The sequence below is a fragment of the Bos grunniens genome, chromosome 10 (genome assembly GCF_055505025.1).
Source record: "Bos grunniens cultivar Pamir isolate PY7600 chromosome 10, Bosgru_T2T1.0, whole genome shotgun sequence".
In the NCBI taxonomy this organism is placed as follows: Eukaryota; Metazoa; Chordata; class Mammalia; order Artiodactyla; family Bovidae; genus Bos; species Bos grunniens.
In genome coordinates, this window is record NC_141174.1 from 90,217,495 (window position 1) to 90,505,852 (window position 288,358).

The 288,358-nt window shown below is 43.0% G+C and overlaps 8 protein-coding genes and 1 non-coding gene across 26 annotated transcripts in view; 6 read left to right on the plus strand and 3 right to left on the minus strand.

The window, feature by feature from the left end:
• The window catches only part of UBAP1L (ubiquitin associated protein 1 like), a 19,712-nt gene extending 18,952 nt beyond the window's left edge, over positions 1-760 (plus strand). Inside the window, exon 5 of the mRNA XM_086323026.1 lies at positions 1-760. This exon is cut by the window's left edge and continues 524 nt beyond it. The gene's annotated coding sequence lies outside the window, so the exon portion shown is untranslated.
• Positions 761-21,709: 20,949 nt separating this feature from the next.
• KBTBD13 (kelch repeat and BTB domain containing 13) lies at positions 21,710-25,378 on the minus strand. The gene has a single exon (XM_086323027.1). It carries the CDS (start codon positions 25,298-25,300, stop codon positions 23,924-23,926), a length of 1,377 nt encoding a protein of 458 aa, XP_086179153.1. The 5' UTR covers positions 25,301-25,378; the 3' UTR covers positions 21,710-23,923.
• Positions 25,379-32,563: 7,185 nt separating this feature from the next.
• On the plus strand, positions 32,564-65,560 carry RASL12 (RAS like family 12). Of its 6 annotated transcripts, XM_086323031.1 has the most exons (6): positions 32,564-32,810; positions 34,960-35,016; positions 41,309-41,382; positions 42,096-42,286; positions 64,255-64,387; positions 64,946-65,560. In XM_086323031.1, the coding sequence occupies exons 1-5, from the start codon at positions 32,708-32,710 to the stop codon at positions 64,370-64,372; spliced, it is 543 nt and encodes a 180-aa protein (XP_086179157.1). In that variant the 5' UTR covers positions 32,564-32,707; the 3' UTR covers positions 64,373-64,387; positions 64,946-65,560. The 6 variants fall into 6 exon arrangements, with proteins under 6 accessions (XP_086179157.1, XP_086179156.1, XP_086179159.1 ...); XM_086323030.1 differs by having other exon boundaries at positions 64,255-65,560; XM_086323033.1 differs by lacking the exons at positions 64,255-64,387; positions 64,946-65,560 and adding an exon at positions 53,486-53,624.
• Positions 49,487-60,283, minus strand: SLC51B (SLC51 subunit beta). 6 transcript variants are annotated; one of them, XM_086323034.1, is made up of 5 exons: positions 60,067-60,283; positions 54,550-54,662; positions 53,676-53,886; positions 52,519-52,609; positions 49,487-49,813 (listed from the first exon to the last, which is right to left on the minus strand). In XM_086323034.1, the coding sequence occupies exons 3-5, from the start codon at positions 53,770-53,772 to the stop codon at positions 49,609-49,611; spliced, it is 393 nt and encodes a 130-aa protein (XP_086179160.1). In that variant the 5' UTR covers positions 53,773-53,886; positions 54,550-54,662; positions 60,067-60,283; the 3' UTR covers positions 49,487-49,608. The 6 variants fall into 6 exon arrangements, with proteins under 6 accessions (XP_086179160.1, XP_086179161.1, XP_086179165.1 ...); XM_086323035.1 differs by having other exon boundaries at positions 54,536-54,662; positions 60,067-60,226; XM_086323039.1 differs by lacking the exon at positions 54,550-54,662 and having other exon boundaries at positions 60,067-60,190.
• A 16,354-nt stretch (positions 65,561-81,914) lies between the features above and the next one.
• Positions 81,915-106,995, plus strand: MTFMT (mitochondrial methionyl-tRNA formyltransferase). 3 transcript variants are annotated; one of them, XM_086323040.1, is made up of 9 exons: positions 81,915-82,288; positions 84,247-84,456; positions 88,487-88,609; positions 90,249-90,351; positions 91,434-91,509; positions 97,964-98,055; positions 105,005-105,083; positions 105,962-106,044; positions 106,577-106,995. In XM_086323040.1, the coding sequence occupies exons 1-9, from the start codon at positions 81,921-81,923 to the stop codon at positions 106,760-106,762; spliced, it is 1,320 nt and encodes a 439-aa protein (XP_086179166.1). In that variant the 5' UTR covers positions 81,915-81,920; the 3' UTR covers positions 106,763-106,995. The 3 variants fall into 3 exon arrangements, 2 of the variants coding, with proteins under 2 accessions (XP_086179166.1, XP_086179167.1); XR_015135459.1 differs by having other exon boundaries at positions 81,996-82,288; positions 105,005-105,055; XM_086323041.1 differs by lacking the exons at positions 105,005-105,083; positions 105,962-106,044; positions 106,577-106,995 and adding an exon at positions 104,655-104,801 and having other exon boundaries at positions 81,993-82,288.
• Positions 106,996-112,966: 5,971 nt separating this feature from the next.
• Positions 112,967-113,038, plus strand: TRNAS-GGA (transfer RNA serine (anticodon GGA)). Its single transcript has one exon. It is a non-coding gene; the product is annotated as a tRNA-Ser (tRNA).
• Positions 113,039-113,673: 635 nt separating this feature from the next.
• SPG21 (SPG21 abhydrolase domain containing, maspardin) lies at positions 113,674-137,427 on the plus strand. Of its 6 annotated transcripts, none has more exons than XM_086323044.1 (9): positions 117,239-117,486; positions 121,285-121,371; positions 123,976-124,137; positions 129,478-129,558; positions 130,439-130,584; positions 132,434-132,542; positions 133,226-133,333; positions 135,374-135,514; positions 136,744-137,427. In XM_086323044.1, exons 2-9 carry the CDS (start codon positions 121,309-121,311, stop codon positions 136,858-136,860), a joined length of 927 nt encoding a protein of 308 aa, XP_086179170.1. In that variant the 5' UTR covers positions 117,239-117,486; positions 121,285-121,308; the 3' UTR covers positions 136,861-137,427. The 6 variants fall into 6 exon arrangements, with proteins under 6 accessions (XP_086179168.1, XP_086179169.1, XP_086179170.1 ...); XM_086323046.1 differs by lacking the exon at positions 117,239-117,486 and adding an exon at positions 117,559-117,752; XM_086323047.1 differs by lacking the exon at positions 117,239-117,486 and adding an exon at positions 117,739-118,109.
• Positions 137,428-150,636: 13,209 nt separating this feature from the next.
• On the minus strand, positions 150,637-206,121 carry ANKDD1A (ankyrin repeat and death domain containing 1A). Its single transcript, XM_086319061.1, is given in 10 exon segments — positions 150,637-150,865; positions 150,868-150,921; positions 153,481-153,685; positions 155,985-156,329; positions 159,347-159,439; positions 161,860-161,950; positions 165,348-165,435; positions 165,943-166,033; positions 169,904-170,116; positions 205,663-206,121. Coding segments are annotated over 10 exon segments (1,851 nt in total). The 3' UTR covers positions 150,637-150,653.
• PTGER2 (prostaglandin E receptor 2) lies at positions 205,795-221,003 on the plus strand. Its single transcript, XM_086323048.1, has 2 exons — positions 205,795-206,944; positions 216,862-221,003. The coding sequence occupies exons 1-2, from the start codon at positions 206,120-206,122 to the stop codon at positions 217,093-217,095; spliced, it is 1,059 nt and encodes a 352-aa protein (XP_086179174.1). The 5' UTR covers positions 205,795-206,119; the 3' UTR covers positions 217,096-221,003.
• The last annotated feature ends 67,355 nt before the right edge of the window (positions 221,004-288,358 follow it).

The following is a 288,358-nucleotide window of genomic DNA, read 5'->3' on the forward strand; positions in this document are numbered from 1 at the left end:
GTCCATGGGGTTGCAAAGAGTTGGACATGATTAAGTGACTTTCACTTTATATAGCATTTTCAACAAATAATTTGTAGAGAATTGACAGGACAAAGGAAAACAGTTTCAGGCTTCCAAGGACTGCAAACTGTAGGGAGGTAAATATATGAAGGGAATGAATGGAGTAAGATTTCTTTGCAGGTTCCCTGGTGCACTGCTGGGCTGACAAGAATCTGCCTCCAGAAAAGAATGTATATCCTGCCTCAAGGCAGAAAAGCGGGGAAGGGAAGAGAGAACTTTTCTTGCATCTTCTGCTTAATTGCCTTCAGCTCAGTTATGTCAAGAGTTTCCCAGATGGCTCAGTGGTAAAGAATCCATCTGACAATGCAGGAGACGCAGGAGACACAGGTTCAACCCCTGGCTTGGGAAGACCCCCTGGAAAAGGAAATGGCAACCTGCTCCAGGATTCTTATCTGGAGAATTCCTGTGGACAGTGGAGACTGGTGGGCTACAGTCTGTGGGGCCACAAACAGTTGGATGCAACTGAGCAGAATTATGTCAAAGAGGCATATTTTGGGATGACATTCCAGTTTCCTTCAATATCAGAGGAAGCAGCTTGAAGAGGTGAAAGTGGTTCCTTGTGAGGACGGCCGGATGGGGTGCACAGGCAATGAACTGCGTGTTTTCATATAACCCTTGTAAAATGATCTACATTTGATTCTTTAAACTATGGGCATTAGTAACTTTAAGATAATTAAAACAAATAAATATTGTGTAGTTCTTTGGGTCCTGGTTTTTGGTCTTGGTGTGGAAAGGATATCTAACTGTGGGTGAGAGGACCTAATTCTGATTTTGGTTCTGCTGATGACTGGCTCAAGGCCTGTTTGGGCTTAAGTTTCCCCAGGGAAAGTGGAGTGACTGGACCTGACTGCTATCCATGAGAGTACCCTGGGAAATTTGTTAAAATGTCCAAAGCCCCACTCCTGGATAATCTGATTCAGAAAGTCCAGCTTGGCAGCCCGCAGAAATCTGTTTTGTTTTTCTAAGAAGCTCTCTGGAGATTCTTTCATTTTCCTTTCTATTTTTTAAATCGCTGTTTTGGTTATATTGTTGACCCTCTTCATTCATTTCCCCCTCTCCCATCCCCCACCTCTGGCAACCACTATCTGTTCCTTTTATCTGTGAGCTTGTTTTTGTTTAGTAGTCCACATATGAGAAAGATCATACAGTATTTGTCTTTCTGTGTCTGATTTATTCCACTTAGCATAATGCCCTCAAGGCCCATCCATGTTGTCACAAATGGCAAGATCTCACTCTTCCTTCGGAGAAGGCGATGGCACCCCACTCTAGTACTCTTGCCTGGAAAATCCCATGGACAGAGGAACCTGGTAGGCTGCAGTCCATGGGGTCGCTAAGAGTCGGACACGACTGAGCGACTTCACTTTCCCTTTTCACTTTCATGCATTGGAGAAGGAAATGGCAACCCACTCCAGTGTTCTTGCCTGGAGAATCCCAGGGACAGGGGAGCCTGGTGGGCTTCAGTCCATGGCGTCGCGAAGAGTCAGACACGACTGAAGTGACTTAGCAGCAGCAGCAGCATTCTTCCTTACGACTGAATAATATTCCATTGTATACACACCAGAGTCTCTTTATCCATGCACCCGTCAATAGGCACTTAGGCTGTTGCCATTGTCTTGGTGGTTTCTAATATGGCAGTGAAACTTTGGGGTGCAGATACCTTTTCAAGTCAGTGCTTTCGTTTTCCTCAGATAATATCCAGCAGTGGGATTGCTGACTCATATGGTAGCTCTATTTTTAATTTTTGGAGGAGCCTCCACACCGTCTTCCTGTTTTCCATCGTGACTGCACCAACTTCCATTCTCACAGTGTGCGTGAGGGCTCCCTTTTCTCCATATGCTCACAAACACCTGTGATTTCTTGTCATTTTGATACTAGTCATTCTGATAGGTATTTGATGGCATCTCATTGTGGTTTTGATTTACATTTCCCTAATAATTAATGATGTTTTCATGTGCATATTGGCCTTCTGTATGTCTTCTTTGGGAAAAACTCTATTTAGATCTTCCCATTTTAAAATCATATTGTGTGTGTATTTTTTTTTTTTGCCGCTGACTTGTATGAGTTCTTTTTCTAAAAATTATTTTTAATTTTTTCTTATTTTTTGGCCATACCATGGAGCATGTAAGATCTTAACTCCCCCATCGGGGATCCAACCGTACCCTCCGTGGTGGAAGCTCAGAATCTTAACCACTGGATCACGAGGGAAGTCCCTGAATGAGTTCTTTATCTATTTTGGATATTAGCTCCTTATCAGATATATGATTTGCAAATATTTTCTCTCATTATGTAGGTTGCCTTTTCACTCTGTTGATGGTTTCCTTTGCTGTACAGAGCTTTTTATAATAGTTTGATGTAGTCCCACTTGCTTATTTTTGCTTTTGTTGCATTTGCTTTGGGTGTTAGATTTAAAAAATCCTCACCCAGACCGACGTCAAGGAGCTTACTGCCTATGTTTTCTTCTGGGAGTTTCATGGTTTCGTATCTAACATTCAAGTCTTTAATTCCCTTGAGTTAATTTTTGTATGTGGTGTGAGGTAGTGGTGGGGTTTTATTCTTTTGCATACAGCTGCCCAGTTTTCACGGAGAAGGCGATGGCACCCCACTCCAGTACTCTTGCCTGGAAAATCCCATGGGCGGAGGAGCCTGGTGGGCTGCAGTCCATGGCGTCGAGAAGAGTCGGACATGACTGAGCGACTTCACTTTCACTTTTCACTTTCATGCATTGGAGAAGGAAATGGCAACCTACTCTAGTGTTCTTGCCTGGAGAATCCCAGGGATGGGGGAGCCTGGTGGGCTGCCGTCTATGGGGTCACACAGAGTCGGACACGACTGAAGCGACTTAGCAGCAACAGCAGCAGCCCAGTTTTCACAGCACCATTCATTGAAGAGCTGTTGTTGTTCAGTCGCTCAGTCATGTCTGACTTTTTGCGACCCTATGGACTGAAGCACACCAGGCTTCCCTGTCTATCACCAACTCCTGGAACTTGCTCAAACTCATGTCCATTGAGTAGGTGATACCATCCAGCCATCTTGTCCTCTGTTGTTCCCTTATCCTCCTGCCCTCAATCTTTCCCAGCATCAGGGTCTTTTCCAATGAATCAGTTCTTTGCATCAGGTGGCCAAAGTATTGGAGCTTCAGCTTCAGCATCAGTCCTTCCAATGAATATTCAGGACTGATTTCCTTTAGGATTGACTGGTTGGATCTCCTTGCAGTCCAAGGGACTTTCAAGAGTCTTCTCCAACACCACAGTTCAAAAGCATCAATTCTTCAGTGCTCAGCCTTCTTTATGGTCCAACTCTTACATCCTTACATGAGTACTGGAAAAACCATAGCTTTGACTAGACGGACCTTTGTTGGCAAAGAAATGTCTCTGCTTTTTAATATGCTGTTTAGGTTTGTTATAGCTTTTCTTGCAAGGAGCAAGCATCTTTTAATTTCATGGCTGCAGTCACCATCTGTAGTGATTTTGAAGCCCAAGAAAGTAAAGTTTGTCACTGTTTCCATTGTTTCCCCATCTGTTTGCCATGAAGGGAGGGGACCAGATGCCATGATCTTCATTTTTTGAATGTTCAATTTTAAGCCAGCTTTTCACTCTTCTCTTTCACCTACATCAACAGGCTCTTAGTTCCTTTTCGCTTTCTGCTATAAGAGTGGTATCATACGGGTGTCATTGAAGAAACTGACTGTCTTTTCCTCATTGTATATTCTTGGTTCCTTGATTGTAAATTAATTGACCACATATATGTGTGGGTTTATTTCCCAGCTCTCTAGTGTGTTCCACTGATCTGTGTGTCTGTTTTTATGCCAGTATCTTGGGGGATTTTTAGTCAATGTAATGGGCCCATGGCTAGTGTGTCTGGCTTCTGCTTTCACAGTCTGTGACCCTATGTCAGTTTTCCCTGACTTGGGGATTGGGACCAGAGTTGTCTTCAGTCATCCCAGGCCTAGCTTCTGGAGGTCCCCAGGAACTGAGGGGACAAATTGCTGGGGCTGCCCATGACAGGCAAGTAGAGGTCAGAGGACAGGACGCTGATGCCTCTGTCCTTCCCAGTTGCCCTGAGCACTGACCTGGAGCAATTAGTGCAGAACTCTCTCAGCCCCCTCCACCCAACAAACAGGGCTGGACCTGGGGCTGAGGCCTGTGAAAAGACAAATAAAATCTTGTTTGAACATGCAGTGAGGACCTTAGCAGGCCTACACAGGCCTAAATAGAACCCGGGTCTTCTGAGGTCCATCCAGTCCCTGAGTACTTTCCACTAAGCCTCAAGGACTGCCAACTTGAAATTACATTAAAAATATTCTTTGCCCTTAAAATTTTGCTTTAAATAACTTGCAGGCAATATAAAACTATTTGAGAAATCCGTGAGATGGCATAAAGTTAGTAAAAAAAATATATAACTGCACTTGGAAAAGGCAGGAAAATTAAAATTCAATTCTAAGATGCAATGTTACATCCAAAGTTATTTCTGTTTTGATTAAGGTAATCTGGCCTTAGTCTGTTGCTTTATTCAGTCCCCTTGATTAGAGGCGACCAGTTGGCCAGCCCCTCCCCACATTGCAGTGCCTTCCCCTGTGTTACTCCCCCATCCTTCTCCCATCTGCCCCAAACCTTCCCATCCCTAGAAACTATGGTTTGATTACAAATGAAACGTCAATGGGCACATTGTTAGTTTACATTATGTTTTAGGAGGTAGAATAGTGTCATAGTTAAAGGCATGGGCTCTGAAGTCAAATTTGGGCTGAAACTGCAGCCCTGTTACTAACTAGCTGTGTGACCTTTTGAAAGTCTTAACCTCTCTGTGCCTCAGTTCCTTACCCATAAAATATTGATACTAAAACTTGCCAATTAGAACCATTAAACAGGAGAATGCACAGGAAGCTTGTGACATGGTATCTAGTAGCTATTTACTTATTTATTCATATTTATGCCCTACTTTGTTCTATAATCACTACTACCTTTATTCTGTCATCCTTCCCATTATTGTTATGGTTAAAAAATCTCCAGCATTTATAATCAAACTCAGAAAACCTGGGAGAACTTCTCCCCCAGTGACTTAGCCTCTTGGTCAGCAGGATTTAAGAAGGTGGCCAGAGCAGAGGATTGTGGGAGAGAAACAATCTCTACAACTAATAGAAAGGGTCGTTGGTGGCCCCTTGAAACAAAAGCAGATGGCACATTCAGCCATCTTAAGCCAGAGTCTAGACAACATGACCCTTGGAGAGGAAGCTAGGCGATGGTGGAGTCCCCCGAGGGGACCATTCTGACCCAAAGATGCAGAATGAAGCTGTCCTTGTGGCTTTGCTTCTACTTCTGTCTCCACATACTCTGTCTCTTCTGTGTCCCCACCATGTTCCCTCAGAGACCCCGTGCCAGCAGTTTGAAGAACCTGACTGATGGGGAGGGTGTGGTGCAGGGTGGGGAGGCCCTCAGAAACTATTTCAGGCTGAAACCCCAAGTACTTTGTGTGTTCCTTTCCCAGGGAGACGTGTGCCCTCTAACTAGCTGACCCTTCCACCTCCTTCTCATAAGGACCTTTGTGATTATGTTGGGCCTACCTGGAAATCCAGGCTAATCTCCCACCTCAGGATCCGTAATCACATCTGCAAAGTCTCTTGCACCATGTAAGGTGGTTAACTCCAAGGATTAGAACATGGACACCTTTGGGGGACCATTATTCAGTCCCACACAGGGGGCAGTGATTAACCCCAAATAATAAGTGACTACTGGTAGAATTTCAGGCAGTCACATAAGGGGGTTTTGTTATGGTTTGCATTACACTTTACACAAAGAGCATTTCTATTTTGGAACAGAATGACAGTGAGGCAGGCCCTACCCAGGGGTCAGGGTCTCAGGTGAGGCCAGGCCCTCAGCAGGCTCAGGCCCACACAGCTGGCTCTGCTGCCCTCTCGCCTCTAACAGGAGCGTCTGGGGCTCTAGCTTCAACTTGAGTCCGCCTTCTACAGCTGACAATATTCTCCTGGTACCCGGAGCAGTGCCAGCTGAGAGGCTGCCAGAGGCTCCTCTTGGCCCTGACCCTTCCCCTCAGGGGCAGTGGAGGAGGACACGCCCTCTGGGCACAGGTGGCCTCTGGGGATCCCTGGAGGACTCAGGAGCGTCCTCTTCCCTGGGCCCTCCTCCCCTCTGGGCCCCTTCCTTCCCGCTTCCTCCCTGCCTCTGCCCCCATCTGACCCCTCACTGCCCTGTTCTCCTGTCTTATCTAGTGGTTAGACAGGTGATTGTCTGCCCCTGCAGAGAAATACTCTTTGCCTTTTATAAGAGGATTTAGAGCCAGAGCAATGCTTCCCTCGTGAATAGTGGCTCATAAATGATAAGCTTTAGGCCAAGTAAGAGCCGGCTGAGGGATGGGGTGGCTCTCCCAGTTTTCACCTTATTTGACCATCCATTCTGTCTAAGACTCACTTAGAGGAGGATTTGGGTCTTCTGAGGGTGCTGGAAAGAGTCTTTCCTAATGAGAACTGGGGGAGGCTTCCAGAGCCCCTTCCTCAGGACAGGGTCGCCTGGCACACACCTCCCCCACCTTCCCACACCAAGGGTGAGGGCTTTGTTCTCAGACATGTTGAGTTCAGACGAACACTTAGACAATCGGGAATCTCCTAGAAAGGCCTCCCTACCTCCCCCCACCCTCAACCCTCTCTCTTCCTCTCTACTTGTTTATTTTTAGTTGCACTGGGTCTTAGTTGTGGCATATGGAATCTAGTGCCCTAACGAGGGATCAAACCCAGGCCCTCTGCATTGAGAACACAGAGTCTTAACCACCAGGGAGTCTCTCTCTCTTATAGTTGCCCCACCTCACTGTCCTGGAGTTGGGGTGGGGGGTGGCGTTGGGAAATGAAGCCCCATCCTAGGCATTCTCTGGAACAGTTGTGGAGCACGCGTGCCTTCCTGCTTGGGACAAGGTAACCCTGAGTGAGGTAAGAACTGATGGCTCAGCTTGACTCAAAGGCAGGGGCCACCCAAGCACTGAGTTCTTTCGTAAGCACCCACTTAGCTGTGTGCTGGTCTTCCTAAGAGGGCCCTACCTGTATTCCAGGGGCTACAGCCTAGTTGATGAGCCCAAACTACCGTTAAACAACCATTCACTTAACAGTTCTACCCGACAAAGCTTTACTTCATGCCAGCTAGGAGCCAGGACCTGCTGGCTCACGAGTGTGGGGAGTTGGGAAGGAAAATGAGCCATGGCCCATCCTGGGGCGGGAGGGTTCTGGGTGCCAGGCTGGTGGTGTGGGTCAGTGTGGCAGCTGGCTGTGAGTGGTCAATGTCTGTGCTGCTGCTGGTGGCAGGGCAGGAGGAAGGACAGGCAGGCTTTGGCCCAAGCAGGGCCTCTGGAGATGGTACGTGTCCAGCTCTTCCTGCCCAGCTGGGTCCTCGCCAGCACCCCTGCTGGCCCCACGCCCGGCCCAGCGATGGGGCACCCACCCCCACCCCCACCTCCCTGCCTCCTGGCGGGTCGCTCTGCCTCCTGCCCATTCTCCTCCTGAACCTGCCCTTATAAGGCCACCCACTCAGGAGACGTGTGTTCTGTGTCCTCTGGGAAGTTGCCCACACAACGTCATCTGCTGTTTTATTGCTAGAGACTGTTAACCTATGATTTTATTTATTTATTTATTTTTTGTCTTTAAGAAAATGTTTCCAGGCTGAATGGAGACATTAACTGGGTGAGGGTGGAAGGAGGGAAGCCAGGAGACCCAGGACAGGCCAGCCCCAGGGCAAGGCTTAATCACAGACTCTGAGAGCCTCAGCAGCCAGGCAATTTCACGAATCTCAGCCGCCCTCTCAGCCGGTACAGGGAGGACATGGGGGTGGTGGGGAGGGCGTCAGAGGCTGCCGAGGCTGGTGCAGCGAGGGCAGCCTCCGGGCAGAGGTGAGCCCCACCTGCAGGAGCTCCCGCCAGGCTGAGGGAGGAGCCTCAGGCTGGCAAGAGGCATCTTCCAGGAGGGGGCACAACTGAACTGGGTCTTGCAGGGTAGGTAGGAGTTCTTCATGTGGGGAAGGAGAAGAAGGGTGTTCCAGGCTGCTCTCACCCAAGCAGGAGACAACCTGGGGTGGGAAGGGAGAGGCGAGGGCCCCAGTGTGCCTGGAAGGTCGTGGCTGGGCCCTGAGGGGTTCCCACTTAACGCTGCAGCTAGGGAGCTGTGGAGTCGACACAGTGGTGCCAGCGAGTGGGGATAGAAGGGAGACTGGAGTGATCACTGCTGCTTTCAGGCCACCCAGCTGGCAGCCCTTCCCCCTTCTCCTTCTTCTTTTTTAAATAACGTACCTTTAAAAAATATTTATCTATTTGGCTGCAGCAGGTCTTCGTTGTAGCACACAGGATCCTCGATCTTCATTGCAGCATTCAGGATCTTTAGTTGCAGCACGTGGGATCTAGTTCCCTGGCCAGGGATCGAACCTGGGCACCCCCACAATGGGAACGTAGAGTCTTAGCCACTGAAACAGCAGAGAGGTCCTCCCCTACCCAACCCCACTGCTGCTGCCGCCTTATTCTTAACTGACACCCAGTGGTCTTGGAGGAATTACCTCCCCCAGCTGTGGGTCATCTTGTTGTCAAAGTGCCCTGTCCTTCCCTGACCAGGCAGATGGGCACATGTCACCCGCACTGGGCCTGGCGGACTCTGGCTGTGTCACCTTGGAACCTTGGGCGCCCTCATTCTGTCCTTTCTCAGCCAGTGCTCTGACCTTCCCTGGGAGCCTGGAGCTACTCAATGTCCTTCCACTAGAAGCCTGCTGTCCTTAATTTAGCTAAAGGTGGGTTCTCTGTCAGAACCCAAGGCATCCTGCTGATGCAATGAGAGAACGTGAGTAAAGGCAGCCCCAAATGGGGCAGAGAAAGGCCTAGGAGTGTAAAGCAGGCTGAGGGAAACATGGGCCAAGGTGTGGGCTGTCTCCATCAGGCATGCCCTGCGGTCTTGTAACTGTGGACAGGTGCCCCCATCATGCCTTGTGAAGCCCTGGAGGGGGGCGGGCATGGACCGAACCTGCTTTGTCTCTCTGCCCCCATGCCTGACACAGCTTGTGATTAGAGGAGGTGCTCCAAGTATGTGCTGAATGAAGAAGGAGGAAGGAAGGGAAGGAGGGAAATGATGAAAATTAGCCCTCTAGGGAGGGTCTATGCAGCTGGCTTCAAGGAAGTGTCACCGATTTGCCAGATGAACACCTCACCAGAAGGTGTTAGGGAAGCTCTGGGTACTTGGGATGACACTCTTAGCACAGGGGTCTCGGGGGACAAAGGCAGCCAGCCCCCATTCCCTCGTGCCCAGCCCCTCAGAGCCTGGAGGGACCATGTGGCTGGCACCAGAGTGAGTAAGCCATCCCGGTGGCTGCTAGGAGGGTCCCATGGAAGGGACAGAGGCTCAAGCTGGCTCACGACCCCTGTGATGGGCTCCCAGGGGACTGCATGGCCCCTTTTGGATGGCAGCAGGGCTGGATAGAAACAAGAGAGGGTCAGTGTCCCTGAGCAGGCCAGAAGAAGTGACCACACTGTGGTGGATCACGCTGAGCTCTGAGGAGAGGGGTGGGCGCTGCTGGTCAAGGAGGTGACCAGCCCTGACTCTGTGATGAGGAGCTTTCTTCTGTCTACCCCAGTGCCAGGTGATGTGGGGGCAGGTGGCCAAGGAGATGGCTGAGCAATACTTGTCTCAGGGTTCAAGGTAGGTCACTGCTGCTGAAGCTAAATGTTTTGAGCTCCCCAGGGGAGCAGAGCTTTCAGTACAGGGGCTGAGGCCCTAGGATCATAGGGATGACACCACCTCAGCATCTGGTGAGAGAACTCATATGCCTGCCTTACCACCCCACCAGCTCTACGACCCTAAGATGCTGTAGGGTCCAGGGGTTACACTCTGGAGATAATGGCCAGCTGGGAGGACTGGTGGGAGAGGCTTTCAGGGTTCCCAGCCACACCATGTAGTCATTGCCTTCTCCATCAGAAGCCAGTCTGACTGCTACTGACCAGATAACCCCCTGCCCTCGCCTGAGGGTGGAAAGTTTTCTGGGGTTTACTGACACTTGCTGTGGGCCTGGTACTGACTTTGGCTCCTTCTGTGTACTATTTTGCTCACGTCCCAACAGTCTTTATTGACTCATACCACCTGAGGCTCAGAGAGGCTAAGAGCTGCCCAGGGTCCCCTGGTCAGAAAGTGTTAAAATTGAGTTAGAATTCAGAAAGTCTGAGTTAGAAGCTGGAGCACCAGGCTCCCCTCATCATGGGCCTGCACACTCCTCCCCTCACCTGACCATACAGCAAACATGTGCTCCAGACTGGGGCTATGTCTTCAGTGACGGATGCAAAGTGGGGCTCAGAGAGGTGGTCATTGGGCCCAAACGTCACACAGCACATGGGTGGCAGGGCCGGGCCTGGAATGAAGGTCTCCAGCGCTCCTCTGGACCCCTTGGTTAAACCTGGTAAAAGTCAGGTCTGACCAGGACAGTGGAGAGCTAGGCCCTACCTAGAGGCCAGGGTTGCAGACTTGCCTGGTCCCTCACTTGGGAAGGGGTGGCAAAAGCTGTGCTCCCTGGAGCTCATGCTCTTGGTTCTGTTTTCATTCCCAGCCACTCCACTGAGAGCTTCTAAAGGTCACTTTTTTCCCCTCAAATTCAAGTGGTTTGGGAAGCAAGTCCCTAGCTTCCGGTCACTGAGGCACCACCCATTCTGGTAAGATGTTTCTCTGGTTCCCATCACTGTGTAATCAGACCAAGATAGTGAGATGGGCACTTTCCAGTCCAGGCGTATGTTGGAGATAATGCAGGTTCTGTTCCAGGGCACTACAATAAAGCAAATATCACACTAAAGCGAGTCACATGAATTTTTTGGTTCCCAGTGTAAAAGTTATGTTTACGTTTATTCTATACTCTATAAAGGGCTTCCTGGGTGGCGCTAATGGTAAAAAATCCCCTGCAACACAGGAGCCACAGGTTCAATCCCTAGGTCGGGAAGATCCCCTGGAGGAAGGCATGGCAACCCACTCTAGCATTCTTTTTTTTTTTTTTAATTAGTTACTTTATTTTATTTATTTCTAAATTGAAGGATAATTGCTTTACAGAATTTTGTTTTCTGTCAAACCTCAACATGTATCAGCCATATGTTCCTTCTCTCTTGAACCTCCCTCCCATCTCCCTCCCCATCCCACCCCTCCAGGTTGATACAGAGCCCCTGTTTGAGTTCCTTGAGACACACAGCAAATTCCCATTGGCTATCTATTTTACATATGGTAGTGTAAGCTTCCATGTTACTCTCTCCACACATATCACCCTCCCTTCCCCTCTTCCTGTGTGCCTAAGTCCGTTCTCCATGTCTGTTTCTCCATTGCTGCCCTGCAAATAACTTCTTCAGTACCATATTTCTAGATTCCATATATATGCTTTAGTATATGATATTTATCGTTCTCTTTCTGACTTACTTCACTCTGTATAATAGGCTCTAGGTTCATCCACCTCATTAGAACTGACTCAAAGACATTCCATTTTATGGCTGAGTTAAATTCCATTGTGCACAGGTACCACAACTTCTCTATCCATTCATCTGTCAATGGACATCTAGGTTGCTTCCGTGTTCTAGCTATTGTAAATAGTGCTGCAATGAACATTGGGATACATGTGTCTTTTTCAATTTTGGTTTTCTCAGGGTATATGCCTAGGAGTGGGATTGCTGGGTCATATGGTGGTTTTATTCCTAGCTTTTTTTAAAGGAATCTCCATACCATCTTCCATAGTGGCTGTATCAATTTACATTCCCACCAACAGTGCAAGAGTGTTCCCTTTTCTCCACACCCTCTCTAGCATTTACTATTTGTAGATTCTTTGATGATGGTCATTCTGATGGTGTGAGGTGATATCTCATTGTAGTTTTGATTTGCATTTCTCTAACAATGAGCAATGTTGAGCATCTTTTCCTGTGTTTGTTAGCCATCTGTATGTCTTCTTTGGAGAAATGTCTGTTTAGATATTTTTCCCACTTTTTGATTGGGTGGTTTGTTTTTCTGGCATTGAGTTGTATGAGCTGCTTGTATGTTTTGGAAATTAATCCTTTGTCAGTTGTTTCATTTGCTATTATTTTCTCCCATTCTGAGGATTGTCTTTTCATCTTGTTTATGGTTTTCTTTCCTGTGCAAAAGCTTTTAAGTTTAATTAGGTCCCGCTTGTTTACTTTTGTTTTTATTTCCATTACTCTAGGAGGTGGGTCATAGAGGATCTTGTTTTGATTTATGTCATTGAGCATTCTATGTTCTCCTCTTAGAACTTTTATAGTTTCTGGACTTACATTTAGGTCTTTAATCCATTTTGAGTTTATCTTTGTGTATAGTGTTAGGAAGTGTTCTAATTTCATTCTTTTACATGTAGCTGTCCAGTTTTCCCAACACCACTTATTGAAGAAGCTGTCTTTTCCCCATTGTATATTCTTGCCTCCTTTGTCAAAAATAAGATATGAATAGGTGTGTGGGTTTATCTGTGGACATTCTATCTTGTTCCATTGGTCTATATTTCTGTTTTTGTGCAGTACCATACTGTCTTGATGACTGTAGCTTTGTAGTATAATCTGAAGTCAGGAAGGTTGATTCCTTCAGCTCCATTCTTCTTTCTCAAGACTCCTTTAGCTATTTAGGGTCTTTTGTTTTTCCATATGAATTGTGAAATTTTTTGTTCTAGTTCTATGAAAAATGCCATTGGTAATTTGATAGGGATCACATTGAATCTGTAGATTGCATTTGGAAGTATAGTCATTTTCACAATATTGATTCTTCCTACCCAGGAACATGTAATATCTCTCCATCTGTTTATGTCATCTTTGAGTTCTTTCATCAGTGTCTTATAATTTTCTGTATATTTCTTTTGTCTCCTTAGGTAGGCTTATTCCTATATATTTTATTCTTTTTTTTGCAGTGGTGAATGGGATTTATTCCTTAATTATCTTTCCTTATTTTTCATTGTTAGTATATAGGAATGCAAGTGATTTCTGTGTATTGATTTTGTATCATGTAATTTTGCTAAATTCACTGATTAGCTCTAGTAATTTTCTGATGGTATCTTTAGGGTTTTCTATACATATTATCCGGAGAAGGCAATGGCACCCCACTCCGGTACTCTTGCCTGGAAAATCCCATAGATGGAGGAGCCTGGTAGGCTGTAGTCCATGGGGTCGCTAAGAGTTGGACACGACTGAGCGACTTCCCTTTCACTTTTCACTTTCATGCATTGGAGAAGGAAATGGCACCCCACTCCAGTGTTCTTGCCTGGAAAATCCCAGGGACAGGGGAGCCTGGTGGGCTTCTGTCTATGGGGTCGCACAGAGTCGGACACGACTGAAGCAACTTAGCAGCAGTAGCAACAGCATACATATTATCATGTCATCTGCAAACAGTGAGAGCTTTTCTTCTTCTTTTCTGATCTGGATTCCTTTTATTTCTTTTTCTTCTCTGATTGCTGTAGCTAGGACTTCCAAAACTATGTTGAATAATAGTGATGAGCCCACTCCAGTATTCTTGTCTGGAAAATCCCATAGACAGAGGAGGCTGGTGGGCTACTATTGATAGGGTCACAGAGTTGGACATGATTGAGCGACTAAGCAAGCACACATACACTATAAAGTGTGCATTAGTGTAATATCTTAAAAACAGTATCAGTTCAGTTCAGTCTCTCAATCATGTCTGACCCTTTGCAACCCCATGGACTGTAGCACACCAGGCCTCCCTGTCCATCACCAACTCCCAGAGCTTACTCAAACTCATATCTGTTGAGTCAGTGATGCCATCCAACCATCTCATCCTCTGTCGTCCCCTTCTCCTCCCACCTTCAATCTTTCCCAATATCAGGGTCTTTTCTAGTGAGTCAGTTCTTTGCATCAGGTGGCCAAAGTATTGGAGTTTCAGCTTCAGCGTCAGTCCTTCCAATGAATATTCAGGACTGATCTCCTTTAGAATGGACTGGTTGGATCTCCTTGCAGTCCAAGGGACTCTCAAGAATCTTTTCCAACACCACAGTTCAAAAGCATCAGTTCTTCAGTGCTCAGCTTTCTTTATAGTCCAACTCTCACATTCATACATGACTATTGGAAGAACCATAGCTTTGACTAGATGGACCTTTGTTGGCAAAGTAATGTCTCTCCTTTTTAATATGCTGTCTAGGTGATCATAGCTTTCCTTCCAAGGAGCAAGTGTCTTTTAATTTCATGGCTACACTGACCATCTACAGTGATTTTGGAGCCCAGAAAAATAAAGTCTCTCACTATTTCCATTGTTTCTCATCTATTTGCCATGAAGTAATGGTAGACCAGATGCCATGATCTTCGTTTTTTGAATGTTGAGTTTTAAGACAGCTTTTTCACTCTTCTCTTTCACTTTCATCAAGAGGCTCTTTAGTTCTTCTTCACTTTCTGCCATAAGGGTTGTGTCATTTGCATATCTGAGGTTATTAATATTTCTCTCGGCAATCTTGATTCCAGCTGTGCTTTATCCAGCCCAGCATTTTGCATGATGTACTCTGCATATAAGTTAAATAAGCAGGGTGACAATATACAGCCTTGATGTACTTCTTTTCCTATTTGGAACCAGTCTGTCGTTCCCTGTCCAGTTCTAACTGTTGCTTCTTGACCTGCATATAGATTTCTCAGGAGGCAGGTCAGGTGGTCTGGTATTCCCATCTCTTGAAGAATTTTCCACAGTTTGTTGTGACCCATACAGTCAAAGGCTTTGGTATATTCAATAAAGCAGGAATTTTAAATAAATAAATAAAGCAGAATAAAAGTAAAGGCAAAGGAGAAAAGGAAAGATATACCCATTTGAATGCAGAGTTCCAAAGAATAGCAAGGAGAAATAAGAAAGCCTTCCTCAGTGATCAATGCAAAGAAATAGAAGAAAACAATAGAATAGGAAAGACTAGAGATCTCTTCAAGAAAATTAGAGATACCAAGGGAACATTTCAGGCAAAGATGGGCACAATAAATGACAGAAATGGTATGGACCTAACAGAAGCAGAAGATATTAAGAAGAGGTGGCAAGACTATGCAGAAGATCTATACAAAACAGATCTTCACGACCCAGATAATCATGATGGTGTGATCACTCACCTAGAGCCAGACATTCTGAAATGTGAAGTCAAGTGGGCCTTAGGAAGCATCACTATGAGCAAAGCTAGTGGAGGTGATGGAATTCCACTTGAGCTTTTTCAAATCCTAAAAGATGATGCTGTGAAAGTGCTGCGCTCAATATGCCAGCAAATTTGGGAAGCTCAGCAGTGGCCACAGGACTGGAAAAGGTCAGTTTTCATCCCAATTCCAAAGAAAGGTAATGCCAAAGAATGTTCAAACTACTGCACAATTGCACTCATCTGACACGCTAGTAAAGAGTGCTCAAAATTCTCCAAGGCAGGCTTCAACAGTACATGAGACATAAACTTCCAGATGTTCAAGCTGAATTTAGAAAAGGCAGAGGAACCAGAGACCAAATTGCCAACATCTGTTGGATCACTGAAAAAAAAAAAAAAAAGTATAGCGTCCTTAATTTTAAAAGATTTTGTTGCTGAAAAATGCTAACCATCTTCTAAGCCTTCGGCGAGTCATAATCTTTTTTTCTGGGGTGGTAGGGGCCTTGCCTCATGTTTATGGCTGCTGATTGATCAGGGCGGTGGTGGCTGAATGTTAGGGAGGCTGGGAAAATTTCTTAAAATAATGCAACAATGAAGTTTGCCACATTGGTTGACTTCCTTTTATGAATGATTTGCCTGCTGTATGCAGAGCTCTTTGACAGCATTTCACCCACAATAGAAGATCTTTCAAAACTGGAGTCAGTCTTCTCAAACCCTGCCATTGCTTTACCAACTAAGTTTATATAACAGTCTAAATATTTTCTTATCATTTCAACAATTTATTAAGTTCACCGTCTTTTATGGGTGCAGCTCAAGGAGCCCCCAAATAATTACAACAGTAACATCTGATCACCATAACAAATAAAGTAACAATGAAAATGTTTGAAATACTCCAAGATTACCAAACAGACAAAGTGAGCAAGTGCTTGTTGGAAAAATTGTGCCAGGGCTTCCCTGGTGGTCCAGTGGTTGAGAATCTGCCTTGCAGTGCAGGGGACACTGGCTCGATCCCTGGTCCAGGCCTGGTCCCACATGCCTCTAAGCCCACGTACCACAGCTCCTGAGCCATTGCTCTAGAGCCTACAAGCTGCAACTCCTGATTCTGAGTGCTGCGACTACTCACGCCTGTGCACCTAGAGCCTGTGCTCCGCAACAGAAGGAGCCACTGCAACTAGAAGCCGATGCACCGCAACTAGAGAGAGCCTGGGCGCAGCAACAAAGACCCATTGCAGCCAAAACAGAAGTCAATAAACTCAGTTAAAAAAAATAAAAATGGCAGCAACACTTGCTCAGTGCAGGGTTGCCACAGACCTTCAATTTGTAAAAAAAAAAAAAAAAAAAATGCAACATTGGCAAAGCACGATAAAGCAAAGCACAATAGCACGAGGTAAGCCTGTATCCTTTGCTGTTGCAAACCAAGGCGCTTGATGACCAACGCCCAGAGAGACGAGTGCCAGAGGGGACAGGGCATGTATCTTGGCAGGAAAGAGATGGCAAGTCAAATCAGGTCACTAGAGGAGACTTGAGTGAAGAGGCTGTTTACCAAGGACAGAGGTTACTGCTATGGGGCTGGTGCAGGGCTAGCGCCAGTGGGGCTCTCGCCATTCCCAGGCTTGCAGGGAGAGGGGAGAGGTGGCCACCACAGCCACGAGACTGACAGGGCTGCAAGGGACGGGCCAGCTGACAGGAGCTGTGACTCTGGTCAGTGGAGGAAAGAAGTAGGTGCAAGGCAGCTGGGCAGGGAGGGAGCCGGCAATGAAGTCCCCGGATTCCTGCTCCCCTCTGCCCCTCACCTTCTGCTGCTGTCCCCATTGGAGTCAGAGTCAAGGCAGCCAATAATACAACACAAAGGGCACCCTCCCAGGGCAAGAGACAGGAGAGGGGAGAGTGGCTCTGAAGGGCAGGTGGGGCAGCTGAGGGGCTTGCTCTTGGAATTGGAGAAGCATGGCATCCATTTTCCGTATTCATCACCCCAAACACCTGCTGTGGCTCCCTCTTCCTACAGAATGAGACCCACAATCTCAGCCTGGCGTTCAAGGCTCTTCGCACCCAGACTCCAACCTCCCTCCCTCCGGGGAGAGATACAGGTGCTTCACAGGATCTACTTGCGCAACAACTCTGGGTACAATGAGCCTCGTTATCCTCGACATTTTATGGACAGATGGAGTTTGCACCGATAACACAGCTGGCAGCAGCGGAGCTGGAATGTGAAGCCAGGTCCACTGGTGCTGCAGCCGACGCCTACCCACGCTTACCCACGCTTACCCACGCTGCCACGCAGCCTCCTCGCCGAGGGGCACATGCCTGGGCCACAGGACTGTGTTCATCCCACCCCGGCCTGCCTCACAGAAGGGGTCTCAGTGGAGAAGGGGAGGGAGGAGAAAGGAACACGGATGGTGAGCATAACCTGTGCTGGCTTCTAGGTCCTCATTCCACTCTCATAAGCACCCTTCAGGGAAGGAATTATCCTCCCTGTTTAGAGTTGAGACATCTTAATATCAGAAAGGTTAAGGAACTTTACCGTGGTCAGAAAGCGGAGCTGGGCCTTGACCTTGAAACCAGCTGCCTGCTCCAGGCAGAGCTGGCCCTCTGCAGAGCCTCAGCCTCTTGTCTCCACTCCAGGCCAATGCTCACTCCCTCTTTGAGCCCCTGAAGTTTCCTCTGCTAATCAGGACTATGGAGCTAGGACTACCCACAGAAGGCCCCAGTTAGAATGAAAATATGTTACTTGAGAGAAAAAGCATAGTGGGCCAGTGTCATAAGGCCACCCTTAGAGTTGTCAAAATCATGTGTGTGTGCGTATAATGTGAAGGGCCCAGGTGCTCAGATACCACCAGTACAGACCAAGCCCTTCGTCTCTATCTGCTATAGAGCTATCTGCTATAATAAAGCAGAGTGCTAAAATAATGTGACACAAGAGGGTTATATTTCCTGGAAAAGTGAGGATGGAGGTCTGGAATCAGGGAGGGCAGACCGGATGGGTCATTTTGGAGACCTCCCTCATGGGTGTCCTGGCAGGCAACGCAAGAGATGCAGCATGGTGTGACGGGAAGAAGATTCTAGAGATGTGGGTCAGAGTGGCCCACTGCATTGCTGTGTGTCTCCACACAAGCTATGTGCCCTGCCTTTGCCAACTTCCCTTTCATCTCTGTTCTAAGACCCTGCGACCTGACAGAAAGACCTCTTTACCTTTTGCTAATCGCTAAGATGCCAGAGAGAGAATCCCCATTCCAGCCGGGGCAGAATCTTGAAGTTTGCAGGGACATTGCTGGGAAGAGATCCAGGAGAACCCCTCCAAGGGGGTCCTGCATCCCACGCCCATAATGAGCCTGCTCAGACATAGCCTATCTGCCCGCAGCTGTGTCTCCCACCAGCACAGTTAACTTGCCACTGTTCCTGGGAAGTGACAGCAACTTGAAACAAAGCAATTAGGATGAAAAAGAGGTCCAGCTGCTTGGGGCCAAAGGAAAATAAACAGACCAGCCCTGTGTGTATTCCACCGCCAAGAGGAGCAATTTTTCACGGGATGATTAGCACTTTAATTCCCGTCACCTCCCCTCCACGAGCCTCTGGGCTGCTGCCGTTTTCAGATCCCACTCTTCCCACGGTGTACTGTGCACCCCACAGCACATCACCTCATCATGAAGGTCTCCCCTAGTCACCTGCCCACGCTACCCCCTGCCAGAAATGATACCCCTCTCCTCTGAAATCTGACAGCCTCTCTCTGTGGGGTTTCCTTTTGATTGATTGATCATGTGATGGATTCATTTATTCTTTTGATATCCATTGAGCACCATTCATTCATTCAATATCAATATTTATTAAGCCCTTACTGTGTTCTGTTCACTGTCCTGGTGATACAGCGGTGAACAAACAGACATGAATCTCTGTCCTCATGGAGCTCAGCTTCAGTAGATGAAGGATGAAATCGGGAGGAAATGGGACAGGGGATTAGGAACGGACTTGGCTTTCACTCAAGAGAGATGAGACACACCCAAGGGTCTAAGCAGAGAAGCAACAGTTTATGGCTGTTGCTCATCAGGACAGCATGCCTGGAGAATCCCAGGGACAGAGGAGCCTAGTGGGCTGCCATCTATGGGGTCGCACAGAGTCGGACACGACTGAAGCGACTTAGCAGCAGCAGCAGCAGCATCAGGACAGCTCTGCCCATGTGAGCACGCTGGAGTGGCCAGCAGGGAAGCAGGCCCTGGATGGAGTGTGGGAAGGGCTGGTGTTTCCTCCTGCCTCTGTCAGGCAGGCTATGTAAGCAAACCAGAAAAATTCCCAGGGAGAGGAACGCTTAGGGTGCAGGGCATCCACCGTCAGGGTCAAGGAGAAAGTTTACAAAAGACAGGAGAGAGCTCCAGGGAATGGGACTGCAGGACTCTCATGGAGGTTCAGGGAAATGTACCTTACTGCATTAAGCTCTGTGTGTGTGTGTGTGTGTGTGTGTGTGTGTGTGTGTGTATGTAGATCTCTCTTGAAGGACAAAACTTCTTAGAGTGTCCCTCTGGGCAGGCACAGAGAGATTTCAAACTCAGCCTTCTGGGCTCAGTAACTCCTAATATCTCTGTAACTTGCCTTCCTCCACCTGTCTGCTCCCCCAGGCACCTACATGCAGTTTGGATGCCAGGGCATGAGAGGTTGAGAATCCCAAATCCTGGTCACAGGTCCTTGCCCTTCCACTCTACTGACTTTGTGACTTTGTGTGAAAGCCAAAGTTCTTTCAGGATCCCCTACCCCATCTGCTCCCAGACTTCTGCTTTCTGCATACCACACGTGGTAACCATCTTTGCCAAGGGTGGCAGGCTGTAGGAAGAAATGATGGAGCCAGAAGAGGAGGTGGGCTGGATTATTAAAACCACCCCCACACTGCCGAAGTATCTGTCAATGTGTCGATGCCCGCCTCCGGGTCTTCATCAGTCATTAACATTCTTTCGTTAATTAATTAATTAACACCCTTTCGAAGGGGGCCATTCACCTCCCAGGTAGATCCTAAGGCAAGAGAACCCAGGACAGTTAATTTTCTTATCTCAGGAGTTAGAAAGGGCTGAGTCCAGGGGGGCAGATGAACCCCCAGAGAAGAGGTGCAGCAAGAAGGGTAACAGGGAGGGGAGTGTAATTGAGACTGGCAGAACCACTCTGTCCATCCCAGTATGTCCCCGGAACAGGGCTGGGGATGCAGCGACAGAAAACAGCACATGGCCCTGGGTTCAAAGCCAGGATCTGCTACTTCCTACTCAGGCCTCTTCTAGTCACTGTGACCTTTAGGTGTTTGGGTTTGTTTGGTTTGTTTTTTTCTAACTTTATCTTTAAGAAGGGAGTGCGGATGTTGCCCAGCTGCCTACCACTTAAAATTCTTGCAAAGCTTAAATAAGTCTACTGTGGGAAAACTCTCTGTGAATACTGTGTTATTATTACACACAAAAGGCATCTCAGTAAGGGCTGCTCTGGACCAACGGACAACTGAACCCTGGAGCCAGCAGGCCGGGCTGGTTCATGTGGTCAGCTGCAGAAGCTGATGAAGATCTGTGGGCTGAGAGAGCCGAGGAGCTGGTGGGCCTGGAGACCGGAAGTGTGTTCAGCATCCATCAGGAGGAGTGAGCAAGGAGGAGAGTGTTCTGCGCTTTAAGAAAAATTATCCATAACTTGGAAATAGGCAAAAGGAGGACTGTGTGTCCTTGCAGTGTCGTTCTGGGGCAGGGTTGAAGCACTCAGAGTTATTTCATTCTCCTTGGGTTGGGAAGATCCTCTGGAGGAGGGCATGGCAATCCACTCCAGTATTCTTGCCCAGAGCATCCCAAGGACAGAGGAGCCTGGTAGGCGACGTATGGTCCATAGGGTCGCAGAGAGTCGGACATGACTGAAGTGACTTGGCAAGGGACTGTACCTTTGTTCTACAATTTACTGTTTTTAAAAACTTATTTGGCTGCATCAGGTCTTAGTTGTGTCACACGGGATTTTTTGTTGCGGTGCAAGTTTAGTTGCTCTGCAGCATGTGGGACCCTAGTTCCCTGACCAGGGATCAAACCTGTGTCCCCAGCATTGCAAGGCAGATTCTTAACCACTGGGCCACTGGAAAAGTCCCAACAATTTACTATTGATTAGGGTCCTGACTTTGTAGAGTTATATGCTAACTTGTAGCTGCATATACAAGTATGTATGTGCATGTATGTGAATATGAAAAGGAATTTAGCCCAGTAGAGAACCACAAAATTTATGGTATTATTCCCTATAAGGTATTAACCAGCTTCACCTCTACCTTAGCAAACTTATTTCGGTGTATCTTTTCCAACAAAATATACAGAACTTTTGCCTCTCAAGTGGGCCACTGAACCAGCCTTACTATTTTTTGATTTCCTTATTAATGAGTTAGATACATCTTTGACATGTGAATACACTTTCATAGAACAAAAAAGTGAGGGGCTCTGTGGCATGGGCCAGCCACTTGGTCACTGAACCTCACATATCTCATCAGTGGGAGAAGGTATCCAACTCTCAGGCTGAGGCAGGGCTAGAATGGGAAGACAGATGAGAAAGTACTCTGCACATCATTCACAGGATATAAAAGTCAGGATTTATTATTGTGACTCATCAGATTAGATTAATGCAGGCCTGAAAGGTCCCACGCTTCTAGGTCCGCATTCTCCAGGGTTTGGAACATAGTTCAGGGGAAAGGCAGCAAGGGGCAACCCAGACACTAGGTTCCATGCCCAGGAGGTGTCCGGCTGATGCCATACTCGCCATTTGTGACAAGGCCAGGATTTCCCACAGGCCTTGCATCTTGGAGGATGGAGACCATTTAGGACCACTCAAAGAAGTCTGCCCAGAGGCATGGAGCAGCTGGATGAATGAGCTGGGCATCTGACCAGAGACTAGCGTAGGGGTATGCTAAAGGAGAGATAAGAGTCCTAACACCAGAGGTCAGCACCAGATCCCTAACTAGTGGTTGATATAGCCTGGGGTCTTTTAGGACCTCGTGTTTTTCTTTTTTAAAAAAATTTTTATTGAAATATTTACAATATGGTGTTAATTTCTGGTGTACAGCAAAATGACTCATATATATATGTCTATATATATATATATTTTCTTATTCTTTTCCATTATGGTTTATCACAGGATATTGGATATAATTCTCTGTGCTATACATAAGTATGACCTTGTTGCTTATCCATTTTGTATGTAACAGTTTGTATCTACTAAACCCAGACTTTCAATCCTTCCCTCCCAAACCCTCCTCCTCCTTGGCAACCCCAAGCCTGTTCTCTATGTCTGTGAGCCTGCTTCTGTTTCATAGATATGTTCATTTGTAGGACCTCATCATTTGATTCTGCAGGTAGGAAAGTGCCCCAGCTCAGCTGACAGCACCATAAGATCTCTGTTCTTGCTATCTGCATATGTGCACAGCTGCACGAATGTGCACATACACACACAGACAATGATGTCAGCCAGGGGTCCAATGAGCAATGCAGGCAGTCAAGGTTGGGAACAGCCAACCCTGCACAGAGGAGGTAGGTACAGAGGCAACAGAGAGACAGAAAGGCATTCCAGGTTCAGTGAATGGCAGCAATGGAGGCTGTTTGTTTATTTACTAAGTCCTATCTGACTCTTTTGCAACCCTATGGACTGTAGCTCACCAGGCTCCTCTGTCCATGGGATTTCCCAAGCAAGAATACTGAAGTGGGTTGCCATTTCCTTCTCCAGGGAATCTTCCTGACCCAGGGATTGAACCCATGTCTTCTGCTTTGGCAGGCGGATTCTTTACCAGCAGAGCCGCCATCAGACCTGCTCTAAATTGGGCTCATACTTTGAGTAACCTGAAGTCATGAAAATTAACAGTCCACTGCCCCTGGGGTGATGACAGAAAAGGCAGTGGGTAAGAGACCTCCGACTGGGTTCTCTCCTGTGGGCCCACATCCCATTAAACGGTGCGGGGAATCCCGTTCTCCCTCACAGGTCTCACGCCAGGTGCAGCTCAGTTTCTCTCTCCACAGGCCAGGCCAGCCTCGAAGCCTCCCCAGAGGCCTCCATCTACAGCTGCTCTGCCTCACAGGCAGGGCTCACAGACTCTTCCCATCTGCCCAGCTTTCCCTGTCTCTCCTCTTCTGAATCTCCCCCTTCAGCAGCTAATTATCCTGTCCGTCTTTATACAGTTTATTTACTACCCTCCTGCCTGGAATAACATACTTTCCCTCTCCCTATTTTCCCTTTGTCCTGATTGCTTCAGTACTTTGATTATATTGCAGGGTTTGTTTCTTGTTATTTGTTTTTCTAAGTTGCCTTCAGCCCTCTGTGGATCAAGACAAGTGCATGTAAACCCTTTGTTGTTCTGGGCTAGACTCTAAGCTTTTGAAACCCTGTCTGGTAACTACAATCACATTAGGCCCAGTGCCGCGCTGAGTACACAGTAGGTGCCTAATTCTTACTTGACTGGCAGTTTCATTAACATCACTTAACCCACTCCCAGCCAGTCCTCAATTACTGGCCCTTTCACACACAAGCCTGGATTATTGAAATCCTATCCCCCATCCCTTCCACTGACATTGTGACCCACCAGCTCTCAAGAGAGCCCAAGTAATTTGAGGGTTGAGATCCCGAGTCGATGCTTCCTGAGATTCTTGGATACCTTCACACAACCAGAAGTCATAAGACCCTGGACATCTCAACCAGGGCCTGAAGTTCCCGGCAGCTCCTAAGGTCACTCTCATAGACTCAGCCATAGCTCACAGAAGACTCTGGGCATCTAGTCCGGAAGTCCAGCCTAAGGATCACAGTTCTGGTGTTGTCGAGGCCACAGGCCCCTGGGCACCAGGAGGCAGCCTCAGGAGAAAGGTCTGCAAGGAACCGGGCCGTGGGAAGCCGGCCTTCTCCCTAAGCAGCCGCCAGGAGCCGCCCTCGATGGCATAGAGCAGGGTGAACACGCGGTTGACTGTATAGACGGTGTCGCCGCGCACCACGGCAGTGAAGAGTGCGCCTTTGCTGTTGACGAACTGGCCGGGCAGCGCTGTCCACTGGCCCGTGGCTAGGTTGAGGCAGTCGATGGCGCAGTGCAGGAAGTCATCCTTAGGTCCGTTACGCACCACGTAGAGGCTGTCGCGGTGGGCCACCATGCAGTGGCCATAGCTCTGCGGGCGCCGCAGCTCGGCCACGGGAAGCCACTCATCAGCCCGCAGAGCGTACTCCACTACGGCCGTCGTGTCTGCCGGCTGCCACAGACACACGAAGAGGCGGCCGCGGGCGTGTGCGCAGGGTACGCCGGCAGCTGGCTGCGGCAAGTCGGCCATGAAGCTCCAGCAGCCCGAGGCCGGGTCGTAGCGCTCCACTGAGCTCATAGCTGTCCTCTGGAACTCCCCCCCGATGGCGTAGAGGTGGCCCTCGAAGCCGGCCAGCGCCGTGTCGTAGCGCGGCTGGTGGGGGCTGGGGAACTCGCGCCACGTTCCGCTGTCGGGGTCGTAGCAGAAGCCCAGGTCCACCACCTCCTTGTTGGGGCCCCGCACACCGCCCACAATGTAGAGCTTGTTGCCCAGAGTGGCCACGCCGGCCAGGAGCGTGCTGGCCTCCAGGGGCAGCGCGGCCAGCGTGCGCCAGGTGTCCTCCTCCTCATCCAGGTAGCACATGGTGCGCGAAGGGTCCTCCAGGAAGCCGGGCGCCGGCGCATGTGTGCTCACGGCCACGTAGCTGCTGGGCCGCAGCTCCGCCACGTAGGTGCGGGCCTCGGGCAGCGCCAGCTCGGCCGCCAGCTCGCGGGCGCCGTCGCGGATGAAGAGCGCGGCGCTGTGGAAGACGTCGTGCAGGCCGAAGGCTGCGGCCGCGTCGCACAGCAGCGCGCAGTTCTCCGACGTGAGGCTGTGCTCTAGGAAGCGCGCCAGCGCCGGCGCCTGCAGGAAGGCGGCGCACTCCACGGCCTGCAGCAGCTCGTCGGCAGCCGCCAGCGCTGGACGCTCTCCGCGCAGCACCCGCAGCGTGGTGTGGAAGCCGTCCGGGCTCAGCGCGCCCAGGTGCACCTCTGCAGCGCGCGCCTCCCGCATGCCCGAGCGAAAGAGGCCGCGGAAGAAGCCGCAGTGCTCCACTAGCAGGGCCCGGTCTGCCTGGAAGAGTTGGCTGCCCACCCACACCTGCACCAGGGTCTCTGGGCCCTGCGGCATGGCGGGCTCGAGGGGCAGAGGCCACCTCCGGGGGCCTGGACGCAGCGGCCACCCACAGTGGGGCTCCCCCGCAGCGACAGAAACTTCCCCCGGGGGATATAAATATCTCCCTGGCTAAAGATAGTAGGGCTCATGTGATGTGGTGGCCAGCGGGCTGGATGGCCGAGGGCCCGGAGGGCATCTGGACACCTGCCGGGTCACTCACTTCCGTGTGATAAATAATAATAATAATAGTGACCATATAGTGTGCACCTACGGGCCTTAGGGCACCGTGAGGACAGTTTACAAAGATATCCCATTTAACCTGCACTAAATCAGCTGTAACCCCTAGTGCAGATACCCTAACTCTGACCCTCTGCTTCCTCAAAATGGGGCCAATAATTAACAACTATTGCATGGTATTTGGACAATATCTAAAGTGTTCAGAATGAAGGTCAGAGAATTTATATGGCTTTTCAAGGTCATTCAGCTGGGAAAGTGCCAGGACGAGGTTAATACCTGGCCCACGGCTTGGTTGGTGGGGCAGGGGTATTTGGGCACCAGACAGACAGACAGAGGTAGAGTCTGTCCAGGACCAGGCTGGGGTCCAGGGCAGATTCTCCTTTGCCTTGGGCCTCTGCCCCTGAATCCAGCTAGTCCAGTCTCTTTTTGAGCCTTGATTTCCTACTCTGTAAAATGGATGGGTAACGGGTGAACGTTCAGTAAGTCCCTTGAGTGTGGAAGTAGTCTCTGGGGATGGGAATGGGAAGCTGATGTCTATTCCCTACTGGGTACTCCCTACTCATCCATTGCTGTATAGCTCAGATCTTGGGGAAAAAAAAGTGGCACTGCTTAGGGGACTCTATGTCTGTGGATGGGAAGGGGACAGGCTTCTCCTGTTTAAGTGAAGCCTTAAACTGCACTGCAGGCCTTTTTGTGAGTACTTTAACTTCTATAATCCTTACAACAATCTGATGAGTAGATACTGTTATTTTCCCTCAGTTGATAGATGTTATCCATTTATTGCTTATAGCATGCATGAGTCAAATATTATTAAACTCATAGATGAGGAGATAGAGTCACCAAGAGGTTTGCTCACCTGGCCTAGGTGACGTGGCCAGAGAGCAGCACAGCTAGGACTGGAGTGCACCCAGTGTGACCCCAGAGCCTACACCCCTAACCGCTGTACTCTCTGTCCTCTCTGTGCTACAAATGCTGGGCAGTCACTTTGTGCCAGGAGGTCACAGTTGGAAGGAATTTCGGTCTCCTATGATTCAACCCCTTCATTTATAGTGTGAAAGTGAAAGTGTTAGTTGCTGAGTGGTGTCCGACCCTTTGCAACAACAGCCTGGACTATAGCCCATCAAACTCCTCTGTTCATGGAATTCTCCAGGCAAGAATACTGGAGTGGGTTGCCATTTCCTTCTGAAAGGGATCTTCCTGACCCAGGGATCCAACTCGGGTCTCCTGCATTGCAGGCAGATTCTTTACCACCTGAGCCACCAGGGAAACCTCAGAAAGGGAATTGCCCAGGGTTGCGTAGCTGGTAGCAGAGAGCCCCAGGCCTCCTGCTATCCATCTTACCTGGAACTTTCCTGGGTTACCAGCTAAGACTCTGGGTTCTAAAATGTCAGCCAAAGGGAGCTTAGTGGTTAACTTCTCTGCTACTTTGTGCTACAAGTGGGTTAACTGAGGCCCAGCCCTGTGTAGGATGTATCTTCCCCTGATACATCTGATGTATTTTCAGCTGCAGGTCTTCAGGAAGATGGAGTGGCTCAGTGGCTCATAGTGATAAAGCTGTAGTTGGGAGGGGAGCTGGGGAGCTTCCCTCCCCCCAAGACACACGCATGCATAGATCCTCACGTATCAATCTGTAGATCCAACACGAGTGTGCCTTTCTTGCCAGGGAACTCTTAGCCAGTTCATCCCATCAAAGTAGGGCTGGGGTGTGGGGACCACTTGTGTGAGCCTGGGAAGCCTGAAGCCTGGAGGCAGCAGCCAGAAATAGCCAAGACTCTCTGCCCCAGAGACCTGACAGGAAGAGGAGGAGGAGATAGAAGGGGTGGGCCAGAGTCCCCATGGATACCATACCAGGCCCTTTGTCAGCTTTTCTCCTTCCCTGGGGCTAGATGTTGGCTATAGGCATGACAGTCCCCCTCTTAAAGGAAAGTGGGCTCTGCAGTGCCCAGGCCTGACTCTGACGTTGCTGGTGGCCTCAAGGACAGGGAGAATGTCTCTGTTCCCATTTCATGGATGAGGAAAGGGAGGCCTAGAGATGGAATGGGACTTTCCTTGGTTATGATTGAAGATGTAGGATGGATTGAAGCCTGTCCACTTGACTCCAGGCCCCGGCCCAACTGCCCCTCCTCACCTGCAGTAGCCTTGTCTTTGGGAAGGGTAACTGCTGCCTCCTGCCAGGTTCAAACAAAGGATCACAGTTCCCTCCCCAAATGGCTGATTCCTGGCACCTAGTAACTGGCAGACAGGTGGAACCTCACTTGTACCTCTCCGGAGAGCACAAGCCCCTCCAGGCTGAAGTTTGCCCACAAGCCCAGTTTTCCACAAGTCCAGCCCCGGTCCAGTGAGTTGGCACTAGCACACACACCCAACCCCCACCCTTACAGCCAAGAAGGGAAGTGAGGAGGAGGTCACCCAAGGTGGGGGGTCTTGATTCTGAGACTAGATCCAGGATCTGCACTCTGGCTCTGTGCCCGAGGCCCCAGTGGGGTGTTTTCTGCAGCTGGTGGGAGTTTCCTCCACCCAGACAAATGTCCCTTTGGGACTTGGAGAGGACAAGGAACTGTCATGGCTGTGGACAGCCCACGGAATTCCCAGGCCCTGCATGACCCCACACCAACCTCCCTCTCTACTTTGTGAGGTTGGGGGTGGGAGCAAGGAATGGGGCTCCGTGTCAGACTCTGAGCTTTTCCAGAGCGCACCCTGCCTTGTTTATCTCTTTCTCTGCAGTGACTGGGCCCTAACTTGAGGAGGAGTCCCTAGTCTGGTGGAGGAGACACAACCCCTGACCCAGGAGATCCTGCAGGCTGGTGGAGGACTGGGCTCAGCTCCTGTGCTGGACAATTCCTTTTGATCCTCCACTATAAATGAAGGGGTTGAACCGTATGAGACTGAAGTCGTTTCCAGTTGTATCCTCATGGCCTTCCTGCCTGATGAGTGTCTCCTGGCCTTTCCCACCCATAGTGATGTTTCTGCACACAGGGTAGTGATGTGCTTGCCTGTACCTGAAGAAGAGCACTGTACTAGGAGTCAGGATTCCTACTGGGTTTTGCTGCTGGTATTATCTTTGACTTGCAAAAGCTACCCAAGTTGTCCAGGCCTCAGTTCTTTGTCTGTAAAGTGGAGCTTGTATCTGACTTCTAAGGTTTTGTTCAGTTTTCACATTTGACTTTATAATTGAAAAATCACAGAAGAGGTTATCATATTGTGCCTCCAGGGACTGCAGTGACATCTCAAAGGGAGCCAAAAATGTTAGCTTTATATATGGAATGGCTTCTGGGGCAGGGGGGCGGGGTGGTGAGTAGTAAGGGCAAGACTTAGTCCTACCTGTCCAGACCTGTCTAGATGGGACTCATGCACTCTGGAGACATCTACTGAGCATCTCTTGAGCCCATTGCTGGGCGAGGAGCCAAATCCTCTGCATTTTGAGTGCCCGAGGGCCCCTTATAAGAGCCTCAAAGGTGATAAGGAGGGGTTGGATACTGGTTCTAGTAGAATCACCTCTCTCTTGACCTAAAGTGCCCAAACTTCTGGTCATTATACAGTTTTGACTTCTTGGTAGTTGGGTAAGAAGTGTGAGCTATTTGTGTTCTGGGTGAGTTCAGGAAGCTATCATTTGCTGTTTGGGGCTATGGGCCAAGCTCTGGGTGGAACATTCTCATGTTATCTCATCTAATACTTAATATTATCCCTGTTTTAAAGATGAGGTGTTTCTGTAATTCTTCCACTATGAAATGGGTGTGATAACCATCTCTTAGGATGATAATAAGGAACAGATGGATAAAAACAGAAAGTGTATTGTGAATAATTATAGGAGATTATTAACATATTGGCTTAGTCTAATAGATATTTAATTATATTGCAGCTCTGGGAATTCTAAATGAGTTTTGGGGTCTTTGAAAAATAGACCAAGAAGGCCATCTGAAAATCAATGATAATTTCTCATTGATTTCCAAACACGTGTATTTCAAATCCTTTAACTCAAAGAGTCCTTTTAGTTCAACACTGTTCATAGATTTTTACAAAATCCCCAAGATAATTACTTAATTGGTTAATAATTTGGTGATGGTATTTGCATATACAAATAGTGAATATTCCTATTCAATAAATTCTACCCTCCAGGGAATGACATACGTGGAAAATGTTGAAATTTTTATATTTCAACCTGATAGGTTGGATCCAGTACTTCGTATTTCCTGTGTCAAATTTCCATAATTACTTGACGGTATTTTTGGTTGTTTTGTTTTGTTTGGTTGTTTTGTTTTGGCCACGAGATGTCACACTCTAGTTCCTCAATCAGGGATCGAACATGTGCCTCCGGGCAGTGGAAGTGCAGAGTCTTGGCCACTGGACCACCAGGGAAGTCCCTTGACTGTATTTTTGGATAGATTTTGGAACTGCTGGTAGTGTTTGAGAAAATACTGATGTGTGAGAAAAAACATGCAGAGAGTAATGTTCTTAAAAAAAAAAAAAAAAGATAATGAACTGAAGCCCAGCTTATTCCATGGTTTGACAGTAAATGATGATTCCAAGGGCCTTTCTGGTCCAAGTGGGCACTTCTGGGTGCTGGACAAGCAGCCCACAGACGAAGAGGCTGAGGATGGAGAATGGGAGTGGTTGCAGCTGTGAGGTGGGCAACTGTTTTCCTCCTACACCTCATAGGAGGGGCAGACTTAGCAGTCATAGCTGAGGGCCTGAGCAACCAGCTGGCAACCAGTTCAAATAATCTCTGAACTAGAAGGGGATTAAGGATCATCTCATCCCATCTTGCAAATCATTGTGGTATCTTGTTACAACAGCAGTCCCCAATATTTTTGGCATCAGGGACCAGTTTTGTGGAAGACAATTTTTTTCCACAGACCCGGGGGTGGGGATGGTTTTAGGATGATTCAAATGTACTACATTTATTGTGCAGTTTATTTCTATTATGATTACATCAGCTCCACGTCAGATCATCAGGCATTAGATCCCAGAGGTTGGGGACCCCTGCCTTATAACACCTTGAAATCTCACCCCCATTTGCCTTTAGTGTCAGGAGGTTCATTTCCTCCAAAGACAGTAGTCCCTTCTAACTATGGACAGCTCAGGTGGTTAGAGTTCACAAAATCACTGAGCTGGAACCTGCCACCTTGAAGCTCTCATCTACTAGTTGGTCTGAGTCTTAAAGATAAGGAAAGTAATTCCTCCAAAATCCCATACGTAGAGAAGTAGCAGAGCCAAAGTTTATTCCCTGTTGTGCTTCTGGGGGTCCACAGCTTGCCCTCTCTCCAGCAGTCCTCCCGTGAGACCGAGTCTCCCCATAGCCCCACTCAGAACAAGTCTGTCCTCCCTGGACTCGGGCCAGCCCAGGGATGTGGCCAGAACTTGCCTCCCACTTTTTCTCCTTCTACAACTCAAAGGCCACTAGCTGTGTGAGCGATTCTGGCCTGTGGGTGTAATCTAAACAAATTCCTCCCAACACCTTAGAGTCTTCATAACACAGCTGCTTTACCATGATCTCCCAGAAACAATTAGGCTGAGTTGTTTATGTCCTGTCCTGGAAAATAATTTTCTCTCTTGGTTGAGAAGTTATTACCATCAGGCTCTGACTCCAGTCCCTCCATCTGCTGACCTGGACTTTCCTGGTTTCTTTTGTGCGTAGGTGGGTAGATTAGCTGTGGGAGGATAGGGGGGTTAGGGTGGGGGTTGGAGGGGAACAGATTGCAGTGAGAAGTCTCTTGAGACGCCCACATCTTTCCCCACTCTGGTCTGGGGTGTATTTCAAAAGAGAGATCCCACAGGGTTCTAGAAAGTACTTAGACCTGGAACCCAGGGTGGATTTTTGTCACTCTCCATTGGGCTTGAACCACTCATGGAATTTGGGATTCATTTCCGCCCTCCTTTAGCATTATAGATGGGAATGTGTGTGTGTGTGTGTGTGTGTGTGTGTGTGTGAGTGTGAGTGTGAGTCACTTAGGTCGTGTCTGACTCTTTGCAACCCTATGGACTGTAGCCCACCAGGCTCCTCTGTCCTTGAGATTCTCCAGGCAAGACTACTGGAGTGGGTTGCCATGCACTCCTCCAGGGAATCTTCCCAACCCAGGGATCTAACTGCTGAGACTCCGGCATTGCAGGCGGATTTTTTACCACTAAGCTACCAGAGAAGCCCATAGATGGGGTCACCAAAGCCCAAAGAAGTGAGATGACTTGCCCAAGGTCACCCATTTAAGATCTAGCACTAGATCCTAAATGTCCAGATTCCTCATATTGGTCCTTTGCCCTTTCTCCAGCAGGTCCAGATTTTCCCCTGGGTTTCAAGGGCAATGACAGGTGATCCCTGCCAGGTTCATTCATCAGTCCCAGAATCATAGGCAAGAGGGAGTGCCAAGTTTTAGAACCAATAAATGCCCCTTTTGCATGCTAGGCCACTCATAAGCTCCCATCAGGAAGAAAACCGTAATCCCGGTTGGGTTAGGTCTCTTGAAGCTGGGCCCAGGTTGGCCATGAAATCTTAGTAAGGAGATCTTCCCTCGCCCCCTTCCCAGAAGCCAGGGTCCTTTATGGGTTCTGCAGGTCCCACATCGAAGGGGAGGGTAATGTGGTTGGGGAAGTTGAGCGCAAAGGCTGGGGGGGCTTGCGATCCAGAGAAAGCACATGGCTTGGAGTTGAACCCGGTAGGCTTCCTGGAGGAGGAGGCGGGGCCGATGGGTTAGACAAAGGGAGGGGTGGATCTTCTTGCTGATGGGAAAGGACTGACTGGAGATTCAGACCAGGCTGGAAACATCCTTCCCCCCAGTCCCTATACCCCGTTCTTCCCTCTCTCTGGTCCTTGCCCTTTCCCGTCGGGTCCTGGGGGGCGCTGCGGGCGGTGGCGGCTCCTAACCTTCGAGGCCCAGCGCAGCCGTGGGGCGCACGGCAGGCGGGGAGCTGGGTGAGCGCGCCCCGCAGGGGTCTCCTCGGCCCTTACAAGGAGTCGGCGGCGCTCGGGGCGGCCCCGCCCGCCGGCACCCCCCGCCCTGGCCCCTCCTCCCCGCCGGGTCTGGCGGGGCCGCGGGAACGCCGCCCGCTGGGCGCCGGGCCCGGGAAGCGGACGCCGACGCCGCCGGGCCCGCGAGTGCCAGGGGGCCCGCCACTCGCTCCCGAGGCCCCGACGGGCTGGCACGCTGCTCGGGGCCCTGAGGCGGGACCCGCGTCTCTCTCCGCAGCGTCGCCATGGCCTCGGTGTTCGGGAAGCCCCGCGCGGGCGGCGGGCCGCAGAGCGCGCCCCTCGAGGTCAACTTGGCCATTCTGGGGCGCCGCGGGGCGGGCAAGTCCGGTGAGTGGGGTGCGGGCGGAAGGGAAGGGGTTCTGCGGGTACGGGAGACACGGGGAGCGGTGGAGAGAAGCGGGAGCTCGGGGTGTGCAGGCAGGCTCTCCCACTGTCTTTAGGGGCTTTCTGCGCCCAGGTGAGCTGGCTGAGACACCGTGGTTTTCCTCTTTGCCTCAGTTTCTCTGTTGCTTGGTTCTCCCTCTTGTTTTGTTTCCAGCTCCTCCGTGTCTCAGCTGTCTTGGGTTCCTGGCCTGTCTGTCCCTCTGTGTCTCCCCACTGACTGTGTCCTCCTTGTCTGTGATCCCAGCTGTCTCCTCTCGTGTCTCCGGTCCCCTGCTGGTCTCCTCCGTGCCCTGTACCACCCTGTATCTCCTCCTCCCGGCCAGCAGACAGCCCCAAAGGGATCTGTGAGGCACTGATTCCCAGCCCCGTGCCCCTATTAGCTTAGTCGCAGGGGTGAAGGGGCCCCAGACTCCTGAAGGGAGGTGATACTGACTTTGGGGATTTCCCAGGGGGAGAGTGCCACTCCCCACTCCCCACCTCAGTGCCCTAGAATTCTGGAACAAAGTGTGAATTCTTTTCAAATGTATTTGTTTCAAGCCAGACCCTTCTCCTGACTTTCTGGAAACACGTTGGACTGTAATCTCAGGTGCCTTGGACTGAGCCTGCTGGGGTCCAGCCCTGGTTGGATCCAGGGATTCCCTCGGGAGGATGGCGTTGATGAACAAAGCTCTTGGATTTCTACTTAGGCCATTTCTAGCAACACTGAACAGCCTTCATCACTTCTGGTAGCTATCACCCAGCTGGAGCTCAGGTGGTAGGGGTGTCACCGTAGGCAAAGATCCAGAAAAAGGATCTTTGCCTTAGCCACTCTCAGTCCCAGGCAGCTGAAGGTGGGAGGGCAAGGGGGCTTTTCCACTGTCAGTTTTCCAGTTACAGCCACTAGTGAATGGCCATCATGGACTCCGCTATGAGTTTCCTTCTTTGAGAGTCACCGGGGGCCTCCTTTCCACTTTTAAAGCCAGCCCCCTGACTCAGAGTGGGGATTCTGAATCATGCTGTCCTACAGAAAAGACTTCCCCTCGTCCCTTAGAAAATCAAACTGTTATCTGCAGCTCAGTCACTGGTACATTAGCCAGTGACTACATGAATGAAGGAATTTAAATGTTAAAATATGTGTTCCCTGGATAATTAGTTTGCAAACTGACACTGTTAGGAATCCTGGGACAGAATTTTAAGGATTTTCTTTAAAATGTTGTGCTTCTTTTTAAGAGTCCAGTATAGTAGTGGGCTGGTTCTTGGCTTTACGTGGCTAAAGTGAAATAGCTCAGTCGTGTCCGACTCTTTGCAACCCCATGGACTGTAGCCTACCAGGCTCCTCCCTCCATGGGATTTTCCAGGCAAGAATACTGAAGTGGGTTGCCATTTCCTTCTCCAGGAGATCTTCTCGACCCAGGGTTTGAACCCGGGTCTCCCGCATTGTAGGCAGACGCTTTACCATCTGAGCCACCAGGGAAGTCCAGGTGGCTAAAGTTCTGAACAAAATCAGTCTTGTGAATGCATTCCACCTGGAACCACTTCCCTGGGTTTTAAGTTCTGTGAGACTTGCATGATAAGTGTGGAGGCCTTAGAGGCAAGACTTGAGGACTAAGGACTAGAGTGTGTGTACTTGGGACTCAGAGGGTTCCTAACCCTCCCAGAGATTACCCACTGATCAGCTCAACTTGTACTCTCTCTTTGGCTTATAGCCAAGACTGGGATAAATGCCCCCATACTTCAGAATCTCTGTGCCTCATCTCTGAAGGGGATGTCTCTCTTCAGTTTCAGTCTCACTAGGCTGACCCTATGGTAACTGGTTGCATGGGTCCAGACCCCTTAATTAGGGTCTTCATAAACACAAACACCCCTTAGACTTGCCTCTCATTTCTTTTCTTGCTGTCTCCCCCCCCCCAAAAATGCAACTGGGAAGGACGTGTTCCCCATATTTCTGGTTTCATCTGAGCCTCTCAAACCAGCTCCCCAGCCACATTCCCCAAGAGAGCAAAGGGGTTACATCACCTAGAAAAGTCTTCTCTAAAATGAGAGGAGCAGCCTCCAGTGTCCAGCAGCCAGACACAATGGGGATACTAAGCCAACTTCTTTCTACTTCTTGCAGCCCTGACCGTGAAGTTTCTGACCAGGAGGTTTATCAGCGAATATGACCCCAACTTAGGTAAGGACCCACCCACTCCTCCCCGTTCCTCTGGCTGTGTCCCATTGGACTCTCCCCTGCACACCCACATACACTGTGGTAGGTCCAGGCCTGACCAGAACCACGCATCTCGGGGCCAAGGGGAGGAGCCATCAGCATAACACAGGCCATGGGCAAAATATTTTAGGTTCCAGCAATGTACCCTTCTACAGCACACCCCAGATGGCTTAGGGGTTAACCCAATTAAGAGAACTGAGAGAAGTTGATTTGCCCTAAAATATTAGGTATGATGAGACTTGGAAAAAAAAAAAAATCAAACATTGCAGAACATCCACCTCCATGAAGTGTTATTCTTCCAGATCGTCATTCAGTGTACTTTTCCAGATAAGCTGGACATTTGGAAAATTCCCTAGTGATACTGGGTTCTAAACCAGTTTTTTAACCACACAAGAAAACTAGTCTTGTTTGCTGGCTCTCTCATGGTATATTGGGAAAAGGGATGCCCTGGTGTCAATCAGAACTGAGTTTGAATCCTGGCTCTGTCACTTACTGGCTGTGCACCTTTGAAGCAGTCACCTAACCTCTCTGAACTTTTGTTTCCTTATCTGTAAAATGGGCATAAAAATAGCTATCTCAGAGAATTACTGTGAGGATTAAAGAAATAACATATGTAAAAGATCTAGCCTAAGGCTTGACCCACAGGAGACACTAAATGCATATTTTCTTCTCCTTCCTTCTTCCTTCTCAGATGGCTTCCCATCTGTGGTGGCTGAGATTCGCCCAAGTTAATCAAATCAGTGTTTCTGAAAATTAATTTTAGCAGCAGAATGCTTTCCTCAAGTAACTGCTTAATGGACCCCCAATATCTAAATAAATACAGAATTTTATTAGTATAAACATAATTTAAAGCTCACATTTATAGCATTTCTTATGGTCAACTTTCCACAGAGAAAAATGGGATGTCTGGATGCTCTCTGCTTTTTGGAAATGGGGACTGCAGTCTTAGATTATTTTCCCCATTCATGAGAATTGAATAAGCTTTTGTGGAACCCCCAAAGGCCCTCTGAGGAAATCCAAGGCTCTGGGAGGACCCTTGGGGTCCCACAGTGAAGCAGCACCCACAGCAGGCCTTTGATGGAATGTCCCTGTGACACCAAAAGGAAAGAGCTCTTTAGCCCCTAGGTGTCCATCAGCCCCTCAGTCCAGGCTGGGATATTTAATCCCAGTGTCAGACCAGGAAGGGGACGTCATGGCTATTTGGTCCAATGGCTTTTAGAATTTATTCCTTAATCAGCAGAATCTCTTCTTCCAAGGAGGTCTTACACAAAGCCCTAGGGTGTCAAACAGAGAAAGCAAAAGGGGTCCCTGGCTAAGTCAGGAGTGCAGGGCAGGCAACTCGCTGACAGTCCCTAAGGGGTGGCGGGGGGTGGTGTTGGGAGAGGCCAGACTTGAAGTTGGTCACTGAGGGGAGTGGGAGGGAGAAAAGTCACACAGCAGGGATGTCTGGGAAGGAAAAATGGAGATCCCCAAGGACAGTGCCTCAGAAGACAGATTCTGGCTGCCTCAATATAAGTATGGGGCATACTTATAACTATTAGCTGTTTATCTGAAATTCAAATTTAACTGGTCATCTTGTATTTTATCTGACAACCCACCTCCAGTGTCTCTCCTTCCTGTCCCCCAATTCATACACTTCAGGCAGGGTACCACCAGGGGCGCCTAGTACAGTGATAGTTTGAGCCTCCTGATTGAGCAATTTTGGAGTTCTGAGCGGGTGGAGGAATTTGAAGTCAGACGGCTGAGGGGGCGGCAGCTGCGCAGTGGTTAGTCACCTCAGCCTTTCGTCTCTTACCCCGCCCTCAGAGCTTCTGAGCTGGAGAGACAGCCGGACGCTCTCCTGTCAGCCATTGGGAGGCCAGCGCTGCTCCTTGGGGAGCCTGTCCACTGTCTAAACATTCCAACCACTATCCCATGGCTAGTTCCAGCAACAGCGGGGACTCTCTGACCAGATCCTCTTCTGTGCAGAAAGGTCTGAGCATCTAAGGGAGAGGTAGCCATGTGGAGATGTAAAACCACCCTTTCATCCTCTGGAGAAGGAAATGGCAACCCACTCCAGTACTCTTGCCTGGAGAATCCCATGGAGAGAGGAGCCTGGTAGGGATCGAAAAGTCGGACACGACTGAGCAACGTCACTTCACATCACTTCACTTCTAAGAGCTTGAGCCCAAAGAAGCCTTTTGGGGGTGGAGACCTGTGTTGTTCATTCCTGTTTCCAGCTTGGAGTGCAGTGTAGGCACAACGTGCTGCTGCTGCTAAGTCACTTCAGTCGTGTCCGACTCTGTGCGACCCCATAGACGGCAGCCCATCAGGCTCCCCCGTCCCTGGGATTCTCCAGGCAAGAACACTGGAGTGGGTTGCCATTTCCTTCTCCAATGCATGAAAGTGAAAAGGGAAAGTGAAGTCGTTCAGTCGTGTCTGACTCTTAGCAACCCTATGGACTGCAGCCTACCAGGCTCCTCTGTCCGTGGGATTCTTCAGGCAAGAATACTGGAGTGGGTTGTCATTCCCTTCTCCAGGGGATCTTCCTGACCCAGGAATCAAACTAGGTCTCCCGCTTTGCAGGCAGATTCTTTACCATTTGAGCCACCAGAGAAGTCCAGACCTCCTATTATTATCCCCATTTTACAGGTAAAGAAACTGAGGCAGAGAGGGCTCAGTGTTTTGCCTAAGATCATGGAGAACTTCAGGTGTGAAGGAAGATAAAACACTGTTCCAGTTGTCCTCCATTAAGGGTAGCCTTATGCTATTGAGGACTTCCCAGGTGGCTCAGTATGTAAAGAGATATGGGTTTGATTCCTGGGTTGGGAAGATCCCCTGGAGGAGGACATGGCAACCCACTCCAGTATCCTTGCCTAGAGAATCCCCATGGACAGAGAAACCTGGCAGGCTACAGTCCAGACTGAGCATGCATGAGTGGTATGCTACCGAGGGCCTGAAGTCAGAAGCCTGTGGGATCTCTGAGCCTCAGTTTTCCCATCTGGAAGATAGGACTAATAGACTGTGCTCTGTGTGTGAGCTGTGCCTTGTTATGGGTTGGGAGCTACTGGAACCAAGAGATTCAGTGCCTGTGTGCCTGTGCTGAGTACTCCAGGAAGGGATCAGGGTCTCCAGAACACCCTCTTCTCACAGAGGGACTGGGGGAATCTTAGCTGGTTCGCCTAGGGCAGAATGACAGCTTCTTACCTCTCTTCCCCCACAACCTGCTCCAATAAGGATACAGGTACCATTTCAGAAGCATCATCCTATACTTACTCTGACAACAGCTCCTTTGGTGGTGCTTTAAAAATTATTAGTGTAAATGAGAGAAAAACACTTTGGGGAAAGAAACTTCTCTCAGCATTAAAGTCCTCAGAAATTCATTTAGAACTAGGAGTTGTGCTGTGTGCTCAGTCACTTCAGTCGTGTCGGACTCTGTGACCCCTTGGACTGTAGCTCACCAGGCTCCTCTATCCATGGGATTCTCCAGGCAAGAACACTGGAGTGGATTGCCATTTCCTTCTCCAGGGGAATCTTCCCGACTTAGGGATTGAAGCCTTGTCGCTTATGTGGCTTATGTCTCCTGCAGTGGCAGGCAGGTTCTTTACCACTAGTGCCACCTGGGGAGCCCTAGGAGTTATGAAGCCCCTATTTATTAAGGGACTCCAGAATGTCCTGAGGGCAGGGAATTTGTGACAGGAAGGCAGGACGTGACTACATCTTGAAAAGGAGCCCCTACTGCACCCCCAGCCCCTGGAGTCACCTCACTTGCAAGGGAGCGAGGGAGCTGGGTGAGATGATCTCATGACCTCTGAGCCTTCTGCACTCCCCCACGTATGTTCCACAGTTGCGGTTGGATGGGCAGCTTCTGCTCTGCCCAGTCAGAGCTGGAGGACTGGCGGGTCCACTGAACAGAGGGCGTGAGAGGGTCTCACCGTGGAGCCCTGAGTTCACGTTCTTTCTGGTAGGGTGCTGTGTGCCTGTGACCAAGTTCTCTCCTCTGGGTCTCAGCTCCTTGTCATCTCTCTTCAGCAGAGCTAACAGGAATCTCAGAAGGCTATCGTGTTGTACGCGGCTACAGTAGACCAAGCCTGGGCTAATATTTCCCCCCAGGCTGGGCACAGCAACGGTGCCTCCTTGGGCCCAGGACTTGGGAAGCACCTAAAAGGCATGCATCAGACAACTCTGGCAGGAAAATAAAGACAAATCTGAACGAGACGTAGGCATCCACTCTTCTTGCACCAAATATAGTTAAACATTTGGGGCATATTTTCCATTAGATTTTTTTTTTTTTTTGTCTTTGAATAAGAGCGGCTATTTATCCAAGTCCCCACAGCAGGCTGGGGATGGGAGCTGTCTGCGATTTCTGCTGGCTGCTAGTGGGCCTGGCGTGTGTCCAGGCCTGGCTTGTCTGCCAGTGACCCTCAGAGAGAAGTGTTTGTGAATTCCGCCAGAGTTGGGGGGGACTATTCTCACAGTGGATTCTGCCAGCAAGGCACAGAGGACCCCAGTTCTGCCCAGAGGGTTCTTCTTTGGGGTCATCTGGGGGCCCAGGGCCCCCCCAGGGAAAGGTGAGGGCCAAGTGCACCCCACATGTGGGCCAGTGGCACAGGGGAAATTTGGGGGTGGGGAGAGCAATTGTCTGTGACAGTGAGGTCCTCTTTGCAGGCCCGGCCACTTGACTCTTTCTCAGGTTTGAGGTCATGAGAACTTTGGGAAAAAAAAAAAAACGAATTTGAAATCCAAATAAGATCAGTGGTTCAGCTCATAGTATGGCACCAAAGTCAGTTTCCTAGTTTTGATCCTTGTACTATGGTTATGTAAGGGGCTAACACTGCGGGGAGAGGTGGGGGATAGGGTACACAGGAACTCTGTGTACTGTTTTGCAACTTCTACATGAGTCAAAAATTATTTCAAAATAAAAAGTTAAAAAAAACATCACCTAGGAATGTGAACCTGCCCTGGAAACTTTGGAGCATCATGTCCCCAGCATCCTTTCCCAGGCATTTGTGGAGGGCCAGGTATGTGCCTAGGGGCCCATCCAGTCCTCCCACAGCCCTTTGAGATGGCGTAGGGACAAGCCTTTACCACAGTGCCTGACACAGAGTTAAAACTTGAAAACTGTTAGCCAGTGTTATCATGTTATCCCTGCTGCTGCTGCTGCTGCTAAGTCACTTCAGTCGTGTCCAACTCTGTGTGACCCCATAGATGGCAGCCCACCAGGCTCCCCCGTCCCTGGGATTCTCCAGGCAAGAATACTGGAGTGGGTTGCCGTTTCCTTCTCTAATGCATGAAAGGGAAAAGCGAAAGGGAAGTCGCTCAGTCGTGTCCGACTCTTCTCGACCCCATGAACTGCAGCCCACCAGGCTCCTCTGTCCATGGGATTCTCTAGGCAAGAGTACTGGAGTGGGGTGCCATCACCTTCTCCTTCATGTTATCCCTATTTACTTAAAAATTTTTTTATTTGGCTGAGCCAGGTGTTAGATGTGGCATGTGGGATCTAGTTTCCTGACCAAGGGTCAAACCCAGGCCCCCTAGCCACTGGACTACCAGGGAAGTCCCATGTTATCCTTATTTTAAAATTAGAAAACAGCCTCAAAATGTTGAAAAGACTTGGCCAAGCCACACAGCTTAAAAGTAGCTGACACTGGGTTTGATTTCCATATCTCCAACCTAAAACTTTCAACTCTGCTAGATTCCTCTGCATTTATTTTGACAAAGATTATGTGTAAAACTTCCTTGGAACTTCTAAACAAGATCTGACTCCCCAGCCTCAATCAGGTTGTGTGTTTCTCCTTTCATGTCCCTTCCCCTACTGAGTGCGAGAGGATTGTCCTGACCGTCCCTGAGGGGCTTCCTGTGGGCGAGGTACTGTGCTAGGAGAAGAGGGTGGAGAAGCTTGGGGATCAGGAGGAAGGGGCTAGCAGTGTAGTTCCCGAAGCCTCTGCCGCTCACTGGGCCCAGGAGCGCACACCTCCTTCTGCAGGCGTGGTGGGTGGGCCCAGCACACAGTCCCGTCCTCTGTGGCATGTTCTGTGAGTGACCTCTGATGCTCTGAGCCCTGACAGGTGCAGCAGCATCTCCTTGGTGGGAGGTTCTGCCCGTGTCCTCTATGTGGGTGAGAGCCAAGGTCTTCTCCTGTGGTCCCAGCTCAGCCAGCCCCAGAGCCAGCCCCCCAGGGGTGCACAGGGTCTAGCAGAAAGGCAAGCTGGGAGTCAAACCTAGCTCCCCCTGGAGTGGCCAGCCTGCCTCTGACTGGGCTGACCGTCTGTTACAGAGGACACCTACAGCTCCGAGGAGACCGTGGACCACCAGCCTGTCCACCTGAGGGTCATGGACACTGCAGACCTGGTAACATTACCCCCCCGTTACCCCTGAGGAGCTGAGAACCCATGCAGCCTCTGGAGGAATCCTGCTTCCAGAGTGGGAGCCTCGGATGGGAATCTGTAAACCTTTTCAGCCCCAATCTGTTGTGTGTCCCTGAGGTGCTGACCTCTCTGGGCCTGAATCCATCGATTTGCCAAATGAGAAGGGATAGGACAGGGCCTGGGGAGAACTGATGATTGCCGGTGTCAGTTCTGAGATCCTGTGCTCCGGGGTTTGGTGCCTGTGTTCACAGGTGCACACATGTGTTTACAGATGCCCCTCTGACCCCAACTCCCACTCCCCACCCAGTACATACATCTTCCTATGTTCTCACCACCCCCTACCAAGGCCCGATGCCAGTTCTTCTCAGAATCTAAAGGGGCACCATGAACCTGACCCCAAATCAGCAGTGCCCAGGCACAGCCAGGTCTCAGTAAGGGCCATGCCAGAATCTTGGCTCTATGCCCCAGAGGCCAAGGTCTCCCAGTCTGTGGTTGGGTGGTGGGAGTGAGGCTCAGAGACAATGTCTCCTTTCACATCAAGCCAAATCCACACTCAAGTGCCCCTTTGAAAAGGGCCCTGCTGGGGAACAATGTACAAAGACCCGGGGAGCAGGGAGGCGGGGAGAGGCAGCTTCAGGTGAAGTCCTTTACCCACGTCTGTTCTGCCCCTGACTGAGGCTGCCTGCTTTGTCCCAGGACACCCCCAGGAACTGTGAGCGCTACCTGAACTGGGCCCACGCCTTTCTGGTGGTGTACAGCGTCGACAGCCGCCAGAGCTTTGAGGGCAGCAGCAGCTACCTGGAGCTGCTAGCTTTGCACGCAAAGGAGACGCAACGCAGCTTCCCGGCTCTGCTGCTGGGCAACAAGCTGGACATGGCCCAGTACAGGTGAGCACGCACTTTGTCCCACAGCCTGGAGCTCACTTTCTTCATCTAGGAGGTGTCATCTTCAGGGATTATTTGGCTGCTAAGAAGAGTGATCCCCTCTCATGTAGGTGGAAGGGAGGGGGCGTGTCGTAAGGGTACAGTGTGGGCAGGTCTTCCAGGCAGTGCCGGGCAGGAAGGGAAAGGCATCCAGGCTGCACAGGGGCTGGACCCTGAAGGTTGGAAGAGAGGCCACTCCTTCCATCTTCCCAGGCCTCTGAGGTTTCTCTTGGCTTCACCCTTTCTTGCCTGAGACTATATGACCTTCTGTTTCCACACCCTGCAGCTGGCTGGTCATCCAGGGCCCAATTCCAGTTCTGGAGAGAGAGGCTCTGATAGGCAGCCTGAGTCAGGCCAGTCTGCTCTGGTTCAGCCAGCTCTCACCTACCCCAAGTGAGGTCCCCAGGCTCACTCCCACCGTTGGCTGTGCCGAGGGCAGGAGTCTCTTAGAAAGGGCTGGACTTCAATCAAAGGCCACAGACTGGGCCAGGGGGCAGATGACCACTGAGTACTGCAGTCATATTTTGTTTGGCCAGCACAGTGTTTTAAAAGACCTGGAACTGGAATGCTTTAGGGCGGGGTGTGCTCCCTCCAGCTGACCACAGGCCTCACAGTCCCCATGGCTTACCCCTCCCCACACATCCAAGTTGCCTGCCTGGCCCCTGAGGTGTTTGAGACTATGATGCCTTTACCTGATAAGTGACTCCATTGGCCCTCTCCAGCACAGACGTCCATCCCTTGTGGCCGGTCTACCTGGGAGGTGGGGCAGCCTTCCTCCACCCCTCCCTCCTCAAGGCCAGTCACCCCTGCTTCCCAGATGCCAAAGGCCCATTGACTGGTGTTAGAAAGGCGGGGATGCTTAATATAGACCAGAGCTGATGGGCAGTGGGGAAAAGAGATGTGGTCTCATGAAAGAGATTCACAGGAGGAGCCTTCAAAGGCAGGCATGCCCTCACATCCAGACAAATTCCATTTCAGGGAATGAGGGAAGTTGTGTGAACTTAAAGCCAAAAGGTAGTCTTTGTGGAGTCAAAGAGCCCCCAGAACCTAGAGGAGGAATCAGAAGACTGTATTGAGAATAAACCAGTTTTAAATATGAAGGAAAAAACTAGGCCACTATTTTGGTCCCAATATTTGCCCAAGGGATTGTCTGAAAGTGGTTTGGGAGCAAAGAGCAAAGCAGCATCAGTTCCCTAAGAAGGAGTCATGATGATTTGTCCCCATTTCCTTCTTTGGTTGAGTCCCGAGGTTGGTAGGTCAGGATTTGACAGGCACAGTCAATCTAACTTTTGCTGAGCAGTGGCCAGTGTCTCCCATGATTGTCTTGCAGCTGAAGGGTAAAATGTGGGTTAGGGCAGTGGTTCCCAAACCACTGATACCATTTTTGCTAGGCTATGCCAAAATAAGCAAAAAGGGTAATAATGTTACATGCTGGGTCAGCCATTCACACACCTGCATGCGCACGTGGGGTCGTTGTTTCTGAAAGCTCATTATTCAGGCCCCACAATGACAAAGTTTCAGATTCAAGTTCATCACAGATGCATGTAATACAAAGTATTCTTTCAAAAGGAGCTCCTCAGGAAACTGAACTGACAGGACACCAGCCTTGGGTGGGGAGTGGATTCTGTGCTCTGCCCTGACCCTTTTTGTCCTAGATGCTCTCCCTGTCTGATGGGCTAACCTGCTTCTAGCCCTTGCTTCTGCTAGATTACCCTTGGCTCAGAAATCTTTTCCCTCCATACTTGCCCTGGGGTCTCCTCTAACCTCACAGGCTGTGTCCTCATGGATGGTGGGTGAGGCCAGTCAGCAGTGGGATTTGGCCATTGAAACTTTAATCTCCAGCCTTTAGGGATTGCCCCTACCGCATCTCTTCTGGACATCTGGTCTACCAAAGGGCCAATATTTTTCTCTCATCTGATGTCCATGCTCTCAGGACCTTCCTGAAAGTTACAAATACTTGATCCCACCATCAAGAGAGGTGGTTACAAATACTTGATTCCACCGTTATGAGTTGTTGTTCAGTCATCCAGTTGTGTCTGACTCTTTGAGACCCCATGAACTGCAGCATGCCAGGCCTCCCTGTCCCTCACCATCTCCTGGAGTTTGCCCAAGTTCATGTTCATTGCATCGGTGATGCCGTCCAGCCATCTCATCCTCTGAAACCTTCTTCTCCTGCCCTCATTCTTTCCTACCATCAGGGACTTTTCCAGTGAGTTGTCTGTTCACAACAGATGACCAAAATACTGGAGCTTCAGCATCAGTCTTTTTTTTTTTTTTTCCATTTTATTAAAAAAAAATTTTTTTTATCATCATATAGCTTTCTTTTTTTAAATTTTATTTTATTTTTAAACTTTACAATATTGTATTGGTTTTGCCAAATATCAAAATGAATCCTTCACAGGTATACATGTATTCCCCATCCTGAACCCTCCTCCCTCCTACCTCCCCAATATTCAGGGTTGATCTCCCTTAAGATTGACTGGTTTGATCTCCTTGCTGTCCACGGGACTTTCAGGAGGCTTCTCCAGCCCCACAGTTTGAAGGCATCAATTCTTTGGTGTTCTTCTTTCTTTACGGTCCAGCTCTCACAACTGTATGTGACAACTGGGAAGACCATAGCCTTGATAAAAGACCTATCGGACCTTTGTTGGCAGAGTAATATCTCTGCTTTTCAACATACTGTCTAGGTTTGTCATAGCTTTCCTGCCAAGAAGCAGTCATTTTCTGATTTCATGGCTGCAGTCACCATCCACAGTGATTTTGGAGCCCAAGAAGAGGAAATCTGTCACTACTTCAACTTTTCCCCTTCTATTTGCCATGCAGTAATGGGGGCGGATGCCATGATCTTAGTGTTTTTAATATTAATCTCAAGCCGGCTCTTTCACTGTCCTCCTTCACCCTCATCAAGAGGCTCTTTAGTTCCTCTTCGCTTTCTGCCGTTAGAGTGGTATCATCTGCATATCTGAGGCTGTTGATGTTTCCCTCTCCTATCTTGATTCTTTGGGCAGAAAACTCCCTTGATGTTTCCAATTTTCCTGTAGAGATCTCTCATCTTTCCCCTTTTGTTGTTTTCTTCAATTGTTAAACACTGTTCATTGAAGAAGGCCTTCTTGTCCCTTCTAGCTATTCTTTGAAACTCTGAGTTTAATTGGATGTACCTCTCTCCCTTGCTTTTTGCTTCTCTTCGTTCTTGCGCTATTCCTAAATCCTCCTCAGATAATCACTTTGCCTTCTTGCTTTTCTTTTTCTTTGGGATGGTTTTGTTCACTGCCTCCTGTACAATATTATGGACCTCTGTCCATAGTTCTTCAGGCACACTGTTATCTAGATCTAGTTCCTTGAATCTGTTCATTACCTCTACTGCAAATTCATATAGGATTTGATTTAAGTCATATCTGGCTGGCCTGGTGTTTTTCCCAGTTTTCTTTAGTTTAAGCCTGAAGTTTGCTATAAAAAGCTGGTAATCTGAGCCACAGTTAGCTCCAGGTCTTGTTTTTTGCTGACTGTATACAGCTTCTCCATCTTCGGCTACAAAGAATATAATTGATTTGATTTTGGTATTGACCATTTGGTGATGTTCATGTGTAAAGTCATCTCTTGTGTTGTTGAAAAAGTATTTGCTATGACTGATGCATTCTCTTGGGCAGAATTCAGTTAACCTTTGCCCTGCTTCATTTTGTTCTCCAAGGCCAAACTTGCCTGTTACTCCAGGTATATCTTGACTACCTAGTTTTGCATTCCAATCCCTGATGATAAATAGAACATATTTTTTAGGTGTTAGTTCGAGGAGGTCTTCTAGGTCTTCATAGAAATGATCAACTTCAGCTTCTTCGGCATCGGTGGTAGGGGCATAGACTTGGATTATTGTGATGTTGAATGGCTTGCCTTGAAATGAACTGAGACCATTCTGTCATTTTTGAGGTTGCACCCAAGTACTGTATTTCAGACTCTTTTGTTGATTATGAGGGCTACTCCATTTCTTTTATGGGATTCTTGCCAACAGTAGTAGATACAATGGTTATCTGAATTTGCCCATTCCCATCCATTTTAGTTTGCTGATTCCTAGGATGTAAATGTTTATTCTTACCATCTCCTGCTTGACCACGTCCAATTTTCCATGATTCATGGACCTAACTAACATTCCAGGTTCCTATATAATACTGTTCTTTGCATCATCAGATTTTACTTTCATCACCAGACACATTCACAACTGAGTGTCATATCTGCTTTGTCCCAGTCACTTCATTCATTCTGGGGATATTGGTGAGTCTTTTTCACTCTTCCCCAGTAGCATATTGGGCACTTTAAGACCTGAGGGACTCATCTTGTGGCATCATAATTTTTTGACCTTTTATACAGTTCATGAGAGGTGGTTGCAAATACTTGATCCCACCGTCATGAGCTGCTGCTGCTGCTGCTACTAAGTCATGAGAGGTGGTTACAAATACACGATCCCACCATCATGGGAGGTGGTTACAAATACACGATCCCACCATCATGGGAGGTGGTTACAAATACACGATCCCACCATCATGGGAGGGGGTACAGGATAAAGTGGGAATAGGTGCTGCTCCCTCTCTTGTGTTGTCACCCTTGCTGTCTCTGGGCAGGCAGACAAAAGTTCCCATGAGCCATGAGAGCTCTGCCGACCACAGGCGTCCTGAGTCATGACCATAGCCCACCAGGCCTCTGTAGACACCGTGGTCTCACATCCTTCTGACCAAACCACCACCTCTCTCCAGAGCTTAATCCACACCCCAGGGCTGAGGGCGGCTCATTTCCTGACCAAGGAAATGAGCTGAGGAGACATGGGGCTGAGAGTGGCCATCTTCCTCTGGCCACTGGCAGGGTCTAGCCAGGGACTTTGGGCCAGCTTCTCCCTTCCCCTGAGCCTCGTTCTGACATTCTGGCTTAGGTGACATCAGCTGCCATTTAGTGAGCAGGGACTGTGCTCGGCCCTTGACACAAATCGTCTTTCTTAATCTGAACAACCCTGAGAGGCAGCTGTCATTCTCCCATTTTACTGATGAGTAAAACTGAGCCTCAGAGCGATGAAGATGGCTCCAGGTCATGGAGCTGGTAAGTGAGGAGCCAGGAGTAGGGCCAGGCCTGCCTGACTCGGATGCTCCTGACCCTGACTCCCCCTGCTTCCTCGCCAGGCAGGTCACCCAGGCAGAGGGCGCCGCCTTGGCGGGCAGGTTCGGGTGCCTGTTTTTCGAGGTCTCTGCCTGCCTGGACTTTGAGCATGTGCAGCACGTCTTCCATGAGGCAGTACGGGAGGCGCGGCGGGAGCTGGAGAAGAACTCCCTGGCCAGGCCGCTCTTCATCTCGGAGGAGAGAGCTGTGCATCACCAGGCCCCACTCACAGCCCGCCACGGGCTGGCCAGCTGCACCTTCAACACACTTTCTACCACCAGCCTGAAGGAGATGCCTGCTGTGGCACAGGCCAAGCTGGTCACTGTGAAGTCATCCCGGGCTCAGAGCAAGCGCAAGGCACCCACCCTGACACTATTGAAGGGCTTCAAGATCTTCTGAGGCCCCTGCTCAGGATCCCAAGCTCAGCATTGGGAGGTCTGCCGGGCAGGGGCTGGCTTTTCACCACCGGCTTTCCTTCTGATGGAATAGTAGCCCTCACCGTCCGGCAGACAGCTGACCCCTCCTCCAGCGCCAGACAGTGTCCCTGACACCCAGATCACTGTAGGAGCCGTAGGGACAGACAGGAATGCTGCTCCTGTTCCCTCCAGGCCTTAGTTTCCATGGTAACCACTGTATCCCTCACCCTGAAGGAAACACCACTGTGACAACGTGGAGACCTGGGGTCAGCCGGAAATGGAAGAAAATGGCAACGTCCGTCATGGTGCCATCATCCCCTTTCCTGCTCCAGCTAAAGCCAGGCCTGATGTGGCCCCTAGGGGATGGCTCTGGGTGGACAGCTTCATGAGGCCTTCATGAGGCTTGAGAGCAGCCCACCCTGAAGTCCCAGCACCTCCTGGTGGATGGGCAGGGCAGGGCAGGGGCAGGTTTTGCAGGGCTGGAGCCTGACCCTCCCCTTGTCTTCTGACCTCGCAGAACCCCCAGGCCACAAACCCCACAGTTTACTCAAGTAAAATCTAGTTGAGAAATCCTACTCAGCCTGTGAGAAGCAAAGCTGTCTGGGGAAGGGCTATTTCCAGTGCTCTGCCTCTCAGTGAAGGTGGAGGGAAAGTGCTGCAGGCTGGCCAGTGCGGGGAGCCTCCGGGGTATTTCTCCGGGAGGCAGGGCCCCTGTATTTTCCAACCTTAAATCAAGGACTCTGTCCACAGACCCTCAGGACCAGGCTTCTCAAGGTGACTGATCAAAACTGCAGAACAAAGTCATCTTCTCCAATGACAATCACCCAGGACTCCAGGGACCCCACACTGGGTGTACCAGGCATCCAGTAAGGAGAAACAGTGTTCTGCGTATTCTGTCTCTAGTCTGGGATGGCAGGACCTAGGATCTTTGGCAACGGGTCTGTGTGTTCAAAGTCCCCTTTTGGAAGATAGAACCTATAGCATTTTGGGTTCATAAATTTTGCATAAATTATTTGGGGTTGCCATCCCAGTTTGTACTGCAGCATGGTGGCTCACACACAGGATCCTTTGGGATCCCATGGTTAGTAAGAGAAAGGTCTCAGAGGCAGGGGCTTTCATAGTTTTCTAGCTCTGTTTACCACAGGGCCCCTGGCCCAGAGGAAGTCTTTCATGGACCCTCGGCAGATCAGCAGGTAAAGGAGAGGGCTGCAGTGGAGGGAAGGGAGTGTATACATGTTAAGTCACTTTAGTCGTGCCCGACTCTGTGCGACTGTATCTACTGTAGCCCACCAGGCTCCTCTGTCCAGGGCTTCCCTGGTGGATCAGATGGAGGGAAGGGAGGGGAAAGGAATTCTGAGCCCAGAACCCTGCCCCTTCCTTACTCAGCCCTTCCAGGAGCTTGGATTGAAAACAGGAGCTCCAGCCCAGGCTTCAGCCACATTCTACAGATGGAGAAGCCGAGGTCAGAGGGAGGCTGGGAACTCCTCAAGACCATGTGAGGAGTCTGACCAGGCTTCCTGACCCACAAGCTGGCTCTGGATTTCGCACTTTCACTCCAAGCCACTTCTGTGTGGCCCACCGCCATTTGAACAAACTATGCAATTCCAACTGCCCACATCCAGAAGCATTTTAATAAAAAGATTTTGTTCATTTTTTTCAAAACAGGGTTTTAGTTTGATTGCAGTTCACTCACTCTGTCTGTGAACACTCCGGGGGCACTGCCCTGCACCCTGACTAGCTTTCAGGTTCTTGTGGGTCTGGAAGACGGACCCGCGGCACATCACTGCATTTTGCCTCCATTTCTCCCTGAGCCAAAGTTGGCTTTTCAGAGAGCAAAGTCTCTGTTAGGATGGTCAGGTTCTTGTCATCTTTGTTTCCACCCTCAGCCAAGTACAGGACTTCTGGAGTTTGTTTTTCCGGTGGCAGCTTCTTTTGATTTCTAGGAGGAGAGAAACACTATTGATTGTGGGTTCCCTGTATGGGGGTATCTAGTGGTTGGAGCAGTGGTTGGGGCTCCCAAGTGGGTTAGCAAGTTTGAGGGGGTAGATCCAGTACACAGTTCTGGAAACAGTCTGGGGAGAAAGCTGAAATGGTTTGATAGGTTTTTGGCAGAGAAACATCTTAGACTTCTCCATGCATCATCTTACCAAACCCGCAGTGCCATCCGTGAACTCAGCTACTGTTGCTTCTCTTGCAAGTGACATAATATCTCAGAGGGGCCTGAGGAGCATGTGCCTGGGTCATGCATTTCTCTCCTGACTCCCAGTCCTGTGTTCTTTTCACCAAGCTATACTCTCATCCTGCTTAGTATAGTCCTTATACCCCATCCCTACCCTCACTCCACTCCATCCCTAGATGGAAATTCCTACCTAATCCTTCTGCCTCTAGGTGCTTATGTCTCCAAACCGGCCCACGCACACCAGCCATGATTCCAGAGTCCTCAGCTCAAGTACCTTCACTGGCTCCCCACTGCCCACTTCTGGAACCTGGCATCCAAGATCCAGCCTTCCTACCAGTAACTTACCCAAACATCTTCCCTCTGAGGTGGTTCTACTCCAAGTCCCCACCCCTAGATCTCCTAGTGGAGAGACCCCGCCAGGGTTTGAGCTGACTGCCCAGACAATCTGTTTGGGTCACAGTCAGATGGGGAACATCTGACTGTCTGCTGCTCCTGAGGACAGCTGCCTTGTCTCCGAGGTGACTTTGCCGAGGCGGATGCTTCCTGACAGTCTAAGAGAGGAAAATTCACTTTCTCAGAGGCACTACCCCTCTGGGTCCTTCTAGCAGACTGATCTCACTAAAACATAAACCTTTCATGTCCCTGTACAAAGCTCTTCTCTGGCTCCCCAGTGCCCATGAGCTAGAACCTGAAAACTCCTTAGGGAGCCCCCAGGGCGTGTACACTCTGGGCCCTGCTGCCTCTTGACCTCCCCTTCCTCCCGCCCCCAGAGTCCACACTACAGCCCCCTGGGCCCTCCTGCTCCTCCCTTGAGCTTGGGGTGTGCTGTCCCTTGGTCAGCACAGCCTCCATCTCTTTTTTGCCCTCAAGTCCCTAGATCCCACCTCTGTATATCCCACAGTCATCACCTGTCATTCTCAACTACAGTTGTCTCCCTACCAAACTGTCAACTCCATAAGACCGAGGCTGAATCTATCTTGTCTAGCCCTGTGGTCCCCATTCTCGGCATAGAACCTGGCCCACAGCAGTGCTCGGCTTATTCTGTGGAATGAATGATGACTGAGCTGTAGCAGTTCATAACGACTAGTTACTGATGTGAACGAAATAACTGAGTTCTTTCTTTCTGGCTTTATATCAAAACTATGAGGAGGATTCATAGATGACATAAGATACAGCATAGGAAGAAGAGCTTGGACGTTGGCCAATCCTTCCATGGATCCTCAGTGAGCTTAATCTGTACAGTGGGACTAAGTAACTTGTGCCAGCCCCACTTTACAGGGCTGGTTTGATCAAGTGAGAGAATGTGAAGGTGCCTTCAAAATTGCAAACCATGATACAGATCTGAGGAGGGATTCTCAGTATTACTGTTTAAAAGTTACTGCTAGTTACTGCTGCTGCTGCTGCTAAGTCGCTTCAGTCGTGTCCGACTCTGTGAGACCCATAGACTGCAGCCTACCAGGCTTCTCCGTCCATGGGATTCTCCAGGCAAGAACACTGGAGTGGGTTGCCATTTCCTTCTCCAATGCATGAAAGTGGAAAGTGAAAGTGAAATCCCTCAGTCATGTCTGACTCTTAGCGACCCCATGGTCTGCAGCCTACCAGGCTCCTCCATCCATGGGATTTTCTGGGCAACAGTACTGGAGTGGGGTGCCATTGCCTTCTCCCACTGCTAGTTACTAGGATATAGTAATTATTGAATGAATGAAGGAATGAGTGAACCAATTATTTGTTGAATAACTTTTAGAATCTGACACTGAGCCAGTTGCTTGGGGAAGCAAAGTTGAGTCAAATGTAGTTCCCGCCCTCAAGGAGCTTTCAAAAGTTAGTCCTGGACTCATCCAGAGAGTTTAACAAAATGCCAGTGCCCAGGTCCCCTCCCCCACAGACCCTCTGCATCAGAATCTTGTGTTTAACATTCTTCCGCAGGTGATTTGTTTGTTCATCCAGGGTTAAGGAGTATTGTTGTCATAAAAATGTCAGAATTACCCAGGAGTCCCAAGTAATCTCAGGTCTCTATCCATGCCCTGCATTTGGCCTTGGAGTAGCACAAGGTTTTCCCATGTAACCACATCCCTAATTCTGCAAAAGCCCCCACTGAGCACTCCCCACAATCCTATAAGGAAAGAATCCATCACGGTTGCCATTTATAGAAGGAGAAGCCAGCCTGGAGGTACTGCGTGTCTTGCCCAGCTAGTGAGTGGCAGAACTGGAATCTGAACCCAGCCTGTATGACTCCAGAGCCAGTGATCCTGATTTCTGAGACACACCAGCCCCCACCCTGCTTGCTGGCCAGGGAATGGTCATCGGGGATAGCTGCTAGTTTTTCTGCAGCTTTGGGTTCTCAAACAAACAAAACCCTGCAGGCTGCATTTTGTTGACCCAAAGGGTGGACAGCCAATGTCTCTAGATGACCCCTCTTTAGATTTCCCCACCCTTCAGAGACCACCCCTAGACCAGCTCCTCACCTGTTTGCCTGGATGTTCCTTCCCAAGAGGATGAAGCTTATTATGACCACCAAGGCTGCCAGGACGAACATGGAACAATTCCAAGGAGTTGCTGGGGAGGGACATGCAGGATGGAGCCTTGAGGACAGGCCGGGTGCCCCTCAGGCCCCTAACAGACCAACTCACAGCATCAGCTTCCCCCTGCTGTGGGCCACATATTGTAGAGAGAGACTAACCAAGCTGAAGATGAGCCAGGGAACTCCTGGTCCAAAGTAGGGGATAGGGGGAGAAGAGATCTCTGCTCCAAAGAAGTTCTCATCTACCTGGGGGAGACAGCACTGCAGTGGGATAATAATAGTGGGGAAAGGAGGTGTGTAGTGAAGATAAACTTCACCATCTTCAGAGTTTTGCTAGGGGCTGGCCAAGTGCAGTACAAGGGAAAGGAAGGGAGGGAGGAAGGGAAGAAGGAAGCAAGGGAGGGAGGAAAGAAGTGAGGGAGGGAGGGAAGAAAGGGTGGCAGTTAAATTAGATTTGACAAGCTGCCTGCAGATAATACATAAAGTAGCTCATCTGAGTTTGGAGAATCAGGATCTGTCCATACCATACCCAGATGAGGCAGCATCTAGCTTCAGAGCTTTTGCATTTACTGTTCACTCTACCAGGAATGCCTTTCCCCACATAATCTGCATGGCTAATTCTGTCACCTCCTGAAAGCCTTTATTCAAACATCAGCTTCTGAGGGAGGCCTTCCTTGACCACATTACATTCCATGGCTGCACACTTCCTATTCCTTTCTTGGCTTAAATTTTCTCCTTATTACTCATTTCACCAGCACGCTATGCATTTTAGACATTTGCTGGTTTTCCTCTTTCACTAGAAGGAATGCGCTATGAGGGCAGAGATTTTTGTGTTTCCACTTCTGTAACCCCCATGCTGAGAACAGTCCGTGGTGCACAGAAGGAACTTAATAAATATTTGTGAATGACAGGATGGATGAGTAAATGAGCGACCAGACCCGAGGAAAGGAGAGCGCAGTTTAGCCAGGCCCCTCTGGGTAGTGCGACCCTCAGCCTCAGTTCTTGCCCTGGAGGAAACGTGCAGCCTGCCGTGGAGGAGAGGACCATGATGGGGGCTTCAGCCAGGAGAGCGCACCTCCACCACCCATCCCCGCCGCTTACCGTCCTCTACTCGGAAAAACCAAAGCATTTCTTCCAGCAGCTCCAGAGGCACCTCGGTCATGGGTGGGGCTCCGGTTAGCTTCTCACTGTAGTTCATGCCCCTGCTCCTGGTTGGGATATGTTTCTGACAAGGAAGTTCTCAGACCCCTTCGCTCCCAGCTGCTTTCCTGGCCTACTAAGGTTATGACCCTTGGCAAAGGCCTGAAGACTCCTGGAAACGAAGAACGGAGCATGAATGGATATCCCACCCCAACTTACTCTCCCCTCCCTGCCCAAACCCTGGGCCCAAACTCTGCCTCTCCCTGGGCCCAAAGTTACAGGACTGAAATAGCTGGAACTCCCGGAGCAGGTGGGGCCTGAGCAGAGACCATAGAAGTGGGAGCCACTCAAATCTTTATTAAAACTCATTACACGTGGGGAGGAGCACTGACGCGGGTGTGGGAAGGACTGAGCCACTGATGGGCTGTGGGACCGACTCTTGCAGGGTCTCTCCAGTCTCGCCTGCCGAGCATCCCCTCGAGCGTCTGCAGTCCACCCACTCCTTCACTAAGTTTCCTTAGCAGCGGATTTTCCTGTGCTGGCCAATCACAGGTGCCTGTCTCCCCCACGTGATGAAGGCTGGGCCTATCACCGTCTCTCTCCTGGATATCAAAATACCCAGGACCCAGAGTGGAGAATGGTGAAGTGCCAGACAAAGGTAGCTGCTGGTTAAATTTGGACCATTACAGTTTAATATAGTCCTAGAGGTCGGAGGAGCATGGTAGGCTGCAGTCCATGAGGTCGCTAAGAGTCGGACACGACTGAGCGACTTCACTTTCACTTTTCACTTTCATGCATTGGAGAAGGAAATGGCAACCCACTCTGGTATTCTTGCCTGGAGAATCCCAGGGACGGCGGAGCCTGGTGGGCTGCTGTCTGTGGGGTCGCACAGAGTCAGACACGACTGAAGCGACTTAGCAGCAGCAGCAGCAGAGGTCCTAACAAGTGCTATAAGGAAAGAAAAGGAAGTGTAAAACTTGATAAGAAGGAGTTAAAACTCATAATTTTCAGATGACAAGATCATCTATTAATACCTAGAAAAATAAACAATAGAACTAATAGATGCATTCACTGAAGTTGCTGTATACAAGCTCGAAATAGTATTTCTCCCATTATTAGTGAAACTGGAAAATTAAATAAAAAGAAGATCATTCACAGTAGCATCCCAGCATCCCACAGTAGCACAGTAGCATATGAAGAATTTTTGGGAGGTGGGGGCTGTGCTGCAGGGCATGTAGGATCTTAGTTACCCAAACAGAGATTGAACCTGTGACCCCTGCAGTGGAAGCATGGAGTTCTTAACTCCTGGACCACCAGGGAAGTCCCTTGAAGAACATTTTTTAACTCTAGAACAAGATAATAATAATAAATGATCTGAATAGAGTGGGATTTATGTTTTCAGACAGGATAAACTTACTAAGATATCAGTTATCCCCAACTAAATCTATAAATTCAATGCAATCTCAGCCAAAATTCTAACTGGATGTTTTTTGAGGACCTTGATATACTTATTCTAGTATTTATATAGACAAAGTAAACTGCAGAGTCAGACAGAACTGAGCACCTAAACATCGAAAAAAAGACGAAGAGGGGAGACTGGCCCCATCAGATGTTGAGATGTATTATAATAAAAAATGTGGTTTTGACATAAAACCACGTCATTATGCCAAGGCATGGGAACAGAGATTTCATAGAGACCTATATTCATGCAGAAACTTAATATTTCCAAGGTAAGGATAGCTCTGCTGACCAGTAGGGAAAGGAGGAATTGTTTAGTAGATGGTGTCAGGAAAACTGGTTCACTCTATGGAGAAAGGAAGACCAGTTGCACATCTAGGGGTTTCCCAGGTGGCTCCAATCCACCTGCCCATGCAGGAGATGCAGGTTCAATTCCTGCGTTGGGACGATCCCCTGGGGGTGTAAATGGCAACCCATGCTAGTATTCTTGCCTGGGAAATCCATGGACAGAGGAGCCTGGAGTCCTTGGTCACAAGAGTTGGACACGACTAGCACACATCACGCACAGATGCACATCTAACGAACAACACACACAAAAACAGACTCCAATATTAAAGGCCTAAATGCAAGAGGAAAAAGTGCAAAGTTAATAGAAGTAGGGTGCTGCTGCTGCTAAGTCACTTCAGTCGTGTCCGACTCTGTGCGACCCCTCAGACAGCAGCCCACCAGGCTCCCCCATCCCTGGGATTCTCCAGGCAAGAACACTGGAGTGGGTTGCCATTTCCTTCTCCAATGCATGAAAGTGAAAAGTGAAAGTGAAGTCACTCAGTCGTGTCCGACCCTCAGCGACCCCATGGACTGCAGCCTTCCAGGCTCCTCCATCCATGGGATTTTCTAGGCAAGAGTTCTGTAGTGGGGTGCCATTGCCTTCTCCGAGAAGTAGGGTAGCACTTCTTAAAACCATACAAGCTTAAGTCACTGGATAACAACAGAAAACTGTTGAATTTGATTACATCAAAATAAGATGATCTGTTCAGTGAAGAATACTATCAATACAGTAGTAAACACATTTCTGATTGGGATAAGATACTTGTGATGCTTAAAACCCAGAAGAAACTGATATCTAAAATGTACAAAGAATTCTAACAACAGGAAAAAGACTAGAATCCTAATAGATAATATAAACAGGCAGTTTACAAAATAGGAAACTCAAAAGGCTAACAAGCATATGAAAATATGCTTAAACTCTTTGGAAATCAGAAGAATGACAATTAAAATGAAATGAAACACCACTTGACATCTATTAGACTGGCGTAGTTTGGAAGGTGGATAATGCCAGGTGTTGGTGTGGTTCTGGGGCTGTAGCCTTATGCCCTGCCAGGGTGTGTAGACTGGGGCAGCCATCTAGAGAGCACATTAGTCAAAGTAAGTGTACACATGATCCAGCAGTTCTTCTCCTGAGTGTATTCATATCCTGAAAGTATCCCCAAGGATCATAAGGGAGCATGCAACACCATTTATGAAAATTCAAAATACATGCATACAAAAAATACACATTTTACAAAGACATATTTTTAAAAAGAGACATTCAACACATTAGATAATTATCTCTGGTGCGGGGATGGGCATGGGAGGGAGAGGGGAGGAAAAGGGGTCAGAAGTGGAGATCAAAGTAAAGGGTTTTGAACAAACCAATCATGAAAACATGTCATAGGGCTAAGAGGACAACAAGGCAAAGAGAGGCCAGAGGCCATCTCAGAATCCCCCCAACTCTTGATGTCCAATCCAAAATAGCCTTTGCAGGCTCAGCCAGGAACATCCAAAAACAACTGGATGGCAAGCAGCCAAACAAAAAAACAAGGTACTAATAAAAAGACTGACGTCAGAGTTTTCTCCAACTCTAAATGCTCTGAGAAAACTGAACAAACATCTACAGATTTTGAAGGAAAATATTTTGATACAAATATAATACTGAGCCAAGTTTTCCATATATGAGTCATCATTCACATGCCAAGGGCTTCCTGGGTGGCTCAGTAGTGAAGAATCTGCCTGTAATGCAGGAGATGCGGATCTGATCCCTGGGTCAGGAAGATCCCCTGGAGAAGGAAATGGCAACCCATTCCAGTATTCTTGTCTGGGAAATTCCATGGACAGAGGAGCCTGGAGGGCTACAGTCCATGGGGCTGTACATGAATCGGCTACAACTTAGCAACAAAAGCATCACTACACTACTAATGTGCCAAGACAGAGATGGAAGTCAGGGAAAAAGAAAGATTTTTTTTTAAAAAGAGTTTCACAGACTCAGATGCCCACTACCTACTTACGCATTTGAAGGATATATATATATATATATATATATATATATATATATATATATACATATACACTGAATAATGGAAAGACAAATTACAGGGATGGCCAATCAATGTGATCTTGTGTTCCAGCTCCAACTTCTCCAGAGCACTTGTTAAGGGTTGTGATCTTCTGTCTAGTCTCAGATGCAGGAATACCTGGATTAATTGGTAATATTGGCCACAGACCCCTGTTGCATATGCGGAACATGCACCCCCTCCCCCGATATACACCCACAGAGAAAAGAACACGGAGGTCGAGATGTCAACACCAGCTCCCTCTAGGGAAGTGGGCTGGGGTGTAGACCCATGGGACATCCACTCTGAACACTTCTGTACTGTATACCGGAGAAGGCAATGGCACCCCACTCCAGTACTCTTGCCTGGAAAATCCCATGGACGGAGGAACCTGGTAGGCTGTGGTCCTTGGGGTCGCTAAGAGTCGGACATGACTGAGCGACTTCACTTTCACTTTTCACTTTCATGCATTGGAGAAGGAAATGGCAACCCACTCCAATGTTCTTGCGTGGAGAATCCCAGGGTGGGGGGAGCCTGGTTTGCTGCCATCTCAGGGGTCGCAAAGAGTCGGACACGACTGAAGCGACTTAGCAGCAGCAGTACTGTATACATTTCTCCTGAGTACCTACTACCTTTGTGAAAATGATACATGTAATTACATTTTAAAATGTATATATTTTGTATGTATATTCTAAAAACACATATTTTGTATATTTGTGTGTATTTTAAATGTATGCAAATATTAGCCAAAGAAAATGAAAACACCAATTCAAATGATACATTCACTCCGATGTTCATAGTAGCATTATTTACAATAGCCAAGATATGGAAGCCACCTAAATGTCCATTGACAGATATGGATGAAGACGTGGTACACCTGTACAATGGACTCAGTCATAAAAAAGAATGAAATCTTGCCATTTGCAACAGCATGGATGACTTGGAGGTATGAGGCTAAGTGGAATAAGTCAGGCAAAGAAAGACAAATACTGTATGGTGTCACTTATATATGGAATCTAAAAAACAAACTAGTGATTATAACAGAAAAGAAAGAGACTCACAGATACATAGAGAACAAACTAGTGGTTACTAGTGGGAAGAAGGCAAGGGAGGGACAAGAGGGGGTAGGGGATTCAGAGATACAGACTACTATGTATAAAATAAATAAGCTACAAGGATATATTGTACAGCACAAGGAATGCAGGCAATAGTTTATAATAACTATAAACAGAGTATAACATTTCAGAATTGTGAATCACTATGTTATACGCCTGAAACATATAATATTGAAATCAACTATACCTCGATAAAAAAAAAGTATGTATCAATTGTATTTATACCTTTCTGGACCAAAATTCCAATTTTGGATGTTAAATTAGTGGAACTAATCAACATGTCAGTTCTTCCCAATGTGATCTAAAGATACAGGCAGCCCAAATCAAAATCCCAGCAAGTTATTTTATGGATATTGACAAACTGAATTTCAAGTTTATAAGGAGAAGCAAAAGGCCCAGGATACTCAACACAGGATTGAAGGAGAAGAACAAAGTTAGAGCACTGATGCTACCCAACTTCCAGACTCACTTTAAAACTCCAGTAATCAAGACAGTGTGGTACTGGAACTAATCAAAAAATGTACACATCTGCATGTGGACTGATGCCCACAGTGGAATGTATGTTTTTAAACATGCATAGTATTGTTATAATAAAAATATAGCAACACATGAAACAAAATGATAAGATGGATACACGTTGGCCCTCTCTATGTTAATGCTACAGAAACAAAGGCCACATTACCCTCAAAGCACTTATCCAGTTTTTTCTACAGAGTATAGCAGTAATATCTCTGAATTTTTAAAAAATTATTAGCTAAATGTCATGATTTATTTGCATTTCACTTTTCTGTTATTGTCTTTTTCCTGCTTCTGGTTCCCATCCAAGATATCGTATTGCATTTAGTCGTCATGTGCTCTTAGGCCCCTCCAGGAGATTCCTGCTTTATTTATATTTTTATCTTTCTTTTTTATTTTTCTTTTGAACTTTTAATTTTGTATTGGCGTATAGCTGATTAACAATGTTGTGACAGTTTCAGGTGAACAGAGAAGGAACTCAGCCATACATATACATGTATCCACTCTCCCCCAAACATCCAGGCTGCCACATAACATTGAGCAGAGTTCCCTGTGCTATACAGTAGGGCTTTGTTGGTTATCCATTTAAACATAGCAGTGTGTACAGTGTCCATCCCAAACTCCCTAACGATCCCTCCCCTGGGCAACCATAAGTTCTGTTTTCTCAGTCTGTGAGTCTGTTTGTTTTGTAAGTAAGTTCATTTGTATCATTTCTTTTTAGATTCCACAGATAAGGGATATCACAGGGTATTTCTCCTTCTCTGTCTGACTTACTTCACTCAGTATGAGATGCCTGCATTTTAATCAGAGCTTAACCACCTGCCCCTGGACATGATTCCTGCCAAACACCTGGCACCCGCCACCCCATTCCCGCGGCAGGCTGAAGACACTCACCCTGGGTCCCGGGTTCCGAGGACTCGTCTGGTCTGCTGGCGGGAGCAGCACTGATTTCTCTCTTCCTCCTCCTCCTTTCAGGGGACACTGGTTGGTCTCTGCACCGGAGCTTCCCGCATAGCTGTCACCTGGGGGGCAGTGCGGCAGAGCCTGTGGCAGCCAGGCCCATTTGGGAGCTCTGCATTTAGCACACGCCCATGCCTGGAGCCTCCTTTGTCACTCCGGGGTGACTGACCTCTTGAATGAGTGGCCGCTGATGGCAAACAGGCTCCATCTGACTTTCACAGTCAGCAAGAACCAGGAGCCCGATACTTTCCTTCTTATCTGTTGGCCTCAGGTAACAGGAAAACATCCAAACCCTCCTGCCAGCCCAGAGGAACGGGCTGGGGAGGACCCTCTGTCCGGAGCGCCATCATTGCAGGGGGATGTGTGCTATGCCCACGCTGGAGCTCTATTTCCTGGTGTTAGCAATATTTAACCACCGAGCAGGGAGCCAAGGCTGGCCTTTTACAGCCTCTGCTTTCTCACAGCGAGGGTCATGGCCTCATGTGATATCCTCACAGGAAGCTATAAAATAAGACCTTTGGAGGGCTGGGGGTGGGGAGGCAAGACACGTGAGGCTGTGTGGGTGACCCAGAGAGGAGGAAGCAGGTCAGCGCTGTGTAGCAAGGGCTTGGTGGGGAGGTAGGAGCGAGGTGTCCCCCAGCCAAGCCAGACACATTCAATTCTGATCATCAGTGGGCTTTTCTACCTACCAGCTCCTTGCATCTCCAAAAATCCTTAGAGCTGGCTTAGCAAGGAGTAGGGTTCCCATTTCCCACATGACAAAAGAGGTTGAAAGAAGTCACATGACAGGTGCAAGCTCCTCTACGAGTTAATACTGGCCAGCGGTGTGGACAACAGAGAAAAGGAGGTGCAATGGGGACCTAGGGCCTGAATGGAACTCCAGCTCCTCCTCATTCCGTCACTCATTCATTCAATAAATATTACTCGAACACCTACTGTGGACACAAGGTAAGCAAGACAGGCAAGGTATCTAGTCTCCTGAAGCTCATACTCTAGGGGACAGACAGCCCACAAAAAAGTAAGTAAAACAAATAATTTCAACTAGTGACAATTTCTGTGAATAATTTCAACAGCAAAATGATGCAGAAATAGATGGGGGCTGTGATTACTGAATTACGTTACTAAAAACTGAATGATGAAGAATTAACTATGCAAAGACTTGGGGCAGCAGGTGCAAAGGTGCTGAAGAAATAATGAAGTTCACGAGTCTGAGAAACGCACAACAAAGGGCAATGCAGCTGAAGCACAGAGATGGTGGGAGGTGGCACAGTAGTTACAGGGTAGGCAGAAGCAGCTCATGCCACAAAACAGGATAAGGGATATGGATGTAGAGCGAAATCACTGGAGGGTGACATCCTTGGACTGACATTTATCCAGGGTCAATTGGCCTGCTGGGTGGACAGTGGTTTGTCAGGGAGCAAGAGAGGCGATGGTAGCCTGTTGCATTCATCCAGGCAAGAGACAGTGGTGGTTTGGACCAGGTTAATGCAGCGGAGATGGTGAGAAGTGCTCAGGTTCAGGATGTATTTTGGAGAGAAAGGCAGCTCATAGATTTCAAAAAAAGGACCGCAATTCTAACTTTCTTAAGCACAAAAGGAATTTAAAAGGAATTCATTGGCTCGTATAATTGGGAAGAGCAGAGTGGAGTCGACCTTAGGGATAGCTGGAATCAGGAGCCTGAAGATCCTTCGCTCTTTCTCTCTCTTGGTCTCTCCCTGTTCTCTCTGGATATCAGGTTCTTTCCTACAGGCAGGCCATCTCCTGGCAGCTGGACCAGACTGTGGGAAATCCAGGCTCACACTGTCACAGCCACAGGGGGAAGGAATCTCTTTTCTTAACTCCAGTTTGACAATTCCTGGGACGGGACCCTAATTATCCAGGTCTGGGTCACAAACCCACATTTTGGATCAGTTATTGTGGTCAGGGGTGAAGTACTATGAATGCTGGCTCAAATCTCATGCCCACTGAGTAGCCAAGAGAGAAAGGCTGTGAGCTGGATGGGCATGTCAGTGTGGGTCCCTAAAGTGACCCTTGACCACAGTCATCTGAATCTGCCCTGGGGGCTGTCCCTGAGATTGTGTCCCCTTCAAGATGTGCCTTCCCCAGCCAAGGCTTTCCACTCTCCTGCCTGTGTCTCTTTACTTCCTCCTCTCATTCAATTCTTTCTGCTATAACTTATCCAATAACTATTATTCCATGTCTGCCCTGTGCCAGGATTTATGCTACTAATAAACAATCACAGGCATTGTCCCTGACCTCATGGAGACTACAGTCTTGTGGTCACACCAGGGATCATGCAATTGATAGCTGTGTGATAAGTGCCATGAAGTACACACAGAAATGTGAGTTCATTACCAAGCCCTCCCTTCTGCATAGCGTCAAATGTACCTCTGGACAAATCAATCTTACCTTGAACTCTCTTGACCTCTCCAGTCCCTAGTCTCCCTGCCTGGAAGACGGTGGGCAATTAGTGGTGGAAGGCAACTGAAAGGGCTTTGGACTTTCCCCTGCTACTCTATCTGCCACCTCATAATCTGTCTAGTCTCAGCTTAAACATTATCTTGTCAGGGAAGCTTTCCATATCAGTTAAGAATTGTGATTGGTTCCGGGTAGCAAAGACCCAATTTCAATGGTTTAAATACATAAGGGCTTATTTTTTCATATAGAATTTGAGAAGTAGCCAATTACTAATTTAACTGCTCAAAAGCTCAAAGAAATCAGTGCTTAGATTTCTGAGATTTCCCTCATGGCTAATGCAGCTCTTGCTATGATGTTCAAGTTCCAAGGAGAAAAAGAAAAAGGGGAAAAAGAAAAAAAAAAGTGGCTATCAAGTATCATGGACAAATAATCTGACAAAGAGTAAATCCAGACAACACAGAGAATTACAGATGATGATGGCATTCCCACAGCAGGCTAACCAGGGAACTTTATTGCCAGGGGAACCTCACAGGTCATGCCCAGCGGGATAACGGTCATGGACCAGTGATGGCTGCACAGACTGTAACAGAGCCTTCTAACTGTCTCTAGAATACATTGTTACCTTCTTCCTTTTCATAAAAGAACCCTCTGAATTTCAGAGTCATATGGCCACCCAGCTAGAGACCACATTTCCCAGATCCCTTGCAGTTTGGGGTGCTCCTTTGATTCGGTTTTGGACAAGAGGTGAAAACAGTAGTGTAGTACTTTTGAATTACTCTTTTTCTGCAACTTATGTAAACCTTCTAATTGATGTGTAACCTATACACAGGAAGGCAAACACATATTAAGCTGTGGTTTAGTGGGTTTTCATGTGTGAACCTACCCACATGTGGGAACTTACATCCTCCAGATCAGAATATTGTCAGAAGCTAGAAGCCTTCTTGTGTCTACTTCTGGTTCCTGACCCCAGCCCCTCGAAGGCAACCACTGTCCTGACTTTTAATACCATATGTTAGCTTGCCTGTTTTTATATTTTCCATAAATGGAATCGATCAATATGTAATCTTTTGTGTCTGGCTTCTTTTGCTTAACATTATATTGTGGTATTCATCCATGTTGTGTGTGGTTGTGGTTCATTTATTCTTATTTTCAGAATATGCCATTGTGTGACTATGCCACACTATTTTTAATTTATGGATTTTGTTTTTATAAGAGAAATTTCAACCCATCCACTTCCTTTCTCTGTCTGGAACATGAATATGATGGTGGAAAGAACATCTAAAGGCAGGAGTCATTAAATTACAACCCATGGACCAAGTCTAACCTGCTTTTGTAAATACAGTTTCATTGGAACACGGCCATTCCCCTTTGCTTATGTAATGCCTATGGCTGCTTTGGGGCTTTGAGGGGGCTCAGTGGTAAAGAATCCCCCTGTAATGCAGGAGACTTAGGTTTGATCTGTGGGTTGGGAAGATCCCTTGGGGAAGGAAATGGCAACCCCCTCCAGTATTCTTGCCTGGAAAATCCCATGGACAGAGGAGCCTGGTGGGCTACAGTCCATGGGGTCACAAAAGAGTTGGACACAACCTTAGTGACTAAACAACGATATGGATGCTTTTGCATCACATTAGCAGAATTGGGCAGTTGTGACAAAGATTGCACAGCCTGCAAAGCCTAAAATATTTACCATTTGGATCTTTACAGGAAATGTTTGTGGACCCAGACAACAAGTCAGAAGGACCTGGGTCCCTGGATGACCTCATGGAAAAGAGCAGCCTATCTGCCCTGGATCAGTTGCCCACCTCTGGAGTGTTATGTGTGAGAGAGGCACACTTTGGTACGATTTGAGGTGCTGTGTTTGAGATTTCTTTGTTACAGAATCTTAGTCTATACTGTAACTAATACATACATTATTTATGCTCAGTAACTGTTTAATTAGTGAATGCAATGGCATCAGAAGAACTCAGTACTAGTCCAGTTCACTTTTACTAGGACCAGGCATATGTCCTTGGACCTTGGACTTCTTTTTCTTATCAAACCATATAAACTTCAAAGAGGAGTAAAAAGGAAAGGTTAGACATTATTACCATGACAAAACCCAGACCCTTTAAACTCAGGAGGTTTTTTACCTGGGGCTAACCAGTTAGCTTTTCCACTTAATAAATAAACAGGTAAAACCCAATATGAAGAGGGGAACCCTTTGCCTAAGAACGAGGGTAGTGAAGGTAGGGCAACACCAACTGAGCTGTCCAGGGTCCTGATCCCTCAGTTCAGGGCACTTCAATATGCGCCCAGGATTAAAGTGTCAGGTAGGGTCCTCCCCTGAGCTCCAGGGACTTAGGGGTAAGCATCTTTCTGCTTCTCAACCTCCTTCCTCCTTCCTCCCCACATAAAGATGTGATGCTTGCCAAGGCTGACAGCAAAGGCTTCAAGGTGGTGGAGACTGCTCTATATTTTCAGAGCAGACTGTTCTGTTCTTTGGGGTGAGCCAAAGAATTGATGCTTTTGAACTGTGGTGTTGGAGAAGACGCTTGAGAGTCCCTTGGAATGCAAGGAGATCCAACCAGTCCATTCTGAAGGACATCAGCCCTGGGATTTCTTTGGAAGGAATGATGCTGAAGCTGAAACTCCAGTACTTTGGCCACCTCATGCGAAGAGCTGACTCATTGAAAAAGACTCTGATGCTGGGAGGGATTGGGGGCAGGAGGAGAAGGGGACGACAGAGATGAGATGGCTGGATGGCATCACTGACTCGATGGATGTGAGTCTGAGTGAACTCTGAGAGTTGGTGATGGACAGGGAGGCCTGGCATTCTGCAATTCATGGGGTTGCAAAGAGTCAGACATGACTGAGCGACTGATCTGATCTGATCTGATCTGATTCATTATCAGCTGAAGCCAAACGAGATGGTCATGCCCTTGACTAGCTGTTTGTTCTTTCCTTCATTTTCACAAATATCGCTTACACTCAGAAGCCAATTTAGTCATTAAAACAATACTTTTTCCAAGTCCCCCAAAGCAGCACATTCTCTTCTCAGTAAACCTCACAGAAAATGAAATGAAATCCAGAGGGAAATGACAACACACACGATCATGCAGTAGGGATACATGTACAAAGATGTTCACTGCAGCATCGTTTAAAGAGGTTTTTAAAAATCTAAATGTCCAAGAACAAGGGAGAGGTTAAATTATGGTACAATTGGAACCAATATTTCTCCTAAGGGCCAATTTTTATATTAAACTCAGAGGAGGGAAACATGTAGTAGATTTAGTGAGGAGATTTTCTGAAAAGACACTGCAATTAAATGTCCAAAACTATCGGTGTTTAATCACTGACCTGATGCCTCCATCTGCAATAGGGTGATTGAGAAAAAAGATCAGTATCCAAACGGAAGCCACCATTACACTGAAATAAAATCATCTCAGTGATTAAATGCTTTTTCAACAGACATAGGTTTTGCTGAAAGTATTTCAGGAACATTTGCAAAGTATTGGAAGTTTGGGCAGAAACTGGTGTGAAACAATGGCACAAAGTTTATGCTTTCTCCAAGAAAGGACATTCTGTAGCCAGCACTTTTACCTTAGCTGTAACACTGGAAACTTTCTATGTCATTGACCCTTAATTCTATGTCATTGACCCCTTGCTCCTGGTTATAGTATAACCAAATATCTTCTTCAGTCTCTGACTAAATCAAAGTCCAAGAGTAGAATAAAGCCAAAGTCTATCAGCCTTTCATTTTAATCATATGAGGTACTTGAAGTTTAATCATTCCCCGGCACAGAACACTGAATAGTTTTATCCTGAAGAAAGGTGCTCAATAATCTGTTTGAGAAATGTCTAACAACTTGGTCAATAAGCATTGTGTGTTACTTTGTCTGAATTTTGTGGTTCTCACCTTCACAAGCAGGTAAGCATTCTTTCAGGAAACTAAGTAGAATATAGTTGAGAACTCTTGAGACTGCTTAGTTAGGACTATAGTTAAAGTTTTATCACCATCTTGCTGTCAGGGGAAAGGCCTCTGGTAGTCCCAGTTTGGAGAAGGCAATGGCAGCCCACTCCAGTACTCTTGCCTGGAGAATCCCATGGATGGAGGAGCCTGGTAGGCTGCAGTCTATGGGGTTGCTAAGAGTCGGACGCAACTGAGTGACTTCATTTTCACTTTCATGCACTGGAGAAGAAAATGGCAATCCACTCCAGTGTTCTTGCCTGGAGAATCCCAGGGACGGGGGAGCCTGGTGGGCTGCCGTCTATAGGGTCGCACAGAGCCGGACATGACTGCAGTGACTTAGCAGCAGCAGTCTCAGTTTAGAGGTGTACTTTCGGTGAGTAATTAGATAATCATTGTGAAACTAGATTTAAAACCAAAACCAAAACCAAAACCATGTTCAATTAGAAAGTCACTAAGACTCTTGACTGATGTCAATTGTGTGGATAACTGACTAGGGTTTCCAGAATAAGTCTTAATCCCCCTAAGTTTATCAGAAAAATTTCTAATTTTTTTAATCAGAAAATTTAATTTATTTCCAGAAGGAAGTTATGAATTAAATCATTCAAAAAGAAAAAAATTCTATCCTGGACCATATTTGGGACAATTTTTCTCTTGCACAATTCCTCCTTCGGGCTCAGATAAGTTTTAAAGATCTGCCTTGGTTAAAAAAAAAAAAAAAGACTCTATGTCCATTAAGTTTCTTATCTAGTTGATCACTTTTTACTTTTTTGAGAAAATGGAGGCAAGTAGTCATATAAAAACATAATCATTGATGGAAATATTTGTATCCACATTAATATTATTCTTTTAAACCAGCTTCCTATCGTTGGAAGGAATTTTTTATTTTTTTTTCTTGAAATGTAGTTGATTTACAATGTTGTGTTAATTTCTGCTGTATCGCAAAGCGATTATATATATATATGTTATTTTCATACTTTTTCCATTATAGCTTATCACAGAGTACTGAATATAGTTCCTTGTGCTTATGCCGTAGGACCTTATTGCTTATCCATCATGTAACACTAGTATGCAGCTGATAACCCTAAACTCCCTCTTGACCCCTCCCCCAAACCTCTACCCCGCTTGGGAATCCAAGTGTCCTTTATGTCTGTGAGGCTGTTTCTGTTTCACAGATCAGTTCATCTGGGTCATATATTAGATCCCACATATAAGTGATATTATACGATATTTGTCTCTCTCTCTCTCTGACTTACTTCACTTACTGTGAAAATCTCTAGGTCCATCCATATTGTTGTAAATGGATGCAACATCCATTTAGTTCTTTTTCATGGCTGAACAGTTTTCCATTATATATTTGTATCACATTTTCCTTATCCATTCCTCTGTTTGTTGGCAGACACTTAAATTGCTTCCACATTTTGGCTATTGTTCATAGTGCTTCTATGAACATAGGGGTTCGCATATCTTTTTGAATTCTAATTTTATCTGGGTATATAGATATGCCCAGGAGTGGGATTGCTGGATAATATGGAAACTCTATTTTTAAATTTTTGAAGAATTTGCACTGTTTCCATAATGACTGCACCAACAGTGTAGGAGGGTTGAGAGGAATTTCTAAACAAATAGGGTATGGTGTTTCATTCAGTCTGGTGGTAGCTGTCTAATGCAGTTTATGAACCTGAATTACCTAAGTATTATTCTACGTGTCATGTTTTAAATCAGGAGTGCAACAAGAGGTATCTATAAATGGGCAAAGCCTCCTCGCTGAGTGGTCAACAAAATCAGAGCCATAAGATTAGAAGCAGAAAGTTAACTTTTGCCTGTAAATGGTTACAAAGCTGTAGAGTTGAGTTTCCGTTTCTTCCACCAGAAGTGCTTGATACTGACCTTCTCAGTGTGTTTGCTCTGAAAACAGAAACCAAGCACCCTCTAATTCCCCTCGCCAGGTTTGGTCATCAGTTTCCACATCTCTTTTGCAGCCCAAGTTCCTCAATGTTTCTGGCCTGCCTAGTAGTGGCAGCCTGTATGACATGTAAGTTTGTGACTCTGTAAGTCATTTTCCCAAAAGGTTTTGTAGCATCATTTCCGTATATCAAATGCAGTGCTTGTTTCTTATCCATGGGAAGCTTTAAAACTCATAAAAAGACATTAATCTCTAAATATGACCCTCCTGACTGGATTTACATGTGTGGATCTTCCAATCATACTTTGGTGAGAAGGAGAACCAATTCTAATTGAACTTACGACGGGAAAGCAAGGGCCTTCCAGACGTCTCTTCTGGATGGTGCTGCAGAGAAGGACACTTTGTACATCCTAGTCTCTAATACAGTGTGATGGTGGGGCACGTATTCTGAGGCAACCAGTCCCTGGCTTCTGAAAACTGGATGATCTGAAGTATACAATATTATTTCTTTCATGAATTTTGATGGGTCAAAATAGGAATAGGATTTATCTGGGAAGTAATTAAAATGTTCTAAAATTGACTGAAATAAAACACAAGCTTATAGAAGGATTCACAAAACTAATAATCAGGGAGATTTAGGGTAATAGTTCCTTTAACTATGTATGTTAAGGGAGAGCATTCCTGGACTTCCTGGTTAGTCCAGTCGTTGACTGTGTTCCTAATGCAGGGAGCACAGATTCCAGCTCTGTTCAGAGAATTAAGATCCTGCATGGTGCAATCTGAAAAACAAATGAGTATATCTTTCAGTTTGAACAGTTAAAGCCTGCTAAACTGAAGGTTAGAGATGCAATAAAAATGCCCTTAATCGTCATATGTATAGCAGAGTACAGAACAGCAACATTCCAAGACAATGCCATCCACATTCCATCACTGGTTTCATTCAGTCCTACATGATGAATTCTCTGTAGGCAACTATGGGATCAGCTGTCCAAATTTACAGATTTATCTGCTTCTAGATAAAGGAGTTTCAGAAGTTTTGATATTTAAGTGCTCTGGTACATCCTGCCAGGCAAAGTCAACTCACACCAAAAGGCCAGAGCTCATGAGTTAATGCTCTGTAGTATTAATAGTTAAAATTGCTGGCACACCATTGTACACTGCTGGTGGGAATACAAAACAGTGCAGCTACTTTAGGAGACATCTGACAGTTCTTCTAAAAGAAGACTGTGAAACTATCATATGACCCAGCAGTTCCACTCCTAGGTCTGTACCCAAGAAAACTGAAAACACACGTTCACACCAAAATTTGCACATGAATGTTCACAGCAGTATTATTCGTAATAATTAACAAGTAGAAACAACCCAAATGTCCCCCAGCTGATGAATGAGTGAGCAATGGAATATTCACCAGCTATTAAAAGCAATGAAGTACTGATACTTACAACAGATGAACCTTTAAAACTATGTAGTGAAAGAAGCCAGTCACACAAGACTATATCTGATATGACTCCATTTACATGAAATGTCCAGGACAGGCAAATATATGGAGACAGGAAATCAATTAGTGGTTGCCTAGGGGCAATGGAGGGGTTGAATAGGGGTAATGGAATAGGATTTATATAGGAAGTAACTAAAATGTTCTAAAAGTGACTGAAGTAGTTGGTGCACAACTCTGTAAATATACCAAAAGCCACCAACTTGTACACTTTAAATGAGTGAATTCAATAATATGTGAATTATATCTCAATAAAACTTAAAAATAATGAGTATCTGATACAGTCCTTGGGCTTCCCTTTGTGGCTCAGTGGTAACGAATCTGCCTGCCAATGCAGGAGACACAGGTTCGAACCCTGGGTCGGGAGGATCCTCTGAGAAGGAAATGGCAACCCACTGCAGTGTTCTTGCCTGGAGAATCCCATGGACAGAGGAGCCTAGTAGGCTACAGTCCATGGGTCGCAACGAGTCAGACACGACTTAGCAACTGAGCACATATGCATGATACAGTCCTTACAACCAAGGTTATAAGATTTTCCTTTGACATTTCTTGCAGAAGATCTCTGACTTATGTACAAGGGCATTTAGAGAAATGTGAAGAGAGAGCAAAACCCACATGTTGAGGACAAGCCTACATATTAATAGCTCTGCTTTCACTTATTATTACAGCGTCAACTAAATACATCAGAACAAAAGAGAATGGAATTCCCTACTGGAGAGTAGGACAGAATCAAGGGGCTTTTCCATAACTCTTATATAAAGACTTAATTGATCATCAGTCCCAGCAGGAAAGATGTATTAGACAGCAAAGGCTTTGACAGATCTCCAGGATATGACCCTCTGACTGTAAAGTGTAGAGTGGATATCACAATCACCTCCAACTGACAAAGTTATTATCATTCTAAGAGAAACCTTCTTAGAAATAAATTTATTGACAACCTTTATTCATGAACAGAAATATGCTACTATCCAACACAGGCTCTGTAATAATATAGCCACAGTGATACTTTACCTGTAGAAACTAATAGGGTAGTAGCTTGTGCTTCTCTTTTTAATTAGGCAGCTTTCTCCATATTCTGAATCCAATAAATAGAGAAGCATGCTATTGAGGTAACGGAAAACTATGGAATGTAACTCCATATGCAACTGATTTCTAGCATCTCTCTTCTCTGTGAGTGATATCTGAGGGTAAAAGGTGAAAGAGGCTTTGGTGCTGTCTGGTAGCTGTCTAGGAAATAAAAAAGATGGGTTTGGGTGTAAAATCAGGCTAGCTATTTTATTACTTCAGATGTGGGGCCCAATTTCAGGGAAGAGCAATGTCAAAAAGAACCCAGGTGTCCAAGAACAAGAAATGGCCATTGCTTTAGCTATTTTACTAACCAGAGTTTTGCAATGCTTTAAACATTACAGCAGAGGGCAACACAACAAACAGGAATTCCAGCAGCTCAAGAAGCAAGGAATCTTTACAGTTCTGTTTGTTTGCTTACAGTCATTCATAGGTTTTATATTTCCAAAAGTTTCATGAAAGTTAATAGACTCCTTTAGGATTTCCCCAGTGGTGCAGTGGATGGGAATCCTCCTGCCGATGCAGGGGACACAGGTTTGATCCTGGGTCCAGGCAGATTCCACATGCCATGGAACAACTAAGCCTGCGTGCCTAGAGTCTATGCTGTGTAACAAGAGAAGCTACCACAATCAGAGGCCTGATCAGGGCAACTATAGTGTAGCCCCTGCTTGCTGCAACTAGAAAAAGGGCAGAAACAAAGGAACAAATTCTCCAAGCCAGGCTTCAACAGAACGTGAACCAAGAACTTCCAGATGTTCAAGCTGGATTTAGAAAAGGCCAAGGAACCAGAGATCAAATTGACAACATCTGTTGGAGCGTAGAAAAAGCAAGAGAGTTCCAGAAAAACACCTACTTCTGCTTTATTGACTATGCTAAAGCCTTTGACTGTGTGGATCACAATAAACCGTGGAAAATTCTTAAAGAGATGAGAATACCAGACCGCCTGACCTGCCTCCTGAGAAATCTGTATGCAGGTCAACAAGCAACAGTTAGAACTGGACATGGAACAACAGACTGGTTCCTAATCGGGAAAGGAGTACATCAAGGCTGTACATTGTCACCCTGCTTATTTAACTTATATGCAGAGTACATCATGAGAAATGCTGGGCTGGATGAAGCACAAGCTGGAATTGGGATTGCCGGGAGAAATATCAATAACTTCAGATGTGCAGATGACAGCATCCTATGGCAGAAAGTGAAGAAGAACTAAAGAGCCTCTTGATGAAAGTGAAAGAGAGAGTGAAAAAGTTGGCTTAAAACTCAACATTCAAAAAACGATCATGGCATCTAGTCCCATCACTTCATGGCAAATAGATGGGGAAACAGTGGAAACAGTGAGAGAGTTTATTTTCGGGGGCTCCAAAATCACTGCAGATGGTGACTGCAGCCACGAAATTAAAAGATGCTTGCTCCTTGGAAGAAAAGCTATGACAAACCCAGACAGCATATTAAAAAGCAGAGACATTACTTTGCCAACAAAGGTCTGTCTAGTCAAAGCCATGGTTTTCCCAGTAGTCATGTATGGATGTGAGAGCTGGACTATAAAGAAAGCTGAGCACTGAAGAATTGATGCTTTTGAACTGTGGTGTTGGAGAAGACTCTTGAGAATCCCTTGGACTGCAAGGAGATACAACCAGTCCATCCTAAAGGAAATCAGTCCTGAATATTCATTGGAAGGACTGATGCTGAAGCTGAAACTCCAATACTTTGGCCATCTGATGCAAAGAACTGACTCTTTGGAGAAGACCCTGATGCTGGGAAAGATTGAAGGCAGGAGGAGAAGGGGACGACAGAGGATGAGATGGTTGGATGGCATCACCGACTCAATGGATATGAGTTTGAGCAAACTCCAGGAGTTGGTGAGGGCCAAGGAAGCCTGGTGTGCTGCAGTGCACGGGGTTTCAAAGAGTCGGACACGACTGAGTGACTGAACTGAGCAACAAAGACCCAGGGAAGCCATAAACAAATACTTTTAAAAAATAGACTCTTTTAATAGTATACATTTGGGAATTTACACCAAAAACCTTCTAAAACCTATGCAAAAGAAAAATACAAGTAGATTTCACTACTTCACTATGTAGTGAAATACAGACCATATACTCACCATCAGGTATGTGATTCCTATGTCAAGCTAGATTTTTAGTACTTTATTATATGTGTGTGTGCACGTGCACTCACTCAGCCTCATCCAACTCTTTGCAACCCTGTGGACCGTGGCCCACCAGGCTCCTCTCTCCATGGGATTTCCCAGGCAAAAATTGTAATGTCTTGCTACTTCCTCCTCCAGGGGATCTTTCTGGCCCAGGGATCCAACCCACATCTCCTGCATCTGCTGCATTGCAGGCAGATTCTTTACCTCTGAGCCATCAGGAAAGCCCATTTATTATACATAAGCTTACCAATATAAGCTTTTAATATGGCTCTATACATATATATTTTGAATGTGCAGCCTAAATGATAGGCACAATGTTATTTAAAGTTTAAAATTTTGGCTTTAAAAATAAAATTAGCCTAATAAACATACTTTAGGACATTTTTTACTGCATTGATTTTATTCTAACAATTTGAATCTAATGAAAAATTACATTCCATACAGACCAGAATATGTAAAAAACATGTTTTAATAATTTTATTGAAATATAATTGATGTACCACATGATTCATTGATTTAAAATGTGTGCAAGTCAATGACTTCTAGTAAGTTCAAAGAACTGTGTCACCATTTCTGTCTCTACATATCTGCCTATTTTGGACATTTGTATACATGGAATTGTACACTTCTTTGGTCTTTTGTGATTTTTTTTGTGACTGGTTGTAAAAGGGATTGTGTAACCTTCAAGAATTTGGATGCTGTATATTCTTTTCCATTTCTTTAGTTTATTTCAGATAACCAAAAATAACTTATTAATTACTTTAATATGTCTAAGCTCTTAAAGTTAACTAGTGATCTGGGAATTACTATTTAAACTGACATTAAATAATGAATTAATCACTGTTGATATTAAATACACACCCTAACTTTTACTGAGGTATTACAAGCAGAGCAATTCTGTGGTTTCACATGGTTTGCAGTGTTGTCTAAATTTTACATATCACACTAGTCATTATAACCGCATTCAGTTGAGATGCCATGTTTATGTCTACATAATTTTACGTTCTTGGTGTAAAGAATAATTAGTTATGTAATCTATAAGATAAGCATGAGGAACTTAGAAAATTCCAATTAATTAGGCTTATCAGAATATAAATCCAAGCCTCCCATGAATTAAAATGCTATGTTGGCATTTTACCCACATTGTGATTAAATCTGAGTCTTTAAAAAAAATTGAATTCCAGCACACACAGAACCCATTAATCATAAAAATAGAACTTGATGAATTGTCACAAACCAGTCACACCTGCATCATCAGTACCAGATAAAGAAATGAAGCCTGACCAAATACCTAGAAGCCGCTCTGTGCTCCTTCCCCAGTCACCACCACCAAACCCCCTCCAAGGGCAACAACTATCTTGAGTCTTTTTTTTTTTTTTGATGAGCATGCACTTGGCCAGCTTTAGTCTCCAAGCTTAGTCTTTTAAAAAAAATATTTATTTTTGGCTGCACTGGGTCTTCTTTGATGCTTGTGGGCTTTCTCTCATTGGGGTGAGTGGGGGCTACTCACAGTGGTGGTTTCTCTTATTGCTCTAGGCACAAGGGCTCAGTAGTTGTGGCACATGGGCTCAGTTGCCCCTTGGCATGTGGGAATCTTACTTCCTGGACCAGGGATTGAACCAGTGTCCCCTGCACTGGCAGGTGGATTCTTAACCACAGCCCCCTGGGAAGTTCACAACTATCTTGATTCTAACACTATGGGGTCGCAAAGAGTCGGACACGACTGAGCAACTGAACTGAACTGAAATGGCTTTAGTGTCTTGTCAGTTTCCTTGTGGCTAGGCAAGGGTAGTTTATGAAAAGACATTATATTCTCCCTTTGTTAATATTACACAGTTGTTTTGCTTGGGGGCAGGGGCTGAGAAACAAACCAAAGATTTTATGATTTGATTTATTTAAGCCTGTTTCAATATTTCTCTTGGTTTCCTAGGTTGACTGTGGGCAGCACAGAGAAACTTTCTTAGCCCTCTCTCTTATCCCTAAGCTGCGTCTCATTCCTGTAACATCTCATCTGGCTTCCCTCCCTGGGACTGTGACATTCTTCAGCTGTCATGTGACCTCTCCAGTCTCGCTCCTCCAGGGCCCTCAGTCCTGTGGGTCCACGATGCTTCTTAATCTCTCTCCCGAGGTGGAAAGGCACACAGATGTTGCATAGAATAGCCTCTTCAATATTTGTGGATCATCTGTAAGAGCTGAGGGCTTCCCTGGTGGCTCAGATGGTAAAGAATTTGGCTGCAATGCAGGGGACCTGGGTTCGATCCCTGGCTCGGGAAAATACCCTGGAGAAGGGAATGGCAACCCACTCCAGTATTCTTGCCTGGAGAATTCAGGCAAGGAGCCTGAGGAGCTACAGAGGAGCCTGGCCGGCTACAGTCCATGGGGTTGCACAGAGTGGGACACAACCGAGAGACTAACACTTGTAAGAGCTGGGGCGGGTATAGGGATGTGGGGTGGTCAGCAGGTCCCGGTCCTTCCCCAGCGGGTGGCCTTGCAGACCCAACCCTGCTTTACAGAGCGGCTAGACAGATTAGGAAGTGACATCTGCTGAGCGCACGGATGGCAGTAAGAACAAAGCCGAAAGGGAGTCAGAAGCACGTTCAGGTATGGGAAATTAGTACGCAGCGCCCCCTCGCGGACTTCTGATGCAATCACAGGCAGTAGATGGTAGGGTACCAATCTTCGCTCTAAGGGGCTGCATCCCAAAAGGCACCACTGGGCTGCGTCCCTCGGTTCAGTTCCCCGCGCTGACAGTGACGCGATGCTTATATGTGGCAAACCTCCCCCTGGTTACATAAGCACGGCCTCCCGGGCCACAGATTCTTGTGCAATAAAGCATTGGTCACCTTGCTAACCAGAGCTCTGACCATTTTCCACTTGTGCCTCAGCTCCATCTTTCCCAGGGCTCTGTTTGTTTCGCGTTAAACTCTCAATGCCAACGGGCTAATTTTATACACAGACACACACACACACTCCCACAGTCTGTGGCAGGTCTCCTGACTCCTCAAAAATCACGTACGCATAGGTTTAGGTGGGATGATGGGGAACAAGGGACATTTCCTTAAACTCCTGGATCACCTCTCTCAACAGCTTCTCATGGAAGCCAGTCCCACATGCTAGGTTTCTACCAAACATCTCTGCTTGCTGGTCTCATCACTTCAGTTTCAAAGCATTCAAAGCTGAAATGTTGTCATGGTTACCACCAGGCAGTTCTTCCTCTGTCAACCACACTGCTCTTGTCTTGTCACCCAGACTCAGAACTTGGAGTAATTTCATTGATTCAAATGCACACATACTCCATTCATCAGGGGAGAGAAATTTCTGGAAACTGAAGCACCAACCAAATTAGCACTATCTCGGTTCTATAATTGGAGAAGGCAATGGCACCCCACTCCAGTACTCCAATGTTATCTTTACATTCCTTCCCATGGCCTGGAAAATGCCATGGATGGAGGAGCCTGGTGGGCTGCAGTCCATGGGGTCGCTAAGAGTTGGATACGACTGAGCGACTTCACTTTCACTTTTCACTTTCACGCACTGGAGAAGGAAATGGCAACACACTCCAGTGTTCTTGCCTGGAGAATCCCAGGGACGGGGGAGCCTGGTGGGCTGCCGTCTATGGGGTCACACAGAGTCGGACACGACTGAAGTGACTTAGCAGCAGGTTCTATAATAGCCCAGAGTCCTCTTGGTTATGCTTTCTGAATGTCTTAATTTATTACCTAAAACTGCTTGCCATTGGAGGCTGATGTCTTCATCTTTGTGTGCTCCAGCCATGGATTTGTCTGGGCTTGGAAATAGATTTCACCCCACTCCCACCCCGATACATCCCCAGTTTACCATCAAGAGTTTCAGAAAGATTTCCATGTTAGCATCCTGGGAAAATGTCAGTTGCTATAATAACATCATGTTCAGATTTTTTTTTTTTAAGAAATTTGCTAAAAATGAAAAGAACGCCTGCTAGAAACTTAGATGTCAGTGGTTCAGTTCAGTTCAGTTCATTTGCTCAGTTGTGTTTGACTCTTTGTGACCCCATGGACTGCAGCACGCCAGGCTTCCGTCTCCATCACCAACTCCCGGAGCTTGCTCAAATTCATGTCCATTGAGTCAGTGATGCCATCCAACCATCTCATCCTCTGTTGTCCCCTTCTCTTTCTGCCTTCAATCTTTCCATCAGGGTCTTTTCCAATGAGTCAGTTCTTTGCATCAGGTGGCCAAAGTATTGGAGTTTCAGCTTCAGCATCAGTCCTTCCAATGGATATTCAGGACTGACTTCCTTTAAGATGGACTGGTTGGATCTCCTTGCAGTCCAAGGGACTCTCAAGAGTCTTCTCCAACACTACAATTCAAAAGCATCAGTTCTTTGGCACTCAGCTTTCTTTATAGCCCAACTCTCACATCCATACATGACTGCTGGAAAAGTTATAGCTTTGACTAGACGGACCTTTGTTGGCAAAGTAATGTCTCTGCTTTTTAATATGCTGTCTAGGTTGGTCATAACTTTTCTTCCAAGGAGCAAGCATCTTTTAATTTCATGGCTGCACTCACCATCTGCAGTGATTTTTGAGCCCTCAAAAATAAAGTCTGCCACTGTTTCCACTGTTTCTCCATCTATTTGCCATGAAGTGATGGGATCAGATGCCATGATCTTAATTTTTTGAATGCTGAGTTTTAAGCCAACTTTTTCACTCTCCTCTTTCACTTTCATCAAGAGGCTCTTTAGTTCTTCTTCACTTTCTGCCATAAGGGTGGTGTCATCTGCATATCTGAGGTTATTGATATTTCTCCTGGAAATCTTGATTCCAGCTTGTGCTTCATCCAGCCTGGCATTTCTCATGATGTACTCTGTATATAAGTTAAATAAGCAGGGTGACAATATACAGCCTTGACGTACTCCTTTCCCGATTAGGAACCAGTCTGTTGTTCCATGTCCAGTTCTAACTGTTGCTTGTTGACCTGCATACAGATTTCTCAGGAGGCAGGTCAGGTGGTCTGGTATTCCCATCTCTTTAAGAATTTTCCACAGTTTATTGTGATCCACACAGTCAAAGGCTTCAGCATAGTCAATGAAAGCAGATGTTTTTCTGAAATTCTCTTGCTTTTTCTATGCTCCAACAGATGTTGGCAATTTGGTCTCTGGTTCCTCTGCCTTTTCTAAATTCAGTTTGAACATCTGGAAGTTCTCTGTTCACATACTGTTGAAGCCTAACTTGGAGAATTTTTAGCATTACTTTACTAATGTGTGAGATAAGTGCAATTGTGCAGTAGTTTGAACATTCTTTGGCATTGCCTTTATTTGGGATTGGAATGAAAACTGACCTTTTCCAGCCTGTGGCAACTGCTGAGTTTTCCAAATTTGCTGGCTTATTGAGTGCAGCACTTTAACAGCATCAACTTTTAGGATTTGAAATAGCTCAGCTGGAATTCTATAGCTTTATTGGTAGTGACACTTTCTAAGGCCCACTTAACTTTGCATTCCAGGATGTGTGGCTCCAGTTGAGTGATCACACCATTGTGGCTATCTGGGTCATTAAGAGATTTTTGGATAGTTCTTCTGTTGTATTCTTGCCACCTCTTCTTAATTATCTTCTGCTTCTGTTAGGCCCATACCGTTTCTGTCCTTCATTGTGCCCATTTTTGCATGAAATATCCCTCGGTATCTCTAATTTTCTTAAAGGGATCTCTAATCTTTCCCATTTTATTGTTTTCCTCTATTTATTTTCATTTATCACTGAGGAAGGCTTTCTTATCTCTCCTTGCTATTCTTTGGAACTCTGCACTCAGATGGGTATATCTTTCCTTTTCTCCCTTGCTTTTCGCTTTTCTTCTTTTCTCAGATATCTGTAAGGCCTCCTCAGACAATCATTTTGCCTTTTTGCATTTCTTTTTCTTGGGGATGCTTTTGATCACCATTTCCTGTACAATGTCACAAACCTCCATCCATAGTTCTTCAGGCACTCTATCTATCAAATCTAATCCTTTGAATCTATTTGTCACCTCCGTTGTATAATTATAAGGGATTTGATTTATGTCATACCTGAATGGTCTAGTAGTTTTCCTTCAGTTCAGTTCAGTCACTCAGTTGTGTCCAACTCTTTGAAACCCCGTGGACTGCAGCACGCCAGGCCTCCCTGTCCATCACCAACTTCCGGAGTTTACTCAAACTCATGTCCATTGAGTCAGTGATGCCATCCAACCATCTCATCCTCTGTTGTCCCCTTCTCCTTCTGCCTTCAATCTTTCCCAGCATCAGGGTCTTTTCAAATGAGTCAGCTCTTCGCATCAGGTGGCCAAAGTATTGGAGTTTCAGCTTCAACATCAGTCCTTCTGGTGAATATTCAGGACTGATTTCCTTTAGGATGGACTGGTTGGATCTCCTTGCAGTCCAAAGGACTGTCAAGAGTCTTCTCCAATACCACAGTTCAAAAGCATCAATTCTTTGGCACTCAGCTTTCTTCACAGTCCAACTCTCACATCCATACATGACCACAGGAAAAACCATAGCCTTGACTAGATGGACCTTTGTTGGCAAAGTAATGTCTCTGCTTTTTAATATGCTGTCTAGGTTGGTCATAACTTTCCTTCCAAGGAGTAAGCATCTTTTAATTTCATGGCTGCAGTCACCATCTGCAGTGATTTTGGAGCCCCCAAAAATAAAGTCAGCCACTGTTTCCACTGTTTCCCCATCTATTTGCCATGAAGTGATGGGACCGGATGCCATGATCTCAATTTTTTGAATGTTGAGTTTTAAGCCAACTTTTTCACTCTCCTCTTTCACTTTCATCAAGAGGCTCTTTAGTTCTTCTTCACTTTCTGCCATAAGGGTGGTGTCATCTGCATATCTGAGGTTATTGATATTTCTCCCAGCAATCCTGATTCCACCTTATGCTTCATCCAGCCCAGCATTTCTCATGATGTACTCTGCATATAAGTTAAATAAGCAGGGTGACAATATACAGCCTTGATGTACTCCTTTTCCTATTTGGAACCAGTCTGTTGTTCCATGTCCAGTTCTAACTGTTGCTTGTTGACCTGCATACAGATTTCTCAAGAGGCAGGTCAAGAGGCGGTAGTTTTCCCTACTTTCTTCAGTTTAACTCTGTGGAGGAAAGCCAAGGGATTGGAAAGACTCTTCAGACTGAGCAGTTGCTGTGTCATCAGCAGAGGGGGCTGTGAGCAACTCAAGGCAGCTCAGTGGGGCGGGGCTATTAGAGGTGAATTTGGGTTGCTGAAAATTGGATCATAATGCAGTCTCTCTAATTCAAGGAGAAAAATTACATAAACACAAATATGAAGAGTCACACTCTAGACAGCAGCCAGATTCTAAGGTGAAAACCCAAATGACTATTTGACTTGTATTTATAGGTCATGTTGTATGGGAAAAGACCATTAAATAATAGTAGAGGAAATTCCCTGGGGGTCCAGTGGCTAAGACTCTGTGCTCTCACTGCCCAGAATGCAGATTCAGTTCCTGGTTGGAGAACTTAGATCCAGCAAGCCCTGCAGTGTGGCCAAAAAGAAAAAAAAAAAATCACATTCCACTTACCATGAGAGGATATTAGAAGATAACTTGACCAAAGGAATAGAAGGTTGAGATTGTATCTTCATCCCTTTCTCATATACAATCAGATGAGCAGAATCACTGGAAATACAGTCCCTCCCTTCCTCTTTGCCTATCTCTTTCTATTCAACACACAGGTGAATTTGTCAATGTCTGTGCATACACCAGACAACTTCCCTCAGTAATTCCAAACTGTGAGAAGCAGAGGTCCCCACAGAGCATTAAAAGGATACATAGAGGTACTTCCCTGGTGGGCCTGTAGTTAAGATTCCACCCATCTACTCCAGGGGACACCAGTTCAATCCTTAGTCGGGGAAATAAAATGTCACACGACCAAAAAGTAAAAAATAAAAATAAATAAATTAGGCCAAGATATTAAAAAAATACTATTAAAAAGGGAACATAGAGAAAAACACTAAATCCATACAGGCAGGAGCTCAAGGCTTCAGGGAGGATGTCTGACCTTGGCATTAAAGAATGGATAGTATTCAGAGAGGAAGTGGGGAGGGGAGCATAAGCTAAGGCACCGAAGCAGGGATGTGCAGAGCTCATAATTTCGGAAAAAGGACTGGCCCAGGGTCACTGAGCCTGAGGTTGTGTGATGGGGAGAGGTGGTGACAGTAAGTCTAGGAAGGAATCTGGTCTTCACTCTACAGTCAGGTTGCATAGGCCACTCAAGGACCTCAGAAATACAGAATCTAAGCACTAAAAGCTTTTGGATTCTTCTGAGGACAGCTTCCCCTGCCCATAGTCCTTGAGAATCTCTTCTGTGTTATCCCTCTGTGCGGAAAGGTACCCACAAGGAATGGGAAAAAGTGGGCCTTTGAGTCACTAAAGTGACTCCAAACAAGACATGGGGACACTGACTTCCCTAGTACTTGGGATTGCTGTGAAGGTTAGGATAACAGACTTTGGACCCACGTGGGGCTAGCCGTGAGGACCTTACATAGGTAACTCCCCTAACTTCACGTAGTCTCAGATCCTCTTCAGTAAAATGGCTGTAATATCTACCTGGTATGGGTGATATGAAGATTAACTAAACAAAGGGGATCTAGTAAATATTAGTTATAATGGCTGAGAAAATGGTACAGGAATAAATACATAAATAGAGATTTCGTCATCAGAAAACATGTATGATTTGTTTCTAAAAAGAGCTGTTTGGGGAGATTGGCTAAATCGTGCAAACAAATGCAACAAAAGTCACGAGCACTTCTGAACCTGCAAATTCCTTTTCCAGCTCCAACACTGATGGGGCACGCCTCCAATCAGGCAAGCCACGCCCCAGTCGCGGAAAGGCCTCGCGGGACGAGTTTCCTGCCCGGCCCCGCCCCTCCGGCCTGGCGCCGGCTCCCGCACCGCTACGCGCCTGCGCAGGGTAGGCCGCCCGCGGAAGAGATGAGGGTGCTGCTGCGGTGCTGCTGCGGGCACCTGCCAGTCGGGGGCGGCGCGGGCCAGAGGTCGAACCCACGCTGGCGAGCGCTGGCCAGGCTGAGCGCGTCCCCTGGCTGGGAGGACGGCCAGGGCGCTCGAGTCCGCGAGAAGCCGCCTTGGAGGGTGCTCTTTTTCGGCAATGACCAGTTCGCCCGCGAAACGCTGCGGGCGCTGCACGCCGCCAGGTACCGGGGCCGGGGATTGGGAGGCCCGGGTGTTGAGGGCGCAGCTGTGGAAACTCTGCGGCCGGCCTCGAGGATTTGGGCTTCTCGTCGGGAAAAGCAGATGAGCGGGAGGAGCGTGAGCCCAGATCCCGGCGTCTCGGGCGCCCGGAAGGTGCGCCGCCCTCCTCGGCAGTCCTTGGGTGCCCGCCTGGTCCCGCCCAGCTGGTCTACACGCCCCCGACTCTTAACGCGCTCTGAGCTCTACATGGCACTCCCTGGTGTCGAGACCTTGCTGCCTGCTTTACCTGCATCACCTGTCTTGTCCCACCACCTCCCTGCCCCCTTTGCATGGAAACCGTGACCCAGAGAGGTTAAGAGATTGCCCAAGGTCATCAGCTGAGCAGGCTGGGACTAAGATGGGGTCCGACTTCAAAGACCTCCCCTTTCCACTCGCTCCTACTCCTACTCAATATGATTTGTACCCTCTAATCCTTTGGGCTTCTTACTAGACACAGGCATCTCTCTGCACACGCTTGCCTTACACTTTGACTACCCATCTCCTCCCTGTATACAACCGGATCCAGTTTTCTGGGACTGAAACGAAGACATAGTCCAAAAGCGAACTGCTTTTCCAATGAATAAATTTATAAGCCAGAACTCTTAGGTATACATTTAATATTTATTCTGCAGGGGGATCCTACTTCCCCGGCCAGAAATCAAGCCTGGGCTCCCATAAGTGGAAGTGTGGAGTCCCAACCACTGGACCGCCAGGAAATTCCCTACATTTAGTATTTCTAAAATTCAACAAATTGTGATTCCTAGGGGGGAGAATTATTTGAGATCTAGCCAGTCCGGAAGGTCCATGGTATGTGGTGGCTGTCCCCACATACACTGCTCTGCCTCCTTTCCTCTAGTCTGCATGTTTTGTTTCCCCATTCCTTGTTTTCCCCACGCACCCCAGACTCAGTTCTGTCATCTCCCTCCATCACGTCTTCCCTGCAAGTACTTCCCAGCAGACCCTCACGTTGACTCCTTCACGAATGCCCTTGTATTCCCGGTCCACACACTCCGCTCTGTAACACACCCTGACACACTCCCTTCACACGTGCTCCCTTTGGACACTGTCTGTAACGCACTCTCTGCATGCCGCTTTCCTTGTGTGGTCTCCTGCGGCTCTCACTGCATGTGTCCTGATGCTTCTGCTGGTGCTTCACTTGGCGGCCCCAGTACTCCTGCACTTTCTGTTCTGGGCCCTCCTGTCTACTTCTTTTCTCATAACTCCTTAACATTTGATGCAATACCTGCCAAGTAAATGAACAGCCCCTGGCACTGGAATACTATGCAACAGGTAGTGCTACATACAGTGTCATGGAATGATGCCCATGGGGTGTGTGTGTATGTACATAGAAATATATATATACATACATACATATATATTTTTAAAATATTGTTTGAATAATGTGGTTATAGTAAAAAAAGAAAATTCAAAAAATTTAGAAGACACACAATGAAAAGTCAGTTCCTTCCTTCTTGTTCTCTTCAGTTCCCAATTCTTCTCTTCAATTTCTTATTCTAGAAATGTTTGATGCATACATAAGCAAATGTATGCTTAACCATTTTTTTAAAAAAGACTCACATAATATCATACAGTGTTAGAGAAAAAAACAAAATGCAGGACAGTATATATAATATTCCAGTTGTGTAAAATGTCTACTGTATGTGTTTCAGTGTGCACAGGAAATTTCTAGAACCGTAACAGTCCGAACAGTAGCCAGTAGCCACTTGCGGCTCTTTGAATTTAAACAATTAAAATTAAATAAATAAACCAAACTTTAGTCTCTCAGTTGCACTAGTTTTAACATTTACCCTTGAGTGCTTCGTGAATTAATCAGAAAAATGCCTTAGAAATGTATGAAGTAGTTTAACATTCCGTCATTGTCTTAACCCTGTCATATTTTCTTCTAATCTTTCCACCTTAGGGAAAACAAAGAGGAAGAGTTAATTGAGAAGTTGGAGGTGGTCACAGTGCCCTCCCCATCACCAAAAGGACTGCCAGTGAAGCAATATGCTGTCCAGTCTCAGCTTCCAGTGTATGAGTGGCCAGATGTGGGATCTGGAGAATACGATGTTGGCGTGGTAGCATCATTTGGCCGACTTTTGAGTGAGGCTTTTATTCTTAAATTTCCCTAGTAAGTTTTATTTGTAAGGAAATACAGTGCACAGACCTTGGCCTTTATATATTGGACCTGGTATCTAAAGTGCAGTACAGTGTGACTTGGACTCTAATTCTGCTTGGTTCAGTATTTTCTTATCAAGTACAAGATTTCATTAGTGGCCTGAATTGTTTTGTTTTGTGGCTCAAAACGACACAAGTTTATCGCCTTGTAGTTCTGTAGGTTGGGAGTCTACCTATGGCTCAGGAGGTTAAAATCAGAGTGTTAGCAGCGCTTCATTCTTTTCTGGAATCTCTAGTGGAGAATCCACTCCTTTGCCCCTTCCAGCTTCTAGAGGCCACCAACTTTCTTTGGCCCGTGGTGCCCTTCCTCTATCTTCAAAGCCAGCGATGGAAGATCGAGTCTTTTTCACTTCACATCTCTCCATTCCATTATCACTTTCTGACCTTCAGCTAGGGAAGGTTCCCTGCTTTTAAGAATTCATGTGATTAGATTGGACCCACTGGATAATCCAGGATAATCTCTCTATCTCGAGGTCTTTACCTTAACTGTATCTACAAAATGTGTAAGGTAACATATTCACAGGTTCTGGGGATTAGGACATAAACATCCTTGGAGATCCATTATTCAGCTAACACTGGAGGAGATGCTATGATTGGTTTCATGAGTCAGTAAGCACTGGCTCCAAACACCCCTGAAATCCTCTCTGTGTTCCCATATTTTTAAGATACACTGCACAGTAATTTGATCAGTTCAGTTCAGTCGCTCAGTCATGTCCAACTCTTTGCAACCCCATGGACTGCAGCACACTAGGCTTCCCTGTCCTTCACTGTCTCCCAGAGTTTGCTCAGACTCATGTCTGAGTCAGTGATGCCATCCAACCATCTCATCCTCTGTCGTCCCCTTCTCCTCCCCTCTTCAGTCCTTCCTAGCATCAGGGTTTTTTTTCCAGTGAGTCAGTTCTTTGCAATACTTTGCATCAGGTGGCCAAGTATTGGAGCTTCAGTTTCAGCATCAGTCCTTCCAATGAATATTCAGGACTGATTTCCTTTAGGATGGACTGGTTGGATCTCCTTTCAGTCCAAGGGACTCTCAAGAGTCTTCTCCAACACCACAGTTCAAAGAAGCATCAATTCTTCAGTGCTCAGCTTTCTTTATGGTCCAGCTCTCACATACATACGTGACTGCTGGAAAAGCCATAGCTTTGACTAGACAGACCTTTGTTGGCAAGGTAATGTCTCTGCTTTTTAATATGCTGTCTAGGTTGGTCATAGCTTTTTTTCCAAGGAGCAGGCATCTTTGAATTTCATGGCTGCAGTCACCATGCAGTGATTTTGGAACTCCCCAAAATAAAGTCTGTCTCTGTTTCCATTGTTTCCCCATCTATTTGCCATGAAGTGATAGGACTGGATATCCTGATCTTCGTTTTTTGAATGTTGAGTTTTAAGCCAACTTTTTCACTCTCCTCTTTCACTTTCATCAAGAGGCTCTTTAGTTCTTCGCTTTCTGCCATGAAGGTGGTGTCTTCTGCTTATCAGCTTATTGATATTTCTCCTGGCAGTCTTGATTCCAGTTTGTGCTTCACCCAGCCTGGCATTTCTCATGGTGTACTCTGCATATAAGTTAAATAAGCAGGGTGACAACTATAGCCTTGTCATACTCCTTTCCCGATTTGGAACCAGTCCATTCCATTTCCAGTTCAGTTCAGTTGCTCAGTTGTGTCCATCTCAATTATGAAGTATGCAATCATTGAGATTTCAATATTTGCACAAAGCCAAATGGCAAAAAAAGCCAAGTCAAATGCACAGCTGAAAATGAAAAACATGCCATAGTAATCTAAATTGTCTTACATGTCAGTTCTCATACTGACATTTCAAGTCACATGGGAAGATTAATTAACATTACTGGCATGAAGTGTTAAAATGTATGATGCCCTTTATCACTGTCTATGGGCTCTCACCCACCCTCATTTAAGTTCTGTATATATGCCGACAGTTCCTAAATTTGTCCCTCCAATTCAGATCTCTGTCTGAACTCGAGGCCCCTGGTACACACTGCCTTCTCTGCAGCTCTGCTGGATGTCTGAGAGGCACCTTACACTTAAGGTATCCTGAACCTTTCACCCCAAAGCCTGATCCTTCCCAAAATCTTCATTTCAGCACATGGCAACTCCAGCCTTCAAGACCCAAAACCTCGGCATTATTGTTAATTCCTTATCTCACACCACACATCCAATTCGTCGGGAAGTTCTGTCAGCTCTGCCTTTGAAATCTGCCTAGAATGACGGCCTCTCATCACTTCTGTGGCCACCACTCTTGGCTCTTGTACTGCATAACCTCCTAAGTGGTCTTCACTTCTGTCTTGGGCCCTCTCAGTCTTTGACCACCCAACACCACACAATCCTTTTAAAGTGTAAGTCAGTCATGTCACTCTGCTCAAAGTTCTCCGGTGGTTTTCCATCTTGCTCATAGTAAAAATCCAGTCCTTTTTTTTTTTTTCTTCCTGTTGGATTCATTATTGCTTATATCCCCAGTACTTAGTGCCAGGACATGAGTTGTACTTAGTAAATATTTGATGGATGAATGAGACTGGGCTGAACAGTGGAATTTAGAATATAGGAGGCTCATATATATAGGGGCTTCCCTGGTGGCTCAGTTGGTAAAGAGTCTGCCTGCAATGCAGGAGACCTGGGTTCAATCCCTGGGTTGGGAAGATCCCCTGGAGAACGGAATGGCTATCCTCTCTAGTATTCTGGCTTGGAGAATTCCATGGAGTATTCCATGTGGTTACAAAGAGTCCGACACAGCTGAGTGACGTTCACTTTCACTTTATATATATATGTGTATATATGTGCGTGTATATATATGGACAGGGAGGCCTGGCGTGCTGTGATTCATGGGGTTGCAAAGAGTCGGACACGACTGAGCGACTGAACTGAACTGATATATATATACACACACATACTCTCAAGTGCATACTCATGCTGATGGAAACATCATTAAACTAATGGCTGCTGCTGCTGCTGCTGCTAAGTTGCTTCAGTCGTGTCCGACTCTGTGCGACCCCATAGACGGCAGCCCAACAGGCTCCCCCGTCCCTGGGATTCTCCAGGCAAGAACACTGGAGTGGGTTGCCATTTCCTTCTCCAATGCATGCAAGTGAAAAGTAAAAGTGAAGTCGCTCAGTCGTGTCTGACTCTTAGCGACCCCATGGACTGCAGCCCACCAGGCTCCTCCATCCATGGGATTTTCCAGGCAAGAGTACGGGAGTGGGGTGCCATTGCCTTCTCCAAACTAATGGCAGATTAGTAAATTATTAAAATTGCTTATTTATGGGTGAAAAGCGTATTGGGATACACACCAATGGTGAATAAATCATTCAGTGGGGATCTAAGAAGCTTGTTTTAGGAACTCTATATAAAAATTTAGTAAATTGAGGGTAATTATGTAATTTGACTAAAAATATAATTTTACATTGTCCATGAGATGCACAGCTGGTTTGAGTGGTTCTTCTCATATAGTAAGAAAACACATTATATATGTTTATTTAAAAACTCCCAGATGTCACAAGCTGTTGTGGAACATCTTTGGAACAATGAATAGTTCTTGCTCTGTTATTGAGTTTCATGGGTCTCTTATGGCAAGAGAGTGTACTTAGCTCTGACTCCTGCTTTAGTTGGTTTGAGACTAGATTTAACTGTTTTTCAAATTTTCTGGCAACGTTTAATGATGAAAAATAGCATATTAGTTTAGGTAGCAGTAAACTAAGGGGCTTCCCCGGTGGCCCAGCGGTAAAGAATTCGCCTGCAGTGCAGAAGCTGCAGGTTTGATCCCTGGGTCGGGAAGATCCCCTGGAGGAGGGCACAGCAACCCACTCCAGTATTCTTATGTGGAGAATCCCATGGACAGAGGAGCCTGATGGGCTATAGTCCACGGGGTCTCACAGAGTCCGAAACACTGAAGCGATTGAGCCCACATATATGCAGCAGTAAACTAAATGGTGAAAAAGCCCACTTTCACACTAATTTCTGTCTTTTCTAACTCAGCGGCATCTTGAATGTCCATCCCAGTTGCCTTCCGAGGTGGCGTGGTCCAGCCCCTATAATCCACACCATCCTGCATGGAGACACAATTGCTGGAGTAACGATTATGCAAATTAAACCCAGAAGGTAGAGCATATTTTCTTGTCCTGAGACTTTTTGTGAGTTTTGGATGTTGATGTCATTCTGCCTGAGGGAAAGGGGAGGTGGATAAGTGGGTGCTAATCACTAATTTCTCTAACTCCAGGATGCTTTTTTCTTCTGTTTCTTCCTGGTTTGTAACATAAAACATATGTGTTTTAGAATTTACACAGTGTCTCTTTATACTTGTTAATGAAATAATGTTATTAACAGCTGGATTTCTGTAAATGACATTTATAAGTGAAAGATGGATTTTTGCATATTGGTTGTCACAATCTCAGTTTTCTGCTGACCTTGGTTTTTATGGTCAAAATTTTTTTGGAATCTGAAGTAATACGTTGTATACCAATGTGTTATATAATTGTCTTTAATATTTAATTTCTTAAATCATACCTACAATCTAAAAAACAGTTATTTTAAATTGTACCAGGAAAGTATCTTAATACTCTGCCTGTTATCACCTAATGTCTTCAGAGAAAAGAAAAATTCACAAGTTCACAAGAATAAGTCAATATCTGGGATTTGCTTTAACTTCCAAAAAAAAAAAAAAAGAGGGAAGGGTCAGATGAAACAAGAGTGGTGAAACTTTGGTAGTTCTCAAATCTGAGTGATGGTGTGTATGGGGATTCCTTAGACTCTTCATTCTGTTTTTGGAATGTTTGTAACTTTTCATAATAAGCATTTTACTAAAGCTTATAGGTAAAAAAGAGTTTAACAGACTACAGAGTTACATATTTAAAACAAAATATATTTCTAATAGAAGTTGATAGCCAATATTTGCAGAGCTTGATATAAAATTCAAGACTTGTGGCAATGCAAATACATTTGCACCCACTTGTAATCACTATTGATTATAATTCAGGCAAAACTCCTGTCCTTTGAGGAAGGAAATATTGAAAGGAATGATTATAAATTCCTTAATTATACTTCCTTGGAAAATAAATTCTTTGCTTTGTGCTTTCATTATGTAAATAGAGACTTTCTCATACTATTTATTACTAATGGTAGAATTATTTGTGGTTTTAATTAAATCCCTGATGTGCAACTTTATACTTTTTTCCTTTGGGAAAAAATAAAATCTAAATATAGGCCAGATTTGCTCTCCCTTCTTTCTTTCTTTTTTAATTTTATGGATTTTAATAGTTTACTAAAATGACTGTTTTAGAATTTAATTTTGTTAAGCTCAAATATTGACTCCATATATGGCCTATATGACCAGAAAATGGTACTTAAGAGTAAAGCAGATGAAAACACAGAAAATGGTGAAAAGTTAATAGGCTTAAACTCTCTAGTTAATAATAAACTCAAGTGATATTAGTAACATGCTAATGTTGCTCACCCTTCTTTCAAACTCACATTTCTCACTTGCCGATGGCTAACAGCCATATTCATGGCCATGGTTAAACTACTTCCCTGGCAGTCCAGTGGTTAGGGTTCTGTGCTTCCACCACAGGGGGCCCAGGTTCAGTCCCTGGTCAGGGAACTAAGATCCCACAAGTCATACATGTGGCCTAAAAAATAAACAAAAACTATCCTTGTGGTATGTAAACACTCATGTAGATAGACATATTGATCTTAAGAAATAGTCAGTGATCATGTTACTATTTGCTTTTAATTTTCTTGGTAGGTTTGATGTAGGTCCAATCCTCAAACAGGAGACGGTTCCTGTGCCACCCAAGAGCACCTCAAAGGAATTGGAAGCAGTGCTGTCAAGACTGGGTGCCAACATGGTACACAATATCCCCCTGCTTGTTTCCAAAGTGTTTATGATGAAAAGAACACTTTTATGATATATAATTTTAGACTTATTTAAAAAAAATGATTTTTATCCCTGGCTTCCTAAAAATCAGCTTAGAAGTCTTTGAAAATTTACACAAAGGAGGTACTTAATCAAGGCTTTTGAATGAAATATGTGATTTTATATGATCTACCGCATTCCATGGAGAGGCTTTTAGACTATTCTTCCAGTTTCACTCTTAGTCTCAGGGACATACCATTCATCCCTGTCAAACTGGACCAGGAGCATTTCCTAAGTGAGTCACAGCTTTCCTCCCACTTTTGTACCTATGTTCCAGTCGTCTGCATCCATGTATTTTGGAATTCTGCTGACCCCCTTGCTGTAAATGAAGTCTGGGACTTTTTCATTCAATCTGTCTGAGTAACTGCTTAATGACCCAATTAGTGATTTTCATCTGAACTAAACTTTCTGTAGAGGAAAACGTTCTCCCCTGGTTTATAGATGGTGCTCTCCATTCTAGGCAGTCCCCTCGGAAATGCTGTTATGGTAGTGTCTGTCATTTATGGAGCACTGGCTTGTGTGCCAAGGACTGTATTAGATACTGTTGTTGTATACTATTATAGATGCTCTTATGTCCTTTTTTTTTTACCTTTCCAACAAACCTTTTTCAACTGTTTTATAGATGATGACCTTGAAGGTCACAGACACGTGAAACAGTTTTTCCACAGAGACACAGCTAGTAGGCAGTGGAACTGGGATTTGAATCCAGAACTCTGTGACTCCAGAGTACACTCTGTTTAAATCTCCACAGCTTTCCTTCATATAGAGTGGGAGTGTGGTTAGCTGAGCTCAGGCTGTTCTAATGGCCGGTCAGGGCTCAGCATTCTCAGAAAGGAAATCGGTGGCCTGTAGCCTGCAGAGAAGCAAGAGCTCCACTGAGACCCCACCAAGTAGATGGCTCGTCACGGCTTAAGCCAATTTATTGCCTGACCCCAATTTCATGGTACTGAGTTGTAATGTATTTCTGTTTTTGTTCTTTTCATCTTGAATATATTTCTCTCTTTTTTTTTAAAGCTTATTTCAGTTTTGAAAAATTTGCCTGAAAGTTTGAATAATGGAGGACAGCAGCCCGCCGAGGGGGTGACACGTGGTGAGTGCACATGGCCCAGACGCTTACATCTTGCCTGAGGTTTGGCTTGTCGTGACTGGCATCTGAGCCCTCTGACTTCCTCACTGTACATTTCCCTTAACTTGACTAAGATCAAGTGACCACTGGCAGGTCTGTTTCCAGAGAATGATCGGTAAGGGATCTTTCTCCCTCTTCACATGTAGCCTTCAGTTCAGTTCAGTCTCTCAGTGTCCGACTCTTTGCGACCCCGTGGACTACAGCACGCCAGGCCTCCCTGTCCATCACCAACTCCCAGAGTTGACCCAAACTCATGTCCATTGAGTCGGTGATGCCATCCAGCCATCTCATCGTCTGTCGTCCCCTTCTCCTCCTGCCCCCAATCCCTCCCAGCATCAGAGTCTTTTCCAATGAGTCAACTCTTCGCATGAGGTGGCCAAAGTATTGGAGTTTCAGCTTTAGTATCAGTCCTTCCAACGAACACCCAGGACTGATCTCCTTTAGGATGGACTGGTTGGATCTCCTTGCAGTCCAAGGGACTCTCAAGAGTCTTCTCCAACACCACAGTTCAAAAGCATCAATTCTTCAGCGCTCAGCTTTCTTCACAGTCCAACTCTCACATCCATACATGACCACTGGAAAAACTATAGCCTTGACTAGATGGACCTTTGTTGGCAAAGTAATGTCTCTGCTTTTGAATATGCTATCTAGGTTGGTCATAACTTTCCTTCCAAGGAGTAAGCGTCTTTTAATTTCATGGCTGCAGTCACCATCTGCAGTGATTTTGGAGCCCCCAAAAATAAAGTCTGACACTGTTTCCACTGTTTCCCCATCTATTTGCCATGAAGTGATGGGACCGGATGCCATGATCTTAGTTTTCTGAATGTTGAGCTTTAAGCCAACTTTTTCACTCTCTTTTTTCACTTTCATCAAGAGGCTTTTTAGTTCCTCTTCACTTTCTGCCATAAGGGTGGTGTCATCTGCATATCTGAGGTTATTGATATTTCTCCCGGCAATCTTGATTCCAGCTTGTGCTTCTTCCAGCCCAGCGTTTCTCATGATGTACTCTGCATATAAGTTAAATAAGCAGGGTGACAATATACAGCCCTGATGTACTCCTTTTCCTATTTGGAACCAGTCTGTTGTTTCATGTCCAGTTCTAACTGTTGCTTCCTGACCTGCATATAGGTTTCTCAAGAGGCAGGTCATGTGGGCTGGTATTCCTATTTCTTTCAGAATTTTCCACAGTTTCTTGTGATCCACACAGTCAAAGGCTTTGGTATAGTCAATAAAGCAGAAATAGATGTTTTTCTGGAACTCTCTTGCTTTTTTGATGATCCAGCAGATGTTGGCAATTTGATCTCTGGTTCCTCTGCCTTTTCTAAAACCAGCTTGAACATCTGGAAGTTTATAGTTCACGTATTGCTGAAGCCTGGCTTGGAGAATTTTGAGCATTACTTTACTAGCGTGTGAGATGAGTGCAATTGTGCGGTAGTTTGAGCATTCTTTGGCATTGCCTTTCTTTGGGATTGAAATGAAAACTGACCTTTTCCAGTCCTGTGGCCACTGCTGAGTTTTCCAAATTTGCTGGCATATTGAGTACAGCACTTTCATAGCATCATCTTTCAGGATTTGAAATAGCTCAACTGGAATTCCATCACCTCCACTAGCTTTGTTCATAGTGATGCTTTCTAAGGCCCACTTGACTTCACATTCCAGGATGTCTGGCTCTAGATCACACCATCATGATTATCTGGGTTGTGAAGATCTTTTTTATACAGTTCTTCTGTGTATTCTTGCTACCTCTTCTTAATATCTTCTGCTTCTGTTAGGTCCATACCATTTCTGTCCTTTATCGAGCCCACCTTTCCATGAAATGTTCCCTTGGTATCTCTAATTTTCTTGAAGAGATCTCTAGTCTTTCCCATTCTGTTGTTTTCCTCTATTTCTTTGCATTGATCGCTGAGGAAGGCTTTCTTATCTCTTCTTGCTGTTCTTTGGAACTTTGCATTCAGATGCTTATATCTTTCCTTTTCTCCTTTGCTTTTCGCTTCTCTTCTTTTCACAGCTATTTGTAAGCCCTCCCCAGACAGCCATTTTGCTTTTTTGCATTTCTTTTCCATGGGGATGATCTTGATCCCTGTCTCCTGTACAATGTCACGAACCTCAGTCCATAGTTCATCAGGCACTCTATCAGATCTAGTCCCTTAAATCTATTTCTCACTTCCACTGTATAATCATAAGGGATTTGATTTAGATCATACTTGAATGGTCTAGTGGTTTTCCCTACTTTCTTCAATTTCAGTCTGAATTTGGCAATAAGGAGTTCAGGATCTGAGCCACAGTCAGCTCCCGGTCTTGTTTTTGCTGACTGTATAGGGCTTCTCCATCTTTGGCTGCAAAGAATATAATCAGTCTGATTTCACTGTTGACCATCTGCTGATGTCCATGTGTAGAGTCTTCTCTTGTGTTGTTGGAAGAGGGTGTTTGCTACGACCAGTGCGTTCTCTTGGCAAAACTCCATTAGCCTTTGTCCTGCTTCATTCCATACTCCAAGGCCAAATTTGCATGTTACCCCAGGTGTTTCTTGACTTCCTACTTTTGCATTCCAGTCCCCTGTAATGAAAAGGACATGTTTTTTGGGTGTTAGTTCTAAAAGGTCTTGTAGGTCTTCATAGAACCGTTCAACCTCAGCTTCTTCAGCGTTACTGGTTGCCTTATGAAAGATTAAAACAATTTCTTCTGTTCTTTTTATTGAAAAGTACCAAACACAAAGGTGAGTTGAAAGACAGTGAATACCTGTTTAACTCAGAGCCAACAATTACTAATGTTTGTTCACCTTGTAAAGTCTCTGTCTCTCGTCATATTTTCTTTATATATATGTGTATGTGTTTATGTAGTATATATATTTTAATTTCTGCTGTACCATTTGGGGTCTTCCCAGGTGGCACTGGTGGTAAAGAACCTGCCTGCCAAAGTAGGAGAAGTGAAAAAACACGGGTTCGATCCCTGGGTTGGGAAGATCCCCTGGAGGAGGGTATGGCAACCCACTCCAGTATTCTTGCCTGAAGAGCCCCATGGACAGAGGAGCCTGGTTGGCTGTGGTCCATAGGGTCACGAAGAGTTGGACACGACTGAAGCGACTTAGCACGTACCATTTGGAAGTATGCATTATAACTTTTCATCCCTCAATATTTTAACATACATCTCCTAGGAAAAGTGAACATAGCCAATCCATATTTAAATTTTTCTGTCTAAAAACATTTTATAGCTGTATTTTTTTCAGACTAGGATCCAGTTACGGTGAGTTGTGTGTCTCTTTAGTTTCTTTAGAGTAATTCCTCCACTGCTTTTTTTCTATGTCATTAACTTCTTGAAGAGACCAGGCCAGTTGTCTGTTTCCTTTCAGGATTTAGTTCAGTGTTTAGTTTTTCTAGCCCTGAAAGTTCCTGTAAATCAGAAGTTCTCAACACTTGATTAGATTCAGGCTTAAAGTTATGGAAAGAGAATTTCATAGATGATACTGTGTTCCAGTGATATTTGTTTCAGTTTGTTTTTAACCTTGTGTTGCTTTTTATTTTAACTTGTGATTTAATTTTATTTCTTGAATATGTGAGACATTTTCATGACTCAGAATTTAAAACTGTTTGGAGGATGTACTTGGGGAAGTCTCTGGAATTGAACATGACTGAGCACATACATGCACGTGGGGAAGTCTCTGCCTCTGTCGCTGCAGTTGTAGCGTGTCGAATACCAGGTTGCATCAAAGCTAGTGAAGCTAAGTTTGATCACTTGGTTGAGATGGTGACCACCAGATCTTTCTACTGTAAAGCCATGTTTCTCCCTTTGCAAATGACAGGTAATCTGTGGGGTAATACTTTGATAACCGTGTAGATATCTGGTTTCCTAGAGGCTCAGCAGTAAAGAATCTGCCTACAGTGCAGGAGATGCAGAGACATGGGTTCGATCCCTGGGTCAGGAAGATCCCCTGGAGGAGAAAATGGTAAACCACTCCTGTATTCTTGCCTGGAAAATTCCGTGGACAGAGGAGCTTGGCAGGCTGCAGTACATGGGGTTGCAACAAGTTGAACGTGAATGAGCAACTAAACAGCAACAACCTTTCACAATTTCAGCAGGGATTGATGCGCCTTCCTTCAATGAATTATTTCAATGAAAACCAAAATGGTTATTTTCCAGTTCCTTTTATATTTAATGGTTGGCATTATTCTGTAAAGAGCTTTTCCTCATTAATTGGGGGTGAATTTTAATTCATCCTAGAAGGGCAGGATAATTTCTTAATTCTTTCTGTAATTATCAATTTTTAAAATAGGGAGTTGGCACCATAATCACCTTCAGTTATGATGGCAAGTAAATTTTTGTATCATTTGATTTGTGGATTTTTATTTATTGTGTTTTATAGTTAATCACATTCCTAATGCTTTGTACTGCTCAAGCTGTCCCAAATTTGGCCAATGGTAGCCTCTTAAAGTTGGCTCCTGCATCCTTTTGATAACTCCCCACCCTCAAAATAGTTTTTGAGTGCTTCCTTGTTTTTTCACAAGATGCCCCAGGCTCACCTTATAAATTCTGTGCCCCATGTTGGAATCAGCCATCTCTCCCTTGTTCATTTTAGCTGGGGAGCAGTATTTAGAAGCCATCTGATACCATGATGTGTTCCAAAATGAGGTATCAGAAAAGGCTAGGTGTTATATATTTTTTAAAATATTTGAGTTGATACTGTTTCTAATTCAAATTTTAAAGTACAGGATTATTCTTGTATTTTCTCTTACACACAAAAAAACTTTTAAAATCAATTCTGTACCATTTTTTATTTGCCGTGCATAAAATAATTTCAAAATTGCAACAATATTACTGTGAAAAATTTTAAGTACTAAGTAAGAGTTAAGATCTACAGTTTTGTTTTTTTTTTTCGGTCTTTAAAATATATCCTTCTAAAGTATATAGTCAGAGTACTGGGTTCAAAACTTACTGGAGATAATTATTTTTTCCATGTGGCTTTGTTATCTAGGTTGATATTAGATTATATAGTTAAGTTTCTTTGTTTCAGTTTGGTTTTATTTTTCAGGGTTGCCTTTTTCCTTTTTACAACTAAATCTTAGTTTTGAATATTTGAAACATTTACATGATTCAGAGTTAAAAGCATTTGGAAAGGTTACACAGAGAAGTCTTCCATCCCATTCCTATCTCCTTGGATCCTGTTTCTCTCCCTCTAGAACTGTTAGTTTCTGATTTAGCCTGTTAGTTGTTTCCTTTATAAAAATAAGCAAAAACACATACTTTAAAACTGATTTTTTTTCTTTTTTATTCCACAAAGGATGGCTTAAAATATACACTCTTCTGATTCTTTCTTTTTTTCACTTTACAGTGTATGCTGGTGATCATCTATCAATAAGAAGTTTTCGTGTTTTTTATGGCCGTATAGTTCTCATTTGTTTGGAAAAACTATAGTGTAATCAACAGACCCCTTTATTGGTGGACATTTGGATTATTTTTAATCATTTGCTATTTCCAGTAATGCTACTATGAATAACTTTATGCATAGTTACCTCCTAATCTAAGAGATAAGAAATTGTGTCTTGGAGTAGTTTTAATTCACATTACTCCTTGAGTAAGGTTGAGGAACTTTTCGTGTTTAAGGACTATTTGCATTTTTTTTTTTTTTCTGAGAAGAGTCTATTATATCTTTTGCCATTTTTCAGTCCAATTTTTGGTTTCTTTTGTCTCAGTTTTTAGGAGTACTTTGTGTAATAGATAGAAATAAATCTATATAATAGATACAAAGTACTCCTAAATATAATTTAAATATAAGTAACACATATATATATATAATACTTATATGTAAATACTTATATTTATTAAATAGATACATCTCTCATTCAATATATGTAAATATAAAATACTATGATATAAATTGCAAATACCTTGTTTGTCATTTGTCTCCTGGCTTTATTTGTGGCATTTCTTTTTGTCTTACAAAAGTTTTTTATGTAGTCACATTTATCATTCTTTAATTGCTTCTGGACTTTGAATCATAAAAGAACTTTTTCTGTTCCTACGTTATAAAGAAATTTACCCATGCTTTCTTCTGTGCTTAGTCACTCGGTTGGGTCCAACTCTTTGCCATCCCATGGACTGTAGCCTGCTAGGTTCATCTGTCCATGGGGATTCTCCAGATAAGAATACTGGAGTGGGTTGCCATGCTTTCCTCCAGGGAATCTTCCCAACCCAGGGAATGTTTTCTTCTAGTACTTTTATTTATTATGTATATACGTGTATGTATATATATACACATATGTATGTGTATATATGTGGAAAATGTAAAACATACAGAAGTTGAGAAAATAATATGATGAATTTTCTATCATTCAGATCATTCTCTCTGTCATTCTGTATCAATAATTACCAATTTATGGTCATTGACCTGATATTCATTCTTGCCATTGGTTTTCTCTCACAGCCCCTAAGATTTCTGCTGCTACCAGCTGTATAAAATGGGAGGAACAAACTTCAGAGCAGATATTCAGACTTTATCGTGCTGTTGGAAATATAGTAAGTTGGAAGTCAAATTGCAGTTTTACCTAATTGTGTGTGTATATGTGTGTGTGTGTTGTAATTCACTTTTAAAGTATTTTTATTTAGGAATAAATCTCATAAACAAAACCTAAGGATCCTGAAATTCATTTTTTCATTTAATTAAGTATTTTATTTTTGACTGCATGGGCTTCTCATCGCAGTGGCTTCTCTCGTTGTAGAGCTTGGGCTCTAGGTGCACGGACTAAAGTAGTTGAAGCATGTGAGCTTGGTAGTTGCGGCTTGCAGGCTCAGCTGCTCCTCAGCGTGTGGGATCTTCCTGGACCGGGGACGGAACCTGTATCCCCTGCATTGGCAGGCAGATTTTTAATCACTGGACTACCAGAGAGGTCCCTGAAATTAATTTCTAAATGAACTTTTTCTTCATCTCAAACTGAAACTCTATAACCATTAAATAACAACTCCCCATTCTACCCATCCCGCCATCCCTGGTAATCACTATTCCACTTTCTGTTTGTGAATATGCCTATCATGCTGCTGCTGCTGCTGCTAAGTCGCTTCAGTCATGTCCATAGTCGTGTCCGTGCTGTCTTTGTGACCCCATAGACGGCAGCCCACCAGGCTCCCCCGTCCCTGGGATTCTCCAGGCAAGAACAGTGGAGTGGATTGCCATTTCCTTCTCCAATGCATGAAAGTGAAAAGTGAAAGTGAAGTCGCTCAGTCGTGTCCAACTCTTCGCAACCCCATGGACTGCAGCCTACCAGGCTCCTCCATCCTTGGGATTTTCCAGGCAAGAGTACTGGAGTGGGGTGCCATTGCGTTCTCCGATGCCTATCATAGGCACCTCATATAAGTAGAATCATACAATATGTGTCCGTTTGTGCCTGGCTTATCTCACTTAGCATAATGTTTTCATTATGTTGTTTCATTCATGTTGTACCATGTATCAAAATGTCATTCTTTTTAGGGCTGAATAACATTCCATTGTATATATATGTAGCACATTTTGTTTATCCATTCATCTCTTGATGGCCATTTGAGTTGTTTCCACGTTTTAGCTAATGTGAATAATGCAGGTATGAATGTGGATGTACAAATATCTGTTTGAGTCCCTATTTTAATTCTTTTGTATATCCGACATTCATTTTTTAATAGAATCTTTTTTAACTTTTTTATTTTTTAGTTTATTTTTTGGCTTCACTGAGTCTTTGTTGCTGTGCATGGGCTTTCTTACTTGAGGCGAACAGGGTCTCCTCTCTAGTTGAGGCTTCTCATTGTGGTGGCTTCTCTTGTTGCATGGCACAGGCTCTAGGGCACATGGGCTTCAGGAGTTGCTACACTCAGGCTCAGTAGTCCCAGGTCCTGGGCTCTGGAGAGTGGGCTCCATAGTTATGGGGCATGGGGCTAGTTGCCCTGGAGCATGTGGGATCTTCCTGGACCAGGGATTGAACCTGTGTCTCCTGCATTGGCAAGCAGATTCTCAACCACTGGACCACCAGGGAAGTCCCAAGTTTGGGGTTTTTAATGGACTACTTTTGTTGGTTAAAATGGAGAACTCCTTTGAATATCTGTAACATGCCCAGTTCTTCAGTGAGGATTACAACCTTATGTTATGGGTATTATCCCATTTTAAGTTGACAAATTGAGGCTTAAAGTAGATGTTCAATGAATGGCTATTGAATGTTGCTGACGGTCACATTGTTAGTGAGAGTCAGGTTTTGAACTGAAGTCAGATCTGCCTGACTTCAAACCCTGTACTTTTCCCACTGTAATAGAATGGCATTAGGGAAAGGAACATTGACTTTAGAACCAGACAGAGCTGGATTCCAGCTTCTCTCTGCTACTTCCTAGCTTTGTAGACTTGAGAAAGTTATTTAACTTCTGAGATTTAGTTAGTTCATTTGAAAATTAGAATGACATATTGTATATAAAGCATCTAGTACAGTATCTGATACCTACTATTATTCATTCATTAAAAAAAAAATTTATTGAAATCCTATTATGTGCCAGACATTGTTCTAGGTGTTAGAGGTGATGTGGGAAAGCAAAAACAAATAAGCAAATAAATAAGGATAATATCAGATAGTGTGATAAGCTCTTCAGTGAAAATTAATGGAAGATAATGTGATAGATTCACTGGTGGCTATTTTAGATTGGATATCTGTTTGGGGAAGGCCACTCTGAACTGACATTTAAGCTGAGGTCTGAAAAACAATAAGGAGAAAGTCATGCCCAGATCAGGAAAAGAGCGTTCCAGGCAGAGGGAGCAGCTAATACAAAACTCAAGTAAGCTAAATCAGATAAAGATTTACCAAAAAAGAAAACTACAGATCAATAGCCCTTATTAACATAGAGGCAAAAATCCTTAATAGAATTAACCAACTGAGTCAAACAACATATAGAAAAGGATTATACACCTTGGTTACGTGCAATGTAGCCCAGGAATACAAGGTCGGTTCAGCATAGAAAAATCAACGTAATACACCATATTAATAGAGTAAAGGACAAAAACCACGTAACTGTCTGCATAGATATAGAAAAGGCATTTGAAAAATCCAATGTCTTTTCATGATAAAAATATTCAACAGACTAAGAATAAATAGGAACTTCCTCAAACTGGTAAAGAATATCTACCAAAAAAAAAAAAACAACCCAAAGTCAACATCATATTTAATGGCAGAAGATTGAAATTGTTCCCTCTAAGATCAGGAACAAGATAAAGATCTCCACTCTCACTGCTTTTTTAAAAATTTTTGTTTTTAATTGGAGGATAATTGCTTTACAGTGTTGTGTTGGTTTCTGCCTTACAACAACTCACCACTTGTATTCAATATTGTACTGGAGGTTATAGCCAGAGTAATTAGACAAGAAAAAAAAGGAACAATGTAAAACTATGTCTATAATATTATATATAGAAAATTATAAAGACTCTGCCCTCCAACGGAGAAGGCAATGGCAACCCACTCCAGTACTTTTGCCTGGAAAGTCCCATGGACGGAGGAGCCTGGTAGGCTGCAGTCCATGGGGTTGCTGGGAGTCGGACACCTGAGTGTGACTTCACTTTTCACTTTCATGCATTGGAGAAGGAAATGGCAACCCACTCCAGTGTTCTTGCCTGGAGAATCCCAGGGACGGAGGAGCCTGGTGGGCTGCTGTCTATGGGGTTGCACAGAGTCGGACACGACCGAAGTGACTTAGCAGCAGCAGCAGCAGCAAACAACCCCCCTCCAAAACAAATAGAGCTAATAAACAGCAAAGAATTCCTAAGTAAATGGAAAGACCTCTATGTTTGCGAATAAGAAGATTTAATATTGTTAAGATGGCACTGTTGCCCAAATTGATCTACAAACTCAACACATTTCCTATAGAAATCCACTTGACTTCTTTGCAAAAATGGACAAGTTTATCCTAAAACTCATATGGAATCCCAAGAGGTCCAGAATAGACAGAAAATCTTGAAAAAGAACAAAATTGAAGGACTAATAGTTCCTGATTTTACAACTTACTACAAAGCTACAAAAATCAAGGCAATGTGATACTGAAAAAGATAGACATAAAGCTCAATGGGATAGAATTGAGAGTCTAGAAATAAACCCATACATATATGGTCACGTGATTTGTGATAAGGATTCCAAGACAATTTGATGGGGAAAGAATAGTCTTTTTACCACATGGTGCTTGGACAACTGGATATTCAGAATAAAATGGATTTGGATCCCTACCTCACACTACATATAAAAATGAGCTCAGTATGGATCAGAAACCTAAATGTAAGAGCTAAAACTATGAAAACTCTTAGAAGAAGATATATTAGTATATCTTCATGACCTTGAAGTATGCAGTGGTTCTTAGATATAATGCCTGAAGAATAAGCAACAAACTAAAAACAGAGAAATTGGATTTCAAAATTTAAAAGAACACTAACAAGAAAATGAAAAGACAACCTACATAATAAAAGAAAATATGTGCAAATCATATATCTGATGAGAGTCTAGTAACCAGTATATATAAAGAACAAAGAACTCTCATAGCAAAAAGGTTAAGATTATTAGCAAAGATCTAATAACATGATAAGAAAATCAGCAAAGGATTTACATAGACATTTATCCTAAGAAAATATATAATTGGCCACTAAGCATATGAAGAGATAGTCAATGTCATTAGTCATTAGGGAAATGCAAATCAAAACTATACTGAGACACCACACTTACTAGAATTGCTGTAATTTAAAAAAAAAAACAAACATAATCAGGGTTGATGAGGATGTGGAGAAATTTGGAACCCTCATTCATTGTTGGTGGAAATGTAAAATGGGGCAGCTGCTTTAGAGAACAGTTTGACAGCTCCCCCAAAACTTAAAACAGTTAAACACTACATAATAATGCTTATCTTCTGCAATTGACCTTTCCTCCGTATAACAGAAGGAATGCTTATCTTGCAACCAGAAAGTGAAATTTGATTCCTAGAGCTGCTGTGTATTAATGAAGAACAAGATTCTTAACTTCTCTGAGCTTCTGCATTTTACCTGTAAAATGAGATTAATGAGCAGGTCCACAGCTGTCAAGATGAAAGGAGATAAACTGTCAATTTAAATCCATGCCAACGTATGATTTTGACAGTAATGATAGTGAACACAGAAATGACTGTATTCTTACTATCCCTTTCCTTTCTGTAGTGCTCTGATGCTAAGGTCAAGATGAGCTTTACCTCCCCAAGAACAAGTACTGTATATTCTAATTCTGTACTTATATTGTATTTGTAGCCCTCTGTAAATATAAACGATTTTCAGTCAGTAAACGTGTTTCAGAAGTCTTTATAGAGTTCTTTGAAAGAGAAAAGGTTACACACATGAAAATCATTTCATGACTTACTGGAAGCTGGTAAAAGAAGAATCAGTCAGCAAATTACAGAAGAGGATATTATACCAAAATATGACATAGATAAAGTTGTGAATACTTTTCTTCAAATGTGTTTAATTCTCTGATTTAACTGTTCACATCTTTGAAACAGCCTATCTTATTCTGAAAGTTAAATGTCCTGTTGAGGTGGCCATGAAAAGAGCCCTGAGCTGAGAATGAGAAAATGTAGATTCTGGTCCTTGGCTCTGCCATTAACCAACTGTGTCTAAACGTGGGGAAACGGGTGCATTTCTCTGGGCCTCACTTTCCTCATCTATGAAATAGAGGACTGAACTGCAGTCTGCAAATTAGTTTATTTACTTCAGAAATTAGAAAGAACTTATTTTCCTGGTGTATGTTAATTTCTGTTAGCCTATTTAAATCAAAGTCTAATAAAAGTAGCATCTCACTGTGGGGAAAGGCAAGATGGATTATCCAATATATAGTGTTGGGATGGCTGGTTAGCCAAAAGAAAGGGAGCCTTCGAGTCTCATCTTTTAAAATCAGAATAAAATCTAAATGGATCAAAATGAAACCAAAAAGAACTGGGAAAAAGCATAGTTGGATAATTTTGTAATATTTGATAAATGTGGATAGGCCTTTTTAAGCATGATATGTACCAATGAAGTCATGAGAGAAAAGGCTAATAAATACAACTTAATAAAATAAAAAACTTATGCATGGGAAAAATTACCCAATATTAACAGTCAACAAACTAGAAAAATATTCATAATACATCTGAGAACTAAAGAGCTAATTTCCTAAAAATATAAAAGTGTTTCATGAATTAATGAGATGAACAACTCAGTTTTTTTTTTAATGAGCAAAGGGCATAAACAGGCCTAAGAAATAAAATGTGCAAGTGCAAGTAGATATGCACTACTCCTTAGGCTCATTAATAATAAACAGAAATAGACTGTCATTTTTTTCTCTTATGAAGATTGTTTAACAGTAAAATGTTGATGTTTTTTAAGTGGTCCACTTAAAAAAACAGCTATTGGGACTTCCCTGGTGGTCTAGTGGGAGCCCTGGGCTCAAACCCTGCTCGGGGAACTAGCTCCCACATGCCGCAACTAAGAGTTCATATGCTACAACTACAGGCCCAGTGCAGGCAAATGAATAAATATATTAAACAATAACAACAGACTATTCTCCAGAAATATAAAAGTCCTCAAAGATATATATGCCAGGCTACTTATCACATTTAAAGTTTTTTTGTAATTTTGTAATATGTTATGAAATGTCTATCATAAAGGCATTGGTTGCATAAATTATGGTACATTTTATAAAATGGAATATTGTCCAGCAGATAAAAGAGTGAAATAGATAAGTGTGTACTGATGAAAATTTGTCCAGTTTATGGTTAAGTAGAAAAAAAAAAATCCTTGTCAAACACTATGTTTTAGATTTTTGTGATAATTATATGTGTAGAAAAAATACAAGGACATACACATCAGGCTACTAACTGTGGTTACCTCTGGGGATGGGAGGTAACCTCTGGGCCTCACTTTCCTCGTCTATGAATACGAGGACTGAACTGCAGTCAGTCCTTGAAAAACCCGATGAGACTGAACTGCTCATCATTTATGTTACTTAGTGCCATTTGCAGCCTGGATTTAGTGAAAAAATTTTTTTTCCTGTGATAAAAGTTTTATAAGCAAAAATTTACCACCAGTTTTGCCAGCACTGCATTTTCACTATTTTTCTTTTGCCTTGTAGGATGACTGGATTGGTGTTCGATCAGTGATGCTTAAGAAAATTATTCATTTTCTAATTTTTTAACATTAATGGTTGTAATGCTTGCATTTTTATAATGAGCATGATTTTTAACTAGAAATATTAATAAAGATATACATTGATTAAAAATGGTGTTTAATTTTAAGATCTTGTAAATCCCTAGGGCTGATGCAGAGGGTCATGTTATGTTCTGTTTCATAAGGTTTAGAGACTGAGTTCCCAGTTCCACTGTAATTGGGAGAGAAGTCAGGCCAGATTAACACAAAATAATAATTGAAAAGTGTTGGGGATTGAGTGTTTTTTTTTTTATTCTTCTTTCATTTTATTTGCAGATTCCGTTGCAGACCCTCTGGATGGATAATACCATTAAACTTCTGGATTTGGTAGAAGTTGATAATTCAATCCTCAGTGGTACTTACTTTTGAATAGCTGTCATGGAAAATGTTTTCAGTATAGTCCGTTTGAAAATGTGTCTCTTTTACCATGAGTCACATTTACTAAAAATAAGGATTCTTTCAGTTTGTTTCAGCTCAGTAATTGTAATACTTTACATTCATTTGTAATGTTATTCTTTGCAGTGTCCATTCACATGTATTTCCTCTCTTAACCATTGTAAGAAACTGAGAAGTAGATACCAGTGTTACTATCCCACATTAAGCTCTGTGATTTCCTCTCTTAAGGTTTTCAGGGAATGCAGAATGATTAGGTTAATTTCATTCTGATGAATATCATAATGAAAATCTCTGGGCAGCTCGGTGAGAATCTTAGGCCAGGGTGGAGCATTTCATGATCTGGTCCATTCAGAGGCCCATTCGTGTCCTCCCATCCTGGTAGACTGAAGGAATGTGAGCCACAGAGGGAGCTGGTGTAGTTCAGAGGGTGTCAGAGTTACCCAGGGATCTAGGAATTGGGATTTGTTTGGTCATGGATAGAGGGCCCAGCTTAGATCCTAAGTTTCCTTGTATATCTCTCCACTGCAAACTAGTTATTTCACCCAAATGGTCAAAACTTCTAGGTTCAACATTTTAGGTTGATCTCCGGGACACTGAGTAAAGGACTAATAGCTGCTTATGTGTATGGAAAGGTTCCCGTTGGGTTCAAGATACACACAGAGCACCATGACTCTCTTGTAAGCTTTGGGTTACAGTCAGGGCATCAGCAGATGTGTGCTCTCCAGTATTAGTACTGTCTTGCAGAATGTTTCCTTTGATTTTTAAGAAGCACTATGAAGTTGTCTAATTATTTATTCTCTCTCTCATATCCCTGTTTTCCTCCTTCTCTTTCTTTAGATTCAAAATTAACAGGACAAGCTGTTATTCCAGGATCAGTAATATATCACAAACAGTCACAAATACTGCTGGTTTGTTGCAAGGTACACTTTTCCTTTAGTTTCACGTTATTACACTTCTTTTGAGTTTATAGTTTATATCATTTGTCATTTTTGGTTAGGTCATCACTCAACTAACCGACTGTCCATCAGATTGTGATGAAGTTTTACCAAGGTGTTACTATTGCTCAGACAATGAAAAATGATTCAGTAACTGTGTTGTTGTTCAGTTGCTAAGTCGTGTCCAACTCTTTTGCGACCCCATGGACTAGAGCCTGCCAGGCTCCTCTGTCCATGGGATTTCCCAGGCAAGAATACTGGAGTGGGGTGCCATTTCCTTCTCCAGGGGATCTTCCCAACCCAGGGATGGAACAGCATCTCCTGCATTGGCAGGTGGATTCTTTACCACTGAGCCACCAGGAAAGCCCATCATTTATGTTATTAGTGCCATTTGCAGCCTGGATGTTGAAAGATTTGTTTGTTTGTTTTTTGTGTGTGTGTTAAAAGTTTTATAAGTCAAAATTTACCACCAGTTTTGCCAGCACTGCATTTTCACTGTTTTCCTTTTGCCCTTTAGGATGACTGGATTGGTGTTCGATCAGTGATGCTCAAGAAAACACTAACAGCTACTGACTTCTACAATGGATATTTGCACCCCTGGTACCAGAAAAATTCCCAAGCTCAACCAAGCCAATGCAGATTTCAGACTCTCAGACTTCCACCAAAGAAGAAGCAGAAAAAAAAAATTGTTGCTATGCAATAGTGCACCAAGTACTTTGGAAGAAGATGGACAAGAACCTACTATATACTTGTAATTTGTTAGAAGCCTTATTTACAAGGAATTATCTTGACTTTCAAAGAATTTGATGCCGTTGAAAGGGAAGATTATTGTCAAAAAGATGAATTACCTCACTTTGCATTTTCCGTCTAACAGTTAAAAATAGCTTTTTCTGTTTGAATAAAAAGAGAAGTTTTAAATTAAATTTTTATTTATAATATCAGACTCATCAGACTGTATCTTTACCTGACAGTGAGTACAACTAACTGGTATGTGTATATACTGAAGAGAGTTTCTTTTAAAAAAGTGCATCTATTAAATTTTTAAAATCATATGTCCCCTCTGACCGTGTTAGCATTTCAGCAGTATTCAGTCTACATTTCGGATTTTTAACAGGGAGTAAAGTCAGATCTTTACATTTATCTACCATCTAGTTCCTACCAACTCATTAACATTCATAATATGTTATAATCTCTGTAAATTCACATTTTACACCTAGATTTCCTTAAAGTAGGAATATAGTAACATTCTTCAACATGCTTGTGCAGTAAAAGTTGTTGATCAGCTGGCCTGTGCAGACTCATCTTCTCTGTGTCCCGGAGAGTCAGGCACTTCTCTGGAGGAAGGGAGGTGAGGTGGCCAGCTGTTGAATTTTTTTAAGCCTTTATATTATCAGCTTTTCCTGCCTAGATTCTATCAGTTAAAATTCTTCTGCAGTCATTAATTCAGCAACACTTATTGATAGCATGATCAGATAATTGGTCATCTCTATTAGGACATGTTTATAACTAAAAGGAAGCACTTAGTTACCCCTGGATGACAGGTATCAACAGGACTCTCCGAAGCAAACCAGGTTGTGTAAACATTGTAGTTTTTAAAGAGTTTTTCAAAAACGTGAACCATTTTTAAAGTTTTTATTGAATTTGTTATAGTATTGCTTCTGTGTTACGTTTTGGTTTTTTTGGCCACGAGGCATGTGGGATCTTAGCTCTCCAATCAGGGATTGACCCCACGCTTCCTGCATTGGAAGGTGAAGTCCTAACCACTAGACTGACAGAGAAGTCCTTAAACATCCTCTTTATTGAACACTTGCAGTGTAAGCTAGATTTTATGCTGATTACTGGAGACTAAGAGATTAAATATATGTTTAATCTATTGGGGACACAAGCATAAGCAAATAGAATACTGTTTAAATGCCATAATGGAGATATTGTGGAAGCACTAAGTCTCCCCTCAAGGGAGTCAGTGGAGGCAAAGCTGAATCTGAGCTTCTGAATGATGAGTTCATTACGCAGACAAAGACCTGGAAGAACATTCTACTATGTGCAGAGGAACAGAGACATAAAGAGAACACTATCTTACAGGGGGTTTGGGAACGTTCTTAAGCTGAGTGATGGGAACATGATTGCCTTTTATTATCATTCTTTATAAATTTGCTATGCACACTCTTAAGTGTATGAGCTAGTTATATTTACATATGTGTGTATATAGCTGGCTGGGAGAGAGCCAATGGTGGATCATGGAAGAGAAACAAACGGCATGTTAAACAAATGGCAGGAAGAAAGTGTTTTAAAGGAACTGGAAGAATTGATACAAGTGGAGTAGAATGATGGAGATGAGACTGGAGAAGCCAGATCATGGAGGACTTGAAGACCATGAGAATCTGGACCTTTGTCTTGTATGCAATAGACAGTCAAGGAAGTGACACAACTACAGGCTTGCATTTTGGTAAGTTAACTGGTGGTGGCATGAAAGGTAGATTGGAGGTAAAACCTGGTGCAGGAAGATGTGTTAGGAGGTTACAAACATGATCTACACTATGGCAGCAGTTAATGGCGGTGGGTGAAATGGTTTAAAAGATTTTTGTTGTAGAAGTAAGAACTCGGGTTATCAGTTGGGTGTTTTATAGAGTTTTGGCTTCACCCAGGCTTCCTTTGTGGCTCAGCTGGTAAAGAATCTGCCTGCAATGCGGACGATCTGGGTTCGATCCCTGGGTTGGGAAGATCCTCTGGAGAAGGGAAAGGCTACCCACTCCAGTATTCTGGCCTGGAGAATTCCATGGACTGTATAGTCCATGGGATCACAAAGAGTCACACTGACTAAGTGACTTTCATTTAATATCTGTTAATCCCATACTCAAAATAGTTTGAGAATCAGTGACTGTGAAAGAGCATTTTTGTTGTTTTTCAGTTAACATGTATCGAGAACTTACTTCTCCCTCTAGACGCTAAGCTCATGTTACGGAATTCAGTGAGAAAGAGAATCACTGTCCTTTGGGGGCTTATGGGCAAGCATTATTGGTGATTTTTGCAGCAGATCTCAAGAAGTACCCACTCAGACACTGCTGTGGGGAGTGGGGAGCCTTACTGAGGGTACAGATTTATTCTTATAAGTTCTAATCTCTTACTACATGGTGGTGAGTGGTCTCAGGTCCACCATTCTGCATTCTGGGTGAAGCCTGTCTGCTTGTTTTGTGTATTACCATTCCCCTTGCTGGTAATCTTTTGTGCCAGACCATCTCTAGCCCATGAGGCAAGGCCCACCCCAGTCCAGTGAGTTCATCTGCATAAACAGTACAACCTAACGCCAAGTAGTGTGCTGTGGGTGAGGCCACATGAGCTGGACAGGAAAACTGGCCATTGTGATTGACATGGTTGCCATATTTAGGACAATTTTGTTGTTCAGCCGACTCTTTGCAACCCCATGGACTGCAGCACGCCAGGCTCCCCTGTCTTTCACTATCTCCCAGAGACTTAGGACAATATGGAATACCTTTTACACATGAAATCTTAAGGCATGAGTTCAGGGCCCATCTCACTGAGGGCAGTTTCCCATCCAGGGAACCTCAAGCCCATCATGGGACTGGAGGACAAACCCCAGGTTTAGAATGCCAGCTCTATGTTGACAGCCCATTCTTTGAAAAATTAAATGGTGCACATCCCAGGTAGCCTTCAAGAAAGGAGATGACCCATTCTTTCAACCTCCGATAGAGACTGCAGCCCAGTATGATTGAGCAGTTTCTCATCTGAAGCAGAATCACTTGGAATACTTGTTTAAAATGGAGATTCCTGGGCCTTACTCCAGAGCTTGAATCAGAATCTCTGGATATGGGACTCTGCATTTTATTACAACTTGACAAATAATTTGTATGCTAGAGCAGTCGCAGCTGTAACTAGCTTAAGAGGTACACATGGAGCCACATGCAGGGCCTTAGGTCTGGGGTCCTCCCAGAACGGGTGGAACACAGCCTATTCTGCATTTTGGACGAAAGGGTGAATTTGCAAACACATTGCCTCCTTATGCAAGATACTTCTTTGATTCTTGTCATTGCTGAAAACACATCAGACTCAACAGAATTCAGTTACTTGTTGGTAGATGGGTGTCCCAGGACAAATGTTGAAAAGTTTAAATTCTGGGAATGTCCTGGTGGTCCAGTGGTTAGGACTCCATGCTTCCATTCCAGGGGGCATGGGTTCGATCCCTGGTTGGACCACATACTTCTCAATGGTCCAAAAAACAAAAATTTAATTCTGATTTCTCAGTTTAAAAACATGGGTAATACCTACGTTGCAGAATACAAATATATATAGAATATGCCTAGGGAAGCACATGGCACATAGTAGGGAATAAAAGGTAGTTATTTTTGTCACTGCAGTCTAACACTGCTAGGATGCCTCCTTGGGCCTGCAACAATATTTTCTCCTCTGGATGGCAGCAACAGCTTGCTGAGATGCTTTTAGACTAACAGAAGGAAAAGAATTTTAGAGTGGGAAAGGCTCTATGTTTTAGTACTCAAAATTCAGTTTGGAAATGATGAAATGGTGATCCAGCAAGCTAGCTAGTGACAATATTAGAAACTGAAGCCTACAGTAGCTTCTATTAAAAAAAAGATTTTATTCTTGGCTTGATTTGAGGAATGAAAGAAATGTTTCTGAGCACAAAATTGAACTCTTGAGAAAGGCTGCTGAAAGAATGCTTATTGCTTTTAAACTGTTTTAAAGGTGATACAACATATTTCCAGTTTTTCTTTATCAAGCAATTTCAAGATAAAGAGATACGATTTTGAAATTCAACCAAGGTGGCATGAGTCCTGCCACTGACCTTAAGCCTAGAATGATTACTCATCCTTTCTGAATCTGTTCCCTTATCTACGAAATGAAAAATGTACCTACTGTGCAAGGATTTGCATGAGGAATAAAAATAGTCTATGAAATGCACCTAGCACAGTGCTTGGAACACTGCAGGTTCACAGTACAGTTCTTATCAGCCCACACTTACTGATTGCTAGTCTCCTTTCTAAGGACCCAACCTGAGCTTTCTCATTTTATCTTTACAATAACCCTATGAGGTGGATAGTGTTATTGATCCTCCTTTTTCCATACTGTTAGATAGCTAATAAGCGGTAGAGCTAGAATTCATACTTGAGTAGTCTGACACCAGACTGTGGGACTGACCACTTTACTTCCCTGCCTCTATTACAAATGTTTTCTATCTGTGATCAAGGAATTAATGTACTAGGCCTTGGAGCTCAGAAATTAAGAAGTAGGAGCACATGTTAAATTGGCTGTCATATGCAGGCACTAGGCTAGACATTTCAAAAAGAATTTCCCATTTTAGTTACTATTTTTTTTTCAAATTTTTTTCAATTTAGTTACTATTTAATCACTGTCTTTATCACCTCTAAAAATTCATGAAATTTTCTAGAACCCTACAGATAGAAGCTGCTTTATTTTGAATTATAATAGTGCAGCTCTTGTTTCCCAGGATTTTTTAACTGCAGCTCTCCTTCCAGAAGGTAGGTTATCACATGGTTATTTATGGAAGAAACACTAATGAGATGCTAGGTTGACAGATGATACAAGATATGTGGTACCTTTGCTTCAGTTCAGTTCAGTTCAGTTGCTCAGTAGTGTACGACTCTTTGCGACCCAATGGACTGCAGCATGCCAGGCCTCCCTGTCCATCACCAACTCCCATAGCCTACTCAACTCATGTCCGTCGTGTTGGTGATGCCATCCAACCATCTCATCCTCTGTTGTCCCCTTCTCCTCCCGCCTTCAGTCTTTCTCAGCATCAGGGTCTTTTCAAATGAGTCAGTTCTTTGCATCAGGTGGCCAAAATATTGGAGTTTCAGCTTCTGCATCAGTCCTTCCAATGAACACCCAGGACTGATTTCCTTTAGGATAGACTGGTTGGATCTCCTTGCAGTCCAAGGGACTCTCAAAAATCTTCTCCAACACCACAGTTCAAAAACATCAATTCTTCAGCACTCAGCTTTCTTTACAGTTCAACTCTCACATCCATACATGACCATTGGAAAAACCATAGCTTTGACTAGATGGACCTTTGTCAGCAAAGTAATGTCTCTGCTTTTTAATATGCTGTCTAGGTTGGTCATTGGTTTTTTTCCAAGGAGCAAGCGTCTTGTAATTTCATGGCTGCAGTCACCATCTGCAGTGATTTTGGAGCCCCCCAAAATAAGGTCTCACTGTTTCCATTGTTTCCCCATCTATTTGCCATGAAGTGATGGGACTGGATGCCATGATCTTAGTTTTCTGAATGTTGAGCTTTAAGCCAACTTTTTCACTCTCCTCTTTCACTTTCATCAAGAGGCTCTTTAGTTCTTCACTTTCTGCCATGAGGGTGGTGTCATCTGCATATCTGAAGTTATTGATATTTCTTGCGGCAATCTTGATTCCAGCTTGTGCTTCTTCCAGCCTAGCGTTTCTCATGATGTACTCTGCATATAAGTTAAATAAGCAGGGTGACAATATACAGCCTTGATGTCCTCCTTTTCCTATTTGGAACCAGTCTGTTGTTCCATGTCCAGTTCTAACTGTTGCTTCTTGACCTGCATACAGATTTCTCAGGAGGCAGATAAGGTGGTCTGGTATTCCCGTCTCTAATAATTTTCCAATTTGTTGTGATCCACACAGTCAAAGGCTTTGGCGTAGTAATGACCAAACACTAACTTGTCTGAGAAGTCGAAATACTGTTTCCATAAAGAGCAGTTTTGTGTGCAGCGTACTTTTTTAAAAGTTTGATTGAAGGGAAGTAATGGTGGGGGGGGTTATCAGAGAAGAGCAGCTTTGAGGAAAGGCTATTGTGAAGATTCTATAATATGGCTCTCATAATTACATGGAATCTAAAATCTTAGAATTGGAAAGAACTTGGAGATCATTTAGGGCTTCCCTGGTGGCTCAGAGGTTAAAGCGTCTGCCTGGAATGCAGGAGACCCGGGTTCGATCCCTGGGTTGGGAAGATCCCCTGGAGAAGGAAATGGCAACCCACACCAGTACTCTTGCTTGGAGAATCCCATGGAGGGAGGAGCCTGGTGGGCTACAGTCCATGGGGTCGCAAAGAGTTGGACACAACTGAGCGACTTCACTTAGAGATGATTTATTCTAACTTTGGACTCATTCTACAGAGAAGAAAACAGCACCCAGAGAGAGGAAGTGTCTTTCCCAAAGATAGAACTCGGGTTTCTTAACTCCCCCACTCTGTGGCCAATCCCTGTAATCCAGTATAAAATATGTATGTCACAGACTGGATCTGGCAATGAGGAAACAGTATTCTTTTTCAAACTTGGTTCTCAGCATAATTTGATATATAACACTGCAGTCAGTTGTACCCTGAAAAACTTGAAAGGATGGTATTCCAAGAATTGGTATTGTTTTGCTCCTCTTTTACTTTTTCACACATGCTTCCCAGGGGCAAAATAAGGGAAATTCAGTCTGGTGGGTAAAGTGGGGTGGGGCAGGTTTGAGACCCCGTGAGAAAGTCAGACCCCGCTGTAGTCCATACAGCTTGTATTTTAACTTGAAGGCAACGAGGAGCTATTGAAGGATTTAGAGCAGCATTTAAAGCATGAATACAGTTGCTTTTAAGTATTTTTTTTTTAATCACAATAACATATGGATTGTTGCGTGAATTCAGATGCTACGTCTAAAGCCAAGTTCTCCTTGTATTTCCAGTCTCCCCTCAGAGGTAACCACCACTCTGGTGTGTATACATGCATATGAGATATAGCTAGGATTATTTTGCACATGTGTTTTAAAACAAATATTATCCTGTCGAAAAAATCAATTTGAGGAAAAGAGCTTGGCTTTGGGCAGTTTTGAGAAGCAGCTGGCCACCTGTTTACTTTGCTTGGTGTTCACAGAGTATTTTGTGAACATTCCAGTTTGTAAGTGAGATTCTCACACAGGGACTGGTGCTGTGGGAACCATCTGGCAGACCCCAACCATGACAGCTGCAAACCCTCCAGCCACACCCACCAGGCCTGCTTGCCCCTTGGCTTGCCCTGGGTCCAGAGTTTGCTTCCTGCACTTGTGCGATTGTAGGGCAGCTGGAATCCACAGATATTAACTGTTCCTTGTTCACAGATTAGGGAAAGGACAATGTGCTTGCCATGTGTTATGGAACAACTGAAGGTCCAAATATGACCATGAGTTCCTTTTCTAAGGGAAACAAAAGATTCATGATTTGGGGTTTGATCTTTTAACAAAAGTATAAATATAACAAAATGTATCTATTTAATAAAATGGCTTTCCTTTATCAACAGTCAAATTAAAAGTTATTATTACCAAAGTAAGCAGAATATCCTTATTACCAGAATAAGGATTTTTAATACATTGGAGCAAATCCATAATTCATGTCTCTTTAGTGTAGATACTCAAGTGAGGTCTGGGAGTGTGGGATATAAGCAATACAGCTTTAGGAATACTAGCAGATAGATTTATTTATTCACTAATTAATTCATTCAATACACATTTAGTGCTTATTATGAACCAGGTCATAATAATTAATGCACTGGTTAAATCACTGTTTGATTTTCTAAATTAAAACTCCCAACCCATTGCAGGAGACAGATAAACAATGTAATGAGTACCTATAATGGGTTTTACATACAACCAGTGATTTGCCAGTTATTCTATTCATTAAACTTCTCTAAATTTTTAAGAAAAACATCCAAGGTTAAAATTCTTCGACAAAAACATTCAGAACCTATGTGGTGCAAAAAACAGAAGACCACTTTCTGTTGTTGTATACTCAGTCGAGTCTGACTCTTTGTGACCCCATGGACTGTAGCCCACCAGGCTTCTCTGTCCATGGAATTTTCCAGTCAAGAATATTGGAGTGCGTTGCCATTTCCTTCTCCAGGGGATCTTCCCATCCCAGGAATGGTCTCTTGTGTCTTCTGCATTGGCAGGCAGATTTTTTAACCACTGTGCCACTTGAAAAGCCCACTTTCTGTTACTGATTTGAAATTCTGAACAGGTGATTTGGCAGGGGTTTAGGGGGGTGGATATGTTACTGTGTTCTTGGGAAATGTATCTGGGATTTGTCCCAATCCTAGACTGGGATCCAAGGCTCCTAAGCAGGAAGGCAGAGCTCATTACTTAGGATGCAGTTTACTCTGATTCTTTCCTGCCCCTAATCCCCAAAAAACATTTGCCAGGATAAAGGCAAAGGCCTTTAATCAGGTACAAGTTTTCCCTGAAACAGATTAGATGTTTTTTTCAGCAGGATCTTACTGCGAGACTACTAAAAAGCTTCAAGCAAGGAGCTTTATATGTTATTCAGCATTTTCATACCTCCAAATATTTTAATGAAAAGGAGAGTCATGTACTTTGCAGAATCTTACATAAGTGATTATAAATATATTCAGTTCAGTCGCTCAGTTGTGTCTGACTCTTTGTGACTCCATGGACTGCAGCACGCCAGGCCTCCCTGTCCATCACCAACTCCCAGATTTACTCAAATTCATGTCCATCACATGGGTGATGCTGTCCAACCATCTCATCCTCTGTTGTCCCCTTCTCCCGCCTTCAGTCTTTCCCAGTATCAGGGTCTTTTCAAATGAGTTAGTTCTTTGCATCAGGTGGCCAAAGTATTAGAGTTTCAGCTTCAGCATCAGTCTTTCCAATGAACATTCAGGACTGATTTCCCTTACTATGGATTGGTTGTATCTCCTTGCAGTTCAAGTAACTCTCAAGAGTCTTGTCCAGCACCACAGTTCAAAAGCATCAATTCTCTGGCTCTCAGCTTTCTTTATGGTCCAACTCTCACATCCATACATGACTACTGGGATGGATCTTTGTTGGTGAAGTAATGTCTCTGGTTTTTAATATGCTGTCTAGGTTGGGCATAACTTTTCTTCCAAGGAGCAAGCATTTTTTAATTTCATGGTTGCAGTCACCATCTGCAGTGATTTTGGAGCCCAAAAAAGTAAGGTCTCTCACTGTTTCCATTGTTTCCCCATCTATTTGCCAGGAAGTGATGGGACTGGAAGCCATGATCTTAGTTTTCTGACTGTTGAGTCTTAAGCCAACTTTTTCACTCTCCTCTTTCACTTTCATTAAGAGGCTCTTTAGTTCTTCTTCACTTTCTGCCATAAGGGTGGTGTCATCTGCATATCTGAGGTTATTGATATTTCTCCTGGCAATCTTGATTCCAGCTTCTGCTTCATCCAGCCTGGCATTTCACATGATGTACTCTGCATGTAAGTTAAATAAGTAGGGTGACAATATACAGCCTTGACCTACTCCTTTCCTGATTTGGAACCAGTCTGTTGTTCCATGTTCAGTTCTAACTGTTGCTTCTTGACCTGCATACAGACTTCTCAAGAAATCTGTAGGTAAGATTTCTGTAGGTAAGGTGGTCTACTATTCCCATCTCTTTAAGAATTTTCCTGTTTGTTGTGATCCACACATTCAAAGGCTTTGGCATAGTCAATAAATCAGAAGTAGATGTTTTTGTGGAATTCTCTCGCTTTTCCCATGATCCAGCAGTTGTTGGCAATTTGATCTCTGGTTCCTTTGCCTTTTCTAAATCTAGCTTGAACATCTGGAATTTCACCGTTCACGTACTGTTGAACCGTGTTAATAATGTTAATAAATATATGAACATTCTCTATTCCTATAAGGGAAAGTGATGAAGGAGCTGGCCGGTCAGCGGGAGCTGTTCCTGGAAATTCCCAAGACCTCAGCACAAGTCTGGAAAGGGAGGTGGAGGTGTTATGGTGGAGGATTATGGGGGGCATTTGTGGCCGTGCCAAAGGAAAAAAAAATCTTGTCAAGAAAAGACAGTATACAAAGACTTGTTCATCAAAGCCTGTAACCCAAAGGAGTTCGCTCAAAGCTTTATGCCGAGAACTGCAGGCGAGGCAGGTCCCAAGGGTCAGGCGCCCCTTTCTTCCAGTCCCACAACCTTTCCCTCGGTGCTCACGTCATATGAGTGACCTAGAACTGACCCTTGAGTCTCTCTGGGCCTCCTCCCGGCGCCCCCGCCCCCGCCAGAGCCGATGCCAACTCTGCAGCCGGCAGGATGTACGGAGAAAGCCGGAGTCTCTCTCACTCTGTGGTCCAACCCGCCCCGTCGCCATGGTGACCGCCGGAGTCACGCAGCTCCACCCCTTCCTCGCGACGTGGCCCCACCCCTCCGAACCCGGAAGCTCGCGGCTCGCGCCCGCTTCGCGAACAATTCCGGAGGAGGGAGGGCGGCGGTCCGGTCTCACTCGGTCGCGCGCCCCGCCCCTCGGAGGCCGGCCCTCCAGCGCGCCCCCACGGCTAGCAGCGCTTACCGATACTGAGCGCTCAGGCCTCCAGCCCCAACCCGGGCCCCAGCAGCCTCCGAGGCCGGCCCCCTTTCTGGAGGGAAGAGCCGCCTTGGGAGGAGGGACAGGGACCTGGGGGCGGCCACGGCAGGTGAGGGGTGGGAGGGGTCCTGGGAAGCCTGGGATGTGGGTGTATGATGTGTTTGTGGCCGCAGGTGAGAGTGGTTTGTAGTGATCACGGCTGCCTCTGTCGGTGTGACTTTGTGAGTGTGGCCCTTAGTGGGTCGGCTCATGTGACCATGCACGTGATTGCACGTCCCTGTGTGTGTGTCTAAGGTCGTGTCTGAGTTCATGGGGGTGATCGGTGTGCCTGTGACCCTGCCTTTGTGTAGCTGTCACCAGTGGGACTGGAAGAAGGTGGAGATCTGTGTGTGTTTCGCCTCGGGTGGGGGGTCGGGTACTTGACCTGGACATACTCCTGTTATCCCATATTGGGGCTACACTGCTGCAGCCCAGGAACGCATTTTTCCTGTAAACTTTGAAGAACTCTGAGCAGACTAGTTATTTTGGAGATTGCACCTCAGCCTGAAAGTGATAAATGCCTTTGTCATTGCTGAGCACGGGCCAGGTGTGAGGAAAGTGGCAGGGCTAAGCTGTCTCACTTTCCTCTTCTCCTTGTCCTCGGGAGTCCTAAATTCTGCATTTATGCTGCTTCTTTGTCTCCACCTACAATGTTCCAGCTCCTCTTGGCACCGAGCTTCAAGAGACTGAGGGGTAATTGAATAGCTGTGTGCAAATTTCCAAAAGCTTTAATACTAAGACAGGGTACAAGATGAGATGTGACCGTCAAAATGTCAAGTAGTCAGCTTTTCCTCCTATGAGGTTTAGAAGATAATAGAGTAAGTTTCTGAAGATAAGGATAAATCTTCCCCCCAGGAAACCTAAAAAAAGAATAGCTCTGTACTGGTGTGGTGAGGTATGGAGACTTGCATTAAAAAGCCAAGGGCATCCTCCAGAGACTCTTAGGTTCTAATATTTTGCTATTGCTTGTGTCAGTAAGAATCATAGATTGTCTGTATGTAGAGCATATGATTGAGGAAAAGGATCAGAAAATCTCTGACTAGTTGAACTGGTTAGATGACTTAAACATTTGTAAAGGCGATTTCATTGGCTGTGAATTGGCAGGGTCTGTTGAAATCCTGAGGGATAAGTGGACTGTAAAGTGGCTGGTTTTGGTGAAACCTTGATGGAGAAGTGCATGTAATTCTTGCACACTCAAAACTGGCAGTTTTATCCTGGAGCAGCACAAGGGCCAGAGAGGACTGGGTGTCTAGAGCACTCTCTGAGAAGGGGGTTTCCCTAAGCAAGACGAAGGGAAAATTCCTGCCACCCATTTCCCAGCAGCATGAACAGGTGCTTTTGTTTTTGTGAAGAATTGTGAGAGATCAAATCAGCGTTGAGCTCCTGGTCCACATTCTTTCTTATTTAATACCGATCAGTTGGATCACAGTCTCAGTGAACCTTTTTTTTTTTTTTGCCATATGCAGAATGTTCCCCTTGTGACTTGGAAAAGTATTCCCTTGTAGTGGATGAAAGAGAGCTAGGAGAACAAAATTCCTTTTCATACCACTCACAGCCGCTTTCCCTTTGCAGCAGTTTTTTTCCCTCTTAAATGTCAGTTGGTCATATGCAACATTTGGTATCTATCTTACGTTTCATGTACTGCCAAACTAGCACAAGTGTTCACATCACTTGCTTCTATAAAAATGTAGTCACCGTTCAGTGGAATCTCCAACCAGTGAGATTAGTTATAAAATAAATGTTATAATATTGAGTGGTTGTGGATAATACTGAAGACTGTGGTAAGGAACCTTGTTTTACTTACTCCTGAGGGAAGAAGTGAATGACAGTGAGTGTGTGAGCCTGTGTACAATGTGTGTGTGTATATTTGTATGATAGTTTGGTTTGGATGTTGCAACTGATTCCAAACTATGAATCATTTATTTTATCCCAAGTTTGGTGAATATAGAAGCAAAATTTCTGACTTTAGTCAGACAAAGTGTTTTGAGTAGGTGTTTTGTTCTGATCTGTTGAGTAGGGATTTTTTTCTAAACATGTTTTTGATATTTCCTCCTGTAGAATAGTGATTGTTTATAGTAATGGTATACTAGAAAATGTCTTGATTAGGCAATAGTTAGATGACATAGGAATAGTTCAAGTCTGTCCAGGTAGAAAGTTTTCCAGAATTAACTATACTTACCAGTTGCTTTCAGTTAAAAGCAGTGACCAGCTTAGAGAAGGGCTATAGTTCAAATGGCTTCAGTTTTTTAACATGTTAATATTTGTTAAGAGAAAATGGATATGCAAAGAATGATTTTCTTTATTTCAGTATGAATAAGAACTACATCCATGCACATTGATTGTCTGTATAATACTGGCTGATGATTTTCTTCATATTTTAGAACCACTGAAGATTTCAATAAACTTTTCTAAGAACCATCCCAGCCTTGAAAGAAAAGGCCAGTTACTACAGTGTTAAGGTTGTAAACCTAGTTTAATATTGGATGTCTACATTTACCATCTCCTTGGGGTTCAGTTTAGTAGCCCCCAAGGCTAGAGGTAACAGTTGAGATTGCTGAGTGCCCTTTTTTTTTGAGGGAGCAGATGTGGAGGGCCAAAGAGGAAGATTCATTGGCTTAAGAATCCCTGGCACCTGACCAGCCCAGAAAAGCCCCTCTAAGTTTCTCAGTTCACAGTCAAGCCTAAGACTTAAGTCCTAGGGTCTCAAACTCATCCTAGCCCTGCTAGGAAAGTCCAGGCTTGTGCTGCAGTAGAGGACATGATGCAAAGGAGCATTTGAGTCCTTCCAAACCAATGGGTAGAATTTCGTCATTTGGCAATAAGAATCTGCAACAAGGAACTATAATTTTCAAGTTCCTGTTATGAAACAACATAGATTTTTAAGCAAACAGGGGCAGCTTTAAGTTGAGGATGCCCGGCCAATGTAACACTAATAGGTACCCAGGTTAAAAGGGATTCTAGGATTGACTAGTTTGGCCTGCTTAGGATGCAGTCATTTCATTTAGTCGACAGATAATGCCTGCTGTGTACGAAGCACTATGCTGCACTTTAGGGAGAGAGTAGTGAAACAATCCTAGATGAGAAAACAAGCCCCCAAAGGGTCAGTGACTTTTCCCAGGTCATAGAACTATAACAGCTGGAAATCATTAATCTCACAATAGAAGACCACCTGTTTTTTAAAGGCCACATGTTTTAATTTTTTGTAAGTTATTGTGCCTTCAGGAATGTTCTGGTACTTTATCATGGATCTTCAGCGTGCATTATATCACTTTTACCACATCCATATGAACAGCAAGTTTTTCCTGTATTTTGCATTAAAATCTATGTGTGTTTCTGAAGCTGTCTTCTCCTAGAGTTAGATTTATGGCATTTTATGAATTTATGAGGAAGCAGACTTAGCAGCAGCAGCAGGCTTACATGAACTCCTTTTTCTAGTGTGGACTGTTCCCTAAAATTCTGTCAGGAACATCTTTATTAACATAGATTCTTAAGGTTTTGTTGAAAGACAGGCTATTCTACTGCATTTGGAGTCATGTAACTAGGACAGGCAGTCAGGGGTCAGAAAAGACTGTCCTGTGGTCCTGGTTTTGCAATAGCCATGGGATCTTGGGTAAGTCATTAACATTTTCTAGACCAGATTCCTCTTTTGGAGGAACTAAGGGGGTTGGAATAATTCTCTCTCAGGGTACTTCTTGCTTGCTCCATGATTATAGGATTTCACCAATTGTTTTCTGTTGACAAGGTAAAACAGCCCATTTCCTCGGTTTTACCTTTTAAAGTATTGTTGGTAGAACCAGACCAGATTCTACATTTAGTTCTGATGTAAACATGAATTCTTGACGTGAAACATCACATGCTTTTATTTCAGGGTTAACCTCCATTTCAGCTAACCATGGGAGAGATTAAAGTCTCTCCTGATTATAACTGGTTTAGAAGTACAGTCCCCCTTAAAAAGGTATGTATGGTTTTACTACACCTCTTATTTGCAAAATCTTGTATTGTTTTTCATGTGTGATTTAGACATTATGTCTTAATAGTGTTTGAGAGTAAAGGTTATTGCCAAATATCACGACTGGATTGCAGAACATAATGTTCAACCCCTTCCCTGTCAAGTATAATCAACTTTTGAGACTCATTCAAGAGTAAAAGTCAGAATAACTGTACTTATTATTTTACAGTTGTTTTTACATATTCAAGCAAGCAGGAATACGTGTACTCCTCTGTATAGTTTGGTGGAAAGTGTAAGCAACAGCACCTGTACAGTAAGTGCAGTTAGATTCTGTTAGAAACCATTTTCCTGTTCTTCAAGATTGAAGATTTACATTATAGATCCTCTGTTTGCCATAATCTGTACTCATTCTGTCATAGTCATCTTTTAGAAACTTTATTTGCCTGGGTTGTCCAAAAACCCTAAACACTTACGTTGAAGTCTGTTGACTGTGAGTCTCAAATTAATCCCAAATGCTTGGGGATCACACTGACAAAAGTTGTGTCAGAATAAAATCTTTGCTGATCCCCTTGCAGAAGTATTAGAGTACTGTGATCTGAAGATCATCTATGTTGCTGTTAAAATTATTTTGTCAGGGTAGATAGCTGTGGAAGTAGCATGCAAGTTTGAATTAATAACAGTTACTCTTCCTATAGAAATTTGAGGTACAGTTTCTACATAGAGACAGAATACCTTCCACTATTGTAGGAAGTCCCCAAATACAGTGTAACAAAGTGGGTAGTGGTGTGCCCATTTTACAGATGAGAAAACCAAGGTTCATGGAGGTTAACATGTTAAAGTCACATAGTCTAGTAGAGTTTGGGTTAAAATCAAATTATCTGGCTTCAAAGCAGCTTGGCAAAGGGAACCTGCCTTTCTTCTTGCTACCCCAGGAACTACTGTCTGTGCTAGAAGAATTGCCACTGGAGTCCCTCTGCCTTGTCCCATCCCCTCAAGTAATTAACATGGGCTCCTCTTGATGAACTCACTCAGCAAGCTAATCACTAGACCCAAAGCAACACAAACTTACCGAAATATACTTGGAAGTAGTTGTAGGAAGTAGTTTCACTGATATAGTGTTATCCTTTGGTCAGTTTGGTCCATAAGTGATGAAGAGTTTGCTTGAAATTTCATAGTGCTAGATTTTAATTTTAGAAATCTGAATGTCATATCTCATGTTTTATTATTAGAAGGTTGGAATTTACTGGATGCACTATCAATGGTCACTAAGATTTTTCACTACAATCACAGCAAAAAGAAACATGAAAAACAAAAATGTGAGTGGCAGAATCCAAAGGGCAAAAACATAATCATGAGATATACCGTCGCTTGTGGAAGTCCGGAAAGTATTGGATAGGGCCCTCTAGACTTTGCCCTGCCCTGTTCATCTGCTAAGTGACTCTGGTTAGCATGCTGCCACCCACATTGACACCATAGGCCCCACAGCACTGCCAACTTGGAGCTCTCAGAAGATGGAACTTGGGGCTTCCCTGGTGGTCCAGTGGTTAAGACTCCGTGCTCCTAATGCAGGGGAAAATAAGATCCAGCATGCCACATGGCATGGCCAAAGAAGAAAAAAATAGAACCTTGAACCTTTTAATATAAAAGTAGGATAAGTATTGATTTGCATTGGCGTTAAGTTCAAGCAGTTAATGTACTTTTCCAAATAGCACCAAAAAGTCAGCCAAAGAGAACGAAAATCACCTATCATGCAGTGCATACTGTAGCGAACATTTTTGCCACTATTGAACACTCAGTATCTGCCAGACTCTGTGCTGAACACCTGATTTGTCTCAGCTCATGTAATGCTCATCTTTTTCCCTTACTGGGTCAAAAGCCACTAAATGAGGAAGGTTTCTGATGACCTTCCTCCTCCTCATCCCCCTTTCCCCCAAAATCCAGTTTCTTCCTGAGCCCATTCCCCACACCTGACCGAATGGTTTGAAATACTCTCTGGGGACAGTGACACCTATACCTGCCTCATCCCTCCTCTCTAGCAGAGGTCTCTGTCTCAGAGGCTTGGGCTAGATCAGGCTCCTGAAGCATCTCACTCATGGTCCCATCTCTACCCAGCTTCTCCTCAGAGCCCGGAGTCTTTTCTATCTCTCGTCTCCCCTTTCACACACTAACCCTGCTGATCCCAGCCAGCCCTCTGGGCCAGCACTGGAGAATGACTCTGCAAATTGTCCTCCTCCTACATGCGCGCATGCACACACACAGCCAGAAATATGGGGGAGAGTTAAGATGCCATGTGCAGAGTTTACTGTTTAATGGTAAACAAAATAAACTTCAAATAATCATGACTGGAGAGGAAAATTCCAAGCTGAGAGAAAAAGAAGCTCTCGGGAAAAGTATAAAGCAGTTCCATGGACTGTGTCAGTTCTGAAGAAGGAAAAGGAGACAAAGCTGTTTATTATATGTACTGGTCTGGTGTGATCCCCACATTAGTGTGTAAACCACCAAGACAGTGGTATTAAAATTGTCAGCGAAGTTACGGTGTCGAAATAACTATTAACATGTAAAATCAAATCCATGAGATTTTTCATTTTCTTCTTATAACTTTCTCTCCAGATTATTGTGGATGATGATGATAGTAAGATCTGGTCGCTCTACGATGCAGGCCCCAGAAATATCAGGTGTCCTCTCATATTTCTCCCTCCCGTCAGCGGAACTGCGGATGTATTTTTCCGGCAGATTTTGGCTTTGACTGGATGGGGTTACCGGGTTATAGCTGTAAGTATTGTTGATTTAGGATAACAGTGCAGGTCCACTTTTTCTGATTTTGTGTGTGTGTGTGTGTGTGTGTGTTTCTGAGTATAGTAATAGGCATGTTTCTTATTGTAAAATACTGTTTCATTTTTAAAATGTGAAAGGGAGTTTTTTGATGAAGGTGGTATGGTTTGAAAACAAACGGAGGCGCAGAGGAGACAAACCTTTATCGAAGCTTTCTCTACCCTCAGCTTGAACGTGCATTTCCTGAATAAGTCTGACCGGTAGGAAGCATTGTTGTTGTTTATAGATGAGGCTGAGGTCTGGACATTTTAGAGATGGCTGAGGGTCACACAGCCAGTAGGCAGCAGAGGGAGAACCCAGCTCAATCTTCTGACCCCATTTCCTCCCCCCTTTTATTCCATCACTGCTTGTGAGCAGCAAAGGGGACCGAAAGCTTGCTTTACTGTGAGTCTTTGACAGGTGAGGTGAGGTTCATTAATTAGCTCATATCCTTCACATTTGGTTAAAAAGTATGTTGTTTCTAATTGTTATCACTGCTGCTGCTGCTGCTACTAAGTCGCTTCAGTCGTGTCCAACTCTGTGCGACCCCAGAGATGGCAGCCCAACAGGCTCCCCCGTCCCTGGGATTCTCCAGGCAAGAACGCTGGAGTGGGTTGCCATTGCCTTCTCCAATGCATGAAAGTGAAAAATGAAAGTGAAGTTGCTCAGTCGTGTCCAACTCTTCTCGACCCCATGGACTGCAGCCTACCAGGCTCCTCTGTCCATGGGATTTTCCAGGCAAGAGTACTGGAGTGGGGTGCCATTGCCTTCTCCGTGTTATCACTGAGGTTGGTCTAAATCTAGTTTTGCATTGGTCATTCTTTAATCTCCCTCTCTGGGAGGAGGGCGTAGGCGGGAAGGCGCTGTTGCTCACCATAGAGTGTTTGGCACGCCTTGACTAGGTCAGGATGGTGGACTTTGGTTTCCTAACTTCCCCGAAGCAGAGGCCCTGGCTTTGGAGCTGGCAGTTGTTTTCTGGGACCTAGAATGTTAAAATGTAAATGGTACTCCTCATGGGAGTACTGCTGTTAGTATACGTTTTATTTACTGCCTAGAGGAGAGAAAATGTGGACCAGGGCTCTTCTCTTAGAAGGAAACTGAAAATTCCACTGGGGCTACCACCAACTGGGGTCACACGAGACAAATGCAGTTCCTCTTCCTCTTGACAGCCCTGCTCTTTCTTGAAAAAAACTTGTTACTTTCGGCCGCCTACTGACTTTCCCCCCAGGTCTTGTCTTCTCCAGGTAAATCTCTCCGGAGTCTTTAACCATTCCTCATATGGTGTGTTGGAAGCCCTGCCATGCAATCCTCCCTTGTTCTGGGTTTTCAGTAATCCCTCTCTGCACAGCATTCCAGGAGAGGAGGGTGGTAGCCGCCCTCGTCCTAGTCCTTTGCAGCTGAAGTGGTGACACTTTCTGTCTAGGTGATCGCTGTTGGTCAGCCAGGGAAGGGGAAACTGAGCAGCCCCCCAGCTGTCTGTCTCACTTTTGAGCGTTCTTCAAAGCAGACAGCATGTTTTTGGTTCTAAACTGACAGGGCACACAGCCTTGCCTTTTGCCTGGATATTTCTTCTTGCCCTCAAGCTTCCTGATGTGGGCATTCCCTATTTCTTAGCTAGATAAAGAATCAAGGAAAAAGACAGCAGTGTCTTCAAAATCACTTTGTCCTTAAGATTTGATCAAAGTGCCAGGAGATTTCTGAAATTTTACTAGACATCTGTTAGTATCCAGCAGTTAAAAATGCATGGGTCCTTTTTTCATTTACATTTTTATTGAAATAATTATAGATTCACATGCAGTTGTAAGAAATAATAGATACCCCTTATATACTTTGCCCATTTTCTCCCAATAGTAACGTTTTATAAAACTGTAGTAGAATATCACAGCCAACATTGATGTTAATATAATCCACCAACCTTGTTCACATTTCCAGTTTTACTCATACTCATTTTGTCAAGAGATTTTTCTGCATCTGTTGAGGTGATCATGCAGTTTTTCTTCAATTTGTTAATATGAGGTATCACACTGATTGATTTGTGAATATAGAAAAATCCTTGAACCCCTGAGATAAACCCCACTTGATCGTGGTAGATGATCTTTTACTATATTGTTGGATTCAGTAGTATTTTGAGGATTTTTGCATCTATGTTTATCCGTGATATTGGCCTGTAATTTTCTTATTTTGTGAAATCTTTGTCTGGTTTTGGTATCAGGGTGATGGGGGCCTCATAGAATGAGTTTGAGAGTGTTCCTTCCTCTGCAATTTTTTGGAATACTTTTAAAAGGATAGGTGTTAACTCTTCTCTAAATGCTTGATAGAATCACCTGTGAAGCCCTCTGATCCTGGACTATTGTTTGTTAGAAGTTTCTAAATCATAGTTTCAATCTCTTGTAATAGGTCTATTCATGTTTTCTATTTCTTCATGGTGCGTGTTCCTATTGATTTCTCCTTTAAGCAATTGCCTGTATATTGAGGTGCTCTTACATCGGGTGCATATTTATTTACAATTGTTATATCTTCTTGGATTAACTCCTCGATCATTGTGTAGTGTCCTTCTTTGTCTCTTCTAACAGTATTTTCAAGTCTATTTTGTCTGATAAGAGTATCACTCCTCCAGATTTCTTTGATTTCCATTTGCTTGGAATACCTTTTTCCATCCTTTTAGTTGCAGTCTGTATGTGTCCCTAGATGTGGGTGTATCTCTTATAGAGAGCGTTCAGTTCAGTTCAGTCGCTCAGTCGTGTCCGACTCTTTGCCACCCCATGAATCGCAGCACGCCAGGCCTCCCTGTCCATCACCAATTCCCGGAGTTCACTCAGACTCACGTCCATCGAGTCAGTGATGCCATCCAGCCATCTCATCCTCTGTCGTCCCCTTCTCCTCCTGCCCCCAATCCCTCCCAGCATCAGAGTCTTTTCCAATGAGTCAACTCTTCACATGAGGTGGCCAAAGTACTGGAGTTTCAGCTTCAGCATCATTCCCTCCAAAGAAATCCCAGGGCTGATCTCCTTCAGAATGGACTGGTTGAATCTCCTTGCAGTCCAAGGGACTCTCAAATATATGGGTACTTATTATTATTAACTTGTTTATTTGGGGCTGTGCTGGGTCTTCATTGCTGCGTGGGCTTTTCTGTAGTTGCAGCAAGCAGGGGGTCCTCTGTAGTTGTGGTTCATGGGCTGCTGATTATGGTAGTTCTTCTTGTGGATTCTTTACCACCGAGCCACCAGGGAAGCCCTAGATCTTGTTTTTTGATCCATTCAGCTAGTCAGTGTCTTTTGGGTGGAGCATTTAATCCATTTACATTTAAGGTAATTATCAATATGTATGTTCTTAATTGCTGTTTTGTTAATTGTTTTGGATTTGGTTTTATAGGTCATTTTTTCCTCTTCCTCTTTTTTTCTCTTCTAACCACTACAGTCACAAAGAGTCGGACATGACCAAGTGGCTAACATACTTTCACTTGCAATTTGATGACTATCTTTAGTGTTTTGTTTGGATCAGTTTTTCTTTTCTATGTGTATCTATTGCAGATTTTTGGTTTGCAGTTACCATGAGGTTTTGATATAGCGTGCTCTCTCTGTCTTTCTCTCTCTCTCTTTCTATACACACACACACACACACACCCACATGATTGTTCTAAGTGCTGGTCTCTTAATTTCAAATGTATTTCTAATGTCTTGCATTCGTACTCTCCTCTTCTCATGATTGCTGAGTTTGATATCATATTTGTGTGTGGATGATTTCCTGCCTTTTACTGTATATTTGCCTTTACTAGTGAGCTTTCTCATTTGTAATTTTCTTGTTTCTAGATGCAGCCTTTCTTTTTTGTCTAGAGAAATTCTTTTAGCATTCATGTAAAGCTGGTTTGGTGGCGCTGAATGGAACCTTGCTGAGTAGAGTATTCTTGGTCGTAGGTTTTTGCCTGTCATCACTTGAAATATATTGTGCCACTCCCTTTGGGCCTGGAGTAGCATCATTACTCCGAATTCTTTTTCAGGTAGAGTGCCTGTCTCCACTTCATTTGTTCTTCTCGGGTTTTATCTTGGAGCATATTTCTTTGCATATCATTTTGTCTAGTTTTCTGTGTTTGTGGCCTCTGTTCCTCAGGTGTCTCATTATGGTTTCTTCTTTGGGTATAGGCTTTTTTTTTTGGTAGGCTTAAGCCTTTTTTGTTATGGTTGTTCAGCAATTAGTTGTGATTTTGGTGTTTTCATGAGAGGAGGGTAAGCTCAAGTCCTTCTACTCCACCATCTTGTCTCCAGCTTTTTTTTTTTCCCCTTTGCTTATAGTCTCTCTTGCTCAGAGTGTCAGATGCAGAGGCCTTCCACCTGGCACTTTAGGCCAGACACCTCAGCTCTGGGACACTCCTTAGGGCACAGACATTTTTAAATTAAAGGATTCATAAAAATGTCATCTCCTTTCTTTTAGGCTATCATCTGACTCAAACTCTCAAATTTTTGCTAGGAAGAGTCTGTTCTCCATCCTGCCTCAGAAAAGTGGAATCGTATCCACGAATGGAATTTTAATAGTAAAACTAACATATTACATCATATCTGAAATTATCCCATAATTTACATGGTGGTATCTATCCCAATGATTTGTCATTAGCCAAATAAATCTAAGTGCTTAAAACAGCAAGCCTTTAAGATGAATCTTACGTGTATTAAAGGGCACCCTTAGGTGACAAACCTGAGTCCCCTAGAAAGGAATTAGTGACTTGTGTTTCTTTTTCTTCATTATTGTCAACGTTAAGGGGTCACCTGGGGTCAAGCACCTGAAATGTTTAATCACAAACAAAAGTACTACAAGAAGTCAGATAGAATGACTAAGTCAGTAAACGTAGAGGAACAATTTTATTGAATACTCCCTTAAAGAAATGCTACCAAAAAGAGAGGAAACTCTCCTTAGAAGGATTTCTAGTTCTGAGCCATAATTCAGAATGAAATTGGTTTAAGGGGAAAACAAAATTTTCTTACTTGAATAGGTTCTGCTCTGTTCACCCTTGAACCTCAGAGTTTCTAAGCTATTTGGAAAGGAAATTGATGTGAATTGAAATTGTTGTATACGTAGTATCACTAGAGTGTGGTTTTTATTTTTATTTTTTTAATTGTTCTGTTAGATAAAATTGGAATTTTGAAGTCTAGGATAAGATGAGAGCTTATTTTCCTATGTTTTGAAAAAGGAGCAGAGATTGAGCAAATGAGAAACACTGTTGTGAGAGCCCTAAATTTTTCAGATACATATGAGTTGTATTTTACTTTTACAATTTTTAAAATAAATTTAAAACTTGTTATATTCTAGTTGCAGTATCCAGTTTATTGGGACCACCTTGAATTCTGTGATGGATTCAGAAAACTTTTAGACCATTTACAATTGGATAAAGTGAGTACCTTGAAACTAGTTACTCACATGTGATTTTAATGCAACATTTACGTCATTGTCTGGTGTTGTCTTTTTTTTTTAATAACAGCTCTTTAGAGCTAGAATTCACATACCATACAGTTTACCCTTTTAAAGTGTATAATTCACTGTTTTTTAATATATTCAGAGATATGTGCAACCATCACAACAGTCAATTTTCGAACATTTTTTCCACCCCAAAAAGAAACCCCATACTTAGCAGTCACCACCCTTCTTCCTCCCTGGAGCCCTGTCTGTGGATTTGCCTGTTATGGATATTTTATATAAATATAAAAATGTAATTTGTGGTCTTTTGTGACTGGCTTTTTTCACTTCGCACGAGATTTTCAAGGTTCATCGATGTTGCAAATTCTATCAATAACTCATTCCTTTTAATTGTTAAATAAAATCCCATTGTATGGATGAAACACATTTTATTTACCCATTCATCACTTGATTTGTTTCCACTGGTTAGTTATTATGAGTGATGTTGCTATGAACATTCTTACACAAATTTCGTTTTCAGTTCTCTTGAGTACATGTCTAGGAGTGGAAATACTGAATTACTGAATTAAAATTTCTGTTTTCTTAAACAGAAACTGTAAAGTAGATTCATTTTCTAATATAATCTGTGAATAATATTTTTTAACTAATATAACATATACACCATTGTATTTTTTCTTGACAGGGTATAGACATTGCATTTAAATACAGTATTTCCTAAACTTCTAACTGCTGTAAATATTTCAGTCTAATGACTGGTGATAACATTATATTCTGTGGTTGGTGATAATTAAAACAGTTTTTTGATACTTCAAGATTAGTCATTGTTTTTAGGATCCTTGTGTTTGTTTCTAATTAGGTTCATCTCTTTGGGGCTTCTTTGGGAGGCTTTTTGGCCCAAAAGTTTGCTGAATACACTCACAAATCTCCCCGAGTCCATTCCCTCATCCTTTGCAATTCCTTCAGTGACACCTCTATCTTCAACCAAACATGGACCGCAAGCAGGTAAGAATGTAAACATGTGACCAACAGTTTTGTTATTTTTAGTGGAATTGAAAATGTTGATGTTTGGTTTTTTTGAAGCATTAGAGAGGGAGGGGCCATATATACTTTTGTCTTCTGAAACCATCCTGGCTTTTAGCATTAGAAACAGTCATCCTTGCAAAGGAAAAGAATTGAGAGAATTCTAACTTCAGTGTTTCCCATTACTTTAAATCATCGTCTGGCTTTATTATAGTTCACATGCCTTTACGGTTTCCCTTCAGTGCATATCTCACTGATACTGTATTCTGCTTGCTCTCCACTTAGTATTTTGTGTACAGAGTCCTGTGTAATGACTGTTACAGTTTTTTTAAGGCCTTCGGCTTCTCTCAATTTTTCATCAGGTTCTACTGTATATCTTTGTGTGTAAATTACTTTTGTTCCTCTCTTTCTGGGTTATTTCCTTGAGATAGGTTCCCCGAAATGGAGAGACTGTTTAGTTCGCTGGCACTTTTACAACATTAGTCTGCTTTTTAGAAAGATGGAGAGGGCATAATGCTTTGCAAGGCAACCAGTGGGGTACCTGCTTTATTGGAGCCATCCCTTCGTTGATTTTATCGTTTGAATTAGTTTTATAGATGTCTAATGGTACCTTAAAACTGACTTCACTATATTTCTTTCATTGCTAACAAGGCTAGGCTCTACCCCCCAAAAGTAGCCTATTGACTTAACTTACCTGAGTGATCAGATTGGTTTTCACAAAATGTTCTAGGTAAACATTGTTTTCATGGTTTTCACAACTATTTACTCTTGCATTCTGATTTTTTTAAAAATGTTTCCTGATTTTTTCTCACTTATTTACTCAGCATTTGTGCAGCAATTTCTTGTATGCATTAGACAGATACTTCATGTCCAGATGATGCACCAAAAGTCATTCTTTTTGATGATTTTTTCATGTTGTTTTGATTGTCAGAAGTCAAGACTTCCCCCACTTGGTGCTCTTGCATATCAGTAATTTTTTATCAAATGTCTGAATACTTACTATGTGTCACACAGAGGCTTCAGGGGTGAACAGAGCCAAGAGGATGACCCCCTGCCCCTCACTCACACACAGAAAGCACGCAGGCAGCATCCCCTTTAGAAGTTAAGAAGCTGTTGGGATGGTTTGGAGTAGAGAACTTAGATCATTGAAGGTGACTGAAGATGGCTAACTGGTCCTTATAAGGGACGTTTACTGAGAATGTATATCAGAAGGTGGTCTGTACCTTTTATAAGTCATTTTCAGCATAGGTTTAAAAAAATTCATGTTTACCCTATATAAGGGCTCCCAATGTAATTAATGGAGTAAACTCTAACTAAAGATCACATATAGAAATACATGAAGATTGAATTGCTTTGAATTAGCCCAAGAATCCCCTAGTAGCAATAGTAGGTATAATAACTCTGTGATTTTACTATTTTGAAATCTATCCTTTAATGTTAATCAAAAGGTGATATAAACCTTAAGATTGATATGGTAAGTGTTCAGTTTTCCACAAGTAGCTTAAGCCATTGAAAATAAGGCCAACTAGAAAATAAAATCTTGGAATTATCAGAATGTTTATCTCAATAAAGGCATTTTTAAATATTGCTTATAATTATTCCCAATCCTCAAAGGTTTGATCATATGAAACCATAACTCTTTGGGAACTTGAGAAAGCATTTATAAAAACTGGATGCTTCAAAACTAGCTCTTTGAAGGAAGAGACTAGGTTTTTTAAATCTCTAAATCCCAAATGCCTAGCTATACAGAGCTTCAATATTGAATGAATACTTGCCACTCATGTATTGTCTTGTAAGTTTAAATGTCAGTTTTTTTGTTTGTTTTTTACAGCTTTTGGCTGATGCCATCATTTATGCTTAAAAAAATAGTTCTTGGGAACTTTTCCTCTGGCCCAGTGGACCCTATGATGGCTGATGCCATTGATTTCATGGTAGACAGGGTAAGGATCATGACCTTGGGGAGGGGACACCTTGACCTGGGAATTTTCATGTCTTCTTGGTTCCTGAGAAATACCTGTCTCATTCAGTGTGTGTTAGAGGTGTTTGTTAAGTATTTTTCCATATTAACTTTAATACATCTAGATGGATATTACGGCTGCTGAATAATTTATCAGAATCATTTGGGGAAATTTAAAAAACACAGACTCTAAGGCCTCACACTAGGCCTTGAACTGGAATCCCTGGCCGAGGGCTCTGGGAATCTGTTTTTACCTCACTCCTCCACTTCTGCCTCCCCAGGTCAGTGTGATGGAGCAGGTTTGTAGATGTGCAGGTAGAAACTACTGGATAGATGATTTTTTCTGAGGCCTCTTCCAGCTCTAAGATCACTGAAATGTTTCTCTGTCTTCATTAAGCTTCTGGAATGGGCTTGCTGCCCACAGGCACCTGGTTGAAGAGGCCCCTCAGGTTGAGGGTTGTGGAAGGCCAGGTGCCCAGAACAGAAAAGTATCACCACTTCCAGGGCCCAGTTACGGTCTCAAATATATTGTGTCTCCTCAGTGGTTAACTTACTGGCCCCACCACACATAATGCCACCTTTATAAATGGGATATTATCTGTGGATCTTATGTAAATGTGAAAAAAATTTTTTTGAAAAATCTTTACCTGTGTTTTTTTCCTGCAGCTGGAAAGTTTGGGTCAGAGTGAACTGGCTTCAAGACTTACCCTGAATTGTCAAAATTCTTATGTGGAACCTCATAAAATTCGGGATATCCCTGTAACCATTATGGATGTGAGTTTTCTTTAAGTAAAACAGATGCTTTACCTTTTTTATATGTATATGTCAAGATCCACCTTACAAATCATTTTACGATTTTTCAGTGTTGCTTCAAACACTGCATTTAATTTGTTTTTACCACCTGCCCCCCACACAGCTTTCTTTCAATTTCAAAAAAAATCTTTTATTGCTTATCCTGTATTTTTCCTGGAAGGAATAACACCATTGAAATAAAAATAAATTTAAACAGACATGGTAGTCCTTACCCATTTTGGTTTGCTTTGCTGTTCTTTTTAAGCTGTTACAAATCTGGGCAGCAAAATGAAGGTGCCAGAATCCCATAAAGTCCAGTTAACACAAAAGCTTGCTTCTTACATGTTTTTTTTTAATTATAGTAAAATACACATAACAAAATTCACATAACAAAATTTAAACTACTTTTAAGTGTACAGTTCAGTACCATTAAGTATATTTATAGTGTGGTCCAACTGCTACTGTTAGCCATCTCCAGAACTTTCCATCATCCCAAACTGAAACTCTGTACCCATTAAACAATAACTCTTCCTTCACCGTTACCCCTAGAGACCCTAGTAACCTTTGTCCTGCTTTTTGTCTCTATGAATTTACCTGTTCTAGGTACCTCATGTAAGTGGAATCATATAAATATCCATATGTATCTGGCTTGTTTCGCTTAGCATATTTCTAAGCTTTATCCATGTTAAAGCATATGTTAAAAATATCCAATTATCCTCCAATTAAAAATAAATTTAAAATTTTAAAAATCATTCCCTTTTACGGTTGGATAATATTGCGTTGTATGTATATACCGCAGTTTGCTTATCCTTTCATCTGTGGATAGACATTTGAGTTGTCTCCACCTTTTGGCTACTGTGAATAATGCTGCTGTAAATGTTGGTGTGCAAATACACATTCAAGGTTCTATTTTCAGTTCTTTTGGGTGGTGCATACCTAGAAGTGGAATTGCTGAATCCTTTGATAATTCTGTTTAACTCCTAGAGGGACTGCCTTACCGTCTTCCACAGGGGCCATACCATTTTACATTCCCATTAGCAGTGCATAAGGTCTCCAATTTCTCCATATCGTCACCAATATCCTTGTTATTTTCTTTATTTTTTTCTAATAGTGGCCACCCTAATGGATGTGAAGTGGTATTTCACTGTGGCTTTGACTTTTTATTTTAATCATATAACTGTTCTGTCTCACAATAGATTTATTCCTAAATGCAAGTAATATGGTATTTAAATTAAAAACTGATTTTTATCAGGTTATTATGAACATGTACAATAACTTACTATTTTCTATTGTAATTGCTACATTCCAACATTTACCACAACACAGAGTAAGCTTGTCAATACTCTCAAAGAAATATATGGTCCTCACAGTGCATTTGCTCTGCCTGCACTTTCAAAGTTATGGTCACCACTTAAGTACATGGTCACTTAAAATGTCTAGAAGTTTTAGCAAGGTGGAGACGCACCTGTCTTTATTTTCATGGTTTTTTTTTTGTCTTTTATATTATTTGAATGATTTTTGCATGAGTTTGAACATAAATTTGTGTGAGTATTATGATTCTTGAGTCATATATTGTAAACTCCTAACAGTGGCTCCCCCAGGAAAGGGCCTGGACTTTTTATCTAATATTCTTAATTTTTTAGATAATTATTTTCACAGAGTATATCACACATATAACTGCTTTTAAAATACTAAGTTCTTTTGGGGTTTCGTGATCTTTTTGAAATTGGTGTTTTCAGTGATTGCTTGCTATTAATGTTCTGTTAATTTAATTAACTATCTTTGAGGACAAATGAAATTCATGGTATAGTTTTTTTCCCCTAAACAATGCAAAAGACATTTGGCAGTAAAATCTGTGTGTTTTACTTTGGAGTTAGAGTCACTAGGGATGAGCAGAAGGTGGTGGCCCAGGCTTCAGAAAGGTTCAACCATGTCTCCTGTAAGGAGTGCTTGGGGGGACACTTTGGTTAATGTGAAAAGAACACATTGAAATAACAGTTTTGCCCTCATATTCTTCTAAAGGTGTTTGACCAGAGTGCACTTTCAACTGAAGCTAAAGAAGAAATGTACAAACTGTATCCTAATGCCCGGAGGGCTCACCTTAAAACAGGAGGCAATTTCCCATACCTGTGCAGAAGTGCAGAGGTGAATCTCTATGTACAGGTAGGCCCTTGGATGGAACCCAGAGTCTATCGTTTGAAACATAAAGCTTTTTGGTGGTGGAGAGAGAGAACTATAAAATTCTCTGTAGGAATGAAGCACTAACTTGATAAAGGTGGTCTCCATGAGTAATTTATAGAATTCAAGCATAGTAGAGACACCTGGGTGCCTGTCTGCCCACTCTCCCTTCTCTATGAACCACAGGCCTGAACTCACACACTGAGGAGCCATTTGGTACCATGGAACCTTGGCTCCCAGATTCAAGGAATTCAGTCAGGACACCAGACTTAAATGGAGTCAGTCTGAGTCCCATGAAGTGACTTCTTGGTCGAATTTTAATGCATTAAAACGTACACACAATCTAACACACACCACCTCTTCAAACACCTGCCTAAACTGATATTAGAATAGTGTGAGAAATGGCTGCTTTGCAGTTTGGCAAATAGTGTCATGACTTAAAAAACCAATCATGTTCTTTGATCCTGTCTGATTCCCAGAGACAGTCATTATGATATTAGAACAGCAGAGGATGGGAAGGACCTGATTCATAGCCGCAGAGGAGAAGGGTAAACACCTGCTTGAGAAGCAGCGTGCTGCAATTTAAAATGTTAGTAAGAAAATGTAGTTGCCCAGAAAGACTGGTTACATAAAGATTTTTGACTTTTTGTTTTCTAATTTTCCTCTAGTTAGTATATATTACTCTAGTTTTTTAGTGTTTGTATGTTTATTTTTATTGAGGTATAATTGGTTTTTTGGGCTTCCCTGGTGGCTCAGACGGTAAAGCATCTGCCTGCAATGCAGGAGACCCAGGTTCAATCCCTGGGTCTTGACGATTCCCTAGAAAAGGGAATAGCAACCCACTCCAGTATTATTCCCTGGAGAATTACATGGACAGAAGAGCCTGGCAGGCTATCGTCCACAGAGTCTCAGTCAGACACAACTGAGCGACTAACACACACGTAGTTGGTTTATAATGTTAGTTTCACGTGTTCTACGTAGTGATTCAACATTTTTAGATTAGAGATTATGTTCCATTTAAAGTTATTGTAAGATATTGGCTATATACCCTGTGATTTACAGTATCTCCTTGTGGCCTCTTTTATACGTGGTAGTTTTTACCTTTTAACCCCGTACCCCCATCTTGCTCCTTCCCTGAGTACTCTATAATTTAGAAGTAGAAATTATTAATATGCGACAGTGATGTTTAAAATAATCATTCTGCATTTCTGCAGATACATTTGCTTCAATTCCATGGAACCAAATACGCAGCTATTGACCCATCGATGGTCAGTGCCGAGGAACTCGAGGTGCAGAAAGGCAGCCTTGGCATCAGTCAGGAGGAGCAGTAGCTGTTAGTGACGAATGGTCCAGCGTGTTTGTACAATCAGTGACGTCAGTGCCCGCCAGTCGGCCTCTCTTCGGTTGGTCAGGTTCACCGGTTATCACTGTGTTTGGAACTAGGACTGATGGTCATCTTCGTGACAGGCAGCAGCTCTTCTAAGCCAGTGTAACTATTTCCTCTTCAGTTTTTTTAGCTTTTGAACTTAAGTACTTTTGGAGACTCCCATTTTAAGAACTGTGAAAATTTTGCTACCGAAAGTATTTACCCACTATGTTCTTAATTATTAATTTCTTAGTTTGGGGGTTTTGTAGATTTTTTTCCTTTTCTTTCTGTCTTCCTTTCTTCCAGTTATTTGCTGTAAATGCTGCATAGCCACGTTATGTATAGCACATTTGTTTTTTTATGCTCTCTTGGTTATAACAGTTATTAGAGTGCCAAGGCCGTCACCCACTGTTTGCTCTCCTGCAAATCAACTACTTCTAATTTCCAGTTAAGCCAGTTGTTTTTAATTTTGGCTGTTGTCTTTCTACCCATTACAGTCTTTGGAATAAAAATTCAATTTCAATGAGTTGAATTTTATGATTTTATGATTTTTTTGGCTTTTATGATTATTGCAGCTGCCAAATGGGCTGCCTACACATAGGACTCTGAGAAGCAGAGCATGGTGTTTGCCAAACCTGTGTGACTTTTGGTAAGTGACTTAATCTCTCTAAAGCACACTTGGCTCATTGTTAGATTACAAAAACAGTCATTTACTGAGCGGCTGCTCTGGCAAGGTACTTTTCATACCTGCTTTTCACCACCTCAGTGGAAAAATTTAAACACACATAGAGAAAATAGTATAATGAACTAAATCCCCATCAGCTTCAAAAATTATCACCTCATTGATGGTGTTGCATCATCTCTTACTCCACCCTCACTTTTTCTACACATACTCGTATCACTGGGTTATTTTAAGGCAATTTCTGATATCTTATTTCATCTGTAAATATTTTTCTATGTACCTCCAAGAGATAATGCCATTATCACACTTTAAAAAATTCAGCAATAATTCTTTCATACTAATATCCAGTCAGTGTTCCTATTTGTGATTCTCTCATAAATTATCTTTTTACAGTTGACGTGTTCTACTTAGCTTCCAAAGTTCACACTTTGGAAGGACCAGAACCGACCAAAAAGATCCTCCATGACAAAAGATATTAAGAAGAAATCACAACCAGATGGGTAGGAGGGGCACAGTTACAATATAGCCAAGTCCCATACCCCCAGGTTGGGGACCCACATACAGGAGAATTATAATTGCAGAGGTTCTCCCAAAGAGGGTTCCGAGCCCCAAGTCAGGCTCCCCAGCCCAAAGGTCCTGCACTGGCAAGATGAGCCCCCAGAGCATTTGGCTTTGAAAAGCAATCAGGGCTTACTTTCAGGAGTCCCAGAGAGCTGGGGAGGTAGACACTCCTCTCTCAAAGGGTGCACACAAAACATCACATGTTCTGGGTTTCAGGGCAGGAGCAGTAATTTGATAGGAGCCTGGGTCAGACCTACCTGCATTTTAAAGTTTCCTGGAGAGTCAGGAGGCAACTGCAGCTCACGCTAAGGGTATAGACACTGCTGGCAGCCAATCTTGGGAGCTCATTCTACCATGTGGACACTGGCACTGGCAAGTGCCATCATGGAATCCTCCCTCTAGCCTGGCTGTGGCTCAACAGCCTGCATGCATCACTGCTGGGATGCCTCAGGCCAAGAGTTGAAAAATATACTAGAAGAAATCAACAGTAGAGTTAATGCTACAGAGGAATGGATCAATGAGCTGGAAGATGAAGAAGTGGAAATCACTGAAGCCAAACAGAAAAATAATGAAAAGACAAAGAGACCTCTGCAGCAACATCGAGTTCACTAATATTCACATTATAGAGGTTCAAGAAGGAGAAAAGAGAGCTGAGAACATACTTGAAGGCATAAAAGCTGAAAAAGTCCCTAACCTAGGAAATGAAACAACCAACCAATCTAGGAATTGCAGAGTCCTTACAGGATTAACCCAAAGAGAAACACACTAAGACACATTGTAGTCAAAATGGCAGAAATTAGAATATTAACCCATTACTGACTGGAGGATTTTTGCAGAAACTTATACCGGGGGCTATAATATGTCTCTGGTCCGTAATGTGTTAAAAGCAGCAAGTGAAAAATAAAAGGAAGTCCTATAAAGCTATCAGCTAACTTTTCAGCAGAAACTCCACAGGCCAGAAGAGAGTGGCATAATATACTTAAAAGTGATGAAAAGGGAAAACCTACCACAACCAAGAATACTCTACCCAGCAATGCTGTCATTTAGATTTGATGGAGAGATAAAAGCCTTACAGAAAAATAAAAGCAAGAAGAGTTTATACCACCAAACCACCTTTACAAGAAGTGTTAAAGGAACTTCTCTAAGCAAAAAAGAAAAGACCACAACAAGAAACACAAAAATTATGAAAGGAAAAATCTCATCAGTAAAGGCAAATGGTAGAAGTAGGAACTCATCCTCACAGAAAGCTAGTAGGAAGGTTAAATCACAAAAGTAGTAAAATCATCTACATCCACAATAAAGCTGTAAAGGGATACACAGAAAAATTAGATATAAACATGATATCAAAAACAATAAACAAATGGGACCTAATTAAACTTAAAAGCTTCTGTACATCAAAGGAAACTATTAGCAAGGTGAAAAGACAGCCTTCAGAATGGGAGAAAATAATAGCAAATGAAGCAACCGACAAACAACTAATCTCAAAAATATACAAGCAACTCCTACAGCTCAACTCTAGAAAAATAAATGACCCAATCAAAAAATGGGCCAAAGATCTAAATAGACATTTCTCCAAAGAAGACATACAGATGGCTAACAAACACATGAAAAGATGCTCAACATCACTCATTATCAGAGAAATGCAAATCAAAACCACTATGAGATACCATTTCACACCAGTCAGAATGGCTGCGATCCAAAAGTCTACAAATAATAAATGCTGGAGAGGGTGTGGAGAAAAGGGAACCCTCTTACACTGTTGGTGGGAATGCAAACTAGTACAGCCACTATGGAGAACAGTGTGGAGATTCCTTAAAAAACTGGAAATAGAACTGCCTTATGATCCAGCAATCCCACTGCTGGGCATACACACTGAGGAAACCAGAAGGGAAAGAGACACATGTACCCCAATGTTCATCGCAGCACTGTTTATAATAGCCAGGACATGGAAACAACCTAGATGTCCATCAGCAGATGAATGGATAAGAAAGCTGTGGTACATATACACAATGGAGTATTACTCAGCCATTAAAAAGAATACATTTGAATCAGTTCTAATGAGGTGGATGAAACTGGAGCCTATTATACAGAGTGAAGTAAGCCAGAAGGAAAAACACCAATACAGTATACTAACGCATATATATGGAATTTAGAAAGATGGTAACGATAACCCTGTATACGAGACAGCAAAAGAGACACTGATGTATAGAACAGGCTTATGGACTCTGTGGGAGAGGGAGAGGGTGGGAAGATTTGGGAGAATGGCATTGAAACATGTGAAATATCATGTATGAAATGAGATGCCAGTCCAGGTTCAATGCACGATGCTAGATGCTTGGGGCTGGTGCACTGGGACGACCCAGAGGGATGGTATGGGGAGGGAGGAGGGAGGAGGGTTCAGGATGGGGAACACATGTATAATTTTTTTTTTAATTAAAATTGAATAAAAAAAAAATGAGAGGAGAGTACAAATGCAGAGTTGTTAAAAGGCACTGAAATTTAGAAAGATGGTAACGATAACCCTGTATACGAGACAGCAAAAGAGACACTGATGTATAGAACAGGCTTATGGACTCTGTGGGAGAGGGAGAGGGTGGGAAGATTTGGGAGAATGGCATTGAAACATGTGAAATGTCATGTATGAAACGAGATGCCAGTCCAGGTTCAATGCATGATGCTGGATGCTTGGGGCTGGTGCACTGGGATGACCCAGAGGGAGGGTATGGGGAGGGAGGAGGGAGGAGGGTTCAGGATGGGGAACACATGTATAATTTTTTTTAAATTAAAATTGAAAAAAAAATAAATAAAATAGTCTATCAAAAAAAAAAAAGGCACTGAAATTAAGAGATCAGCAACTTAAAACAGGGCTTTCCTGGTGGCTCAGGTTATAAAGAATCTGATCCCCTGGAGAAGGGAATGGCTACCCACTCTAGTATTCTTGCCTGGAGAATTCCATAGACAGGGAAGCCTGGTGAGCCACAGTCCCTGGGGTTGCAAAGAGTCAGATACATCTGAGTGACTAACCCTTTCACCTTATAACAATCATATATATGTGTGTGTGTATGTGTGTGTGTATATACATACATACATATATATATATGTGTGTGTATATATATGTATAATAATTGCTATATAAAATCCTCATGGTAGTCACATATGAAATCTATAATAGGGCTTCCCTGGTAGCTCAGTGGTAAGGAATCCACCTGCCAATGCAGGAGACACAGGTTTGATCCCTGATCTGGGAAGATCCCACATGCCATGGAGCAGCTAAGCTGGTGTGCCACAACTACTGAGCCTGTGCTCTAGAGCCCAGGAGCTGCAACTGCTGAGCCCACATGCTGCACCTCCTGAAGCCGGCATGCCCTAGAGCCAGTGCGCGCAACAAGAGAAGCCATTGAATGAGAAGCCTGCAGCCCTAACTAGAGAGTAGCCCCTGCTCCCTGCAGCTCAGGAAAAGCCAAAGACCCAACACAGCCAAAAATACATATTTTTTTAAAAATCTATAATAGATACACAAGAAAAAGGAATTCAGAACATAACACTAGTCATCAAATCACAAGAGGACAAAAGAAAGGAACAAGAAAGAACTATATAAACAACCCAGAACAGTTACCAAAATGGCATAAGAACATGTGTGTCGGTAATTACTTGAAATGTAAATGGACTTAATACTCCAATCAAAAGGCAGAGTAGCTGAATGGATTAAAAAAAAAAAGACCCATATATATGCTGCCTATAAGAGACTTACTTCAGACCCAACAACACACACAGACAGAAAGTGAGGGGATGGAAAAAGATATTCCTGCAAATGAAAATCAAAAGAAAGCCAAGGTAGCAATAGTCATATCAGACAAAATAGACTAAAATAAAGACTCTTAAAAGAAATAAAGAAGGACATTACATAATGATCAAGGAATCAATTCAAGAAAAAGATATAACAATGCACCCAATATAGGAGCACCTAAATACATAAAACAAATATAAATGGACATAAAGGGAGAAATTGATAGTAACAGAATAATAATAGGAGACCTTACCACACTTACATCAATGGATAGAACATCCAGAGAATCAATTAGGAAACATTGGTTGACATGTTAGGCAAAATGAACTTAGTAGGTATATGTACAGAATATCCCATACAAAAACAGAATACACATTCTTTTCAAGTGTAAATGGAACATTCTTGAGGGTAGATCATGTGCTAGACCAGAAAACAATCCTTGGTAAACCTAAGGATACTGAAATCGTATCAAGCATCTTCTCTGACTACAATGCTATGACACTAGAAATCAAGGAAAAAAAAAACTTGCCAAAAAAGAAAATGTGGAGGCTAAACAAAATGCTACTAAACAATCAATAGATCACAGAATAAATCAAAGAGGAAATAAAATACCTAGAGACAAAATGAAAGCACAACTATCCAGAAGTCTATGGGATGGAGCAAAAGCAACTCTAAGTTGACAGCAATACAAGCTTACCTCAGGAAATAAGGGAAATCTCAGCCTGACTTTACACCTAAAGGAACAGCAAACAAAACCCAAAGTCAATCAAAGGAAAGGAATTGTAAAGATCAGAGCAGAAATAAATGAAATAGAGACCCAAAAATCAATGAAATTAAGACCTGGTTCTTTGAAAGGGATAATATTGATAAACCTCTGTGTGTGTGTGTGTGTGTGTGTGTGTGTGTGTGTGTGTGTGTGTGTGTGCTCAGTTGTGTCCAACTCTTTGCAACCCTATGGACTGTAGCCCACCAGGCTCCTTTGTTCATGGAGCTTTCCAGGCAAGAATACTGCAGTGGGTTGCCATTTTCTACTCCTGAGGATCTTCCCAACCCAGGGATCCAACTCAATCTCTTGTGTCTCTTGCATTGGCAGGTGGGGTCTTTACCACTGTGCCACCTGGGAAGCCCTGATAAACTTTTACCCAAACTAATCTAGAAAAAAAGAGACAAGACCCACAGCAATAAAATCAGAAATGAAAAGGAGAAGTTGCAACAGATACCACAGACATACAAATGATCATACAAATAACTGAATGCTAATAAAATGAACAACCTGGAAAAAATGGACAAATTTCTAGAAATATACAATGTCCCAAGACTGAACCAAGAATAAACAGAAAATATGAACAGATAAATTATCCATACTGAAATTCAATCAGGAATTTTTTAAAAACCCCAACAAATAAATTCCAGGATCAGGTGGCTTCACAGGAGAATTCTACCAAAGATTTTGAGAAGAGTTAACACCTATCCTTCTGAAACTATTCCAAAAAAATCACAGAGGGAAGAACACTTCCAAACTCATCCTGTGACCCAACCTCACCCTGATATCAAAACCAGACAAAGATGCCACACACAAAAAAGGAAAATTATAGGACAGTATCACTGGTGAATATAAATACGAAAATCCTCAACAAAATATTAGCAAACCAATTCCAATGATACATATAAAGAATCATACAACATGATCAAGTGGGATTTATCCCAGGGCTGCAAAAATTTTTCACTACTCACAAATCAACGTGAGACAGCACATTAACAAATTGAAGACTAAAAACCATAGGTCATCTCAATAGATTCAGAAAAAGTTTTTGATAAAAATGCAATATCCATCTATGATTTAAAAAAACTCTCCAGAAAGTGGGTAGAGAGGGAAACATACCTCAACATAATAAAGGCCATATATGACAAGCCCACTACTAATATCATGCTCAACAGTGAGAAGCTGAAAGTATTTCCTCTAAGATCAGGAATAACACAGGCATGCCCACTCTCATCACTTTTATTCAATATAGAATTCGAAGTCCTAGCCATAGCAGTCAGACTAGAAAAGAAAATAACAATAATCCAAATCGGAAAGGAAGAAGTAAAACTGACACTGTTTGTAGAAAACATGATACTATACATTGAAAATCCTAAAGATGCCACCAGGAAACTACCAGGGCTCATCAATGAATTTGCTAAAATTTGAGGATGCAAAATTAATATTCAGAAATCTGTTGCATTTCTATACAGTAAGAACAAACTATTAGAAAGGATATTAAGGAAACAATATCATTTACCATCACATCAAACAGAGTAAATAGGAATAAACCTACCTAAGAGGGTAAAGGAACTATACTCATAAAACTATAAGATATGGATGAAAGAACCTGAAGATGACACAAACAGATGGAAAGACAGACTATATTCATGTATTAGAAGAATTAATACTGTTAAAATGACCAAACTCTGCAAGCAATCTACAGATTCAATGCAAACCCTATCAAAATACCAGGGCATTTTTCATGGAACTAGAATGATTTTAAAATCTATATGGAAACACAAAAAGACCCCCAAAAGCCAAAACAATCTTGACAAAGAAGAACAGAGCTCATACAGCTCAATATCAAAAAACACAATTGAAAAATGGGCAGAAGACCTGAATAGACATTTTTCTAAAGAAGACATGCAGATGACCAACAAGCACATGAACAGATGCTCAACATAATGATTAGAGAAATGCAAATCCACCAGGCTCCCCCATCCCTGGCATTCTCCAGACAAGAATACTGGAGTGGGTTACCATTTCCTTCTCCAATGCATGAAAGTGAAAAGTGAAACTGAAGTTGCTCAGCCGTGTCCGACTCTTAGCAACCCCGTGGACTGTAGCCTACCAGGCTCCTCCGTCCATGGGATTTTCCAGGCAAGAGTACTGGAGTAGGGTGCCATTGCCTTCTCCGGAGATATTGCTTTACACCTGTTATAATAGCTATCATCAAAAAGTCTACAAATAATAAATGTTGGAAAGGATGTGGAGAAAAGGGAACCCCAGTATACTGTTGGGGGGAATGTAAATTGTTCAGCCACTATGGAAAACAGTATGGAGTTTCCTTAAAAAACTAAAAATAAAGCTGCTATGTGATCCAGCAATTCCACTCCTGGGTGTGTATACAAAAAAGTTGAAAACTCTAATTTGAAGACACATGAACCCCAATGTGTCCCCCAAATTCTCCAAGCCAGGCTTCAGCAATATGTGAACTGTGAACTTCCAGATGTTCAAGCTGGTTTTAGAAAAGGCAGAGGAACCAAATTGCCAACATTCTCTGCATCACTGAAAAAGCAAGAGAGTTCCAGAAAAACATCTATTTCTGCTTTATTGACTATGCCAAAGCCTTTGACTGTGTGGCATCACAATAAACTGTGGAAAATTCAAAAAGAGGTGGGAATACCAGACCACTTGACCTGCCTCTTGAGAAACCGGTATGCAGGTCAGGAAGCAACAGTTAGAACTGGACATGGAACAACAGACTGGTTCCAAATAGGAAAAGGAGTATGTCAAGGCTGTATATTGTCACCCTGCTTATTTAACTTATATGGAGAGTACATCATGAGAAACGCTGGGCTGGAAGAAGCACAAGCTGGAATCAAGATTGCTGGGAGAAATATCAATAATCTCAGATATGTAGATGACACCACCCTTATGGCAAAAAGTGAAGAACTAAAGGGCCTCTTGATGAAAGTGAAAGAGGAGAGTGAAAAAGTTGGCTTAAAGCTCAACATTCAGAAAACTAAGATCATGGCATCCGGTCCCATCACTTCACGGCAAATAGATGGGGAAACAGTGGAAACAGTGGCTGACTTTATTTTGGGGGGCTCCAAAATCACTGCAGATGGTGATTGCAGCCATGAAATTAAAAGATGCTTACTCCTTGGAAGGAAAGTTATGACCAATCTAGAGAGCATATTAAAAAAGCAGAGACATTACTTTGCCAACAAAGGTCTGTCTAGTCAAGGCTATGGTTTTTCCAGTAGTCATGTATGGATGCGAGAGTTGGACTATAAAGAAAGCTGAGTGCAGAAGAATTGATGCTTTTGAACTGTGGTGTTGGAGAAGACTTTGAGAGTCCCTTGGACTGCAAGGAGATCCAAACAGTCCATCCTAAAGGAGATCAGTCCTGAGTGTTCATTGGAAGGACTGATGTTGAAGCTGAAACTCCAATATTTTGGCCACCTGATGTGAAGAGCTGACTCATTTGAAAAGACCCTGATGCTGGGAAAGATTGAAGGCAGGAGGAGAAGGGGACAACAGAGGATGAGATGGTTAGATGGCATCACCAATTCAATGGACATGAGTTTGGGTAAACTCCGGGAGTTGGTGATGGACAGGGAGGCCTGGTGTGTTGTGGTTCATGGGGTCGCAAAGAGTCGGACGCGACTGAGCGTCTGAACTGAACTGAACCCCAATGTTCACAGCAGCACTATTTACAATAGCCAGAACATGGAAGTAACTCAAGTGCCCATTAACAGATGAGTAGCTTAAGAAGTCGGGGTATATAAATGTATATACTATGGAACATTATTCAGCCATAAAAAAGAATGAAATATTGCCATCTGCAGCAACATAATGAAACTCCAATACTTTGGCCACCTCATGTGAAGAGTTGACTCATTGGAAAAGACTGATTCTGGGAGGGATTGGGGGCAGGAGGAGAAGGGGACGACAGAGGATGAGATGGCTGGATGGCATCACCAACTCGATGGACATGAATTTGGGTAAACTCCGGGAGTTGGTAATGGACAGGGAGGCCTGGCATGCAGCGATTCATGGGGTTGCAAAGAGTCAGAAACGACTAAGCGACTGAACTGAATATCACTTAAATGGGGAATCTGAAAAACAGTACAAATGAACTTGTTTACAAAACAGAAATAGACTCACAGACATAGAAAATAAACCTGTGGTTACCAGAGGGGTGAAGGCGGAAGGGAAGGGCAAATTAAGATTATGGCATTAATAGATATAAGTGAAAGTTGCTCAGTCAGTCTGACTTTTGTGACTCCATGGACTATACAGTTCATAGAATTCTCCAGGCCAGAATACTGAAGTGGGTAGCCTTTCCCTTCTCCAGGGGATCTTCCCAACCCAGGTATTGAACCCAGGTCTCCTGCATTGTGGGCAGATTCTTTACTAACTGAGCCATAAAGGAAGCCTAAGAATACTGGAGTGGGTAGCCTATCCCTTCTCCAGGGGATCTTCCTGACCCAGGAATCTAACCGGGATCTCCTGCATTGCAGGCAGATTCTTTACCAACTGAGCTTTCAGGGAAGCCCTAACAGATATAAACTACTATACATAAAATAGATAAGCAACAAAGATTTACTGTATACAGTATCTAATTTAGTATCTAATAAACACCTAATTTATTTAGTATCTAATATTTATTTATTATTTATTTATCTATTATTTATTTAGTGTCTAATAAATACCTATAATAGCATATAATCAGAAAAAAACTGAATAAAAAGATGTACACTTTAGGCTAAGACCATGCTATAAATAAACTATGATTCAATTAAAATTATTGATATAACTATTTTCATAGGTTTAGAAAAACATTAAAAAAATTTTTTTTAATTGTTTACAGATTGATTGAAAGTGAAAAGTGAATTCGCTCAGTCGTGTCTGACTCTTTGTAACCCCATGGACTGTAGCCCACTAGCTTCCTCTGTCCATGGGATTTCCCAGGCAAGAATACTGGAGTGGGTTGCCATTTCCTTCTCCAGGGGATTTTCCTGACCCAGGGATTGAACCTGGGTCTCCGGCATTGCGGGCAGACGCTTCACCCTCTGAGCCACCAGGGAATCCCACAGATTGAGTAGGCAACAAATCACTCATGGGAACTCTATAAATCATTCTTGTTAATCTTTTCTAAAGGAAAAGAACCAACCCACAACAAATTGTCTGAAAATTTCCCATTGATCTCCCAAACAAATGAAAGTATTGAATTCGAGAGATCAACATTTAAACTTTATTTAAGGGCTTGCTTTTTTGTCCCCAAAAAATAAAAATTCATCCAGGTAAGTGATCCAAGTCCTATGAAATGCCTTTCTCATATGGAATAGATGGTGGAGGAGTGTTCTCTATCTCAACACAGCATGTGTGATGACGGGTGCCACAGGGGAGGGAGGCTGTGTGCTGTGCAGAGGGCCGAATCCCACTGCAAACTGTGGGGCCTCGGGCAAAACACACCTCTCAGATCATCAGCCTGATGAGTTGGTTTCAAAACCTTTTTTTCTTTTTGTATGTTTTAGTTTCAGTTATTTTAAAAAATAGACTAGGTTTTTAAAAACAGTTTTTAAAAAACTGAACAGATAGTACAGAGTTTCCATACACCCTTCTCAGGGCATAGTTTCCGCTGTGCTCACTTGGCATTCGTGTTAGTATGTTTGCAAGTTTCTCTGTAGGATAAATTCATAGATGTGGGATTGCTTAGTCAAAGGGTAAATGTATTTGTAATTTTGGTGAAAAATGACAAACTGCCTTTCAGAGGACTGTACCACTGTGAACTCCCACCAGCCATGTGTGAGAACTGGAACCCCTTTCAGCTGTAGCAGTTCTTATTCTATCTCCTTCCCAGGACTCAGGTCCAGTGGGTACCTTTGTGGGAAGTTTTTCTAAAATATGGGCGTAGACAGAAACAGCTTTCAGGCAGCACTTTCAGGCAACCCAAGCACAGATCCTCTTCACATGTGGAATTTCCAGAGTCATATTTCCCCAGAACCATGCTTTCCATCTGGTGCGGCTGAGCTATGCAATGACCTGTGCAGTCAAGGCACCTAAATGGCTTCAGACCAGCCCAATATGGTTGCTATTTGCCACAGGTGTTCTTTAAATTTAAAATTAAATCAAAAGCTCAGTTCTTCGTTCCACTAGCCACATTTCAAGTGGCAACCATATTGGACAGCGCAGATCTGAAACATTCCCTCCATGGAGGAAAGTTCTATTATATAGTGCTGGTCCAGAGAGGTGACCCTTTGTATGGCCCAAAATGGGAACGATGACAACCAAATGCAAGGTATAATCTTGGACCAGATCTGGGTCCAGTAAAATGACATGAAAAGCCCAAATGACAAAATTTCAATAAGGTGTGAAGGTGAGTTAATAATATCCTTTCAGTGTTAATTTCCTGGTTGGTTAATATTTGGGGAAGCTGAGTGAAGAGATTTGGAAATTCTCTGTACTATATCTGCAACATTTTTATAAGTCTGAAATGATTTCAAATCTAAGAGTTGACAACTTTTAAAAATTCTTTTAAAAAAAGAGGGGAAAATGAGACTGTGTGCCTCTGGGAACCATCAAAATATACAAGCCATGCATGGAAACAGCTGTGTAGTAAGCACACCTTTCATAAAAGCCAGGGACTGAATTAAGGGCAGTCCTTTCATAAGGGATGGATGGAGACTTTCATCAGATAGGGGAGACAGATGGTGAATTTGACTCCAGACCTCTTGATTAGCTGCTTATCCACCCTGAGCCCAGCGTCTTCTCGAAAAGACATCCCTTGCATCTCAGGGGGCTGTTGCAAGGCTCCAATGAGATGCAGGAGATGAAATTGAGCTAAGAGCGGCCAAGGACTATACCTGTGGGAAGAGACTACCTACAAAACCTCAGACTGGCCTGTGAACCAATCCTGTGAAAAAGATGACAGACATTTGCCTGCTGGTCCTGCATGACTGTGGGTTTAAGTAGAAGCAGCTGGAGGTTTCTTAACAGTGATTATTTTTAGCCCTTAGGGAGTGGTCTTCCCCTGTTCAGCGGCCCTCACTCTGCGATCGCATGTTCCTTCCAGTTACATGGCTGTGCACCTAGGGTCCTCATTTGTTTTCTTCCTGAAGCTTTCTGCAGAAGACAAGAATCCTATTGCCCCTGCCTCTTGTTGCCTAACTGCTGCCTCACAAGGCTGGTTTGATGTTTTAATTGTCTGCCAGAGCTTGTGTTAAAAGAAGATACAACAATAATATTTAAGAACATGTTGGAAAAAGAACCGTCATCTCTAATTCTTCCCCTCTGAAATGACTGGTTTCCCACGTTGCATGTGGCAGCTGGTGAAGACCCAGCATGCAGGGGACTTTCCCTTTGGCCCTCGACAGTATGTGAGCGCTTTTCCTGTTGCCATGCTCCTCCATTACCATGGATGAAGGCCTAGTACCCCATCCTGTGGTTGCCCTGTATATATATAAAATGCACCGGGCCAACAGACATTACAGAGTTGAAGCCTTTTCATCATGAGCTGATTTTGTGATTAATGAGGGATCATTACTAGAACCTGTTTTGCTGCTTGTCTGATGGTTCCACATGGTGCCTTGAATCCCAAACCCCCCAAAAAACTTTTGGGATTGACAGACTCAAATAGGTTGTGATGCCCTTAGAAATTTTATTTGATCAGATCTTAGTAGTTCAGCTCATCTTAAACCAGTTTTGGCCCATAGGTCTTAATGTTTGTGAAAAACACCCCTGTAGGCTGTTCTCGCCTTACCCCAAACTGGGCGAGGGGTGGGGGTGGGGTGGGACATGGGGTCAAAGCAGTATAGACAGCTGGATAGGAAGAGATTGTAGCTTCAGTGACCTTGGGGCTGTGAAGGTCACAGGGACCAGCTGGGACACCCTCTTTGCACAGACGGGGAGCCTGGGGCCCAGAGGGACTGTCAGTTGCCTGAGACTCTGCCTGGGTTCCAGGAGGAGGAAGGGCTACGACCAGCAATCTGGAAGGTTCAGAGCCAGTGCTATGGCACTGTGGTCTGAGCAGCCTTGGAGGGCCTTGCTGCATTCCAGCAGGGCCTTGCTGGGGCCCAGAGCTGCCCTGAGCAGGAAGTAGGCAAGAAGGAGACACTTACCAGCCAGGTCCCTCCTGCCAATGGCCACGAGGCCCTTGAATAGTGCTCTGGTGGGGTTCTCACCACACCGTGTGGCCAGATGAGCAGCATGCGGTGCCCATGTTCCCCGTAGCTCCTGGTTCCTGAGGACCAGGGAGGGAGGGAGAGAGAGAAAAGGTGCCCACCCTGTCTGCTTTACCAGAGCCAGGTCTGAGCCCACCCTAACTTCCACCAGAACACCAGGCCCTTCTCCAGATTTCAGCAGAGCTCAGCCCAGAGATAGGGTGGGGAGGGAGGGGAGGAGCAGCAGCCTCAGATGGTATGGGGGTGGGGTTTTGGGTCCGAGACATGAGGACCTCCCCAGCCCCAGACTTTCTCCTGATCATCCATCGTGTATCCTATTGGTGTCACTGGGAAAAGGGAAAGAACTAGCATTCATGGTGGCACCAAGATGCACTGTAGAGTGTGTCTCTCTGCTCACAACCACCTCTGCTCCGCACGCTGTTCTTCACCCTGCGCCCGTGGTTCTCAGCCATTGGTGCTCACTGGAAACACCTGGAGCCCTCAGCAAACACTCACACCTGGGCTCCTCTCCATCGCTGAGATTCCTTTGTACTTGGGAATGGGTGCGCCTAGGCACTGAGCAGTGCTAAGGCTTCCTAGGTGATTCCAGTGTTTGGAAAATAAGTGCCTACTCTCTTCAGTGCCTGTGGTAGCATTAACTTGTTATTAAACTGTGACCAGGTCAGCGCTCCCAGGTGGGGACAGAGGCTTTGGCACAGCCCTGGGGGCACAGTCATCATGTCCAAGTCAGTCATCCACTGCATCCCTGATGTTCTGGTGTCTGTGGGCCCCCAGCAGGCACCTCCTCCTGGTGTTGCCAGTGATATGCCCATGGTATGTTTCATTGACCCATTTATTCACTAGCCCTTGTCACCAGCCTTGTAATTCATCAGTGCTCTTTAATTGTCTAAGAAATCTGCATCTGTAACAGAGTTTACTTTTGGACTCCCGCTTCCCTGATAGCTCAGTTGGTAAAGAATCCGCCTGCAATGCAGGAGACCCTGGTTCAATTCCTGGGTCAGGAAGATCCGCTGGAGAAAGGATGGGCTACCCACTGCAGTATTCTTGGGCTTCCCCTGTGGCTCAGCTGGTAAAGAATCCACCTGCAATGCGGGAGACCTGGGTTCGATCCCTGGGCTGGGAAGATCCCCTGGAGAAGGAAAAGGTTACCCACTCCAGTATTCTGGCCTGGAGAATTCCATGGACTATACAGTCCATGGCATTGCAAAGAGCTGGACGCACCTTTCATTTTCACTTTTGGACTCACTACTCTATCCACTACCCGATTTACACATGTGTATGTCAGGAATCTCTGTGTTAAATTTTTAGCTTTCTAAGTTGAGTTAGACCCTTTTTGCCTTTTTCCCCAGAGTATGTATTTATATATTCCCTGTCTCTTCTTTCAGATGAACTGTAGAATCCCCAGGTGGCACTAGTGGTAAATAACCCGCCCCAATGCGGGAGAACTAAGAGATGTGGGTTCAGCCCCAGGTTTGGGAAGATTTCCCCTGGAGAAGGAAATGGACCCACTCCAGTATTCTTGCCTGGAGAATCCCATGGGCAGAGGAGCCTGGCAGGCTGCTCTCTGTGGGGTCACAGAGTTGGACACGACTGAAGTGACTTAGCACACACACATGTAGAATCCTGTAGTCAAATTTCAAAAACTTCCTATCTTGATTTGATTAAAATTGAATGAGGGACTTCCCTGGTGGTCCAGTGGCTAAGACTCCATGCTCCTCTTGCAGGGGGGCCAGGCTTTGTCCCTGGTTGGGGAGCTAGATCCCACATGCCACAATTAAGACCCAGTACAGCCAAATAAGTAAATATTAATAATACCAAGTAAAATAAAATTGGATCAAAGCTTTAGTTGGGGGGAAATTGATATCTACATGACACTTTTTTAGCTGGAAACACAGGAATGTTGTACCACTTACCAAGTCTTCTTTCAAATAATTTGTATTGTCTTACTCATGTCAAATAATTTGTATTATCTTACTCATGTCAAATAATTTGTCTTACTCATGTCACTCATAGTTTAGAAACACACTACTGTAAGTGGTATATTTTTAAAAATACCTCTATATATTTTGTCCACTTCTTGATGGTATGGAGGAATACTATGGTGTTTATATATTTAATCATATTTAGCCCTTTCATTGAATTATTTTTTTCTAAGAATTTTTCTGTTGACTCTTCTGGACTTCCTATGTATATAATTATAGCATCTGAAATTAATAAATCTCTCTTCCTTTTCAATATTTACTCTCTCAATTTCTATTTCTGTTTCATACCTCAATACCAGGGCCAAAATTTCCAAACAGATGTTAAATAATAGTGGCAACAACAGTTCCTTTCCTTTTTACAGGAAGTAAAGGAAGTGCCTTTAGCTTTGTAGGTGAACGATGGGTATCAGCTCAAGCTGACTCCTGAGGCATGTGAAGTTCACAGGCCAGTTGTGGAGGGAGGGGCAGAGGGCTCAGCCCGTGCAAAGGCCTGGGGAGGGAAAGAGCACACGGCATGTTGGAAATAGCATGTGACTTGGTGAGGATTTTCCCCTAGAAGCACAGGAAACTGAACACACCCCATGTGCCCCCACGCCTCCTCCTGGGCTGCTCTGGGGCACCGAGGCAAGGTGGTGCCTGCCCACTGTTGCTCTGTGGCGTGGATGTGGGCCTTGGTGAACTCCCAGCAGCACGCCAGCTTCTTCCACTTGCGGGGCCGCAGGTACTGGGAAGCCAGTTGCCGCAGCACTGAGCAGAGAGGCTGCATTTCCCGCTGATGACCCTACTTAATAGTCAAACTCTTCCCAGAGGGGTTACGGATGTCCCTACACAAGAGGCGGTCCTGGGGCGCACATCCCAGAAGTACAGCAGCCATCTTGGGGAAATCCCTGCTGGGCTCTCTCTTGTTCCATGAGCCTGGACCCAGAACTGGCATCATCACAGACCTGGGGCTTAGTGTCCATTACTCTGGGTTTTGACTCTATGCCTAGCTTTGAGTGCTGGAACCTGAGCTGCTTACATACTTTTCCATCCAGAATTCCTTTCCTTACCATCCTGTCTCTCAATCTCATTGCCATAGTCAAAAGACCACCTGTGTGCCACCTCTTCCAAGAAGCCTTCCCAATTTTTCATTTGTGTTCTTATAGGAGGAGTGTCAGTAGAACACCTCAGCAACTGTGGCTAAAACTAGGCAAGCCAAAAATCAGGCACTAACTAAACTTGCTGAATGCCAACAAGTAGAGAAGGGCAGGTTACAGAATTCTTTCCATGCAAAGCAGGTGATAAAATGAGGCTGCCAAAATTATGTAGTAGCAAAAGTTAAACCCACAAAAGCTAGACTGAAGCCAAAAAAAGCCCCTTGAAAAATGTGGATACTTAGATCTGGCTGCTGAAAAGCTCAGGTGAGTCCTGGCATCCGCAGCTTTGAACCTCACATCCTGGTTAACAGTATCTGGGAGGTGATGACCTGGGAGCTTTTCTCCCACGTGGGGTGGTAAGAATTGTTTCTATAGAACAGTGTTCTCAGCTGCATCTTAAATTGGAATCATCTGAGACCTTTAAGAACCACAGAAGCTAGGCCTTTACCTCAAGATTCTAGTTGAACTGGTTTAGGGGCAGAAAGGAGGGATTTGTGATTCTAACTGCACCACTGCCTTAGTGTTGAGAACTTTTAAAGCCTGAGGTGGATTAAGATTAGGCATAGAGATGAATCAGTTCATTTAATCATTTGTATTAATATTTGGGAGTAATCCGTTGTATGTAAAAAAGTTGTAATGTTTACGAGATGTGAAAGAGAAAAATCTTATGATTCCTATGGAAATTTGTTATTGATTGATTGGTTTTGGGACAGTTATTTTTTTGAGAAGTGCAAGAGAATTTTACTGTTTGTATACAATATCGGAGGGCTCCCCAGGTGGCTCAGCAGTTAAGAGTCTGCCTACCAGTGCAGGAGACGCAGGTTTGATCCCTGGGTCAGGAAGATCCCCTGGAGAAGGAAATGGCAACCCACTCCAGTATTCTTGCCTGGGAAATCCCATGGACAGAGGAGCCTGGCAGGCCACAGTCCATGGGGTCACAAAGAAGGGGACACAACTTATTGACTAAACAACAACAATGATACAATATCAGAATGTCTGTGACATTTAAGATTCACTTTATAGGTTTAATTTACTGGATTTAATGGAATAATTTAAGAATTTAGGAAGCATTTGAAGTGCTTAAAAAGAGAACCTATTATATTAAATGTATTAATTCAGTTTAATATGTTTAAGGTAGTTTAATTAAGTTTAAACACAGGACCAAACTTTAAACAAAAGGCTTTCTTGAGGGACTTCCCTAGCTGTCCAGTAGTTAAGACCCCATACTTCCAATACAGGGAGTGTGGGCTTGATCCCTGGTCAGGGAGCTAGATCCCACATGCTGTGTGATGCAGCCATTTAAAAAAATGTCTTTCTCAAAAGTGACTGTTAAAATTTATTAGTTGTATAAATACAATAATAAGAATGTAAAAATAAATTTAAAAGTTTAAGGAAAACTAAGATTTAAATTTTGTAAAAAAAAAATAGTATTAATTTCAAAACTGAAATAAATGCAAACTTTTATTTTCTGTATATAAAAACAACCACCAAAGGTAAACAAAAAACTCTCCACCCACCCCCATTTCTTGATGCTGGAACTGCAAATGCCTGACCTTACATTTGCTACTACTCTTTCCCAACTCCAGAGCAGAGATCCATAACGAATCCCAGCACACTTGGCCTCTGGGCTCAGAAAGTTGCTTGAATGGAACACCCCAACCCACAGTTCCAATCCCCTGGAGCTGACAGTGAGCTGGAACCAAACTGTCATTTCTTTATTCAGGCGTGTATGCATTCATCCATCAACGAGGAGCTAGAGCAGCGTCTACCAGTATCTCCACACTGGTATGGACCTCAGTCAACCTTATTTCAGGTGGTTTGGGTGCTCACCCATCTCTTTATAATCTCAAAGAACCCTAGCGTTAGGTAAGGCAGCAATTATCATTCCCTTGGAAACCAAGGGTTTCCTGAATTGGTCAGGGCTGAAGTTCAAAGCCAGCTCCACCTGAAGCCAGGGCTACACATTTCCAACACAGAGAGAGACCAAGCACGGGGTCTCAGGACCTTCTCCCATCTGTAGAAGTGATCGGCTTTTAGGATCCTGTCCACCAGGCTGCTGTGGTTGCTGCGGGCAGCCACTGACAGGGCAGTTTCTCCTTGTTGCAGGTGAGAAAGGAGACGGGAAGCCAGAGTCTGTACTCGAGGGTGTGTGGTGGTCTCTAGCTCTGACAACAAACCTTCCTGTCCAAAGCAAATGGTTTCCAGCAGTCTACAGTGGAGGACAGAAACGTTTTCTGGGAGAAACTCCAGGTATGGACAGTCACAGTAGACTAAGGCAATAATAATAATTCTAGCAACCACCCCTTGTGTTCCTTTAGAATAGGAGGCCTTAGAGCTTAAAAACTCAGCCTATGGTTCATGCTGATGTATGGCAGAAACCAACACAATATTGTAAAGCAATTATCCTTCAATTAAAAATAAATAAATTAAAAAAAAACAACACCCAGCCTACATAACTCTTCAAGGTTGTCTGTGAGATCATGTTACCAGCCCCATTTCTCAGATGAAACTGAGACAGGCCTGGGACCTGGAAGACTTTGCTGCAACGCTTGCACCTGGACATACCACTCCTCAAGCAGCAAAATACAAAGAAATTACATGAGACTAAAAATAACTACATGCAGGGACAGTTGGGGCAAATTCTGGACCCCAAAGATCAAAAGAGAACAAAAAGCCCAGCTACCACTTTTGAGGAGTGTGGAGCTAAAACAGAGGGTTAGGAGGGAAAGCAGGGTACTGCACATGCCCCCTGCACACAGCACCAGCTAAGCGGTGAGCCAAATACCTAAGCTACCCTCCAGCCCGACCTCTGGACACACCCCTGCCCTCAACCTGTATAAATAGAACAAACTTGCCCCACCTCACTTACCCCTGCTGTAGCAAGGGCCCCAATATAGCCTTGTCTGAATTTCTTGTCTGGCCTCTAATCAATTTCTATCCACTGGGAAAGGCCAATAGCCTTTGTTGGTAACAAAACCAGAACCCAGAGAAGGGGCCTGGGCCCCTATGTCATATTTGCTTCCTCCCCTCAGTCTCCCAGCCCTTGGCTCTAGGCCTGTGGCACAAAGCTGGCCTCAACCACCTCCGGGGACCTTGGAAAGATGGGAAGCTCTTCTTTGAGCTTGGCCAGCTGTCTTGGGGCCCAGCTCAAAGCAGGAAGCCCTGCCCAGGTCTAGCCTCTGGGCTTGTTCCCTGCCCCCACCTCTTTCCCACACCATCCCAAGGGCTGGGCCATGTGTGCAAGGGCTTTTGCCCTCGTGAGCCCGTGATCTCCTCAGCCTCATACCAAGTCTTCAGGTCTTCTTGAACCTCTGGCCACCTGAGGAGTTGGCCACCCCAGAGGCACCATGACCCCAGAAGCTTCTGCAACCTTGTTTCACATGTAGGGACTTGTGGGGTGATGATGAACTGTCCCTCTAGTCTTCTCCCCCTCTCCCCAGCAGACAATTCAAGGAGCTCAAAGTCCGATGGAGCCCATGAAACAGAAGACAACTGTATCACAGACAAGGACCAAAAGAGGGGTGGCCCAAGTGCAGAGAGCCCTCAGAGGAGGCAGGGGAGGGTGATGGCGGGGCAGGAAGACTGCCTGGAGGAGGTGGCCTTTGAGCTGATATGTAACAGTGATATGAACACTCTGGAAGCAGGAGGCAATTGCCCAAGGTGAAGTTGTGAAAGCTGGAAAGGGAGGCTGGTTGTGAGCTGCTGCTGCTAAGTCGCTTCAGTCGTGTCCGACTCTGTGTGACCCCATAGACGGCAGCCCACCAGGCTCCCCCGTCCCTGGGATTCTCCAGGCAAGAACACTGGAGTGGGTTGCCATTTCCTTCTCCAATGCATGAAAGTGGAAAGTGAAAGTGAAGTCGCTCAGTCGCGTCTGACTCTTAGCGACCCCATGGACTGCAGCCCACCAGGCTCCTCCATCCATGGGATTTTCCAGGCAAGAGTACTGGAGTGGGGTGCCATTGCCTTCTCCACCTTATCTCTTAGGTTTAAGTTAACCCCAGTGATGAGGAGCATCTCTGCTATGTCCCACCAGGCAAGTTGGAGGGGTGTCTGCTTCCTCTGGAGAAGAAGCCAAGGGAACAAAGAGCAGAAAAGAATGTAGAAAAGAATGTAGGCATGGTGTGTAGCTTAAAGCTGGGACAGGACCAAGGTGGAGGGGGGGTCCACTCCCAACTGGGTCTTAACAGAATTTCTCTCTAAGAAGTTATAAGGAAGGATAAACTGGGTTTAATCATAAACATACTACTCAGGAGAGAAAACTTAGTTAAAAAAAAAATAGAACAACAAAAAAAAATACCACTCACTAGCCCACCCACGAGTGAAGCGACTTAGTAGCAGCAGCAGCAGTAGCAGCCCACCCAGGTCAACCTCTGTTACAGTCTTAGTACATTTCTTCTAGTCTTTTGTTTAATGCAGTTATTTTTAGTTTTATGGCTTTACATATTTGAGATCATTTCATATTACATTTTGTATCTGTATAACTTTCTGTATATTACAAACTCAATACACACCATTTTTCATAGCTCCATAAAAGCCAATCTATGTCTGTACCATAATTTTATGCAGGAGACCCAGGTTCGATTCCTGGATTGGGAAGATCCCTGGGAGAAGGAAATGGCAACCCACTCTAGTATTCTTGCCTGGAGGATCCCATGGACAGAGGAATCTGGCAGTCTACGGTCCATGGGGTCACAAAAGTCGGACACAACCTAGCAACAAAACCACTACCACCATAATTTACCCAATCACTTCTCTCTTATTAAGTATTTGGGCCCTTTTTGAAATGAAAACTGATACAGTGTTACAATGAATATCTTGGTGCATGAGCTCAGTATATTTCTTGAGGCTCAATTTTCAACTGTGCAAATACTGACTGTTTTAAAGATACATGTTATATTCTGTCAAATTGCTTTCCACTACTAGTGGTTGTGGATGGTGGCCCTGAGGATTGTGTGATTAGAGGGTAGATTGTGGGGATGGGGGTTTTAAAACGATTCTGACCGATCACAACTTCAGGACTCAGAGGCCTTTTGTTATCCAAGACGAACCCAGTCACTGCTGCCCTGGTAATTTCCCCTAAGTAGGGGAAAACAAAAATTCATGAAAGGAAAAGGCTAAATATAGGAAGATGTTTACTTTAGTGTTCTATATATCATGACAAAAACTTGGGAATACCCAAATGCTCAACATAGAGGAATGGTTAATAAAATGTTGCTACCTTCAACAAATATTCAAACAGCTTTTTACAAGCTAAGAAAGCAATTCCTCAACTCTGGGCCTGGCTGGTAGACCACAGCCAAACTCAGCCAGCCTGGGAGGGTGCCCAGAGATGCCATGGGGCCCGGATGGTTTCTGTAGCCACTTACATTGTCAACAGCGTCCAGATCACAGCGGCGTCCATAAGGACCTGCCGCAGGCCAGTGACGTGCCTCAGCGAGGTGCACAGGAGTGGTGCCCTGCTGCAGGGGGAGACACAGACCAATTGATGGGTCCCTCCCAGGACTGCCCAGCTGCAGGCTGGTGCTAGAAGATGGGAGTTAGGAGGAGTGCAGACAGTGCTTCTGAGTTTGGCCTCTCTCGCTTCTCAGGCAACATGAGTGGCCTAAAGCATTTACAGCCCAAAGCCTGAATTCCTGGGGCCCACTGCTGATCTCAGGGTGGGAGGGAGCCCGAAAGACCTTGATGTACCAAGCATTCACCACGCAACTTTGGGCAAGTCACCCTGCTTCTCTGCTACTCTTCATCTGGCAAGTGACACCTGCTGCAACGAGCAGCAAGGTCCTTTCTAGGAACGCCACCTTAAAATTCTCTGATAACTTATTTACTTTCCAGGAACCTAGCAAACATACAGGAATGGTATTCTTATTTAGTACTTTCATCTCACAAATAAGAACACTTAGTGAGTTCATAAAACTAACATGACTCACCCAAGGACACATAACTAATAGAGACCTTGTGTTATTGGACTTTCTACCCCCAGCGTCTAGGTAGGTGCCTAACAACTATTTATGTATGTAATCAATGAATGAGAGAGCCATCCAGGACCAGAACATAGGTCTCACTCCAAGCCCAACAGGCACCCAAGGCCTCACTCAGGTCTGGAGGATTCCATCCCCAGTGGCTCCCTGTGAACACTGACTCCATGAAGAAGTGGGGACACTGCCACAGCACCCTGCTGTCTAGGTGTACAGTGACGCACATATAGTGGGACAGGACAAAACCAGAAAAATCAGTGGTATAGATCGATACTATTAATAACTGTGGAAAACACCCTCACATAATGAGCAATCAAAGGTTATAGAACAGAACACACACACACACAACAAAAATACTCACGACTACCATTACTAGTTTTGGCCAGGAAAAAAGCAGTTTATGGATATCAGAAGATTTAACCTATATGATTATTTGTAGGCAATGTGATTGTACATCTAGATGTGTTAAAATAGCTACTATACCCCAACCCAAAAAACAAACAAACAAAACCTCTAGCAAAATTAATGAAAAGTCATACAGAAGATAAAAATACCAGAATCAATAACATTCCTATATTGAATCCCTACAAGAAATGACATGTTTTAAAAAGATAGTCTATTCACAATGACAGTCAAAATATATAAAGTACCTAAGAAGAGTATAATTGGAAATGACTATTACAAAGTCAAACGAAAAGCCATAAGACACCACTGAAAGATATAAAACAGGACATAAAGGAAATGGCAAGACATGTTCCTAGTGAAAAAATAAAATATCACAAAGATGACCATTTTAGCTTATATTATTTACAGACTTAGTGTAATCCCAAACCCAAACTGCAAATAAATGCCAAAAAGTATTCTAAAATGGGCTTCCCAGGTGGCGCTAGTGGTAAAGAACCCGCCTACCAATGAGGAGATGTAAGAGACGTGGGTTTGATCTCTGGGTCAGGAAGATCCCCTGGAGGAAGGCATGGCAACCTACTCCAGCATTCTTGCCTGGAGAATCCCATGTACAGAGGAGCCTGGCGGGCTATGGTCCATAGGGTTGCAAAAGAGTCGGACACGACTGAAGCGACTTAGCACATCACAGCATTCTAAAACGCATCTAGAAAAAAATTTAAAAACCCAGGAAAAACTGCCACAGAATTTCAACAGATCATTGCTAAATAACTGTGAAATTAAAATAAGGTCAAAAGAAGGTCTGCTGTGTGAGTGAATGGGAAGACATGGGAAACTGGCTCAAAGAACTATTCAGATGATCTGGGAAACCTAGTGGAGCTATAATGGTGGCTTTCCAGGAAGCAGCAGACCACAGAGATAGAGTAACCAAGGAGGCTGTTTACAGCCTTCATCCTCCTAGAAACAGGTGCGAGGGCTTGTGGTCGAAAAAGGGAGTGGCAAGAGATCAGTATTGCTTTTCATTGTCTTACACATTATTTATAAAAACCAAAAGAACCAAAAAGAACAAAAGGATCTAGTGAGATGCCTTCTTCCCACCATTATCCCACCATATCCATCTGCTCGGTTCTCCCCACTCCCATAGTAACATCTTATAAAGCCACTGTACAATACACTAACCAGAATACTCACATTGATAATACCCATCTTACTCAGATCTCCCCAGTTTCACTCCCAGTCATTTGTATACATGTGTATTTTATGCAATTTTTTCATTAATGGATACACATGTAGGTTCATGTATCCGTTACATAGTCAAGATACAGCAGCATTCCATCACCACATGGGTCGCCTGTGTTCTCCTTTTCTAACCACACCCTCCTCCCTCCTCTGCCCCTGTCCCACCCTCAGCAATCACTAATCTGTTCTCCATGTCTGTTTTGAGCAGCAAGTCATGGGAGACTCTTCAGTGTGCCCCGCTTTCATCCACACCCCACACTTACGTGATCAGCCACGTTACTACTGCCTCCTGCCTGGATGACCGTGTCCTTGGAGCCACCGAGGGCTGCATAGTGGAGGCAGCTCTGCTTTTTTCTAGAAGGAAACAGGCATCAGTGCAGCATACCCAGGACCCCTCACAGTGGGGTTTACAATACACTCTGGGATTCATTATTCCATTCACAACTCACAACCCCCCATCCCGGGACTATTATCCCCATTAAACCCAAAGGAGGGAGAAATCAGTGACTTGCCCAGGCCTGGCGACTAGTAAAAGGACCACGCTATGGTCTCAGGATTTTCCTCACCTCCAGTCACAGACTCTGGAACAAAAGCCAAAAGCCTTCACAATTCCTGAGCCAGTGCAGACAAAAGACTCTGAGAAGATGGTTTTCAAAGAGGGGGACTGACAAGATCTGCAGTATAAGGCAAACCCCACCCAGCATGTACTATCCAGCTGGAGCTGGTGTCAGCGGGTCCACAGAGGAGATTGGCAGGGCCAGAGCAAGGGCTTTCATGGGCCTTCATCTCGGAAGGTCCCACTAAGTGACCAGCTGTCCCAGGTTGCTCTGGACTGAAGGCTCCCTAGAATGTGAGACTCTCTGTTTTAAAATCGGGACAGTACGAGGCAAACCAGGATGAGTTGGTCACCCTGCCAAAGTCTTGTCTGAGCGAGTGCACAAGGTGGGTGGGAACCCATCCATCTCCTGGTGGGAAATGCAAGCCCTTTGGGTTGGCTGCTCCTCTGAGACTCTGCTACATGACCTTGCGAGGCGGGGGTAGGGGGGTGGCGGGCTGGGGAATGGAGGAGGTGGGGGGCTGGGCGGGAATGTTGGGATGAATCACGCACGAGGCCCAGGGAGGTGGGCACCTCTAACCACCAGTGACCACCAGCTGGACTTGACCTCCCAAGCCTCTTAAACTCCTGTGCTGTTACTGCTGGGGAGGCGCCATGGCATGTAGCATCCTTGCTCCTCCCAGTGCCTACTGCTGGGCACAGAGAGAGGGCCTTGCTAATGGATGACCATAATTGGGTGCCTGGGGGCAGCCAGGTTCCTTCTCAGGGCTGTCCTGCTCCCTCCGACACCCCAGGGATAGTAGTCTCCAAACTTGCCAGGGGCGTTTTGCAAATTAAATGTTTTGTGGCTTATAAAAGCATTATTGGCCCCCCAGAAAGGGAATTCCTTGGTGGTCCAATACGTGAAAGACTGCTTTCACTGCCAGGGCTGTGCTTCAGTTTCTAGTTGGAGAACTAGGATCCGGCGGACCACGTGGCATGGCCAAAATAATACTAATACTAATAATAAAGCATTATTTACATTTGAGGGCAGTTAGAAGGCGATGGCACCCCACTCCAGTACTTTTGCCTGGAAAATCCCACGGACGGAGGAGCCTGATAGGCTGCAGTCCGTGGGGTCACTCAGAGTCAGACACGACTGAGTGACTTTTCTTTCACTTTTCACCTGCATGCATTGGAGAAGGAAATGGCAACCCACTCCAGTGCTCTTGCCTGGAGAATCCCAGGGACAGGGGAGCCTGGTGGGCTGCCGTCTCTGGGGTCGCACAGAGTCGGACACGACTGAAGCGACTTAGCAGCAGTAGCAGCAGCATGGTCACTATTGTTATTAAATTTACATTTGCCATTTTGCTATTTGTTTTCAGAATGTCTCCTCTCTTTTTATTCTGTTTCCCCGAGACTGCCTTCTTTTGTGTCAAATATTTTTTAGCATATCCTTTTCATTTCTCCGTTTTTCCTATTATTTATATTATTCACTATTAATGTTATTTTTGCCGCATTATTGAAATTTAGAACGAAAGGGAATTCTAGACCCTCAGATGCTCAACCATCCAAGAAAGATTATGTCATTGATCAAACAATAAAAAGCAAAACAAAAGAAAAAAACCAACTTCCTACTTAAAGAAAGGTCACAATCCTCCCCCTGCCCCCGCCCCTTCTCAAGGACACAGAATTTCTAATGGCCAACTCACAGAGCACAATGGGAGGGGAGAAAAGAGGCCTGTCAATGGCACCCCACTCCAGTACTCTTGCCTGGCAAATCCCATGGACAGAGGAGCCTGGTAGGCTGCAGTCCATGGGGTCACGAAGAGTCGGACACGACTGAGTGACTTTTCTTTCACTTTTCACCTGCATGCATCAGAGAGGGAAATGGCAACCCACTCCAGTGTTCTTGCCTGGAGAATCCCAGGGACGGGGGAGCCTGGTGGGCCGCCGTCTATGGGGTCGCACAGAGTCGGACAGGACTGAAGTGACTTAGCAGCAGCAGCAGCAGTTGGGAGAAGGCAATGGCACCCCACTCCAGTACTCTTGCCTGGAAAATCCCATGGACAGAGAACCCTGGTAGGCTGCAGTCCATGGGGTTGCAAAGAGTCGGACACGACTGAGCGACTTCACTTTCACTTTCCAGAGTCACACCCAGGCCTCAGCTTTGATTGCTGGGGTGGGCAGGCACAGCTGGAGACACACCCCCACCCCACCCACAGTGGGCAAGGCAAACCTGTCAGGCCTCGAGCTCTGGAATCAGAGAAATAGGCTTCTCAGACTCAGCTTTGCTCCTTACTAGTGGCCCCACTCCAGTACTCTTGCCTGGAAAATCCCATGGGCGGAGGAGCCTGGAGGGCTGCAGTCCATGGGGTCGCTAAGAGTCGGACACGACTGAGCGACTTCACTTTCACTTTTCACTTTCCTGCGTTGGAGAAGGAAATGGCAACCCACTCCAGTGTTCTTGCCTGGAGAATCCCAGGGACAGGGAAGTGGTGGGCTGCCGTCTATGGGGTCGCATAGAGTCGACACGACTGAAGCGACTTAGCAGCAGTAGCAGCAGCAGCTTGTGCCCTGGGAATGTCAGTGAACTTTTCTCATCTGTAAAATGGGGGAAATTTTTCTGAGATAATATTCAATCATTATAAAAGGGCTTTGTGAACTATCAACGATCCAACAATAAGACTCTAATGGGTACTGAGCTCCTATTAAGTTCCAGGCACTACACTAGGTATTTAGCCCTCACGGCAACATAAAAAAGTAAGTATATATTATGGGTTTCCCTGGTGGCTCAAAGAATCTGCCTGCAACTCAGGGGACATAAGTTCCATCCCCGGGTCAGGAAGATCCCCTGGAGAAGGGAATGACTACCCACTCCAGTATTCTTGCCTGGAGAATTGCATGGACAGAGGAGCCTGGCAGGCTACAGCCCATAGGGTTGCAAAGAGTCAGACACAATGAGCAATTAACACACACACACAAGTATATATCATCTTCTATTTATAGCTTGGAAAAGAGGCTCAGAGAGGTTGAGTAACCTGCCCAAGGTCACAGAGCTCAGCAGGAGAGAAGCCAAGTCCAGGACCTGAGCCTGCTGCCTCATAGCTTTGCTCACACCACGTTCAGGAATTATTGTGGCTGCTACAGTCACAGCCGACACAGTCACAGCTCGGCAGCTGAGGACACACGCTTGTCCTGAGGGGGCGCAGCTACCTGGGTGAAGGTGTCCCCGCCCCTAGGGGGAGCTGCACACAGGGGAGGTGGATCCCTTCGGCAGCTGCGTTAAGGGCGGTCAGACCTTCTTGAAACAGAGGAGTGGTGGGAGGGCGGCGGGAGGCCGAGGCAGAGCTCACCACTCTTGCTGGGGCTGCCGGGCTCTTTGAGCTCTCGCCTCTCTGCTCCAGCAGACGATGGCCTGGTTATCCATGGCGTCCTGAGCCCCACGCCCGATTCTCACCTGGAGGGGCATTTGGTGCACTCAGTCCCTCCCCCACGGCTCTGCTCGTGTCTCCTCACCCTCCTGTCTCTGTTCCTCCCTGCTCCACCCGGGTCATGTGACCTCTCGCTCCTTTAAACACACATGGTGATAACGACTTCTCCATAATCCCTGATGCCCAGTTTTTCTCTGAGCCTGGAGCTTTGTGCTGCCACTTATCTTTTCCAGGCGGGCTGTTAGTCTGAGAACATGTCCTTGTTCTTGGTTCCAAGGCCCCCGCCGGGAGAAATCAGACAGCACCATGGGCTGTGGGCTCCTGAAAGGCAGGGGACAAGTCAACGTCACACATCTCTGCCTCTGCCAGGTGGTGACTCACCGCATTCTGCTCCTTCAGGTCCAGCCTGACGGCCACGAGTCACTGCAGCACAGCCAGGTGGGCAGCCAGGTGAAGGGCTGTGTTGCCCTACTGTAAGGAGAGGGGCTCCCGAAGGGTTGGTGGGATCACCACACTGGCAGGTCCTGGGGACCCGTTGGAGCGGAGGTCCAGAGAGGGGTGACGTGTCCAGCGTGACGGAGCAGGTCTGTGACAGGCTGTAGCTCTGCTGGACCAATGCCACCCTGCTCGGAGAGCTGTGCCTCAAACTACCAAAAACCAGGGGCATTTTCAAGGACCAGGTTCTCATCTCTTTTTTCACAGTTTAAGATAGACACATTACCTTAAAAAACAACAACAACAAATCCCTATTTTCCATTCTCCAGGTTAAAGCTGGTCCCAACTCAGTGAGCCCAGATCTATGCCTTTCCTCTAATCAGGCCATAGCCCCAGAGATTCTCCTTGTACTCAGGCTGCGCCTGGCGGCCGCATGGCCCAATCTCTCACCTCCTACATCTGTTCTAGATGTTAGCTTCTTACTGAATAGCACAGCCCACCCTGACCATGCGATTGAAAATTGCACCTTCCTCCTGATCCCCTTATCCTGCTCCACTGTTCCTTTCCCCACATAGCGCTGACCACCTAACACCCTCTACCAGCTACTTGTATATTATATTTATTGTTTATTGTCTGAACCTCTTGGCTGGAACAGAAGTGCCACAAAGGCAAGGATTTCTGTCTTATTTTATTCTCTAAAGTTTTCCCAAGTGCCTAGATTAGGGCCTGGGGCATACAGGAGATATTTGTTCTGTAGATGTTTGTTCAATAGTAAATAAGGGACACGCAGAACCTGACCTGTGTCTCCTGGAACTTGAGAGCAGCCTCACCCTTGAGAAGTCTCAAGGTGACAGTGACAGAGCCGTGGCAGATGACTCCACTGGGCGGCCAAAGGGCACAGTGTCCCTTGTGTGGGAAGTGGCCTCACTGAGGGCAGACTGCTGGGGGTCATCCTTAGAGAGATCTTGCTTCAGGAGGGTAAGAGGCCCCAGGGAAGAGGAGGCAGCCCGGGACATGGTATGTCCCTACAGGGGAGCTGCAGTGGGAGCCAGGGCAAAGACCCTGGAGTCACAGACAAAAGCATCCCAAAGGGAAGACTCAGCTTCAGCCATTCATCATGTCCAGGAGGCGGTGGGAACAATTGAGCTGAACCAGTTAAGGGGGCCTTTTGGCTCAAGGGCTCCCCTCTGCCCTGGCCCCAGGAAGGAAGTCAATTTAGGGACTTCTCTGGTGGTCCAATGGTTAAGAACCTGCCTTCTTCCAATACAGAGGACTCGATTCCTGGTTGAAGAACTAAGATCCCACATGCCATGGGGCCATTAAGCCCAAGTGGTGTAACTACCGAGCCCACACACTCTGGAGCCCATGCACCACAACCAGAGAAGCCCACGCACTGCAACGAAGACCCAAAGCAGCCAACAGGAAAAAAAAGACACACAAAAACAGACATTCAGTTTAGGCACAGATCTTTTAAGGACCCAGTGAAGATGTGAACACGGACTTAAAGTAGTTAAGCCATCCCCCACCCCCATGATAGATCCACACATACACAAACTATCTTACGGGGTCAAAGATGAAACATTTACATTTCCTTTATGATCGTCATCAGATTATACTAATATGTAAAACTAATTTTAGAAAATCCCCTGACCACTTGGTTCTACTTCTTTCCCACTTGCTGCCGCAGGCGAGGACCAGGCTGTGGGTGATGTAGCCGCAGTGTGAAGCCTCTGTGTTCAAAGAGGCAGGAAGGAAGTGGGTGAACTGTGGGGGCCCGGTATGTGCCCTGTGGAGACAGGCCAGGGCTTCCCTCTTCCTTCTGGATTATAAATATCTACTTCCTGTCCTTTGAAGCTACAGGTGGCAGGGAACCCCTAACAGGGCCTCACCCTCTGCCCAGGCAGGGCAGGGAGCTGGGCGGAAGGAGGCCATGGCCTTGGGCCTGAACTCTCCCCTCCCGCTGAGGGGACGTCCAGCCTCTCCTCCTCTATGGGGCCCTGTTAGCATCTCCTTGCTGTTTCCCAGGGAATTAGTCACTGTCTCTGGGCTCCCAAAACCTCTCTGCCACAGCACCTGCAGTGTGACTTGCGTTGTCATCCGTTCTAACAGGTCTGTCCTGCTATGCAGGCTGGGGGTGGGGGTCGGGGGTTGTAGCAGGAGTCAGACCTCCAGGGGCTCAAAGTCTTGAAAAGCTGACTGTGCCCTCTCCCCCAATGAAATTCAAAATAAGAGCACTCCTCAGTGGAAAATATTAATACAACACTTAACGTGCATGCATGCTCAGTCGTATCTGACTCTTAGTGATCCCCATGGACTGTAGCCCACCAGGCTCCTCTGTCCATGGGATTCTCTAGGCAAGAACACTGGAGTGGGTCGCTATGCCCTCCTCCAGGGGATCTTCCCGGCACAGGGATTGAACCCATGTCTCTTATGTCTCCTGCATTGGCAGGCAGGTTCTTTACCACTAGCGCCACCTGGGAAGCCCTACCCTTAACAGGGCATGCAATTTTAAAAGCTGTTTTCTAGAATTTCTGATTGCAAGATTCTGTGTAAATTCATCAAAGCTGAATTTTTCTTGCTTTCTGGTTTTGGTGTTCCTGCTCTCCTGGGGCCCTGAAAACATCTTATTTTTTTTTTGGCTTCCTGGGTAGATGTGTCCTGGCAAGAGTTGTCCTTTACTGTTCTCTGTATTCCACCTTCCTGGCTCAGGGCCTAGCCCAGAGCACAGCCCATATTTCTGAAATGAAGTACATCTGCCTGACCTGAATCTTGGAATCTGACTTGGCCTTTTTATCCTAGAAAGATGAGTGTGGGCAGACAAATCTGATGCAGATCCCCAGGGCTCAGGGCCCCAGGAGGCAGCATGGTAAGAGGGAGAAGCACAGGGGCAGGCATCAGGATGCTGGTTGCAAACCCCTGCTTGACTCTAGTTTTGCTGTGTGACCTTGGTTAAAGTATCCCCCTCTCTGGGCCTCATCAGTAAAATGAGAAGGTTGAACAGGCCCTTCAAGGACATCTTCCAGCTCTAAGATCCTGTGGTCCATTGGTCTGTGAGCTTTGTCACTGGCTTATAAACAGGACTCCTTGTATCCTGGCCAAGCATATTTATCGGAAAATTAACAATGGAATTCTTCCCTTTGTTGGAAGCACTGTTTAGAATTTGAGGCAATGTATTTGCCTATTGATTCACAATGGTCCATTGATACAAGTCATCTGCAGAGTGGTCACCTTAGGTCCCCACCCCTCATCGCTTCTCAGGTTGGTAAAATTCTGCTTGTAAGCTCTGCTACTGCTACTGCTGCTAAGTTACTTCAGTCGTGTCCGACTCTTAGCGACCCCATGGACTGCAGCCTACCAGGCTCCTCTGTCCATGGATTTTCCGGGCAAGAGTACTGGAGTGGGGTGCCATTGCCTTCTCCGTTGTAAGCTCTACCCTGAATAAACTGCTCGCTCCTCAGTGCTCTTATCCCTCTTTTGCCATAATCATAGTAGATTACTAAAACAACAAAGAAAGCAAATAACCAGCAGATGTGTGGCTACCATGCCCCTCACTCTTCCCCATTCCCTGCAGCGACAGACATCCCCAGTGAATCACAGCCCTGCTCAAACCCACCTCAGGCATCACCACCAACCAATCAGATTGCCATCCTGGATCCCCACATTTGGTCACAGTTCTGTACTAGGATTGTGGTGTTGAATTCCTTGAGTAAGAAACTGTGTCTTGGGCATCTGTGCTCTTCACCCATAGCACAGTGTTCAAAAAGTGCCGGCTAGATGAAAACCAGACATGCGCTGGTCTTTGGGCCATCAGGCCCTGCAGCACACTCGAGTCAGAAGTAGACACAGGTGAGCTGCCAGTGACCACCCTGCTCAGGAGCCCAGAGCCTGGCCCTGCCCTGGGACCCATGGTCACAATTCCTTGTCTTTGACACTGTGGCCACAGCCAGAGCCCACGGAGAGGTCCAGAGCATCCAGCTGCCTGTGCTCTGCAGCCCAGTGAAACGCAGCTCTTCCTAGCTGGCCAGGGAGAAGAAAGTGAACCTTTCTTGCCCTGCCCTCAGTTTCCCCAGCCACTCTGGGCTTGCAGTGCCCCAGACACTCTCCCCTCCCCTTGCCCTACACATCCTGCCTGGAAAGCCCAGACCCAACTTCCCAGCAACACCCCACTTGGGAGGGCCCCTCCCCCACTGAAATCTTCCTGTGGCTCCTTGCTGACAGTTCAATGAAGGACCCGTTTCTGAGGCTGGGGCCTGAGATCTTCACAAAAGCCCCCAAGAACCTCTCAGGGTTTCACTCCCAAGATTTCAATCCACCTGCCCTTTTCTACCAAAAGGCCCTTTTCTACCTCAAAAACTCTAGCAATGGTCTCTCCTGCATTTAGAATGTCCCCTACTTTCTAATCTTACTGACACGATCTGGTACATCCATCAAATGCCACATCCTCCAGGAAGCAGAAAGCAGAGGCTCCCTTCTCTGATATGTCTAGTTCTTGTCAGAGTCTCTCTGAGGGAACTGACCATTTCTGCTGGTGTCCTGCTCACCTGTGCCCTAAAGCCCCTTCTAGACAAGCAGCTCCCTGAGGCAGGGTCCAGTCTGCACTACCCATGGCTCAAAAGATGCACTCAAGGAATGTACAGGAGGGGCCCTGCCGCAGGAATCCCAGGTCCAGGGGAAGGACACACAGCCTTGCGGCCACTCTTGCCCTGTCACGTGGTCAGGCGCCAGCCCTCCGGGTCCTCCATTATGAACGGCAGCGCTAGCACGTGGCCTTTTGCGGCTTCGAATTGCAGTAAGGTCAGGCCAGCCTGAAACAAGCCCAGAGGGTCTCTGTAGTCTGTGAAGGGAGGCCCTGCTCACACACTGGCTATCTCCCAAACAGTGAATATTTGTGATCGGAACAGCTTTCCAAAGGAAACCACGCTGAAAATGGGGATGAGCCGCTGGGACAACCACAGCACCCACTTAGCCTCACAGGGGCTGGTGCAGGGCAGGATGCCAGAGTTCACATTCCAGGTCCTGCATTTATCAGCTATGTTGTCTTGGGCATGTTACCTGTACCTCTCCGAACTCCTAGTAGGTCAAATTAGGATAATACAGGCTTATTGTGTTTCACTTTATTGAAGGTCTCTTAGCCCTGGAAGTAATATTTAAGTGAGGGATGAGGGAGGTTTGCAGATCCTATGTTTATAGCCCAGAGCTTCTACCCTGGTCTTGCATTACCACTAGATTGTCTGAAGCATGTTTTTGAAATAGATTGCAACCATCAATGGGTCATAAAAATCAATAGTACAGTCTTCTACATCTTGACAGTGATTTGGGTCACAGGGAAGTAGCATTTGTTAAATCTCAGTGTGTATTTCATTGTATACAAAGAATTTGAACTCTAGTTAATAATATGCTGATGTGTTTAGAGGGAGGTACCCTGATGTCTGCAATTTATTTTGAAATGCATCCAAAATGTATTAAAAAAAAAACTCTAAAAACTCATCAATAATAAATTATCCCAATTAAAAAATAATTTGCACACCAAATAACGTATAGGAATGACAAGTAAGCACATGAAAAAATATCTGAAGTTGTTAGTCTTCATTGAAATTAAAACCACAAAGAGTTTCTAACAGTAGAATACGAAAGGGAAAAATATTAACATTCCAGTGGAGAAAGCTGGCACCATTTTAACCAAGTGCTCAAGCTTGATATTATGATTTACAAAAATATATATATATATTTGATCTTCATTCTGGTTCCTGGCACAGAGCTCCAAAAACCCTAGGAATTTCCTAAATGGCCAGAGTGATAAAAAATGTCTTTTATGATGTTAATGAGGTGACCTGAAGCCCCTATCGGAGAAGGCAATGGCACCCCACTCCAGTACTCTTGCCTGGAAAATCCAATGGACGGAGGAGCCTGGTAGGCTGCAGTCCATGGGGTCGCTAGGAGTCGGACACGACTGAGCGATTTGACTTTCACTTTTCACTTTCATGCATTGGAGAAGGAAATGGCAACCCACTCCAGTGTTCTTGCCTGGAGAATCCCAGGGACGGGGGAGACTGGTGGTCTGCCGTCTCTGGGGTCGCACAGAGTCGGACACGACTGAAGCGACTTAGCAGCACAGCAGCAGAAGCCCCTATGTAACCTAAGGATGGAAGCTGGCTGCCCAGGGGACCAATGGTGATTAGAGGTGGAACTTCCAGTTCCACCTCCCCACCTCTGGGGAGAGGGGAGGGGAAGGAGGTTGTCAGTGACCAAGGGCTGAGAATTTAATCTATTGAGTCTATATAATGAAGCCTCCATAAAAACCCAAAAGGACAGGGCTTGGAGAATTTCCAGGTGGGTGAACCAGGTCACATCCATGGGCCAGGTCCCAAACTCCATGGGGACAGAAGCACCTGCTTTTGGGACCTTGCCCTATGCATCACTTCATCTGGCCATTTATGATTCATATCTTTAATATCCTTTGTAATAAACCAGTTATAAAGTAAGTCAATGGTTACCTGAGTTCTGGGAACTGCTCTAGCAAATTAATTGAACCTAGAGAGGAGATCCAGAGAAGGCCCTAGCACCCCAATCCAGTACTCTTGCCTGGAAAATCCCATGGACGGAGGAGTCTGGTAGGCTGCTGTCCATGGGGTTACTAGGAGTCGGACACAACTGAAGCAACTTAGCAGCAGCAGAGAGGAGGTCAAGGGAACTTCTGATTTATAGGCTATCATATAGCCAGGCAACCATCTGCACTTGTGATTGCTATCTAAAGTGGGGGCAGTCCTAGGACTTCCTTGGAAGTCCAGTGGTTAAGACATCATCTTCCAATGCAGTGGGTACGGGGCGGGGGGACGCAGGTTCAATCCCTGGTTGGGGAACCAGGACCCTGCATGCTGCACAGTGCAGTCAAAATAAATAAACAAATAAAGTGGGGGCAGTCCTGTAGGACTGAGCCCTTAACCTGCAGAATCTGACACTATTTCCAGGTAGTGTCAGAACAGAACTAAATTTGTGAACTCCCAGTCAATGTCCACAGGGAATTGAGTTAACTGCTGGGTGAAAAAACACACATCAGAATTGGTGTTAGAACTGGCTCAAGAGAACATCACCAGTAACAAATCACAATGGTATCAAATGCTTTCTGATAGGAGGTGATGAGAAGGACATTTGACCTCTGTCTGTGGTCTTCTTCCCCAAATTCCATAAACCCAATTTAATCATGAGAAAAACATTAGACAAAGCCAAATTGAAAGATATTCTACAAAATGCTTGACCAGTACTTGTCAAAAGTGGCAAGGTCATGAAAAACAAGACATTCTGAGAAACTGTCACAAGATTAAGCAACATGATTGTGCTACTCTTCTCATCAAGAGGAGGAATTTGGTATTTTCCTCCCCCTGAAATAAGGCTGACCCTGTGATGGACTTTAACCAGTAGAACAGGGCGGAAGTAATATCTCAAGAAACCTTGGGACTTCCACTCTTGCTTTTTTGATATCCTATTAGTGGGCGAAGAGGGAGGGAGGTGGTCAGAGAAGGAAGTTTCTGTGAATATCAGCTACCACCTGGAGACATACCATTCCTGACATTCCTCCTCCCTGCAGAGGCCCCAGACATGTGAGACTGTGTTCTCATAAGTGAGCCTAGGCAAGGCCAGAGGAAAAAAATATAAAAATATATGTTATAAAAAATAATAAATCACTGTTACTTTAAGCCATTACATTTTAGGATGATTTGTTCCCCAAAATAGATAAGTAATATGGAGTGGATCTGCTTAACTAGAAGATCCCACTATTCAGAACCCTGCTTTCCTCTTATACCTAAGACCTCAACTCCTTCATTCTAGAACACTGTGGCTCATTCTGTGTTGATAGCAAATATTATCTTGACAGCTACTGGATTTCCCAGAAACACTGAGATTCTCTCTAAGGCTAAGCCAGGACTAGACTTGAATCTGGGTATCTTCACAGGGTGCCTTCTGAGGGTCCTTCTCTCACCCCTACACTATTGGCTCAGATCCTGTGGCGGATAACCTAGGGACATCCTTCAGATGGGAGCTGTCTGCGGGCTGTCAGACATGTCCACTATGGCCAACAAAATCCTGGCAGCTGGACTTCCCTGCGGGTCCAGTGGCTAAGAATCCACCTGGCAGCCACCTGGGAAGCCCGAAATGGTAAATATTGTTTGGTAAATATAAAGAGACCCTTCTCTTCATCTAAATATTTTATTTTGCTGCTGCTGCTGCTAAGTTACTTCAGTCGTGTCCAACTCTGTGACCCCATAGATGGCAGCCCACTAGGCTCTGCTGTCCCTGGGATTCTCCAGGCAAGAATACTGGAGTGGGTTGCCATTTCCTTCTCCATATTTTATTTTAAAGATAGTCATTTAAGGCAATAATAATAATGAAAAAATCCTGCATCTATACACACTGTGAGGTGTGTAGCATGCATGTTATATGTAAGGAAATGCATTGTGAGGCCTTCCCTGGTGGCTCAGTGGTAAAGAGACTGCCTGCCAGTGCAGGAGACACGGGTGGGATCTTCCCGACCCAACAGGGAAGATCCCTGCTATCATCCATTTATTCATTCATCTCGGATTTGGAACCTACAACATTCCAGGCATTATAATTCATCGTGGGGAAATAAAGTGAGAAAAGCATCACATTTGCCCACAAAGCTATAATCCTGGGGGTGACAGGGAGTGACTAAGGCCAGAAGAGAATTTAGAAAAGGAAAGGATTAACTTCTAATTGATGAAATAATAATACTACTTAATTTCTGAACTATTATTCTATGCAAGGACCTGTTCTCAAGGTTTTACTCATTATATCTCTTTCAAATTTCGTGACAGTCTTGGAAGATAGGTGCAATTGTCTCCATAATATAGATAAGGAAATGGAGTAACTCACCTGAAGTGTCACAGTCAGTGAGGGGATTCTATCTAACCTGGATAGTCAGACTCTAAAACTGATGAGTCAATCCTAAAGGAAATCAACCCTGAATATTCATTGGAAGGACTGATACTGAAGCTGAAGCTCCAATACTTTGGCCACCCGATGCAAAGAGCTGACTCATTAGAAAAGACCTTGATGCTGGGAAAGATTGAAGGCAGGAGGAGAAGGGGACGACAGAGGACACCTAAAAAAAAAAAAAAAAAAAAAGAAAGAAAGAAAATACCAGCCAAATGACCAAAAAATATGCCAAAAAACCCTCCATTCATAATTTTTCTCTGATCTCTGATTCTCAGATCTTTTCAGTTGTAGCATAATCCCTGACATCTAATTCCCCAAAGCATGTTATCTGTAATGTTCTCAAGGCAGTTACACTTCTGTTCAGACAGCCATCACGGGTCTCTGTTTCATGTGCTCAGAGTGTTGATGGCAGTGAGGAGCCTTTGGCCCACGAGGGGAAGATGCTCCCCGAGATGAGCTGCTTCTCTATGCTCGTGCAGATGCTTACTGGGCCTCAGCCTGACAGTTGTTTTGTTGTGAAAGAAAGCCAACCAAAGGGCATTCATTCCCAGACTAGCATTACCAGAGATTATGTCTACAGGGAAGCTTTCGTTAGGGAATTAATTATCTTTCTAGCTTTCTATAGAATAGTAATCTCCATTCAAATATGTAAAGCTATTTTTAAGCTTTTTTAATTTGAACTTTTATATATTTTTAGAAATACATTCTATTTTTCATCTTCCTTTCTAGGCTTCAAAATGTTTGAGGAATAGATATTCACCTTTTTTTTTTTTTTTTTGGTCTTTTCCCATAATACCATAAAGAGTGGAAGGGCAAAAGTAGATTATAAACATGCATTGAATAAAAGGTTCTCTCCTCCACGATTTCCCAAAAACATAAGTATACTCAATAAGAGGCTGCTATAACTTGGTCAGAGATTCCTCTATATCTGAGAGGAATACTCTTACTTCAACAAAAAAAGATTTTTTTCTTAGGCTATCCAAAGGTGAAAATAATAAAATGGAGGAGGAAGTATTTTTGTTCTATATTTTTCCTATTGTCATAGATGTTGTGGAAATTAACATTTTAGTTTTATCCAGAAACTAGAAATTCAAAAATTAACAAGGAGATCAGCCCTGGGATTTCTTTGGAAGGAATGATGCTAAAGCTGAAACTCCAGTACTTTGGCCACCTCACGTGAAGAGTTGACTCATTGGAAAAGACTCTGATGCTGGGAGGGATTGGGGGCAGGAGGAGAAGGGGACGACAGAGGATGAGATGGCTGGATGGCATCACTGACTCGATGGACGTGAGTCTGAGTGAACTCCGGGAGTTGGTGATGGACAGGGAGGCCTGGCGTGCTGTGATTCATGGGGTCACAAAGAGTTGGACAAGACTGAGTGACTGAACTGAACTGAACAATGTGAAAAGTTTATTAGGCAATTTAAAAGTTGTAAAAACAACTTTGTCTTACTGACACAGTTTGGTGAAAAGATTGGTGCCTTCTCTTATAATTCCTCTCAGGAATGAGGCTGCTATTGCCCATCTGGGGATTCCAAGTACAGCCTCTGGGTGGAGGAAATCTGAGCTTACAGTACGAAGTGATATGTGATTAGGGCTTGCTTTCCTTGCCTCTTCACAGCTGCCTAACTTATTGAAACAAGTCATTAGATCTCAGCTGATAACAATGAGGTGAAATTTCCAATCTGCCAGACAATTAAAAGAGAAAACAAACTACGTGAACTCAGAAGTCAGTCCAGCCTTAAAAATTTTGCAGTGTATCCATCCATGCTCTGGTTATAGAAAAATGAAATCAAATATAAAGAGAAGGAATGAACTTGGTTGTTTTTTGCTTTTACTTTTTGCTATTTAAATCCTAAAACCAGTGAGAATAATAGAGCACAGTCAAGTCAAATCTTATAGAAAGTATATTTTTATTCAAGCTTATAGGACCTTATCAGTTCAGTTCAGTCGCTCAGTCGTGTCCGACTCTTTGTGACCCCATGGACTGCAGCATGCCAGGTCTCCCTGTGCATTGCCAACTCCTGGAGTTCACTCAAACTCATGTCCATTGAGTCAGTGATGCCATCCAACCATCTCATCCTCTGTTGTCCCCTTTTCCTCCTGCCTTCAACCTTTCCCAGCATCAGGGTCTTTTCCAATGAGTCGGTTCTTCACATCAGGTGGCCAAAGTATTAGAGTTTCAGCTTCAGCATCAGTCCTTCCAATGAATATTCAGGACTGATTTCCTTTAGGATGGACTGGTTGGATCTCCTTGCAGTCCAAGGGACTCTCAAGAGTCTTCTCCAACACCACAGTTCAAAAGCATCAATTCTTCGGCGCTCAGCTATCTTTATAGTCCAACTCTCACATCCATACACGACTACTGGAAAAACCATAGCCTTGACAAGACAGACCTTTGTTGGCAAAGTAATGTCTCTGTTTTTTAATATTCTGTCTAGGTTGTTCATAACTTTTCTTCCAAGGAGCAAGCGTCTTAATGTCATGGCTGCAGTCACCATCTGCAGTGATTTTGGAGCCTCCCAAAATAAAGTCTATCATTGTTTCCACTGTTTCCCCATCTATTTCCCATGAAGTGATGGGACCAGATGCCATGATCTTAGTTTCCTGAATGTTGAGTTTTAAGCCAACTTTTTCACTCTCACTTTCATCAAGAGGTTCTTTAGTTCTTCTTATAGGACCTTATAATGACTAATTCATGTGACCTTGAGAGAGACCCAGAGGACGTGGCTAAGCAGACCCAAACTCACCAAGAAACGCAGGAGAAACGTTTCAAGTCACTAAATTTAGGGGTGATTTTCTCTGCAGTCATAGGTAATTAATGCAATCGTGACTATTAAATTAATGGACATACAAATCACACACAAATCCATAGCATACTTTGTTGATAAATGTTTAAAGAATCTTCCTGCAATGTGGGAGACCCAGGTTCGATCCATGGTTTGGGAAGATCGCCTGGAGAAGGGAATGACAACCCATTCCAGTATTCTTGCCTGGAAAATTCCATGGACAGAGGAGCCTGGGGCCTGGCGGACTACAGTCCATGGGTTGCAAAGAGTCGGACTTGACTGAGCACCTAACACACACATGTGATATATGAAACACTTACGATGGTGTATTAGGCTACAAGGGAAATCTCAACAAATGTAAGCAGCAGAAATCCAATAGCTCATTTTCTCTGATTAGGAAACACATTCATATTTAAAAGGAAACCAAGACTCTCCAATTGCTTGGAAATGTTAACTTTTTTGTGTGTATCATTCACACTAAAATGGTGCATAAAATGTGCATATATTGTTTAAATAATAAAGTGAACATTCAAGTAAACGCCACGCAGGTCAAGAAACAGAACCAGAGGTGAACGTTATCCTGATGTTTGGATAACCATGCTTTCACTTTTTGTTATTTTACCACTTAAATGTATATCATGAAATGAGTACTCTTGTATCTTTCTCCCTAGCTTAGTACTACATCTAAGATCAGATTCCTCCCACGCAGACAAGAGACAAAGTTTCAGTGTGTGTGATTTGTGAAGCTTGTGCTCTCAGAAGTAAGGCAGTCAAGGAAGCCAGGACAGGGCAGCTCCAAGCTCCAAGCAAAGATGTTGTCTCAGAGGCAGCCTGCTCCCTGCACAACCCTGGAGCCTGGAAAACACGACTGTGCTGGGCCCACATGTCATAAGCAGTCTTTGGCCAGGGTCTACTGGGGGAGGGGGACCTTCAGGTCAAGGGCAATTTTCCAGGGGCTTCTCTGGTGGCTCAGTGGTAAAGAACCTGCCTGCCAATGCAGGAGACATGGGTTCAATCTCTAATCTGGGAAGATCCCACATGCCACGGGGCAACTAAGACCATGCACCACAGCTATTGAGCCTGTGCTCTAGAGCCCGGGAGCTGCAAATACTGAGCCCACATTTGGCAACTGCTGAAGCCCATGTGCCCTAGATAGAGCCTGTGCTCTGCAGCAAGAGAAGCCATCAAAATGAGAAGCCTGAGCACTGCAAGTACAAAGCAGCCCCTATTCACACACTAGAGAAAAGCCTGTACAGCAACGAAGACCCAGCACAGCCATAAATAAATAAATAATTTTTTTTTAAAAGAGGGGGCAACTTTCCCAGAGCAGAGGCCAGTGGGTGCCCTGGCCTGGAAAGGAAAATCTGGGGAGCTTCCACTACATATTATGTTTGAGATTCACCTCACTGTATAGCTGCAGTTCATATGACATCTATGCCAAATAATGTCCTATTGTGTGAATATATCATATGCTGTCAATCTCAGACACGTCAGACATGAAAAGAGTATATCTAAGGCATATGCCTAGGAGTAGAATTTTGGGATTGTAGAGTATGTGCATCTTCTATTTTATTATATTATAAAAATTGTTTTCCAATTTACACCACCATCAGCACTGTTTGGTAGTTCCCATCACTCCATTTGTAATTTTGGACTTTTTATTTTAGCCATTCTGGTACCTTTGTAATGATATCTCACTGAGGTTTATAATGTGTTTTCCTTGTTATTAATGATGCCGTGAGAGTTGGACTGTGAAGAAGGCTGAGCGCCGAAGAATTGATGCTTTTGAACTGTGGTGTTGGAGAAGACTCTTGAGAGTTCCTTGGACTGCAAGGAGATCCAACCAGTCCATTCTGAAGGAGATCAGCCCTGGGATTTCTTTGGAAGGACTGATGCTAAAGCTGAAACTCCACTACTTTGGCCACCTCATGTGAAGAGTTGACTCATTGGAAAGGACTCTGATGCTGGGAGGGATTGAGGGCAGGAGGAGAAGGGGATGACAGAGGATGAGATGGCTGGATGGCATCGCTGACTCAATGGATGTGAGTCTCAGTGAACTCCGGGAGTTGGTGATGGACAGTGAGGCCTGGCGTGCTGCGATTCATGGGGTCGCAAAGAGTCGGACATGACTGATCGACTGATCTGATCTGATGCCTTTCCATATATTTATTGGCAGTTTGGAAATTCTCTTTTTAGAAAACTTTTGTTCAAGTCTTTTGCCTAGATTTGCCACGTGATGTCTTTTCTTACTGATTTGTAAATGTCCTATCCACTGTTACTGTTAGTTATATGTGTTGCAAAAATATTTTCCCATTCTGTAATCTGTCTTTTCAGTCTTTTTATGGTGACTTTTAATGAATAGAAGTTGTATTTATTGGAATCTAATTTATTAAGCTTTTATTTTATGGTTAAGCTTTTTATGTCCTGATTTTTTTCCTAACCTGAAATATTATTCCACATTATTTTATAAAAGCTTTATAGTTTTGCCTTCGCTCTTGGGTTTTAGCCCACCTATAATTTATTTTGTGAATGGTGTGATATAGTCAATTTTGTATTTTTACCATGTAAATAACCAGTTGTCTCCAGCTGAACTGTTATAAAAAAAAAAATTCATCCTTTCCTAGGATGATGGTGCCTTCCTCCAGAGAGGATTTGTATTTGCCAGGCACCTAGAGTCTGTCCAGGACTACTTTAGACAAGTTCACAGCATAACACTTTTTTGGACAAACCAGGAAATGTGAATCGGGGTTACAAACTCACAATCTCTACCAGCTCATGGTTTTAACTTCCTGGGGGCAGGGTTTTTCTTTTCTTTACTCCCTCTGCACTGTTCGGCATCAAAGGACTTTATTTTCCCTGTGTCTCTTGGGGATGAGGATTAGATAGTGAGAGTAGGTTTTCTTCTGGTTCATTCTTAACCTGAGGAAATAACCCTTTGGGATCCTAGACTTAGTGGGGAAGGCTTCCTCTTATGCTCTCCAGTTTTGCACAACTAAACCTTTAATTTCTAAACTCAAGGGCCATCAGAGGACTTAAACAGTAACAACCAAGTTTCCTTAATTGGCAGATGTCTTTTGAGGCAAAAGCAACATCAGTGTTCTACTTTCCCTACAAATTCCCTTTTCATTCAGATTTTGGCCTGATAAATCCCAACTATCTTATCATTTTTATGTTTTTCAGACTTGAAATCTTTGAACAACATTTTTTTGTTGCTTTCATCTGGAGAGTTAGTCTAAACAGTCTAGTCTGCTACGTTACTCAAAATATGACTTCTTTTAAGTTTTCAGACTATCAAACAATCACTGGAACAGGGAGGGAATCCCTTAAATGAAATAACTAAAATTGTTTTGGTAAATAATTAAAGCAAACCAATGAAAGCCTCTTGATGAAAGTAAAGGAGGAGAGTGAAAAAGTTGGCTTAAAGCTCAACATTCAGAAAACTAACATCATGGCATCTGGTCCCATCACTTCATGGCAAATAGATGGGGAAACAGTGGAAACAGTGGCAGACTTTATTTTTTGGGGCTCCAAAATCACTGCAGATGGTGACTGCAGCCATGAAATTAAAAGATGCTTACTCCTTGGAAGGAAAGTTATGACCAACCTGGATAGCATGTTCAAAAGCACAGACATTACTTTGCCAACAAAGGTCTGTCTAGTCAAGGCTATGGTTTTTCCTGTGGTCATGTATGGATGTGAGAGTTGGACTGTGAAGAAAGCTGAGTGCTGAAGAATTGATGCTTTTGAACTGTGGTATTGGAGAAGACTCTTGAGAGTCCCTTGGACTGCAAGGAGATCCAACCAGTCCATTCTGAAGGAGATTAGTCCTGGGTGTTCTTTGGAAGGAATGATGCTAAAGCTGAAACTCCAGTACTTTGGCCACCTCATGTGAAGAGTTGACTCATTGGAAAAGACTCTGATGCTGGGAGGGATTGGGGGCAGGAGGAAAAGGGGACAACAGAGGATGAGGTGGCTGGATGGCATCACCACTCAATGGATGTGAGTTTGAGTGAACTCTGGGAGTTGGTGAAGGACAGGGAGGCCTGGCGTGCTGCAATTCATGGGGTTGCAAAGAGTTGGACATGACTCCGACTGAACTGAACTGATTGAATGTAAAAAAGAGTATAGGAGCCTGTATTTTAGAGGGAAAGCTATAACAGCAAGTTTTTTTTTATTATGAAAAGAAATTACATTATTTACAATTTAATAAAAAGAACACAATTCCTAAGCAAAATGGGATTTAAAATGATAAAGATAAACAAATGAAAGTATGATAAGAAATATAAGTGAGCGAAAAGCTGACTGTTTGGGGAAGGAGGAGAGGTAGGAGAGACAAATTTAACTAACTGGGAAAATAACATGGAATGAAATTAAAGATCACAGAGATATGACACCGATAAATATCTGCAGTTGTAGAAAGATACTAGGCACCAGTAGTTTCCATAATCCACTTTCCAGAGTCCCAGGGAGGGAGGATACAGGAGAAGAAATCAGATCAGTTAGGGGGCCAAAGGGGCCTCCCAGGTGGCGCTAGTGGTAAAAACCCCGCCTGCCAATGCAGGAGATCTAAGAGACTCCGGTTAGATCCCTGAGTCGGGAAGATCCCCTGGAGGAGGGCATAGCAACCTACTCCAGTATTCTTGCCTGGAGAATCCCATGGACAGAGAAACCTGGTGGACTACAGTCCCTGGGTTGCAAAGAGTCAGACACAACTGAAGTGACTTAGCATGCACACACGCAGGGCATCCAAACCTCTCTCCATCTGTGTCATTCACAGCAGATGATACCTGCTGCTGCTGCTGCTGCTGCGTCGCTTCAGTCCTGTCCGACTCTGCGAGACCCCATAGACGGCAGCCCACCAGGCTCCCCCGTCCCTGGGATTCTCCAGGCAAGAACACTGGAGTGGGTTGCCATTTCCTTCTCCAATGCATGAAAGTGAAAAGTGAAAGTGAAGTCGCTCAGTCGCGTCCGACTCCTAGCGATCCCATGGACTGCAGCCGACCAGGCTCTTCCATCCATGGGATTTTCCAGGCACAAGTACTGGAGTGGGGTGCCATTGTTAAACTTGATAAAAAGTACCACACAGAAAAGATACAAATTGTTACCAGTTTCAAGGATTCTCTAGAAGAACTCACAAGATTCACACATAGTTGTACTTGTGGCTATGGTTTGTTAGAGTGGGAGGCTACAAAGCACAGTCAGCATTGGGAATAAGCATATGGGGTGAAGTGCAGAAAAAACCAGGCACAAGCTTCCTAGAGTCCTTGCCAGTGGAGTCACACAGATGTGCTTAATTTCTCCAGCAATGAGTTGTGAGGGCACCTGTGAAAGGTGGTCCACATGGATGCTCATTAGGGTTGCAGTGCCCAAAGTTTTTGTTGGAGTTGGTCACATAAGCAGCATCTGCCTGGCACATAACAAAATTTCAGAATTTTAGAAAGAAAACAGGAAGTCATATATTTTTAAAATTTATTTTATTGAAAGATAATTGCTTTATAAAATGTTGCTGTTTTCTGTCAAGCCTCAACAGAAGAGTTTGACATGAATCAGCCATAGGTATGGTGGCTCAGACAGTAAAAGCATCTGCCTACAATGCGGGAGACCTGGGTTCAATCCCTGTGTCCGGAAGATCCCTTTGAGAAGGAAATGGCAACCCACTCCAGTACTCTTGCCTGGAAAATCCCATGGACGGAGGAGCCTGGTAGGCTACAGTCCATGGGGTTGCTAAGAGTCAGACACAACTGAGTGACTTTACTTTATACATATATATACATACATATGTCTCCTCCCTTCTGAAACTCCTTCCCATCTCCCTCCCCATCCCACCCCTCTAGATTGATACAGAGCACCTGTTCAAGTTTCCTGAGCCATACAGCAAATTTCCGTTGGCTATCTATTTTACATATGGTAATGTAAGTTTCCATGTTACTCTTTCCATATATCTCACCCTCTCCCCACCTCTCCCCATGTCCATAAGTCTATTCTCTATGTCTGTTTCTCCATTGCTGCCCTGTAAATAAATTTGTTCAGTACCATTTTTCTACAATCTGTATATATGCGTTAGAATACAGTATTTCTCTTTCTGACTCACTTCACTCTGTATAATAGGTTCTAGGTTCATCCACCTCATTATAACTGACTCAAATGCATTCCTTTTTATGGTTGAGTAATATTCCATTGTGTATATGTACCACAGTTTCTTTATCCATTCATCTGTCAATGGACATCTAGGTTGCTTCCATGTTCTAGCTATTGTAAATAGTGCTGCAGTGAACAATGGGATACATGTGTCTCTTTCAGTTTTGGTTTCCTTGGGGTATGTGCCTCAGAGTGGGATTGCTGGGTCATATGGTTTTATTCCTAGTTTTTAAAGCAATCTCCATAGCGGCTGTATCAATTTACATTCCCACCAACAGTACGAGTGTTCCCTTTTCTCCACACCCTTTCCAGCATTTATTGTTTGCAGACTTTTTGATGAGGGCCATTCTGACCAGTGTGAGGTCATATTTCATTGTAGTTTTGATTTGCATTCCTCTAATAATGAGCTATGTTGAGCATCTTTTCATGTGTTTGTTAGCCATCTGTATATCTTCTTTGGAGAAATGTCTGTTTAGGTCTTTTCCCCACTTTTTCATTGGATTGTTTTTCTGGCATTGAGTTGTATAAGCTGCTTGGAAATTAATTTTGGAAATTAATCCTTTGTCAGTTGTTTCATTTGCTATTATTTTCTCCCATTCTGAGGGTTGTCTTTTCACCTTGTTTATAGTTTCCTTTGCTGTGCAAAAGCTTTTAAGTTTAATCAGATCCCACTTGTTTACTTCAGTTTTTATTTCTGTTACTCTAGGAGGTGGGTCATAGAGGATCTTGCTTTGATTTATGTCATCAAGTGTTTTGCTTGTGTTTTCCTCTACAAGTTTTATAGTTTCTGGTCTTACATTTAGGTCTTTAATCCATTTTGAGTTTATCCTTGTGTGTGGTGTTAGGAAGTGTTCTAATTTCATTCTTTCACATGTAGCTGTCCAGTTTTCCCAGCACCATTTATTGAAGAGATTGCCTTTGCCCCATTGTATATTCTTGCCTCCTTTGTCAAAAATAAGGAACCATAGGTGCATGTGTTTATTTCTGGGCTTTCTATCGTGTTCCATTGATCTATATTTCTGTTTTTGTGCCAGTACCATACTGTCTTAATGACTGTAGCTTTGTAGTATAACCTGAAGTCAGGAAGGTTGATTCTTCCAGCTCCATTCTTCTTTCTCAAGACTGCTTTGGCTATTCGGGGTCTATTGTGTTTCCATATAAATTGTGAAATTTTTTGTTCTAGTTCTGTGAAAAATGCTATTGGTAATTTGATAGGGATTGCATTAAATCTGTAGATTGCATTTGGTAGTATAGTCATTTTCACAATATTGATTCTTCCTACCCAGGAACATGTAATATCTCTCCATCTATTTATGTTTTCTTTGATTTCTTTCATTACTGTCTTATAATTTTCTGTGTACAGTTCTTTCATCTCCTTAGGTAAGTTTATTCCTAGATATTTAGGTATTTTTGTTGCAATGGTGAATGGGATTGATTCCTTAATTTCTCTTTCTGATTTTTTCATTGTTAGTATATAGAAATGCAAGTGATTTCTGTGTATTGATTTTGTATCCTGCAACTTTGCTAAATTAACTGATTAGCTCTAGTAACTTTCTGATACTCTCTTTAGGGTTTTCTATGTACAGTATCATGTCATCTGCAAACAGTGAGAGCTTTACTTCTTCTTTTCTGATCTGGATTCCTTTATTTTTCTTCTCTGATTGCTATAGCTAGGACTTCCAGAACTATGTTGGATAATAGTGGTGAAAGTGGACATCCTTTTCTTGTTCCTGATCTTATGGGGAATATTTTCAGTTTTTCACCATTGAGAATAATGTTTACTGTAGGCTTATCATATATGGCCTTTACTATGTTGAGGTAGGTTCCTTCTTTGCCCTTTTTTGAACAATTTTAATCATAAATGGGTGTTGAATTTTGTCAAAGGCTTTTTCTGTATCTATTGAGATGGCCATATGGTTTTTATCTTTCAATTTGTTAATATGGTGTATCACATTGGTTGATTTCCACATATTGAAGAATCCTTGCATCCCTGGAATAAACCCAACTTAATCATGGTGTATGAGCTTTTTGATGTGTTGCTGAATTCTGTTCACTAAAATTTTGTTGAGGATTTTTGCATCTATGTTCATCAGTGAGGCCTGGCGTGCTGCGATTCATGGGGTTGCAAAGAGTCGGACACGACTGAGCGACTGATCTGATCTGATCTGATCTGATCATCAGTGATATTGGCCTGTAGTCTTTTTGTGTGTGTGTTGTCTTTGTCTGATTTTGGTATCGGGGTGATGGTGGCCTTGTAGAATGAATTTGGAAGTGTTCCTTTCTCTGAAATTTTTGGAAAGAGTTTTAGAAGGATAAGCATTAGCTCCTCTCTAAATGTTTGATAGAATTCTGTGAAGCCATCTGGTCCTGGGCTTTTGTTTTTTGGGAGATTTTTGATCATAGCTTCAATTTCAGTGCTTGTAGTTGGGTTGCTCATAATTTCTATTTCTTCCTGGTTCAGTCTTGGAAGATTGAATTTTTCTAAGAAACTGATCATTTCTTCCAGGTTATCTATTTTATTGCCATATAGTTGTTCATAATTGTTTCATAATCCTTTGTATTTCTGCATTGTCTATTGTAACCTCTCCTTTTTTGTTTCTAATTTTGTTGATTTGATTCTTCTCTCTTTTTTTCTTGATAAGTCTGGCTAAGGGTTTGTCAATTTTGTTTATCTTCTCAAAGGACCAGCTTTTAGTTTTATTAATCTTTACTATTGTTTCGTTCATTTCTTTTTCATTTGTTTCTGCTTGGATCTTTATGATTTCTTTCCTTCTACCAATTTTTTGTTTGTTTGTTTTTGTTGTTGTTGTTCTTCTTTTTCCAGTTGGTTTAGGTATAAAGTTAGGTTGTCTATTCGATGTTTTTCTTGTTTCTTGAGGTAGGATTGTACTGCTATAAACTTTCCTCTTAGGACTGCTTTTTCTGCATCCCATAGGTTTTGAGCTGTCATGTTTTCATTGTCATTTGTTTTTTGAAACATGTTGTTTAATCTCCATGTGTTTGTGTTTCTTACAGTTTTTTTTTTTTTCCTTGTAACTGATATCTAGTTTCATAGCGTTGTGGTCAGAGAAGATGCTTGATATGATTTCAATTTTCTTAAATTTACTGAGGTTTGATTTGTGAACCAAGATGTGGTCTATCCTGGAGAATGTTCCATGTGCACTTGAGAAGAAGGTGTATTCTTCTGTATTTGGATGGAATGTCCTGAAGATATCAATGAGATCCATCTTATCTAATGTATCATTTAAGACTTGTGTTTCCTTATTAATTTTCTGTTTTGATGATCTGTCCATTTGTGTGAGTGGGGTGTTAAAGTCACCTACTATTATTGTGTTACTTTTCACTTCTCCTTTTATGTCTGTTAGTGTTTGTCTTATGTATTGAGATGCTCCTATGTTGGGTGTATAGATATTTACAATTGTTAGGTCTTCCTCTTGGATTGATCCCTTGATCATTATGTAGTGTCCTTCCTTATATCTTCTAATCGTCTTTATTTTAAGGTCTATTTTGTCTGATATGAAGATTGCTACTCCAGCTTTCTTTTGCTTCCCATTTGCATGGAATATATTTTTCCATCCTCTCACTTTCAGTCTATATGTGTCTTGAGGTCTGAAGTGGTTTCTTGTAGACAGCATATATATGGGTTTTGTTTTTGTAACCATTCAGCCAGTCTATGTCTTTTTGTTGGAACATTTACTCCATTTCATTTAAAGTAATTATTGATATTTATGTTCCTATTGCCATTTTATAATTGTTTGGGGTTGATTTTGTAGATCTTTTTTCTTCTGTTGTATTTCTTGACTATATAAGTCCATTTAACATTTGTTGTAAAGCTGGTTTGGTGGTTCTGAATTCTCTTAACTTTTGCTTGTCTGAAAAGCTTTTGATTTCTCCATCCATTTTGAGTGAGATCCTTGCCAGTTACAGTAATCTTGGTTGTAGATTTTCCCTTTCAGTACTTTAAATATATATTGCCATTTCCTTCTGGCCTGCAGAGTTTCTGCTGAAAGATCAGTTGTTAAGCATATGGGGTTTCCCTTGTATGTTACTTGTTGCTTCTCCCTTGCTGCTTTTAATATTCTTTCTTTGTGTTTAGTCTTTGTTAGTTTGATTAGTATGTGTCTCGGCACGTTTCTCCTTGGGTTTATTCTGTATGGGACTCTTTGTGCCTCTTGGACTTGATTGGCTTTTTCTTTTCCATGTTGGGGAAATTTTCAACTATAATCTCTTCAAAAATTTTCTCATAGCCTTCCTTTTTCTCTTCTTCTTCTGGGACCCCTATAATTCAAATGTTGGTGCATTTGATATGGTCAAATATCAAAGTCTCAGAGGTCTCTGAGACTTTCCTCAGCTCTTTTCATTCTTTTTACTTTATTCTGCTCTTCAGAAATTATTTCCAACATTTTATCTTCCAGCTCACTAATTCGTTCTTCTGCTTCAGATATTCTGCTATTGATTCCTTCTAGAGTATTTTTAATCTCAGTAATTGTGTTGTTTTGTCTGTGTATGCCTATTCTTTAATTCTTCTAGGTCTTTGTTAATTGATTCTTGCATTTCCTCCATTTTGTTTTCAAGATTTTTGAACATCTTTACTATCATTATTCTGAATTCTTTTTCAGGTAATTTTCCTATTTCCTCTTTACTTATTTGGACTTCTGTGTTTCTAGTTTGTTCCTTCATTTGTGCAGTATTTCTCTGCCTTTTTTTTTTAAGGTTTTCTTTTCCCAGGCTTCAAGGAAAATTGATTTCTTTCCTTGAAAAAGGTTGAATTCTTTCTTCCTTTTGGTTTCTGCCCTCCTAAGGTTGGTCCAGTGGTTTGTGTGAGCTTCCTATAGGGTGAGATTTGTGCTGAGTTTTTGTTTGTTTGTTTGTTTTTCCTCTGATGGGCGAGGCTGAGTAAGGTGGTACTCCTGTCTGCTGATGAGTGGGTTTGTATTTTTGTTTTGTTTGCTGTTTAGATGAGATGTCCTGCACAGGGTGCTACTGGTGGCTGGGTTATGCTGGGTCTTGTACTCAAGTGTTTCCTTTGTGTGAGTTCTCACTATTTGATACTCCCTAGGGCTGGAAGAAGCACAAGCTGGAACCAAGATTGCCAGGAGAAACATCAATAACCTCGGATATGCAGATGACACCACCCTTATGGCAGAAAGTGAAGAAGAACTAAAGAGCCTCTTGATGAAAATGAAAGATGAGAGTGAAAAAGTTGGCTTAAAGCTCAACATTCAGAAAACTAAGATCATGGCATCTGGTTCCATCACTTCATGGGAAATAGATGGGGAAACAGTGGAAACAGAGTCAGACTTTATTTCTCTGGGTTCCAAAATTACTGCAGATGGCGATTGCAGCCATGAAATTAAAAGACGCTTACTCCTTGGAAGGAAAGTTATGACCAACCTAGACAGCATATTCAAAAGCAGAGACATTACTTTGCCAACAAAGGTCCATCTAGTCAAGGCTATGGTTTTTCCTGTGGTCATGTATGGATGTGAGAGTTGGACTGTGAAGAAAGCTGAGCGCCGAAGAACTGATGCTTTGAACCGTGGTGTTGGAGAAGATTCTTGAGAGTCCCTTGGACTGCAAGGAGATCCAACCAGTCCATTCTAAAGATCAATCCTGGGTGTTCACTGGAAGGACTGATGCTAAAGCTGAAACTTTTGGCCACCTCATGCGAAGAGTTGACTCATTGGAAAAGACTCTGATGCTGGGAGGGATTGGGGGCAGAAGGAGAAGGGGACGACAGAGGATGAGATGGCTGGATGGCATCACTGACTCGATGGACGTGAGTCTCAGTGAACTCTGGGAGTTGGTGATGGACAGGGAGGCCTGGCGTGCTGTGATTCATGGGGTCGCAAAGAGTTGGACATGACTGAGTGACTGAACTGGAACTGGAGGGTTAGTTCTCTGGCAGTCTAGGGTCTTGGAGTCAGTGCTCCCACTCCAAAGGCTCAGGGCTTGATCTCTGGCCAGGAGTGAAGATTCCACAAGTGGCTTGCTATGGCATTAAGGGAAAGTAAAGCAAATATCCAAAAATGAGAAACCAAAGATGAACCACAGACAAATGGCAGTTACAAAATCAGGCAAATAATCATTAAAATAATGGAATGTATACATATACACCCATGAGCAAAGTGAAAACAGTCCAACAAAAATAAAGTACAGTAGATTGCGCCAGTGAACAAAGGAAATAAAAAATTATATTTATCAGTTATGGGCAAAACTAACTTAAGCACAAACTGGAAAACAAAATTAAAACAAGTGAGGAACAAAGTAATGAAAACAAAACTAACAAATATGTTCAGAGGAAAGGAAAGAAAGAATAGATATGCAAAGTTAAAGAGAGGTAGATGAAGAAGATTTATATACGTTAAAGATTAACTGCAAGGGGAAAAGAAGAGTAGGAAAGGCAAAGGAATAAATGTAGGGGAAATATAATAGGTTTTAAAAATTAAAATTATAAAAAAGAGAAAAGAGAAAAAACCAGAAGAAAAAAGAAAAAAGGGGGGGGAAAAGGAAAACTCCACAGAACTGCAAAAGCCCAATGTCGAGGCAGAGGTTTGTGACAACAGTAGAAGTGTGACTGAATATACATATATACATATACACCCATAAGCAAAATCAAAACATTCCAACAAAAATTAAGTACTATAGATTGACCTGGGGAACAAAGGAAACCAAAAATTATATCTACCAGAACAAAACTAATTAAAGCACAAACTGAAAAACAAAACTAAAGCAAAGTGCCAATTGGGGAATGAAGCAATGAAAATGAAACTAACAAATATGTTGAGAGGCAAGGAGGGAAAGAAAAGAAAGAAAGAATAGATATGCAGAGTTAAATAGAGGTAGATGAAGATTTATATACATTAAAGATTAACTGCAAAGGGAAAACAACGGTAGGAAAAGCAAACAAAGGAATAAATGTAAAAAAAATAATAGGCTTAAAAAATTAAAAATTAAAATTAAGAAAAGAGAAAAGGAAAAAAAGAGGAAAACTCCACAGAACTGCAAAAGCTTAACGCAGGGGCAGAAGTTTATGACAACAATGAAAAAATGTGACCGAGGGGGGAAAAAAATAAAGCTTAACTGGATTTCTTAGTGCCAATAAAATTGACAACTACAACAGAGGGGGGAAGAAAAAGAAAAAAAAAATCCAAAAGAATCTACAGAACAAGTCAAAATATAAGAATAATAAATGTTTGTCTTGAGTCACTTCTGTCAGAGTACTTTCCCGCACTGGGAGTCACAGTCCACCTTACCTCCCTAGGATGCCCTCCAACACTGCTGATCTCTGGACCCGCTGTGGGGACACCTCAGGTTCTAATCTGGTCCTACTCCTGTGTGTTCTTGCCTCCAATGTCCACAGCTGTCAGAGCTAGTGCATTTTCTTTTGTGGGAGCTCTCAATGACCTTTTATATTTTCCATAGACACAGAGTCTGCTTAGTTGATCGTGTGGTTTTAATCTGCAGCTTGTACAATTGGTGAGAAGGTTTTGGGTCTTCTTCCTTAGCTATACTGCCCCTGGGTTTCAGGGGTGGTTTTATTTCCACCTCTACATGTGGGTCATCCACTGGGGTTTAGCTCCTGAGGCTGCCCTAGAGGGCTTGGGTTTGCCCCTGTAAGGGCCAGGTGTGGAGATGGTGCAACTGCTTGGGTCACAGGGGTTCTGGCAGCACCAGGTACTCAGGAGGGTTGGCAGCTAGGGTAGTAGCAAATATAGTGCTCTAGAAGGGTATGACAACCAGTATTGGCCAATACGCTCCAGTATTCTTGCCTGGGGAACCCCCTCTCTGAGACAGAAGCCTGCAGGCCACAGTCTACAGAGTCGCAGAGTCAGACAAGGCCTGCAGTGACTCTGCGCCCAGAGACATGAGATTTTTTATTTTTTTGCCTGTGGCAGTTTTGCCCCTGTGAGAGTTAAGCATTAAGGTGGTGCAACTGCTTGGCTTGCAGGGACCCTGGCGGCGCCAAGTGTGCAGGTACATGGACTGCCTCTGCCGCAGGAGTTATGGCCCTATCAGAGGCTTTTTTCGAGCCTCTTGTAGCTGGTGATCAGAAAGCCTCTTTGGCCAGTCTTTCTTCGTAGCCCCACCCGTTTAGGCACTTACAGGGCTCCCTTGCCTGGGGTCCGTCTCAGTTGTTCAGTGTGTCAGGCACGTGGAGGGACCCCCCTGACTGGGGTCCTACTCTGTAGATCGGCGTGTCAGGCACTGAAAGGGGCACCTTAGGTGGAGTCCTAGTCTGTAGTTCAGTGGTCAGGTGTTTGATGGGCCAGCCTCTCTATTGTTGATGCTGGCATGTGGCGAGAGAGAGGCTATGGTGTTGGCTCCACCCCTTACGTGTGACTCAGCAGTATCTCCTTGCTTCCATGGCTGCCTGGTTTTCCTCCACTGCCATTTCCCAAGACGATTTCCTCCATCACATCCCCTTGATCTGTCCCGCTGCGTTCAACAGCAGCCCTCACCCAGGAATTGCTCCACAATTCCTAAACTCCAACTCCCAGCCACTGCCCCTTCCAGGAGACCCACATCCCCCTGCCCCACCTCACCCCGGTGAATGTATGGCTGCTGCAAGGACTGTCTGATTCTCATTCCATTTAGGCTGCCACAGATGAGCTGTTTCACTCTCAGCCTTAAATGTTTCTCCTTTGACTCAGACAATTGCCCCATGTGGGGATTGGACCCCTGCTTCAGTTCCCCACCCGCCCAGGGCAGGTCCGGTCCTACTAACACTCCTGTTTTTCCCCCTAGTTGCTTTTTTCTACCGAGTTTTGCGTGGTTCTATATATTCTTTTCCATGGGTCAGGTTCTCCTGTCTGCTCTCAGCTGGTGTTCTGCATGCACTTCTGTGTCTGAAAGTGTATTCCTGATGTATCCATGGAGAAAGATGTACTCCACATCCACCTACTCCTTTGCCATCTTGTTCTCTCCCATGTCTCTGCTTTAAAACATCAAGCCTAGATATCTTAAAGACAAGATCTTTTGGATCTCTTCAGGTAATGCATGCATGGGAACATGATGATCCACAATTTCCCAAAATATACTGAAGGAACTCTGAAGTAAAATAATCTATACTTCGATTCTGCCGGGTGCAAAACGGCTTTCCTGGTCTCCTCAGGAAGCCATATTTTTGCACAGTCTAAAAATATTATACCACCCTTATCACTTAGAGAATGATGGAAACCCTCCCAAAGTCCAAGTTTCCAGAAACCAGCCAAGGGCCAGCTATGCAAGCAGGTCTGTGTAATAATAGCAGGCTCAGGCCTGTTTTGTTAGCTCTTTTCTACACACAACTTTTCTAAGATGAAAGAGAAGCATCATTCTAAACTGATATTGTATATACATAAAATATAAAAGAATAATCCGATAAACTATTAAAATGAATAAAAGTTTACAAGTATGGCTTAAAATAAAAGCAATATAAGTCAACAACATTTTTATGTACCAGAAGCTCTACAAAAACAAGCCAAATAAAGGTCCTGTTTGCAATAACATGCATACAGCCTGGGAATAGTCTTAACAAGGTACATAGTGATGTTATGAAGAAAAAAATGCATATTATATTAAAAATATAAAGTAAGACTTAGAAAAGTGACCAGTTAATTTTCCTAGTTATATTCCTAGTTAGAAAGACTGAATATGAAAAGAACTAATTTATAGGTTTAATCAAAATGTCTACTGCTCTGAATTACTTCTTTAAAAGAACAGTAATTTTTGCCCACATTGACAAAATGATCGTAAAGTTCACTTGGAGAATAAAAAAGGAAGAAAGTACTGAACAAAAATTAGTTGTGAGAGGATCAATTCTATTCTATTTTAATCATATAAAGATATGGTAATTAAAACAATGTGATGTATGACAAAGAAAACCCTCAATTAATGAAAACCCCAAAAATAGATCTTACTATATACATGACAAAGAATGCATCTCAAATCAATGAGGAAGAGAAAGATTAATCAAAATAGAATGTAGGATAACTGTTTAACAATTTGGAACACACTAATCTAAGCCCTAATTAGTCTTTAGAGAAAACCAAGCATGTCTTATCTTTTTATTATCTCCAATGGCCATCATATGACCAAATTAAAACCCAAGGTATGTGTTTGGCTTTGTAAAGTATTTACAGTTACAGTTTATATGCAGCTCTCTATGAAAAAAAAAAAAAAAAGTTAAAATAAGAGAGTAGACAGTCCTGGGGAAAAAATCTCCAAGGGTTAATAATCTCTATTATTCGTGTCTGACTCTTTGTGACCCATGGATTGTAGCTCCCCAAGATCCTCTGTCCGTGGAATTCTCCAGACAAGAATACTGGAGTGTGTTGCCATGCCCTCCTCCAAGGGATCTTCCCAACCCAGGGTCGATCCTGTGTCTTATGTCTCCTGTATTGGCAGGTAGGTTCTTTACCACTAGCGCCACCTGGGAAGCCCCGTGTAATACTGCACAGCAGACTAAACTGGAAGGACATATTTCAGATTAGAAACAGGAGTCATATTAAAGTGATATGATTATGGAAAATTATTACTTTTAAATTAAAAAATTATAATTAATTAAAGCTAGATTTTCCTCACTACTTCCAAATGAGTTCTTTTAAATGACACAAAAATTTAACTTCAAAACTCTTAACAAAATCTGACAGACCTGATTTATTTACATTTCTCCTCTAGAGGGAGCAGAAGTACTTGAAATACATTCTCTCCAAACCCATCTAGCTTGCTGTAGTCAAGGGTCTTGGAATTGCAAGCAACTTAGTCGCCCAGTCATGTCCAACTCTTTGCGACCCCACGGACCATAGCCCGCCAGTCTTCACTGTCCATGGGATTCTCCAGGCAAGAATACTGGAGTGGGTTGCCATGCTCTCCTCCAAGGGATCTTCCCAACCCAGGTATCCAACCCAGGTCTCCCGCATTGCAGGCGGATTCTTTACAGTCTAAGCCATCAGGGAAGCTCAAGCACTTTCCCTTATTGACTACATAGCCAAATAGCCCCAGTTGATCTATTGCTTATAGGAAGAGTGTATAAATGCTTGCTGTTTCTCTTTAGCTACCAATTGTCAAAGTAAAAAGTCAATTTACAAGCCATCTCAATGGTGACTTATGAGTTCTTTCTATCTTGATCTTTATATAGACACATGAATTTTTATAATTCAGTTTGATTCAAATCTACTAAATATTTTCCTTTTTTTTTTTTTTTTTTTTGTTCAAATTGTTTCAACTTGGGCAGTGGCTGGATTCCCTATTTTTTGAACTTAGATTTACAGATAATGTTCCCGCCTCTGGACACCATCCCATGCCTTAATTTATGCTTAATAATTTTTTGCTAATGTTCTTTTCTATCATCAATTTAGGTGAAATCTTTATTATACATATTTCCATGTGTTTTTGTCTAATATAAACAACTTCTTGCCTTTTAATTTTCAACTTAATTCATGACCATAAAAAGTATTTATCCCTGGCCTACCAAATAAGTAGTTTGTTGTTCGCTTTTTTTTTTTTTTCCAGTTTTTAAACTTTTATTGTTTTTATCCCTCCCACTGTCATTGTCTTCACAGAGGGTAGTCAGGAGCCAGGGAATGATAGGTCTTCTATGCAAAGTGGAAGAATTTAGACTTTAATCTGAAGGCAGTGGGGAAACAGTGACTAGTTATAAACAGGGGAGCATCATGATCACGTCTCCTTTTTGCAAGGATCACTCAGGCCATAATATAAATAACTGAACAGAGGTGAACAGAGCTAGAGGCTGGAAAACCTGTGAGAAGACTCCTAACCTACAGTCATTCAAGCTAGTTACATAGTTTTTTTTATTTCCCAGTGCAGATAAAAGTTATGTCTATACTATTTTATACTCTATTAAATGTGAAATAGTATTATGTCTAAAAAAGTGTACATACCTTTATTTAAAACTACATTACTGCTAAAAAAAAAAAAGTGCTAGCCATCACCTGAGCCTTCAGCAAGTCATACTGTTTTGCTGTTAGAGGATCTCTACCTGATGTTGATGGCTCATGACTGATCATGGCAGTGGTTGCTGAGGTTGGGTTGGCTGTGGCATTTTTTAAAATAAGACAACAGTGAAGTTTGCCATACTGATGGACTCTTCTTTTCACAAATGACTTCTCTGTAGTATGCAGGGCTGATAGCATTTTATTCACCGTAGAATTTCTTTAGAAACTGGAATCAATTCTCTCAGACTCTACTGCAACTTTATTAACTAAAGTTAGGCAATATTCTACATCCTTTGTTATCATTTCAACTATCTTCACACCATCTTTACCAAGAGCAGATTACATCTCAAGAAACCATTTTCTTTGTTCATTCATAAGAAGCAACTCCTTATCCATTCAGGTGTTTTTTTTTTTTTTTTTTTTTTTTTTTTACCTTTTTATTTTATATTGGGAATAGTGGTAGCTCAGAGAGTAAAAATCCACCTGAAATGCGGGAGACCTGGGTTTGATCCCTGGATTGGGAAGATTCCCTAGAGAAGGGAATGGCAACCCACTCCAGTATTCTTGCCTGGAGAATCCCATGGACAGAGGAGCCTGGGGGGCTGCAGTCCATGGGGTCACAAAGAGTTGGACATGACTGACCGCTTAAGCACAGCAGCACATAGTTGATTAACAATATTGTGTTAGTTTCAGGTGTATAGCAAAGTGATTCAGCTATACATATACATGCATCTATTCTTTTTCAAATTCTTTTCCCATTTAGTCTGTTACAAAGTATTGAGCAGTGTTCCCCGTGCTATACACTAGGTCCTTGTTGGTTATTATCATGAGATTGCAGCAGTTCAGTCACATCTTCAGGCTCCACTTCCAATTCTAGTTCTTTTGCTATTTCTCCACATCTGTAGTCACTTCCTCCACTGAAGCTTTCCTCAAAATCATCCATGAGGGTTGGAATCAATTTCTTCCAAACTTCTATTAAGGTTGATAATTTGACCTCTTCCCATGAATCATGAATGTTCTTAAAATAAACCATGTTGCAAACAGATGTGCTGCTTTGATGATTTATTGTTCCATTTATAGAGCACAGGCATAGTACACAATTATTATGGATTCTTAAGAATTCTTATGGAAATTCTTAAGAAAAATCCCTAGTATTTCTGGACTGATAAATGAGCACTAACTTCAACCAAAAGTCACCAGTGGCATGAATTCAGGCATGAATTCCTAAAAATACAGCCTGTCCTTTGAAGCTTTGAAACCAGGCATTGACTTCTCTCCATCTGTGAATGTCCTGGATGGCATCTTCCTTCAATAGAAGGCTATTTTGTCTACACTGAAAATCACTGTTTAGTGTAGCCACCTTCATTAATGATCTTAGCTAGATCTTCTATCAGATCTTAGCTGCTGCTGCTGCTAAGTCGCTTCAGTCGTGTCCGACTCTGTGCAACCCCATAGACAGCAGCCCACTAGGCTCCTGCGTCCATGGGATTTCCCAGGCAAGAGTACTGGAGTGGGGTGCCATTGCTTTCTCCGAGACCTTAGCTAGATCTGCTTTATTTTGTACTTTTATGTTATAGAGATGCTTCTTTCCTTAAATCTCCTGAATCAACCCCTGTTAGCTTCAGACTTTTCTTCTGCAGTTTCCTCACCTCTCTCAACCTTCACAGAATGGAAGAGAATTAGGGCCTTTTTCTGGACTAGGCTTTGGCTTAAGAGAATGTTGTGGCTGCTTTGATTTTCTATTTTAGGCAGTAAAATGTCTCCATATCAGCAAATAATGCTGTTTGGCTTTTTATTGTTCATGTGTTTACTGAAGTAGCACTTTTAACTTCCTTAAGAAGTTTTCCTTTTCCTTCACAACTTGGCTGTTTGGCTCAAGAGACCTAGCTTTAGCCTATCTCAGCTTTTGACATGTCTTCCTCACTAAGCTTTGTTTAAACTGAGAGAATTGCAGCTCTTCCTTTCACTTGAACACTTACAGGCCATGACAGGCCATTGCTATTAACTGGCCTAACATCAATAATGCTGTGTCTCAGAATGGGAGGCCCGAGGAGAAGGAGAGAGATAAGGTATCAGCCTGTCAGTAGAGCAGTCCAAACATATACATTTGATCCACTTAGTTCACTGTCTTATATGGGAGCAGTTCGGACCAACCCCAAACAATGACAATAGTAACAGCAAAGATCAGTGATCACAGATCACCATAACAAATAAAATAACAACAAAAAAGCTTGAAATACTATGAGCATCACCAAAATGTGGTACAGATCAAATGCCGTGGGGAAAACAGTGCCAGTAGACTTGCTTGATTCAGGGTTGCCATAAAACTTTGATTTGTTAAAAAAACAAACAAAAAACCCCAAAAAACAAAAACCACAGTATATGTGAATCACAATAAAATGTAGTTTTTACTGAAACATGCCTGCCTTTATAAATGCCAAGCTCCATGGCAGATTGTCTTAATTTGGATCTAAAAGGCCACAATTTCCCAGTTAACGTACTTTCCAACTCCTGGAAGTAATTATGCACTGTTTCTATTTGAAATTGCCCACATCCCTTCTTCCTTTTCTCTTGGACAACCTCCTTCTCCTCTCCATCAATTCTGCCAAAAGAGCTCTTAGCAGGGTCACCAATGGAGTACCTTCTGCAAAAGTCAGTGACCACTTCTCTGCATCCATCAGGTTAAACCCTCAGCAGCACCGGCTCAGCCCATTGCTCCACTCTGTTCATTCAACACATATTTATCAAGCGCTTGGTAAGAATCGGCCTGCAATGCAGGAGACCCTGGTTCGATTCCTGGGTCGGGAAGATCCACTAGAGAAGGGATAGGCTACCCACTCCAGTATTATTGGGCTTCTCTGGTGGCTCAGATGGTAAAGAATCCACTTGCAATGTGGGAGACCTGGGTTCGATCCTTGGGTTGGGAAGACCCCCTGGAGAAAGGAAAGGCAATCCACCCCAGTATTCTGGCCTGGAGAATTCCATAGACTGTATAATACATGGAGTCGAAAAGAGTCAGACAAGACTGAGCGACTTTCACTTTCACTACTCTCTGGCAGGCACTGTTCTAGTTCCTGGGATGATACATCACTGAATTAAAGTGACCAAGATCCCTTCCTTCTAGGAACTGAAATTCTTTCAGAGGGAGATAGTCAACAAGCAAATGACAAAAAATAACAAAATCACATGGTGTGTTACAAGGCAGTAGGGCTATGGAGAAGAGAAACCACAGAACTCAGCCATGGCCTGTGGAATTCCCCTTTGACACACAGATATCATCATAACAAAACACACCCTATGTAACAAAAAATTTAATAATATCAAATCAAATTGTAGGATATATCTATATATGCCCACATGATAAAATTAACCACATTTTTATCTGCTGTCTTTCTTAAGTCAATACTCTTCCCCCTCCTACTTCTCTTGGATTTGATATGATACTGGAGAGAATAAAAAGTAGAAACTCAGGGGCAGGGGTGGTGGGGATTTACAAGGTCTTAATTTGTTTTAGTTGCAAAATATTCCATTGAACAGATACATCTAACATATTTATATGTCTCTTTTCCTTGACATTTAGGCTGCTGCTGCTGCTGCTAAGTCACTTCAGTCGTGTCCGACTCTGTGCAACCCCATAGACAGCAGCACACCAGGCTCCCCCGTCCCTGGGATTCTCTAGGCAAGAACACTGGAGTAGGTTGCCATTTCCTTTTCCAGACATTTAGGCTAGTTCCTAAGAAAAACATACAAATAATAATGAAAGGAACTTCCTTAGACATAGAACTTCAAGCATTTATCCTTTCAGTTTGGTCATATGTAAGAGGAGTATATCTCTGACCTTTCTTATAGAATTGATAGAAAAAGTAATGAGGTAATGTGTACTAAGCCTTTAACAGTTTAGGGAATATAATAAGCCCTTGGGCCTCCCTGGTGGCTAAGTGCCATAGAATTGATGGTTTTGAACTGTGGTGTTAGAGAAGACTCTTCAGAGTCCCTTGGACAGCAAGGAGATCAAACCAGTCAATGCTAAAGGAAATCAGTCCTGAATATTCATTGGAAGGACTGATGCTGAAGCTGGAACTCCAATACTTTGCCCACCTGATGTGAAGAACTGACATATTGTAAAAGACCCTGATGCTGAGAAGGATTGAAGGCAGGAGGAGAAGGGGACAACAGGATGAGATGGTTGGATGGCATCACCAACTCGATGGACATGAGTTTGAGCAAGCTCTGGGAGTTGGTGACAGACAGGGAAGCCTGGAGTGCTGCAGTCCATGGGGTTGCAAAGAGTTGGACATGATTGAGCGACTGAACTGAACTGAATACATATTTCAGTATAAGGTATTCATTATACTTTAAAAAATTTATTGGACTATAGTTGCTTTACAATATTGTATTAATTTCTACTGTACAGCAGACTGGATCAGCTATATGTATACATATATTCCCTCTTTTTGGATTTCCTTCCCATTTAAGTCACCACAGAGCACTGAGTAGAGTTCTCTGTGCTGTACAATAGGTTCTTTTACTAATCTCTTTTATACGTAGTATCAAGAGTGTATATGTGTCAACCCCTATCTCTCAATTCATCCCACTTCCCTTTTCCCCTTGGTATCCATACATTTGTTCTCTACATCCATATCTCTATTTCTGCTTTGTAAATAAGATCATCTATATCAGTTTTTTCAGATTCCACATGTGTGCGTCTATGTACAATATTTGTCTTTCTCTTTCTGACTTAAACTTCACTCTGTCTGACAGTCTCTAGGTCCATCCACATCTCCACAAATGACCCAATTTCATTCCTTTTTATGGCTGAGTAATATAGCTGGTTTTAGAAAAGGCAGAGGAACCAGAGATCAAATTGCCAACATCTGCTGGATCATGGAAAAAGCAAGAGAGTTCCAGAAAAACATCTATTTCTGCTTTATTGACTATACCAAAGCCCTTGACTGTGTGGATCACAAGAAACTGTGGAAAACTCTGAAAGAGATGGGAATACCAGACCTCCTGACCTGCCTCTTGAGAAATCTATATGCAGGTCAGGAAGCAACAGTTAGAACTGGACATGGAACAACAGACTGGTTCCAAATAGGAAAAGGAGTACGTCAAGGCTGTATATTGTCACCCTGCTTATTTAACTTCTATGCAGAGTACATCATGAGAAACGCTGGGCTGGATGAAGCACAAGCTGGAATCAAGATTGCCGGGAGAAATATCAATAGCCTCCGATATGCAGATGACACCACCCTTATGGCAGAAAGTGAAGAGGAACTCAAAAGCCTCTTGATGAGTGTGAAAGAGGAGAATGAAAAAGTTGGCTTAAAGCTCAACATTCAGAAAACTAAGATCATGGCATCTGGTCCCATCACTTCATGGCAAATAGATGGGGAAACAGTGGAAACAGTGTCAGACTTTATTTTTTGGGGCTCCAAAATCACTGCAGATGGTGATTGCAGCCATGAAATTAAAAGATGCTTACTCCTTGGAAGGAAAGTTATGACCAACCTAGACAGCATATTCAAAAGCAGAGACATTACTTTGCCAACAAAGGTCGGTAGTCAAGGCTATGGTGTTTCCAGTGGTCATGTATGGATGTGAGAGTTGGACTGAGAAGAAAGCTGAGTGCCAAAGAATTGATGCTTTTGAACTGTGGTGTTGGAGAAGACTCTTGAGAGTCCCTTGGACTGCAAGGAGATCCAACCAGTCCATTCTAAAGGAGATCAGTCCTGGGTGTTCTTTGGAAGGAATGATGCTCAAGGTGAAACTCCAGTACTTTGGCCACCTCATGCGAAGAGTTGACTCATTGGAAAAGACTGATGCTGGCAGGGATTGGGGGCAGGAGGAGAAGGGGACGACAGAGGATGAGATGGCTGGATGGCATCACTGACTCGATGGGACGTGAGTTTGAGTGAACTCCGGGAGTTGGTGATGGACAGGGAGGCCTGGGGTTCTGCGATTCATGGGGTCACAAACAGTCTGACACGACTGAGCGACTGAACTGAACTCAATATTCCATTGTACATATGTACCACATCTTCTTTACCCATTCCTCTGTTGAAAATTTGGAGAAGGCAATGGCACCCCACTCCAGTACTCTTGCCTGGAAAATCCCAAGGACGGAGGAGCCTGGAAGGCTGCAGTCCATGGCGTCTCGAAGAGTCGGACATGACTGAGCGACTTCACTTTCACTTTTCACTTTCATGCATTGGAGAAGGAAATGGCAACCCATTCTGGTGTTCTTGCCTGGAGAATCCCAGGGACGGGGGAGCCTGGTGGGCTGCCGTCTGTGGGGTCGCACAGAGTTGGACATGACTGAAGCGACTTAGCAGCAGCAGCAGCAGCAGCAGCTGTTGAACATTTAGGTTTCTTCCATGTCCTGGCTACTGTAAATAGCACTGCAATAAAAACTGAGGTGCTTGTGTCTTTTTGAATTATGGTTTTCTCTGGGTTTATGCTCAGCATCATTATACTTTTAAGTTTTTTAAGAATAAGTATAGCAAAATTTACATATAATATCACAAGTAGGGGGAAAAGATGTACGTAGCAGAAAAATTGAAAGAAACACACATCAGAATGTTAAGAGTGGACATTTTTGATGGATTCACTCATGGATGACTTTTTTCTTCTATTTTTCCAAAATTTCTATAACGAGTTGATACCTTATATAAACAAGTTGAATAACCATAGCCTTACTTTTGTGTTATATGTGCTTTTCTACCTTATAGTTGGTTCTGTTCTTAGACACAAAGCTTTCTGGTAAAAGAAAATGTTCATGATTATATTAGATTCTTTGTTCTCTATCAATCTTAAAAAGGAAATTAGAATCACAGGTAACTTGACTTCCTAACATTATTGAAGTGACTCATTTAATCTAACCCCTTGTGCTAATAAACAGTTGTGGATTTCCCTTTCTCATATTTCCTGTCTGAGGACAAGAGAACTGTTGTATTCTCACCTCCATTTGTAAAGCACTTTTTATTGACTCTGGTTTCAAAGACTTATCAAGTTGTTTCTCAATCCTGTGAGGATGTAATAAGTCCCACCAAGCCCTGGTTACACACACAGGCCTACTGAATGTAAATATAGCCAGGCATTAATTTGGCATATTAACTTATGCTTGTTTGATTTTTTTGCCCAGTACTTCCTGATACTTCAGACCATCCATCCCCTAGTTTTAGCAGTAGCTAGGGAGTTCTATGGAGAAGGCGATGGCACCCCACTCCAGTACTCTTGCCTGGAAAATCCCATGGATGGAGGAGCCTGGTAGGCTGCAGTCGCTAAGAGTCAGACACGACTGAGCGACTTCACTTTCACTTTTCACTTTCATGCACTGGAGAAGGAAATGGCAACCCACTCCAGTGTTCTTGCCTGGAGAATCCCAGGGACGGGGGAGCCTGGTGGGCTGCCGTCTATGGGGTCGCACAGAGTCGGACACGACTGAAGCGACTTGGCAGCAGCAGCAGCAGCAGGGAGTTCTATGCTGACTGCCTCAGAGAAAGGACAGTCTTAGCAGAACACAGGCATAAATTCTTAGCTTATGACTTTTAAAAGTCAAGACCTAGATGAGAGGAGATAAGGAAGAGCAGAGTTTCACCACTTCTCCCCTAGTAGTTTCATGGGATATGAATGAGGGAAGGTGAAGTTTAGGAGAACTGGGGAAGCTTAGATGTTAACACGGGGTTTCCTGGATAAGGTTGCTCTGTACCTCTCAGAGATTTGAGGGATCTGAGAGCATAGGAAACCCATGCTTCACTTCTTGGGTAAAAACAGGGCAAGCAGCAGGAAACGAGTGTTCTCTAAGCCTTATGTGGTATGGAAAAAGTGAGAATATTTCCCAGGAGCACAAAAGTCATGATGACAGAAAAGGAAGGTTTGATTAGTCTTCAGGTTTCACCCTTTAATCTGTCAACCTCAAGCTGCTGTAAGTTTTAGTTCTAGAATTTCCATTTTGTTCTTTTTTTGTTTTTATAGTTTCCATTTCTCTATTGAGATTCTCCACCTGCCCCCTCACAATTTTCCTTAATGTTGTGAATCAGTCTTGAAGTTAGTTTCTGTTCACTTAATTTTTTTTGTTTTTTTGATCCTTTAGTTGACTTTTTGCTATGTGTTTATGACTTCCTGGTAATGGTAGTGTCAGAATTGAGCTAGCAATGACACTAGCTGACAGACACCAAGAGTCTATTGTCAAAGCAGTCACTTTAAGTGGGGCAGGGCTCCATGTCATTAGAAATGCTGCCTAATGTGTGATGATTTCCAATTTTCAAATAAGGACAATCTTCTTGATCAGTTTTAAGAAACTGATAAGACCTTCCCATTCATTAAGAAACAGAATGGAAAGAGAATTGAAAACATTAGCATTTAACCCCCTGCCTTCCACCAAGTAGAAGAGTCCTCCAATAATTAATTTTTTTCTAAATAAAAAGCAGCTTCCTTGCATTTCCTGATATAAAGGTAATACATAGAAAAATTCACCAAGACAGAAAGGCATAAAGAAAAAAGTACTACCCAGAGAAATTACCATTAATATTTTGCTGAACATCCTTCTAGATGCTGCTCTGTACAAATACTTATGCATATAATTTTATATGAATGGAATGATTTACATGCTTTTAACTCCACATTATCAGTAAATACAGATACACCTCATCCTTTCTAATGATTTTTTATTGTGTTGCATAGGTGTATCAAAATCTATTAGACCAGTTCTCAATGGTAGGACATTGAGTGCATATCCTTGCACTTGGGGAAGGGAGGAGGCCTGGGAGGGGGATGGATCTGCCTAGGGAACTGGCCGAGTCGGGGGTGGGGGGTGGGTTGGGTTGGACAGGGATGGGAAGCCATCCTGTGGGAGTAAAGGAAAGATTGCCTATGACCCTCCTTACAGAATGTAATTATCCATGCGGGCTTCCCTGGTGGCTCAGAAGGTAAAGAATCCGTCTGCAATGCAGGAGACCTGGGTTGGGAAGATTCCCCTGGAGGAGGACACGGCAACCCACTCCAGTATTCCTGCCCGGAGAATTCCCACGGACAGAGGAGCCTGGCGGGCTACAGTCCATGGGGTGGCAAAGAGTTGGACAGGATTGAGCAACTAAATACAGCACAGCACATGTTGGCTGTCAAACTGATGTTTGTTTTTAACATCAGCTCTTTTTCATGACTGAATAAATGACAGTAGGCAGTAAGAAACTACCAAACCAAATTTGTCATCTCCAGTCTCTGAAACTGTCATCAACCAATAAACTCTTCCAGGCATGGGTCGTGGGACTTATTTTATATATATATATATATATATATATATATATATATATATATATGGCTGAACAACATTTCTCTTTCGCAGCTGAGCTTGGGTAGAGAACAATGTGGTTTTAAGCTGTACCCACAAACACAATTGTACACAATTACAAAGAACTTTAAAAAAATGGTTGCTTAAACAAGTGGTTATCCGTTACCGTGTTGACATAGAAAAAGGAGAAATGCTGGGAACCGAATCAAAGCGACGGTGCAACAGACAGCTTGGCGTGCACTCATGGCTCGGTTGCTCGAATGCGCGGGCTTGCTTTTCACTTCCTCCTAATTTTGGCCCCGCCTTCCTGATGTGTCTTCCTGAGAATGTTAAAAACAAACAAACAAACACACACATTGGTCTTACTGTCAGCAGTCTTTAGTGTCTGTTGCTCCCTTTTTCACGTCTCACGGTACTGGGTCCTCCCAACTTCTCTATTGCTTGCTGAGTAGCTTTGCTCTCCCTGGCGTTGCCTTCCGTGAACGCTGTGCCGACACAGTACCCCACACTGTGCCCCGCACTCCCACCAGGCCCTCGGCCAGGCTAAAGGACTACCGTCCAGGCGGTGGTCAGCCAGCCTGTGGGCATCGAGCAGCCGCCTGAGCTAGGGACCAGGGCCGCTGCTCTCACCGGCCACCCACGCCCCTCGCCTGGCAGGTCTCCGCCCCCGCGCGCCCGGAGAGACTCGTAGCGTGACGCGTCCACCTCCCGGCAACTCGCCGGCTCTCGCCCCTGGACCGCCGCCACCGCGGAGACGCGGAGGAGGCGCCGGCGGGTCCCCCGAGGCGCCCGGGGCACCGTAGGATGCGACAGCCGCGCGGCCTCTCCGGGAGCCGCAGGAGACCCGGGCCGAGGCCGCCCTCGGTGAGCGCCGGGGACCGGCAGGGGGCTCTGGATTTGGATCCCTCCCCTTCGCTCAGAGTCTCGTAGCACTTGGGCTCTCAGACCCCACCTCCCGCCAGGTGCGCGCCGGCGGGAGAAAAGGACGCGTCTCTCCTCCCGGCACCCCACCATGGGCAATACTTCCAACGACTCCCAGTCCGAGAACCGCGAAGAGCCACTGTGGCTCCCCTCTGGAGAAAGCCCGGCCATCAGCTCCGTGATGTTCACGGCCGGGGTGCTGGGGAACCTCATTGCGCTGGCGCTCCTGGTGCGCCGCTGGCGGGGGGACTCAGGGCGTAGCGAGGGCCGCGGAAACTCCATCTCGCTGTTCCACGTGTTGGTGACAGAGCTGGTTCTCACCGACCTGCTTGGGACCTGCCTCATCAGCCCCGTGGTGCTGGCTTCGTATGCGCAGAACCGGACTCTGGTGGCCCTGGGGCCGGAGAGGCGCGTGTGCACCTACTTTGCCTTTTCCATGACCTTCTTCAGCCTGGCCACGATGCTCATGCTCTTCGCCATGGCCCTGGAGCGCTACCTAGCCATCGGACACCCCTACTTCTACCAGCGCCGAGTCACCCGCCGCAGTGGGCTGGCTGTGCTGCCCACTATCTACATAGTCTCCCTGCTCTTTTGCTCCCTGCCGCTGCTGGATCATTGGAAGTATGCCCAGTACAACCCAGGGACGTGGTGCTTCATCGGACACAAGCAGACCACGTACTTGCGGCTTTACGCCACTCTGCTGATGTTGCTCATCATCGCCGTGCTGGCCTGCAACTTCAGTGTCATCGTCAACCTCATCCACATGCACCGCCGGGGCAGGAGAAGCCGCTGCGGACCCTCCTTGGGCAGCAGCCACAGGAGAGCGGAAAGGGTATCCATGGCGGAGGAGACGGACCATCTTATTCTCCTGGCTATCATGACCATCACCTTCGCCGTCTGCTCCTTGCCTTTCACGGTAAGGCACTCACTTGGTTTCTACAGCCGAGCTCGGTGCAGCCTTCTTACACTCTTTCCTCTTACTCCCACCCTTTCCACCACCACACAGATTTTCACAACTTGTAAAAATATGACCTAATTTGTAAAGGTCTATTGCCTTCCCCTCTCAAGTCTCACCTTTACTCCACTTCCTGCTTCCCTAACCCCAGCAAATGGGCATCTCTATGCTAGTGTTTCAACCCAGTCCAATGTTCTTGCCTGGAGAATCCCAGGGACGGTGGAGCCTGATGGGCTGCCGTCTATGGGGTCGCACAGAGTCGGACACGACTGAAGTGACTTAGCAGCAGCAGCAGCAGCATGCTAGTGTTTCTCATACGGTGACACAGCACCCCTGAAAGGGAGTCTTGGTCCTCCACTAAGCCAGCCCAGACCCCATCTTAGAGCCAGTTCCAGTCTACAAGGCTAGAATGGCTTCCTATCTGAGGAAGAAGCAGTTCCCATCTACCTTTGGATAGTTGTCAGTTACAATCTGACTTCCCTGAGCTGTAGTTCACCTCCAGGCCAGTCCTCCAGGCCACCCCAATCAGCTGGTGCCAGTTCTCTAGGCTCTGCCTTCTGTTTCTCTCAAAGCAAAATGTGATGCCCAACCAGTAGCATTCCAGCTGCCATTAAGAATGGTCCCAGGTGAGAAGGGTCCACATTGCAGAAATCCAGAACATTCTTTGTCTTGTTCAACAAAATCTAGTTTACAGGATTCCCAAATTACATGTATATTGGAAGTATAACTCTTGGTTGCCATTAAAATTCATAATATGTTCATGATAATAAGTAGAGGAAAGACTGGTTGCTTGGAGAAACCCCTTGCCTAGGTTCTGGGCTGGGTGCTGCCCTGGTTGGAGGCAATACCAGCAGTTAGTTCCATGATGCTGTAAGTTTGAACCTAAGATGTAACATGGGTAGCAGAGCCTGGGATGTATCTGAGCAAGTGCTGACCTCTTACAGAGAAATGAGAACTCTGAGTTTTAGCATCTCCACTTCCTAATCTTCAGAAGCACAGGATTGCTCCTACAGGGAATAAACAGTTGACTCTTAACCTGCCACAGTCTTGGTGAAAAGAAAGAGATGATGCCTGTCACAAAACAGATATTTGAACTGTACCTTAAACGGGAAGTATCAAGTCATCTCTTAATAAGGACATTTACATGCACCATTAACTAATTTTATTTTATCTATGGATTATTGGTACTTGTAACTTTCATTTATACAGTGCTTTAAACGTTATGAAATGCTACACTGTCCAGAATTAATTTATTTCTTGGAAGGCTTATCTGACAATTCAAAAGTCAAGGCTACAGAATGGTGCTTTACATTCTGCTATTTCAGAATGCTTGGCATGGGTCTCTGGGGGTGCTTTCCCCCATGTCCTTTTATTCTACTTGGTGTACATGAAAATTGTGCTCAGAAACGGCCTACACCCAGTCACAGAAGGACAAATACTGTATGATGCCACTTAGAGAAGGTACCTGAAGTAGTCAAACTCATAGAAACAGAAAATTGAACAGTGCACGCCAGGGGCTGGGGGAGGGGTAGGAGGAGTTGTTTTGCAGATGTAGTTTCAGCCATGTAGGATTGGGCTGAGAGGTTCTGGGGAATCTTTTGCACAACAATGTGCATTGGGTAACAGTATTTAATTATACACTTAGAAACTGTTGAGAGGGTGAATTTTATGTTATATGCTTTTTTGCCACAATGAAAAAGTAATTAATTAATAATAGAAAAAGAAATGGCCTACACCAATCTCCCACCCAAGGCAGGAATCATTTCCACACATCCTAACCAGGGCTCTGGTGGACAAGGCAAAGGCCTCTGGTTGCCTCCAGAAATTCTCCTGTTTTTCTAAGAGAGCATGCACAGCCCAACAGAAATACCCTGTGAGCCACAAATGCCAGCCACAGAAGGAATCTCCAGTTTTCTCAGTTCAGTTCAGTTGATCAGTTGTGTCTAACTCTGCGACCCCGTGGACTGCAGCACGCCAGGCCTCCTTGTCCATCAGCAACTCCCGGAGTTTACTCAAACTCATGTCCATGAGTCGGTGACGCCATTCAACCATCTCATCCTCTGTTGTCCCCTTCTCCCCCCACCTTCAATCTTTCCCAATATCAGGGTCTTTTCTAGTGAGTCAGTTCTTTGCATCAGGTGGCCAAAGTACTGGAGTTTCAGCTTCAGCGTCAGCCCTTCCAATGAATATTCAGGACTGATTTCCTTTAGGATGGACTGGTTGAATCTCCTTACAGTCCAAGGGACCCTCAAGAGTCTTCTCCAACACCACAGTTCAAAAGCATCAATTCTTCAGCACTCAGCTTTATTTATAGTCGAACTCTCACATCCATACATGACCACTGGAAAAACCATAGCTTTGACTAGACGGACCTTTGTTGGTAATGTCTCTGCTTTTTAATATGCTGTCTGGGCTGGTCATAGCTCTTCTTCCAAGGGGCAAATGTCTTTTAATTTCATGGCTGCAATCACCATCTGCAGTGATTTTGGAGCCCCCCCAAATAAAGTCTGTCACTGTTTCTACTGTTTCCCCATCTATTTGCCATGAAGTGATGGGACCAGATGCCATGATCTTATTTTTCTGACTGTTGAGTTTTAAGCCAACTTTTTCACTCTCCTCTTTCACTTTCATCAAGAGGCTCTTTAGGTCTTCTTCACTTTCTGCCATAAGGGTGGTGTCATCTGCATATCTGAGGTTATTGATATTTCTCCCGGCAATCTTGATTCCAGCTTGTGCTTCATCCAGTCCAGCGTTTCTCCAATTTTCTAGTAGCCACATAACAAAAAGCTTAAAAAAAAGATGAAATTAATTATTAACTAAAATATTTTATTTAACCCAACATATCCAAATAGCATCAGTGAAAAATGGAATCAATGTAAAATAATTATTAATGAACTATTCTAACTAATTTCCTGTGTTCCAGAAAATGCTAGCAATCTGCCCTCTCTCTGCCTCTTTCTTCCTTGAGATAACAGAACTGCTTTCTGGGCCCTCAAAGTGGGCCACAGGTCTTCCCTGGTGGGCTACAATCCATGGGGCCACAAAGAGTTGGACATGACTGAGCAACTAACTCAACACACAAGAAGTGGGCCACACCATTGGCCCGACAAGGAGAACTCATAGCTGTGTACCCAGTGGGACTCCAGCCTGCTCAGCAACCCAGGAATGAGGAAAGAGGGGTAGGACATTGAGGAAACCTGAACTGCTGATGTCAACCATTGTCCCAAAGTATGGGCAAGTTACAATTACTGCTTCCTCCAAGAATGCCAGCCTAGGACTTCCGAAGCTTGGGAAGTGAAACTCAGAATGTAAAATGCTCAGTACGCTGTAATGAAGTTCAGGTCATTATTACCACCATCAAAATTGCTAACATTTTTGAGTGCTAATTTTTACATATATTAACCCATTACCTTCACAACAATCGGTCATAGAGGTAGCATTTTTATTCCCATTTTACAAATGAGGCAAATAACTTACCCTGGGTCCCAAGCTAGTGAATACTGGAGCCAGCATTCAAAGGCAGGCAGTTTAAACACAGAACCTATGCTTTTAACCACAATACTATCAGAAAGAAAATACTTATTTGGGGGTAACATATGAGAAGATTGTGTGCTTGTGATTAGTTAATCGGTCATGTCTGATTCTGTAAATCCAATGTCTTGGATTACAGCCCACGAGGCTACTCTGTCCATAGGATTTTTCAGGCAAGAATGCTGTAATGGGTTGCCATTTCCTCCTCCAGGGGATCTTCCCAACCCTGGGATTGAACCTGTATCTTCTGTGTCTTCTGGGTTGCAGATGGATTTTTTGCCCACTAAGCTATCAGGGAAGCCCATGAAAAGATCAACCCAAGATTTATAAGAGAGTTGTGAAGATGTTATAAATATTTGCACCACTTTGTCTCTTAATCTCAACTTTTAGCTGTAAAAATACAGTGGCAAAGACCTTTTTCTCCACAGCAGATCAAGGGGCCTCAGCTGGGACCGAGGGTGCAGTTTCTTTTTGCTTCTGCACAGACCTATGCATTAAAAGGCTGAGTCTGAGATTTTAGAAGATTCGCTAGTGTAAATACTGGTCTAAATTAAGAAATAATCTGATTACTCCTCACATAAAGTTTTGTTGTTAAACATTTCTTATTTGATCTTTTAAAAAAGCATTGTTTTGGCTATCCAATATAAAATCATGCATAGGACCGATAACATATTCCATATGGTTTTTGCATTAAAGGAATATTGTATAAATTAATAAATTCCTCATATTAATCACATGTTATTATCATTTCACAGAGATAGAGGGAAACTTTCTTTCTTCCTGAAATGAGACAGGACACAGGAAACACATCAGACATCCATTCTTGACTCAGATACTGTTTGTCTCTAAATTTCCAACCTATATTTAGCCACTTTCTCACTACTTTCCTAATAACTGTTAATAGCCTCTGGTCATTTTAAACTGTTTTCCTCATGTCATTAGGATAAAGTACTTATGCATTTTATTCGGTTCTAAAATTTCAAGAGTGAACCATTGACTCATTCTAAAAATTTCTTCATCTTTAGAATTCTTTAGGGCTCTAATTTTTAGGTAAATCTGATTAGTGGAAATCTGATCTTTCAAATACAGAACAAACGCAAGTAAACAGTACTGGAATTTCCCTCATTCATTCCTGGTACTCTTTATGTAAAATTTAACATGAAGGGGGTTGTAAAACTGATTTGAAATTTGTTGATTACATACTTGCACAATATCAGAATTCTAGTAGTAATGAGAGAGAAATTCAGAAATCTCTATGCATAACCATGATAAACTTTGCCTGGTGATATTTTGAGTTAATATGCACGCAAAACTGCTGCTAAGTCACTTCAGTCGTGTTCGACTCTGTGTGACCCCATAGACGGCAGCCCACCAGGCTCCCCCGTCCCTGGGATTCTCCAGGCAAGAACACTGGAGTGGGTTGCCATTTCCTTCTCCGATGCATGAAAGTGAAAAGTGAAAGTGAAGTCGCTCAGTCGTGTCTGACTCTTCGAGACCCCATGGACTGCAGCCTACCAGGCTCCTCCATCCATGGGATTTTCCAGGCAAGAGTACTGGAGTGGGGTGCCATTGCCTTCTCCCACACGCAATCCTAGAAGGCCCTTTATCATTCAAACATCATCAGTGATGTATTTGGGGATTTTTAAAAACTTTTTACTCTATATTGGAGATGATTAACAATGTTGTGATGGTGTCAGGTGTATAGTGAAATGATGCAGCCACACTTGTACATGTATCCATTCTCCTGTTTGGGGATTGTTAAAGAATTGTAATACACCTTACCTTTTAAGAGAAAGTTTTTCTACATGAATATTTTCACTTGACACCTTTTCCTTCTGCATATGATATGAAATGGTGGTTGTGAACACTGATATGATCACACTGAATTTTAAAAAGGTAGACAGCAAGAACTACAGGCCATTTCCCTAAAGAGAAGTGATGTGTTATGTCTGCCCTCTTGGGCAAGGTGATTGTCACTGCCTGCCATTTGGCTGTGGAAAGCGTGGAGGAAAGAAAAGCCCCAAAGAAAGCCAAGAGCTTCTTAGATAGCCATGGTTTTTAAATCTATAAACAGGAGCAGTAATACCCATAAATCTTTGTGACACATTTGGAAAGAAATCTCCTACAAACCCATAATCAGTCAGTGGTGAATGTCATGTAACACTTCACATCATAGGGTATTTATGCAGATGGTGCTAGAGTGTGTAGTGGCTAAGAAGACAGTCTGGTCCTGCTTCTGTGGCTGCAAGGCTTCCCTGCTTACCCATGGTATGATTTGGGTCAATGTAACTAATCTTCTAAGCCTTGATCTCTTTCTTACAAAAATGGGACTAATAACACTTTTACAGATTTGTAGAAGGATTAAATACAACAAGACACAAATTGTTTAGCACCAGACCTGACACAAAAGTATTCAGTAAATATTAGCTACTTTTCCCATAAGATTCCATTTTCAAAAGAAATCATTGTATATTAATAATCAGGAACTGAACTCTGGAAACTCCAAGTCATGTTTAATTGGCCAGGCCTCAGTAGGTCTTTTGTTGTTAAGTGTGATGGATGAATACTTGTAAACTATTTCAGGTACTGGGTAAGGGTCTAAAGCAGTGGGCCTCAACTTTGCACTGTGTTAGTATCACCTGTGTATGCATTCATGCTCAGTGGCGTCTGATTCTTTGCCATCCTATGGACTGTAGCCCTCCAGGTTCATCCGTCCATGGATTTTCCAGGCAAGAATACTGGAGTGGGTTGCCATTTCCTACTCCAGGGGATCTTCCTGACCCAGGATTGATCCCATATCTCTTATGTCTCCTGCACTGACAGGCAAATTCTTTACCACTGAGCAACCAGGGAAGCCCTAGAGTTTCCTGGGGCACATTAAAAGCCCTGACACCCAGCTTATAGCCCAGACTAATAAAATCAGAGTCTCTGAGGGAGGGAGAAAGCCATCAGAATATTTTTATTTCTTTATTATTTTTTTCCATCAGAGTATTTTTAATGATCCTCAGGTGGTTTCAATGAGCAGCCAAATAAGGTTCTTATTTGCTCTAAAATTCTGAACGTGCTATGTAGTTGCATTAAAGGTAGGGAAATAGCTAAAACAAACAGCGCCAGGTCAGTGCCAAGATGAAGTTTTACGTGGAGGCTGAGGGGATTCAGTGGAAGACAAATCCAAAGGACACTAACTTTCATTGGTGTGGCTTTGTAGGTATCACAAGCTCTCTGTTCTTAGCAAAGCCCTGTAGAGAGTCTGTCCTAAGGAATTAAAACTCACTTGACTGGTTTACATTTGTCCTTGATATTTTTCTCATAGCAAATTTATTAGTAGCATGTACAAAAACATGTATACAGTCTACCAGCCTCTGAAACTGAATTCCAGAATATAAATGAAACATTATTAATTAATTGACCTAGATCCATTGTGTAAGCCTGTAATGAAAATCCAGGATTGGCTGAAGGGAGAGGGGAATGAGGAGTTAGTGTTTAATGGGTACAGAGGTGGCTCAGTGGATAAAAAAATCTACCTGCAATGTGGGAGATGCAGGTCTGATCTCTGGGCTGGGAAGATCCCCTGGAGGAGGAAATAGCAACCTGCTCTAGTATTCTTGCCTGGAAAATTCCGTGGACAGAGGAGCCTGGCGGGCTACAGTCCATGGGGTCGAAAAGAGTCAGACACAACCTCGACAAGCATGCACATATTGGCCACCTCCTAAAATGCAAATTTTAAGCATTTCTAAAAATTACTCAGTATAGTGGATGAAAAGGAAATAAAGTACAGAATTGCTTCATCCTCTGAAACCATTTTTTACTTCTCATTGGTCAGTCACACTCTAAAGAGACCAGAAACTATGGTCTGATCTTGCCACTGAAAACCTGACTCATCTGCACATGTGAACTGTGACACTGGAATGCTGAGCCCTCTCTATGTGGCTCATTAGACAATCCAGTGTTATAGTTTTTGGGTGAGATTAGGTCATAAACCCAGCTACAAACTTTTTCTATGACACAACACTCAGTTGTATGTGTGTGTAGTGACTAATATATTTTAATCTATCAGGTTTATGTACAATATCATCCTGAATTCCAAAACTCCAAAATGGCTCTTTGAGTGAGTGAAAGTCGCTCAGTTGTGTCCTACTCTTTGCAGCCCCATAGACTGTAGCCCACCAGGCTTCCCTGTCCATGGAATTCTTCAGGCAAGAATATGGGAATGGGTTGCCATTTCCTTCTCCAGGAGATCTTCCTGACTCAGGGGTCAAACCCAGGTCTCCTGCATTGTAGACAGATTCTTTACCATCTGAGCCACCAGGGAAGCCCCCTCTCTCTCTCTCTCTCTCTCTCTCTATATATATATATATATATATACACACACACACACACACACACACACACACACTGAATTATAGCCGGATTCAAGACCTTATAGTCAATTCTGTGCCATAATTAGATGCACAATTTTAAGAGTCACAATTTAAAGAGCAATATTTAAATTGCTCTTTAAATATACCATAGAAGTACTGTAAATTTCTCATCTAAAATAATTTAGCTGACAAGACAAGTATTGCTCCCTTGCATATCTCCACCTAACTTTTTTCTTCTTTCTGTATTCAGGGACATCCACCTTCAGTTTTTTTTTTTTTTTTTCCCTTTGCTCATCTGCCAAGTCTCTTCTCCATTCCCTTAAGCCAAGATTCTCTGGCATAAACACCTACGGCTGCCAAACCTTCCTGATATTGTCCTAACATAAGCAACCCGAAGATGACTACTCTTTCCCTCCCTGCAATTTGCTTTGTATATGCAGTTGCCAGATGCCTGCAGAATTAAGTACTAGGGGGATAGGAGAGAAACTATTCCTTCTTCTGGTGAGGGAGAGTGGAGGAAAGAAGAAATAGGTCTCTAACTCACCCTCTGCAGTTGGTAAGAAAGGCCCTGGAGCTCTATAAAGAACTGGCTTCAAACGACTGGGTATGATTTACATGTTTCACTCTTTTCTGTAAGCTATGTGGAAGTGTTTGATCTTTATCGGGTATGTGCTGTTCCATTCTCTGCAATCTGATCCAAAAGTTGTGTGTTCCCTAAATACCTAAGGAATCAGATGAGAGCTGGTATACCACTTTGAGAACATTGGCCAAGGTGTAATGATGTGTCAGCTTTCCAGTGTTTAAGACTTTTCTGAAGACCTTTGGCCTACATAGGCGACCTGGATGTCGCAAACAGTGAGCACTGCTCGGTGTCAAGGGACTTGGAATTTGTGTCCTGTTGTTGTTCAGTAGCTCAGTCATGTCCGACTCTTTGTGACCCCATGGACTGCAGCACGCCAGGCTTCCCTGTCCTTTATCATCTCCCTGTGTTTGCTCAAACTCACGTCCATTGAGTTGATGATGCCATCCAACCATCTCATCCTCTGTCACCCGCTTCTCCTCCTGCCCTTAATCTTTCCCAGCATCGGGGTCTTTTCTAATGAGTCGGCTCTTCCCATCAGATGGCCAAATTACTGGAGCTTCAGCTTCAGTCCTTTCAATAGATATTTAGGGTTGAGTTCCTTTAGGATTGACTGGCTTGATCTCCTTGCAGTCCAAGGGACTCTCTAGGGTCTTCTGAAACACTACAGTTCAAGAGCATCAATTCTTCGGCACTCAGCCTTCTTTATGGTCCAACTCTCACATCCATACATGACCACTGGAAAAACCATAGCTTTGACTAGACGGACCTTTGTCAACCTTTGTGTCCTGAGTTGTCCACTAACCAGTCCTGGGAACTTGGACAAATCCCTTGCTGTCTCTGCCCTATGGTGTCCTCACTGGTAAAATGAAGATAATAAGGATTATCATTGTGGGGCACGTTTTAAGGGAGCACTGTTTTCGGTAGCTGACATGGATGACTTCCTGTCATCTTCCCAACAATCCCAAGAATAGGTATTGTTATCATTGTCATTCATTTTAGAGATGTAGAAAGGGAGACACAAAAAGGTTAGTTTTCTTACCTGTGGTCCCAGAGCTATTTTTGGAGGCAGGATTCAAACCCAGGCAGCCCAGTGGCCAGAACATAAGCTCTGTTGTGTGCCCTCTGTCACTGAATTATCATAATTCAGTATTTGAAAGTCAGTGCCACACATTGTTATTCCCTCACTTCCTCATCTATCAAAAGGAGACAATACTTCTGTTTCAGAGTGTCCCTAAGGCATAAACTTGTGTGAGAGGGGTGAGATTTTGCAACTTCCCTCTCAGCACCACAGCCACCACACAAAACACATTTTGCTTTTCAGCCTTAAGAAATTGCACATGGTCGAAGCCTATCTACTGCTACAATATAAAACTGACGTCTTTCCCCCCTTTTGCTTCTTACAGATTTTTGCATATATGAATGAAAACTCTTCCCGGAAAGAAAAGTGGGACCTCCAAGCTCTTAGATTTTTATCAATTAACTCAATAATTGACCCTTGGGTCTTTGCCATCCTGAGACCTCCTGTTCTGAGACTAATGCGTTCAGTCCTCTGCTGTCGGGTTTCATTAAGAACACAAGAAGCAACACAAACTTCCTGTTCTACACAGTCAAATGCCAGTAAACAGATTGACCTTTGAGGATGGTAGTTAAGAAGTGCTAGTTAACCACCATCTGGAAGATCATTTTGAAATGGTTCCTTAGAGAAATGGAAAAAAATTTATAAAGACAATGACGTTACCCTAATGAAACAGAGCAAACAAACATTTCAGGAGTGGTTTGGGCTATAGATGTGCTGACAAGGCACTTCTTGCAAGGTGTCGGAAGGATCTATAAAACCTACCCTCAAGGAACATGTTCATGGTCTTCGGAGGAACAACCAAATGTATTTATGATCCCGTGCCTTTGGATTTAAGCGTCCTTGTTGAATGAGAAAGCATGTAGTTTTGTAATTTGTTTAAAACCCTAAATAGTTACTGTGTTTTCTATTTTAATCTTCTAGGCTAGTACCATTATAAACATAACAGTGTACAGTCTAACCAGATAAAAACTTACGTGTTCTTTAGGAAGTGGATTTGGGCAAGCAACCAAGCCTGGTGTCTTGTGATTGCTTATCAAACCCTTTCTTTGGACAATGAGTTTGAAAATCATAAGTACTTTGTACTGTATGTTTGTATATGTGGGAGCATGCTCTTGTCACGATAGTATTACTCACAGAAGAGTAGGCTCAGTTGGTTAATGTCAGCTTTTTTCCCCATCCATGAGAAGATGTGTGTCAGAGTGTCAGGTTATTTATTTTATAACATCTGTCAAGCTAATGGTAACGAAAAGGACTTTAGGAATTTTCCTCTCAGCGATAAATAGTAGACTATTAAGAGAAGTAATTCTCATTAATATTTTACTTTTTATTTCCAGGGAAGGGTGTATGTGGCTACGTCTGAGGCAAATATTAGAATTAAAAACTGAAAAATCTGGTCAGTTCTTCAGTTACACTGAACTCTTTTAATGCTGATGTCGAGGCTGTGACTGACACAGTTTGTAGGATGATGGTGTTGTAGCAAAATTCATGTCTGTATGTTTATCTGGGAAACATGGCTTGACTCATGCTCTATAGGAAATCATACAGTGAGTCATACCATAATATATTTCTAAATCTAAATGTTTGGCATTGTATAAATTCAGCATCAAAATATTTCAGTGAATTTGCACTGTTTAGTTAAATCTTAGTTATAGTATAAACTCATCTGAAATGTTACAAAAATAAGCTATAAAACAAAAGATTTGAAAATGGAATAGTATGTGATGAATTCCCCCCAAATAGCAATTTATAGTTTGTGTGGATATACTAATTTTAAAAATTAGATAAAAGTGGAGTTTAAAATTTTAATTTAGCAGATTTTTAAAGTGTGGTTGCATTGCAAATTAGAGTTTGAGATATTCAGTACAATACTTGATATTAGAGGAAATTTTTCCCCTTATAGCATGATATTCAATATAGTGGACACTTTATTTATTTTATTTTATATTTTGCAGTGAGTGTTATTACAACATAGCTGTAATAAAAACCAAAAAAGAATATTAGTTTTTTCAAAGTCTCATTGAATTGCTTACACAAAACTATTTCCTATAAGTAGTTATCAGACTAGATGATCACTTAAGAGTGATTCCAAACCAATTTAGAAATTAGTGTATTATGACAGAATCTATATCAAATTATCCCTTATTTTAAAAAGAATAAGTGAATGGTTTGCTTTTGTACTAATTTAAACAAACCAGGCTAAGTTTAACTTAGCTAAAATCTGGATGTGTAAATAAAGCTTCCCTGTCCACCAAGATAAGAAATTGTTCTAAAGAAGACTAATTAGGCTCATGGGTAATTCCTGAACATAAAATGCTAAAGTTACTCTGGATCTGGAAGATTAATTTCTTTTATCAGATGACTTTTCTTCCTCCAAATAAAAATGTTACCTACAATCATTCACCCTACCTCATCATCCCCCCAAATTTTTGAATAATGCCTGAGAAATTTAAAAAGAAAAAAAAAAGGACAAACTTGGATATAATATCACTAGTGAAAACAAAATTATTCACTCTGTGGTCCCAAAATATGAGTTTAAGCCATTTAAGAACCAAGATTTCCAGAGCTTTGTTTCCTAGTATATTCCTGTTCCTTGCACTGTGTTAAATGACTAAATCCTGAAATTTATTTGCACTGATATTTACATAGAAGGAATTGAAAGGTAAAATCCTATGTAATAGTAAATTACTTACTATTAATGGAAATTTCAAGGTAATAGAAAAATTACTTATATTGGATATGTAAATATTTCTTTTTTAAAAATCATATCAGACGTACCTGTTTAAGTTTGTTGACTCATTTTCAAGTTAAATAAAAAACACAGAACTTAGTCTGGTATATCAGAAAACTGAATTATAATAAAGGAAGACCTAGATTTTATTCTTTGTCCCTGACAGTCAGTGGAATGAAAAGAGAGGAAAACTATTGTGGATATTCAACTCAGTATGCCACAACTGAGACCTGGCCCAGCTAAATAAATAAATAACTGTCTTTAAAAAAAAGCCAGGATAAATGCGCATGCATAGCTGATTCCCTTTGCTATACAGCAGAAACTAACACGATACTGTAAAGCAGCTCCACCTAACTTTAGGTGTCCAGAAACAGGATGGGCTGAAGCAGTTCTGTTCTGAGCTGAATTGTTACTGGGTGGCTCACTGTGGGGCTTCTCAGGTGGCACTGGTGATAAAGAACCCGCCTGCCAATGCAGGAGATGGGGATTCCATCCCCTGGGTCAGGAAGATCCCTGGAGGAGGGCATGGCAACCCACTCTAGTATTCTTGCCTGGAGAATCCCATGGACAGAGGAGCCTGGCGGGCTACAATCCCTGGTGTCACAAAGAGTCGTACACGTCTGAGACAACTTGGCACGCACGCTTCACTGTGGCCCTGGATCATCTTTTCCAAGAGAAAACTGAGAAATTCTGGTACTAAAATGTGTCCTTGAATTTCCTAAGATCCTAATAAGGCCTGTGGTTTCTCAGAAACTATAGAAAGCCTCTGAAAGACCTAACTCTCAAAGTGGTCTGGACCCACGACAACCCAGAGCCAGAAAGAGCACCGACCCCTAACCGCCATACTGGCGGAGACTACAAGTCCTGGGCAGGTGGAGGGCAAATCCGAGCCTCATCACTACATTCTCAGTGTGATTCAGTTCAGCTCTTGGTGCCCTGGCCTGCTCTCAGCAGTGCACTTTCAGAGACAGATTGCCCTTGTGCTAATGTAATGTCAGCTCTGCTTTGAACCAAGGAAAAATTAACATCTTCAAGTTCAGAACTTGATGACTTTGAAAGGCAGGGGAAGACAATTAGTTCACATTTAAGTAGAGGTTTGTTTACTTCCCTTGGTTTAGTTGCTCAGTCATTCCTGACTCTTTGGGACCCCAAGGACTGTAGCCTGCCAGGCTCCTCTGTCCATGGGATTCTCTAGGCAAGAATACTGGAGTGGGTTGCCATTTCCTTCTCCATTACTTCCCTTAGTCAAATCTAATATTTTAAGCCAAAAATAATGGTTTTCTGAATTTGAGAAGCGCCCCTACTTGAATTATTCACAGAGAAACAGTCTTTGTAGACATTTATTATATGTGGACTTGCCATGCCTGCTCAGGATGGCCATCTTCTGCCTTTATCAGACATGACTCTGTTGGAATTCCTCTTTGATTGCACTTTTAAAACATATCTATAATCATTATACTAACAGCATTATCATTGACTTTCTTTTTAAATTTACAAAGCGTTTGATCACCTGAAATACACATTATGGAAATAAATGTCATTTTAGCAATTCACAGAAGCTACAGTCTTGTGTATACATGGAACAAGGCCATGTATTGGGCATTAATTTTTATTTCAGAATAATTACTTTTTTCCTGGTAACTTTTGTGACTTTTATTTGTAAGTAAATTTTATTGAATTATATTTTTGTATTTCCTATAAAATGTATGTACTATTAAAAATTGATTTGGGTGGTTTAACTCTGTGATCCGGGTGTTTCATTTTTCTTTTAAATATGCCAAATCGAACAGATCAAATGATCATTCCAGCAGAAACAGCTGGCACATTCAAAAGAGTAACTGAGGACTATTGACTGAAGGAAATATTTACAGAGGGAAGGGCAGGGTTAAAGGAATCAACAAAGATGGTGGAGGAGCCCTTGGAAGCTGCTACCACTCCCAGGGCTGAAGGGACAAGGGAGGAGTCGTGACAGCTGTGTCCCACCCAACAGAAGCTGTCCTTAAGCAGGGAAGCACAGCTGCCAGGGAACCACCTGGAGGGAGGGAGGGAGAGAAGCAGCAAGGGACCTTCCTGGAAGATCTTCCTGCTCTTCGGCCTGTTCCTCCCACTGGCCAAACCCAAGTGTAACCCAGACAGTAAAAATCATGAGGGCCACAGTGCAGGGGGAGAGTAGGCTTAGGGGCAGATGGGGAATATCCAGTGTAAGGAGATTAAAAATACATTCTTTTAAAAATTGCACCAACAGTTCTGTGGTAACCAAAATGGGAAAGAAATCCAAAAAAGAGGGGATACTTGGGGACTTCCCTGGTGGTGCAGGGACTAAGACTGCGCTCCCAATGCAGGGGGCCCGGGTTCAGTCCCCGGTCAGAGAAATAGATCCCACATGCCGCAATTAAGAGTTCACACTCTGCCACGAAAAGACCCCTTGTGCCGCAACTGAGACCTGGACCAGCTAAATAAATAAATAACCGTCTTTAAAAAAAGCCAGGATAAATGCACACGCATAGCTGATTCTCTTTGCTGTACAGCAGAAACTAACACGATACTGTAAAGCAACTCTACTCCAATAAAAATTACTAAAAAATAAAATAAAATTACACCAACACAAAACTGAAACCACAACACGGGGAGCCTTTCTTCCTGCCTTCCACTCCAAACAGATATCCTCCAGCAAGCCTGGGGAATAGGCATTAGCCCCAAGTATATGGAGAGGGGCAAAATCCTGTAGATTCCCCCACCAAAATACTTGTCCTAGGCCCTGCTCCCTTGAGGCTCAGCATTTACATTTATCCAAGCCTGAAGGAGGTTTATATGATTGGAGGAGAGAAAGGAGATCAGGCTGAAGCATTGTTCTGCTTTCCCCAGCCACAGCAGTACAGCCTAATAGCTCTTCTTAAGCAGAACAAACGGTAATAGTCACACATACTGGTTTAGAAAGGAACCGAAGCTTACTTTTAAGAAAGCCCAGAGGTGGAGGGGTGAGAAAAATCTAGAAAAATACCAGTAGTTAGTGCTAAAGGTAGGCCATATCCCCAAACCTAACATAAGCTGGGATGTGTCTACACAGCTATTATAGAGAAAGAGTATATATAACAATTCAGCAAGTCTGCATAGTTTAAAATGCTGGTAAAAATATATATTAAAAAAAGCAAATTTCAATAAAATGGAAAAAAATCTGGACAAAGCATGGCTCCCAAGGCCATCTGTCCACGTTGCCCTTTCTGTTATCACAGGATTTGTCTTTATTCTGTCTTTACTCTCCTCCCTCCATCCGCTTCTGGAGCATGCTTTTCCTAGCAGACTGTTCCCTTTCCCCCTTCCACTGGGTCCTGTCATCTTTGATGCACACATTCAACCTTTCCCCTTTCAGCAAACTTTAGATTTATCTGGGCATATTAGACAGGTATCAGACTGCTGGTGGTCTTCTCAGACAAGTAGCTCAACCTCTCTGATTCTCAGTTTCCTCGTCTATTAAATAAAGATAATAAAATTATTGTTGTTGCTTAGTTGCAAAGTCGTATGTGACTCTTTTGTGATCACATGAACTGTAGTCTGTCAGTCCATGGGATTTTCCTTGGCAAGAATACTGGAGTGGATTGTCCTTCTCCAGGGGATCTTCCCGACCCAGGGGTCAAACCCTAGTTTTCTGAGCATCTCCTGCATTGCAGGAGGATACTTTTTTTTTTTACCACTAAGCCACTGGGGAAGCCCAATTAAGTTATCCATCTCTGTAGTTATTGTAATTATTTTGAGGATTAAATGAGTAAGTGCAACCAGGACATTCAACACAGTGCAATAAGGTTAGGGATTAGCATTTTCTCAGATGCTTGGTTGAATGTCCCCTCTGACCTCTTCACACACATCTGACTTAGATTGCTCATTCTTGGCCGGTCATGGTATTCTTTTATTAACTCTGGGCAGCTGTCAAGAATGAAGATGATAATATGTATGCAGGATGAGTTTGTATTTCTGAGAATGCAATAACAGCTGGTACACATGGACAATGTAGAGCATAAAAGAGACCAAGAGAGACAGAAAGACAGCAGGACACAAACCATGGCCCCTGCCTCTCAGTGCAGCCAGGGAGGAGGCAAGAGGGGACAGCACCTGACCCGCTACTCAAACAGGGTGTGCGCAGTGCTGGGGGACACAACGCGGTCACAAACCGGAAACTGAGCAGATCTCATTGACACATCACGTTCTCAAGATCCCCAGGTCCAGCCCTGGGCCACAGCTGACCTTTCATGTTCCTGAAGCCGGCGCCCAAGACTTCTCTAGGCCAAACATTCCTGCTTTCTTCAACTCTCCCTTACATGACAGCTCACCATTTTGGTGCCCTTCTCCTAATATCCAAGTTACCAATGTCCCTCTTGATGTGTTGGGTCAGAACCAAATACCAAGAAATAATTCTAAACCAGCCTTACCAGCACTGAGTGCTGATATGTCAGTTGCCGGCTTGACCCGGACATTATCTTTCCATTAATGCAAACTGAGACCACAAAGCTTTGTGAGCAACTGGGTCATAGCTTCATACCCTTCAACAGATGGAAGTACTGGCTTTCTGCTTTACAGAGAGGAAAAGTGGGTGTGCGGGAGGGAAGTGAGCTGCTCACTAAGGACGTCCTTGTTAGACACCCTTACGATTGTGGCTATGGTGCTGATCTTGCTGCCTGAAACCACAGTCCTTGGTTTCTCGTTAGTCACTGGCCTATGGTTCTTGGGTTGGCTCTGTAGACTAGGGATGGAGAGCTTTGAACTTACTGGTTGAGCTTGGTCTTTTGCGTGAACAATGCGGCCCTTGAGATGATGTGGAACTTAACTGCCAGCGCTGCCCAAAGAATTTTTTCCTTGAAAATGGAACTCACACTTTTAGTTCTCAAAAGCTATTTTTGCTAGAATTAACTGGTCAATACTCATCTCAGTTCTAAGATTCAGTCCTCATGCTCATCTCAGTGCCTGATATGTCATGATAAAGTAAACATTTAAAAATTCAAAAGCTGCACAATTAAACCTTTAAAGACATAGTTGAGATTATCTTTCAGCTCTTAAAAAACTCAACATGTCCACATTGTAAAGAGCTCAGAGGAACAAGCCGAAAAGCCCTAGATTTTGAAAACCCAACATTAACCTTTTATGCTTTTAAAAATAAATGTCCTCGTGTTACTTGTAAAATGAAAGACACAATAACCAAAACACGCCAGGCTGAGTACTGTGGTGTACTACTCTTTGACCCGTAAAAATGAATCCTTCTGGTGTGAGTAGGCGTTCTGAAAAAAGGAGAGCTTAACTATAAACTAGAGATCCTCATTCTATTTACTACCTATTATGGCGACTGGGGAGTCAGAGGCCCATTTCTGACAGGAAACACTCAGATGTTCACATCTTCCTGTGAAATACCAGTTTGGAAAACTGAGGAAGGTGGGGAGAGTCAGATTTCTGTCTTCCTTCTACAAATTTCTTCTGTGTTTTCGATTAAGTTATAGGGAACCACAGTGGCTGCTAAGAAAGTGAGGAAACACAATTATCTTGTGTTATCAGTATTAAAGCCTTTTAAAAAGAATGTCCTGCCTTTAGTTTATCTAAACATTGAGCCTGTTAAAATATTACTATTTAAAATGCTCTATAGGGGACTTCCCTGGTTGTCCAGTAGTTAAGACTTGGCTTTCCAATGCAGGGGGTGCAGGTTCAATGCCCACTCTGGGAGCTACGATCCCACATGCTTCATGGCCAAAAAAACAAAACATAAAACAGAAGCAGTATTGTAACAAATTCAATAAAGACTTTAAAAATGATCCACACAAAAAAAGACCCTTAAAAAAATACTTTGCAATAGGAATTTTGGATTAAGACACAAATAACATGAGGGAAAAACCTGATTACTATTTTTTAAACCAACAGCCTGAAAGGTTAGTAAGAGTGGTGATGCTGGGATTGGAATGCAGATATCTGATCAATGAGCTCTTCTCTCTGTAGGATGCAGCCCCCTCCTCCCGAGGCCCCTTTCCCACCTCTCTGCCCTGCTAACTCCAACCAAGCAGCCCATGTACTGTGCCTGGCGCACACCAGAGGCTCCCATTTCAGGCTCATTGCCCTGGCTGTTTTCTCCATCTGGAATAGATGCTCTTCCCCCAGACAGCCATGACTCCCTTCTCTTCCTCACCTTCAGAATGCTAACCCAGGGCTAGCTTCTCAGTGAGGCCTTTACTGACCCCCTTCCTAAAGTCCCTCCTACCCTGCCTTATACTCCCCATTCCCTTTACCCTCCTCGATCACTTTCTGGTGTAAATGACCTCAAACATACCTAAAGTTAGCATATTTATAACGTTCATGGGCTGTGTTTTTGCACTAGAATGTGAGTTCCAGAAGGGAGAGATTGTCGTCTATTTTGTTTTGAGGCCTAATATTACGGTATCTTATGGAGGCCAAACATCCCATATATTTGGAATGGCATCTTACAGATTTCAGGGCCTTCCTCTATTTTAAAAATTTACTCTGCATCACCTCCAAAACCTAATCTCAGATAACTCAGAGGAAAAAGGTCATGTGTACTATACTTTCAGTGTTTCTGTGAGCTTACAGTTGTTTCAACATTTAAAAAATTAAAACAGCAGCCACACTCCCTGCAAGAGGAAGAAAACACAAAAAACGTCGTATTTGTTGTATACAGAGAGACATTAACAAGGCAAACTAAAATCAGAATCTAATTTCTATCACTTTGATTCATTTTTCCTCATATATTCTATTTTTGAGCTGTGAGTAATTATCAACGAAAACCAAAACGAAGACTAATGATACTGAATTTAATGGCAGCTGTCTTACAGGCTGAAGACTGATGTGGTCCGTAAAGCTGCTCTGTCCAAGAACTGTTATCTTAACCTTTTCAACCTGCACACCAACAAGTCAGACTAAACACTAATATAATGCTAATGGTTTGATGTAAAGAATGTATATAATTATCATCCTGTTCCCATTAGGAAAAAAGAAGCCAAATATATATGCAGTTGTGAACTGTTGTTATTTAAATTTATATGAGCTATTTGGAAGGAAAATGGAATTATTTCAGCATCACCTAATGACAATTTTAAGTGTCATAGAAGAAAGTGACTCTGCCCCAAAGAAGATACGGTTCATCCATCAGAGGTCCAGCTTCATACTGTGATTATCTGACTTTGTGTGTTTTCCCAGCTTCCTAAGGATCACAAGTTTATCCTTATATATAGGGTAGCCCTCCATACTTCTTATTTCTTGATTCAACCTGCACAAATGCAATAAGGTTTGGAATTGCACAAATGGATATTAATTATTCTTAAAGATGAATTTCCACAAGACCTTCTCCTTGTGGGAAATCTGTCTGTTCAATTTTCCTGTCAATAGCAAATCTCCATTCAAAAGTATAGAAGGACTGTGTTTACTCTTGGACTATGTAGCGGGATACCCAGGTGAGGGAAGAGGTTGTCAGGAAATTAGTGAGGAGTGCTGTCTCCTTCTGCTTAGCAGTCACATCCTCGCCTACCCACCCTCCACGATGCTGCCAGCACGTTGCCCTTGGAGACTGAATTACACAGTGGTTGGTATAAAGTTTGTGCTTTGACGTGAGACAGACCACATTTCAAACCCCGCCTTTGCCTCTTACAGTGTAACCTTGAGCAAGTTACTAAAAGACTTTCTAAGTCTCTTTTCTCAGTCTCTCATGAGGTACTTGCCACCTCACAGATGTTCTGAAAGAATCAAATAATAGGTCACGTAAAATACTTAAGATAACGTCTAACACAGGGTACACGCTTTAAAAAAATGCTGGTGATTATTATCATTACTGACTTTTTAAATAATCATTTTATTAAGATCCCATATTAATAGAATATTGAGATCCAACCCTCTGCTGTTCAAAGCTTTCTGATCATAAGAGGCGCGCCCGCATGCAGACCGCCAGCACCACCGATACCAACGCCAACCCAGCGTCCTCTTATCTGTGCCCACTCGTGACTTTGACAGATGTTACCAACAAGGTTGAGGTTCACTGGGGACCCTGAAGAGTCCAGTGAAGTCAGAGGTGATGTAGCCGATTGGAACTACATCTGTGTTCACAGCAGAGAATCACCAAAGAAGTAGTGACTTGGGCACCTGCCCCACCTGTTTCCGTAACACTCAGATTTGGAGGCATTGGCGCAGGCCTTTCCCCAGACAGTCTCATTTCATTCAGGTTTCTGCTCGAATGTCACTTCCACAGCAAAGTCTTTCTTGACTTAAATAAAATAACTTTCTAATGTATTTCTCTCACTCTTCCTCCTCCCCACAGTCTATTCATTTTTCTTTACAAGTCTATTCACCCTTCTCATTAACTAGCATTACTGTGTGTGTTTGTGTGTGTGTGTGTATGTGTTTATTTTCTTTCTCTTCAAGTAGGAAAAAAACTCCATGATGGAAATTTTTTTGTCTTTTTTATCATTAAAACAATATCTCACATAGCAGGGGGTTCAATAAATACTTCTTCAGTGAATGAATGAATCTGTCAGCTAGCAGTTTAGGCACAAAGAACCCTAATTTTTAATTGAGGCCAAAGGTCTTTGGAAAAATAAAATATTCCCATGCTTGCTACACAGAGAGTTTCAAAGAAGAGAAGACAACTTTAGCACAATTCATGCAAAAAGACCAAACAAAGCCCCAAACTCCTAAAAGTAACCTTCACTACATAGTTCTTATACACATTTGTAAAAGCATATCTTTTGTATTATTTCTTTTCTGTTTATTTTCATGGCTGGTATTTCTCTTCTCATGAAATACATTTCCATGAATAGAACCCTACTCTACAACGTAACGGTAGGACCTAGGAGTCCAATTTGTGACTACAGTCCAGAACCAATTCGTTCCTAAGTCACCAGTTTCCTTACATCATTGGCTCCCTGTCATCCTGAAGGTGAGATCCAAGCTCCTTAACGGATGAACAAGGATGGACAGGGTCTGCTGCTTCTCTTATCTCACACAACCCCTGACTCCTGTCTAGGGCTGAGGTACTTCCAGCTTCTCCTCTCCCTACCTTGGCTGACCTGTCCCCTCCATCAGCAGCGCTGCTGTCTTCCTGTCCTGAAGTCTCTGAGGAAGGGATTCTTGACCTCTTCTTCCTATCATGACACTAATGAAAATCAAACTAATTCAACATAATGGTCAATAACTAACCAAGCCAGTAATAATTAAACGAACCCAGTAATAACTAAAACTAACCCATCCTCTGCTTTTTCTCTAAAACTATAATATACCTCTGAAGGCATGCCTTGTAATATTTTCTTTTAATTTACCAAAAGAAATCCATCACATTCCATCAATTGTAGTTTTATTGTTGTTGTTTAGTTGCTGAGTCATGTCTGACTCTTTTGCATGGGATTTCCCAGGCAAGAATACTGGGAATGGGTTGGGTTGCCATTTCTTTCTCAAAGAATCTTCCCGACCCAGGGATCGAACCTGTGTCTCCTGCATTGTCAGGTGGATTCTTTACTACTGAGTCACCAGGGAAGCCCCAGCTGTAGTTTGCAAGATCCCAGTTAGGGTAATATACATCTCACTGCTGCCTGTGGAATCGTATCATGATCCAAAACCAAATCTGTAAAAGAAGCTGAATACGGATAGAAAAACATACCCGAGACTAGTTGTTTGTTCCCCTGCAAATAATCTTACAAACAGTACCCAAGTTTGAGGAGGAAAAACAAAAAACACTTAACCCCAATTCAGTCTCACAGATAAATCTCTGAGAATCCAAACTCAGCAATAACTTTAAATAAGGAACCCTCAAAATTACATGGCAACCTACTCCAGTATTCTTGCCTGGAAAATCCCATGGACGGAGGAGCCTGGTAGGCTATAGTCTATGGGGTCGCAAAGAGTCGGACCTGACTGAGCGACTTCACTTTCACTTTCAAAATTACATACTCCAGGAAGATCTTCAGAGTATGTCCTGAAAGTGAAACTCACTAAGTCGTGTCTGACTGTTTGTGACCCCACAGACTAGACAGTCCATGGAATTCTCCGGGCCAGAATACTGGAGTGGGTAGCCTTTCCCTTCTCCAGAATCTTCCCAACCCAGGGATCAAACCCAGGTCTCCTGCATTGCAGGCGGATTCTTTACCAGCTGAGTCACGAGGGAAGCCCCAAAACACTAGGGTGGGCAGCCTGTCCCTTCTCCAGTGGATCTTCCCGACCCAGGAATTGAACCGGGGTCTCCTGCATTGGCAAATTATTTTATATGAAGTTTTCTCAAGGCATAACATAAAACTGATATCTGATAAACATTTGCATTCCTTATACTAAAGAACAATAATACCCCAGGGGTAAAGCTAGAAGCTATGGTTTGAATTTCTTAAATGAGTTCAATCTCAGAATAGTGACATAAATAATGAACTAGGCCAGATACCATATACAAAAAGTTTTTAGTGGGCTTCCACTTTAAATCTTTATCTAAAAGTTTTGTTTTGTACTCAGACTGTTTTGAGAGAAGAATTGTTAACTAAGAATCAGGATCAACATGGACATTTAACTTTGGCTAAAAAAAAAAAAGAGAGAGAGAGAAAAATTAGGAACTGCATACATAAGAAAGTAACTTGTTTTCTTCATGAAGAGATCATTATGACTGTATATCTTGTTTCCAAACATCAGTAAATAAGACGTGTTCACTGAGAGGTTTCTTCTCTGGAAATGCAAATGTTGGTTAAGAGGATTCTTTTTTAGACTTTTCTTTGGAAAGTCCTGTGGAAATCAAACACACTCGTAGGAATACTTTATTTTTTTTTTATCCACTGTATTTCCAAAAAGGATTTTAGGATTCTGGAAAAAATAACGGATAATGTCCAATGTTGGAACACAAAAAATATTTTTCAAATGAAACCTTAATAGACTTTTATTAAAAATTTTTAAAATTTGGCCCAGATGATGTGGTATATGTAAGATACTTTTCGATGACCTAGCAAGCCCATATTGTGGTGGCTTTTTATTGTCAATGTAGTTAAGCTACAAGTGTTTTCCACGGTTCCCTTCTCCTCACGACTCTGTTGTCAGGCTGGTCACAAGAAAATTTTTTGCCAAATATGAAAGGCAGAAGTGATGCAGCAGCCAAGTTTAAGCTCGGAATGTTGCTGTTGGGTCAGACACCATTACAGGTCACACAATTGCTGAGGATTTGCCGGTTCACTTTGTTGGCATGGAAAAGCAGTGGCTGGACCCACTGTACCTCCAACAAAGGGCTGGATTTCCTTATTCAGTTTGTTCAAATCCTGGGCCAAGCTCAGGTGCTGCTCCAGAGCACACAGGTCTTCTGCATGTCATGCACATCACTGAGAAGATGGTAGGAGCCCCATAAAAGGTATTGTTGTTTAGTCCCTAAGTCATGTTTGACTCTTTTATGACCTCATAGACTGTAGCCTGCCAAGCTCCTCTGTCCACAGTTTTTTCCAGGCAATGATACTGGAGTCGATTGCCATTGCCTTCTCCGGGAGATTTCCCAACCCAGGGATCAAACCGGCGACTCCTGTCATGTCTCCTGCATAGCAGGTGGATTCTTCACCTTGGAGCCACTGGGGAAACCCCTCACAAAAGGTATTATATCTACTCTAGATTCCTACACTGTGATCCTTTAAAATAATAATACTCTAATTAAGATTTATTTGGCTTCTGACTTCCTTTGGGAATATTTTTAACTTCATACCATAATCAGAGTATGTAAGGGTGAGCCAATCAACTTTCCCAAGAGGGCTGTCTTTTGAACCGAGGAAAACAAGTGGTAGACAGATGGAGGCTCGTTCTAGAGAGATCTTTACAGAACTGATAGTGTAAGAGAGGTTGCTAATCTCCGTGGTTTGGACAGGCTATCACCAGAACAGTACATGTTGTTTCATTATTCAAAATAGAGGAAAATATATATATAACTACAAAGCTAGTTGACTAGAACAAGAATGAAGTACTATCACTATCCTATTCTATTGGCTTGGAAGCCTGACCAATGTAGTTAGACAAGAAACAGAAATAAGAAATATGAGAATTAAAAAGGAAGACACATTGTTTGTAGGTAATGATTACCTATATGGGAAATCCAACAGGCATTTTAGGCAAATTATTAGAATAATTATTTTAAAGTTCAGCAATTTTCCTGGGAAAAAAAATGATTAGTCTGGAAAAGCCTATATTCCTATAGGCTTTGACAATAGACAAAGAAAAATGACAAAGAGAAAATAGAGTTAAAAAAATTAAATATATAATATTAAATAAATTATATATAATTTTAAAAAATGAACAACAAAACTCAGAATAAATCTATTAAAAGATGTGAAAGACTTTTATGGAGATAATTATCATACTTAATTGAGAGACATAAAAGACTCACTAAATGTAAAGATATATTATGAGTGGGAAGACTCAAAGTACAGATGTCAAGTCCCACCACATTTATCTATAAATTTCATGCAATTCCAATCAGTCCTTTTTTGTTGTATTTGTGGGTGTGTACCAAAGGAACATTTCATGCAAAGATGGGCTCGATAAAGGACAGAAATGGTATGGACCTAACAGAAGCAGAAGATATTAAGAAGAGATGGCAAGAATACACAGAAGAACTGTACAAAAAAGATCTTCACGACCCAGATAATCACGATGGTGCAATCACTGACCTAGAGCCAGACATCCTGGAATGTGAAGTCAAGTGGGCCTTAGAAAGCATCACTACGAACAAAGCTAGTGGAAGTGATGGAATTCCAGTTGAGCTATTCCAAATCCTGAAAGATGATGCTGTGAAAGTGCTGCACTCAATATGCCAGCAAATTTGGAAAACTCAGCAGTGGCCACAGGACTGGAAAAGGTCAGTTTCATTCCAATCCCAAAGAAAGGCAATGCCAAAGAATGTTCAAACTACCGCACAATTGTACTCATCTCACACGCTAGTAAAGTAATGCTCAAAATTCTCCAAGCCAGGCTTCAGCAATATGTGAACCGTGAACTTCCTGATGTTCAAGCTGGCTTTAGAAAAGGCTGAGGAACCAGAGATCAAATTGCCAACATCCACTGGATCATGGAAAAAGCAAGAGAGTTCCAGAAAAGCATCTATTTCTGCTTTATTGACTATGCCAAAGCCTTTGACTATGTGGATCACAAGAAACTGTGGAAAATTCTGAAAGAGATGGGAATACCAGACCACCTGATCTTCCTCTTGAGAAATTTGTATGCAGGTCAGGAAGCAACAGTTAGAACTGGACATGGAACAACAGACTGGTTCCAAATAGGAAAAGGAGTTCGTCAAGGCTGTATATTGTCACCCTGTTTATTTAACTTATATGCAGAGTACATCATGAGAAACGCTGGACTGGAAGAAGCACAAGCTGGAATCAAGACTGCCGGGAGAAATATCAATAACCTCAGATATGCAGATGACACCACCCTTATGGCAGAAAGTGAAGAAGAACTAAAGAGCCTCTTGATGAAAGTGAAAGTGGAGAGTGAAAAAGTTGGCTTAAAGCTCAACATTCAGAAAATGAAGATCATGGCATCCAGTCCCATCACTTCATGGCAAATAGATGGGGAAACAGTGGAAACAGTGTCAGACTTTATTTTTCTGGGCTCCAAAATCACTACAGATGGTGACTACAGCCATGAAATTAAAAGACGCTTACTCCTTGGAAGGAAAGTTATGACCAACCTAGATAGCATATTGAAAAGCAGAGACATTACTTTGCCAACAAAGGTCTGTCTAGTCAAGGCTATGGTTTTTCCTGTGGTCATGTATGGATGTAAGAGTTGGACTGTGAAGAAGGCTGAGTGCCAAAGAATTGATGCTTTTAAACTGTGGTGTTGGAGAAGACTCTTGAGAGTCGCTTGGACTGCAAGGAGATCCAACCAGTCCATTCTGAAGGAGATCAGTCCTGGGTGTTCTTTGGAAGGAATGATGCTAAAGCTGAAACTCCAGTACTTTGGCCACCTCATGCAAAGAGTTGACTCATTGGAAAAGACTCTGATGCTGGGAGGGATTGGGGGCAGGAGGAGAAGGGGACAACAGAGGATGAGATGGCTGGATGGCATCACCGACTCGATGGACGTGAGTCTCAGTGAACTCCGGGAGTTGGTGATAGACAGGGAGGCCTGGCATGCTGCAATTCATGAGGTCGCAAAGAGTCGAACACGACTGAGCAACTGATCTGATCTGAGAACAATAAAACCATTCTAATATTCATGTCGAAGAGTAGAGAGCCAGAATAGCCAAGTGTATTTGTTTTCTATCATTGCTGTAACAAATTACCACAGACGTAGTCTCAAGACAACACACATTTATTGCTTACTGTTCTGGAGATCAGAAGTTCACGAGACGTAAAAAGTTAAGATCTAGGTGTCAGTGGGGCTGTGTTCCCTCTGGAGGCTCTAGGCAAGAACCCATCTCTTGCCTTTTCCAGTTTCTAGAAGCTGCCAGTATTCCTTGGCTCCTGGCCGTGTCACTCTGCTCTGACCCATCCTTCCCCCATCATATCTTCTTCTCTGCCTCTGACCCTCCCGCCTTCCTCTGGAAGCACCCTTGTGATTACACTGGGTCCACCTAGATAATATACGATGATTTCTTCATTCAAGGTTGTTAACTGAATCAGCTCTGCAATGTCCCTTTTGCCATAAAAGGGTTCTAAGGATTGAGATATGGACCCTTGGGGGGAGACTCCTCTTATTATTTTAATCTTTGCAACACTGTTACACTACTTAAAGATTTAAAACTCAACAAAGTAGAAATCTGATCTTCCAGCATATACAAAGAGCTATGACAATTCATTTTTAAAATGGGCAAAGGACTTTGATAGACATTTCTCCAAAGAAGATATTAAAATGCCAACAAGAATAAGATGCTCAACATGATTAGCCATTAAGGAAATACAACTCAAAACCATAATGAGATACCACTGACACTCCTTAGAATGGCAATCAAAGTAATTTTAAAACATGGAAAATAGCAAGTGTTGGTGAGGATGTGGAGAAATTAGCTCCCTCTTACATTGCTGGTAGGAATGTAAATTGGTGTAGCTGCTGTGGAAGACATTTCAGAAGTCCCACTAAAAGCTACACAAAGAATTTCTATCAGATCAGATCAGATCAGTCGTTCAGTCGTGTCTGACTCTTTGCGACCCCATGAATTGCAGCACGCCAGACCCAGCAATTCTACTCCTAGAAATATACCCCCAAATTTGAAAACAGACACTCAAACAGATAATTGTAGGGAAGTGTTCATAATAGCACTATTTACAATAGCCAAAATGTGAAAACAATCCAAATGTTAATCTGATGAATGAATAAGCATAATGTGGTATATCCATACAAATCAATATTATCCAGCCATAAAAAGGAATGAAGTACTGATACTTGTTGTAACATGGATGAACCTTGAGAACATGCTAAGTGAAAGATGCCAATCACAAAAGGGTGCATAGTATATAGTTCCAGTCACATGGAATATACAGAATGGGCAAATTCATAAATACAGAAAGCACATTAGTGGTTCCCAGGGCCTGGGTCAGGGGAGATCAGGGAGTCATTGCTTAATGAGTATGGGGTCTCTTTTATAATCATAAAAAATACACTGGAACTAGATAATGATGATTGTTCATTACTGTAAATGTAGTAAATCTCACTAATGGTGAATGTTATGCTATGTGTATTTTACCACAATTAAAAAAACCCACAAATGATAAATGTACACATAGACATGACAAGATGGTCAACACCGAAATCAGATTGATTCTATTCTTTGCAGCCAAAGATGGAGAAGCTCTATACAGTCAGCAAAAACAAGACCAGGAACTGACTGTGGCTCACATCATGAACTCCTTATTGTCAAATTCAGACTTAAAGTGAAGAAAGTGGGGAAAACCACTAGACCATTCAGTTTAGTTCAGCTGAGTCGCTCAGTTGTGTCCAGCTCTTTGTGATTCCATGAACTGCAGCATGCCAGGCTTCCCTGTCCATCACCAACTCCTGGGGTCCACCCAAACCCATGTCCATTGAGTCAATGCCATCAAACCATCTCATCCTCTGTTGTCACCTTCTCCTTCTGCCCTCAATCTTTCCCAGCATCAGGATCTTTTCAGCTTCATCATCAGTCCTTCCAATGAACACCCAGGACTGATCTCCTTTAGGATGGACTGGTTGGATCTCCTTGCAGTCCAAGCGACTCTCAAGAGTCTTCTCCAACACCACAGTTCAAAAGCATCAATTCTTCTGTGCTCAGCCTTCTTTATAGTCCAACTCTCACATCCACACATGACCACTGGAAAAACCATAGCCTTGACTAGACGGACCTTTGTTGACAAAGTAATGTCTCTGATTTTTAATATGCTGTCTAGGTTGGTCATAACTTTCCTTCCAAGGAGTAAGCATCTTTTAATTTCATGGCTGCAATCACCATCTGCAGTGATTTTGGAGCCCCCAAAAATAAAGTCTGACACTGTTTCCACTGTTTCCCCATCTATTTGCCATGAAGTGATAGGACTGGATGTGTGATCATAGTTTTCTGAATGTTCATCTTTAAGCCAAGTTTTTCACTCTCCTCTTTCACTTTCATCAAGAGGCTCTTTAGTTCCTCTTCACTTTCTGCCATAAGGGTGGTGTCATCTGCATATCGGAGGTTATTGATATTTCTCCCGGCAGTCTTGATTCCAGCTTGTGCTTCTTCCAGTCCAGCGTTTCTCATGATGTACTCTGCATAGAAGTTAAATAAGCAGAGTGACAATATACAGCCTTGACGTACTCCTTTTCCTATTTGGAACCAGTCTGTTGTTCCATGTCCAGTTCTAACTGTTGCTTCCTGACCTGCATACAGGTTTCTCAAGAGGCAGGTCAGGTGATCTGGTATTCCCATCTCTTTCAGAATTTTCCACAGTTTCTTGTGATCCACACAGTCAAAGGCTTTGGCATAGTCAATAAAGCAGAAATAGATGTTTTTTCTGGAACTCTCTTGCTTTTTCCATGATCCAGTGGATGTTGGCAATTTGATCTCTGGTTCCTCTGCCTTTTCTAAAAGCAGCTTGAACATCAGGAAGTTCACGGTTCACATATTGCTGAAGCCTGGCTTGGAGAATTTTGAGCATTACTTTACTAGCGTGTGAGAAGAGTGTAATTGTGCAGTAGTCTGAGCATTCTTTGGCATTGCCTTTCTTTGGGATTGTAATGAAAACTGACCTTTTCCAGTCCTGTGGCCACTGCTGAGTTTTCCAAATTTGCTGGCATATTGAGTGCAGCACTTTCACAGCATCATCTTTCAGGATTTGGAATAGCTCAACTGGAATTCCATCACCTCCACTAGCTTTGTTTGTAGTGATGCTTCCTAAGGCCCACCTGACTTCACATTCCAGGATGTCTGGCTCTAGGTGAGTGATCACACCATTGTGATTATCTGGGTCGTGAAGATCTCATTTGTACAGTTCTTCTGTGTATTCTTGCCATTTCTTCTTAATATCTTCTCCTTCTATTAGGTCCATACCATTTCTGTCCTTTATTGAGCCCGTCTTTGCATGAAATGTTCCCCTGGTATCTCTAATTTTCTTGAGGAGATCTCTAGTCTTTCCCATTCTATTGTTTTCCCCTATTTGTTTGCATTGATCACTGAGGAAGGCTTTCTTATCTCTCCTTGCTATTCTTTGGAACTCTGCATTCAAATGGGTATATCTTTCCTTTTCTCCTTTGCTTTTCACATCTCTTCTTCTCACAACTATTTGTTTGTTTGTTTGTTTTAATTTTTTAAGTATAAATTTATTTGTTTTAATTGGAGGTTAATTACTTTACAATATTGTATTGGTTTTGCCATACAACAACATAAATCTGCCACAGGTATACACGTGTTCCCGATCCCAAACCCCTCTCACAGCTATTTGTAAGGCTTCCTCAGACAGCCATTTTGCTTTTTTGCATTTCTTTTTCTTGGGGATGGTCTTGATCCCTGTCTCCTGTACAGTGTCACGAACCCCATCCATAGTTCATCAGGCACTCTATCAGATCTAGTCCCTTAAATCTATTTCTCACTTCCACTCTATAATCATAAGGGATTTGATTTAGGTATTCACTATGAACAAAGCTAGTGGAGGTGATGGAATTCCGGTTGAGCTATTTCAAATCCTGAAAGATGATGCTGTGAAAGTGCTGCACTCAATATGCCAGCAAATTTGGAAAACTCAGCAGTGGCCACAGGACTGGAAAAGGTCAGTGTTCATTCCAATCCCAAAGAAAAGAATGCCAAAGAATGCTCAAACTACCGCACAATTGCACTCATCTCACACGCTAGTAAAGTAATGCTCAAAATTTTCCAAGCCAGGCTTCAGCAATACATGAACTATGAACTTCCAGATGTTCAAAGCTGGTTTTAGAAAAGGCAGAGGAAACAGAGATCAAATTGCCAACATCCGCTGGATCATGGAAAAAGCAAGAGAGTTCCAGAAAAAACATCTATTTCTGCTTTATTGACTATGCCAAAGCCTTTGACTGTGTGGATCACAAGAAACTGTGGAAAATTCTGAAAGAGATGGGAATACCAGATCACCTGACCTGCCTCTTGAGAAACCTGTATGCAGGTCAGGAAGCAACAGTTAGAACTGGACATGGAACAACGGACTGGTTCCAAATAGGAAAAGGAGTACGTCAAGGCTGTATATTGTCACCCTGCTTATTTAACTTCTATGCAGAGTACATCATGAGAAACACTGGACTGGAAGAAGCACAAGCTGGAATCAAGATTGCCGGGAGAACTATCAATAACCACCAATATGCAGATGACACCACCCTTATGGCAGAAAGTGAAGAAGAACTAAAGAGCCTCTTGATGAAAGTGAAAGAGGAGAGTGAAAAAGTTGGCTTAAAGACGAACATTCAGAAAAGTAAGATCATGGCATCCAGTCCCATCACTTCATGGCAAATAGATGGGGAAACAGTGGAAACAGTGCCAGACTTAATTTTTTGGGGCTCCAAAATCACTGCAGATGGTGATTGCAGCCATGACATTAAAAGATGCTTACTCCTTAGAAGGAAAGTTATGACCAACCTAGATAGCATATTAAAAATCAGAGACATTACTTTGTCAACAAAGGTCTGTCTAGTCAAGGCTATGGTTTTTCCAGTGGTCATGTGATAGTTGGACTATAAGGAAAGCTAAGCACCAAAGAATTGATGCTTTTGAACTGTGGTGTTGGAGAAGACTGTTGAGACTTGGATCTCTTTGGACTGCAAGGAGATCCAACCAGTCCATCCTAAAGGAGATCAGTCCTGGGTGTTCATTGGAAGGAATGATGTTGAAGCTGAAGCTCCAATACTTTGGCCACCTAATCAAACAGCTGACTCATTTGAAAAGATCCTGATGCTGGGAAAGATTGAGGCAGGAGGAGAAGGGGACAACAGAGGATGAGATGCCATCCATCTCTGGCATCACTGACTCAATGGACATGAGTTTGTGTAAGTTCTGGGAGTTGGTGATGGATAGGGAGGCCTGGCATGCTGCAGTTCATGGGGTCTCAAAGAGATGTGACTGAGTGACTGAACTGACCTGAAGTCATTAAAATGTAATTGTTGTTGTTGTCGCAGTTGCTAAGTTGTGTCCGACTCTTTGTGACCCCATGGAGTGTAGTGCGCCAGGCTCCTCTGTCCTCCACTATTTCCCATAGTTTTCTCAAATTTATGTTTGTTGAGTCAGTGATGCTATCTAACCAGCTCATCCTCTGCCACCCCCTTCTTCTTTTGCCTTCAATCTTTCCCAGCATCAGAGTCTTTTCCAATGAGTCAGCTCTTCACATTAGGTGACCAAAGTATTGGAGCTTCAGCTTCAACATCAGTCCTTCCAGTGAATACTCAGGGTTTAGGACTGACTGGTTTGATCTCCTTGCAGTCCAAAGGACTCTCATGTCTTCTCCAGCACCACAATTTGAAAGCAACAGTTTTTTGGCACTCAGCCTTCTTTGTGGTCCAGCTCTCACATCCATACATGACTACTGGAAAAACCATAGCTTTGACTATACGTACTTTTGTCAGCAAAGTGATGTCTCTTCTTTTTAACATGCTGTCTAGGTTTGTCATAGCTTTCTTTCCAGGGAGCAAATGTCTTTTAATTTGATGGCTGCAGTCACTATCTGCAATGATTTTGGAGCCCAAGAAAATAAAATCTGCCACTGCTTTCATTTTTTCACCATCTATTTGCCATGAAGTAATAGGACCAAATGTCATGATCTTAGTTTTATGAATGTTGAGTCATCCATACACAATTAAAGGCTCCATAAATAATGTCAAAAGACAAGTCACAAACTCTAAAAGACTTTTGCCACTCATACAGCCCAAAATCATAATATCAAGAATATTAAAGAGAACTTGTTTAGCTCTACAAAAAATGCAAGTAACACAATGGAAAAATGAGCAAGGACACAGTGAGGCAATTTATAGAAGAGAGAACCTAAATGGCTGAAAAATGTGAAAATATTTTGGTTCATCAGTAATTGGCTTCCCTGGTAGCTCAGCTGGTAAAGAATCTACCTGCAATGCAGGAGACCCTGGTTCAATTCCTGAGTTGGGAAGATCCGCTGGAGAAGGCGTAGGCTACCCACTCCAGTGTTCTTGGGCTTCCCTGATGACTCAGCTGGTAAAGAACCTGCCTGCAGTGTGGGAGACCCGGGTTTGATCCCTGGTTTGGGAAAATCTCCTGGAGAAGGGAACAGCTACCCACTCCAGTATTCTGGCCTGGAGAATTCCATAGACTGTATAGTCCATGGGGTTGCAAAGAGTTAGACACAACTGAATGACTTTCACTTTCATCAGTAATGAGGAAAATACAAATGAAAACATATTTTGCACCCTATCAAGTAATACTTTAATGCTTTAGAAGTCTGATAATACTTGGTATTAGTGACTATGTAAAGAAATGGAATCTCTAACACATGACTAGTAATGCACATTGGAGCAACTTTGGAGGCCAGTATGGCAATAGCTGAGAAAGGTAAAAATCTATACATGGTATGTACCGACCAGCAATTCCACTTATAGAAATACACCATAGAGAACATTGTTTTGGTACAAGGAGTTGTGTACATATATGCTCACAGTAGCATTCTTTATTATTACCAGAAGGAGGTGGGGAGGAAAAAGATTTAAATAAATGGATAAATTGCAGAATAGCTCCTCATCTATTATAATGAACAGATAAACTGGATCTAAATTCTTCCCTATGAATAGTTCTCAGAAACAATGTTGAGTGAAAAAAGACAAATTTCAGGCACTTTCTGATGGTGTTTGTCTCTGGAGATGGAAGCGGGGAAGTAGGATGACACAAAAGAACATTGTCTCTAGTTTTTAATGTCTTAAAAAATCTGAAGCAAATAAAATACACGGTTAATATGTGTTCTTTCTGAATAGTGTGCACCAATGTCTTTGTTCGGAGAAGGCAATGGCACCCCACTCCAGTACTCTTGCCTGGAAACTCCCATGGACGGAGGAGCCTGGTAGGCTGCAGTCCATGGGGTCACTGAGGGTTGGACGTCACTGAGCGACTTCCCTTTCACTTTTCACTTTCATGCATTGGAGAAGGAAATGGCAACCCACTCCAGTGTTCTTGCCTGGAGAATCCCAGGGATGGGGGAGTCTGGTGGGCTGCCTTCTATGGGGTCGCACAGAGTCGGACACGACTGAAGTGACTTAGCAGCAATGCCTTTGTTATATTGCTCTCCATGCTTTCTGTGAGCCTGAAACTTTTCAGCATAAAATAACTAATAACTTTTAATGTGGAGAAATAGAGTAAGAAGCTGCTTTGCAAAAACTCAGTACATAGATGTGTAAATTTTCCTTTGGTGAGAAAATTGACCAAATAAGTTTGTCTGTGTGTCTGTGTGTTTGTGAGTGTGTGTGTGTGTGTGTGTGAGAGAGAGATGCTCTAAGCAGTGCAAGCAGCCAGGCTATGTTTCTTTGCAGGAGAGACCTCATAATGACAACTTCAGTGACACTTTCTAGTCAGAGATCAGAGCTCCCTGGACAGTGTCACACCCCTGTGGACACTTGTCCATTTGCCCAGGACAGTGTGTGCTGCTATTGACTCAAGGCACTTCCTGTCATTCTCCCAGAGAAGGCAGCCAAGCAACAAATCCAGCACAAAAACTATCACCCATTCCTGGCTCTCTCAGTATTTTTCATAGACCCCAATTTCATCTATTTGCTTATTGACTTAAGTCTGATATGGGACATAATGCCATCAGTTTGACCAGATGTAGTTTTTTAGATTACTTTAGCCATCATGATTACAACTGGGAATACGAGTGATCTCCAGCCCATTTACTTTTGAGGCTAATCCTGACACCAGGTTTTCTGAAGGATAACAACTGGAAAATGTTACCACCACTTATTTAACAGAGGATCAGCTGCTGATTTTCTGGGCTTTATATTCTGAGTTGCCATTCAGATAAGCTATACAGAAACGACAACTTCTTGACAAAAGGGCTTAGAAGTTCAGCGGCCCACAGTTGAGATCAGTTTATTGCCGCGTTGTGTCCAGATTGCTGGCCTGCTCAGCAGGCAGGAATGCTTGATTTACATGCTACTTTTTGGAACTAATAAACACTTCTTCCTAATGCAAGGCTAGTTGGCAGAAGCCCTGACTTAGTGTTCTTGGCTTTCTGAACCTTATCACAGGAGTTAAAGTAGTGAATTCTGTTCCAAAGAATCACCACAAATTTATAAATATGTGTCAGTAAATGTGACATTAAAATAGAATTTCTATTTGATCGTATTGGTGACTGTTATTTGCACAGCAGTCTGCCTACAATGCAGGAGACCTGGGTTCGATCCCTGGGTCAGGAAGATCCCCTGGAGAAGGAAATGGCAACCCACTCCAGTACTCTTGCCTGGAAAATCCCATGGACGAAAGAGCCTGGCAGGCTACAGTCCATGGGGTCGCAAAGAGTCGGACATGACTGAGCAACTTCACTTTCACTTTTCACTTTCTTTCTGAAATAAGGAGAATGCACTTACTCCTGAAGGAGGGGACAAGATAAAATTTATAATCTTTTCCCTTCATTCTCATAATCCAAATTTTTCTAACCTTCACTGTGACAATGTAAACTTCTTGGTGACAGGAACTTGGTGCTACTTATTTCGTCCAGTGCCTGGCACCTAGCTGATATCTGTAGAGAATAGTGTAGATATCAGATGACCACATGGATCATGTTTGCCTTATCTAACCAGGACACAAGAAGCATATTCTACCCTCTGGTCTTAAAGATGGAATAAGGAAACAATAACAAACAAGAACTAAAAATACTAGGATTCAAATAATTCTCAATCAAGAGAACAAATGAGGAATCACAAATACAACAGTTGTGATTCCAGAAGGAAAAAAAAAAAACATTTCACACTAAAATCTGTTATGATAAATTGCTAAGTAATTCATCTATATCTAAAGGACAATTCTTTATATTGAAGAACAAGGACCAGAATATTCATTTTTCTGTGTATGCCTACACATACTTACAAACAGGAAACTTTTACTTTCATTTAAACCCTAAAATTTCTAATTTTTAGAGTAGAAGACTAAGATCATGGCATCCATCCCATCAGTTCAGTTCAGTTCAGGTCAGTCACTCAGTCGTGTCCGACTCTTTGTGATCCCATGAATCACAGCACACCAGGTCTCCCTGTCTATCACCAACTCCTGGAGTTCACTCAAACTCATGTCCATCGAGTCGGTGATGCCATCCAGCCATTGCATCCTCTGTCGTTCCCTTCTCCTTCTGCCCCCAATCCTTCCCAGCATCAGGGTCTTTTCCAATGAGTAAACTCTTCGCATGAGGTGGCCAAAGTATTGGAGTTTCAGCTTTAGTATTAGTCCTTCCAATGAACACCTAGGACTGATCTCCTTTAGAATGGACTGGTTGGATCTCCTTGCAGTCCAAGGGACTCTGGTACATATACACAATGGAGTATTACTCAGCCATTAAAAATAATACATTTGAATCAGTTCTAATGAGGTGGATGAAACTGGAGCCTATTATACAGAGTGAAGTAAGCCAGAAAGAAAAACACCAATACAGTATACTAATGCATATATATGGAATTTAGAAAGATGGTAACAATAACCCTGTATATGAGACAGCAAAAGAGACACTGATGTATAGAACAGTCTTTTGGACTCTGTGGGAGAGGGAGAGGGTGGGATGATTTGGGAGAATGGCATTGAAACATGTATAATATCATACATGAAACGAGTCGCCAGTCCAGGTTCGATGTACGATACTAGATGCTTGGGGCTGGTGCACTGGACGACCCAGAGGGATGGTATGGGGAGAGAGGAGGGAGGAGGGCTCAGGATGGGGAACACATGTATACCTGTGGCAGATTCATTTTGATATATGGCAAAACCAATATAATATTGTAAAGTTAAAAAATAAAAAAAAAAAAAAAAAAAAAAAGAGTCTTCTCTAACACCACAGTTCAAAAGCATCAATTCTTCGGTGCTCAGCTTTCTTCACAGTCCAACTCTCACATCCATACATGACCACTGGAAAAACCATAGCCTTGACTAGACGGACCTTTGTTGGCAAAGTAATGTCTCTGCTTTTGAATATGCTATCTAGATTGGTCATAACTTTCCTTCCAAGGAGTAAGCATCTTTTGATTTCATGGCTGCAATCACCATCTGCTGTGATTTTGGAGCCCCCCAAAATAAAGTCTGACACTGTTTCCACTGTTTCCCCATCTATTTCCCATGAAATGATGGGACCAGATGCCATGATCTTCGTTTCTGAATGTTGAGCTTTAAGCCAACTTTTTCACTCTCCACTTTCACTTTCATCAAGAGGCTTTTTAGTTCCTCTTCACTTTCTGCCATAAGGGTGGTGTCATCTGCATATCTGAGGTTACTGATATTTCTCCCGGCAGTCTTGATTCCAGCTTGTGCTTCTTCCAGCCCAGCGTTTCTCAAGATGTACTCTGCATAGAAGTTAAATAAGCAGGGTGACAATATACAGCCTTGACGAACTCCTTTTCCTATTTGGAACCAGTCTGTTGTTCCATGTCCAGTTCTAACTGTTGCTTCCTGACCTGCATACAGGTTTCTCAAGGGGCAGGTCAGGTGGTCTGGTATTCCCATCTCTTTCAGAATTTTCCACAGTTTCTTGTGATCCACACAGTCAAAGGCTTTGGCATAGTCAATAAAGCAGAAATAGATGTTTTTTCTGGAACTCTCTTGCTTTTTCCATGATCCAGCGGATGTTGGCAATTTGATCTCTGGTTCCTCTGCCTTTTCTAAAACCAGCTTTGAACATCTGGAAGTTCACACTTCACGTATTGCTGAAGCCTGGCTTGGAGAATTTTGAGCATTACTTTACTAGCGTGTGACATGAGTGCAATTGTGTGGCAGTTTGAACATTCTTTGAAATTGCCTTTTTTTGGGATTGGAATGAAAACTGACCTTTTCCAGTCCTGTGGCCACTGCTGAGTTTTCCAAATTTGCTCACATATTGAGTGCAACACTTTCACAGCATCATCTTTCAGAATTTGAAATAGTTCAACTGGAATTCCATCACCTCCACTAGCTTTGTTCGTAGTGATGCTTCCTAAGGCCCACTTGACTTCACATTCCAGGATGTCTGGCTCTAGGTCAGTGATCACACCATCATAATTATCTGGGTCATGAAGATCTTTTTTGTACAGTTCTTCTGTGTATTTCTTGCCACCTCTTCTTAATATCTTCTGCTTCTGTTAGGTCCATACCATTTCTGTCCTTTATTGAGCCCATCTTTGCATGAAATGTTCCCTTGGTATCTCTAATTTTCATGAAGAGATCTTAGTCTTTCCCATTCTGTTGTTTTCCTCTATTTCTTTGCATTGATCACTGAGGAAGGCTTTCTTATCTTTCCTTGCTATTCTTTAGAACTCTGCATTCAGATGCTTATATCTTTCCTTTTCTCCTTTGCTTTTCACTTCTCCTCTTTTCACAGCTATTTGTAAGGCCTCCTCAGACAGCCATTTTGCTTTTTTGCATTTCTTTTCCATGGGGATGGTCTTGATCCCTGTCTCCTATACAATGTCACGAACCTCATTCCATAGCTCATCAGGCATTCTGTCTATCAGATCTAGTCCCTTAAATCTGTTTCTCACTTCCACTGTATAATCATAAGGGATTTGATTTAGGTCATACCTGAATGGTCTAGTGGTTTTCCCTACTTTCTTCAATTTAAGTCTGAATTTGGCAATAAAGGAGTTCATGATCTGAGCCACAGTCAGCTCCCAGTCTTGTTTTTGCTGACTGTATAGAGCTTCTCCATCTTTGGCTGCAAAGAATATAATCAATCTGATTTCGGTGTTGACCATCTGGTGGTGTCCATGTATAGAGTCTTCTCTTGTGTTGTTGGAAGAGGGTTTTGCTATGACCAGTGTGTTCTCTTGGCAAAACTCTATTAGCCTTTGCCCTGCTTCATTCTGTACTCCAAGGCCAAATTTGCCTGTTACTCCAGGTGTTTCTTGACTTCTTACTTTTGCATCCCAGTCTCCTATGATTTAAAGGACAACTTTTTAGGGTGTTAGTTCTAAAAGATCTTGTAGGTCTTCATAGAACCGTTCACTTCAGCTTCTTCAGCATTACTGGTTGGGGCATAGGCTTGGATTACCATGATATTGAATAGGTTGCCTTGGAAACGAACAGAGGTCATTCTGTCATGCATTTTGAGATTGCATCCAAATACTGCATTTCGGACTCTTTTGTTGACCATTATGGCTACTCCATTTCTTCTAAGGGATTCCTGCCCACAGTAGTAGATATAATGGTCATCTGAGTTAAATTGACCCATTCCAGTCCATTTTAGTTCGCTGATTCCCAGAATGTCGACATTCACTCTTGCCATCTCCTGTTTGACCACTGCCAATTTGCTTTGATTCATGGACCTGACATTCCAGGTTCCTATGCAATATTGCTCTTTACAGCATCGGACCTTACTTCTATCACCAGTCACATCCACAACTGGGTATTGTTTTTGCTTTGGCTCCCTCCCTTCATTCTTTCTGGAGTTATTTCTCCACTGATAGTGTATTGGTAGTGTATTGGACACCTACCAACCTGGGAAGTTCATCTTTCAGTGTCCTATCTTTTTGCCTTTTCATACTGTTCATGGGGTTCTCAAGGCAAGAATACTGAAGTGGTTTACCATTCTCTTCTCCAGTGGGCCACATTTCACTTCATGGCAAATATATGGGGAAACAGTGGTTAACTTTATTTTGGGGGGCTCCAAAATCACTGCAGATGGTGATTGCAGCCATGAAATTAAAAGACGCTTACTCTTTGGAAGGAAAGTTATGACCAACCTAGACAGCATATTAAAAAGCAGAGACATTACTTTGTCAACAAAGGTCTGTCTAGTCAAGGCTATGTTTTTCCAGTAATCATGTATGAATGTGAGAGTTGGACTATAAGGAAAGTTCAGCACAGAAGAATTGATGCTTTTGAACTGTGGTGTTGGAGAAGACTCTTGAGAGTCCCTTGGACTGCAAGGAGATCCAACCAGTCCATTCTAAAGGAGATAAGTCCTGGGTGTTCACTGGAAGGACTGATGTTGAAGCTGAAACTCCAATATTTTGGCCACCTGGTGCGAAGATTTGACTCATTTGAAAAGACCCTGATGCTGGGAAAGATTGAGGGGAGGAGGAGAAGGGGATGACAGAGGATGAGATGGTTAGATGGCATCACCGACCAATAGACATGAGTTTGGATAAACTCTGGGAGTTGGTGATGGACAGGGAGGCCTGGCGTGCTGCGGTTCATGGGGTTGCAAAGAGTCGGACACAAATGAGTGACTGAACTGAACTGGACCTTGGTACTTAAGGGAGACTTCCTTTGCTAAGGACTGTGATGGGTTGAGTATGTAAATTTGGGTATAAGCAAGGTGGCCAAACAGTTCTGTGTAATAGCAGAGAGAGGAATTTGCAATCTGAAGACAATCAGTGCATAGTAGAAATACTTTTGAAAAAGAGCCCAAGACACTTGGTGTGTGGCATACAATAAAGATCAAAGAGAAAATTCCTGTGAGGATATGGCTAAGGATTGGGAAATGCCTTTGGGAAACAATTGTCTCATTAGTGTATATTCTGTTTGCTATGGGATTTATGACATGAAATGCCTCCCCTATCTCCTGAGTGAAGTCTTCAGTTTACATTCCTCCCTAATGCATTTCTGTATGACTGAATGATATCTAAGGATCTAAGAGACGTGCTGAGTTCTTGTTTCTGGGTTTACATGGAGCAAAAGAAAGAGAGGACATACAGACAAAGGAAGGAAAGGATGACAGTTTAGTTGACTCCCTGAGAGTCCCTCTTGGGTGTCTCTTCAGCATCTTAGACTTAATATGGTCAAAACAGACTCTGTTCCACCCCACCTCACCCTGCCCTCCACAAGCTCTGCTGCTTTCCCAGGCTTCCTCATGTTATTAAATGGCACCACATTCACTGAGTTGCTCAAGACAAAATATGCTTTAATTCCTCATTTTCTCTTACTCCCTACCTATAATCCATCAGCAAGTCCTGCCAGGTCTACCTTACTAACACACCCCAAATCCACCCACTCTGGCACCCTTGTCCCAATCCTCTATCTCTCTTAAGAACTAATGCAGTACCCTTCTAACTTATCCCCTTATTCTGCTTTTGTCAACAACACTCACCCTGCACTGACTCATGCTCTCCTCACATAACATGCACAGTGACCCTTAGAACTAAAAATTAGATCATGTCCCAACCATATTTAAAGCTCTTCAATATTTGTCCCTTCCACTGAGAATACAGTTCTCCTTCACCATGGCCCTCAGAGCCTCCCATGAACTGACCCTGCGCCTCAGGTCACATCTTACCCCTCTCCCATTTTGGTTCCATCTCAGCAGCACTAGCGTTATGTTTATTTCTCAAATGCCTTTACCACAAGAGCATTCCCTTTGCCTAGCAGGCTCTTCCTCCAGGTCCTTGCACGACTAGCTCCTTTTTCTTGTAAGACCTCATCTCAATGTCACTTCTGCAAAAAAAAAAGATTCCCAATTCTAATGAAGCCATTCTTCTGCTAGAAAATCTCCATCATATGACCCTACTTTGTTATTTTTATAGCACTTATCACAACTGGAACTCATTTTTTTAATCTCTATATTTTCTGCCTATCTTTGCCACATTGCATGGTTTGCAAAGGCAGAAACTGTATTCACTACTCTGTCCCATAACCTTGAACAATGCCTGGCACATAGTGAAAATTCAGCAGACACTTGCTGAGAGGACTATAGCACAGTTGTTAAATACCTGAACTCTGGCGTCGAATGGCTTGGCTTTGAAGTGTAGAACTACCTCTTACTGGCTGTGTAAGCTTAGGTTACATGCTTAATCTCTTTGTTTCCTCACCTTTAAAATAAAAGGATAATAGTACCGTTTGCCTCAGAGGCTTTTTGTGAGAATTAAATGAGTTAATATATTTTAAATGTTTAGAAAAATTGCTAGTACAAAATAAGCACCATATGAGCTACTATTAATTTGCTCTGATCTGCCTTTCTTATGCATAGGAAGAAAAAAAATCTTCATTCTTGGGTGTATCAGTAGTGTGGAAGCAACTTTGAACAAGTTAACTTAACTCCCACTGAGCTTCAATTTCCTCATCTACAAACAAACCCACCTCTCAGAGTGTTTATGAGGTTCTAATAAGGTAGGTTTTGTGAGAGCTCTTAACATAGTGCCAGAGGGCTGGATAAATAGGTGACCTGCAAAAAAAGAGAAAAAAAATCATTAATCTGCCTTCCTACTCTTCTGGTACTTCAGCTCTGATCTCTGGCTGAGATGTTTATAGCCAATTTTTGTCTAAGATAATTAGACTCAGCCTTGAAGGCAAGTGAATTAAGGAAATATCAATTATCTAATGCCAAATAATGGTGGTCTAGTGGTTTTCTCTACTTTCTTCAATTTAAGTCTGAATTTGGCAATGAGGAGTTCATGATCTGAGCCACAGTCCGTTCCCAGTCTTGTTTTTGCTGACTGTATAGAGCTTCTCCATCTTTGGCTGCAAAGAATATAATCAATCTGATTTCGGTGTTGACCATCTGGCGATGTCCATGTGTAGAGTCTTCTCTTGTGTTGTTGGAAAGGGGTGTTTGCTATGACCAGGGCGTTCTCTTGGCAAAACTCTGTTAGCCTTTACACTACTTTATTTTGTACTACACGGCCCAATTTGCCTGTTATTCCAGGCATCTCTTGACTTTCTACTTTTGCATTCCAGTCCCCTATAATGAAAAGGACATCACTTTTGGTGTTAGTTCTAGAAAGTCTTGTAGGTCTTAATAGTACCGTTCAACTTCAGCTTCTTCAGCATTACTGGTTGGGGCATAGACTTGGATTACTGTGATACTGAGTGATTTGTCTTGGAAATGAACAGAGGTCATTCTGTCGGTTTTGAGACTGAATCCAAGTACTGCATTTCAGACTCTTTTGTTGACTGTGATGGTGGCTACTCCATTTCTTCTAAGGGATTCCTGCCCACAGTAGTAGGTATAATGGTCATGTGAGTTAAATTCACCCATTCCAGTCCATTTTAGTTCATTGATTCCTAAAATGTCGATATTCGCTCTTGCCATCTCCTGTTTGACCACTTCCAGTTTGCCTTGATTCATGGACCTAACATTCCAGATTCCTATGCAATATTGTTCTTTACAGCATCGGACTTTACTTCCATCACCAGTCACATCCACAACTAGGTGTTGTTTTTGCTTTGGCTCCATCTCTTTATTCTTTATGGAGTTATTTCTCCACTGATCTCCAGTAGTATATTGGGCACCTACCGACCTGGGGAGTTCATCTTTCAGTGTCCTATCTTTTTGCCTTTTCATACTGTTAATGGGGTTTTAAAGGCAAGAATACTGAAGTGGTTTGCCATTCCCTTCTCCAGTGGACCACGTTTTGTCAGAACTCTCCACCATGACCTGTTCGTCTTGGGTGGCCCTACATGGCATGGCTCTTTGAGTTTCATTGAGTTAGACAAGGCTGTGCTCCATGTGGTCAAGTTTGGCTAGTTTTCTGTGATTGTGGTTTCATTCTTTCCGCCCTCTGATGGATAAGGATAAGAGGGTTATGGAAGCTTCCTGATGGGAGAGTTTGACTGAGTGGGAAACTGGGTGTTGTTCTGATGGGCCAGCCATGTTCAGTAAAACTTTAGTCCAATTTTCTATTGATGGGTAGGGCTGTGTTCCCTCCCTCTTGTTTGACTTGAGGCCAAACTATTCAGTTCAGTTCAGTTCAGTTGCTCAGTCATGTCCAAATCTTTGCAACCCCATGAACCCCAGCACACCAGGCCTCCCTGTCCATCACCAACTCCCGGAGTTTGCCCAAACTCATGTCCATTGAGTCAGTGATGCCACCCACCATCCTCTGTCCACCCCTTCTCCTCCTGCCCTCAATCTTTCCCAGCATCAGGGTCTTTTCAAATGAGTCAAATCTTTGCATCAGGTGGCCAAAGTATTGGAGTTTAAGCTTCAACATCAATCCTTCCAATGAACACCCAGGACTGATCTCCTTTAGGATGTACTGGTTGGATTTCCTTGCAGTCCAAGGGACTGTCAAGAGTCTTCTTCAATTCCACAGTTCAAAAGCATCAATTCTTCAGTGCTCAGCTTTCTTTATAGTACAACTCTCACATCCATACATGACACTGGAAAAACCATAGCCTTGACTAGACAGACCTTTGTTGGCAAAGTAATGTCTCTACTTTTGAATATGCTATCTAGGTTGGTCATAACTTTCTTTCCAAGGAGCAAGTGTCTTTTAATTTCATGACTGTAATCACCATTTGCAGTGATTTTGGAGCCCCCCAAAATAAAGTCAGCCACTGTTTCCACTGTTTCCCCATCTATTTGCCATGAAGTGATGGGGCCAGATGCCATGATCTTAGTTTTCTGACTGATGAGTCTTAAGCCAACTTTTTCACTCTCCTCTTTCACTTTCATCAAGAGGCCCTTTAGTTCTTCTTCACTTTCTGCCATAAAGGTGGTGTCATCTGCATATCTGAGGTCATTGATATTTCTCCTGGCAATCTTGATTCCAGCTTGTGCTTCATCCAGGCCAGCATTTCACATGATGTACTCTGCATAGAAGTTAAATAAGCAGGGTTACAATATACAGCCTTGATGTACTCCTTTTCCTATTTGAAACCAGTCTGTTGTTCCATGTCCAGTTCTAACTATTGCTTCCTGACCTGCATACAAGTTTCTCAAAAGGCAGTTCAGGTGGTCTGGTATTCCCATCTCTTTCAGAATTTCCACAGTTTCTTGTGATCCACACAGTCAAAGGCTTTGGCATAGTCAATAAAGCAGAAATAGATGCTTTTCTGGAACTCTCTTGCTTTTTTGATGATCCAGTGAATGTTGACAATTTGATCTCTGGTTCCTCTGCCTTTTCTAAAACCAGCTTGAACATCTGGAAGTTCATGCTTCATGTACTGCTGAAGCCTGGCTTGGAGAGTTTTGAGCATTACTTTACTAGTGTGTGAGATGAGTGCAATCGTGCAGTAGTTTGAGCATTCTTGGTATTGCCTTCCTTTGGGATTGGAATGAAAACTGACCTTTTCCAGTCCTGTGGCCACTGCTGAGTTTTCCAAATTTGCTGACATATTGAGTATAGCACTTTCACAGCATCATCTTTTAGGATTTGAAATAGTTCAACTGGAATTCCATCACCTCCACTAGCTTTGTTCATAGTGATGCTTCCTAAGGTCCACTTGACTTCACATTCCAGGGTGTCTGGCTCTAGGTGAGTGATCACACCATTGTGATTAACTGGGTCATGAAGATCTTTTTGTACAGTTCTTCTGTGTATTTCTTGCCACCTTTTCTTAATATCTTCTGCTTCTGTCAGGTCTATACTATTTCTGTCCTTTGCCAGCTCTTTCAAAAGGTCCTGCACACCCATTGCCCCACTCAGTGCCCCGATGCTACAGGAGGCCATTGCTGACCCATGCCTCCACCAGAGATTCCTGGACACTCATGGGCAAGTCTGGGTTAGTGTCTTGTGGGGTCACTGCTATTTTCTCCTGGGTCCTGGTGTGCACAATGTTTTGTTTGTGGCCTCCAAGAGTCTGTTTCTCCAGTCCTGTGTGAGTTCTGGCAGTTCTACAGTGGGGTTAATGCCATATCCAGGTCTGCTGCACTCAGCACCCCTGCCCCTGCGGTAGGGAACTGCTGACCTGTACCTCCGCAGGAGACACTCAAACACAGTTCTGGCTCAGTCTCTGAGGGCTGTTTGGGCCTTGGTGTGCACGAGGTTTGTTTGAACCCTTCGAGTGTATCTGGCAGGTATGGGGTTTGATTCTAAATGTGATTTTGTCCCAACTACCATCTTGCTGGGGTTTCTCCTTTGCCCTTGGACGTGGGGTATCTTTTATTGGTGTTATTCAACATTCTTCTGTCAACAGTTCTTCAGCAGTGAGTTGTAATTTTGGAGTTCTTGCAGGAGAAGATGACCGCATGTCCTTCTACTCTGCCATCTTGGGAAGTAAGATGACATTGGAAGTAAGAAGACAGAGTAACAAGTAGGAAGATGGAGGTTCATGACCTTGTATAGGAGGCAGTGATCAAGACCATCCCCAAGAAAAAGAAATGTAAAAAGGTTGTCTGAGGAGGCCTTACAAATAGCTGAGAAAAGAAGAGAAGCTAAAGGCAAAGGAGAAAAGGAAAGATATACCCATTTGAATGCAGAGTTCCATAGAATAGCAAGGAGAGATAAGAAAGACTTCCTCAGTGATCAGTGAAAGAAATAGAAGAAAACAATAGAATGGGAAAGACTAGAGATCTCTTCAAGAAAACTAGAGATACCAAGGGAATGTTTCAAGCAAAGATGGAGACAATATAGGACAGAAATCATATGGACCTAACAGAAGCAGAAGATATTAAGAAGTGGCAAGAATACACAGAAGAACTATACCAAAAAGATCTTCATGACCCAGATAATTATGATGGTGTGATCACTCACCTACAGCCAGACATCCTGGAATGTGAAGTCAAGTGGACCTTAGGAAGCATCACTATGAACAAAGCTAGTGGAGGTGATGGAATTCCAGTTGAACTATTTCAAATCCTAAAAGATGATGCTGTGAAAGTGCTGCACTCAATATGTCAGCAAATTTGGAAAACTCAGCAGTGGCCACAGGACTGGAAAAGGTCAGTTTTCATTCCAATCCCAAAGAAAGGCAATTTCAAAGAATGTTCAAACTGCCACACAATTGCACTCATCTCACACACTAGTAAAGTAATGCTCAAAACTCTCCAAGCCAGGCTTCAGCAGTACATGAAGCATGAACTTCCAGATGTTCAAGCTGGTTTTAGAAAAGGCAGAGGAACCAGAGATCAAATTGTCAACATTTACTGGATCATCAAAAAAGCAAGAGAGTTCCAGAAAAGCATCTATTTCTGCTTTATTGACTATGCCAAAGCCTTTGACTGTGTGGATCACAAGAAACTGTGGAAATTCTGAAAGAGATGGGAATACCAGACCACCTGAGCTGCCCCTTGAGAAACCTGTATGCAGGTCAGGAAGCAACAGTTAGAACTGGACATGGAACAACAGACTGGTTTCAAATAGGAAAAGGAGTACATCAAGGCTGTATATTGTAACCCTGCTTATTTAACTTCTATGCAGAGTACATCATGTGAAATGCTGGCCTGGATGAAGCACAAGCTGGAATCAAGATTGCCAGGAGAAATATCAATGACCTCAGATATGCAGATGACACCACCTTTATGGCAGAAAGTGAAGAAGAACTAAAGGGCCTCTTGATGAAAGTGAAAGAGGAGAGTGAAAAAGTTGGCTTAAGACTCATCAGTCAGAAAACTAAGATCATGGCATCTGGCCCCATCACTTCATGGCAAATAGATGGGGAAACAGTGGAAACATTGACAGACTTTATTTTTTGGGCTCCAAAATCACTGCAGATGGTGACTACAGGCATGAAACTAAAAGACACTTGCTCCTTGGAAAGAAAGTTATGACCAACCTAGATAGCATATTCAAAAGCAGAGACATTACTTTGCCAACAAAGGTCCATCTAGTCAAAGCTATGGACTATTTTTCTGGTGGTCATGTATGGATGTGAGAGTTGTACTATAAAGAAAGCTGAGCACTGAAGAATTGATGCTTTTGAAAAGTAATGTTGGAGAAGACTCTTGAGAGTCCCTTGAACTGCAAGGAAATCCAACCAGTCAATCCTAAAGGAAATTAGTCCTGAATATTCATTTGAAGGACTGATGATGAAGCTTAAACTCCAATACTTTGGCCACCTGATGTGAAGAACAGACTCATTTGAAAAAACCCTGATGCTGGGGAAGATTGAAGGCGGGAGAAGGGGACAACAGAGGATGAGATGTTTGGATGGCGTTACCGACTCAATGGACATGAGTTTGGGTAAACTCTGGGAGTTGGTGATGGACAGGGAAGCCTGGCATGCTGTGGTTCATGGGGTCACAAAGAGTTGGACACGACTGAGTGACTGAACTGAAATGAACTGAAATAATGGTGTGTAATGAAAAACCATGAAACCACAGTGACATTCATCAGTAACACCTATTCTTGTTCATGAGTCTGGATTGTGATTGTTGGTGGTTAGTTGCTAACTTATACTGGGTTGGCTGAGCAATTGTGCGAATCTGAACTGGGCTAGGGGGTGCACACTTAAAATATCTGTGATCAGCACCTAGGTAGGCTGGGGACTGGCTGGCTAGGATGGCCTCAGCTGGGATGACTTGGTTCTGGGCTACATGGTGTCTCATCTTCCAGTAGACTGGCCAAGGACTGCTCTTAGGACAGGGATAAGGCTCCAAGAGAAGAAGCAGAAATATACAAATGCTTTTACAAGACCAATTGTTTGCTATTGTTCCATCAGCCAAAGCAAAGCACATGGCCAAGGTCAGATGTGGTTAGAGAGGCACTATCAAAAGGGCTATCGAGAGGCATGAAACACCATCTACAATACCCCAGATATGTGGAATTTGTAAAATAAAATTTAAAATTTAGGAAGTCAGTAAACAAAGGCATGAACAATGCTGTGGGTGCCTGTTTGAGATATCTGCCCTGCTCCTCATCTCTGAGAACTGCCCAGCCCCCGATCACATTCTCTTTCTGGAATTTGGAAATGAAAGCCAAGAAGGTTGAGTCAGAATCTGTATGCGACTTGTAAGCTTGGGCGCTCTGGGGAGGCTGTGTTTTGCCACATGAACTAGGAGCAGGAAAATAAAAAAAGCAGCCATTCTCTCAGCCAGGGGACAATGAATTCAATGAAGTAAAAACTGTATTAATGTCCTACTGATGCTGTAACAGATTACCATAAGCTTAGTGGTTTAAACAAGCATATTTATTATTTTACTATTTTGGAGATCAGAAGTCTGAAACCAGTTGGCAGGACTGTATTCCTTCTGGAAGCTCTGGGAGAAATTCCATTTCCTTGCCTTTTCCATCTTCTGGAGACTGCCTGCATTCCTTGATGTATGTTTGTATCACTATAACCTATGCTTCCGTTGTCACATCTTCATCTCTGACTCTGACCCCCAGCTTCCCTCTTCTAAGGACCCTTGTGATTAAACTGTGTTCCCCTGGAGAACCCAGAACAATCTCCCTGTCTCAAGATCTTTAACTTGATCCTATCAGCACAGTTCCTTTTGTCACATAAACTGGCGTTTGTATTCCTAATTCCATCTTTAGGGGTCATTATTCTGCCTATCACAAATACTCATGGAGTAACAAAGATGAAAGAAAAAGAAAAATAAAAGATTCCAACGTCTGGACCAAGTCAAGGTGTTCCAGTATCCCTGCCTCCCATGTCATGACACATTTCTTACATTCTTATAAGAAGTCTTCTGGGTGATAGCTGCCTGGAAGCTCTGTTGAGAAGAATGCTGAAAGTTTATTGAAATGCATAATTAACAATATCTAACATGGTTATCACACGAGAGAGTTGTATTTGTTTATTTGAGATACATGTGTGTTTGTGTGTGTGTGAAAGTGAAAAGTAAAAATGTTAGTCACTCATTTGTGGCTGGCTCTTTGTGACCCCATGGGCTGTAGCCCTCCAGGTTCCTCTGTCCATGGAATTCTTCAGGCAAGAATACTGTAATTCTCCAGGCAAGGATACTGGAGTGGGTTGCCATTCCCTTCTCCAGGGTATCTTCAAAACCCAGGAATCAAACTCAGGTCTCTTGCCTTGCAGGCAGAGTCTTTACTGTCTGAGCTACCAGGGAGGCCATATATATAAACAGTTTCTTATATATAAAAAATTCTTTACATTCAGCCTTGCCAATTCTATAATTTTTAATATAGAACAATGATGATGTGTGTGTGTGTGTGTGTGTATACACTCAGTGGTATGACTGAGTGTAAATAATTTTTTTTTCTTATCAAAATAGGGCTTAAACTATGAAAATTTAAATCCTTGTTAATGGTATCACAACCTGAATTAAGGGATATCCCTTTCATGTCTGCTTGTAACACATGACATGTAACTTGGGGGTTGTGGGTAGGCTGCATTTTACCATAGACAAGATACCTAGCATTTAGAAGTAAAAAAAAAAAAATCAGTGTTTTTTCTACCCAATACTTTTCCCTTCGAACAAAACAGTAACTTTTCAGGGATGGATCACAAACCCGCGTCAAACATCCATCCTGTTCTAAGAAGCGTGGTCACAGCCAGGAGGCAATCTGGGTCACTACACAAAATACTTTTCGTTGTCAGAGCACTTTCTCGTAGGAGAAAGGCGTTGGTTTCAAGAACTCCAAGTTTTGTTTCTGTCAGTTTTGTTTAGTACCATGTGCCAGGAGCTCACTTACGCCTGGATCTTTGGCCTGACTTTTATAGGAAATTTTCCCTGAGTGACACATAATAACTTCACTAATCGCTTGCTCCAGTGTTCTCAGTGACTTCCCAGAGCTGAAAGTACCCTGTTGCATTCATACCAGACAGGAAATAAGATAATATGAGCCTGTCCTGCCCCAGAATTTATGAGGAATAGAAAGGTGGACTGGGGGTGGGTATTGTTCTATTTTTTTTAATGGCATCAAAAATTGACACTGTCTTTCAGAGTCAGTGAGAACACTCAGAAGAAGAGGAAACTGACCAAGTATCTTCACTAAACAGGCTCTTTTCTAACAGCCTATGTAAAGTTCTTTTCCTGAAGAATTCTTTCCTCTCTAAAGATTCAAGGAGGCAGATGTAATTCAATCCCCCACTGTAGCTTTTAAGCCCTGCAGAATGAGTGTTTACAAAACAGCATCTTTTACTAGATATTGTAAAAAGAGATGTCTGAGCATCTGTTTTGCCAAGAAATTAAAATGGAGTCTTCGCCAAGGAGCATAAATATACTTGGCAGAAACCAAAGGCTCAGTAGCAAAGATAAAAGTAATTGTTCCCTTCAACCAATTGCTCACACTTATTGCAAAACATTTATCTTCCCCCATGGTGAGTTTTCTCCCGTCATGCAGTTGGCTCTGGGAATTCTCATCCTGGGTCTTGGAAGGTCTGTGAGGGAGACAGTGATGTTCTGAGCCATGGAATTACATCTCTGCCACTCCGGGAGCATACAGGCTCACAGAGGTTCAGTGAGTGACCTGAGACATTTCACCTCTCAACAACCTGATATTTTTTCCCCTCTAGAAATGACCAATTTTTAAGAAAGACATTTATCTTTTAACTATGTCATTCTTTTTACTGCTTTAAAATCAGATTTGATTTTCTTTGGCTCACTGGGCTTTGTATAAATGTCAGTAAGCAGAAAAGATTGTCAGCACTTTGGACAGATGATCAATTATCCGGAGATTTCTCAGCTTTACATTCAATGAAGTGACTCAACCACTGCTTATGTAAACACTGTGCTTTAAAAATTTTTTTCCTCAAAGCTTTTATATGTCCTTAAAGACTGTCGCCCTGGGAGTAAAACAACCACAATGGTTTGATTCTGAGCAAAACCTCTTTGTTCTTCGTTTTCCTATGCGTAAGCCCAAAACATCAGAAAACTAAAATTTACATACATTCACAATTAAAATTAGTCCTTTTAAACTAGTTAGAACATATTATCATGATTTAAAGGTCAAAAACTGTCTAACATTTCAACAAAAACTTGAGTCATCACCAGTAACTAAAATTAGATAATATTTCTTGGCAATTAATTCAGTTTATATACTTGACAACACTACCACTGTATTTCTTTTTAAAAGAGCCTCAAACATTTAAAGCTCACTGGATCACTGGCTTGTTTAGAACCACAGTCATTTGTGTACTTGCCTCACTTTTCTTCTGACTGTGGGTTCCAAGGGGGAGGTACCTCAAAGCGTTGCCCCGGGAAACCAAACACCATTCCTGCCCTTCCAGAGCTGAGACGTGCTGGGTATGGTATCCCCACCCCAAAGTGCTGTCCTCACCCTTAATGGCCAGATTCTTCTCTCTCTTCTCCACTCACTGCTACCCTTGCTAAAAATATCAGCATTTCTTTTTATCCATTATTCAGCTTTTGTCGAAAGCTTCTAGAGCAATCACCCCAGATCCTTTTTGAAAAGGAGTAATTTACATGATGGGCTTCCCAGGCAGCGCTAATGCTGAAGAACCTGCTTGCCAGTTCAACAAGGGTGGGGAAGATCCACTGGAGAAGGAAATGGCAACCCTCTCCAGTATTCTTACGTGGAGAATCCCATGGACAGAGGAACCTGGAGGGGTACAGTTCATGGGATCGCAACGAGTTGGACTACTGAAGGGGCTTAGCACACACACACATAACGTACATGATAAATCACTCCTTTAACTCTAACATGACTGAACGACTAACACTTTCACTTTTCACTTAACTCAAAACAATATACAGTAGGTTATGACTTGGGATGCTTAGGGCTGGGAGGTGGAGAACAAAGAGGAAAGAAGGTCTCTCCCAAGAGAACGATTAAGCTAGGCTATTTGGTATGATTGTGATACTGTAGTTCACTTTAAATAAAAACTTGCAGATTTTAGGTTATCAATTAGTTTTAAATGTCAAACATCCTAGAAAACATTTTTAGTACCTTAGTAATACTATTACTGATATCTTTCACCTGCAATACTACAAATAAAATGGTATGATGCGACATGGTTCTGCCCATTTTATTGTCTGACAAGTAGTTATACAAACACAGGAGTTCTTTTAATCAGTCAAGCAAATCAAGTTTATTCCAGGGAAAAGAAAAAGTAAAATAGAAACTAGTTGAAATCTATGACTAAGATTTTTCAGATGAAAAATCACTAAAGAGTAACTACCTTCCACCTTTCTTTAGCAAACTTAATACACCAAAACTTGGGTTTATACAGACAATAACCTAGAAAACATTTCTTCTTTGATAACATGAAGGAAAGTTTATTTACATATTCTATTTTTCTAGTTCTAGTAAGCAGCTTTATGAATACAATTTTGGTATTATATATGTTGTGAATGGAAACAGCCTCCCTTATGAGTAAACACACATCTTCCAAGATTTTAGCAGAAAATAAAAGTTCCAAGGAAGTCATTTAGGTTTCCTGTATGTTAATTCCCACTGAAGCTCTGACTCAAGAAGAGACACACTGGCTCCCATTCTCAATCTTTAACTCCCCTTGACCCAGTTGAAGTAGATATAGTATTGTCTTTTATACTATGAATGCATATACTCATATTGCTTTTGATTTTGCTATTGTGGCTTATCATTGACATTAAAAAAAATGGCTGCGATCCAAAAGCCTACAAATAATAAATGTTGGAGAGGGTGTGGAGGAAAGGGAACCCTCTTACACTGTTGGTGGGAATGCAAACTAGTACAGCCACTATGGAGAACAGTGTGGAGATTCCTTAAAAAACTGGAAATAGAACTGCCTTATGATCCAGCAATCCCACTGCTGGGCATACACACTGAGGAAACCAGAAGGGAAAGAGACACGTGTACCCCAATGTTCATCGCAGCACTGTTTATAATAGCCAGGACATGGAAGCAACCTAGATGTCCATCAGCAGATGAATGGATAAGAAAGCTGTGGTACATATACACAATGGAGTATTACTCAGCCATTAAAAAGAATACATTTGAATCAGTTCTAATGAGGTGGATGAAACCGGAGCCTATTATACAGAGTGAAGTAAGCCAGAAGGAAAAACACCAATACAGTATACTAACGCATATATATGGAATTTAGAAAGATGGTAACAATAACCCTGTGTACGAGACAGCAAAAGTGACGCTGATGTATGGAACAGTCTTATGGACTCTGTGGGAGAGGGAGAGGGTGGGAAGATTTGGGAGAATGGCATTGAAACATGTAAAATATCATGTATGAAACGAGATGCCAGTCCAGGTTCAATGCACGATACTGGATGCTTGGGGCTAGTGCACTGGGACGACCCAGAGGAATGGTATGGGGAGGGAGGAGGGAGGAGGGTTCAGGAGGGGGAGCACATGTATACCTGTGATGGATTCATTTTGATGTTTGGCAAAACTAATACAATTATGTAAAGTTTAAAAATAAAATTAAAAAAAAAAAACTTGACTAAATTAAAGAGAACGTAGGAAATCAGGAAAATCCAGAACCCTAATATAGGCGCATTTTAAAAGTATATGTTTCTGCTCCTAAAATAACCTCCCTCTGGCCCTAAAGGACTGTAGAACTTTTTGGACACTTTGCCCGGCTTGCATCTCCTCCAGTTCCCCACTTTTCTCAACTCTGCCAAAAAATCATGGAAATTACATCCATAAGAACCAATCTAAAATGACTTATCTTAAACACTGATTTTGACCTTTTCCTTGTATTTCTTTTCTTTAAATTTTCTTCACCCCCAAGTTATCCACTTAGGCCTACTTTCCCATCTGAGAGGCACAAATAATTTATAGAGACATGGTGATTAGAATAACAAATTGGCTACTCCCTTCTAGCCTGGGTTACTGATTCTCCCACTTTTATAGACAACTCACAAAATATAAACCCAGCTGTGTGTTATCTCCCAACTGGACAACAGCCATTGCATGCACACAGTAGTGTGGCTTGCTTCACGTACTGGCCTTGGAAGGCATAGAATTCAGTGACTCAAGTTGCCCAGGTCTCCACAGAACCGTCCTGAGTATGTGGAGGACAAAGCCCCCCACCAAATGAAACACTTGAGATTAAAGAAGCTGTAGGACTAACCATTTGAGCAGCAAAGAGGGTGGTGGTGGGGAGTCATTAGGAAAGCCCATTGAGAACTGGGATTTGACTACATGTTGTCTATGACTCAGTGTGGAAGGTTACCAAATTCCATTCATGGAATTTTATTCATTTCTGAAACATAAACTAGGGAAAAGAATTCAACAGCAACAACAAAATAGCAACAAATTCTCAGTAATTAGAATAGGTTCTGTGTTTCTACTTTCTGTAGAACAACCACAGTTCAAGAGTAGTAGTTTCTTACAAACTGATTAAATCAGTATCCCAATGAGCATAGCAAAAAATGAAAACTGGTGACTTTCCATTTTTTTCAGATGGATTCTTTACTCCCTTTTAACCTCATTGCTGTCATATAAAAGTTCATTGCTCTTCCTAGGGAAAAATTTGTATTGAGAGTAAAGATGTCTTAAAGAGGCTGGTGCTTTTTAAAAATTGGTGTCTTGATCTTTATAGACTTGCCACAGATAAAATCCCTTTCACAAGAACTTGGCCATAAGCATCCCAACCCAGTGCCCTTAAATCCTGATGGGCAGCTCCATCCTAGGTATTCATATTACCTGACCTTCAGAATTATCTTCCATAAAGTATATATGGATAAAAAGGAAGATTTTCAGGGACTTCCCTGGGCTTCCTTGGTGACTCAGAGGTAGAGAATCTGCCTGCAATGCAGGAAGCACCAGAGACGTGGGTTCGATCCCGGGGAGATCCCCTGGAGGAGGAAATAGCAACTCATTCCAGTATTCTTGCCAGGAAAATCCCATGGATAGAGGAACTTGGTGGGCTACGGTCCATGGGGTGGAAAAAAGAATCATGCAACTGAGCAACTGAAGACACACACACATCTGGCAGACCTGCCCATACTTCCACTGAAGGAGGCGTAACCAAAATGAAAAAAAAAAAGCAAGACTTTCAGTGCTTAACTGTGGCATTTCTGAATGAGACTTTTCTTTTTTCCAATGACTTGTCACATTAATGTCTTAAACGATCTTCCATGAGGAAATTTTCTACCCAGTTAGTTATTCAAGCGTCTCTTACCAGCCATGGAATGGAGCCTGAAATTGCTACTTGTCATCTCAGAATGAAACTTCAATACATTTAAACTAAATTATGATGCTTCCATAACTTCTCTTGGCTCTAAGAATTATTCTACTCAGTGATGAAATGAGAGAGAGAAGTATGCTCTGAGCAAAAGTTAGCACAAGGGGAATTGAATTCAAGTGCAAAAGCTTTAATTAAGCTTATTTATCAAGAAAGGAGGTATGAAACCCTTGGGCTCCAGCGTGGCTTTTATCTCCCAGGAGCCCACTTTCTCGTTTGGCCTGTTCCTTAGCTTGCACAATTCCTTAAAGAAAACAACTCTCATTTCTTCTGATCTCTATCATAAGCCAGATACTAATTAATGGCAAAAAATTAAATTCTTGGGGGTAATCATCCAGAGAATTCTTTGGGGTTTGTTTGTTTATTTTTGCTTTGATTCCTTTTTGAAAGTTTGTTAAATATGCCAGGAAGCACTGTGCTTTGATGCTCAGGATACAGTTCCTTTTATTTTTACCAGGGGCATTTTTGCACGCACAGGACAGTGCCCCTCACCAGGTGACAAAGCAGCCTGGCTGTTTACTGTAGGAATGAAGTACCTCTTCAGTCAGTTTTCAAAATGTATACTGCTTCTGGGCCGCTTTGGGTGCTGTTTCCTCAGGACAAGCCTCTACTCTTATTAGGTCAGTAAAGACTCACAGCCCTGGAGTCTTTCCCCACCAAACACATGACCTTGAGTGTGTCCATAGGCCTAGAAGAACAACGTGAAATACCCAGACCCACCAGGCTATCCTTGCATCAGTGCAGACATGCTCAGGCACAGATGGGCTTGATGAAGCAGCCTTCTGCCAGGAGAGCTGTTTCACCAGTTGTATTTTTTGGAGCACCTGAACCTTGACTTTCATCATATTCTAACAAAATACCTGATATTTATGATGTACTCATTATATGCCAGGCATTTAGGTAGACTTGGCTTATTTCATCTTCACCACATTCCTAAGGAGTAGGTTCCTAATCTTATAGATGAGGAAACGAAAGATCAGAGAAGTTCAGAAAGTTGCTCAAGATCATCCAGCTGAGCCATTGAACCTAGTCCCTCCAGTAGAGACTCCAGTAGAGACTAGGGTCTACTGCAAGCAGTTTGAGTCCAGAGACTGTACCATCTTTTGGGAAGTAGTTTTCTTGAAGTGAAAGACTTAAAAAAAATTTAATTTACTAAACAAACATACAATTAAGTAATAACAATGCCTACAACTTAATGCAGGGCTTTATGTGAAAATTATAGAAGAGTTAGTTGAGAATGACTGGGTTAGTTTAAAATACTGCATAAACCGCATAAAAACATACAGTGAGGTTCATACATAAACTTTCTCCTCTCTGAGGGGTTAATGAAAACCTTTCACCAGTTAAGGTTAAGAGAATCACCTTTTATCTGGACCAGTGGAAATGTTCTCCTCATTGTTCACTCTCCCAGTCTATTTATCTCACAGTGTCCTTGCCCCTAGGTGATCGGGAATTGTTCAAAGTTTAGGCTCGACATCATTATCAATAGATTACTGAGGTTTGCACACTGCCTGCTGTAGACTTTTTTTAAAAACATTTTTTTGATGTGAACCATTTTTAAAGTCTTTATTGAATTTGTTACAATATTGCTTCTGTTTTATGTGTTGGTTTTTTTGGGCGCAAAGTATATGGGATCTTAGCTCTCCGATCAGGGATCAACCCTGATTGATCCCTTCCAACCTTTGCATTGGAAGGCAAAGTCTTAACCACTGGACCACAGGGAAGTCCTCCCCCACCTTTTCCTTTCACCTCAGTGAATAGTTTCTCTCTGTCATTCTTATCTCGTCTCCTCCCCCATTGCACAATCCTGTAACGTTTTCTTTATATCTGTTCCAAGAACTCTATATCTTATATTTCTTTTTGTGCTGTGTTCTATCCTCTGTGGCAATATAAAAATTATTTTATTTTCCTTCTTCAGGCATAAAGTGTGGTTTCCTGACAGAGATCTCCAGCCACCACTGTTGGCGCCCCTTCCTATCCTCTCAGCATTCGCCTCACTGATGGCTTGGAAAGCCCGTGTTTCTCCACCTGGACAGGGAGCGTGGTTGGAGGCTGAGCCACAAGTGTTAGAGTTAGTGACCCTGAGAGTAACACTCAATCCATTTCGTAGATGGGAAATTGAAAGATAAAACTTCTTCGCTCCTGACTAGTATAACCCTGAGGCGTATTCTCCATCATCTCCCAGGGTTCCCCAGGTGCCATGCAAATCCATGTAATACCATCAAACATACTCCTAGGCAGAGCAGTCCTGGTAGCTTCTATTCAGTCTTTTCACAGAAGGCTCAGTGGGGACTAGAGAAGCTGGCCTAGGTGAGATGGTGCCAGTGTATTAAAGCATCAGATGATACAGATGATAAATGTTGATTCTGTACAGTACTGGCAAGCATGTGAAAAACTCATTCTCACGTGACCTTTGTTGGAGTGATAAATAGTATGATTCTTGGAAGGCAATTTGGCAAAACTCTGCATATACTTTGGCCCAGAAATTTCCCTTTTAGGAATTGATTCTGCAGCGATACTTGCCCATGCATGTTTAGAAATTTTCATCATAGTGTATTTATAGTAGCAAAAACAATGTTCATCAAAAGAAACACAAACATATTGTGTTGCATTCGTATAAGGGAATGCTTCACAACCTTAAAAAATGAGATGCAGCTATGTAGATTGAGGTAGAATTCTCCAAGATACACAGTTAAGAAAGTGAAAAGGCCCAAGAGGAAGGGGGTATATGAATACTTATGGCCAATTCATGTTGTTTCACAGCAGAAAACAACACAACTTTGTAAAGTAATTACCCTCTAATGAAAAATAAATAAAAATAAATTTTTAAAAAATGTAAAGGCAAATTACAAAACATTGTCTCTTTAGTTTTTAAAAATTATATGCAAGTAAGCCAGATCATGGTCTTCCCTTGTGGCTTAGTGGTAACGAATCTGCCTGCCAATGCAGGACAGACGGGTTCAATCCCTGGATCAGGAAGATCCTTGGAGGAGGAAATGGCAATCCACTCCACTATTCTTGCCTGGGAAATCTCATGGAGAGAGGAACCTAGTAGGCTACAGTTCTTGGGATTGCAAAGAGTCGGACATGACTTAGAGACTAAACAATAGCAACAAAGCCAGATCACATAGAAAGATATTTAATATTCTGTTTTCTGGATAGGAAGATGCAACATGAAAAAAATACCAGTTTTAAGTTAGTTGGGCTTCCCTGGCGGTTCAGACAGTAAAGAATCTGCTTGCAATAAATGGCATGCCATCTCGATAAAAAAATAACATCAGATTTCTTTTCTGGAGCTAGATAAATGTATTTTAAACTTTGTGTTAAAAGATAAGTGAATAAATCAGCAAGAATAGCCAGGAAAGCAAAAGTCTGAAAAGGATGAACAGTATGGGGGAAAGGCATAGACCCTATCAAGCATTACGTATTATAGAAGCCTCTATAATTCAGTTATATGGTACTGCTACATGAAAAGACAGACCAATGGAATGATAGAAAGTACAAAACTAGAGCCAAATGATAGGGAAATATAATAAATGATATAGATGGTATTTCAAATCAGGAGAGAAGACCACTTTAAAAGTCCATCTTTTTAATTAAAACGTTTTTGACTTAGAAAATTTAGAATGAATAGCCATTTAAACAAAGGTAAAATTGGATTCATATTTCATAGCATATGCCAGGATACATTCTAGATGGATCAAGGGTCTAAATGTATGAAAATAACCCTTATTAGTATTAAAAGATAACATGAGTGAAATCTCTTAAAACCTGGGAGTGAGGAAAATGTTCCTATCTAGGACTCAATATCCAGACACAATAAGAAAAAAAAAAAAAGCCTTCACATGGCAAAAATCTTCATAAGCTAAGGCAAAAGACAAAGGAGAAATTGGAGGATATGTTTGCAATGTTTATCATGGAGCTTATCTCTGTAAAATATAAAGATCTATCATGCTACTGTTAAGTCATTCAGTCGTGTCCGACTCTGTGCGACCCCATAGACGGCAGCCCACCAGGCTCCTGTCCCTGGGATTCTCCAGGCAAGAACACTGGAGTGGGTTGCCATTTCCTTCTCCAATGCATCAAAGTGAAAAGTGAAAGTGAAGTCACTCAGTCGTCTCCGACTCCTAGTGACCCCATGGACTTCAGCCCACCAGGCTCCTCTGTCCATGGGATTTTCCAGGCAAGAGTACTGGAGCGGGTTGCCATTGCCTTCTCGGAAAGATTTATCATAGACTGAGAAAAAAAGACTGGCAACCTGGGTGGAGGAAATGAGATGTTGGTTGAAGGGTACAAAACTCCATTTATAAAATGAATTAAGTTCTAGGGCTCTATGTACAGCATGATGACTATAGTTAACAATATATATACTTCTTGAAAGTTGCTAAGGAAGTAGATCTTAACTATTCTCACAACAACAAAATGGTAATTATGTGAGGTGACGGAGGTGTTAACTAATCTTAGTACAATAGTCATTGTGCAATATGTGTGTCAAATGATCACCTGTGCACTTATTGAACTTACACAAGGTAAGTTTAAGGTGTACTGGTGATGCCAATTGAACAATTCATCTCAGTAAAACTGGAGGGAAGATGATAACAACCTGATAGAAAACTTGGGAGAGACATGAATAGATACTATCCAGAAAAATAAAAACAGATGCCCTTTAAACACAGGAAAAAATTTTTTTACATCATTCACACTAATAAAAATTAAAATACAGTGAGATATTATTTCTCTACCAACAGATTGACAAAAATGCAAACTCCTACAATTTCTTCTGTTCACCAGGTTGTAGAGAAACTGGAACTTAAATATATTGTTGGTGAGAATGAAAACTGTGCAGCCACTGAAGATGGGAAAATTTAGCAATAATTAGGAAAATGATATGTATTTATCCTTGACTCGGTCATTCCATTTTTAGAAATGTATCCCAAAGGAAAAGATTATATATACACAAATTATTTATTGTGACATTATTTATAACAGCAGAAGATCGGAATCAGTTCAAACGTCCATCAGTGGGATATTGGCTAAAAAAAACTAAAGTGCATTCACATAGTAGAATCTATGCAGTTATAAAAAGAATTAGAGCAGCACTTGATTTATTGATATAGAATGACGCACAGGATATAGTATTAAATTACTATTTTAAAAAGCAAAGTGCAGAATAGTGTGCTAATATGCTATATTTTAGGTAAGAAAGGGGAATACATATATACAAATAAGTCCTTATATTTTCACAGTATAAATACTAAAAGATTAAGTAAAAAATTAGTAAAAATCATTACACATAGGAGAGGTAGAAAATAGAATGGAATGATCAAAGATGGAACAATATTTCTCTTAAAATACCTCCTTAAAGTTTGGCCAGAAGACATGTACTTCTTTTAACTCATTCAAAAAATTAAGTCAAAATGAAAAAATAAATCTCTATAGATTGAAAGCAAATTGGAATAAATGGAACTAATTATATGTCATATTGATAACATAGCTTTACAGAGAAAGGCAAAGCTTCAAGGAACTTCAGAATATAGTGGTTTGACCACATGTACTTGATAGGATATAGTCAGTTTATTGGAAACAATATAGTCAGTAACTGAATATAATTTTCAGTATAATTTATTAGTTTGGTTAGTAATATTTATATTATTATTACTGTTATTTTGAAACTTTTATATATTTCATGATGAAGTAAGTGATTTTGTTAATATTACAGAGAAATAAAGTTTTTAGGTTAAAAATAGACACAAGAATAAAATCGAACAATTTAAGTAAGAATTCTGTAATCATATTTTTATTGGAAATATCAATATTAGCTCATAAATTTAAAAATATATTTTCTGCCTCTGACCACTGAAAATTCCAATACCAATGATCACTTGCAATACTGAGAATGTGGTCTCTAAATATCATCTTCATTACCAGAAAAAATAAAGCAAAAAACAACACTAAAGAGAATTCTTGGAGGAATGAATAAAGTTTGCAGAGAAAAAAAGAAAGAAGAGAGAGAGAAGGAGGGAGAACGGAAGGCAGTAAGGAAGAGAGAGAAAGGGAAGGAGAAAGAGAAGGAAAGAAGAAAGAAAGGGAGAGTGAGAAAGAGAGGGGGAGGGAGGGAGGCAGGAGGGTAAGGAGGGAAGAAAGAAAATATACAACATGACCCCAGGCATTCTGCTGTGCTAGAGAATAACGAAGTGTTTTAAAGATTAACACAGTCACTTATAAAAGATGGGGGAGCCAGCTTGAATGTGCTCTCCACAGTCAATTTGAGAATCAAAAAGAATCAAGGCTAATTGATTGAAATCATACTAAATATTTTAAAAGCCAGGCATTTATAATATATTCAAAAAAGCCCTCAAGAAACAATCTGTGTCCATTGGAAATAGCTTGTGTGTGAACTCTATTACTACTGGTAATGAAAGAGGAAGAATTAGCACAAATTAGCACAAAAGAATTACTGTGCCTTTCCTACAAAAGTTCTATTTCAAAGTATTTACATAGCCCTAATTGATGTCAGAATGTGCTGCATTACTAAATGCTTAGAGCTGCTAAGTGTGGAAAGGAATGGTAGAATGCAAAAACATCTGTTCTACAAACCCTAATGAAATAGTTGATTCAGGCTATGGCCATCAACAAATGCTAAAATTCTAGAAGAAAGGTTAATGAGAACTAGACATTGGCAGGGTGCCAAGCACTGATTGCTTACTGGTTATAAGGAGGAAAGAAAAACTTCCTATTGGAGGGTTTAGGCTGACACCTTGACCACACTGATGAATCTTGCTGACCCTAAACAGTGGGAAAACTAGCTATGGTGACCCTCTTTAGCTGCTGCAATCTGAAGGACGTGGCACCATCTGTGAAGCAGTCTTGTAAAAAAAAAATCAATTCTTGGAGACAAGAGCCAAATAGCAAGAGCACGGGCTTGTGCTGGTACTACATTGGGGATTATTCCCTGCAGTGCAAAGTTCAGGATAAGGGGTGCTAAACACAGCTTAGGCTCTAAGTGGCTTTTTACAGGTTCGCAGAGACATCATCTGCTGTGCAGTGAATTGTCTCTCCCCAAGCTTCCCAGGTGGTGCTAGGGGTGGGGAGCCCACCTGCCAGTGTGGGAGACATAGCAGCCTGGTTTCCATCCCTGGCTCAGGAGGATCCCCTGGGAGGGGCATGGCAACCCACTCTGGTGTTTTCGCGTGGAGGATCCCATGGACAGGGAAGCGGGCTGCAGTCCAGGGGGTCGCAGAGAGTTAGAAAGGACTGAGGCGACTTAGCCTGCATAAAATTCATTTGTTAAAGTCCTATCTTCTAGAACCTCAGAATATGACCTTGTTTGGAAACAGTGCTGTTGAAAATGGAACTTAGTTAAGATGAGGTCGTACTGGATAGAGTGGCCCCTGATCCAACATGACTGGTGTCTTTATTTTTTTTAAAAAAGGAAGAGGGTGGAGTTTGGACACAGCCACACACACAGGGAGGACATCGTGTGAAGACGAAGGCAGAGATCAGTGTTATGCAGTGTCCATAAGCCCAGGGACACCACAGATGGCCAGCATGCCACCAGAAGCTGTGTTATGGGGAAGAGCCAATTACAGCTTCATTTGGATCCTTTTCTTTAACCTTTGCTTCCTGTTGCTTTTGTTCACTGAAAGGACACTGCCCATACAAAGTAGCCTGCCTCAGGAAACCCTACCTCTCTGCCTGAATGTTAAACCAAAATGCCTTTGTTCAGGCCCCTGTCCACCTGTGGGTGGCAGGATGGAAGAAATAAACACAGTCTCCTAGGATTGCCATTATAGGAGATATTTGTAAGATTAATGGTTTCTTTACTTTGTTTCCTCACCTCCCCCCATTTCTGTTCTATAAAAGAACCTGGCATCCAGACCCCAATAAAATGGTTATTTTGAGTCATTACTCTGCCACCTTCTCAGTCAGCTGAGTTTCCAAATAAAGTCATATTCCTTGCCTCAAAAATAAAAAAAAAAAGAAAATCAATCCTGTAAAAAAGAATGAAATAATCCTGTTTGCAGCAACATGGATGGACCTGGAGATTATCATACTAAGTGAAATAAGTCAGAGAAAGACAAATATCGTATGATATCACTTATATGTGAAACTCAAAAAATGATATAAATGAACTTATTTACAAGAACAGAAATAGATATACAGATATAGAAAACAAATTCATAGTTAGCAAAGGATATAGAGGGGGGTGAGGAGAGGGAGATAAATTAGGAATTTGGGATTAACATATGCACACTACTATGTATTAAATAGATAAAAAACAAGGGCCTACTGTATAGCACAGGGAACTATATTCAATGTAATGGCTTATAATGGAAAAAAATCTGAGAAAGAATATATATATATATATACACAATAATTGAATAACTGAATCACTTTGCTGTACACCAGAAACTAACACAATATTGTCAATTAACTATACTTAATTTTTTTAATGGTTAAAAAAAAGGAAATCCTGAATCTCAGTAACTGTGGAAAGAATTTTTTTTTTACAATTGTAGGAAGGCAATCAGAAAAACTGAAAACCTACTGAATGTTGTAGGGATTGTTGTCAATTTTGTTATGTGCAATTAGCTTTTTGTGTGGAGCTGTATTGAGTACTCTGTATGGAAGGATTTAGGGTTGAAATGTCATGACATCTAGGATTTGATTTAAATATTTCAGCAAAGAAAAGGATAGATTTAGAAAAGCATGAAATATGGCAAAATATCGATCACTATACTCACGGAGAAGTGTTTGCAGAAAGAGTTCATTATAATCTATTTTCTGAAATTTTTTGAAAAAATTTAAAAGGGACAACTTGTAAAAACTAAAATTTGAGGACATTCCACTTCTATTCTTAAAATATACATATATTTTCTTTGTATAGAGGAAGTTTGCTTTTACTCAGTCATTCATTAATCAGTATATATGTTCTATGACTGGTGCTGCTCCTCACGTTGGGAATGTAATCTAGGCCCTGATGGGAACCTACACTGGAGACAAGGAAGCAAACATTAACTTAATTGTGAAATTAATTACTTAACTGAAGCTGTGATGAGACCTCAAAGGAGAAGTCTAGGCTGTGAGGAGAATATCTAACACCAGGAGATCTGGCCTTGGCTGGGGAAGTGATGGCCAAGCCAAATGCAGGAGAAATGTATTTTTCCCAAATGCAATAGAACCCTGGGAGCTCATGAAAAGAAGCAGCTGAATACTTGGTAGCAAGAGAGGACTTGAAGGTTTGGGGCTTGGAGCCAGCTTCCAGATGGGCCCAGAGGCCAGTCAGGTGTAGACAGAATCTCTAGGGACCCACACAGATGCCTTGTCATATGTTAATCTGTCAGATATATGGGCTCCTTACCAAGCCTGACCAGACAGAGGCAGTAAGGCAGGGAGAGAAGCTGGTTAGGCATTTCCTGATTGAAGTCAGCGGTGCTCCATTTACTGATGGAGAGAGCTGAAGGGCCAGCTGGGAAAAGCTGGGAGAGACAGGGCCAGGGAAATGGGGCCAGGCTCTCCCAAACACATATAAACTTGGATGAAAGGTCAGACTCCAGCTTATTTACAAACAACAGTGCATTACTTGAATTCCCCAAAGTAATACTCCTAGAGGAGTATTAACTATTAGCTAGGAGTCCTTCCAGACTGCAAACTTGTCTCGGAGCAATAGTAAAACATGTTGTTTCTTCTGTCCAAAAGAAGCAGTTGGATTGTCTCTTGGCTTTGGCTAGGCAAATAACATCCTCCTCGAAACAAATCTGTCTGTTTCCTTATCCTTTAAAGGTGGAACAACTGTGGTGAGTCTAAAAGAGCCTATACCTATGGCTTAATCCTTTAAAAAAAAAAAATTCTTTCTTTCTTTCTTTCTCTGCATTGGGTCTTAGTTGAGTTGCAGCATGTGGGATCTCTTGTCGCGGTGCAAGCACTCTCTAGGTCTGGCGTGTGGGCTGTAGTAGTTGTGGTACAGAGAGATTCAGTTGCCTCGTGGCATGTGGGGATCTTAGTTACACGACCAGAGATTGAATCTGTGTCCCCTACGTTGCAAGGTGGATTCTTAACCACTGGACCACCAGAGAAGTCCCCTTCTTTTTTAAATTATGAAATACTTGAAGAACATGTGAAGTACAATGATACTTGCCACTTAGATATTAAAAGTTTAACAGATGATTCATGTATTTGTTATTTAAGAATAAAACTTTACACATATAGTTGAAGTCCCTTTCATATCATTCCCTGAAGCTAGTCTCCTTCCCTCCTGGAGGCAACTACTTTCCTGAATTTACTGTATATAGATGGAAAGGTGACTTCACAGATACGAAAATCATGTGTATGTGAAATGTATATGAATATACATGTATGAGAAATATAACATACAGTATAGTTTTTCTCATCTTAAACAATTTTTACAATAAATTATCCAAGTCCTATCACACTATAAATTTTTAGCCTGCAACATGTTTTGGTCACTTAATATTGTTTTTTCAAGATTCATAATATAGCCCGTTTATTCAGTTTAACTATTGGTTGTATTCCATTATGAGGACACACTATAATTTGTTCATTTATTAGACCTGCTAGTAGGAATTTTAAACTTGTAAACTTTCAAATATTACAGGTTATACTGCTGAGTGAACCTCCTTGTGCGTTACTTTAAGTGTGTAGGTGCAAGGGTTTCTCTAAGATTGACTCCAACAAGTGGAATTTCTGCTTCCAACTTTTAATCTAAATATTACTCTAGCATCTTTAGGTGCAGAATGTATCTTCAAACTGCTTTGACCTTGGGGGTGACCGAGATATTCAGCAGAATCAAGGATGGTTGGTGGATTATATCATCTTGTGGGATAATTAATATTCATTTATGAGACATTAGGACATTGCTTCCTTGCTCACTTGCTTTATTAATTACAATTTTCTTAATTAGTTAAGGGTTATATAATTATTTACATATTATAATTTACCTACCATAAATAACTTTCAATTTTGTTGGTATATATACTCCCTTCATCCCAGGTTATTTAATTAAACAAATCTTAGTTCCCCTGGGGAAATCTTAGACCCGCATAACCTTCTCTCTTTCATTAAAAAAAAAAAAAATCATCTCTCAGTCGTGTCTGTTTGTGACCCCATGGACTGTAGCTCACCAGGCTCCTCCATCCATTGGATTTTCCAGACAAAAATACTGGAGTTGGTTGCCATTTCCTTCTCCATGGTCCCAAGAACTATTTTTCTATCAAACTGCAAATAAATTTACAGGTTTTCTTATTTTATATTAATAAGGACTGCTCAATCCAAGTATTGGATCTCTAAAAGGTAGTTGATGTTATGATACTGTGTTAACTTCAGCTGTAAACCAAGAATCTCAATATTTTAGCTATTCTGTGATTTCTTCAAGGAAATCCACTTAAGTAACATCTAGAACCCAGCTGAAATAACCCGTAAAACCTAAACTTCTGAATTACTAAGCATGATTTGTGTTATTGTTGTTTAGTCACTAAGCTGTGACTGTTTTGCAACCCCATGGATTGTAGCCCGCCAAACTCTTCTGTCCATGGGACTTTCCAGGCAAGAATACTAGAGTGGGTTGCCATGTCCTTCTCCAGGGGATTTTCCCAATCCAACGATTGAACCCAGGTCTCCTGGGCATCGCCTGTATTGCAGGTGGATTCCTTTACTGCTGAGCCACCGGGGAAGCCAAGCATGATTTTAATTATTAACATATTAAATGTTAACATAAATAATTACCATTAAAGCATTTCATTACAACCATTTATATGTACAGATCGTATATTACCTAGAAAGATATGAGAGAAAAGAAAATAATCCAATGTTAAGAGCAAAATAAATCAATAATTAGTGCAAATTATGAATTGTTGGATTCCTTTGTATCTCAGTTGGTAAAGAATCTGCCTGCAATGCAGGAAGACCCAGGTTCAATTCCTGGGTAGGGAAGATCTCCTGGAGTGCGAAACGGCAACCCTGTATTCTTGCCTGGGAAATCCCATGGAGGAGCCTGGTGGTCTACAGTCCATGGGGTCACAAAGAGTCTGACATGACTGAGCAACTAAACCCAGAACAGCACGTGAACTGATGAAGAGGTCTCTAATGACTGTTCATAGTTCATTTTTTTTCCTTTTTGTCATTGTCTTGTTTTCCATCCACAAGTAGATAACGAGATGACTCTTTCATTCATATTTGCTTGGGGGAAATGTGAGAGCTGATGTGTAGCTTTAGTTAAACTGATTAAACTGTTGGTTTGAGTTCATTTAATTCAGTTAGTTAAAATAAATCAGGTTGTCTCAACTTAGACCACCATTAGATGATATTATCTGGCAAAAAATATATATAAGTTTAACTCCAGTGGAATGCAGTGGGAATAAGTAGAATGTGTTGTTCATCCCTGTCTTCATAGATATTCCCTAAACTTTTGACGACCTGATGTTGTTCCAGAATGGGCCAGAAACCCTAGATTCTCTCCCATTCAAAGTTGTACTGCTGAGGCTGAATCAGAAGGAAGCAGCCCACAATTTGTATATCAGCACCAGTAATTTTTAAATTGAATAAGCAAGTTCTGAAGGTCATAGCGAGATGAGATAAGGAAAATTTATTCAGCCTTATGGATACTTTTATTTCCTATGCAGAGGATCTGTGCTTCCTGAACATTTCGTAAACACAAAGGTACCCTGCCATAAATAATAATCATGTAAGCCGGGTATCATATTTCATTCAGATGGAAACAAATGCTTAATTTTTCTGAGAAAAAAGCCTGTGTTTCTAGGCATTCCCTATCGGTGCTATTTATGTGTGGTCAGTTTTGAGAGGCAAGATTGCATTTGTGAAAAAATGTTGTTGCTAATTTGCACTTAGACTGGATCCACAGTCAAGAGCCTCTAACTTGAGCAAATGCAGAGACAGAGGGCTTCCCTTCCCACCATCTCCATGTACAGGGCAGCCTCAGAGACTGAAGTCCAGGCCCCAAAATAGCTAATTTTTTTTTCTTTAGTATTTACTTTGTGCCAGGCACTGTTTATGTGCTTTTAAAATGTAGGGCTTCCCTCATAGCTCAGTTGGTAAATCATCTGCCTGCAATGCAGGAGACCCAGGTTCAATTCCTGGATCTGGAATGATCCTCTGGAGACGAAATGGAAACCCACTCCAGTATTCTTGCCTGGAGAATCCCATGGACAGAAGAGCCTGGTGGGCATAGTCATGCGATTGCAAGAGCTGGACACAACTTAGTGACTAAACCACTACCACCAAAATGTATTAATTTGCCGAATTCTCATATAAGCACATGCTGCTGCTGCTGCTGCTAAGTCGTTTCAGTCGTGTCCGACTCTGTGCGACCCCATAGACAGCAGCCCACCAGGATCCCCCGTCCCTGGGATTCTCCAGGCAAGAACACTGGAGTGGGTTGCCATTTCCTTCTCCAATGCATGAAAAGTGAAAGTGAAGTCGCTCAGTCGTGTCTGACTCTTAGCGACCCCATGGACTGCAGCCCACCAGGCTCCTCCATCCATGGGATTTTCCAGGCAAGAGTACTGGAGTGGGGTGCCATTGCCTTCTCCATGGGTTAGATGCTATTATTATCTCCATTTTACAGATGAGGAATTTGAGACAGATTAAGTACCGTATCCATGTTTCACAGTTCCAGAGCTAGTGCTCTCAAGCACTAAACCACACTATTTTTTCACAGCTCCAGTAGGGCCAGTCAGGTACAAAGCCCTCAGGGAGACTAGATCGCTTCTGGAGCCATTCTAGTTTTTAAGACCCACTACCCAGACTCAAAATCTGAAGGAAAACACAAAAACCCAAAAACCTAAGGGTTCGACCTGCCATTCATTTTGAGATAACCATCAAAAAGTCCTGGAAACTCTTCAAAACAAAATTGGTTTGGAGCTTCCTGTGTTTTTCTCAAGATTGAAATGTCATTAACCCCATAAACAATTCTTCAAATGCTAATAGTTGTGCCACTGAAAAGGAGGGGAGATCTCCTGGTCAAATAGACTTGGGAAAAAAAATAGCATCTACAGAAGATTCACAATGAACCATAATGAATATGAATCTATATTGAAGGCTCATAGAAATCTTGCGGTAAAGAAATTTGTTTAATTTTGTTTTATTTCCCAAAGTTGTTCTTCTTAACATTTCCACGGAGCATCATTTGTGACCAGTGCTCCAAGAATGAGTAGGCCAGTGACCCCTTAAGCCTGGTGTGGGAAGATATAGATAGATCCTCTCTGGTCTGCCATGCCTTGAAAACACTGCACAAGAATTGTTACCACGCCCACATCACCTCTCCTCCGAGCCTGGCATCAGGAAGTCTTCCTCCTCTAAGAACTTCAGCAGGGCCTGGGTTCTGAGACTGGCACTCCACACCCCCAGCCTAGGCTTAGGTTCCTAAGCTTCCTTGATCTTTTCTACCAATAGCTTGAGGTATGACCCTGAACAACTTGAAAATGAGCCATTCAGATCTAACCCCAAACCCTGGGAGCCAAGACATTTTGTTTTGGATTTTTGGAAGGTATTTGGCAATTTTCCATAGAAGTGGTTCCTCAAAAAAAAAAAAAAAAAAAGAAGTGGTTCCTCAGTAAGAAATGAGTCATACACATCCATTATGGACAGGAGCAACTGGGTAATAATAGACCAGAGACACGCTGTCCTTATGACCTTTGCTCCAAAGTGGTGCTAAAATGAATTAAGTTTGTTCCCACAGTAGATTATTCAGTGTTTCTTGGGGGTATGAGAAACCTAGAAATTTCACAGCAAGCCACAGATGAATTGCTGTTCAGTCAAGTCACACAATCAATAGAAAGTTAAATTCCTCTATGGCCAAACATGACATCTAGTTCTCAGCTTATCAAAGAACACCAAGGCAGGAAGTGACCACGTTACAAGTATCTACTGCTCCATGGCTTCCGTGGTAGCTCAGTCAGTAAAGAATCTGCCTGCTGTGCGGGAGACCCAGGTTCAGTCCCTGGCTCAGAAAGATCTCCTGGAGAAGAAAACAGCAACCCAGTCCAGTATTCTTGCCTGGGAAATCCCATGGACAGAGGAGCCTGGAAGGCCACAGTCCGTGGGGTCACAAGAGTTGGACACGATTTAGTGATTAAACCACCACCACTGGTCCACCCAACCGAGGATCTCAGAACATTTAAAAAGTGTCAATAGATTAGAATTTTCATTTACTGAAGCAAAACAATACATAGGCTAGTGAAGTTGTTATATAATATCCGTATCATCTTCTTTTTCAGTTGCTAGGGTAATTGAGGTACAATTGACATACAAACAGCTGCACATACTTAATGTGTACAGTTTTGATGAGTTTGGAAATAAGTACACATCTGTAAAGCTATCACCACAATCTATGCCATAAATATATCCATCACCTCCAAAACTTTTCTCCTACAAAATTATTATTATTATTTGCATGTATATGATAAGAACGCTTAACATAAGTTCTACCCGCTTAGCAAGTTTTTAAGAGAACAAGACAGTGTGGCCGCCTTTAGCTGCTGCACTGTGAAGTAGATCTCAAGGGCTTATCCATCTTGCATAATTGAAAGTTAGTACCCTCTGACTAACACCTCCCCATTTTCCTGTTCCCCCCAGCTCCTGTTAACCACCATTCACTCTCTGCTCCTATGGATTTGACTATCTTAGATTCCTCATGTAAATAGTGTCTTGTAGTATCTGTCCTTCCTTGTCTGCTTTATTTCACTTAGCATAATATCCTCTGGGTCCATCCATAGTGTCACAAATGGCAGGATTTCTTTTTGAATACTGAATAATATTCCACTGTATATTTATATTTTCTTTCTCCATGAATCTGTCGATAGACACTTAGGTTGATTCCACATCTTGGCTATTGTAAATAGTGCTACAATGAACATGCGAGTGCAGATAGCTCTTCAAGATTTTGATTTTAATTCCTTTGGATGTATATAGAAGTGGGGTTACTGGATTGTATTATACTTGTTAAATGTTATCCATAAAAATCTTGAAGAAAATTAATGACTTTTTTTTCTTTGGTTAATGTCATTTTGTTTTTAAGTTGTAATTTTCATAAGAATTACATGAAACTTCTCATCAGATTGTTATGGTAATGACCTAAAACTGTTATTATAACAAGTAAAATATGCACAATGCAAAGGGGGCTAACTGTATGACATTGGCCAGATTTCTTTGTTTCTATGGCTTTAGTCTCCTCATATCAAAAGAGAGAATTCAAGGAGAAAATGGTTAAGCTTCTTTTAAACTCTGAAATTCTATGAATATACTGTAACCTGTTATGAAAGTGGAAATGATCCGTTATGTAGAATTACATAATTTATATTGAACTTTTCCCATGGAATTGCCTTAATTCCCCCAAAGAAATGGCTGTAACTGCATAGTGGGTTCTTTAAATTTTATACCTCCTCATGATCAAGGAGAGAGAGAGGTCCCTTTCATTTTATAATAGTACTTATCAGGCTCCAGGTGCTCTAAATGTTCTATTTAATTCTCACAACAACTGCACAAAGTAGGCAGCATTCTTCCAATTTTTCAACTCAAAGGAAACTGACTCTTAACAAGGCTTATTACTTGCTCAAGTTTGCTGGATTTTGGACCCAAGTCCTCCATACCCTTAAATACTCTATTATGGTGCCTCTCAGCATTCGACAGATATGTGCTGGGCACCATATTGGACCTCTGGAGGTTAAACACATGATTAGACATGGTTCCTGTGCTCAAGGAGTTTATGATTTAACAGGATAAACAGGATCCAATCAAATAGGTAAAATATAAAGGAGAATTAATTGCAATAGGAATTTAAAACATCACTTCCCTGGTGGCTCAATCAGTTAAGAATGTGCCTGCAATACAACAGACCTGAGTTTGATCCCTGGGTCAGGAAAATCCCCTGGAGAAGGGAATGGTAATCCACTCCCTATGCTTTCCTGGAGAATTCCATGGACAGAGGAGCCTGGTGGGCTGTAGTCCATGGGGTCACAAAGATTCACACATGACTGAGTGACTAACACTTTCACTTTCATAGTGATTAGAGACAGAGTGAATAGCATGAGCACAGGTATCAGAGACGAAAAGTACAAGATAGATACCAGAATGTTGATTAATTCTGGACTGCCAGAGAGGAGAAAATTTGAAAGGAGGTAGGAGGTGATGCAGTCAGAATGGAAGTTAGAGATGGTTAAAGAAGAACTTTAAATTTCCAGCCTAGATTTGACTGTATTCATTCCAGAGAACAATTGATATTTTCAAGCAGGAGAGTGCTTTCAATAAAGAAGTCTGGAAGTGGTCTGCAGTGAGAATTGAAAATGGGTGAGCTTGAGTGAGCAAGAACATTAAGGAAGCTGGAATCTATGAAGGCTGAGAACTCCAGCCATGTGGTAGAGAACTGAATCAGGGCAGGGATAGAGGGACTAAGGGAAAGGGGATGGATGGGAAGTGAAATTAACAAGAGTTGGCAAACAAATGTGGGGCATAAGTAAGACTGACTCTTCAGATTTTTCACTCCGGTTGATTAGAAAAATGATGGTGTTGGCATCGTGGAACTCAGAAAGGAACCAAGAAGGAAGAGGGCTTAAAGAGAAATGATGAATTCAATTATGGATATACCAACATGTATGTGTTCACAAAAAGTTCAGGAGCAAACACCGAGTAGGAACTGAAAGTGTGGGACAGATTATCAGAAGATCAGTCAGAGTGTGTCCCATGCAGGAAGAACTGAAGTCATGTAAGTACCATGGGAAAGAAATCATTCATTCATTCAATTAATTTTTATTGAGCCCTTATTCTGTACCAAACACAGGATCTCTGTCTGAGATCTTAGGGACACAAGAGTAACAGAGGTCTTGCCTTCATGGAATTTATTTTCTAGAATGTAGACCAAAGAGAAGGGAAAAAAAGGTAGAATTTAGAGAATATATACTCTTAGAAGATGGAAGAGGAAGAAAAGCAAGACAGAAAACAGAATTTCATGTCTCAGATATTGAAGGAGGAGAAATGTTAAGAAAGAAAGAGTAGAAATATTATAGATAATTACTGTTATTATAATTCATAAACATTCATTAAGTGCCAGACCAAAAAAGAATCTACTTTCAGAGAGATTACATTCCAGTAAAAAGCAAAGGTAAACAAATTAAGCATGATAATTATTCATTGTCATAAGTGTCATAAAGAAACAGGACGAAGAAGTTGGGAGAGGGCTGTAGAGTCTGCCAGATGAGAGCTCTTAAAGAAGCGACATTTGAAATGAGACCCGCAAATGGTTAGCTATTCCAGAGCTGTGGAAAGAATGTTCTAGGTAGATAGAACAACAAAAACAAAAGTGTGAAGTCATTAGAAAGGGACATCAGAGAAGCAGAAAGGAGACCAGTGTGGCTGGGGCCTACTGAACAGGCAGAGGACTGGTATGAAATGAGGCTGGACAAACAGCTGCCAGGAGGCCAGCAGAGAGTTTGTTCTGCGACAGAGAAGACAAAGAAAGGGCCAGATTTGGACCATTTAGACGAAAATCCGTAGAATTTGTTGAGATAGGCTAATCAGGTGGATCCTGGTGCCATTTCTTTTGATGTGAAAAGATGGAGAAAAATACATTAGCATGATAAAGAACTCTATTTAGGATATATAAAATTTAAGAGAACTATATTGTTTTCTAGTTGGAGATGTGCTCCATGGTGTGTGCTCAGTCACTTCAGTCATGTCTGACTCTTTACGACCCCATGGAGTGGGGCTTGCCAGGCTCCTCTGTCCATGGGATTCTCTAGGCAAGAGTACTGGAGTGGGTTGCCACTTCCTCCTCCAGGGGATCTTCCTGACCCAGGGATTGAACTCGGGGCTCCCGCACTGGAGGCCGATTCTTTACAGACTAAGCTACCAGGGAAGCAATACTCTATTTCCACTTCCTTTCTAGCTCCAAAAGAAAGTCTCTGTGAAGTATCTAACTGGTATGATTTGAGCTCAGAGTCCACATGCAAATAGACTCCTAAGACTGCATGTTACCTGTCACATTCTGATTCTTGTGGCTGGAGGTAATGGGGCCAAGAAAGTATGCGGGGTCCATTACTAGAAAGAAGGTGGCAGGGTTTCCACATAGACAAGGAACAAAAGCATCTAAGGCAGAAGAGCTGACCCTACTCCTGCTCATATGGCAATTTTTTTTTCTGGTGTCTTCTCCACTAACACATCACAACAATTTGTGTTTTGTTTTATAGAGACAGAAGTCACACTACAAAATGGTAGCTGTATGTGAGCATCTTTGCCAAAACAGGCTGATTTTAATGATATAGCCAGTTGGCCATCCCTAGATGATTCCCACTAAGAGGCAGAAAGGCTGAAACATAAGCTGCCAACTTGTTATAAGTGTTCATTCATTTCCTCATTAAACAAGTACTTCATAGTCAGTAGTTAATATGTGCCAGGAGATGTGAATATACATTGATGTGTAAGACAAAGACTTTAATCCTGTAGGGGAGATTAGACATGAACATAGACAGTAATGCAATAGAGAATGGGTTATATGCCATTTGAAACAAAGTCCTCTCTAGGAACCTAGCAGTGATAATTTCAGGAGGTGGTACTTATGTAGAAGGGAAAGAAATATGAGAGAAGAAGTTTTGCCAAAGTATGAAGACAAGAAGGGCTAGATGGAATTACACAGTGGTCAAAATATCTGGTGAACTGGATACTAAGTTTGTGTTTGTTATTGTTATTGATGTCTAGTCACTAAGCCATGTCCTACTCTCTGTGATCCCATGGACTTTAGCCCACTAGGCTCTTCTGTTCATGGGATTTCCCAGGCAAGAATACTGGAGTGGATTGCCAATTCCTACTCCAGGGAATCTTCCTGACCCAGGGATCAAACCTGAGTCTCCTTCATTGGCAGGCGGATTCTTTACCACTGAGACACTGGGGAAGCCCCAAATTTTTTTACAAAGCAGTAAGACATAGGAGTTGATGATTGCCATTGGGAAAAGATGACAGAAGGCCTTGAATGCCAGGCTTGCAGGACTGGACTGAACAGGAGCCTTCTCAGTGTCTGAAGGGAGGAATGACCAGATCCAAGCAATGCCTTAGGAAGATTCGCTTGGTGGTGAGTTGGGGTGACAGGGAGGAGTCAAGAGATCACAGCAGCCTCTGTGCTTGAGTGATAGAGCTGGGCTCAGGGGAAGATGGTAGCACTAGAGGGAAAAAAAGATGGATGGAAGAAAGGGTATGAAGAAAGGTTTAACTGGACTTGAGGATGGGAGGTAGAGAGAGCTTCAGAAAGGAAGGAAAAGAGAAAGTGGTCAAAAGTGACTAAGGTTTGGGGCTTAGTAAAAAGGAAAAAAGGCAGTTTTACTTCAGAAACAGGAAGGTCGGGGGATTTGGGGAAGGCATAGTTAGCTGATTACAGACCTAATTTATTGAGTCTGAGGCACCACGAGGGCAGCCTGGAGTAGCTTTCCAGAAGTAGGCTGGGCATGTGGAGTTGGAGCCAGGAAAGCCATTGCACTGGAGCAAAGCTTCTTTGGGTAGTGTTAGCTGGCAGGTGAGCACTGAAGATGTGACAGCCTGGGCTGAGGGTGTTTGGGAGGGGCTGAAGTCAGGACCTTTGGAAGCACACTTAGGGATCTGGTAGTGACAGGAATCAGAGCAGAGTCTGGGAAGGTCAGAGAATGAAAGAGAAAATGTGCTTGCAAGAGAAGTCAAAGAATGATCAACCAAATCTTTGGTGATGATTAACCTGGTTTCAGAGAAACAATTATCTTGTGGCAAATTAAAAACACATCTTTCATCCTTGCTCAACCCCCAGGAGCAGATCCTGAGGCTGAGGAGAGATTTGCAAGCAAACGGTGCTACCAGTTAAGCAAGATTTGGGTCTCTAGTTTGAACAGGCACTTGTCACATGGGTTAGACTAAAAATCTCTCAGGTTTCTAGGAGAGGGAAGGCTTTGACCCCATAGGCAGGGTCTGGACTGCCTTGAGGCTTCCTTCCGGAGTCTATTCAGGAGTGGAGGTGGAGCTGGAGTAAAGGGAGCCAAGAAACTTGACATTCAAAGAGAGGAAGTTCACACACGGGCAGATCGGAGGGCTGGATTATTTAGGGAAAGGGGAGACTTACGGTAGGGGAATTGGAATACCACATCCAGAAGACACTTTTGTTTTCCTCCGAGTGTGTTTTATTAGGAGAAGGGAAAGAATTAGGAATGAAAATTAAAAAGGGAACTGTATGAAAACAATGATATTTGAAGCAGTAAATTCCAATTCCTTATTCAGAAACTTGAGTATTGCATTATGTGTAAATAACCTGCTTTTAAAAATAACTGAAGTCACTTATTTCTAGAAATAAAAAAAAAATGCATGCTGAAACTAGAAAGTGTGGAAACACACACGCACACAGTGCAAAGAAAATCAGATCACTTCTAACCCCAATTTAGCTGTTAAATGTTGGTATATAAAATTCCATCTGCAATTGAACAATTAGGATTTTTCCAGTTTTTTTTCAGTTCTTTAATATTATTAACAACATTCTGACAAATACTATTATACGTTCATTTTGAATACTTGTTTTAATAATTTCTTAACATAAATTCATGTAAATAGATGGGCTGGGTAAAAACAGAGGCAACTTTCAAAAGCTTTTGGTAAATATTGACAAGTTACTCTTCAAATAATTATACAAATTTGCTCTTCCACCATCATTGTAATAGAGCGCCCATTTCCCCTCATATTCTTGTCAAATCTTCTATATTAACTTGTATTTCATTAAATACATAGCTTGGTTGAATTTTGTCCCCTAACATTATTGACCATTGGCGTTTCTTCTTTTTATCAGTTTTAGTTTTTTAATTTGTTTTCTTTTCTTTTTTAAAAAAACTTGTTGGAGTAGACTTATAATGTAGGGTTTAGTTTCAAGTGTACAGCAAAGTGAATCAGATATGTATATTTATTTATTTTATGTACAGAAGTGTGTATATGTTAATTCCATTCTCCTAATTTGTCCCTTCTCCCCACGTTTCCCCTTGGGTAATCATAAATTTGGTTTTGAGATCTATGAGTCTGTCTTTGTTTTGTAAATAAGTTAATTTGTATCACTTTTTAAATTAGATTCCACACATAAGTGACATCTTATGACTTGTCTCTGTCTGACTCACTTCACTTAGTGTGACAATGTCTATGCCCATCTGTGCTGCTGCAAATGGTATTATTTTATTCTCTTTAATGACTCAGTAATATTCTGTTGTATAAATGTACCACATTTCTTTATACATTCATCTGTCCAGGGACATTCAAATTGCTTCCATGTCTTAGCTATTGTAAATAATGGTGCAGTGAACATTGGGGTGCATGTATCTGTTTGAATTACATTTTTTTCCAGCTATTAGCCGAGAAGTGGGATTGCTGGATCATATTGTAGTTATATATTTAGCTTTTTAAGCAACCTTCACACTGTTCTCCATAACGAAAAGAAAAGTGAAAATTTAGTTGCTTAGTTGGGTCCTGACTCTGCGACCCTATGGACTGCAGCCTGCCAGGTTCCTCTGTCCATGGGATCCTCCAGGCAAAAATACTGGAGTGGGTTGCCATTTCCTTCTCCAGGGGATCTTCCCAACCCAGGGATTGAACCCAGGTCTTCTGCACTGCAGGCAGATTCTTTGCGGTTGAGCCACCAGGGCAGCCATAATGGTTTCCACAATGATTGTACCAATTTACATTCCCACCAACAGTGTAAGAGGATTCCCTTTTCTCCACATCCTCTCCGGCACTTATTGTTTGTAGATTTTTTTTATGATGGCCGTTCTGACTTGTGAGGTGATCCCTCTTTGTAGTTTTGATTTGCATTTCTCTAGTTATTAGTGATGTTGAGCAGCTGTTTTTGGCCATCTGTAGATATCCCTTCTTTTGTGAATGGCTTATGTGTGTATTTCCCCCATTATTCTTTTGGAGATGTACATCTTTTTCTTATTTTTTAAGAGTTTTTTATATGATAAGGATATCCATTCTTTATCTGTCACATACATTACAATGTTTTATTCACAATGTTCTATCTTCTGGTGTTGGAATTAATCTCAAAATTTTTTAAATGCATTGAAATATTAAAAAAAATTTTTAAATATATAGTTATATATGTCAATATTTGTGGTTCTTGCTATGTGTGTTATACTTAGAAAATTCTTTCCCACAACAAGACTGAGACATATTCACGTATATTTTCTTCAAGTTCTTTAGTTGTTTTAAATGTATGTATATGTGTATGTATTTTATAGATAACATTTTGATCCATGTGGGTTTAATTTTTGTATTTTATAATTTTGTATATGGATAGTTAATCAGTCATCCTAGCACATTTGACAAACTTTGTTCTGGGGACTTTTGTTCAGAGAGATGCAGTTGGTGCTGGGGAAAATGGATCCTAAGATCAATGAAGTTTTGACCCACTTGTGTACTATAATGCTCATTTTAGGAATTAATAATAATAACCATTAGCAATCTAATAAGGAATCCTAATTAACTTCAACTCGGGCTTTATAAACATATTTCAGCATGGAATACTCTTTGCAACTCAATTACTAAATTCAAACATATTTTTTGCATGTCTATTTTCAAAGATAAAGGATTATAGGAATTTAAAGGTGAACAAGGTATAATCCTTATCCTCAAAAAGCTTAAAACCAAACAGGAATTATAGTTTAAGAGGGACTGTTTTAGAGAGCAGAATAGGATGCTCCCTGTTATAAAAACTTCTAGGGCTCATCCACCGAACTTGTACGAGGGCAGGGGAAAGTGAAAAGTTGGACGAGAGTCCCAGTGACTGGCAGCTGGTGCCATGCTGAGCCTGGTCTTTCTCAGTTTGGACTGATGGTGGCACATCCAACCAAGGGCAATGAAAACGGTAGAGCTAGAGTTTAGGTGAGATGAGCAGAGATACAGATTTGAAGACATCAGTATAGAAGAGATACATAAAGCCCTTAGGGTAGATTAACACCTTGAGAGAGAACAGAGAGCTAACACATGAGCCCTGGGCTGTGGCTACATTTAGGGAGCTTCAAGGAAAGCAAAAATATGAATGATGGCATCAGAGAGAAAGATGGAGAATCTTGAATAAATTTAGAAATCCTTGGAATAGGTTTGTTTTATTGGATCATTCTGAGATAGTTTACTAAACATTAATTGGTAACTTCCTGAATGAGAAGCTTAAGACAGAGGGGGAAGGGACTTGCTCAGGGGAACATCATAAATCAGCAGCTACATCTCAGTCCACCACATGTGAAAAGCTGAGATAGGAAAGAAAATGGAAATTACGTACAAGGACTACATCATTTAAAAATGCAAAGAGTTTAAAATATGTTGTTCAGGTGCCAAGTTGTGTCCGACTCTTTGTCACCCCATGAACTGCAGCACACCAGGCTTCCCTGTCCTCTACTATCTCCTGGAGTTTGCTCAAACTCATGTCCGTTGAGTCGGTAATGCCATCCAACCGTCTCATCCTCTGTTGCCCTCTTTTCTCCCTGCCCTCAATCTTTCCCAGCATCAGGGTCTTTTCTAATGAGTGGGCTCTTTGCATCAGGTGGCTGAAGTATTGGAGCTTCAGCCTCAGCCTCAGCCCTGCCAATGAATATTCAGGTTGATTTCCTTTAAGATTGACTGGTTTGATACATGGCTATAATTTCAAAATCATCACAAATATATTTTGGCCTTTCTGCTTAAGGAAAGAAGAAACCAGACTAGTGGCAGAAAGAATGGGTAGTGATGGGCACCCCATGAACTAGGTCCTTTTGAGTTTAAGGGTCAAAAGGTCAAGTTTAGTTTTGGAGCGTGTGCAGAAGAATTTGCCAATAATGAGCAAAATCACAAGAACCACTGAAAAGTGTTGACAGGGCCACCAAATGTTAGGGTTTGTGAGAAATGTTTGAAAAACCATAGGCAAAGGAAGCCTAAGTTCTGAGCAAAGAATGCGACATTCATTTGGGTCACAAATAAAAATCTCTTCTGCTTGAAACTCTTCTCCCCGCTTCCACAAGGTCATCTTCTCTAGTTTGTCTCCCTTCTCTTTGACTGCTGTTCTTTGACTCCTCTTTCTCTTCCCTTTCCTTAAACTTCACATTCATGGACATGGTTTCCTAATTCCAAGTCTCACATCCTCTATCTATAGAATCAATTCCTTAAACTATTCTCAGAAGCTATTTGGATCTTATCCTGTCTCCGTTCAGTGTCTCCTCTTTGTCCATAAACAAAATCTACGTCTTCATCCATCTACTCTTGACCATCACCACCTGTAGAAGTGTTTCCTGAGGGTGGGGGATATCAGACAGGGCCAGTGCCAAGATATGACACTGGTACTGATGAGGCTATTGGGAGGGCATCAAGGTTGGCACCTCAACTAAGCCACTATATCCACCCTCACTCAGCCTCTCTTACCTGGACTCTGGATTATTGTTAGTGCCTCCAAAGATGATCCCCATATATTACCAGTATAATTTTTTTAAATGAATCCTTGCCACCAATCAAGGAATAGCTAATATTATAATTAACATTCACTGATTGCTGACTATGTACTAGTCATGGTTGTAAAAACCTTATATGCATTAATGAATTTAATCATTATCGACTCCTCTTTAAAGATGGGAAAACAAAGGCAAAAAGAAATTGAATAATTTGCGCAACTGGTAAGTGGAGGAGCCTGGATTCAACCCAAGCAGTCTAGCTCCTGATACAGTATTTAAACAGCCTAAGTAGGGAGAGAGGAACATAGTATTCAGAAAAAACAAATGGTTCCAGCAGCGCTAAGAGATAGAGTTGGGTGTAAAACAAAAGGGACGGATACAG

Excerpts from the sequence above, each read along its gene's own strand:
- KBTBD13 (XM_086323027.1), bottom strand. The coding sequence starts at position 25,300 with ATGCCGCAGGGCCCAGAGACCCTGGTGCAGGTGTGGGTGGGCAGCCAA.
- RASL12 (XM_086323028.1), top strand. The coding sequence starts at position 32,708 with ATGGCCTCGGTGTTCGGGAAGCCCCGCGCGGGCGGCGGGCCGCAGAGC. Across the intron at positions 35,017-41,308 it reads CGAATATGACCCCAACTTAG|AGGACACCTACAGCTCCGAG; the intron begins GTAAGGACCCAC and ends CGTCTGTTACAG. Across the intron at positions 41,383-42,095 it reads TCATGGACACTGCAGACCTG|GACACCCCCAGGAACTGTGA; the intron begins GTAACATTACCC and ends GCTTTGTCCCAG.
- SLC51B (XM_086323034.1), bottom strand. The coding sequence starts at position 53,772 with ATGAACTACAGTGAGAAGCTAACCGGAGCCCCACCCATGACCGAGGTG. Across the intron at positions 52,610-53,675 it reads GTTTTTCCGAGTAGAGGACG|CAACTCCTTGGAATTGTTCC; the intron begins GTAAGCGGCGGG and ends GTCCCTCCCCAG. Across the intron at positions 49,814-52,518 it reads AGGAACATCCAGGCAAACAG|AAATCAAAAGAAGCTGCCAC; the intron begins GTGAGGAGCTGG and ends CTCTCCTCCTAG.
- MTFMT (XM_086323040.1), top strand. The coding sequence starts at position 81,921 with ATGGGGCACGCCTCCAATCAGGCAAGCCACGCCCCAGTCGCGGAAAGG. Across the intron at positions 82,289-84,246 it reads CGGGCGCTGCACGCCGCCAG|GGAAAACAAAGAGGAAGAGT; the intron begins GTACCGGGGCCG and ends TTTCCACCTTAG. Across the intron at positions 84,457-88,486 it reads TTTATTCTTAAATTTCCCTA|CGGCATCTTGAATGTCCATC; the intron begins GTAAGTTTTATT and ends TTTCTAACTCAG.
- SPG21 (XM_086323042.1), top strand. The coding sequence starts at position 116,812 with ATGGGGGGCATTTGTGGCCGTGCCAAAGGAAAAAAAAATCTTGTCAAG. Across the intron at positions 130,585-132,433 it reads CAAACATGGACCGCAAGCAG|CTTTTGGCTGATGCCATCAT; the intron begins GTAAGAATGTAA and ends TGTTTTTTACAG. Across the intron at positions 133,334-135,373 it reads TCCCTGTAACCATTATGGAT|GTGTTTGACCAGAGTGCACT; the intron begins GTGAGTTTTCTT and ends ATTCTTCTAAAG.
- PTGER2 (XM_086323048.1), top strand. The coding sequence starts at position 206,120 with ATGGGCAATACTTCCAACGACTCCCAGTCCGAGAACCGCGAAGAGCCA. Across the intron at positions 206,945-216,861 it reads TCTGCTCCTTGCCTTTCACG|ATTTTTGCATATATGAATGA; the intron begins GTAAGGCACTCA and ends TGCTTCTTACAG.